Source organism: Xenopus tropicalis, chromosome 3, assembly GCF_000004195.4.
Source record: "Xenopus tropicalis strain Nigerian chromosome 3, UCB_Xtro_10.0, whole genome shotgun sequence".
Taxonomy (NCBI): Eukaryota; Metazoa; Chordata; class Amphibia; order Anura; family Pipidae; genus Xenopus; species Xenopus tropicalis.
Window position 1 is genome coordinate 87,073,889 of NC_030679.2, and position 241,049 is coordinate 87,314,937.

Sequence of the window (241,049 nt, forward strand, 5' to 3'; positions counted from 1 at the left end):
GACTGTTTATTTATCAGATAATATATGCAATTATTGGAGGATGGATTAAGGGGCCACTCAGTAGAATCAGGGCCTGTGCTAAATAATATGTGCCTTTTTATCTGGTGGTATGTACACAAACTTGCATCCCAAAAACAGAATGAAATGGGGAAGTCATAGAGCCCGACTGTTGGTACCCTGCCTGAATTATACATCCAAACACAGGTATGTGACACAGCAGGTGGTATATCCATGCATCTGAAGAGAACTGTCTGGCCTGCTTTGGCACTAGCACATTTTTGCTTTTGTACATATACTTTGAGCAATTATGTGTAGTGCCAATATAGGACTATACAGAATATTCTGCAACTAGACCAAGAAACCACGCATATGGCAATGTCTTCACCCCATTCTATCACCAGGAAGTTTGTTTCTTTTGTGTCTTATTTCAATATTATTCCATTAATTCTAAGTATTGTTTGGAGCAAACTAAGTTATAGAAAATGTTATTATTGTTGAATTATATTTAACAAACATAGCTTGTACCCTCTATCTTTTCACTATGCAGAAAGGTTGCACTATGACCGATCTGTTTTACAAATAACCTGCCTCAGGCTTCTTTGTATCCATTTATCCTTGTATCCTTTGTATTAATTTGTGTCAGAGAAGTTTAACTTGTAGTGATCCAGTTGGCTTTTAACTTAACTCAAGCATCAACACACAGTCTTTGGCTATCAGTATATTCTGGGTGTTAACTGTGGGCCTGCAAGAACTTTCATGTCATACTCAATATAATACTGACTGGGTTTAAATACCATCTTAACAGTTAGTTTTAGGAGAAGGATAGAAATGTAGCATACAGCCAGTACTGTGGTGCCAGATTTATTGTATACCAAAATAGCAGTATTCTTCTTCTGTGGTGCTGATATATTCCACAGCACTTTACAGAGATTATACATCATTATATTATTCTCTGGGCCAGTGAAGCTTATAGTCTAACACACCTATTTCATTTATACATGCTATGTTTATTTTATTGGAAACCAGTTAAACTGCCTGTATGTTTTATATCAGTGACCCCCAGCCAGTGTCTTGTGAGCAACATGTTGCTAACCACAGTCTTTGATGTTGCTCCCTGTGTCCTCAAAGTTGGTGCTCATTTTTATAATAATTGCTTGAAGGAAAGTTTTGGAAGCATAGAGGCACAGTTTTTCTCCAAGCAGAGTCTCCTGCAGACTAGCAGTCCACATGGGGCTACCAAATAGCCAATCAAAGTCCTTATTTACTATCCTCAATGAACTTTTTTAATGCTTTTATGGCTGAGTGTGGCTCACAAGTAAAAAAGGTTGGAGATTCCTAGTTTAGAATGTAGGAGGAAATTAGAATACAAGTAGGAAACCCACTCAAGCATGCTTAGAACATACAGACTCCATGCTGATCGCCAGTGGGAAGGCATACTCATCACTTTATTTTCCAAAGTCACAAGACTTCCTTCCCACCAGCAATTCACTTTAGAAGAGTGTATTTTTTATTAGCCACTTTGGTTCTTTATGTTAAGTTTCCATTTTTCCAGGTCACATGATAGAAATAATAAACACTATACATGTTTTATTGTAATCCTTCCAGCAAAATATGCATTGGCCCTGTTAGGGCCAGTAAGTGGATGATGGCAGAGAAGATACAGAGCAGTAGCTCCAGACACCATGCCATCTTACTATGGCCTTGGGTGCATAAATGATTAATATCACTCTGTATCTGTAGCTTTAGTTTAAACCGAAAGTTCAAGAGGCAGAACATTTGTAACTGATGCCACCAACCTTCAGTTTGGTGCCTGAGGCCCACTATTCCTCTTGTTAAATGGTGGGGCCACACCTAAAGATTCAGAATAGACAGGGATAGTTTACAAGAGAGAATCAACTGAATGAAAGGTAGGAAGAAGGGTTGTAGTTAAGGACTTATTATAATAAAGAACAGCAAGTATAAAAGAGGTTTATGCTAAATAAATTTAAACCATTATCTTAAGATGAGTTAATTAAGCTTGTTAATTAGGCATAAAGAAGGCAAATATGATACAGATTTAGTAAAAGGATATTCTTTATGGCATGGCATTATATTTCCATAAACAGTTATTTGTCAATATTGCCCTGTATTAAAGCATTGAACCCACTTTTAAAATTACTTGCAAGCTTCAATGATAGAGGGAAATTAATGCCAAATACTGATACCCCTGGGCAAACCATACTATACAACATGAAAGTAAAAAAGATAAAATGTATACAAATATTTGATATGCTTTTCCCAGCTATATGCCAAATGCTCCCACCACTCCCGCAGGAACAAAAGTACTTATCTGTACAGTAAGTGATACTGTAAACCTATTCAATAAATGGGACATTTTACTCACACAAACTGTAATATAATGGTGTTTATACTAAAATACATTGTTTAATATTAATCTGTTTATTTACTTTGGATCTAACAACTGTTTTGTGAGTATATGTGAGCAAGCAAACACTTGTCAGCAATAAGCTAACTAGTAATATTTAAGTTTATTTTCCACACTTTATACATGAGGAAACTCATTTGCTGTAAGATAGGGGAATCAGACAGAGCCAGGGCCTGTCTCTAAAATATCTGCTGATAGTCTGGACCGAGCTATTCATTAGATTAGGGTTTCTGACGGCAAGAAATGCAACCACAGGTCAGAACACAGAAAGCTAATGGAAGTGATCTTGGCAGAGAATGTGCTGAGAAAGGTCTCCATTGAGACTGTGCTCTAAGGTCTGTTAGGTTTTAGGTTTCCAGTAATATAACGGAAGGTGTCTGGAATTTAGAAATAAGGATTCATGCAGCTGTACAGGTCCAAAAAAGACTATGGCTATATGTAATAACCTGCAGAGATGTTGCCAAACTCAGACTCTTAATTTGTTCCTCTCTCTCGCTCTCTCTCTCTCTCTATATATACCTGTATATATATTTATATACGGTGCAAAATGAAGAGCACACCAACTTTTGTAGGTGATACCTGGGTGCCAGAGCAGTAATATTGAAATAAAAGCAAAAAGTGTCGGCACTCACAGGGTTTGCACAAAGTACTTACAGACAACAAGTCATAATCGGATGCAATAAGGTGAGGTTTATTGGTCCAAAGTTTCGGTTCCTTACTAGAACCTTCGTCAGGGAAAAAACCCTGACGAAGGTTCTAGTAAGGAACTGAAACGTTGGACCAATAAACCTCACCTTATTGCATCCGATTATGACTTGTTGTCTGTAAGTACTTTGTGCAAACCCTGTGAGTGCCGACACTTTTTGCTTTTATATATATATATATATATATATATATATATGGAAACCAATTATCCAGAAAGCTCCTAATTACAGGAAGATCAAGTCCCATTGGCAAGACAACTAATTTTAAATTTGAAAACACATTTTCTTTTTCTCTGTAATAATAAAAGTACTTTGACTAAGATATACTAAGGGGCACATTTACTAACCCACGAACGGGCCGAATGCGTCCGATTGCGTTTTTTTCGTAATGATCGGTATTTTGCGATTTTTTCGGAAATTATCGCGACTTTTTCGTTACCAATACGATTTTTGCGTTTTGAGTTTTTCGTAGCCATTCCGAAAGTTGCGCAAAATCTGGCGATTTTTTCGTAGCGTTAAAACTTGCGCGAAAAGTCGCGATTTTTTCGTAGAGTTAAAACTTGCGCGAAACTTCGGATTCGAATTCGTGTCTTAGTAAATCAGCCCCAAAGATATAATTAATCATTCCTGGAGGCAAAACCATTCTGTTGGGTTCATATTTAAATGTTTTTTAGTAGACTTAAAATATGGACATCCAAATTTTGGAAGACCCCTGCTGCTGTTTGTATTCCTGTTGTTTGGTAAAAATGCCAAGGGGTGCTGCAAGGATGACCCATTTTAAGAGATAATACTTCAATTATACATTTCAGTATATTATTATTTGTATATGGACACTTTGTACTTATCTTATTTTGTCTTCTTAGGGTGAAAGCATCAGGGGCAGTGGCTTCTCTGGCAGTGTTTGGCAATGGTAGAACTCACACTGGTGAGCTATGAAGATCCGGTGGTTCTAGACTTGCCAACTATGGCCTGGGAATAAAGCAGCAATTTACACGGAGACATCCTTTCCAACAGGTTTGGGATCCATCAAGAATTCAACATCCCAGAGCAGAACATATATGATGTACAAATATGTACAGTATGTTGATTACTCCTTTTAAACATCCTGGGAGATGCAATAGGGTTTTAACATATTATTTCTTCCATTTTAAGGTGTCAGCAGTCAGTGGCTGAAGGTAGTGCAGTAGGGCTGAGATTATATGTTTCTCTGCACGCCTAAAGTCACAGGACCCATCCGCTTACAATCACCATATGAAAACTCAGCAGCACTTAATCAAATTTATTTTATTAAGCTGAATAAGAAGAGAAGTAAATGTACACAATAAATAAAAATGTATTAGTTTTTAAGCAAATTAAAAGCATTGGTGGCTGAACATTCACAAGTGTTTTAGGGTAAGATAGTATTTCTATTTTGTTTATATCAAGATCTTTCAAGTGAAGAATCCTATTCATTAAGTCACTATTAGCAGAAAATGTTATATGTTATACTTCCTTTTCCAGCATTTGTATGGGTTTCTGTGGTAGCTAATAATATTCAGCACGACTCACAAACCATCTGATAGCATATAGGAATATATGCACATAGTACTATTTCTATAAACTAAAAAGTATTAGATTCATTGCAAAACTACATTCAAGTGGAAGATGTGGCTTCTAAGGCCTCACGTTATATAAGGGCATTTAGTTAATAATAAGAAATGCTGTCAGGGTTGTATTTATGATACATGATGTAAATGTAACCTACCAGAAAAAAGAAATTAACAAAGATGGCTATATACAAGCCTGTATATATAGATACAGGTTGCTAGTAAGCTGCACACCATGAGAGAAAATAATACCTGGGTGCCAGCAGGGCCGCCATCAGAAACGCCGGGGCCCCCCACATTAACACAAGCGCCTTGCCCCTTCTGTGTGCAATATAAACAGCTGATATTACTCTATAACAGTGGTTCTCAACCTTCATAATGCTGCGACCCTTTAATACAGTTCCTCATGTTGTGGTGACCCCCAACCATAAAATTATTCCTAAGACCATCTGAAATGTGTGCTTTCCAATGGTCTTAGGCGGCCCCTGTGAAAGGGTCGTTTGACCCCCAAAGGGGTCCCGACCCACTGGTTGAGAACAACTGCTCTATAATAAGCAGTTCATATAAGGCTAATGCCACATGTAGCGTATAGCGCATATTTTCGGCAAGCCGAAAAATTCTTGCAAAGAATACGCTCCATACGCTTAAAACTCCCCCCTACCTGTGCCTGCACCCGAATGAATTGAATACGCTTGGGTACAGGCACATGTAGACGATATCCGGCTAAAAACGTGAGACTTTGCAGTGCAGGCACAGGTAGGGGGAGTTTTAAGCATATGAAGCATATTCTTGGCAAGCACTTTTCGGCTTGCTAAAAATATGCACTATATGCTACGTGTGGCATGAGTCTAAAGAGTTCCATTAATTAATGTGCTAATAAGTCATTCCGTTTATTGGGGGTCAGTGGAGTTTGCCCAAAGTTTAACACCTTCCCACCTACCTGCCCCTGCTCAGTGCTGTCATTGCTTGATATGGAGGTTATGTAAGTTTTCACATAAGTTACTTAAACTGCGTAAGCTTAGGGGCCCCAATGATTTTGCTGTGGGGCCCAATAACTAGTCAGTAGTATTTAATAAAAACAGTAAAAATACTGAATGTGCTAATAAGTCAGTATTTTAATTGTGGGGGTCAGTGAAGTTGCCTAGGGCGCCCGGTCGGCTTGGCCTGCCCCTGGTCTTCTCTATATACATGTCTCTCCCTTTCTGTTTCTCTTCACTCTCCCCATTCACACTATTATTCTCCCCAACACTTTTTCTTACCTGTGCCTTGGTTTTTCCATCTTGTTCTCTATGGGGGAGGGCTGGGCCAATCCAGGTTGGGGGGAGGCTTGGCCAATCCAGGCTGGAGGAAGCATGCAGGCCAATCTGGGCTAGGGACAATCTAGGCCAATCAGGTTGGGGGAGGGCTGGGCCAATCCAGGTGGGGGAAGTATGCAAGCCAATCTGGGCTGGGGCTGGCTGGGCCAATCAGGTTGGGGGAGGGCTGGGCCAATCGGGTTGGGGGCAGGCTGGGCCAATCCAAGCTGGGGGCGGGCTGGCCATTTCAGGCTGGGCCAATCTGGGCTGAGGCTGGCTGGGCCTGGCTGGGCCAATCGGGTTGGGGGTGGGCTGGGCCACTTGGGAACGGGGCAGCAGCACAGAGAGAGTAATGTTAAAGCTAATATGAGTAAGGGCAGCACGGCTGGGCCCCCCTTAAGATACAAAAATAACCGGGACCAGGATGATTGTCCCCCCTGTACTCCCCTGATGGGCCCTGGGTGCCAGTGCAGAGAGTGTAGATAGAATGACAGCACACGCAGGGCTTTTCACACAAGAGTCTCAGATAAATAAATGTGAGGCTTTATTCAGTCCGACGTTTCAGTTCCTAAATGGAACTTTCATCAGGGACAGCAACACCACAGTGCAGTACAGACGTTTATAAGCCCAAAAGGGCACCAATGTTGTTGCTAGGCAACCCCGAACAAACATTAAAAGTGAATAATATAACACAAACTAGAATATAAACAACACCAAAAGTGCATAAAAAATCGTATGTACCAAAGACATGAACAGACAAGAAAAAAACATCCAAAACTAATGGGTGAGTGATTGCACGGACCTCACTGAGTGGCATATAGTAATCGCCAAGTCTCATTTATAAGGTACAAGAAAATGGAAAAGCCCCGTATTTTTTAGCCGCCCCTGCTGGATGAAAGCCGCGTGTCCATATGCCAGAAGACCGAGTATATGAGCTGTGTACAAGGTTTGTCGCCGTTGCTAGGCAACCAAATAGCGGCATCAAGTGTCCGGGTGCATCGGCAATACATATGCGTATCAAGCGCCTGTGCGAAGTTGTTCAGCTGTATACTGTTGAGGTGTACGGAGGCAAAGTGCCAGCAGCGAGCACTCTGGTCACTGGAAGGGTGCCCTGATGTCGCTGTACTGGGCAACTTAAAATTCATATTGCACCCAAATCCAGATGATGTACACATGAGCTGCAACAACACACCGTCGGGTCAGCACTATAGAGTGCACCCCCCCACAAATCAAGTCTGTTTTGCCTGTATATATATATATATATAGCCAGAAGTCTGTACCATAGTAATATACGATATCCTTGTAACTGACAATGTGTTACATTTTGTAATTGTTAAAACGCAAAAATAAAAATTTTTAAAATTACTGTCTTTCTGTTTAAATTTATAAAAGCCAGATGCAAATGGCAATACTGAATATAACTGGTGTTCTTCCCTGGAAAGATATTACAGTCAATTAATACTATGATACTTGATACATTGCTTACATACATTCTTGTTTAATGAGCACAAATCTATAGGGGTTGCATTTTTTTAGATACAAAAATTTAACTGCACAAACCTGGACCTGCAAACAAATTTTATCTTTATTCTAAATCCCTAAAAAAGGTTAAAATAACAGATCTAAGAAATACTTGGCACACTATAAGTTGTGGTTTTGGCCCACGTCCTAAAACCACAACAAGAGGGTGCACTGCATCTGCACAACTTAGCAAATGGGCCAAGAAATTAATCATTGCAAATTATTTACAGGCATAAAATGAAAAGGAAATGGAAAGAAACCCAATTTTCACTCTTAAGCTGGCCATACACGTGGCGATCTGACGATGTTTTGTGCGAAACATCGTCAGATCCGCCACACACCATTCAGGGCTGAATCGGCAGGTAAGGAGGTAGAAACAATAGGATTTCTACCTCCTTCTGCCGATTCAGCGCTGAAGGGAGATTTTGGTCAGGCGATTTCTATGGCGCCCGATCAAAATTTTCAAACTGGTCCGATCGGCGAGTCGGCCGATATCAGCAGCTTCCTGTGATATCGGTTGACTTGCCGACAAACCATACACGCACCGAATATCTTACGAAACGAGGTTTCGTACGATATTATCGGTGCGTGTATGGCCACCTTTACAGTGTCCAATAAGGGGTGAAATCAGTCTGTCCAGGATAAGCAGCTTCCCTAAATGTGCTTATCTATAGGGTAGTCCTTGAAATGGTAATTGTAGGAGCAAAGGATGGTATCCTTCCCAGGGATCTTGCTGTTCTGCGTATTCAAGGATAAAGGCAAAACTCAGGTGTAACAGTTCATGTATATAGTCAGGAGAGCCATGCAATATTAATTAAAAAAATACATATTGAAAGGGGAACTCCAGCAAAACAAAATTTGGCAAAGAGCCCCACACAACACAAAAAACCCTAATATACCTATCACTGTAATTTGTTCCATCAAAAAGTATGGATAAATACCATTCTTATATGCTGAAATCCAGCTGCAAAACAGTTCTTCTGTTTCTGCATCATTTGAAATCCTGGCAGGGGAGTAGGCACTAAAACACAGATGTTCTAAATTGTTGCAACTTCTCCACAGCTTACAGACAGCAAGCAGGAACTACACAACCCATAATGCATTGCACTGTGATGTTCCTTTCCTTTTTCACGTGCGCAGGAAATGGTGGGATTTGGAGGATGCAGGCTGAAGGCAGGCTGAGAACAGTCAAATACTGTTTTTTTTTATCTCAAAGTAGTCAGCCTGATCATTGTTACATAGTTAAGATGGGTTAAAAAAGACCAAAATCCAACAAGGGTTTATGTGTGTGCTGGGTTCACTTGGAAGGGTTGAACTTGATGGACTTTTTCTACCCAACTTAACCATGTAAGTTCAGCCCTTCCATGAAACCAACATCAATACTAATTGTAGATTTTAGTATCACAATAGCCTTGCATATTAAGCTTCAAGAAATCATCCAGGCCCCTCTCAAAGGCATTAACAGAATCTGCCATCACAACATCACCCTGCAGGGAATTCTACAGCCTCACTGCCCTCACTCTAAAAAACCACCTACACTGCTTCAAATGGAAGCTCTGTTCCTCTAATCTAAAGGGGTGACCTCTGGTGCGTTGATTGTTTTTATGGGAAAAAAGAACATCCCCCAACTGCCTATAATCCCCTCTAATGTACTTGTACAGAGTAATCATGTCCCCTCGCAAGCGCCTCTTTTCCAGAGAAAACAACCCCAACCTCGACAGTCTCACCTCATAGTGTAATTCCTCCATCCTTTTTAGGTTTAGTTTCACGTCTCTGTGCTCTGTCCAGTTCATTAATATCGTTATTAAAGGAATACTGTCATTGGAAAATATGTTTTTTTCAAAATGCATAAGTTAACAGAACTTCTCCAGCAGACTCCTGCATTGTAATCTGATTATCAAAAACACAAACTGATTTTTTTAATATTTAATTTTAAAATTTCACATGGGGCTAGCCATATCCTTCATTTCCCAGTTGTCACAGCCATGTGACCTGTGAAGAATAATATTTTAAATGGTAGAGTGAATTATTTGCTATGTAAACAGTTTAACTTAGAAATAAAAAGTACAACATAAAAATCATGAAAATATCCCTTTAAGGACTGGAGCCCAAAACTGCACTGCATACTCAAGGCGAGGCCTTACCAGGGACCTATAAAGGGGCAAAATGATGTTCTCATCCCTTGAGTCTATGCACTTTTTTATACAAGACAGCACTTTATTTGCTTTAGTAGCCACAGAATGACACTGCCTGGAATTAGACAACTTGTTATCTACACAAACCCCTAGATCCTTTAAGGATGCCCCCAACACACTACCATTCAGTAAATAACTCACATTAATATTATTTTTACTCAATTAAATTAGTCTGGCAAGATCTGCTACACATAAAACCATGCTGACACAAACTTATAGTATTGTGATTTGCAATGTATTCAAGTACCCTATCCCTTATTACCCCTTCCAATAGCTTTCCTACTACTGATGTCAGACTAACAGGTCCACAGTTTTCAGGCTAAGAACAGGATCTCTTTTTGAATAACGGCACCACATTAGCAATCCGCCAGTCTCTCAGCACCATGCCAAACCTCAACGAATCCTAAAAAAAATTAAGTGAAGAGGTTTGGCAATCACAGCGCTAAGCTCATTTAATATCCTGGGATGAATCCCATCTGGGCCTGGACCTTTGTTTACCTTTACTTGTTCAAGTCTCTTAATTACTTCCTGAGTGACCAATGCATCAGTAGTTATATTACTAGAATTGTGTCTATTAAAAGGGAAGCCTTGATTAGCTGGCTCCTCAGTTGACAGATGGTTCTCATCAACCAACTGACCTACCTGTGATAATGGGGGTCCCACCCCTTCTCTAGGTTAGCTTGCTTGATAGCTTTTATGTATGCTTTACTGTACAAGAGTACAATGTTCCCTCAAATTCCATCTTGGCCATGTGTGCAAAAAAAAAATATTTTGTGTGCACATTTTTAAAAAGGCATGCAGGTCAGAATCAATACAAAATATAGGATTTTTAAAATGTGTGTGCATGCCTGAGTTTTCACTGTCCCAGCTAACTTAAACAAACTAACACTTTTATCAAACCACAAATGTTTGACTTTGTGATGCCTTTCCTTGCTTACAAGAGAAATATACTGACCCATATACTTGTTAAGCAATATTTTAAAGATGTTCCATTTTCCCTCTGTGTTTAACCCTGTGAAAAGCCTTTCCCAGTTGACACATTGCAGAGATGCCCTTATACTGGCAAAGTCTGTACGTCTAAAATCGAGCGTTTTAGTTATTCACTTATAGACGACCATGTTATGATCACTGTTCCCCAAATGCTCACCCACACAAATGTTAGAGAAAAGTCAAGTATTATCAGATATCACCAGGTCCAAAATAGAATCATTCCCAGTAGGTTCTTGAACCGCCTGAAATAAAAAGTTGTCATTTAGCATATTTACAAACCTACTAGCTTTTTCTGACTTTACGCCATTACGCCAGTCAATGTCTGGATAATAAAGGTCCCCCATAATAACAACTTGACCTAGTTGTGAGGCTTCCTCCATTTGCAATAGTAGCTAGGCCTCACCTCCTCATTTATACAGGGTGGTTTATCAATGATTATTTTCTTTGTAACCTTTAGCCCTGCTGAAATCTCTACCCAAAGGGATTCTACACCCTCCCTGTGTGGTCTCTGGTTATTTGTTTAGTGCATGGATTTCATTTAGGCTTTATATACATCCCCCTGTCCCTCCTAAAATGGGTGCAACCATTTAAATTCACAGTCCAGCAACATGTTTCATCCCACAATGTCTCAGTGATACCAATTATATTAAAATTTTCATTACATGCAATAAACTCCCTCTCTGCTATTTACCTGACACGCTCCGTGCATTTGCCAACATACGGAGGTTACTACTGTTCCCTCTTACATTTATATTACATAATGGAGAGTTAGCGCTAAGGTAAATATTAGCCTGTTTTCTTTGAGTGCCTCCCTCACTCCTCCCCCATGAACCCTTACTGACCCCACTGCCCCATATGCACTAGCTTTCCCATAATACTCCAGCTCACCCACCCCCCTTGCTTAATTTAAACACTCCTCCTGCCATTCTTTCCCCTAGCACAGTGCCCCCCTTTCCACTGAGGTCCAATCCGTCACAGCTATATAGTTTGTACCCTAAAGAAAAGTCAGCCGAGTGCTCTAAGAACCTAAACCCTTCCTGTCTACATGGCTAAGACTTTAGCCACGCATTTTGCTCCCTAAGCTCCCACTCTCTCCCTAAACTTGCATTTGGCACAGGCAAAACTTCAAAAAATGAAACTTGATGACCTTTCCTTAATATTAGAGCCTAGATCTCTGAACTTACTCTTTAAGGTACTCCACCTCCCATTATTTTTGTCATGAGTACCAATATGAACTGTAACACTTATGAACCAAGACAGTTGGGTCATGCCCAACCCCACCCAATAATTTGTCTACCTGATCAACCACATGCCGAACCCTGGCACCAAAAAGACAAGGATCCAGTAATAGTGTAACTTTTGCCTTATGACAGCCTCATAACCCACACAATTTTGTTATTTAGAACCTAAAACAGCAAAAATCCTTTTTTTTATTTAATAATGTTGCTTTAACCAGCCACCAGCCTGTGTGTAAGCAGATCAGCAGGAAAGTTTAGATTACTGTTCCAAACCATATTATAACATTAAAAATCATGAAAAGGCTGCATTTTTTTTAACTGATGTATATTGCAAAGTTGCTTGAAATTATGCTTACTTTTCAAAAAGCTTAAGTTTTGTTTGGGTGGAGTTTCCCTTTATTTTTTTGTTTGTTTTTAAATCGATTTAAAAAAATCAAAACAAAAATATGAATAACAACACTCCAAAGGCTTACAGTAGTCATAGTATTAGTGTCCAAGCCAGATGCCAGAGGGGCCGCTGTAAGATGCCGCAGACATTCACTATTTATTGGGCTGGGGGGGCTGTTTAGGACTCTGTGTACTTAAAGGAACAGTAACACCAAAAAATTAAAGAGTTTTAAAGTAAAAGAAATATAATGTACTGTTGCCTTGCACTGGTAAAAGTTGTGTAATTGCTACAGTAACTCTACTATAGTTTATATAAATAAGCTGCTGTGTAGCCACGGAGGCAGCCATTCAAGCTGGAAAAAAGGAGAAAAGGCACAGGTTACATAGCAGATAACAGATAAGCTCTGTAGAATACAATAGTGTTTTATCTGTTATCTGCTAAGTAACCTGTCCCTTTTTTCCTTTGAATGGCTGCCCCCATGGCTACACAGCTGCATTCTTTATATAAACCATAGTAGTGTTTCTGAGGCAAAACACCAGTTGTACCAGTGCAGGGCAACAGTACATTATATTGGAATTTCTTTTATACACTTGAATTTTTTGGTGTTACTGTTCCTTTAAAATGCTAGGGCCTATTGTATTCTGTTTTCATATTTACTCCTCCTTCTTTCTTTTTTCCTCCTTCCCTTTTTTTATATCTTTTCTTTTATTACTATATCTGTACCATCTTCATGATGATAATTAATGATGGCTGTCGTAACACAGACTATTGCGATGAACAGTCTGCCAATGATGTAATGCAGCATGATTAATAAAACCAATAAAAATTGTCAGTTTAAAAAAAAAAAAAAAATGCTAGGGCCTATTTTGAATCCCAGTCCAGGCCTGTAACTGTCTATGTAACCAACTGTCCAGATTCCCTTTCTGCCCAATCTCTACTCTTGGAACCAATGAATGCAACCTGAAACTGTCATGTTATGGAAGCATTAGACTCTTTAGTCTTTTGCAAGCAAGATTACAAAGAACGCATTAAGACGTTTAGAGAAAGCTTGCACTTTATGTTAGTGATAGTAGCACAGACAGACAGATAGAGACACCTGTGAATAAAGGAAAGGTATCCTTACTTGACAGCCCATTCAGTAGCACTTTAAGATTTAAAAGAATATCCCATACTTATTCAAGCACAATCACTTATTGTTGTATAAATGCTTAATCAAATGTGGCAATGTGAATTATTTTACAGTTTGTGTATGCATGCTAACAGTTCTGCGCACTACATTTGATGTATGTAGGTAGATTTATCATCCTGCATTGAGGAATAAATAGGATCAGATCTCTCATGAGATCTGATTATTGGGTAGGGCTAATTGATCAGATTAGTCCAATTTAGTCCACCATCTTGGTTAAAATAGCCAACAAGCTTAGCCAAATAAGTAGATTTTCCAGTGTATGGGCAGCAATATTTAGGAGGCCTTAAAGGAACAGTAACACCAAAAGATTAAAGAGTTTTAAAGTAAATGAAATATAATGTACTGTTGCCCTGCGCTGGTTAAAGTTGTGTGTTTGCTACAGTAACTCTACTATAGTTTATATATAATAAGCTGCTGTGTAGCCCGGGGGCAGCCATTCAAGCTGGAAAAAAGGAGAAAAGGCACAGGTTACATAGCAGATAACAGATAAGCTCTGTAGAATACAATAGTGTTTTATCTGTTTTCTGCTATGTCCCTGTGCCTTTTCTCCTTTGAATGGCTGCCTCCATGGCTACATAGCTGCATTCTTTATATAAACCATAGTAGTGTTTCTGAGGCAAACACACCAGTTGTACCAGTGCAGGGCAACAGTACATTATATTGGAATTTCTTTCATACACTTGAATTTTTTGGTGATACTGTTCCTTTAAGCAATACAATAACACTTATGCCTCCCTCTCCCTAAAAAACCCTTAATCTGATTTTCAACCTGTATCCCTGTAGCTGGTGTTGAACTAAAATCCCTTCATTCCATCTATCCAAGTAGTTGTTATAATCTGGGAATCACTAATGTAAATATTTACCTAACAATTGTTTGACAGTGTGGAAATAATGGTAATGTGTAATGCTGTATAAGAGGGTTTCAAATCTCTTTCTCATGGGAGTCATATAGGTCATTTTAACTACTGCATTCTACTGTAGGTGAAGGTATCACTGTATCCATGATGATCCAACTGGAACAACGTGGTCTGTTTCTATTTTCAAAGGAGAAATGTAGTGAATGGGTGAAGTTAGTAATTTTGTAGTAGAACTTCGAATAATTCTGTTTCACTCACTTCATCTACTTATAAAGAACTTGACATTGGATTGAAATTGCACTGCCAGTATAATGCCAACGCAGACCTGGCAAGATCATTTTAGTTTGCATGGAACTATTTGCTAAAGTAAGAAGAAAAAGTCAGGAATATTTTACGCATGACAATAGTTTGGGTAAAATTGCTGAAAGGCTATTGAACAATATAATTGAATAATTATATTGTGTGACTTTGACAGCATTTAAGATAACTACTACCCTTGCTTGACCTCTTTATGACAGATTTGGTATAACAACCTCTGGTTTTTCCAAGAGGATTAACCAAAGAAGAAATTCTGATCAACAAGATCCAACCAATCATCAAACAATAAGCATTTTTAACACATTTTTACTCTGATATGTAGGATTGACAGCGCTAAAATCAAGTTAGATTGAAACAGGTTATTTTCTATATCTGAAGTGGCCTTTGGGGAGTGTAGAAAATCTCCCTTAGTATGTACACCAGGTCTGTTAAAGGAAAACTAAAGCGTAACTAAAGAAGTAGGGCAGAAATGTTGCATACTGTATATACTCGAGTATAAGCCTAATTTTTCAGCACCCAAAATGTGTTATTATATTATATAAACTATATATAGTTTTTAAGGATTTTAACTCTTTGTGTTTTAGCTTGGTTGCTGATTGAGCTGTAGGGGGTAGTACTCTTAAGGTATCATTGTTGATACCATATTGTTTTGTTGACCCTCTTCTTCACTTACAGAGCTAGTTTACTGTTTTTCTTTGAAATAAATATTAAAAATAAATTTTTAATAAATATTAAAAAAATATTTAAAACCCCACTGATGCCTCATTTAATGTAATTTTATTGGTATTTATTTTGATTATTGAAACTTAGCAGTAGCTGCTGCATTTCCAACCCTAGGCTTATACTCGAGTCAATAAGTTTTTCCAGTTTTCTTAGGTAAATTAGGTACCTCGGCTTACATTCGGATCGGCATATACGGTATTATGTTTTGGGTTTCTGTACCAGCCCAAGGCAACCACAGCCCTTTATCAGGGAGGATCTGTGCCTCTAGAGATGTCCCAGTAGCTCCCCATCTTCTTTTCTGCTGATTCTCTGCACATGCTCTGTGCTACTATCACTTACTGAGCTTAGGGACCAACTCACAATATAATATACCTAGAGAATATAAATGTCACAATGTAAGGCTGGTTAGTAATTAATACAGATTATTAGTAAATGGCAGCTTTGAAAACCGGTGCAATTTGCATCAAAATGTAATAATCAGCCCTGTAGCACTAGCTCCTATGGCAAATCTAATTTTTTGCTTGATAATTTGTGATGGCCCCTAAGCTTAGCTTCTTAGCAGCTGCTCAGAGCACCCTGAACACGTGCATGTCTCTGACACTAATAACAGATTCCAGTATGGTGACCCCCTGTGACAACTTTAAAGGCCTGGATCATTACTCCTATAGAGATGCTGAACCTTTAGGCTGGTGCAATACGCTCAGCATAAAAAAATGAAAGTTTTAGCCATATTCAGGGATTAGTTCTCCTTTAAAGTGCAACCATAACATTATTTTTTTCATTAAATTACAAGTGATTCACAGCAAATGATTATATGGTAAATAGCACAGCCAACACTTTACAAAGGATGTGAATCATATATAGGTTTGCCTCCATACTGTGTGTAGTTGTCAGGCTATATAAATAATTGTCATCTAAGCAAGGGTATAAAAATATCACATGGCTACGGCTGAAGTGAGCTGAAATCGTATCACAAAACCGCACAGCATTACTTATCCAACAAATTAACATAATAAGCTGCTAAATTGGGTCAGATTTACCAAGTGTTTGTGATATATTAGCAGTTTTTATAGGAACCCCGGAATTCTTCTTGCTGTCTGTTTTGTGGGAATGAGGGGCACGTTCCATTTTCTGCCAGTTCAGTTGTGGTAGGAGGTCACTGAGAGATAACACACACTCCCAGGCACACTTGCACAGCACAATATTTAGCTTTGTTCCTCGGTTATTTAAACACAGCTCCGGATTAAACAGAGTCCTACAATGAGCAGAAGGTGGAAGCCAGCTGGTGGGCCTGACCCTCTCATTTAAGAGCGATTAGTGCAGATTAAAGTCACTATTCATCTGTTAACAAGAAAGACTCCCTGCCCACTTACTCCCCTGCAGGCCGACATGTTCAGGCACATATTGAAACACTGCATACAGTACAACATAGACGGCAAGGGCTGCTCCATTCACTTCCTTCTGCCACACTGGGTGTTGTATGTATATATATATGAATTCATTCTGGATAAAGAACAACTAGCCATCAATGGAACAACACTCAAGTTAAAAAATCCTTAAAATATTCTTAGGCAGTGGTATATGTATTATAGTAGGTGAGAAAAGGTATTTGCCCTGGCCCTCAGCATTACAGGGGCCCCAAGTAGTTAAAAATACAGTTTGTGTAATTATTGTTAAATATTTCAGCCTCTGCAACAATATGTACAACCTGCAGGCATCTAACTGCTGTTAAATTGCCATAGCATTTACATTCAAGGAACAGAGCCCCAACCCCTTGGATGCTGCTTCCTGTTGCCTCAAAGTAGGTGCTCATTTTTTAATTTCTGGCTTAGAGGCAAGCCTTCTATAGGCTGCCAGGCCACATGGGGCTACCAAATAGCACCCCAGGAACTTTTTCTTATGGTTGTTTTGCTCCCAAACTCTTTTTACATTCCAGTGTTGCTCACAGGTTAAAAAGATTGGGGATCCCTGCCTTAGACTATCATGGGCCCTGAAACTAAGGCACAATAGAGACCAATTACAATCTTTTGGATCTAATGGTGGGGATGCTTGTCTGGAGAAACTATCAGTGGGCACCCTTTATGGGACAATAAACTGAAGACCAATTTGAAAGCTCTTATTTTATCAGATTATTTCATAACGGACATACCATTACCATTTATTCTAAACATGCCATGTACTTGTTGCTTTCAGTTTGAGCTATCTGAATTACTCACTTCATCTGTCCTATATCAAGAGCTGGAGCCTCAGATGCATTTCCTAAAGCTGTTGATTCCTTCCTGTGTTTTATAAAGCTTTATATTGTCCTGGCTGCTAGGACAGGTGGCCAGGACCAAATACTATTCCTCTCATTTACAGTAACTTTTTCACAAAGCAAACCTAAGAAATATCAGGCCCCAATAATCAGTTATTTGTCCCTTTCTATTCTTTACCTGGTTCTAAATACGATTAAACAATGTTGCAGTAGTCAGCTCCCCTCCAGTCACAGCCCCGTTTCCCACAATACCTTGTAGATACTGGAGCCTAGTTGGTACTAGCAAATCAGGTAACTGGGAATCCTAATGGAGGGCCTAATTTTAGGCTGTAGGCAACATTGGACAATAGCTGGGGAGTGGCAGTTATGAGGTTAAATTTAGCACAGCTAGTTTTAGATGGTGACTGGTAAATTAGGCAACATCTGAACGCCGACATGGTAAGTAGTTATAGTGAGAGAAGATTGGTTAATATACGTCACATGTGCACAATGGTAGGGTATAAATTGCTCACCGTGCTAGTGACTCACCTTGTCTGGAGACCAGACACATGTAGTGTATGATGCATATTTTCGTCAAGCAGAATAACGCTTTCCGAGAATACCCCGGATCCCCACTCCTTGTGCCTGCACCTGAATGAATTGAATACTTTAGGGTGCAGGCACACGTAGCCCATATCTGCATAAAAACATGTGAAAATGCAATGTCTTGTGTTTTTAGGAGGATATCGGCTACATGTGCCTGCACCCGAGCGTATTCAATTCATTTGGGTGCAGGCACAGGTAGGGGGATCTTTAAGCTTATGGAATGTATTCTCAGAAATTGTTTTCCGGCTTGCCGAGAATACGCTCCATATGCTTTGTGAGGCATTAGCCTTAAGATGTTCTCAACCACCCACCCACTTAGTAGTAGAAAAATTAAATTAAATAAAAAAAGACATTAAATAAAAAGAAAAAGTGTGGTATTGTTGCAGCTTGGAGGTTTTTGTGTGTTTAAAGGACATGTCAACCCAAAAAATAATTTTTTGCCTAATAAAAATAACATAATTTTAAGCAACTTTGCAATATACATTAATCACGTATTTGTAATGGTTTTTAAGTTATTGGATATATAATTAAAAGCAGTTTGTCTGTTCTTCTCTATTCTCTGCCCTGGTGGCTCTGACTCATGAAACAGTGTAACACAAGGCAGCAGCCTGACAGACCCAAAATATTTTTTTGGGTTGACATGTCTTATCCCTGCCCAGAGACATAGCCACCCCCCACCCATTCGGAGTTACCTACATAGAAAAGTTAATTTATTTTTGGTTAAACAGTAGCTCATGCAGTTTACTAGCCCCATGATCTATAAAGCTGGGTAATATCTGGCTCAATTCTCATCATAAAGAGGTGGAAGAAAATGCACAAAAACCTTAGGGACAATAGGATCAGGTAGATGGTCAGCTGGTAAGGGTACTCAATAACAAGTGGGAGTGCAACAGTTTGTTTTGCGATATAGGTGCCCAAGGAGCACAAGATATAAAGGGCTAGTAGGCTGGCCTAGTGCAGTTATTTTCCCACTTTGTAGGAGAGCCATTGCAGAGAGCTAGTAGAGAGGTATCCAAATTGATCCCCATAGTACCTGAAGGTCAAGCGTCTGGAGAATTTACAGCATATGCTTGATGCGTGCTGGCCAGTTTGTGCAGGTCAGTGACCTGAAGGGGAGTATAAGAAGATGTAAAATTCCATTCATTCATGGTTTTGAGAAGCTCAAACATTACACAAGTGTCCCCTTGTCGGGTTTCCATTTTTAAATGGACATTGTCATGATTTTTACGGTGCACTTATATTTCTAACTTACGATGTTTACATAGCTAATAATTTACTCTACCATTTAATATTTTATTCTTGAACCAACAAATATTTTTTTTAGCTGTTGGAGTGTAGGCAGCCATCTCAGTGCATTGCGCCTGATTCTGAGTTTTCAGAAGGTGTTAGCACTACACATTAGAACTGCTTTCAGGTAACCTATTGTTTCTCCTACTCCCATGTAACTGGAGGAGTCCCAAGCCGGACTTGGATTTCTTACTATTGAGTACTATTCTGATATCTACTGGGAGCTGCTATCGTGCTCCCTTCCCATTGTTCTGCTGATCGGCTGCTGGGAGGGAGATCATATCACTCCAACTTGCAGCTCAGCAGTAAAGTGAGACTGAAGTTTATCAGATCACAGGGCTGTGGCACCCTGGGAAATGAAAAACATGCCTAGCCTCATGTGAAATTTTAAAATTAAATATATAAAAAAAACAGTTTGCTTTTTAAAAAAAAAAAAATAGATTAAAATGCAGGATTCTGCTGGAGCAGCTCTATTAACTGGTGCATTTTTTAATAACAGTATTCCTATAAAAGCTCTTCTGCTTGCCCACAACCTTACACTGCCGGCAGCTCTCTTGCAGCTTCTCTATTTATAGGCATGCACCCAGAAGCCCTGCCCCTTTTGTGACATCATTGCAGGGCGGGCAGGGTTAGGGTCGAGTAAATCTCAACCCGCACATCACTAATGGAAAAATATGGAGTTTTGTTTTTTTTGCTGAACTTACCTGCTTGAATTTTTCCCATTGACTTTAATGGGCAACACAGGGTTTGAGGTGCAAAATAACTGCATCAAATCTGGTGTTAGGGCATCTTAAAATAAAACACACCTAAATTAGATAAATTTGTCATTTATTTTACACAGAATAATAAATAGGCTCTAAAGTGTTTAGTCCATATAGAAACTCAGCCCTCCAGCAATAAAGCACACACAGGCCTGTTGAACAATTTATTTGCTCAATGCACACTGAAAGACTGGATAAATTAATCCAACGTCTTGGTACAGTTTATGAAGTTTCTTGCAGTAAAATTTTAGTTGCAGTAAACAAATATTTAAGTCAATGAAAACTGACAACACATTTAAAAAAAAAAAAAAAAGTTTAACAAGCTAGACCTGGCATATATATATATATCCTAAACATACACAAAAACATTTGCTATACAGGTTACATGATTTGCAAAAAAAAAAAAAAAAAAAAAAGAAATCAGAAGCTAGGGACTGATATATTGTTAGCATCCCTTCCTCACCCTGCTGCACCACAGTCCCATTGATTAATTTGGTTACTTTGGGGAAGAAGCAGAAAACAAGAGAGAAAGAGTTGCTAGGGGATGGCTAGCGTCACGGTAAGGTTTCACACATGCGGGATGGAATCTCTCAGGGCTCTATTTTGGAAGCAAAGTTTGGCTGACGCAAACAGGGTTCATCTGTAACGTCACTTATTGGCTAAATTCAGGGAAATATTAAATTATTTATTTTAGGAAGAAAAAAAAACCCAATACAATATTGAGCTATTGAACAGGAAACTGTTGTCTTTTGTATCATTTTACTGAGACACCATAAAAAACAAAAACAGTGTTGACCACTACAATCATCCATTTTAATACTTAGTCCAGTAAGTTTAGTATTTCGGTTGAAATTCATCTTGCTGTGAAAATGTATTTACATAAAAATATTACAATAGATCTGTCTTAAATGGGTTAATGAATCCAATTTAAATAGAAATAATTGCCATTGTGAAATAAGAGTTAAAGAAATGATATTCGTACCAGTTGGGATCATTTCTCTTCATTCACTGAAGTCTGGCCGGTCTGATCCAAACACATGAAAGTGTTTGAGAATGGACTTTGTGCATTGTTGGCAGCATATATAACTGGACACAACCAGCACAGGACAAGCCGCCAATAAAATGCACTCCTGCAAACTCCCCCATGCCCCTGGGGACAGATCCGACCTATCATATTATTAGAACTAATCTCATTTTTATTGGAATTTTAAAAGGTAACTAATTTTTCTTTTATGGAAATAAAATTTCCCAAAAGAAGTGATAAAGGTACAACTAATCTGACAGCAGCACTGAGGGTGCCCGTGAGCATACAGCATGTATTCTCTAATTATGATAGGACAGTTAAAAACATGTGTATATATAAACAGTAACTGGAATGTAACTTTCAAATGAGTATTTACTTACAAGGCTAGCACATATTACTGTGTTCAGTAAATGAAAGATCAAAAGTAGGTGAGACTAGAGAGCTTAATTAGTATCACATGACCTGTTCTACCATTAGGCAGGAAACAGTGGCTGTCAAAATGCCCCCCAATTCCTCTAACTGCGTCCCATATTATGATCTATGGGAAATGTGGTGGCAGAAGCACCGGCAGGGTGACAGTCAGGCCTCTGCTCAGTCTAGTCACTGCTACACATGCCTCAGGCCCCATGTTTCTAAAAATTGGGAAGACAGAACTATGCTCTCACTGATCGCACATTGGACATTTTGACCACCACTGCGATCAGCAGTTTATTTACAAATCAGTCCCTAGTGAAATGGCTTTAACCATGATCCCCTGATCTGTGAGGTTCTAAAAAGAAACTAAAGCTCATCACTGTTTTTCTCCTTTAAAATACCTAATAAAGAAGATGCATTCCAGGCCAAGCTACAATAATTTTGTTGAGTACATAAAAAGCCCAACACGCTTGCTAGGAAACTTGCTAAAGGATTGCTCTGTAGATTGATTTTGTATGAAAAAATAATCTCCTCTGTGCAACGCCAACTAAGAATTAACAGATCTGACAGCCAACAGCTTAGCAGGGCCATGTATCTGCCATAATATGGACACCTGCCACTATCAACCAAAACTGCCAGTGTTTCCACTTCCACATGGCCAAAATAATGTGGCTACATGCAAAGATACATTAAAAAATAAAAACATTTTTAGTGCAATTCTGGTTGTGCTATGGGTTTTCTTGCTATACCAGAAATTAGGAAGCCATAGCAGTTCATGAGGAGCTTCATTCCATGCTCAGCCTCATTAACAGATTTGCAAATTTCCATTCTGCTTTTTCCCCAGAGACATCAATGTTCTATGTCTGCTCTCATTCTGAGTGTTCGATATAAGGCACCACGGTTATATAATGATTCCGTGCCCCTTACTACAATGCAGACAGCTGCTGTTACTTATTCCACTGACAGAAAATGTTAAAAGGAAGCGACTTCTGCCTGTTTCTTAAGCAGAACTCCCATGCTAGTTACAGGTGATAAGTAAATCTGATGCAGAAATGAGAACTATATGATAGTATCTCTAAGTAGCCAGATACCCAGCAGGAAAGGAACAGGCATTCTGGCAGCAAAACCTTTGCTTCCAAATCATCCATGTTATCGGCAGATTTCTGGGACGACATGAAGCGGTTTATAAATACAGTCAGCTATGGGTTTGCTGTCCCTCAGTGACCTTCCCAGAGCTTAGAATTTTAAACTGGAAACATATTTTGCTTTTTTTAATGAAATAAATTAAACATTTTAAGAAAGGAACAAGACCAGCACATGGGAATATATATATATATATATATATATATATACAAAGTTCAATGATAAAAATATGTCTCTGACTCTTTTGGTAAGCCTTTGAACTGTCACTCCAAAAAAATTCCATGTGTTGTTGACGCCCAGAAGAACTCATCAGAACTTTGGGAACTCCAAGGTCATCTAACGTGTCCTCCAGGGCCCGACAGTCATTGCTCCAATGTCACTACCTCCACTGCCTGCCCATCCACAGTCACTGTAGAGTCAGATATTCGTGCGGTGACTGGCGCCATAGCGACTTGTACAGGCCCATTACCCTGGGTCAGGCTGGTGACCACAGTCTGGTACATACTGACAGGAATCTGCACTAGACCTGAAATGAAACAAAAGCAGGTTTTAATATAGAAACAGGAGCTAAACACAACATGCATGTCTGAATAGTTTGTCGGTAAAGGCACACTGTGAAACACAGCAGAACTGAATTATTTGGGCATTTCCACCTAAACACCATTAAGATGGGATGGATTCTAACTCAGCTGAAACATGCACAAAAGGGGAACAGAGATGGGCAGGTTCAGAGCAAATATACTGTACCGGCACCAGATATCCAAGCAGCAGGGTGCATTGCATTACATTTCTTTTGTGTGAGCTCCATCCCCTATTTGAAAAATAAGACGATCCTGTACACATTTAATAGAAAGCATTTAAAATAATCAGTAAGACTGGGAGATAGGTCAAGCTATAAATCTGTGCTGTCACTATTCTACTATATAAATGTGTGACACAGAGATACACAACAAGCCTGGTTGCTAAACTCAAGTGCCAGTTTTAACCCAGCTTAACTATTAAAGGGCTGTTCATATTTACTTTAATCTTTTGTATGTTATATAAGGCCCTACTGTCAAGTTTTTTTTTTTAATTTTTTAAAATTTTTATATGCCTTCCTCTTTCCAGCTTTCAAACAGGGGTCACTGACCCAGAAGCCAAACAAACTACTGTTCTGTGAGGCTACAATTTTATAGTCAGGTTACTTATTACTTATCTTTCTATTGAGGACCTCTTAACTTGCACCTTCTCATTCACACCAATGCCTGGTTGCTAAGGTAAAATGGGCCCGAGCAACAGGATAACTAAAAGGTTGATTAGCTGCTGTACAATTAGCTAAATAATTCACCCCCTAAAAAAAAAAAATCACAAAAACTAGACACAAACTGCTATTTGTCAGAAAATATCACTGCACTGCCTGTATCATACTAAAAGTTAATTTAAAGGTGACTATCATTTAAAAGGGATTTATCATGGACTTATTTCACTTAAAGACTTTTAAACAACATTTTAATTCAACCTGGGATCTGCCTGTTAGTGCATGCAGAGAGGGGATTATGTATACTAAGAGGCAGATGACATGCCTGTTACTGTACTCAGACAGAATGAACCCACGTGCCATAGGCCTTAAGCATTACAGGCTGACTCAATGGCAGTTATATATGCCCTGTATGTCACTAGTATTACACACTATTTGTACATTAAATCCTCAACACTGTTAGGCTAATGTCAGACAAAGCATCTGGTGTACATTTTGTCTGGCAAAATTGCTTGCCGAAAATATTGCCATCCGCCTCCTACCTGTGCCTGCACCCGAATGAATGATACACGCTCAGGCACATGTAGCCGATATACACATAAAAGCCAAAGAGAATGCAAAGTGTGCCTGCACCCGAGCATATCTCATTCATACGGGTGCAGGCACAGGTAGGAGGCGGATGGCAATATTTTTGCCAAGCGATTTTCGGCTTGACATTAGACATAAACCATTAGCAGAGCAAATTAGGGATGCATTAAATCCACTTTTACAGATTTGGCCGAACCCCGAATCCTTCGTAACAGATTCGGCCGAATACTGAACTGAATTCTATTTAGCTTGGGCAAATTGGGTTTCGGAAGGATTAAATGTCGGCACACGTGGCGAAAATGTTTCAACTTCCGTGAAAAAAAGTCACATGATTTCTAGGATTCTGATTCAGTTCAGGAGTGTGGATTCGCCCGAATCCTGACAAAAAATCTTGGCCTAATCCCAGATTTTGTGCATCTCTATACCAAATGCAACAGTGGTTGACTTTACACCAATGAACTGTGCCCAGGCTGCTAACACAGCGATAAGTTTCAACAGGATCAGCTATTTATTAAAGTGGTAAAGCATGTATGCTATCTTAGAAAAACATTGACAACATATTTGGAGATGCAGCATTCCTACAGAGAAGAGCAAGATGTGGAGTCCAAGGCAGCTATACAAAGGGCACTCTATGCTCGAGTATAAGATAGAGAGCAATGATTAAGTCCTTGACATGTATTAATCAGGTTTGTGATTGTCCCGACACTGCATCTGGTCAGGCGTTGGGCTTTGATTAGGCTAATCTACCCTGCACATGTTCATAATCCAAAGAGGGGGATTAAGACCCTTTCAGTTTTATTAACAAGACAAGCACAGCTCTATGACACTCTGAGTCAGTCTAAAGTGCCTTTTTCTCCCCTAAAGAAGATCCAGTTATAAAGTGATCCCATGCATACTGATCACAGAAGAAAAAACAAAACAGAGAAGATAAGTATTTGTTGAAAATTCAATGGGTATCATGTAAAATGAAGCATTCCTTTATAAAACTGGTTTGTCAGGATCATATTGTACACATTACTATACAGTGATCGGATGGCCAGAGAAACAATTATAATTCTTCAACTACCAAAAAAAACACAACACAATCAGGACAGGATTTGGATGCATTTTGAAAACCATGCCTTTCCAGCCTTATGTCAAAGCATACATCCTTTCTGCAGGAAAAATATACTCCTAAAATTGCAGGCCTCTATAAAACTCTACTGTATTCTGCTGTTGAAACACTCTTTATTGCTGCCATTATAACTCAAAGCACATAATGAGTTTTGGAGTGGCAGTGCCTATGCTAGACTGCAGGTCAGCATTCTGACTTATTTACCAGCACAACTATATATATGGTCATTTCACCATGTATTCATTTACAGGAGTTTGAAAAGAAATAATTAATTCTTTATATTTTATATATACATCTACACTTGTGTACTCTCCTTCAATAAATTAACCTAACAAATGATTTACAAGTGCAGCTCACAGGGCTGAGATATCTAAAACGTATCTATTGACTTGTGTGCATGCATACTATTTCTCTTTCAATTTCTACATTTTATTGAATGTAGTCAACTTTTCGGTGGTTATCTAAAACCTTTCTGAAAACAAATACAAATAACATATAAAAATAGTAAGTGTAAAACTGGAATTACTCATTGCTCATCGAACTCAGTTCCGGTATGATGTAAATTCCCCCCACAAGACCAGCTTTCGTCCGTTGCCAGGGACCACAGGTAAGCAACCTGCAGATACGGCAGCGGACCCAGCAGATACAGGTGGAGTAGTTACAAAAACTTTACGTGTATCAAGAAAATAATTATTTTTACAATTTTTATTAGGTTTCCTGGGGGACAAGGTCCAAGTGTCTTCATCTAACAGACTTCTCTCTAAAGCAGAAGGCTTGGTGTCTTCGAGATAATGCTTACCTAATAATTTGTTAGTCCTTTGGTCACAAAAGGCAATATTAATTGCTGATCTAAGGGCATTCTTAGTCTTAAAGTTATATTCATTTTGCCACATATAACAAACCACACGGATATGTAATTAAATACATAACTAGAGTTGTTGTGCAATGATAGTGAATGTTTATCCTCTGGCTAGTACAGAGCTGGGAAAAATTGTAACATGAGGACCTACAGCATGAGGTGCACAAAATGCATTTAAAATTCCTGGGACTTTTATGTATAACTGTCACTAGCCACCAAGCATATCCACATACACTCTGTCTCTACAGAGTGTCTCGCGATTATCAGAGATTGTGGACATATCTGTGCCAAGTTACCATCAGTACCAATCATTTTTCTTTAACTACTAGGCATTCATTTGCTCAGAGACCCATTGATCATTAATTACTTTACAAACATATCGAAACACTGCTGTATTAGCAATTTGACCATATTTCCAAGAATATCTTGCCCATCAAAATAAATGTTCACCCCAATCCTTGCTCTAACTGGCCTTCAACATTGGCCTCCAGGAATATACAGAAGACTAACAAATGCATTTTACAATTAGAACAGTTTCTCTGTGACAGAATCCCTTTTTATTAAACACACTATGTTGGGGCTGCTGCATGCATTTGTGCATTTCGAGAGCATCACAGGGCATGCAGTGCTTTCACAATAGAAAATCATAAAACAGAAGGGAAGGAATACATAAAATCATACTGATAGTGATCACAGTGATAATTATTAGCTGATTAACAATGAGCATATGGATGACCTATCTATTCAAACAGCTAGCAAAGTATGGCTAATAAATGCATTGGACAGCAAACGGCTCAAAGGGTTGGACTGAGGAAGCATTAATATAATTCAGTCCTGTGGAGATGCTATTTTAGGGGTGATCCGGAAGTTATAGGCCTTGGTGTAACTAATAGACAGGGACTGCCAGAAACAGGGTAGCACAGAGATAATCTAAGAGCTCAACAGGGAGTTCCCATCTAAACAAATGTGACATAAAATCATACTGCTTTTTGCTTGTGAAAAGAAAGAATTGGTAGCACCCTAAACCTATTTGGGTATGCAATTATTGCTAGACTCCCTCAGGGTAGTCCCTAAATATCAGTTACACTATGCTCCATGCAAAGCTGCCAAGCTGAGCAGCCTTACTGAGAGGCCTCTGCAGTGCGGAACAATAGGCTTGATTCATCCTGCAATGTTCCTACATACACAGCTGTTTACTGGCTCCGGATTACTGCAGTCACATGAGCTGCTTTACAGCACAGCAAGCTGTCAGGGGCTGGGAAGGTCATGGAGAGGAGAGGGGAATCAGGACAGAGGCTCTGCACTGCGGTACCACATAAGGAAGGGAGATTGGGCCCTTTATACATTCACAACAGCAGAATAACCTAGGGCTTTCCACATGTCCACACTAGCAATGTAAAAATAAAATTATATTTGTAATGTTTGCATTAAAAAAAAAAAGTTGACAGCTTTAGCATTTTATCAGGAAATTAATATATATATATGCTTGTGAAGAAAAAATACTAAGGGATTGATACATTAGTATCCCGGCACTCTTTACTGGCACATTCAGGCAGCGGGTTATTATATGCAGGGTCAGACATTCAGTTGCTGCAGGGATGCTGGGAGATATCACAGTGCCAGTCGCATGAGCCAAAGGTTGCCAGATTTAGACTCGGGTCCAGACCAAGTTGCTAGCTTACTAGCCTGTGTATGGGGCCCTTCAACAAGCCTGCCCAACTAATATCTGCAAACAAGTGGGCAATGCTGCCCCAGATCTGCATATCTGGCAGTGTATGTCCTCGTTTAGGCTTTATTTATTTATTTAATACCTATCAGACAGCATTCTCTGCTACTGAAAAATGCAAATTAGTATCTGGGATTTCTTTAAGTGGAATAAAGGCAAGAATAGGGGTTTTGGGGGCAATATTAAAAAGACGCCACAGCCAAAGCAACCAAAGAATACAATGTGCATTGGGAGACACAAGAGCCACAGAATGCGGGACATAATTACAGTGGGCTTTTGGGACTGCAGCCAACTTCCCCATTCTGGATCAGATTACTACTCACCTGATAATTGCTGGGGGCATTTAATAATGCTAATTTATAAGTCGCTGATGCTTTAGGTAACATAAAATATGGTTGCTGTACATGAAAAAACACTTCATCTTTTCTCACAGTTGTTTAAATAAGGCCATTATGCACTTAAATGAAGCATTCTGCTGACACGGAGAAATGGAGCATGGGCAAGACTTGAACTTTAAGTAGGGTTTTTCTCATTTATAAGTGTGGAATTTAAGGTCCCTAATTTGTGGCACGTGGAGAGGAGCTGCACCATGTCTCAAAAGCAGCACTGACAGCTGGTAGTTTAATCCCCAAAGGCAGATTATGGTATATGTTTCAGTGGGCTTTGGGGATGGGTGGATATAGAACTGGCATTACAAATTTTAAGAGGGAATTCTCAAGGTCATTAGAGATATGAAGCCATAATTTTGGAATCATCATCAAGTCTTGGATCCCAGTAGGAAGTCAAGTGGAAAATCTCAAGCTGACAAATTCAGAGAGGGACTATTTGCAGCTATTTCAGCATGGAGATTTACACATGATTTGCAGCACAGGGTTTAAAAAAGAAAATACAAAATGTAGTCAGGGTCTCCTTATTTGCTCATAAAATTATAGACATATCAAAATGTTGTTGTAATCAATAACTTCTATGTGGTTTTAAAGATATGATGGACTGCAAAGGAGTGTTAACCCCAGTCTCCCCCTAAAGGAGAAGGTCACCTTTAACTTAATTTAGTATGTTGAAGAATGTTCTACTCTTCATTTAAAATTAAATTATTTGCTTTTTTTTGGCCTCTTTTCAGCTTTAAGGGGAAGGGGGGGGAGAAGGTCACTGACTTTATCTAGCAAAAAAAAAAAAAAACTATTGCTCTGTGATGCTATAAATGTATTGTTAGTTATTGCTGCTTTTTTAACAGTTTTTGTATTTAGGCTTCTCCTATTCATCTCCCAGTTTCTTGGTCAAATCACTGTCTGGTTGCTATGGTAAAAAAAACCCATATCAACCAGATAACTGCTAAAATTCCAAACTGGAGAGTTGCTGAACAAATAGCTAAATAAATTCAAAGAGTACAAAATAAAAGCTAAATTATATATAAAGCTTAAAATAAACATCAAAATAGCACTGTTCACATCATACTTTTAATAAAGGTAAACTACCTTCTATCTGGATATCTGGAGTGTCTGGGAGAGCTAACAGGCATTCTCTATAAATCCCACCAAAATTAGCTGCCAGGCTGGGCCCTTAGCTTGATGGAAGAGTGAGCAAAGGAAAGAACTGCTATAAGAACTATAAAACTATAGAACTATAAGAACTGCTATCTTATTAAGATTGTTCAGATTTTGTTCCTTCAGAAAATTATTCATCGTCTGCATAAATTAGAAGAAATATGGTTTAGGCAGCAGAGGCTAAAGGAAGTGCATTAATTGTAGTCTCAATATGCCAATGACATACAGCACCCTTACTGTGCAGGCAATGATGAATAATATAAGCAGCCCGATTTACATCTGAGATAAAAAAAAAGACTTAACTTTAAAAAGTAAAGCTTTACTGTAGCACCCCACAGATCCTCTCCGGCCAGTAGAGTAGTAGGTGTGCCCTTATGATTATTGCTTGAAAAGATATTAGGATATGGGTAGCCAATCTCAGCCCTGTCTTCACTCAGCCAAAGGAATACTGCAATGCCGAGAGCTGCAAACTCTGCTGTAAAGTCTGCGAAAGCAGCCAGTACGAAGTGGAACAGATGGCCGACAGTAGTGAGGTTTGTGGGAAAATCATTATTAAAGAAACACTTAAAGCCACATTCTCTCAGTGGTGTATAATGCAAACACTAATACTTAAATGTCCCCTTAAGTATTGCTAAAATAAGTTCTATCAAGATTGTTCAGTCCCTCTTTTTCAGGGAAAAAATCATAGTATTGGAGCATATAATGTACTGCAAATGTGTATTATAGGCACATTTTTGTAAATTTAAAATGTTTTAATATATAATTAGTGTAAGAAGTGTAAAATAATAAACATGGTCAAATTATTTTTCTGAAGATCCAAAAATGTACTTAGAAAAACAAAAATACTGAAATGTTCATTATAAAAGTTGGGAAGAAACTGTGGAGCACTGGAAACAAACAGTAAGGATAAGTCGGAAATGGGGTAAGAGCAATAAAAAAAAAAAAAGTGTTGAATAGGTAAAGGTGGCAACACACAGACGGACTTATATTTATGTAAGCTGACATAGAAAACACATAATTTACAACAACTTCCTTCCCTGGGACCGTAATGCAGTGGGGTTTGTTACAATACATGGATGTATGGAATTTATACTCAGCAATGTACTCTTTTTAGCAATTGCCAACCTATAATTTATCTAAGAAATACATTAAAAAGGAAATAGATTTCTTTGGATGGGTTTCATTTATGGTAGGGTATGGATGTGTTATGTCTTAATACAATAAAAAAAAAAATCAGCCTACTAAACGTGTAACAGGTATGGGATCCATTATTCTGAAATCCATTTTCAGAAAGCTCCAAACTATGGGAAGGCCATCTCCCACAAACTCCATTTTAGGCAAATAAATCAAAATTTGTTATTTTTATTTCTTTGTAATAAAAAAAAAAACAGTAGCTTGTAATTGATCCCAACTAAGATATAATTTATCCTTATTGTAGGCAAAACAATCCTATTGGGTTTATTGAATGTTTAAATAATTTTTAGCAGACAATGTATGGATACCCAAGCTATGGAAAGACCCCATATCTAGAAAACCCCAGGTCCCCAGCATTCTGGATAACAAGTCCCACACCTGAACTGTGTAGTACGACTTGTTAATAGACCTGTAAAAGTGAAACTTAAATTATTTAAATTAAGAATTAAAATGATTTATAATCCTGGTTTTGTATTGCAGTTGTTGCTATCATCTCTGCTGTGTTTAGCCATTTTTCATGTGTTTCCAAAACTAAGCCACACAAAGCGTCCTGTCCTAAAGAAAAATCACAATATAAATTTAGACATTTCTTGTAAGTGCAGAATAAAGGTCCCCAATACACACTAAGATCCGCTCGTTTGGCGATGTCGCCAAGCGAGCGGATCTTCTCCCGATATCCCCCACCTATGGGTGGGCGATATCGGGAGAATCCAGGGGCCAAACAATTGAATTATAACGGCGGGTATAGGAAAAGCCGGTCCGGGGAGCCGATGCGATCCCTGATCCAACTAGATTTTCTAACCCGCCCAATCGATATCTGCCCGATTTCAGGCCAGATATCGGTCGGGCAGGCCCGTCGGGAGTTCCCATACACGGGCCGATTAGCTGCCGAATCTGTCCAAGGGACAGATATCGGCAGCTACTATCGGCCCGTGTATGGGGACCTTGAGTGAACATTTCCCAGAGCTACTACTTTTGGCCCTTCCAAAAACCCTCAGTAATTTGAGCTAGAATCATCCACCAGCAGATTAGTTCCCAACTAACATGAATAGGAGTTAGAACTGGATTTATTTCCACCCCATCCACCAAAAGGCAACTGTACAAAAAATTAAATTAACAATACAAAATTTGTACAGAGATGAGAGCTTATTTTCAAAAGGGGAAATATATAGCTAGATTTAATATATGAAAAGCAACTAAAAATGTAAATTACTTAAAATATCAGCAAGGCTTTAACAATGGGTATGGCAAATATAACATCATAAATAAAATATTTCCTACAATCTACTGTTTAATTAATACACAGAAAAAGAAAATCTTTTAAAAATTACACTTATTTACTTAATACAGACTATTGTAGATGCAGGAAAAGGTGTTAGCCAGGTACCGTGTTAGCCAGTCAAAATGTTTACAGGGTAACCCTTTTGAAATAAAAAAATAACAAAAGTGGTATAAAGGTGATACCTTTATTGGCTAACTAAGATAATCATAGCAGAGGGTTACCCTGTAAACATATAGACTCTATTGGAGATAGATTTCCTTTCATTCAAAGCTAACTTGACAATGGGTTTCCAGATAAGGGACCCCATACCTGTAGAATTAAAACCATTAAAATGTTTAATTTTCAAAGCAAATTACAAATGTTAAAAAATATTTTGTGGGGTCAAATACCTGGATCAGACCACATCCTGTATCAACCCAGGAAGCAACAGATCAAATATACCCAATTAAATTTTTTTTAGCAGCATCCATTTGCATCCCATTAGGGGGAGCTGGCCATTCATAAGCTAACATGGTCTGCCAAGAGGGTTGCTCCTGACCAAGTTGCCAGCTTACTGGCCTGTAAGTTGAGCCAAAATACTGCCATTCTGGTTGGGGGATCAGGTTGATATTTATTAGGCTGGTTTGAAAATCACCTCCAGTCAACAATCGTATCACAGTGGTCTAAGCATACCGACTAAGAACTGCTTTGATAGTCTAATGCAGTCCCTCATTATTTCTTACAACTACTTTTATTAATCACAAGCTATAATGGGACATGATCAGTAAGTTCAAATATATAATTTAGATCAATATCTCCAGTAGATTAAGCTTTTCAAGCCTAGAATGATGAAATGTGAAAAAATATCCCTAAAAATGAGGATTAAACCAGAAGCACATGAAATGGGGTTTGAGTTAAAAATTAGGTAGATGGCATTCTTTTCAGCACTACAGTGACTAGTACTAAGCTGCCAATTTGGGTGTTAGAAAGACTATATTTTTGTGTTCAAATGAATAGCTTTATTTACAGGGTTATGAACAACCTCCTGTGTTCATGTAAAGTTATCCATTTACAACCCTAATAAATGTTACAGCAGAAAGACAGGAATTCTACTATACAAATATTAACTCTAGGAATTAGTTTTATATAAAGGTTGTACAGTAAATTAAACACTTAAGAAATGTATTTTATTGTTTTACAATAACTAAAACAGTTTCAATATTAGCATTTCTGATCTTTCTCTAATAGGACTGGGGATATAAATTTTCTCATGAAAGCCAATGGGCCCTGCTAAATAAGTAGAGTTACAAGGCTTTCATTCTATGCAAGTTTTATGTGGGGATACCATTATTTAGAATATGTTTGTGTGTGTGCTGAATGGCCAGCAGAAAACCAGTTAGATAACTATAAAGCAAGAGAATATTATACAAAGCCAATAAGGGCAAGCACTGATCTGAAATTTTGAGTAGGGTTTACTACCTTTATTTCTGCCATCACTCTCCTTCATCACAATTCTTTTCCAAATTGCACCTGGAACAAGAGTAGATGTGCACAAATCTAAACACTAGGGCTAAGCAAATAAAAAATGCAAAACAAATTCAAAGTCCTTCTATAACCAAAGTGTAAAAAACCCAAATATTCTGCTTAAAGGTTCTATGATGTACTACAAAAAGAAAAAATAAGGTATCCCAGTCTTATTTTAAAAATGTGTGAGATGCTGTATTAAATAAAGCAATGGGGAAAAGAAAGACTAAATTACATTGTCAGTATATCTGAAAATTGAGATGGAACAACAAATGCTCCAATCTCTACCCCCTTCTGAACAGAGATGTGCCCAATAATCCTTTTCTGCTTGCGTCAGTCAGCAATAATGCATGGCTGCTTTCAGCATTAATTGATAATCTGGGCTCACTATAATGTAATCCGCTCCACGTTGTCTTTGAAACAAGTCGGACCAGAGTTTATGCAAAAGCCAAAATTAAAATAGAGATGCAAGCAAAATGGTGTGGGGCAGGCACAGATAAGGGTAAAATTACACATTCATTTAAATACAAATCAATATTTTAAAACAAACCTTTCTTCTCAGATACTCAGTTATCAATGATAACCTTCTAGTTATCAGAGAATCAGAGAATGCAGCAAAGCTTTAAGATGACATTAGATCCTAAACATACTAAATTCTTTGACAGAGATAGTAAACTCTAGTGCTTGTGACTGAATTCTATATTATATATACAGGCTTAAAACAATGCAACCAATCCTATAGTGCCAATCTGAGATACTACAGGTATAAGACACGTTATCCAGAATGCTTGGGACCAAGGGTATTTCAGATAAGGGGGTCTTTCTGTAATTTGGATCTCCATACCTTAAGCCTACTAAAAAAATCAATAAACCATTAATTAAACCCAATAGGATTGTTTTGCACCCAATAAGGGTTATTTATATCTTAGTTGGTATGAATTGTTTTATTACTACAGAGAAAAGGGAAGTTTTTAAAATAAGTTTTAAAATTCTGAATTATTTGATTAAAATGGAGTCTATGGGAGACGGTCTTTCCTTAATTCAAGCTTTCTGGATAATGGTTTCCGGATAAGGATCCCATACCTGTAGTATATAATTTCTTAACTGTAACATGTTTGTATCTATATCTGTATTTATATAGTGTTATACACAGTGCTGTACAGTTTTACAAGAAATAGTATTGATAGGGGATGCAAACAAATAAATATATCCAGTTACAGAGATTAAAAGGGCCACACACCCCCTTGCTAAACATAAGTGAAATGAATAGAGTTTGTGCTGAACTTATAATTCAGCACTATGCCTATTGTTTTAATCTGTTAGAGTTTATTGCACACTATTGGTTTTCAAACAGTATCAGTTACTGGGCAACACGAGATTTAGTGATGAAATGAAAAAATGTAGCCCTGGCCACTAGAGGACCTATCTTGGCATACTATACTGGGCTAAGTATGATGGCGGTTACATGTTGGGCCACATTCAATTCAATGTATAAAACTTACTTCCAAGTTAACATTTTCCACACAGATTACAATGGAATTTTCACAACACAAGTTTGTTTCATTTAACATAAATCTTGGAAAGATATTGCAGTATGTCTAATTACTGCTAAATGAAATTGGAGATCTCCTACCATTAGCATCCTGCACTCCGGTCAGGGCTCCAACAGCTGCTGCAGTTTCTCCCGACAAAACAATCTGCCCTCCCCCCTGCAGGGTGGCTTCGGCTAGGGTAGCTACAGCATGCGCCGCAGCTTCACTGCAGTCAGGCAAACATGGAAGGGAACAAAATAGTAATATTAGACACACTGGGCATTCTCTGCATTACAATTTTATATAAATTAAAAGATCTACAGTTAAAAGCAGTAGTTCATGCAATAGCACCATTTTTAGACATATTGTATGAATTTTACCAAGTCTTTATTTATGTATAAGATACGATTAAGCAAAATGCTATAAATTAAGATCATCAGATACTTTCCTACTATTTAGTTGAATTTCATAGGCCCAATCAGAGGCATTCTGCAATCTGGCAGATGAATAAGCTAACCGTTTGATCATAGCTTATATTATATTATATACATGGTTGTAATTTTTTGAATCACAAAGACCCTTGGTGCTGGCTGTTTAATATAATATATATATATATATATATATATATATATATATATATATATATATATATATATATATATGTATATATATATAAAACTTAATAGAAATAGGTCCTATTTCTCCATGTATTAAGTTTTATATATTTCAATAAAAGCTAATTTTTAAAGGATTCCCAGTGTGCACCGTTATACCTGTGGACTTTATTGAAATTGCTTGAATCGGTAGCACCTGGGTCAATTAGCCATTTGCTAAGGAGTGCTGAACCCTCGTGGTTTGTATATATATAATATATATACACATATATACACATACACACACACACACACACACACCTATACACTGAGTAGTACACACGCAACACTGCTTAATCGTATTTCATCTTAAGATCTTAAAAAGCAAATAGTGCCTACTATAGTGCCCTCTGCTGATCAAGAGTATGAATTTGTATTAGAATCAGACCTATCCAGTAAAATGGTTACTGTTTAACCACAATTTATAGGGTTTTTAGTATTTTTAAATAAAAGCTATAGCATTACACAAGTATAGATATTTTAAGGCTTACGATCACTATAATTATGTGGCGTTCCTATTTCTTTAATCTTGCTGTACCTAAAACCAGTCTTAAATAAAATATATTTTGACCCCCTTTCACCACTCTGATGAACTTCTATTTGTAGAATGAAATGTAGATGATTTTCTGTATATTGCTTACTAATGCAATAACTGCACAGAAGAAAGGCCACAATTCCACTTGTCTAACTGATTTTAGAACCACATATACAGTCATGGCCAAAATTGTTGGCACCCCAGACATTTTTCAAGAAAATCAAGTATTTCTCACAGAAAAGTTTTGCAGTAACACATGTTTTATTATACACGTTTATTCCCTTTGTGTGTTTTGGAAGAGAACAAAAAAGTGAGGGAAAAAAAGCAAATTGGACATAATGTCACACAAAACTCCAAAAAATTGGCTGGACAAAATTATTGGCACCCTTAACTTAATATTTGGTTGCACACCCTTTGGAAAAAAATAACTGAAATCAGTTACTTCCTATAACCATCACTAAGCTTCTTACACCTCTCACCGGGAATTTTGGACCACTCTTCCTTTGCAAACTGCTCCAGGTCTCTCTTACTGATAAAGTGCCTTTTCCCAACAGCAATTTTAAGATCTCTCCACAGATGTTCAATGGGATTTAGATCTGGACTCATTGCTGGCCACTTCAGAACTCTCCAGCGCTTTGTTGCCATCCATTTCTGGGTGCTTTTTGACATATGTTTGAGGTCATTGTCCTGCTGAAAGACCCAATATCTCGGACGCAAACCCAGCTTTCTGACACTGGGCTCTACAGTGCGACCCAAATTCCTTTGGCAATCCTCAGATTTAATGATGCCTTGCACACATTCAAGGCACCCAGTGCCAGAGCCAGCAAAACAACCCCACAACATCATTGAACCTCCACCATATTTCACTGTAGATACTGTGTTCTTTTTTTTTTTGTAGGCCTCATTCTGTTTTCGGTAAACAGTAGAATGATGTGCTTTTCCAAAAAGATCTATCTTGTTCTCATCTGTCCACAAGACGTTTTCCCAGAAGGATTGTGGCTTACTCAAGTACATTTTGGCAAACTGGCAAACAGCAGTGGGGTCCTCCTGGGTCTCCTGCCATAGCGTTTCATTTCATTTAAATTCGACGGATAGTTTGCGCTGACACTGATGCTCCCTGAGCCTGCAGTACAGCTTGAATTTCTTTGGAACTTGTTTGGGGCTACTTATTCACCATCCGGACTATCCTGTGTTGCAACCTTTCATCAATTTTTCTCTTCCGTCCACGCCCAGGAAGATTAGCTACAATGCCATGGGTTGAAAACTTCTTGATAATGTTGCGCACTGTGGACAAAGGCAAATCTAGATCTCTGGAAATGGACTTGTAACCTTGAGATTGTTGATATTTTTCCACAATTTTGGTTCTCAAGACAGTTCTCTTCTCCTCTTTCTGTTGTCCATGCTTAGTGTGGCACACACACAATGCTAAGACTAAGTGAACTTCTCTCCTTTTTATCTGCTTTAAGGTGTGATTTTTATATTGCCCACACCTGTTACTTGCCCCAGGTGAGTTTAAAGGAGCATCCCATGTTTGAAGCAATCTTATTTATCCACAATTTTAAAAGGGTGCCATTAATTTTGTCCAGCCCATTTTTGCAGTTTTATGTGACATTATGTCCAATTTGCTTTTTTTCCTCCCTTTTTTGTTCTGTTCCAATACACACAAAAACATGTGTTACTGCAATACTTTTCTGTGAGAAATACTTGATTTTCTGGAAAAATTTCTGGGGTGCCAACAATTTTGGCCATGACTGTATAATGACTACCTGAACTCTGGAAATTAATTCCATGAGCATAGCTCTCATTTACCTGGAAGCAAAATTAAGGCTAAATAGTTTTATAACAGCAAACCAGGAGTTTTCAGTGCTAACAAACCTTTGCTTCCCCTGATAAATCTGCCAGTTAACAAGACCTTAGGGAACCAGCTTCACACACATCCAACCAAAGAAAATGACACAGATGTGTACCAGGTGCCCTTAGTGTTGTTTACAATATTATAACTTGCAATAGTGGATTTATGATAATCTCTACCAAAAAAAAAGAAATACTAATTTTAAATAAAAAAACATAAAACTAAAAATACATAACTTGAAAACTAAACAAAATATACACATAAAAGCCCTGCCAGAGCTCTGCTAAATTGCAAAAACAAGAATAAATTTTACTAACCATACATGCCTGCAGATATGTCCATATACAAATAATAAGGGGTAAACCTGTGTGGCATGTTTACAAAGATACAGTTGTGCACATTATCAGAGGTCAGATATGGCTCCAGAACCAGCAGGGTACTGAAACTCCTTCTCACTTGTTGGGTCCTGCCTAATCTGCATATTTTTTGTTTTCTGCTCACCCAAAATATGAATCTGATTTAAGCTACACTAACGTGAAAATGTCATGGGATATAATTTAACAGAGGCAAGGCCATAAAAAGGTGACCAAAAATAAAAAATATGTAATTTCAAAATCTAATTGCTATGGTCCAATGTATCCTTGCAACCAGAAAGTGGTTTGAATGAAAGACTGAAAGATAAGCAAAAAAAAAAAAAAGTAATAATATGTACAATAATAATGAGATTTAAGCCTCAGAGAGCAGTGGTTTCTTGACTGCTGGGGTTAGTGACCCCCCCCCCCCCCCATTAAGAGCTGGAAAGAGGCAAATGTTTCTTGTCCACAATTAGGGTTATGTATTTTTCTATTGGTGAGAAACTAACTTTGTTGGATACTTCTGGACATACATTTTACACTAACTGCTAGCTGTTTTATATATTTTTGACTCCCTATACCCCCTCAATGTCTTGGTTATCCTTTCCAACAGGACTGGTGCATTCTTTCAGTGATGTTCATGAACTAAATTATTTCTTGATTATTTTATTATATCGAATTAGGTATATGGAATTATGTATATTGTTACAGTGAAGGTTGTATAGCAAGTTGTGAATCATGTATATTTCACTTACACAAAGCAATTCCTTTTATTTTTTATTAAACATTCAAAGCATGAGCACAGGCCACTAAGACACCAAGACACTTCATTGCTGCATAAAATCCACACAGCACCAAAACTGGCTTACCACTGAACTTGTACCAGGGGTGAGGCTTGATGGCAGGTTTTAAAACCTATATTTTTTTTATAAACCTATAAACCTAGTTTATTCATGCTATGATAAAAACATTTACCAACCTGTTCAATGCCATTGTCACCGTTGCTCCTGGCGCCATATCATGTGATGCTGCCACTGCTGCTTCTGCCAATGATGCTACTGCCTGGGTTGCTTCCGATGCCTGTGTTGTCTGGATGGTCATCTCACCCCCTTGTAGCGTGGCCCAGTTCTGCTCCACCTGGAGTAATTTATGTTTTATAAAGAGTTAATAGATTTTATCCTGTATAGACCACAACCCTATGTTAACCTCCTAATTGGGAATGATAGGTGGGACTAGTAGCAATGATCCCTCTTATTTCTTCTTGGCTGTGTGCGTAAAAAAATTTCTTAACTACACACATTATAAAACCACGTGCACAGTAAATAATTATGCGTTTCCACGCAAAATTCTTTGTACACGCCACAATTTCTGTGCCCTGGTCTCTGGTCTGCACAGCTTAGAGGGAACATTGGCTAGTAGCCTTTGAATAATATGTCTATTTAAACTTCTTAACAGAAGCAATGTTAATTGCTCAAATCCTATTTTTTTTTTTTTTTTTTTTTTTTTAAACTAAACATTATCACCATACTGAACGTTTCACAATAAGGCCATACACATGTATCTAAGAAAGGCTGAGGCATTTCAAATATACTGCTAAATAATAATAAGTTTATTACCAGTGTATAGCAAGAGGGTTCATGTGTTGTATTCCAACACCCTCACTCTGGTAATTATTCTGAAATATTTTGTCTTCCCTAATTATCATAGCATGAATAAACTACAATATGACATACATAATACTCTATATTTTAGCACACAATATTGGAAAATGCTTTTAGGAAAGCTCTTACCTCACCATCACTGACCGTAGAATAATTAACTTGTGCCACTGTTACTGTTGTTGGAAGTTCAGATGCATCTGCTAGAGTTGCAACAGTAGCCCCTGTGCCAACCTGTGAATTATATACAGGAAAATAAATAGCATTCAAGGAGAGTAAACGGTCTTCTCCAAATTAATGGCAGAGCTCTAGAAAACATTAGTAAACTAATAATAAATGAAAAAGACTTCTACAGCTACCAAAGTCTGATTCTGTTATACTATACGTTTAACACAGAAATAATAAAATAGCAAATGTTTTATTTTGTAATACAGTCCAGTCTATGAGACATTAGACATATTATATCAGGAGAGGCAAAGACTTACAAAGTGGGCTGAGGCATAGCATTATAGGCGTAGGCAAATATCATTATGAACAAACAAGGTTGATTAAAATAATGTTCTATAGAAGACAATAAAACACACATGTAAATCTGTTCAGAAAATATACTGCACCTGAATGAGAGACACTGTGCCATCTGGGTTACTGATAGTCTGTACCACAGTTTGTGAGGGCACAAGGTGTGCAATACCATGTGTTGTTGCCACCTGTGTTGTTTGTGAATCTTCAAATGCATACAATAGATCCTCCCTTCCATGCTGTTTGTAGCAATTCTTTACTATTGTTCGTAGTGCTTGAGTCCAGGAAACCTAGAAACATTGGAGATGTCTTGAAACTTTTGTAATGAACCCTTCCCACTTTGCAGTCCAATTTTTATTATTTTTTTTTTTGCTACCCCTTTAGGTAATAAGGAAACACTGGTCAGAGCTTATATTCTAATGGAAAAGGTAATAGAAGCCCATTTCTCCTTAGGTAAATACAGTCTCTACAGATACTACGTTAAAAAATCTTTTACATTTTAAGCTGCCCATACCAATAAAATTGTACAAAACAATTTTTTATATGTTGCTTGGTATGTGTATGTGGTATGTGGCACACCTGATCCTGATCACACATCCTGACCGATATCTTTGTACCGCGATTGGTTCATCAGTCAGACAGGTTTGAAAACTTTGATCAGGGAGACTTAAGGAAGCACCAATATCAGTAGGTGTGTTTTACCCTGATTACAAAAGTTGTACAACACTTTTGTTTCCACCTTTACATCTGCTAGAGTTTGCGCTTTAGTTAGGGTTCTTTTCATAAACATTTAATGTAGGAAAGATCATTCTTTATACGTGTTTAGCCAGAGTCTATAGTAAGACTGTTTTAGATCATTTTATGTGCTAGCTTGTTTATTTGTCTTGCATTTTCTAACAGGCGCCATGAACTGCATGCTACAGGTTTCGTTGTATTTCGCCTTATGAATGTGAAGTATGTTTGAAAAGGGGTTAAGTACTGAAAATGATTATGGGTAAAAATACCTACAATATAAATGGATAAGTAACAAAGGTGGAAATAAAGCATGCCGAGTGTCTCTAGGTTACCTAAGATTATTCTGTGTATGGTTCTGCAGTTTCCAGTGTGGGCATCATGTAAACAGAAGGGATCACTTACTCTCTGCTTCTGTTCCTCCGTGCGGACATCACTGCGAACGTTAGCCCACGGGATATCATCGGGCCACCAGATTGGCTTGCAGCTCTCTTTGCCCCACCCAGGTTTTCCCCTTCCTGTAGAATACTTTAACATCTCAGGGATAAATGCTCGGAGCTGAGCCTGAGAGAAATTGATTAAAGTAGTAACATTCACATACTCCTGATTAAGAGAACACTCTACTATAGTTAGAGTCACTTGCAGGACTATTTCAACTTACAGTCAAATATCTTAAAATGTGCAACCAAATTTTACATCAAAAGTATGCTTCCTATCTTTGGAAATTAATACATAGCTAAGATGGGGGTGTGCAGGTCCACATTTAGTTTTTCTGTACACAGATGGCTTATATCTACAATAATGTAATATAAAGAACATTAACTTATACAAAAACTGTTAACTGCCCCTTTTCCGCCACTTCGCTTACAACAAAGTAAATAATTATTTGTACTCTGGATTTGATAGATACTACCTCTGATTAATATAAAGTCTCTGGAGAAACCATCAGCAGAAATGGCAGTTGCACAGAAAACCTGTTGAACTGTGAGAATTGCTCTAATTAGAGCAAGAGACAGAATCATGCACACAAAAAACCTGGGCATGTAGAAACAAAACAATGCTACTGCAAACTACATGAAAATAAAAGGTGCTAATATAAAGCTTTTTATATTAATATAAAAATATAAAGCTGCTGACATTATGTTTAAGGCAAGAGCAGGTAAATATTCAGCAATTTAGCTAAATGCATAAAATCATAAGTAAACGAGAAGTTTATTTTTGACAAAACTATTTGCAATATTGTGTAAGGCTATGTAATGCTGGAACAAATTATTTACTATTGTAAAATTAACCACCAATGTTTAATGTTTTGAAAGCTGAAACTAAATCTGTTTGCTTTCTGGCAAACAGAAGCACTTTCTTGAGCTATGGTAGCGATTTTGGATACCAGCTCAGACATACATATACATAGCAGGAAAAATGCACATATGCAATATAACAAAAACAGTGATTGTACTGCCAAAACATCACTGTCCATGCCCATCTCAGATACTGTTTGAAGACAGAATTTTAGAAGCAATGCTGAGAGTACTAAAAGCATCTTCCTCACCTGTGTCATTTTATCAACAGACACTGGTATACCATCAATAGTCAGAGGAGGGAGGTCTGAGTTGATGTCCTGCTGTACAGGGGCATGTTCTGCCAGAGCAGACTCCAGGTCCTCCAGAATCATACTCTTATACTTGCGGACCTGAGTGAGAAGGAAGAATGCAAATGACTAACAATGTAGTGCCCAGCTAGGTTATCAAGCAGTGCAAGGGCTCAGACACAGTTATTAATTTAAAGCAAACATTCGTCTAAAGGTGGCCATACACGGACCGATTTTTTACTTACAAACGACCGATTCCCGAACAATCCGATGCTATCGTTAAGTTATCGTATAGTTGGTGGTGTACGAACGATCGTCGGCCCACTAAACGAGCCGACATTATCGTCCCCAAAATCGATCGGCCAGGTTTAAAAATTTTGGTCGTTTAACGATAAAATCTGCCAGTTGGTGTGAGTGTCAGACATTTGTCTTTCAACGATTGTTCTCTGCGCATGTCACGATTGCCAGCAGCGGAAGTCAACGACATTCGATCGTACGTAGATGTACGATCGTACGTATTTTACGATAATGATGCGACGAAATCTTTCCCGAATTATCGTTGCCCGTGGATGGCATATCGTATGGGAACTCGATCGCCATACGATCATTTGTCGATATAATCGTTCATCGCACAACGAGCGAAATCGCCTCGTGTATGGCCACCTTAAGTCTCAGGTAAAACTGCAGTGTAACCCAATGCTTTCAAATGATGTTCTATCTAAATCAACTTATTTATATATAAAGGAGAAGGTAAGTCTATGATCAATATTGGCTACATATAAAAGCTATTATATACAGTCATATGAAAAAGTTTGAGAACCCCTCTCACCCTGCACAATAATTTACTCCACATTCAACAAAAAAAGATAACAGTGGTATGTCTTTCATTTCCTAGGAACTTCTAAGTACTGGGGTGTTTTCTGTAGAAAGATTTTTAGTGAAGCAGTATTTAGTTTGAAATTAAATCAAATGTGAAAAACTGGCTGTGCAAAACTGTGGGTACCCTTGTAATTTTGCTAATTTGAATGCATGTATCTGCTCAATACTGATTACTGGCAACACCAAATTGGTTGTATTAGCTTGTCAAGCCTTAAACTTCATAGGCAGGTGTCCAATCATGAGAAAAGGTATTTAAGGTGGCCAATAGCAAGTTGTGCTCCTGTTTGACTCTCCTCTGAAGAGTGACAGCATGGGATCCTCAAAGTAAATCTGAAAACACAGATTGTTCAGTTTCATGGCTTAGGGGAAGGCTACAAAAAGCTATTTCAGAGGTTTAAACTCTCCGTTTCAACTGTAAGGAATGTAAACAGGAAATGGAAGGTCACAGGCACAGCTGCTAAAACGCAGGTCTGGCAGACCAAGAAAAATACATGAGCGGCATATGCGGAGGATTGTGAGAATGGTTACAGACAAGCCAAAGATTACTTTCAAAGACCTACAAGAACATTTTGCTGCAGATGGTGTACCTGTACATCAGTCTACAATTCAGTACAATTTGCAAAGAACATCTGTATGGTATGGTGATGAGAAAGAAGCCCTTTCTGCACTCACGCCACAAACAGAGTCGCTTGTTGTATGCAAAGTTAATTTAGGCAAGCCACAGTCATTTTAGAACAAAGTGCTTTGGACTAATGAGACAAAAATTGAGTTATCTGGTCATAACAAAAAGCGATTTGCATAGCAGAAGAAGAACACCACATTCCAAGAAAAACACCTGCTACCTACTGTGAAATTTGGTGGAGGTTCCATAATGCTGTGGGGTTGTGTGGCTAGTTCAGGGACTGGGGCCCTTGTTAAAGTCGAGGGTCGGATGAATTCAACCCAATATCAACAAATTCTTCAGGATAATGTTCAAAAATCAGTCACAAAGTTGAAGTTACACAGGGGTTGGATATTCCCACAAGACCCTAAACACAGTTGGAAATCTACAAAGGCATTTATGCAGAGGGAGAAGGGAAGAGTATTCTGGAATGGCCGAATATTATCGAAAATCTATGGGATGATTTGAAGCAGGCTGTACATGTTCAGCAGCCATCAAATTTAACTGAACTGGAGAGATTTTGTATGGACAATTGGTCAAAAATACCACCATCCAAAATCCAGACACTCAAAGACTACAGAAAGCGTCTAGAGGCTGTTACATTTGCAAAAGGAGGCTCAACTAAGCACTGATGTAATATCGCTGTTGGGGTGCCCAAATGTATGCACCAGTCTAATTTTGTGATGCATATTTCATATTTTCTGTTAATCCAATAAAATTTGTCACTGCTGAAATACTACTGTTTCCATAAGGCATGTTATATATTAAAAGGAAGTTGCTATTTTGAAAGCTCAGCCAATGATAAACAAAACTACAGAGAATTAAGAGTGGTTCCCAAACTATTTCATATGACTGTGAACCATTTCTTTAATGCAGTGATCTCCAACCAGTGGCTCATGAACAACATGTCGCTCTCAGTGTCCCCAAAGCAAGTTACTTTTGAATCCTGACTTGGTGGCACATTTTGGTTGAAAAAAATCAAGATTTACTACCAAATAAAAATCTGAAAGTGTGCATAGAGGCCCCTAATAGCCAATCTTAGCCCTTATTTGGCAGCTCCATTAATTTTTTTTTTAATATGTATACGAATGTGTGACCCTTGTCTTTGTGAGCACCTCTCTAAGCTGCTGTAGGCTGATTTAATTCAAAATTTTCTTCTACATCAAGTAAAAAAAAAAAAAAGGTGCCATGAGGGGGACAGGGGAAAAAAAAAATTAGCACCACACGCATCAGCAAATGAAAAGGAAATGATTTCCTCACTCTCCCCAAACATGGCGACCATAAGCCTTCCAACAGCGATAACTAAAGTGGCTTATAAATAATATATATCCATAGGAGTTCAGTTGGCACAAGACCAACAAATGGTTAAAGTTTATATAACAGCCTTTCCTTTGGATGTCAAAACACCAATCTGCCTGCCACTGCTCCTCATGGTATGTAATGGCTTTCGCCCTGACTAATCCATACAGAGCAGTGAGATGAAGACCTCTTATCTCTGTCTCCATTCCTTGTGCAACAACCTGGGCGCTCACCATTATATAACAAGAGCAGCACCAACAGGGCAGAATTTTGTCCACTGCCATTTTCTGCAAGATGGCAGTGTCAGGCAATTTGCCATGTGTTTCATAACTCTTAATTCTGAAATATACCACGTTCTCTAGAGGAGCAGCTCCAAAGACTTTAAAAACTGGGTTTGGCTTGGATGGAGAGATGCACAGAACAATAGCCTGCTGTCCTACTCTGGTGGTATATTCATCCAGAGTTGCTCGCAGTTTCCTAAAGCAAAGAGATAAAGACACTGAATCAGGACAATACAGTAAAATAACAAGGTAATAATACAGCTTCAGTTAGTAAGAAAATAGAAGTGAAAAAATATAAGAACATAGTAAAAATTTAAGGTGAAAAAAGACATTTTAAACAGGCATGAAATCTATTATAAATCTGAGCATTTTCATATAAGGGATATTTCTGTGATGTCATTCATGCCTTAAGGCTACTAAAACATAAAAAAATCCAGTAAAGTTGTTATGACAAATTTATGCTTAGTTACCATCAAGTAGAAGGAACAGTCTTAAGGAGGCTCGATATGGCCTCCTTGTGCTGGCGGCAATGCAGGCTTTTGGGGGAGGGCCACATCTTCTCTTGCTAACCGTATTTTTAAACACGGTTAGATACATATCTGGCAGATTTTTGGCCAGATAGCTACCTGACTGGTCGTCTGATACCCCAATCCCAAACAGGATTTCTCCAATCATGTGAAAAATGCTATAGATGATGATCTTACCCCGCAGCCTAAACTTTTTACTGAGGAAACAGAACAGGCTGTTTGTTAGTCACAAAGAATCTGACTAGCCTAGAGTCCATAAGGGGCGCTTTAAGGAACCAGAGGGCCCAGGGTGAATCTCTCAAGAACTTTTTAATAGAAATAAGCTCAAGCAAGTAAACTAAAATATTATAAAGTATGCAATAAAGAAAGAAATGGTTTGTTGCTTCTTAAAAACAAACAAACGTGAGGTCCAAATATGCCCCACTGGACCAAAAGCAATGAAAGTGGATAAATTGGTGGATCAGACGGAAAAATCACATCTGCCAGATGTCAGTCAGCAGGCCCATCACTCATGCCCATACACGGCAAGATAAGCTGCCAAAACAGTCTAAGGCTGATGCCAAATGTGGCGTAGGGCTGATATTCTCGGCAAGTGGAAAAATGCTTGGCGAAAATACAGCCCTACGCCTGCTACTTGTGCCTGCACCCAAATGAATGAGATACGCTCGGGTGCAGGCACATGTAGCCGATATACACACGAAAACGCGAGACTCTGCATTATCTCGCGTTTTCATGCGTATATCGGCTACATGTGCCTGCACCCGAGCGTATCTCATTCATTTGGGTGCAGGCACAAGTAGCAGGCTTAAGGCTGTATTTTCACCAAGCGTTTTTCCGCTTGCGGAAAATATCAGCCCTACGCCACTTCTGGCATCAGCCTAAAGGACCGACATTGGCAGCTAGAATTGGCCCGTGTATGGCCACCTTAACCCTTAGCAGAAGTCTTACAAAGGATATGTTCTTGTAACTTTGGATGCCCTGCAGCTTTGGATATATGCAAATATGGCAGGCACATGCTACGTTTAATTATCATTATATATATTCCTATTAGTGCTAATATGAACTTTGCCCTCCCTATACATCTAATAACTGATTGGTTTCTATTGGTTATTACCAGGTGCAGCATTGTCCAATGTTAGTAGATTTTTTTATTTCTCAAATATTTCTTTGTTTATCTAGGTCTCTATACTTAGGTACCCTCCTGATCATTGTATCTTTTTTTGCTGTAATCTGGTTAACAAATTGAGTAGGAAGCAGTTTTGTTAAAGGATAAGTCAATCCAGAAAATAATTTTTTCCCTAATAAAAGAAAAAATTCTAAGCAACTTTGTAATATAAATTCATTACCAATTTTTTAATGGTTTTTGAGTTATTTGTATATATAACTGCTATTAAAAGCAGTGTTTGTCCTTTTCTATTCTCTGCCCTGGTGGCTCTGGCATATGAAACAATATAACACAAGGCAGCAGATTGACAGACCTGTCTTGCTGGAGGAGACTGACCTTTGCAACATTGTTTAAAGAGAAACAACCAGAAGTTCAGTAAAAGCCGTTTTCAATACATTAAAGGAAAAGTAACACTAACATTTTTTTAAGTAAAAAATCTATTCTACCCTGCCCCAATAATTGCCCTATCCTGCAAACCATTTATTATTTTGAATGCTTTATTAGAAAATACCTGCTAAAACTTGACTTCCAGTCATTTGAAATAAGGCGATACAGGGAAGAATCCACTATGCGACGATCGATTGATCCATCCTAGCCTTCCTTCTGTATATAGGAAGGAGTCAGGCTAGGATCGATCAATCGATCGTCGCATAGTGGATTCTTCCCTGCACCGCTGTATCGTCCTATTTCATTTGACCGGAAGCCAAGTTTTAGCAGGTATTTTCTAATAAAGCATTCAAAATAATAAATGGTGTGCAGGATAGGGCAATTATTGGGGCAGGCTAGAATAGATTTTTTACTTAAAAAAATGTTAGTGTTACTTTTCCTTTAATGTATTGAAAACGGCTTTTACTGAACTTCTGGTTGTTTCTCTTTAAACAATGTTGCAAAGGTCAGTCTCCTCCAGTGTTACTTTTCCTTTAATAACTTTTAAAGCACTGAAACATTTTAATAAATTCATATTGGAAAATTGCTTAGAATTAGGATTCCTTTTATTTGGCAAAAACTTATTTTTGGGGTTGACATTCCCTTTAACAGATGTGGGGAAAGTGCTTATATCCTGCCCTAGGTAGCCCTGGAACTACAGCAAGGTGACATCAGTGTTTTTATATATCTGTAACCATTTTATAAGCTAAGAGGGCCCAGTCGGAAGACCAGTTAGGGTGAGATTTAGAGTGCCTATCTGTGCCCTGGAACTATATATCTACATATCTGGGGCGAGTGCTTATTTGCTGCCCTGAGGGTACACCTGGAACAATAACAGGGTGACACCAATAGTTTTATATATATATATATATCTGTAACCTTGTTATGAGCTAAGGGGAGCCAGGCTAAAGTCCAATTAGGTCTACACAATGTTGTGTCCAACCTGATCCAAAACCCTTACAGGTTTTCTGGTGCTAATTAGTAAATAGACCAAACCTGCCAGGGGCCTGCAATATGAACACAGACCAAATAACTGCAGTAAACTGACAAACTATTTAGTTTGCTTTAAATTATTTAATGGCTCCAAAAAAAAAAAAAAAAAAAAGCAAAGTATCAGGTTATTCCGAGCCCTTTATCAAGCCTGGAGTTTAGTGTGCTGAGGTCCTTTGGTCTTTTCAAAAGGCCAATTAGAAAGAAATTTGGGGTATGTGCATATTTGAGTGACTTACACCAATATTTTTTTTTATATATAAACTTTGTCATGAGCTAAGGCAGTAAAGGATAATTAGACTGAGATCTGGGGTAAGTACTCATTACACTGTGAAAGATAGGTTAATTTTGGGCTGCTGTGTGCAAAGTACAATTTTGGTTGGACATGCGTGCCATTGATTTTTTTTTTTTTGCATATTGCAATGTTTTTCCCTACAATCCCAGGATAATTTTTGGATGCATGCAGATTTGCATCACATGCAACCGTGCCCTATGCATTAAAACTTGCACAATTACAGTTCAGTGCTCTTGGATGTGATTCTTTGGGCACAAGAATATTGCAACAACTGACACAGCCAGCAATTTAAACACTGGAATTACCACCACATTCAGGATTGAGGTAGCAATCAAGATCCCCAGAATCAATAGTGGGCAATTCAACACAACAGACTGAGATTTATGTGCCTCAGACAGGAGTTCATGTGACAGGATAATTATAAAAAGTTGCTGCTGAACCTCACCTTCTACTATTCTTTCTTTTACGGTGTGTCAGGGAGACTTATGATGTAAATAGTAAGTGGCTAATTTTTTTTAATTACCTGGAGTATTATGCTTATGTTTCTTTTTTCTTACAAACGTGTGACATCATTTTACATTGTAAACTTTCATCATGAAACCTCAGCAAAAATGAATTGAAAACAAACATGTACAGCCAATGTCATTAACAGGAAAAAATTATGTCATGCTGGACCTAGAAAGGGTTAGGTTTTCAATTTAGAAAGTATGTTTGGAATCCACATTTGAGGGAAAGCCCTCACAGTAGGGGTAATTCACAAATACCCCCCAAAAGACACTGAAGACAGACTGTCTGGCTAGGGGACTGTGAAGTGTGAAAAGTCAGACAGGGCCAAATGGATGAACAAGGTAACTAAATTATCATACCTGTGCTACAGTGGAGTGGTCTATCTCAGGGCAGATTCTTAGTTAATATTTCTTTAGGCCCATAAAATAAATATCTTTTACTAAAGATAAAAATCATGGCGCCCAGCCATTAGCTTGTAGCTAGGGCTCCCCACAGACTCCAAAGACTGCCATGTGATGATGATTCATCTAGGGATTATCCAATATTCTGATAAAACCAGAATAATATGCGTTAGGCCTGGTGTTTGGTGTCTATGAAAAGAGAATTCCATTTCCCACATAATGCTCATGGTTCCATAATTTTGTTGACTACCCATAAGTATTTGAGGCTAGCTGGAAAATAAAAATGTCACCAGAACAGCCAGTTACCAAATGGTGACCCGCCCTCACCTTTGTCATTGGATGGGAGCGTGACCTACCTCTTAACCTGTATATCAATGGCCCAGACAACTGGGAAAATATATGCCTTTGGGGGCCGAGATGCTTTGGGAGGTATATGTCGCTATTTCTTCCGTCCCCCGGAACAGGAATCACATAGGACCATTCTGTTGGTGATGTATGTAGGTTTCTGCATTTTTATCCCTCTTTTATTTTATAACGGTTTGCAACCTGTATGTCATTTTGTAACATTAACCGTTTTTATATAATATATGCACTGTCCACTTTGGATTATTAAATATAAAATGTAATAAGTTTTTCTTTGCTGCTCTAAATGAACTTTTGTCTTACACGGAGTATGTATGTTAAATGTGTTTTAAGCCCTTGCTAGTTAGAAGGAAAGTGTGTCTGCTTAACCTTTTGTTTGCTTGCGGGAAAGTGGTGTGTTGTCTGTAGACTAACTTGCATTGTCTGCCGGAGTGTCTTCTAGAGTGCTTAGCTAGAAAGCCTAGGGTGATTTGCCTCTGTGAAGTGTCAGTGTGCAATAGAACATCTAGACTGGGTGTTTGAGGCCCTTAAAACACGGTGGTGGCAGTTTTTAAGTTAATATTCGTAATTATTTAAATTTATCAATACCTGGGAAAAAGTACTAAATGGGAACACTGGGTGAAGTATTTTTTTTATTTTTTATTTACAAGTTGCTTAAAGCCTCTCTTGTATACACACACACACACATACATGTATGTAAGTTTGCCAAAGATCATTGTATGAAGTTGCAATGTTTGAATCATTGAACTAGGAGGAAAAAGTCAATTTATACAGAACATGTCAGGAGTGCCAATAGAAATAACTGACCTGAGAAGGCGTGTTTGTTGCCGCTTCCGGATGGAAGGGTTAGACTCAAATATGTGAGGCCTCTTTCGTTTTTTTCCTGTTGCAACAGCGGCTGCAGCTGCCATTCCAACAGGTCCTGAAAATCAATAAAACAGAATTATTGCATTCATCATAACAAAAAGTTAATTCAAAAGTATTTTAAATACCATGCTCCACTGTTGTCTAACATATAAATACACACACGGAAAGGTTGCTCTGTATCCGTTGTTACCCATGCCAGTACATTCTGCTGTATACTAGTTCATAAGTGCAAATCTGCCTGTCTTTAACAACAAGTAAAATCAAGAATAAATACAGATTTAATTAGTCTTAGGACACAGTCAACAGATTTATACATCTTAGAGCCACCTGATCAAAACGCACAAATTGAGTGATTTTTACAGCACAGCTCTCCCTCCTATCACAAGCTATTGTTTACATGAGTATGAAGTATCTTGGTGTGGCACACTTTCATTGTGCAACCACCAAAGCTTTGAGGACAAGGCATGTTCTGAAGAACCTAATACTGAAGTGGTCATGCAAATCCCATTCAAGTGAATGAACAATTCGAGGAGCTTTTTTGCTGACTGAAATACACTTGCACAAAAACAACCAACCAGCCACCACATTATTTTTATACTTGGCTTTAAAAACCAATACAGTTGCTGCAGCAGGTTGAATCTGGCCTTCTGTTGTAAAGTTTATGTTATGGACTACAGCCAAGACCCAATTTTTTGTACTAAAAGTTCCTACATCATTGCTATGTTTACTTGTACATAAGGAAATTCTGAGAACCAGTGTCCAAATGCTCTTCTTCCTTGAATTTCTTAAAGGACTTCTCTTTAAAGAAATGAAAAGAGCCATGCAATAGGATGGCAATATATCTCCACAAACTGTTTGAAGCATTTCATGGAATATCAGTATTGCTGCAAATCAAATGTAAAAATAGGGAAGACACAATAACCAATAGGCACTTTTTGCACTGGTGTTCTCCATTTTTTATCTAAACCTAGATAAACATCTGTTACAGCCCACTTAAATACAAGTGCTTAATTATACTAAAGGAACTCACCCTAGTACAAATCCATTGGTGTTATTATAAACAGAAAGGAATGCAGTAGAACACTAACTTCAGAACGGCAGGCATGACATATGTTCCTGTTTAGTTGTAATTCTCTAACTGCTAATTTCAGGCTCTCGGATTACATAACTAAATCTTAAAATAGTTTGAAAAATACAGAGAGTCTTTCTAAAGCTTTCAAGGTACTTACTGTCAGAAAGAAGCTAACATAATGTAATTGAAATGTTGAAATAAATACTTTTTTATTTTGCTTTATACATGAATTGTCAGTGCAGTGCATGTCTAAAAAGAGAACTATACCCTGAATTTGAATATGGCTAGAAATGCATTTTTTTTATATACTAAATTGACTGCACTAGCCAAAAGTTTCAGCATCTCTATAGTAGTAATGATATAGGTCTTTACAGTTGTCCCCATGTTGGATTCTGTTAGAACTGTCTGGGACAGTGCACATGCTCAGTGAGCTCTGAGCAGCTGTTGAGAAGCTAAGCTTAGGGGTAGTTGCAAATTATTAACCATAAAATGAGGTTGGCCTGTCATATAAACTGATGCTACAGGTCTGATTATTACATTCTGATGCTAACTGCACTGGTTTCAGAGCTGCCGTGTTATGTGAATCTGAATGAATTACTAATCAGCTTTATTTATATTCTGTATATACAGTATATCATGAGTTGGTCCCTAAGCTCCGTAACTGACAGCAGCACAGAGCATCAGCATAAATGAAGATGGGGAGCTACTGGGGCATCTTTGGAGGCACAGATCCTCCCTGCTAAAGGGCTGTGCTTGCCTTGGACTGGTACAGAAACCCCAAAACGTAATGTACAACATTTGTAGCCAAATTCTTTAGTTAAGCTTAAGTTCTCCTTTAAGAGATTCACTTGTTTAACTTATAATATATAGAATAAATATAAGTACTGCATGCCACAGATCTTTCATAAATGTGTCAATTTACTGACAGTAATTACTCCACTATGAATCCAATATTTTGGGCACTTATACAGGATTAGTTTATTTTATTTTTTTTTTCCAATAAATTCTGACAAGTTCCTCTCACTAAAACACTCTTCTGAAAACTTTAGCAATTTACATGATTATTTTTATGTTATTAAGTTTCCAAGGAGTTTCCATTATAAATAATAGTAAATAAACCTATAATTGTACAATTTCAGGCAATATGCTATTTTACACGTGCTATTTATCAGCAAGTTAAAGTCAAGCAAAATTTTGGGAATAAGCAAAAAAAAATACTAAGTACCCTTTTTACGGAGGATATCCAGAAGCATTTTTGTTATTAATTTGGGACATTTTTTTTTAATTAACCATACCAGGCTTATGTGCTTCCCCTTAAATAATGTACATTCTAAATAAACAAGATTAAAGATAGAAATAAACAAGCATTAATGCTGCTTTATTGCAGTGTTTATTACTCATGTGGCAAATGGCTCTGTTAACCTTGGGGCTGTAAGCAATTTATATCCAGTGCGCATTTACTTGCCCATTACAAAGCTGGTTACACATATACACAAAGAAAGAACATGGATGTGGTAAATGCCCAAACCAAAGTGAATTACAAAGAAGAATTTACGTATTTACAATGCAAAGTAAACAGGCATGTTAGAGGTATGTTGTCCAGCTCTTACTGCATGAACTTCTTACCTGCTGCAGCTAAGTGAGCTGTAATCTCATCTGTAGCAGTTGAATTGAGGATATCTGAATCATCATAGGACGTGTCTTCGGGAGAGGATGGAGAATCTTCATCAGCACTTAGCATGTTGTGGTCTGTGTATGTGGCAACATGAACCTGTTGAACCTGCTGCACAGAGTGGGCTACAGAGTGGGCCACTGTATGGGCTTCAATGGTGGTTAGGCTGTCTGTCTGCGTAACTGCATGGTCCTCCATCATGGTTTACTATAAAGATACATAACAGAATCCATAATTAAATAAAAAAAAAAAAAAAACAAGACATTTTCAGAATTTAAGTAAATTGCACTGTACTGTTATTTGCCTATTATTACTGCCAATGGTATGGTCTGGTCTGAGAATCACTTCTCACTGACACACAGAACAGGAGCAATGGGTCCCCCTACAATTTAACTGCTACATCTACAGTGGCTTGCAAAAGTATTCGGCCCCCTTGAACTTTTCCACATTTTGTCACATTACAGCCACAAACATGAATCAGTTTTATTGGAATTCCACATGAAAGACCAATACAAAGTGGTGTACACGTGAGAAGTGGAATGAAAATCATACAGGATTCCAAAATTTTTTACAAATAAATAACTGCAAAGTGGGGTGTGCGTAATTATTCAGCCCCCTGAGTCAATACTTTGTAGAAGCACCTTTTGCTGCAATTACAGCTGCCAGGCTTTTAGGTTATGTCTCTACCAGCTTTGCACATCTAGAGACTGAAATCCTTGCCCATTCTTCTTTGCAAAACAGCTCCAGCTCAGTCAGATTAGATGGACAGCGTATGTAAACAGCAGTTTTCAGATCTTGCCACAGATTCTCAATTGGATTTAGATCTGGACTTTGACTGGGCCATTCTAACACATGGATATGTTTTGTTTTAAACCATTCCATTGTTGCCCTGGCTTTATGTTTAGGGTCGCTGTCCTGCTGGAAGGTGAACCTCCGCCCCAGTATCAAGTCTTTTGCAGAGGTTTTCTTCCAATATTGCCCTGTATTTGGCTCCATCCATCTTCCCATCAACTGTGACCAGCTTCCCTGTCCCTGCTGAAGAGAAGCACCCCAAGAGCATGATGCTGCCACCACCATATTTGACAGTGGGGATGGTGTGTTCAGAGTGATGTGCAGTGTTAGTTTTCCGCCACAAATAGCGTTTTGCATTTTGGCCAAAAAGTTCCATTTTGGTCTCATCTGACCAGAGCACCTTCTTCCACGTTTGCTGTGTCCCCCACATGGCTTGTGGCAAACTGCAAATGGGACTTCTTATGGTTTTCTGTTAACAATGGCTTTCTTCTTGCCACTCTTCCATAAAGGCCAACTTTGTGCAGTGCACGACTAATAGTTGTCCTATGGACAGATTCCCGCACCTGAGCTGTAGATCTCTGCAGCTCGTCACCATGGGCCTCTTGGCTGCATTTTTGATCAGCGCTCTCCTTGTTCGGCCTGTGAGTTTAGGTGGACGGCCTTGTCTTGGTAGGTTTACAGTTGTGCCATACTCCTTCCATTTCTGAATGATCACTTGAACAGTGCTCCGTGGGATGTTTAAGGCTTTGGAAATCTTTTTGTAGCCTAAGCCTGCTTTAAATTTCTCAATAACTTTATCCCTGACCTGTCTGGTGTGTTCTTTGGACTTCATGGTGTTGTTGCTCCCAATATTCTCTTAGACAACCTCTGAGGCTGTCACAGAGCAGCTGTATTTGTACGGACATTAGATTACACACAGGTGCACTCTATTTAGTCATTAGCACTCATCAGGCAATGTCTATGGGCAACTGACTGCACTCAGACCAAAGGGGGCTGAATAATTACGCACACCCCACTTTGCAGTTATTTATTTGTAAAAAAGGTTTGGAATCATGTATGATTTTCGTTTCACTTTTCACGTGTACACCACTTTGTATTGGTCTTTCACGTGGAATTCCAATAAAATTGATTCATGTTTGTGGCTGTAATGTGACAAAATGTGGAAAAGTTCAAGGGGGCCGAATACTTTTGCAAGCCACTGTAGCAGCAATTAAAATGCCCAGTGTACTAATGCTTAAATAAATGATATTATTGTCACCAAGGACTTCGAAGACCATATAAGAGTAAAATGCAGTACTTATATTTATTCTATATATTATAAGCAGGTCATGGTAAGCTAAGGTATATCTCATTTCCAACAAGAGGTACATTACTTTTAATAATACACAAGTTTCAGTGAGTCATGTGACACAAATCACATCAATAAGCAGTAACAGGAGACAATCAATATGCATCGGTAATAAGGATAATTTACCTTATGGTCTGTGAATTTATTATTTAATACAATAGTTTATAAATATGTATTTATTTAGTGTGCTGCCACAGCAGTAGTTCTGTACACATTTTAGATATAACAATTCTTAAGTGTTGCAAATGTCTTCATATGTAACAATTTCTTTTATGTATTGGGCTTTATGTATCCTTGCACTTCCTCCTCCCACTCTCCTCTGGCCACTTCTAGTACTGTGTCCTTGCAGCTGTTATTTACTTTGATATTCACTCTGCCACCTGATTACATCACTTCCTGGTCCTGAGAGGAAGCAGCCGTTTCTGATGTAACAGTCACTTTGCTAGGGCCACACTCATCTCTAAGCAGGTCTATCCAAGCATCGTTGGTATGTTTGCATTTTGTTTAATGCCTGCTTATTATAAGCTATGTATTTTGCTATTATGTGCATTCTGGTTGTAGTGTGTGATTCACTATTTCCCCCTTAGCAGCCAACTGTTAGGCCCCTCTAGGACTGTATAATGCATATAAAATGTTTACATATATGCTTCTATTGTATTTCATCTGTATTTTACATACCCAGAATGTATTCTGATACCATTGTACTGTTTGTACCTACAGTTCTACCTTCTTTTGATCATCATTAAACAAGTTCAAAACTTATACAGTGTGGTGATTGAAGGGCAAGTAAACTGCCTGTTGATTCACTTCTCACAGTGATGGGAGCAGGATATTTAGTCTTACAGAATAAATCTAAAAAAAAAGTATATTTTTTCTTAAATCAACTGTAATTGCATTAAAGGTTATATAAAAACCACAGCTGTGAAAAAAAAAAAAAAAAAAAAAAAAGGAGGGATCATAGAATTATTTCTTAGTCTACTTGAGGCAGTTCAATAAGATTCAGTTTAATTTGCCCACAGATGTACAACGTATTACCTTATCCAAATGCAAGCTTGTATAACACTGACAGTGCCATTTTTCAGGCAAAAAAAGTAAAAATATGTACTTCTACACTCAAGTTCTGAGGCAAACCTATAAATGTGCCCCCATATTTTGTTTCTTTAACACCCCCCGCCCCAATAAGCCATTTACTCTCTTTATCTCCATTGCGCAACCCTTCACTTAATTTCTCTACCCTCTTGTGTCATGTTTTCCACATTATCCTTATCAGATCTTTATTATTTCTCTATCAATTTATTTGAAAAAGGAAAATATGAATGTATATCTTCTCTAGAAATTCAGGCATCACCCAGAAATAGATAACAGCCCTGTTATCTCTCCCTCTAATATTATTGATACTCTATTGCCACAACTTTCCTCCAAAGTTGAATATTCCCATTCTGCTGCTGTCGCAGGCAACTAATCTCCCCGAAATGCGCAGCGCATCAATTTGCCGAAATCGCCTTGAGAGGAAACTTCTGAGATTTTGGCATCACATATGCCATCCCACCGGTGATTTACATTCTACCCGGTGGGATGGCATATTGGGGAGATTAGTCGTCCACGACAAGGGAGATTTGTCGCACGGAGACTAATCTCCCCGTCTGCCACAGCCCTAATGGGGCAGCTTCCCACATCAATCCATCTTTGAAACAATCATGTACATGTCATATCTGAAGATGAGTAGACTGATCATTTTCCCTGGGACAAGTTTGGCTGTCTTTAGGACAATTGCAGATAGGGAGATTTACTGCCCATGGTAAATCTGTGCTATTGTGGATGACAAATCTCCCAAAAATGCCTTCTATTTCTGTAACTTAAATCATTTCACCGCCCTCAAGCTACAGCTATGTTCTTGGAGCCTATATTTTTGGAATCTGGACATATATATTTTTGGGGGGTAGACCATTATCTCTATCTGATATAAATCAATTGACATATCACCAACAGATTAACTTTAAAAGGCATCAGTTTGGTAAGTTTTTAGGCACCCCACATCTTGCTGATTCCAGTTACTGGTGCTGATCATTAACATCTTCTTAAAACAAAAACACACGGGCCTGGGGTACAGTTTAAGGAGCAATGAGTCTTGATTGTCTTGCTCTTCTCCATGTGTACTCCTTAAGCTGGGCATACACGCACCAATAATATCGTACAAAACCTTGTTTCGTACAATATTCGGTGCGTGTATGGCAAACGCAGAAGGTTGCAGATATTGGGCGACTCGCTGATCGGGTGGGTTAAAAGATTTTGATTGGGCACCATTGAAGGCGCCTGAGCAAAATCTACGTTCAGGGCTGAATCAGCAGAAGGAGGTAGAAATCCTATTGTTTCTACCTCCATATCCGACAATTCAGCCCAGAACATCAGTGGAGGGTGGGAACGATCTTTCGTGCGACCGATGGTCGCACAAAAGATCGTAAACACCACGTGTGTGCCCAGCTTTAGTCAGGGCTGGTGCATAGCACAGAATTAATTACAGAATAAATTACACACTTCATAAAGGAGCATGCACTGTTGAGATAATTGTGCCTGGAGCAGACTTTGTTCTAAAAAGAATTACTTTCACACAATGTTGCTGTTGCCTGCATTATTTTCTTGTGTGACTACTGCAGTCTACTATCAGGGATATCTATAAAATGTTATGGTGTGCGCTACAGCTGCAATTTAGCTTTCACTTTCCTGATAAACTGAAGTACCCTGGAGACAGGGGGTTCCCCAAGTGCTGCTCCAATTTCCTCCCACTCTAAAAACACACAGCAGGTAAACTGGCCTAAACAGAAGGGACCTCAGACTGTCCCCTTCAGCAAAGGAACATACATGACATATACCTACCATTTACTTTTATGGCAACAGCTTATCCATGCACATACAAGACCCTCTCTGGCCCCTGTCAGTGTTACACATTAGGATGTGGGTAACCAACCCTAGTGCTGCCCCTCACAAATGAAAAGTTGCACTGCAGTTTACTGTCAGATCTGCTTGCTTTCCACCCACACAATGGGGGCTGCCAGCCTACAGATCAACATGCAGTGTACCTTTAGCTCTTCTGTGCAGCCAGGAAAAGCACTGGCAAGATTTATGATGAAATGTAAAAGCATGTGAAAGAATGGTACATTTCTTGTACAGGTATAGGATCCATTATCCAGAATGCTCAGGATCTGGGGCTTTCTGCAATTTAGATCTCTATACCTTAAGTATATGAAAAAATAAAAAAAAATTAAACCCAACAGGATTGTTTCACCTCTAATAAGGATTCATTATATCTTAGTTTGGATCAAGTACAAGGTACTGTATTATTACAGAGAAAAAGGAAATCAAATTTAAAAATCTGAGTTATTTGATTAAAATGGAGTCTATGGGAGAAGGCCTTCCCGTAACTCGGAACTTTCTGGATAATGGGTTTCCGTATAACAGATCCCCACTCCTGTATTTTAAAAGCTGTAAAATGGCAAAAGCATGTACTTGATATTATGTCTGATTTAAATAAACAATAGTGGTCAGTTTGAGTTGCAGTTCTGTTTAATTTCTAGTCTTTGAACTGTAGCACAATAACAAAAAAAATTACAGAGGCTTGGTCCTACTTTACCGAATATTAGAATTGCTATTAATGCTTAAAAAAAAACAAAACATAAAAAAAACATGTACAGGTATGGGATAAGTTATACGGAAACCAGATATCCAGAAAGTTCCAAATTACTGAAAGGCTGTCTGCCATAGACTCCATTTTTATCAAATAGTTCACATTTTAAAAATAATTTCCTTTTTCTCTGTAATAATAAAACACTACTTTGTACTTGATCCTATAATGAAAATCTTATTGGTTACAGAACAATTCTGAGTTTATTTAATGGTTAAATTACTTTTTAGTAGACATAAGGTATGGCGATATAAATCCCTTATTCGGAAAACCACAGGCCCCAAGTATTCTGGATAACAGGTCCCATACCTGTAATAGAACTCTTGTGCAAAGAAGCTCTGAATAAATGTTACTTTAAATCAGTGGCTTTCATACGTTCAGTTCGAACACCCATTTTTGTCACCGCCACCTGATAAAGTATATATACAGGTATCGGATGCTTTATATGGAAAATAATATAATCCAGAAAGTTCCAAATCACGGAAAGGCTGTCCCCCATAGACTCCATTATAAGCAAATAATTCTAATTTTCAAAAAAAAATTTGATTTCCTTTTTCTCCGTAATAATAAAACAGTACCTTGTACTTGATCCCAACTAAGATACAATTAATCCTTATTGAAGGCAAAACAGTCCTATTGGTTTTGTATGTATGTATATCTTTATTTATAAAGCGCTACTTATGTACGCAGCGCTGTACAGTAGAATACATTAATACAAACAGGGTGTTAATAAGATAATAGATAAATACAAAGTATAATAATAAATACAGATAAATACAGCAGCAATAAGTTAAGAGTCGAGGACACAAGAGGAAGGAGGTCCCTGCCCCGTAGAGCTTACTATCTATATGGGAGGGTAACTAACAGACACAAATAGGCAAATATAAGTGCTGTAGGTCACAGTGGGTGACACTACAATATAAGTGCCAGTTCCCAGATTAGGTGCTGGGTGAGTGCTCCAAAAGGTAGTCTTTAACCTTAGTTTTAAAAAGACTGGGGGAGGATTCTCTCCTGAGGAAATCAGGGAGGGTATTCCGAATGTAGGGGGCAGCCAGGCAGAAAGGTTTAAGGCGGGAAACCGCAGTAGAAGTGGGGGGGCAACCAAACGATTGCTCTGCGAGGAACGAAGGAGCCGGCCGGGAACATAAGGAGACACAAGGGACGAGATGTAGTGAGGAGCAGAGGAATTGAGGGCTTTGAAGGTTAGGAGAAGAAGTTTGTAAGAAATTCTTTGTTTGATAGGAAGCCACGATAAGGACTTTAGCAGGGGAGGGGCCTGAACTCTCCTGGATGAGAGGAGGAGAGTTCTGGCAGCAGTGTTTAATATAGACTGTAGGGGGGAAAGATGGGAGTTAGGGAGGCCGGTTAATAGCAGGTTGCAGTAGTCCAGTTGTGACAGGATGAGAGCATGCATGAGCAGCTTAGCTATTGCAGTAGAAAGAAAGGGACGAATTTTGGCAATATTGCGCAAGAAAAAGTGACAGGTTTTGACAGTGGTGTTAATGTGGTTAGAAAAGGAGAGACTGGAGTCAAAGATCACCCCCAAACAACGCGCCGAATCGACGGGGTTGATGAGGGTGCCATCAATAGAGATAGAAAAGGGGGGGGGGTAGGACCAGGCTTAGGTGGAAAGATCATTAGTTCAGTTTTTGTTAGGTTGAGTTTGAGGTGGCGTTGGTTCATCCAGTTAGAGATGGCCAGGAGGCAGTTAGAGAGTTGAGTCTCAGTTTCAGCTGTTAATGAAGGGGTCGACAGATAAATTTGGATATCATCAGCATACAGATGGTATTTGAAGCCAAATGAACGGATAAGATCTCCCAAAGACAGCGTGTAGAGGGAGAACAACAACGGCCCAAGTACAGAGCCTTGAGGTACCCCCACATTAAGAGGAACTGGAGATGAGGTTTTATTAGCATAGGAGACAGTGAATGAACGGTTAGAGAGATAAGAAGAGATCCAGGATGCAGCCTGACTGCGGAGACCAATCGAATGCAGAATTTGCATCAGGAGGGAGTGGTCAACCGTATCAAACGCAGCCGATAGATCTAGGAGGATTAGTATGGAAAAGTGACCTTTGGCTTTGGCAACCTGAAGATCATTTGTAACTCACAACGCACAACGCTGTCTCAGTAGAGTGCGCAGGCCGAAAACCAGATTGCAGAGGGTCTAATAAATTATGGTCATTGGAGAAAGTTAGTAATACGGGAGAAGACAATACGCTCTAAGATTTTGGAGGCAAGCGGTAGAAGTGAGACAGGACGGTAGTTAGAGAGACAGGACTGGTCCAGCGTGGCCTTTTTTAGGATGGGGTTGACACAGGCCTGTTTGAAGGAAGAGGGGAAGCTTCCAGAGGTCAGAGAAGAGTTAAAGATGTGAGTAAGAGCCGGAGTAAGTTCAGGAATGCAGTGTTTGAGCAGAGAGGAAGGCATAGGGTCTAGAGAGCAAGTGGTGAGGGGAACAGACAAAAGAAGGTGGGAGACCTCGGAGACAGTTACGGGACCAAAAGAGTTAAGCCATACAGCAGGGGGCTGAGGAAGGAGGAGCTGGTTAGTATTATTAGAGGGAGGAATCTGATTGCGGATGGACTCCACTTTGTTCATGAAGAACTCAGCAAAGTCCTGGGGAGAGTGCATAAGGTGAGGTAATGGAGTCTGTGAGGGATGCAGAAGGGTATTGAAAATAGAAAACAGGCGTCGCGGGTTGGATTTATTTTGGTTTATGAGGGTGTTATAGTATTCCTGTTTAGCCTTCGACAGGGCGGAATTGAGGCAGGCCAATAGGAATTTATAATGGATAAAGTCTGCTTGCGTACGGGATTTCCTCCACATACGTTCCGCAGACCTCGTACAGGAGCGTAAGAATTTGGTGTGCACATCCAGCCACGGGCGTGGGTTTTGAACCAGAGTACGCTTAGGCTGATGGGGTGCAAATAGGTCAATGGTGGAGGCAAGTATACTGTTGTACTTGCTAACCAGGGTATCAGGGTCCGACATCTCATCAAAGGAGGAGAGACAGGACCTGAAAGAGGAAGCTAAGGCCGGGAGATCTACGTCGCGTGTATTTCTAATTAATACAGCGGGGGAAGGAGCAGGTTGGGAAGGAGAGTGAGAGACATAAAATGTAACCAGGTGATGGTCAGAGAAGGGGACACTGTTAAAATCAGACAGGGACAGATTTTTAGTAAAGACTAAATCCAGAAAGTGGCCATCCTTATGAGTCGGAGCATTTGTCCACTGCTGGAGTTCAAAGGAGGAGGTTAGGCGGAGAAAACGTGAGGGCCAGGGTTGCGAGGGTTCATCAATGTGGGAGTTGAAATCCCCAAGTATGATTGCAGGGCCGTCAGTAGAGAGGAAAAAGGAGAGCCAGGTTTCAAAATCAGAGAGGAAGGTAGCAGGGGAGGAGGCTGACGGGGGCCTGTAAATGACAACCACCCGTACAGAGAGAGGATGGAAAATTTGAAGGGCATGCACCTCAAATGAGTTAAAAGAAAAAGCTGGGGGAATAGGTGCAAACCGACAACGGGAGGAGAGGAGAATTCCAACTCCCCCACCGCGTCCAGTGGTCTGGGGGGTGTGGGAGAAAGACAGGCCGCCATGAGAGAGCGCAGCTTCAGTGGCGGTGTCATCCTGTAAGAGCCAGGTTTCTGTTAGTGCGAGGAGATGAAATGATTTAGAACAGAACAGATCGTGGATTAGTGTAGCTTTTTAGTCAAGGAACGGACATTAAGAAGGGCACAGGAAAACGGAAGGCAGGAGGAGGGAAGAGTGGGAATCTGAATAAGGTTAGAAACAGCAGAGCGACAGGTTTTAGGCATGGGGACAAAAGGACGAGGACGAATATAAGTAGGTATGGAGCAGGGCCCGGGGTTTGCAGCCAGCAATAGTAGGAAGAGTAGTGAGAAGATGTGAGCAGAGGATTTGAAATGATTGCGCCTCCGCATACGGACAGTGACCGGGGCACAGAGGTGAAGGTAGTTATAAAGGGTAAAGCAGCCGGAGTATGTAGATGGGAGCAGGGAGGAGGATATGTGGATGGAGTATGGACAGGCCACAGGAGGGTTAAAGGAAGAGACTACCTTAGGGAGCACAATGCATACAATCAACAGGAATGAAGTGAGTTTTGTCATTTTCAGGCGAAGTCCCAGATGGAGTATGTTCACTGTTGTTCCAACTGCTGTCCAACTCTGTCTAACTCAGTAAAGTATACTTAAATTTGCTATACTTTAAGTTGCTATACTGCCAAGCTGCTACCCACAGCCAAGCTGCTCCCAGAGAGCTTTGGTTTTATTTAATTTTTAAATAATCTTTTAGTAGACTGAAGGTATGGAGATGCAAATTACAAAAGATCCCTTATCTAGAAAAACCCAAATCTCAAGCATTCTGGATAATGGGTCCCATACCTGTATAAGTTTTTTAAATCCACCATTCTGCCATAATAACAGCAAACACATTATGACCAGGGCTTTGAGGAACATAAAGAACAGCAACGTTATATTTATCTGTGCACCCATAAGAGCCACTCCAACATAAAGGGAATGTAACACTTTAAAAAAAAAAAAATTTAAAAAATAAGAACATATATATATATCTATCTATCTACCAGGGCAGAGAATAGAAAGAAGCAGAGAATGTTTTTTTATTGAACATTTCTATTGAAATCAATCACAAATAACTTTAAAATCAATAGCTAATTACTGCATATACAAAAATTTGCTTCCATTTGCAATTTCTCTCACTAGGCAAAAAGGCAAATGCCGGTGTATATAAACCCTTTAAACTGGCACTATAAATTGGGTTTTGCATTATGATGTCTCTCATATTTGTAATTAAGCCCCATTAGCGATTAAATGTGCACCCAGTCACCTTACACTTAACTACTAATCCTAAAGATAGCAGAGAACTATGTTTATAAGGGTGAAGACACACAGAGCTACTAGTAGCAGCTACTTTTCATGGCTACTAAACCCTAGAAAATACCCTGCCATAGAGGATACTGAGAATTGCCTCTGCTAAAACACACATAGATACAGTTATCGGTAAATGATCAGCATTGTCTGTTTTAGTAGCCACAACAAGTAGCTGCTACTAGTAGATCTGTGTGTCTTCACTCTTAAAGGAACAGTAATACCAAAAATTAAAAGAGCTTTAAAGTAATTAAAATATAATGCACTGTATCCCTGCAATGGTAAAACCGGTGTGTTTTCTACAGTAACACTACTATAGTTTATATAATAAGCTGCTGTTTAGCCATGGGGGCAGCCATTCAAGCTTAAAAAAAGGAGAAAAGGCACAGGTTACATAGCAGATAACAGATAAGCTCTGTAAAATATAATAGTGTTCTCTGTTATCTGCTATGTGCCTGTGCCTTTTCTCCATTGAATGGCTGCCCCCATGGCTACACAGCAGAGTAGTAGCCTTCTGAAGCAAATACACAACTTTTACCAGTGCAGAGCAACAGTACATGATATTTTAATTACTTTTATACACTTTCATTTTATGGTGTTACTGTTCCTTTAAAGAACAGAAGACCTTAAAGCAGACAAGGGGGATTTAAAATGTAACACTGAAAAAAAGCAGCTCTGTTGCCAAAAATTTTCAGGGAGGGAGTTATATGAAGAGCAGTGTCTGTTTGGGAGACACTGTCTGCATATTCAACTAACCTATGTAAGCCTATTGCAGCAACCCTAAAGGTCCCCATACACGGGCCGACTATAGCTGCCGATATCGGTCCCTTGGACCGATTCGGCAGCTAATCGGCCCGTGTATGGGGAGAGCAGAGCGGCCTGGCCGACCGATATCTGGCCTGAAATTGGCCAGATCTCGATCGGCCAGGTTAGAAAATCCGGTCGGATCGGGGACCGCATCGGCTCGTTGATGCGGTCCCCGATCCGATTGCCCCAGGGCCAAACGATCGGATTATTTTTTTTTTTACCTAAATGCTCCCCGATATCGCCCACCAAGCGAGCGGATCTGCTCGTGTATGGCCACCTTTAGAAATAGCAGTTTAGCCTCATGTCTTATTTCAAGGAAAACACTGCTGTTTTCTAAACAGTCAACAAGTTCACATAATTTAAGTTTTAACTATGGAACGAATTTAATACATTTGATGCATTTTTTTTTTTTACATTTCTTCAAACTGTACAAAATAAAGGTCTACTGGGGGAACTGTGTTGCCATTTATGAATATAAACACACTTATTGAGACATGTAACAAATGTTAAAACTTGAAAAATCCCTTTTAATCGTGTAGAAAACATAAAAGGTAAATCATATATTTCCCCTTAAACCCAATAAATACATAATTATGAACAGCCCCACCCCCTCATTTTGCCAGATGTTATTGAGTTACAGACTCCACACAATTTAGGAAAAACCTTGAGAATTGACACATATGAATGGAACTGGTGCTGGTTCCCCTTGAGCTCAGCTTTGCCTTAGGCCATACAAAGGAGATACTATGCCTAACAGCACCAGCTGAACTATAACACCTTTTATTAGCTACTGTACTGCAATAACTGCTGCAGGCTAACAGGGTTTGCCTTATCCAATAAGGCTTACCAAAATACAAAAACACAACATACCCCATAGCCAAAATTATAATTGCAGAGGGAGCAGTATTTTCCACAACATGGATGTGACTTTTGATCAGCCATTGCATATAGAGCAGGGGTCCGATTATCTGGCGCCATACAGATTCGACACCCCCTGGGGAATAAGCTACATGCACTGCGTGTGCAAACTACAGATAAGATGTTGCTGAGTATAACACACAAACACTACAGAGTCTGTATTTTGGAAGCAATGGAAATGGATACACAGGCTCATTATTAATAACCAAGTCATTCTCAGTATTTCAAATGCACCCCGCCCATATCACAAGCACTAGGGCCTAGTGCGGCCTGCTGCAGCCTCTCTACATTCCTTGTTCCCCGCAACCTCTGGCTGACTCCCCAGTCTCCACTATACTCCCCGGCAGGCTTTCTACGGGGCGGAGCTGCTGGCAGAACCCCGGAGCCCGAGCTCCGTGTTGCGGCTGCGCCAGCAGGGTTGAGATAGCTGGAGATTGCGCGGTAGGGCACTCACCTCAGAGCGGCTGCGCTACAGCGAGCCTGCGCCGTGACACACGAGCGGGGACCTCTCTAAGCTGCAATGGCTGCGGGAACCCACGCTGCACACGGCCAGGACTGGGTTACGTCACTGACGTTCTGACGTTTCCCTGCTTCGGGACGTCGTGTCCTAAGAAGAGCGCCATTTTGAGAAGGCTTTCTCAAACATCACTGTTCCAGTCTGAAACTCTTTATATGTTTGCTTGTTGGTACATGTGAAATGGCTTGTGATTTTACCAATTATGTGGGACAGAAACAACAGAACTGTAATTATGAAACATTTTTTTAAAAAGTATTACAATGATGCAATGATTGCCACCAGACTCCTTATAGTTTTATCTTTCCTTCCTATAACTAACATTGATATCAATGGTTGACACCTGGCAGGTGTTTAGCCAGTAAAGAACAGAGCTGCTGTGAGATGTCATAGACAGTCACTATTTAGTGAGCTGGTGGGGGCTGATTGGGCCTCTCTGTACTTAGACACAAATACTGTTTTGAATCCTATTCCAGACCTGGCCCTACCCACCAAATTTCTGCACAATGTGCGACCGGTCCACCATGTTTAGCTCACTCCCCTATTTTTATGGGCAGAACGTTTTACTGGGCTCCATCTTGCTGCAGGCTCTAGAGTTACACCAGTGCAACTAGGTGTTAAACAACAACAAATGTCCAAAACTTTATAAAAGGGGTGCTTTAGACACTAACCTGAAATCCCAGGTGGTGATCCTCTCCTTAAAGGACATGTCAACCCAAAAATATTTTTGCCTGATGAAGGAAAACATCATTCTAAGCAACTTTCCAGTATGAATTTATTAAATATTTGTAGTGCTTTAAACATTATTTGTAAATGTATTTGCTATTAAAAACAGCAGTTGCTTTACTCTGTGTTATGATTTTTTAAACAATGTTGCTAAAGTCAGCCTTCTCCAGCAAGACAGGTCTGTTATTCAGGTGGCTTGTGTTACATTCTATCAAAAGTTGGAACCACCAGGGCAGGGAATAGAAAAGGATAGACAACAATGAAAAACATGTTTTTTTCAAAATGCATCAGATAACAGTACTGCTCCATCAGGAATTCTGCACTGAAATCAAATTTTTAAAAAGCAAACAGATTTTTTAAAATGTAATTTCAAAACATGGGGCTAGACATATTATTAGTTTCCTAGGGGCTCTTAGCCATGTGACTTGGGCTTTGATAAACTTTAGTCTTTCTTTACTGGTTGGAGTGATATCACCCTCCCAGCAGCCGATTAGTAAAACAATAGGAAGGTAACATGATAACAGCTCCCTGACACCTGTATTGCTAAAAATGGTGCTATGCTCCAACTAGTGGTAGATATGAGAATAGCACTAAATAGTAAAAATCCAAGTCCAGGTCAGCCAAGTCATGACACCTCCAGTTACACTGAGGAGGAGGAGAAACAATAGCTTATTCGAATGCAGTTCTATTGTGTAGTGCTTTCTCCTTCGGAAAATGTACTGAGATGGCTGTATACACACCAATATTACAACTAAAAAAATACATTTGTTGGTTCAAGAATAAAGTATTTAATTAAACCTTATTGGACTGCCACTACATTAATACATAAGCTTGAACACATTTAATGCCTCTCTTACTATGACCAACCAATTACCCATACTGCTAAACACCATTTTATTAAGGCATAGTCTACTCAGTGGACCAGAATAAAGACCACATTCCTAACTTTACATCTGTGCGGAGAAAGCTTCAGGCGGGGTTTTTCTTGAACAGTTACATGGTATATTATTTAAACCAGGGCAAGTTAATACTGAGTTTATTGCAAATACTACAGCTTTATTACATATATATTCAAGCAACTTATTAATAAGACAAGTACATATAAAAAGGTAAATTGGTTGTAAGACTATACAAGTTCTTAATACAACATCATGTTTAAGGATAGTTATCAGATTAGACAGTATGTTGGAAGGGTGTAGAGGGAGAAACTAAAATGAAGCAGTGCACTGGAAAACAAGGCAGCTTTTATGGGTGCATCAGCAGCTAACTGCAAGGCCACTGAATAGTTTCATAGATAAATGTCATCATGGCATCAGCATAAAATCACAGGACCTATTCACATTTACTGGATTTTCTAAAGACAGACAAAGTATTTAAGGCACTGAATACACCTTCAAGTCCATTTAGCAACAGGTAGCAAAAAGATGATCTGGACACCAGAGTAAGGAAAAACCATTCAGAAAATAACTCATTTGTTTTGAGCAACAGAATATCTATAGGTACAGATCATCTTGTATTTAAATATATGACAATGTACACCTTTATTCGATGAACCCATTAAATTAACTTACTGCTTATAATTAAAATATATTTACTATGATTTTTTATTGCCAGTGTTAAACAATACATATGTAGCAGGACCCACTTTTACTTTGCTTACTACCTCTCTCCCACCTGCCTCATAAATGTAAAGTAAACAGAGGCATGGTTTTATTACCCTCCAACTGTAATGTAGAGTGGAACTAAAATATTCACCTCTGTATATTAGACACAACCCTAAAATTTTGTGTTTATTATTGCTTTCCCCAAAGCATAAAGTTAATCTAAAAGTGTTCAACTTGCCCCACCTTGCCCCATACAGAAAGATCTACTGGTTTAAATCAGGATTGTCCAATCATTTAGCCCTAAGACCAAGGGCCAGATGCCCAGAGAACCTGCACAGGGTCACGCTGTAAAATGCATCCACAGCCTCATGCAGACATGGTTGAGTGGCATTTTAAGCCAAGCCTGATCAATAGTAGACCAAATAAAATGGTGATTTTATGGGCCCATTAACTGTCAATTTAAGTGATTAACGCACAATAAACAAGACTAACTTTGACAAAAAATAAAGCCAGTTTTCATAGCCTGAGGGGGCGTGGGGTACAAGAGGTCTGCAGTGCAGAGTCTTCTGTATGGTAGTTCCTCATATCCTGCACTTCATACAACATGTCAGCATCCTCCTCTCACCCCTACAACATCTTCAAGGGTCCAGCGCACACCAGCAGGCCCCCGACCCCTATGTATCCCCCTGCTGCAAACAAGCGAATGTTAAAGTTAAATGGGGGGGTTGGAGCTATTATATTAAATTATGCTTCATACTCTCACAATTTAATTGTTCCATTGCTTTTACAAATTTAGTGCCACATCTCTGCACTCTCTCCAACTTAACTTAGGTGAGGCCTTACTATGCACCTAGAAAAAGGCTAAATTATGTTTTCAGCCCTTGAGTTAATGCTAATTTCATGCAAGACTGAGTAGCCACTGAGTGACACTGCCTACAGTTACATAGTTTGTTATCCACAATCTCAATTAAGGACCTCCCAACCAGAGCCGGAACTAGGGGTACCCTTGCCTAGGGCGCAATGGTGGGGGGGTGCCAGGCAGGTACCTCTTCTGTCACCTACCACCGGTTCTGGACCCTTTCCCCCGACAGTGCAGCAGTCCCTGTAATCCCCCTGCCCCCCTGTGTGCACATGTGCCTGTGCGCACGGGGGTGGGGGGGGGTGTTGGCAGTGGGCGGGCCAAGCCGACCAGGTTGCCTAGGGCCCTGGCCTGCTTGGCCCGGCACTGCTCCCAACACACTACCATTTAGTGTATAACTCACATTAATTAATTCTGCATAACCTTGCATATATCAACAACGGACCCCATTTGCTGCCCAGTTTTCCAATTTAGCCAAATCACTCTGCAAAATGTATTTGGCAAGATCTATTGGTCATACAGGAAATCCATGCTGGCACAAAGTCATAGTATTGTGAATTACAATGTTTGACAGAATCTTATCCCTTATTACCCCATATCAGCAATTCATTAGCTTCTCTGCACCATGGCAGACTAAGTTTTTATACCAATACACTTATATGTGTATATTTTCCATTTCTAGGGATAGTATGCACTGTAAAGCTTTTTAAGAAGTGGCATTGTTCTTCTGCTGTCTGAGGAAAACAATTTTGTGCTACTGCAAGTGACAAAAATGATCATAATTATCTTTCTGCTGCAAAAACTTATTTTTTTTTTTTTACATTGGCTCTGTTTAATCAGTTAAAGGGCTCCATTACATTGTATGTTCATTAGAGGTAATACTTTCTCAATGTAAAGAGTTGCATTTCATGTACACAAAGGTCCAAACCTCCCCCTAATAAATAGTGACTGTCTGTGGCATCTTACAGCAGCCCCTCTGGAATTTGCCAGAATTCACAGTCTATACCTACAAGCATTTCTTAAACACCTGCAGTCCATTGATCATTTTTACATACATTTAGTTTATTATGGCTCTTACTTTTTCATTTGCTGTGCTATGTCACAGACAAAACATAGCAGAATAAGTTAGCTGATTATTAAACATCAAAACACTGTTGTGCGAGCTGTCATGAGTACTGAAGGAGTTCTTCCCAGTGGATTGGCTTGGAAAATACTTCCCTTTCTAACCAGAGCTCGTAGGTGTAATGAAAATCCCCCGGAAGCTCCAGCGTCTGCCCCACTACACTTAGTAGACAATTATCTACTGGAGCAAACTCCCAGCTTGGGTTCTTTTCATATCTCCGACTGTTGAATCTCTCAATGTTTCCACGCAAGGTGCATTCCTCAGCCTGAAAGTCCCATGGCCTGGCATCAATGTCTAATAAAATAATATACAATAAAGACATAATTTTTTTGGAGGCGAATATAAAAAGGTTTAATTAAACCACTGATATATGCAAAGCAAATTATTAAATAATGGGAATAATGTAATAATAGGTTAAGTTTTTGCTACTGGTCTAATTACATCACAGCAGGTAGCATTTACTGGTGCTGGTCAAATATCATATCACAGATATTTTTGATATGTGTAATATTGACTGTCATTAATCCTGCCTCCCATGCAAAGAAAGATACATACCATTGCCATAAGCCCAATCATCATTCATTCTGTGACGCACCAACTGGTAAATGGCAGACATTGTCTTCATGTTACTCTTCCTCCACTGTCTTCCCAAGTACTTGGTCTGTAGCTTTAGCAGTTTCAGTACATAGAGCTGCAGAATTGCCTGCTTGACCTTCAGTGCACGCTTTAAAATGGGAGCAGATTTGAATACCACCAGCATCTAAAGAACCAGCAGAGTTAAGGGCCACATTTTACTTAACCAAGGTACAAACAGGTTAACATACAAACTGAAGGGTAATGACACAATAATTTTACAAAAATCAAGATGCAAATTTAGCTTAGATTTTCTTAATGTGTATACAAAAGTTTAGCAAGGACTAAATAATACTCAGGACTGCTAAAGTCAATTCAGGCAGTAGGAATGTACTGGGCTTCATACAGAGATGTATTATGAGCTAAGTATATTGGGCAATATGAGACCCGAAGTTCTCATAATATATCAGACCACATAAAAGTGGTCATTAACCATGCCTAGGTGCAAAAGTTTTGCCTTTTAGGGTCCATGAATGGAGCCCTTGCACATTTTTTGTTACAGAGGTGAGATGTGTAGAGTCTATTTCACTGGGACATGCCAACATGTTAGCCCCCCCCCCCTGTGAAATAGGTCGGCCAGCTTTTCCTTGGGCATAGAAAGGTCTTTATACAGGTATGGGATCTTTTATCCGGAAATCCATTATCCAGAAAGTTCTGAACTATGGGAAAGCCATCTCCCATAGACTCCATTATAAGCAAATAATTCTAATTTTCGAAAATTATGGGCTTTTTCTCTGTAGTACTAAAACAGTACCTGGTACTTGATCCCAACTAAGATATAATTAATCCTTATTGGAGGCAAAGCAGTCCTATTGGGTTTATTTAATGTTTAAATGATTTTTCAGTAGATTTAAGGTATGGATATCCAAATTATGCAAAGATCCCTTATCCGGATGACCCAAGGTCCTGAGCTTTCTGGGTAACAGGTTCCATACCTTTACCAATAACACAAGTGACTTAAAATACAGATTACATTATATACAAAAAACATAAATGTATTTTCCATGACAAGTCTTTTAAAGGACACATATGGACTAACCCTAAAGTGAAGCTACATGGCAGGCATAGGATCTTTTCTGCAATCCAACTGCTGCAGAAAAAAACAGTTGGTGTACAAAACATTCCAGTAATAAACCATCTTCATTACTTCCAACAATGTCCCCTATAAATTCCTTTTAGCCATGCAGACAAAACTTTTTTTGTGAGAATTTTTGAGTTTCCCTTTGGAATTGTATAGCTCCCTTCTTCACACTAGTAGAGATAATGGACAGCAGACCATACAAGATTATACAAAAGAGAACTATATACTGCTTTCTCAAGCATAAATTAAAGAAAACATTTCCTTTACATCTTCACATACTGTATCTTTCTAATCCTACACTTCACAAGACAAGCATCATACAAACGAATGGATATAGACAAGAACAACACCATAAACAATCTTTGGAAATACAAGACTGTAAAATGACCGTGCATTTATATAATAAAATCCACTCACATGCAAACATAGATATCAAAGAAATTACTCTGTTTAAATGGACAACTGTAATACCACAATTCACTTTAACAGAGATCCTAAAACTTCACACACATTTCAAAATTACTTAGTAGATTTAAAAAAATGGGCCTACAGCTGCTCCATAATTCATACCTAACCCTTGAAAAACACACTAAGATGGTAAATCTCTCTCCTAAGACAGATGTCTCCGTTGCCAAACTACCAAGGCAAACCTCTTAAATAGTTTTTGGCTCTGCCCTAAAATCTAATATTTTTGGCTGGACACGACCTCCTATTGGAGACAGATGGCTGGGAAACCTCTTCACTTGAACAAAGACTGCACTTTATTCGCCGTTTAATAACCTACACTATATCTTTCACATGTACTGCTTGGAAACCATTACTAATAAGGAACAACACATTAAAAAGTTCTTCTCTGCTTGGTCCATAAACATAATTATTTTGCCACAGACACTTAGATATATAACAATTCATACTTTTCAAAATACAGCATGGTATGATGTGGAAACTTTAAAGGGCAACACACTTTTCCTGGAAACTAGTCCAGACAGGAGTCCCCACAGGAATCACTGCATTAAAGGAACAGTAAAACAAAATTTTCACTTTAAAGATATCAGTTCTAAATACTTTTATTAAGCTATGTAACATTAAAATTATGCAATAATAGTGGTTTTGTAATAAATTACATTGCCATTGACTTACTGGGCCAAGCTCAAAAGGCGATATGGCGATGGGTAGACTTCCGGTTTAATCCAGAAGGTTTAATCCAGAAGTTGATTTAGTGCCTTCTTCGAGTCTTTTTTAAAGTGATTTATGGGCTACTAGTGATCTGGCACAGAGAGGGAAAGGAGAGGGATAGGAGACGGACCTTTTCTCCTCTTTCCCTGCATCTGCACATCTGTTACAAGGAGCACTGCACGGAGAAAGGGAGGGGGGTGGAGGGGGAGCAGAACGGAAGCAGGCTATAAGACTTAGGAGAGTTGTGCTGCCTGAGCTCAGTAAGTCTTTGGTAAAGTAATTTTTTTTAAAAAAACCATATATACTATTTCAATCTTTCTATTAGAGATTTTCTAATAAAAGTATTTAAAAAGGATATATGGAATGTAAAATTTTGTGTTACATTTTCTTTAACAGGCTAATGGCATCTTACTCATAGCAAATCAATTTTATCCTGTAAGGCCAATAGGATTGGCTTGGAAAGGACCTCTTACGTTGTTATATTATGTTAAACCTTCTTTACTTTCTTATCTTTATGTTTTTATGCATATTTTATACATGTTTGCAATCTTGTGTTGAATCTGCTCTGTTTGCAGATATTATTATTTAGTTTGAAAAACCGAATAAAAGCACTATTACAAAAAAAGCTGTGTGGATTGCATTGAAGGAGACATATTGGATAAATGGAAAAAAAACCTAATTTTGTAGGCAATTAAGAATAATATATGGTGCTGGTTTTACGTTGGGCTAAAATTGAATACTGTCTGCAAAAATGGCCCCTTTATTGGAGCTCCCTATAGATCGTCTCAGGTATCTGTCTGTGTTTCAAATGAAGGGTGGGCGTGTTCTAACGGTCCCTGCCAAAAGCACAGCAGGAGGGGGATAGCCAATCACAGCCCTGCAGTCACACAAGCAAAGACAGGCTTCAGTTCCCTATCAGGTCAGCCTAGCTGCTGATTGGTTCCTATCCTACAGTGCAGTGTACTGAGAGCTGCCAGCCCCCCTGCACATCCAGAGAATTCAGCCAACAGAAAGTGGAACAGATTGGTGGGACTAGTGGGGTTTTGGTGGAATTTCTCAATAAATCAGTCCGAAACACAACTTTTTAAAGCACAATCCTTCTAAATTTAGGGGAGTTTAATTCACTGGTACATTCTTAATTTTTATATGAAATGTCTCCTTTAAGTACTAAGTGACTTTAGTAAAAAGCCAGAAATTTTAAATCAAGGCACTGGCGCTATGGTAATTCAGAGTGTAGATTTTACAATCTAATGAAATTTAAAGGTAAGGCTTGTACTTAGATCACAATCACGGGTATGTGCAGCATTAAAGTCTCTTGAACAGAAAGCAGAGTAAGATAATCACAGTCCCTGCACTCTACTGGCCTCACCATGGTCCGGGAATGTTTCCACTTGGTGAGTTTGTTCAAGATCTTCAGCAAATTAATGCAAGAGAATAAGTTTCTCCAGCAGAACTGATTGTTGTCTCCAGTTTCCTGAATTTAAAAAGAAAAAATGTAAGTTTTTATTTTTTCTCATAATTTACTTCATATGAACTGGAAACAAAATATAAATCAGCATGTTGCAACGAATAAGGAAATATTTATTTATAAAGAAGTTTTACACAAGCAAGGGCTCATTTACTAAACAGAGCCAAGATGCAAAATTCAACAACAGGTGCAAAGAGACCACCTATCACAATAGTGATTAGTCAGTACTGATCTTTAATAAATACCAGATTCCATACCAGGCTCTCTGCAGTCAGTTCAGGCAGCTCATGAACAACACAAGATGGGAACTCCAGTGCAGATATACTAGAAAGAATATGTGGAATTTCACTTTCACAAGAATCACTAAATAATATCCAAGAATAACAATGATATTCATACAAATGAGCATACAGCTGCTTCCAAAAAATGGTGAACAGCTCCTGCCAAGAAACATCTGAAATACTTGAAGTTTAATCCCCTGGGAGGACGCAGCTATTTCTATTAGCTGTGCAAGTTATTAGCCCACAGTAATCCTCTGTTGGACATTTCAGACCACCAATCTCTGCACTAGTTAAACTATTATATATTGGAGGTGATGTGGTGACAGCAGTAATCCAGAGGAAGGATAGTGAGAGGAAATCAGATTATTTGAATATTCATATACTAAACCAGATAACTCCCAGTACTGTGCCCTCACAGCATTGCAGCTGTTTCTACTTGAAATCTATAAACCTAATGGTATTGATTGCTGGAGGTGAGTTCATGATCTCACCTGTTCTTGGCACAGATGTAGGACATGATGTTCTGGTTGAAGAATTTTAGGATCAGAGGTATGCAGTTGGCAAACACCAGATGCTGGGACACATATTCAAACTGTAGAGCAGAAAGAGAAAAATAGAAACATAAATGGTGGGCAGAGAAGAGTAACACCGAGACTAACACTGAGACTAACACTGAATGATCATTATTTTGTGAATTCTACTGCATTTAAGGCACAGTGACAACTGTATTTATATATATGATTATTACATGTAATTTTAATGGAATAGGTTTCCAGATGCTTCACTATAGTTTGACACCAAGACTCATTTACTATCCACTAGGAAGAACAAAGGGCTTTTTCTGATGAACAATCTCCTTAAGATGAACATGCTAGCACCATTTTTTCTAGAATTTTACAATTAAAACAGACATTAATAAACAATTTAGTTTAAATTGCAGCCATGTTGGACCAATATTGCACCAGAAAATGGACTATGGACTTCAAGCCTCAGCATCCATTACTTCACAATGGAAAAAGAAGATATATTGAGAAACGGTTTGTCGGAGTATTATGGATTCCTTTTAGTCTGTGAAATTAAGTATGTGTGTGTGTAAAAAAACATTTATTTTTGGAACTTCAGACAGTGTTTATACACATTTTCCATATAAGTCCAACTGAATGAGCTCATGTCATAAGGGTGGTATATTTTCCCTTTAATGTGATAGTGAACAGTAATCTATTAATGCTAGACATATGTATTACTTGTGATCTGTTTGGAATTTAAAACTTTCTTCATGAGTTCACTTTAGATCAGAGGATAAACAAAAGAGCAAAGTGACAGGAGGAGGGTACTGGCAGAGTGCCAAGATCAGTACATAACCAGAGGAGTGTTTGGTGGATAGACATATAAAAACAGAAGGTTGTTCCAGTGACACCAAGGAGGCAATTATAGATGGTTATACTATGCTTGATTTACAAGCTCTGTTTCTGTATTAAGCCTTCCTTGTTTAGGTTTTACTGCACCATAGCATACAAAGATCAAAGGTAAAAGTAGAAGTGTCTGGCAAAGATGAGTTTTTCTTAAAGAGATCTTGCTGCTCACCTGGAATATATGGTTAAGTTTAAAATGCTTTAGCAGCAGCAGCAAGATGGCGGAGACACTCTTGACAATTATCTCTTTATGCCGGTTCACATCAATTCCTAGTTTCATGCTCTGTAGTATAGTTATCCTTTGGGAACAAGACAGGAAGAAATGATAAAACATTCCTACCTGCTAATGCGAGCAAAACCTGTTTAGCTCATGAAAAGAGGGAGGTTACACTGGTGAGACCCTATCTTCAATGTTGCTCTCAGTGTTATGGGCCCACTCTACTGAAAGCCTTTTAGTGGCCTCTAAGGCTAATGCCACGCAGAGCGTAGGTAGCATATTTTCAGCAAGCCAAAAAACTTTGCTAAATACACTTAAAAATCCTCCTACCTGTGCCTGCACCCAATAGCATTGAATACACTCAGGTGCAGGCACATGTAGTCATGTAGGCATTTTTGGTGGATATCACCTACATGTGCCTGTACCCGAGTGTATTCAATGCTATCGGGTGCAGGCACAGGTAGGAGGATTTTTAAGCATATGTAGCGTATTCTCAGAGAGAAGTTTTTTGGCTTCCAGATAATACAATACATATGCTACATGTGGCCTAAGTTTCTGCTGCTGCTTGCAGGATTTACCTGATCTGGATAATAATTAGCCCTTAAAGGAGAAGGAAAGGTAAAAATCACTGGATGGTGCCAAATGTTAGGCGCCCCCCAGTGACTTTAATCGCTTACCTATTACCCCGGGCTGGTGCCCCTGTTAAGAGAAAACCAGACAGGGTGGCTGCGAGTGACTGTTTCCTCTTTTATCTTGTCTTTTGAATCCCGGGCTGGCGCATGCGCAGTAGAGGGAAAAAGCTGACTTTTTTGTTCAAGTTTTTCACTCTACTGCGCATGCACAAGAACGCAAAGACAGAAGAAGGAAGAGGAGATACCCTGGGCTGGTGCGGTTTTCTTCTCACAGGAGCACCCCCATCGACTTAGCCTTTCCTTCTCCTTTAAGCATGAGCCCTTAATATGCCACTTGTATGAAACTCACAAGAAAGAAACCCTAGGCTAAGTGCACTCTACTTGTAGTCTAAAACCAACTAAGAATTGCTACCTTTCTTTTTTTACCACCATGTGCATGCACAGTAGGTTAAAAAGCCAGCTTTTTGCTTCTAAGTTTGGCTTTTCACTCTACTATGCAAGCATACCCGCCTGGGTCATAGAGAGGGCCCAGGAAGAAGATGGCAAAGTGGTGCTCCTACAGTATTACCCTGAGCTGGTGCATTTTTCAGTGAACAGCAGCAGCAGCTAGTACATTGCTTAAAAGCAATCAGAAAGCAGATTAAAATGTCATCAAAACAAGGCTTCAAGCATATATTGCTCTAGCCCTGACAAAATCCTCTTACAGTACAGTGGCTCCATTTAATCTAAATATTGTCTTTATCGTACATCTCCAGTAGAGACCTACTCCCACATATGACATCACTACTTTGAGGCAGACTTGCATAGGAAGTGGTATTTACGTTGGACTATAATGGGCCCCCACTGTAGTCGATGTTACTGATCCCTTTATATTGAACTATTTCTTTAAAATATTCTCTTACATTGTTGTTCACGATTTGATAACATTGTCGGAATAGGTTATATAAAGGAAGTGATTGAGCTTCCGCCATTTTGGCCATGGTTTAGACCAGGGTTGGACTGGGCCAGTGGGACACTGGGAAAAAACCGAACCTGACCTGAAGAACTGGCTCTCCCCTACTCATCTCCCTCCATGATTGTGTTGAAGTAAAGTATAAGGTACATGTGCTCGGGGGGAGGGGGTTTGGTTGGTTGGTTGGCAGAGGCCTCTTGGGGAGTGTGTCGTGGCCTGGGGTGGCAGCCTGACACTGGTTTGGATTTGACAGCTATCTTAGTAAGGAAGTATGACCCAGAGACCTGGTGCTAGGTTTTCTGTTACAAACTGTTGTTTAAACAGAGGATCAGCTAAGAAAGAGTTCTTCCATTTGTACCTGTAGCTTGTGTAGGCAACATGTAAATAAATGTATTAAATACATAAATGGTTAAATAAACAAAAATATGTTCATTCGTTTTAATGATGCAGTTGAACACATTTGTATTTATTTTAGCCAAGTGCCTTTACCTTTGTATAACCCGCCCCCCTTCAGTACACAATACTCACGGCATTTCCTCAGGAAGAACATCTGCCAGAATATTGATTGAGTCTGTCTTGGCTTTGGAGGTTGGTGCAGCAGCCAGCAGTATCTTCAGTAGGGCAATCTGCAATCATAATAACAAGCATGCAGGGACGGACAAGGTTCCTTCTCTGGCCGCATGCCCCGCCACGCACCCCTAAACCCCCCCTCCCCGCAGTGGCCCCTGTCCGACATCCTCCCCTGAACGCATAAGTGAAACGTGTCAGGGGAGGACATTGGAGGCCAGAGGAAGTAACAATAGGGTCCGGTCTGGGTCCCAGTCCAACCCTGCAAGCATGTTTGCATTTGTAGGAAATAGCAACAAAGCTGAAACTTTAGAAGTTAATTCAAAGAAATTCAAGAATCCGCATATAGTTGTTTTAATGTTAGAAAATCAGTACTATGCTCTAGTAAAGTACTTTTGCTGTTGCAATGGTTGAAACAAGGCATACTAGGGTGCACATTTACTAATCCACGAATCCGAATCCCGAATGGGAAAAAATCGGATTGGAAAGGAAAATTTTGCGACTTTTTTGTCGCCGTCGCAGTTTTTTCGTATTCTGCACGATTTTTTTCGCCGCTGTCACGACTTTAGCGTATTTTGCTCAACTTTTTCATATTGAGCAATTGTAAATGGCGGAAAAACCAATCCAATTTTTTCGCGACGGAAAAGTTGCGACAATTCACAGAAAAGTCGTGACGGCGACGGAAAAAATCGCAAAAATACTGATCAGTACGGAAAAAACGCATTCGGACGCTTTGCGGACGTTCGTGGATTAGTAAATGTGCCCCTAGATGTCTGATAAAGGCCTGCAGTACCTACTGTGGCCACCAAAGGGCAGTAAAAGCCTTTCAAGTGCTTCAGTGCAATGAATCCTGATAGGAGGTGAACTTACCATGTACTGGGGGATGTTGGTCAGCATAGATTTGTACAGAAGTTCGCAGGGGGTCTCCTCCACCTTCTCCTGTCCCTGCAAGGTTAGTTACCAAGAATACATAGTATAGCCATATGTCAGAAATGTTTTATCTCAACAATCACACCTAAACATACAACTGAACATACGGTTTACTGGAAGGCTTTTAGAAAAATAATGCAGACAAATATAAGATATTAGCAGAAGCAACCATATTGCTTGTGCGGCCTGAAGTGTAAATATTCTTTATAATCTATAGAAACCTTACCTAAAGTTAGCCTACACAAATTAACAGTAATTAAATCCACATCCCACACTGTTAATAAGCAATCAATTGGGTTTCTCTGCAACCATGCAAAATGCATAACATTATTTTCCAAATAGCCTTTCAGATTATAAATTTTAATGGTTGAAGGGGTAAGCCTAGAGAGAGTTCATGTCCTCATGCACCTATTCCCGCAGGGTCAATCAAGGCACAATATTCAGCAACACAAGAACAATGGCTTGCCCCCAGCTTTTGGGAATCCCCTTCCAAGCAGAACCCAGGCAATTTCTCTATCTATCCCTCAGTCTGTACACTGGCTGCCTACTTCTGGGCAACAGAAAACCCTTGTATCTCTAATCCTACTGACAATCCTCATCAAAGCCAAGAGCGGCTCTCTAGCTAACTCTAACTATCTGTCACATCTAGTGTGACCTATTACAAAATATATCCTTATCTATCTTGATCTAAGCCTAGGTACCATGGTATTCCACTTGTCTGCTCAAGTAGGCATCTACACAAAATGAGGTCCTTATCTTACCTTCTAAGATAACAACCCCTTATTCCCTTAGGTGTCTAAGTTACTATGGAACTGCCAGGGAAAAGGGGCAACCATTTAACCAGTCCCCTACAATCTGAACAAAACATCCATCACAAAAATTTGACTTCACTAAAAGAGTAAAACAAATGTCACTGCAAAGCTATTTAGTGCCAGACAGCCACAGATTTGTGGCTCTGAATGAGGAGCACAGAAAAGCACTGGGTTTATCAAATGTCCTTGGTCAAGGAGGCAATAAAGGTGCACAATGAAACAAAACAGTGGGGAATAATACAGTGACATGGAGAGTAATAAAAAATAAGTCTGACATCGTAGTACAATATAAAAGAGCGCAGACACGGCTGAAAAGGGAGCTTCACAAAGGTTGACTGGGATAGGGGCTCAGGGCAGAGAGAATTCAAGTACTTGTACTTACCAACAACATAGGGCATTTTTCCAGCTCCTCTTCCTTCTTAATCTGAACATCAGCGACTGAAACATATTTATGCTGAAGGAACCAACAAATACAGATGAAGTGCAGGACCAAGGGTTTTGAGTGGGCAAAATGATTAGGGACCACAATAACACATAACTGACTTGAGAGGTAAAATTGGAGATATTTGCTATTGCTCAACTTTTAGGACACTGGATCTAATTAACTTGGAAAATTTGTAGATTATTAGACCTGCTGCAAACATTATATTGCCTTGCCTTCTGAATACATTTGAATGTCATTTTTTTACTGTCATCTTAAGTACAAAAGGCCAACAGCTTGGCTTCTAAGATTCACTGTGCTCACACACAAACCAAGGGCACACATATATGTTAGGTTGCATCAGCAAATAAATGGACAGTTCTGCTTTTTACCCCCACACTTCTTCCTGGTACAGTTAGAGCTGCATTATTTCCTGTCAGGTGATCTCTGAGGGAGCACACAGACCAGCACAAAATGGTGGCTCAAGCAAAAGATGTAAAAGGGCAATATTTACTGATATATATTCCAGTTTGGCAAGATTCTTAAATAGGCCACTTAATATGATATAAACTATCTATTGGTTAAGCATTCATTCTGAAGGTATAGTTTGACTTTAAGTACAAATTGCACTTTGATTTTAATGTATATCTAAGGTCTTGGTTAAACAACTTTAATCTACCATGACTGGACAAATCAAGAAGAGATAATCAAAATTCAATATTATACAAATAAATAAGAAATTGCATAATCTTAATTTATTATATAGGAACTGTATGGGTGACCATCTGTTTGTGGACATCATCAAAAAGCCCCTTATATCAGCAACCTCTATGGTAAGACTGCAGTGTTTTAAATCTACACAAAATTGTGCCGTTCTGTATGCAACAGATGTGTCAGATTTACCTGTTTTAGTGTCTTCACACTCTCATGAATGGGTCGAGGTAATCCAACCAATGTTTCTGTATCACTGCAAAATAGAGTGCAAATGCAATTTCAGCTGGAAGTCACCATGTTTTTTACCCACAGTGTAGTGTTTTTCTCCAACAATTGCAGCATAACTTTAAGGTGGTGATGCTTCCAAAGTGGAATGCAAGGCCATCTTTATGTTTTCACAGTAAGTAAGCAGTGCAGGAGTAGAAGCAGTGGTGGCTGTGGGTGGAGTGGGGAGCAGAGGTGGGGCCTTGAGTTGGGCACCCAGTGGGCCTCTGACTCTGCTTAAAGAGAAATCATTCATACAACATAATGAACACCATAAGTAATTATCTATTTATCTACAGTACAAAAACTATAAAGTGATATTAATAAACGATAAATACAAATTAAAGGGGACAACAGGTGATGGCACATAGGCTGAACAGTGCTAATTTATATTCATATCTGTGGCTTTTTGATTATCCTTTAGCCTTTCCCTGTACAGGTTACTAACACAGATACTCACTTGCCCAGAGTAAATCCAATAAATTTATTTCGGCTCATCTCTAAGAAATTTTCAATGTCCTTTTCCCTATAAAAAATAATAAAAAGCAATGTGGACAATAAGTAAAATCTACAAAACCGAATTCTCCATTGGCTTATCCATTAATGCTGTGGTAAACTGGTGAGGTCAATACGATCTGACCTGACTTTAGGTGGCCATGGTAGGCCCTTTGGGAAGCATACTCTCTCACTGTTTGCCCTCAGACTGGCTAGTGGTTGTGAAAGTAGGTCCTTCTCCTGTGCCTCAGGTTCTGTATCCATCATATTATCAGTTTCCTCACTCTCTTCCTCTTCAGGCCCCTGCAACTCGTCATTCTTAAATGGATCCTTTTCATTATATAGATCAAGGCTGTCCTGCAAATAAGTTTAAATTAATGTTTAAATAAATGGCTGACAAAGCCAGAACATTTATAAACATTAATGGAAAATCAGTAAGAAGGCAATAGTCACAAATGCTAGTCCATAGCACTTGCCCCTTTATTTTCACTATTAGCTCTAATAACCATAATCTGACATGGTAATTATACATGATACAATACAATATTGAAACCAGTTTATAAGATCAAGTGAATGGCAATAAATGGCTTAGAAAGAGGTTAATTCAAGGGGTTTTAAAAACCTGGTAAAAAATTATTCCATGAATCATATGCAGTGATCATTGGGTTGTTGAAGTGTTACAGGTATGTTCAAACAACCTTGTTGTTGACAGAAAAAAAAAAAAACAGAGCACTAAACTACCCAATAGGGTAAAATATCACATTTTATAGTATAATTAGCACAACTAATGTATATTTGGCAAAGCCAAGTTCAATCAGCTGTTTGAGACTGCACAACTGAAGTCCATGAGGGTTTAAAATGACTAAGGTAGTTGCTAAGCCTATGTTCTTGATGGGCTGTTATATTTCTAACACTCAGCCCTGATTAGTGAATAATGGCATATTCTGAGGCTGCAGAAGCAGAACATATTGCCAAGAAGATATGAAATCACTTTAAAAAAATGTATGAGCATATCAAGGAAAAAAGACTAACCCTGCGACTTCTGCGCCCACGTTTCTGCTGCTCTCCTAGCTCAATGCCATAAGTAGGAGGGGAGATAGCCTTCATGTTCTTCATCACCTGTATGCTGTCCTCCAGTAAGGGTGGCAAGCCAAGTTCTGATCTTTTTTTCTCCTTCATGCTCTGAAGCTCAGGGAAACCACCTAATGTAAACTTAATTGGAATAAAATGTTAGCAGGGTGGCATAAGCAGCACGGTTCTAAAGCAAAACTTTTGCACATACAGGGGGCAGTGGGGCTGCTGTAAGATGCCATAAGATACATGTAAGATGCTGTTTGGGTCTCTCTGTTGCTGATATGCCACCTATTTTGAATTCCATCCCAGTTATTGGGATGCATAAATTTGACATTCAAAATATATCCCATATATACCCATACATGAACATATTTAATATATAGTTTTTGTTTTCCCATATTAAGTGTTTGGTACTTGCTAATATTTAAAGGGCAATGTCAGACATAGTGCTTTGTAACCCACGGGAGATCACTCCTTCTAATCCATGAAAATAGGATTGAAACTAGCTTTCAGTCCAGAAGAATAAGAATTACCACATGTAAAATGCCTTCTTAAATGCCTTCTTCCACAGGTGATTTCCCATACGCAACAAATTTCTATGTCTGATACTGCACTTATGCAATATTTAAGATTATGTTAGGTTTTATGAGATAGTGCTTGATTCAGCTCAATAAGAAAACCAACACTGAAGTTTGTTAAGAAATCTGAAATTGAATTACAAGGTTTTTCTAATACAATGGTTGTCAAAGTGTTTCAGTTCAAGCCCCACTTGAAGGTTCAAACCTAGGCCATGGTCCCAGATAAGGGAAAATATTGATGTATCATTCATTCACCAATTCCTAGAATATGTAGGACAGCAAATGTGTTTGTACCCAAATCCTTTAAGCGGGGCTTTTAGGTGTCTCTAGGAAAGAATAGCTATTTTACGTAATTCTATAATATTTAACATTATAACATTTAAAATAGAAATATATTTCTCTGTTCACTCTTTTTTCTATGAGATGAGAGAACTGAGAAATAATATATGTAGCATAGGATTTCGTCATTAATACATTTAAATAAATTATTTGGGACCATACCAACAGAACTTTCCAGAGCAGCAAGAGAACTTTTTTCATGGGAAAGTGGGGACAATGACCACTGCAGAATTTGGTCACCATTGCAAAGAGGAGATGAGCAAATGGCTCCTCAGGATGCACAGGGAAGGCTACAAAGAAAGACAACGTGTATTATGAAATGCTCCATAAATACTATTTTCTATCATATATAATATTAATTTTAAAAATATTTGAAATTGTATCAAGAACCAATAAAAAAACATTAAGCACAATTCTCCACTGATTAGGAACATAAAATTGTATTTGGTCCAATATTTTGACACTACACAGGATAGAATAATCATGCAAACAGTAAATGTTATTTTATTTTTGAAGGATAATATTGCTAAACTATTTCTGTGTTGTGATAAAAGGCCATTAAACCTTAACAATCTGATCTGATTATTTAGGGCTATTTCACATGTGGCGTTTTCTCTAACAGGACAGAAAATGCTAATATGCTTTCTTATGCCCCTATATCACCATAAGCCCTAGGCACCGGACCTAAATACATCTCTGGAGAGAGGGAGACAGGAGAAACCTGAGCAGGCTCGTGCCTGTGACCTGAAGAATTTTTCTGAGAGAAGGAAGTCTAACACTAAAAGACATGTGTACACAGAAGAAGAAAAGAAAAACTCTGTTTCTTTTGACTGCAGTTTTTCTGTGGGTGCTTATGGCTGTATTTACATAGTCCTTTCTGATAAAGCTTTCCTTTTCTTTTAAAGTGTAGGGCCCAATTAAAACCTATTAAAACATACCAGTTTCCAGATGGTTGTTTAGTGCATGATCATCAATAGCCAAGTCACACTGATCCAGTCATTAATGCCATTAAAGGAGAAGGAAAGGCTAATAAAGAGTTAATCTCAAGATGCAGACATACCTTCAGTTCTCTCAGTGGTGCCCTTAAGTCTCCCCATATTTCTCCTGTTCAGATGATCAGAAGCCTCATAGGAAAAAAAAATGCTGAGCTCTGTAAAGAAAATTCCCATAATGCCAGGCTCCTGCACCAAGACCAAGACCCCTGTACATGCGCAGTTTGTAAGACTATGAGGAAGCTTCCTGCTGAATGGCCCTAAGGGGGGGGAGGGCGTTCTTAGCATTCTTGAGGGAGGGGGGAGCTGGAGAGAGCTGCACAGACTCTGGCACAGGAAAACAAAGAGAGAAGAAATCCTGTTTCTTTTAACAGTGGGCTCAGTGCAGCGTTTCTGTGAGCGCTTATGGCTGTATTTACATAGACCTTTCTGATAAAGCTTACTTAGTTTTTACCTTTCCTTCTCCTTTAACAGATTAAATGAAAGGGAAATATTTGTCCTAAGCCACCAATTATGTCACCACTTTAAGCAAAAACACTGATGAAGCCTGTTTTAGTGGTATCCATACAGTCTCTCCTCACCAAGTTCTTCACGGAAATTAGCACGTAGAATTTTCCATTCTGGGTCATCATTCTCTGATTCTTGACGAATATTTTCAACCATCAGATACATAACACTAAGTAGAACCCTGTATGGGGACAAAAAACAACTAAAAAATATCTAATCACCCCCAAATTTTAAGTTAAAAAATATTTCTTTATTATTGTATGTACAGGTATGGGATCCCTTATCCGGAAACCTGTTATCCAGAAAGTTCTGAATTATGGAAAGGCCATCTCCCATAGACTCCATTTAATTTTATAAAATTATTTTTCTCTATAATTATAAAACAGTACCTTGTACCTAACTAAGATATAATTAATCTGGAAAACCCCAGCTCCCGAACATTCTGGATAACAGGTCCCATACCGTACTTCTATTTAGTGCTTTGCACAATTTCTTTTAATAAAGCTCTAATTTGTGATTAAATCACATGCTGAAAACCTCTGTTTGTGACTTATAGTGCCATAAACTTTATTTTGCTTTCTCTGCTAATTAATCCTTTGAACAGGTAAGGATTAGTTTGATAGGAACTAACCACTTTGGCCTGAATGCGTTACTATCTAAGTCACTGTAGGAAGCAGACGTATTATACTTTATTAAATAATATGCACTTAAACAATACAAATCCTTGCAAATAGTGCCATGTAGTGTTGGATTGGGGTATTTGGGGCCACTGAAGGCTGTCACCCAATTGCCCACCACTTTTCAATCCCATCGCATACCTGCTTTTTGGCCACCCCATACCGATCTCCCCCGCAGGCCCTGCAGTGGCAACAGGCCAGGATTCCTGCTGGTATCCTGCTGGCCCAGTCTGACTCTGAAACCATGCAACAATAACTACGCTTTCTTTAGTCTGACTGCTGTATATACTTAAAGATCATTGCTTACATCTTTTGTCAGCCGTCCAACTCCTCTACAGATGAATGAGCATGCAAGAGAAGGAATTCATTCAGAATTAGGGATTGAATAGCTTTTATATGGTATGCATCACAGACAGGCTTTTGACGTAGGGGGTAAGCATGGTAACTTGGGTGGCTTGAACCAACAAAGGGCAATTCTTCCCTTTGCATTTATGCTGTTAGATCAAACATGTGTAAAACAGACTTGACCCTGCTGCTGTCCAATTCTGTAACAACAATGACAACAGGGAGATTTGTTGCCCATGTTAAAAATTGCTACTGCCAAAAATATTGTGCCCTACACTAACATTGTAAAAATGCAAAAGCAGGTATTTTCGTCATTTTAACATGGATGATAAATCTCCCAGTGTGCCGTGTGTTGTCCTAAAGTTTCTGCATTCTGTGAAAATGAGGTATTACCTGAGATCTGTACTGTCTGCCAAAGACAATGCTGGCTTCCTCAGTGCGCTGCTACAAGCCTGGCTATTCCTGTACTCGGGTGAGAAGGAGATAAATACATTAGCTTTGCCATCAACCCTTCAAGCAATAAATGTAGCAAGCTTAACTTACAAACACTGTGCTTGTTAGTGACTCATTTCAAAGATGAAGCAGAGCTTACTCTAGTATATCATTTAAAAGTAATATTATTATATATGGTAAGAGAACAGGTACTAAAAGTAATATTGAGTCTTACGCTATCTCCATGTTGAGTAATTCCAAAAAGGCAGCAAATGCTCCCATATTATAGAGGAGGAAGCTGTTATATTTGGACCAGCGTACAACATCTGCTTCATTGTCACACTCGCCAAATACACCTTAAAGACAAAAAAAAAAGAAAAATTGGTTAAGTTGTGCCTCTACTAGTACAACTGAAACTGCAGCATGACTGACAAAGCCTGAAATGCAGTTATTACAAGTCTAAAGTCTATGCTAGACACTGAGATATTTGGGCAATGTTTTTCGCTCACAAATTCTGTATTATCAAATTTATTTGAAAATGCAAGCCCTATTGATATACATAAGTTGTTTATCTGATAACATGCTACTGCTGGCAGTGAAGATAATTATTTCTGAATTTTTACACATTTTGTGTAGCGGAATAAACCATGGCAGGCAAAGTAGCAACATTGGTAAGTGTTCAATAGGCCTTTGCCTTGCTCTAAATGCTTAAAAGATAGGGAAAGGAAAATTCACTTCAGGTACCAATGTCTTAGGCATCCTCAATGAATACAGACGCTTACCTCAGACCCCGGGTTGGCACCACCTTTTGCAATGCCCCAGAGATCCTCTGCACTGTCCCAATGGCACACATGCACAGTTAACTAAACAGATCGCTAGAGCAGTGGTGTGCAGCAGGAATTGCAATCTGGCTTGTCAGATGTTAGCAACTATATTTACTGGGGGATACTTTACACACTGGCACCTACAGTGAATTTTCCTTTCCTTGCCTTTTAGGGCTGTGGCAGACAGGGAGATTAGCTGCTCACGATAATCTTCACAGGCAACTAATGAAAATGTTTTCCTACTAGCAATAGTGTAAATCGCTGGTGAGAAAACATTTGTGTCACTTTGGTTTTGCAAAGCATCCCAAAATTTCCTTACAAATTTACCTGTTATCATGGATGGTGAGGAATGATGGTGCTAATGTTTTATTCTGAAAACAAAAGGTATGTAATTTTTTTTAGAGATCAAAAAAAATACAATGTTTTTTTTTCACTGGCTAAGGTGAATAAAGTACTGTTCTTCAGAACTCAGCAAAACTGATATTGTTTGTTTTTATTTTTAATTTACTGGTCACTAGAAATCAAACATTTGACTAGTTGCTATATCATTTAATAGATCTAATCGAAAAAGGGGGCATTCATTACAATAATCTGGAGTTTTGCAGCTGTGCTTACCTTGTGATAGGTACAAGATGGCTCTAGATGCGGAGAGCCTCTTTTCTCTGTTCACTACCTCTAGTTTATCCAAGAGGTGCATAATATAAATTCTGTGTTCTGCTGAAGTCAGACTTGTCCATCTGAGGTCATTAACTAGCAGACAGAAAAGTCACAATAATTTCATTTAGTAGGGTAACACTAAACCTCCACCAGATTCCATAGCCAATAAAGACAAAGAAAGACACTGTAAGTTTTCTCTGCAAATCATGGAAGGTGGTCTCCAGTAAGCAATCAGATCTTTTATATGAAATGTATCCCCTTGTATATACCAGAATAATATTGACAAAAAACTCAGAACTTGCTGATATCATGTGCTATTTATTTATTTATAATTATGCTACTAAATACTGAAATAATGAATCCATAGATTGGAACAATGACGATGCATGGTTTCTAGGTCCCATTACTTATGTATCCCAAACAGTGTAGGTTTGCAGTCTATGAGCTTAAAGCTGCAAAGAAACCCCAGTTATTTCATTTCACACATACATTAATTTTACAGCCAATTTTTCAAGTCTGTGCAACTCTAAAATATCAGCAAACAGTCAACTGGAAATTTATAAAGTAAAAACAAAACTGCAAATGACTGTGTTACTGTCTTACCATGATCTTTAAATTCTTCCTCAAAACAGTTTCGGTTCAGGTTTAAATCTTGCTCTTCTGTATAGCTATATAACTCTGTAACAATACATAAATAATGTTTTATTTTGTAAAACCAAACTGAAAACTAAAAAATGACAGAAATACTACTGTGACATAGTGTGAGATGTTGCACCATGTTGCACTAGTATCTGCACAATATTATTGCATGTTCTCTAGAGTAATTAGCTACATACTTCAGTCCAATGACTTCAGAACTAATAAAAAGTATGAAGTCCTACTATAGCACACAAAAGCACTAGGCTTCAAATGATATAATGTGTGTGCAAGGCTGCTGAACCAGATTTAATTATCAGAAGCCCTTTAACAGTAAACCTTCCTTGGTGTAGCCTTTGGCCAGCCACTACAGTTGACATGCCACACTGACAGAGTGTGCTGATAGCATATGAGCATGCCCTGAAAGCACCAACAGCAGTCATTTATAAACTTGTTCTACCTGCAATATTACTAACTAGTTGCTGTGTATACATGTCCAGGTACACATTTGCCCACTGTTTATGAATGAGGCACAGCCAACACCAGTAAAGGCAGACATACATTGTGTGACCCCGGCTGATCAGCTTGTGATTGTGAGCCCAACAAATGATTATTGTATAAGGGGCCGTACAAAGTGGGCTGTTCTCCAGAACTTGAATATTGGCCTGGACCAATCCAGATTAGAAGGATACAAAGGGTAGAATTATTTACCCTTAAGTCTACACATGCAACAGTTATCTATCAATTTGTAATATATCACCAAATTGCCTGGTTACCTAACTGCCTAATATTTAATTACAAATTAAATCAAGACTATTAGTATAAAATTGGCTTGCAGTTGGTTTCCCAATTCAGCATTCCAAAGAATGTTTTTCCACTAGAATTTAACAGTAGCGGCCTGCATAGTAATGTGAGACACTGTGTGGGTGCCTGCCCACAAAAACTCATGCTCCCAACTTCTTGAGCAAACATTGCTTCCAGAGACAGTTTCAAACTTGGCATGTAAGTTTTCCAACCTCCAACATGCAATTTAAGATAGGGTATATGTATATATATTTGCTCATATGCCCTATCAATCTATCTATTAAAGGCTGAAATGCCTTTAATGCCCTTCTCTTTCTAATTAAATGGCAGACTGAAATTAATGGAAACAGTAACAATGCATTCCCCAAATACATATTAGCAAATGTAAATCTGCTGCATGCAGAAGGTTAGGTTCCAGTTAGGTTCCAAATGGGAACATGAATCAAATACCAGAGAAGAAAGGCTAGGATATATGAAGTAATGTGCACTGAAATCTTGTGATGACAGGGAATGCACTTACCTGCTAACTCTGTGTAAGGGTGGTCAGTATCATCATACACAAACTCCACATTGGAAGAATCCAGTGAGGCCTGCCAAGAAAAAAGAAGTAAGTCATAAAAATGGTTCAGAAACAGCAGGAGTGTACAGGGTCTCAGTACAAAGGAAACTGGGAACCTTATTCTATTTGCTTCATCCTGATCATTTACACAGTCGTCTGGTAATGGTAAAGATACACTGGATATAAAAAGTCTACACACCACTGGTAAAATGTCAGGTTCCTGTGCTGTACAAAAATGATAAATCATTTCAGAACTTTTACCAACATTAATGTGACCTATAAACTGTACCACTCAACTGAAAAACAAACTGAAATCTTTTAGGTGGAGGGAAGAAAACCAAAAAAACTAAAATAATGTGGTTGCATAAGTGTGCACACCCTCTTCTAACTGGGGATGTAGCTGTGTTCAGAATTAAACAATCACATTCAAAATCATGTTAAATAGGAGTCAGCATACACCTGCCATCATTTAAAGTGCCTCTGATTAACCCCAAATAAAGTTCAGCTGCTCTAGTTGGTCTTTCCTGACATTTTATTAGTCGCATCCCACAGCAAAAGCCATGGTCCAGAGAGAGCTTCCAAAGCATCAGACAGATCTCATTGTTAAAAGATATCAGTCAGGAGAAGGGTACAAAGGAATTTCCAAGGCATTAGATATACCATGGAACACAGTGAAGACAGTCATCATCAAGTGGAGAAAATATGGTACAACAGTGACATTACCAAGAACTGGACGTCCCTCCAAAACTGATGAAAAGACGAGAAGAAAACTGGTCAGGGAGGCTACCAAGAGGCCTATAGCAACATTAAAGGAGCTGCAGGAATATCTGGCAAGTACTGGCTGTGTGGTACATGTGACAACAATCTCCCATATTCTTCATATGTCTGGGCTATGGGGTAGAGTGGCAAGACGAAGCCTTTACTTACGAAGAAAAACATCCAAGCCAAGTTCATTTTGCAAAAACACATCTGAAGTCTCCCAAAAGCATGTGGGAAAAGGTGTTATGGTCTGATGAAACCAAGGTTGAACTTTTTGGCCATAACTCCAAAAAATATGTTTGGCGCAAAAACAATACTGCACATCACCAAAAGAACACCATACCCACAGTGAAGCATGGTGGTGGCAGCTTCATGCTTTGGGGCTGTTTTTCTTCAGCTGGAACTGAGGCCTTAGTTAAGATAGAGGGAATTATGAACAGTTCCAAATAACAGTCAATACTGGCACAAAACCTTCAGGCTTCTGCTAGAAAGCTGAACATGAGGAGGAACTTCATCTTTCAGCATGACAACGACCCAAAGCATAGGGCTGGGCGATATACCGTTTAATACCGAATACCGGTGTTTTTTTTAAAAACTATATTCATTTTTCAGATACCGCAATACCGGGGTGTCAGGGTACTCACCCGTGCGGCCCGGTCTCTTGCGCCTCCTTGCGTGTGCGCACGCGTCCCGTTGTCCGCGGGACGTTGCACGCGTGCGTCAAGGCACACGTACATGTCAAAGCGTGCACGTCCGCGACGCGCTGACAGCGCCGGTTCTGCGCATGCGTGGGGGGTATTTAAAGCTATCAAACGCCTCCTCCTGTGCTATGTTGTCTGCGGCCTTGCCTGGGAAACTAAGCCTGCCTGATTTACCTTACGACTTTCTGTTGCCGATCCTTCGCTTGTCTGACTCTGATTTTCAATACTGCAGTAATTATTCTCTAATTTATTAGGAAATGGGGTTAACACCTAATCATGCATGAAAAAAAAAAATACCGTCAAATACCGTGACACCGATATAATTTTGAAATATACCGTGATATAAATTTTTGGTCATACCGCCCAGCTCTACCAAAGCATACATCCAAATCAACAAAGGAATGGCTTCACCGGAAGAAGATTAAAGTTTTGGAATGGCCCAGCCAGAGCCCAGACCTGAATCCGATTTAAAATCTGTGGGGTGATCTGAAGTGGGCTGTGCACAGGAGATGCCCTCGCAATCTGACAGATTTGGAGTGTTTCTGCAAAGAAAAGTGGGCAAATCTTGCAAAGTCAAAATGTGCCATGCTGATAGACTCATACCCAAAAAGACTGAGTGCTGTAATAAAATCAAAAGGTGCTTCAACAACGTATAAGTTTAAGGGTGTGCACACTTATGCAACCACATTATTTTAGTTTTTTGGGGTTTCTTCCCTCCACCTAAAAGATTTCAGTTGTTTTTCAATTGAGTTGTACAGTTTATAGGTCACATTAAAGGTGGAAAAAGTTCTGAAATGATTTATCTTTGTCTCATTTTTGTACAGCACAGGAACCTGACATTTTATCAGGGGTGTGTAGACTTTTTATATCCACTGTATATTGCTTAAAATCAGTGGCAGATTAACCTAAGGGCAACCAAATTGCCCTGGGTCCACAGTTTTTGGGGGGGGCTAGCAGTGAAGGATGGGGGAGGTGTGGAGCACTGCCCTGGTCCTATGCTGTTCTGCCCATACTATCTGTAAGAAAGTTCATACAATGATTTGGTTCACTCACCTGCATGCAGATGATAATCCAAATTTACTATTTTACCACTACAATATAAAGCAAAACCCAAACTCATGATCAGAAATGTCCAATAAGTGACTGGCCGGTTTTTCTTTATAAAGGTCATAAAAAACAATACTGTTTCATAAGACAGATTCATTGTGGAGTGTTTACCTTTGTTCTTTTTGTACAATACTATGTACAAGTTGCAAAGATGGGTATCAATATGGCACCCTCTAACATCTACATGCATAAGACTGAAAGGAAATGTATGTTTCCCAGGTGGATGATTTTAAATAATTGGTGAATTTTACAGGAAGACCTTATGCATAAAAAGTTACTCAGAATACACCTATTTGTATTTGTGTTATGCATAAAATTCACAGCAGTGAAATTAAGATTAACACCACGTGAGACTAAAAAAAGATGTTAGAAAAAGTAACTATGATAACATGTCTAGTACAATGAGATATAATTTCATTTACAATCCAATTTTTTTATACTTTATATAATATTATGGCTTTTGCTGCTGTGTTATGCTATGGTTCAGTTTAGTTTAGAATTGATATGTTAACTTACTCACGTTATCTTTAACATACTCTTCCCCTAGAGCAGTGCTGTCCAACTTCTGTGGTACCGAGGGCCAGAATTTTTCCCGGCCTACATGGTGGAGGTCAGATAATGGAAGCCAGTTTTGACCACTCCCCTTTTCTAAACCACACCCACTTGGAACCACACCTGTGTTATTACATGACCATACCCATATTAATGGTGGTAGTACAGCAAAAACCTGCCATACTCTGCTTTCCCTACCCTGCCTGTGTGTGCCATACTCTGCCTGCCCTATGCTGCCTGTGTGTTCCATACTGTCTGCCCTACCCTCCCTGTGTGTGCCATACTCTGCCTGCCCTACCCTGCCTGTGTGTATGGCACACAGGCAGCATACAGTCTGCACAATAACTATATATTAAAAAGCTTTTTGATTGCAGTACCACCTCCGTATATGTTCTTTTTATAGTGTGCAGGGTTTATTTGTGGGTTTCTACTGGTCCTACAATGTGAAACAGGTGAACAATGTGGGTGCTTACAGTCTGAGCCTGAGGTGTGAACAATGCAGAGGGTAAACAATGTAGGGATTAAAAGGTGTGAACAACACAGGGGATTGCATTTTTAAACAATACAGGGGGTTTACAGCCTGAATGTGAGGTGTCAACCATGCAGGGGGCCAGTTAATCTCAGTACTGATACCATTAAAGTTTACACAAAGGTAAGCCATCAAAGGAGCCAGACAGGTGGGGGGCCACACAGAGGGGGGTCGCGGGCTGAATGTTGCCTGCGTGCCGACAGTTGGACAGCATTGCCCTAGAGTAATGTTCAATAAATATATTCTACTGTATTCTTATTTTTTAAAGGCCTGTGAATATGGACCTATACTATAGACAAGTATTATTTTATTCATATGCAGTAATAAAACTCGACAACCCCCATCAACTTTCAAACTCTAGCGGCCTGAAGTTCGGCATAAATTCTTTAGTAGTTAATGTTTAATTAGGTAAACCAAGGAAAGAATGCTTTTCATACTTGTAACATTGTATCTTATAAACTTACTTTGATCTCAGCTGTTACACTGCTATATGATAATATTCATGTTTTCCTTTGTATGCAACATCTATGAACTTTCAAAAAATGTATCTAAATTTTTACTTGCTCTCCAGTATGAAATACAGAAGGTGGGGAAATAGATATATGATGAAAGGGATAAATAATGATCGGCTACACATGGAGAGGAAGAAGACACAGATTAAAGAAGCTGTTCACCTTTAGGTTAACTTTTAGTATGATGTAGAGGGTAATATTCTGAGACAATTTGCAATTGGACATCATGTTTTATTATTTGTAGTTTTTAGTTATTTCATTTTCAGTTCAGAAGCTCTCCAGTTTGGAGTTTCAGCAGCTATTTGGTTGCTAGGGTCCAAGTTATCTTAGCAACCAAGGAGTGGTTTGGATGAGAGACTGTTTTATGAATAGGAGAGGGCCTGAATAGAAAAGAAAGTTACAAAAAGTAATAAAAACAATAAAACTGCAGCCTCACAGAGCAATAGTTTTTGTCTGCTGAGGTCAGTGACCCCAATTTAAATACTGCAAAGCGTAAAGAAGGCAAATAATTCAAAAACTATAACAAATAAATAATGGAAACCAATTGAAAAGTTGCTTAGAAGTGACCATTCTATAACATGCTAAAAGTTAACTTAAAGGTGAACCACCAAATTTGACAAACTCATGACGGGCCAGTTGATTGCATACTGGTGATATGGATGGATGTGAGGATGGTCAGATTGCAGACCTAACAGTGTGTGGGCTCTCTTGTTTAAAATCTACCCAAAAGCAATTCTATACATGTGGTGAATTAGTTCTTGGAATGACCTGTTGACCCAATGGGGATCTTACTACGGTCTGCACCTTATTTTTAAGGTGCAAATTTAAACCCCCCCTGCCATAGAAATTGTTGGGTAATAAAACCAATAGGGTAAGCAAATCAAGCAGCAATGGCATAAATACTGTAAACGTATTCTAGATGCCAGTCACGTGTGTAATTTCAGTGCTTCTCAAAGGGTGGTATTTTCTTCAAAATACAACAATCTTGTAATAGAGTATTATAGAAATTACAGAGACCATGACTAAATAGAGCCATAGAAATAGTGGCAGAACTACAGATAAAATAACTAACATTTCTGATTTGAATACCAAGTTGGGAACTGCTTATATGTTACAATTGTTTTAGGCAGCTCTGTAAGATAACAAGAAGGCTGCAGTGTGCAGACATCATATGGTCTGGGGCCACAAGCACAAACAGCACAGCAAAAACTGCTTCCCTCTGGGAACTGAAAGAGCTCAAGCTGCAAAAATGTATACACACAAGTGCAAAGACTACCACTGTTACTTTATATAGGCATAAAAGTCAGTTTGCTAATTGCTATTTAGTCCGATTTTGAAACCTTTTGAAACAAGGACAGTATTTATAGAACTGGACAGCCAAAACAGGACTGTCTGGTTTGAAACCATACAGGTGGCAATCCTAGTGCACTGTTGCAGCAAACAGAAACCAGCACAACAAATTGCTTCAGGGACCTGAAAGCAATACAGAAAAAATCTAATAGGAAAAAAGATTATGGACATTTTTAGATAAATACATATTATTATTAACTATAATAAAATGTGTTTATATTGTGTGAATTTTTACACTTAAAATACTTTTCCCTCTTAAGCATGTCAGTTAATATAAGTGGTGGCTGGAGTTGGCCCATGGTTAGAATTAGGAATAAAAAATAAATAGAACATAAGAGCAAGGTTCTCTCTTATAGTAAGAGAACTGTAGGCTTTACATCCCAGTCACCTACAAGATATCTTACCAGTATGAAGGCCACAAGCCAACAGCCAAAGCTAACACATAAATACTGGCTTCCACCATATAATAAATAAATGATCATTCCTTCACAGGCTGTTGTTAATAGAATAATAAAATGTATACTTTATGCTGGTGAAAGACACATTTACACACTTGTGAAACTAGACACACTAGACTTTAGTCAGTCAAGACAAAAACATAACACCGACAAAAATGACAAATCTTTTCCCTGATATGCCCACTGATTCCCTGATCTTTGGCCACTGCAATGACAAATTCAGCGCTGATAGTGTGACAATGAAGGGGATATGAAAGTTGAAGTGAGGACTGCATCAATGAGCTGATGTGGTCCTCGATCTGACAGAAAAATTAAGCCTGTCCAATCAACATCTGGACGATTTTTGGCCAGATATAGGTCAGGGCCCATAAATGGGCAGATAAGCTGCTGAAACGGTCTGAAGGACCCAAATTGGTAGCTTAAATCTGCCTGTGTATGGCCACCTTAAATTGCCCTTAGATGGCATGAAATGCATAAGGCTACTAGCATGATTGTTTAAAGATGTAAAAATAAAATTAAATTCAGGAAAAGTATTCACTTTACCTGAATTTAATTTTATTTTTACACCTTTAAACAATCATGCTAGTAGCCTTATGCAAAAATTAAGCCTGTCCAATCAATATCTGGACAATTTTTGGCCAGATATAGGTCAGGGCCTCAGGGGAGGACCTGGCAGGGGTCCCCATAAATGGGCAGATAAGCTGCTGAAACGGTCTGAAGGACCCAAATCGGCAGCTTAAATCTGCCTGAATATGGCCACCTTAAAGTGCCCTTAGATGGCATGAAATGCATAAGGCTACTAGCATGTTTGTTTAAAGATGTAAAAATTAAATTAAATTCAGGTAAAGAGAATAACTGCTTCCAGTCTGTTACCTATTCGATCCAGACCAGTGCCATTCTGTTTCCTATATTGGTCAAAGTAGCACAAATACGCCAAATAACAGCCATTTGTAGGATTTATGTGCAACCAGGTAAAAGAAAACAAATAAACACCAATAGTTCTATTATTTGGAATGCTTGGGACCTGAGGTTTAATGGACAAAGTTTTTTTCAGCACCTTTAAAGAAGTAGTAAACCTTTTATGAATATTAGTCTAAATCACTTTTAATTCCCCCACCAGGCCCCTGACTAATTTTATTCTAAGAGCATGTATTTGATCATTCAAAAAAATAAGCATTTATTTGATAAATAACTTGATTTAAATGAAAGAAAAATAAAAAAAAAATGAAGGGACTGTGGGAAATTTAATTCAGCAGGTATTGCGGTGGGCCCAATGCAAATGCCCTTTTTGTCAATTTAATAAAATGGCTCTGACTGCAAATTCCTTTGTGTCTCTATCCTGCAAATGAGCACTTAGCTCTAGCTATCAATGTGACACAGACAGCCAAGAAGTTCAGGTGACACTGGTCATACTGTTTTTCTTGGATATGATGCATTGATACTCACTTTACAAAACATGGTGTGTCTATAACTGATTTCAGTTTTATTTGTGTAGGTGCCACCTCTGGAGCTATGTTATCATATTCATAAGTATTAACGCTGAATATGCAGTCTTGTCACTATGGTTTTATGTTGTAGAAACACAGGTTAGGCACAGACAGTGCACCTTCCTATACGTCTCACAGAATATTTCATGCTTGATGCTTTTGTTTCCTTTTCACTAGATTTTCTTTCCTATGTGACATAGGTTAAACAACCAATGTAGTGACCCAGTGAGTGCAGAATTGGCAGTGATGTAGACAATCTCATATACCTATATGAATGTGCAACTAGGGCTATCCAGGCACTGCAGATCTAAGCATTGCTTCCTGTCCCCTATGGTAGCCTCTAGCAAAAGTGAAGTAAAAGAACACGAAATGGCATTTGCCCCAGGCCCCTAGCATTAAGAGGAGGGGGGGCTGGAATAAACAAATAAGATTTTATATTGTTAGGGTTGCCTGCCTTTTTGGAAAAAAATACCAGCCTTCCTATATTTTTTGCTGTTTTTCCCTAACAGTAACACCAAAACATGAAAGTGTAAAAAACTAACTAAAATATAATGTGCTGCTGCCCTGCACTGGTAAAAGTTGTGTGTTTACTTCAGAAAGTCTACTATAATCTATATAAATAAGCTGCTGTGTAGCCATGGAGGCAGCCATTCAAAGGAGAAAAGGCACAGGCACATGGCAGATAACAGATAAAACACTATTGTATTCTACAGAACTTATCTGTTATCTGCTATGTAACCTGTGCCTTTTCTCCTTTTTTCCAGCTTGAATGGCTGCCCCCGTGGCTACACAGCAGCTTATTATATAAATTATAGTAGTGTTACTGTAGCAAACACCCCAGTTTTACCAGTGCAGGGCAACAGTGCATTATATTTTTATTACTTTAAAGCTCTTTTATTTTTTGGTGTTACTGTTCCTTTAAACAAACATTATTTTAATAGCCAGGCTGATAAAATACCAGCTATGTGGCAACCCTATATATTCCATTCCATTGCTATATTGCCTCAGGAATGTCCAGCCTGCAACCCTATCTGTTGTTGGACTACAAACCTCAGCAAACCACTAAATTCTGAAAAGTGTAGTTGAACAACAGTAGAAGGCCCCACCACATTTTGGTGTTGGAACCACCTAAATCTGCCATTTTCTCATGTGAGCAGCCCCCTAAATGTGTGTTTGAATCCGTGTGATAACATACATTAGATAGGCAATAAGACGTGATTAGATCACGAATCCTAAAGTTTTCTTCCTAAACTATGTGACCACCTAAACTCTGTGCTCTATCTTTCTTTTTATTGAAACGCCTCAGGGAGGTGCCTCACTCCTACCCATTTTTCACTCCCTCCCCTCTGTTCCCCTTCTAAATTGTTGACTGTTTCTCGTCCAACTTTCTCACCTCAGACTCTCTCCTTCTCCCCTTGCTGTTCCCCTCCATGTCGATTCCGCAGCTGTCACTTCCCAGCTCTCACTGACAAACACGTGCCTGCTGGGGGCGTGGCAGAACGCACTCCCTGTAAGCACCTTGGGGTTTGACAGCTGGGATGGGGGAGGTAGCCTGAGGGACACGCCCTCTAGAGTTTTGAAAAGTCAAAAGTAGCATAAGGTTCGTGCTGGAGGTGCCTTGTGAGACAGATATTGCTGAGAGGAAGCTTGAAACTGCCATACAGTGCGAATACACTGTCAGGCTGGAACTGTCATACAGTGCGTGTACACTGTCAGCCTGGAACTGCCATACAATGCGTGTACACTGTCAGCCTGGAACTGCCATACAATGCGTGTACACTGTCAGCCTGGAACTGCCATACAATGCGTGTACACTGTCAGACTGGAACACAGCCTTACATGTGGGGGCGGTAGTGTTAGTTTATTGATGAGCATGCAAGCAATGCAATGCTGTGATATATTGAGAAGGGAAAGTGGGTCAGGAAATAGCAAAGGAAAAAAAATAGGCAGCAGTAGGGGGAAAGGGAACACTAAAAAAAAGTAATGGCAGGGTTAATGGAAAGTGCTACATACTGTTTAGACTAAATGTCCTCATTTCCAATGACACTGCCTGTGTCCAGCCTGACCAGCTGCGCGGAAGTAGCTCAGATTATTTACTGACTAAAGCCCAAGCAGCTCCCAGAGCCAGTGCCCATCTTAGGGTAAAATGTAATATTTATCACAAGGCAGGGAGTGTTGGTGAGCCTCACAAGTAATAAGTATTATTCTGTAATCAACATGCCTTCTTAACATGGCATACTTGTTTAGTTCATGTTACTTCAGTGAAATGTGAGTTGTTGCAAGAAAGCACTATTATGGCTTTGTTTGCATTTACTTTTTGCGGCAGCATATCTGATTTATTAGCATACTGTTGGAGACTAACAGCCTACTGTCAAGCACACAAGCCTCAGTTATCCTTTATTCATATGAAACCAATAGGTGTCTAAGGGTAAAGACACACAAAGCTACTAGTAGCAACAACTTGCCATGACTACAAAACCTAACAATGCTGATCATTTACTGATAATTGTCTATGTGTGTTTTAGCAGAGGCAATTCTCAGTATTGTCTATGGCAGGGTTTTTTTGTGGCCTCAAGTAGCTGCTACTAAGTAGCTCTGCTACTGGGTAATTAGTTGCTGCAATTTTTTTTTTTTTAAATTCCCAGTTGTGGCAACTAATTTCCATGCAAAAGTAAACAAGTCACCCTGTTCAAATTGCACCACGCAGGACTAGTCGCTGCAGGTGACTGCTGCGACTGAATTTTAAAAATCGCGGCAACTAATCGCCCCATCTGTCTTCACCATAAAGGCTCATTAGCGCAGACTTATTATTGTAAAATTGCTGTAATTGCAGGAGCTGTGCCAGTTTACAAATACTTGCACTCTCTTGGATATACAATATATTTTAATGGCATCTTAATGATATCAATATCCATGTAGCCTCTGGTCCACAATCTCCATTTGGAACACAGTACTTGTAATAATGTTGCACTTTCATAATTAAAACAAAAGGGAAAAGGAAGGGAAGATAAGGGGTATTCATTAGCATGACAATAAGTAATGACATGACCAAGATTTATACATCATTTTATTTATCGTTGTGACATTACAGATTCCTTATTGCTGATCTAATACAATCACTCATATTTTAAAAATTTAAAAGATCCTTTTAGAGAATGCTAATTTCTGAACACTGCATATCCATTCACAGAGGGAGACAGACATAAAATTATTTTAAAGTCGGCTGTCTGTGCAATTATAAATGCACTGCAACCTTTCCCAATAGCGTATGTGTGATTAAGTAACTATCAATGCCCAAATTATTTTGATTTAGTACAGTTTGGTTGGTATCACACATTTCCTACTGGAAAAGAAAGTCTTAGTATATACAGACAAAAGTATCTGATACATAACAGCTACCCAGAGATAATTTAATATGGAGTGCAGTCTAGTTCCAGTGATAAACAAGGTTTTTTGTAAAGAAATGTGAGGAGCAGAAAAACATACATGTATGTAACTAGTCTGCAGCAGTCTCTTCTCTAGCAACCCCCCCACATTTGCGTTTCGTCATCAACTATTACATTTTAGAGCATCTATCCACTGAAAATTTGCATGGAGAAATATTTAACAATGGGAATGAATCCTTATCTATAGATTCTATTGCTGCCACAGAATAAAGTGGAATTTTGCGGTTACGCCTCTAGCAGTAAAAGTTACAGGTGTAGATCACCTTTAAGTTAAGTTTCAGTATGTTACAGAATGATCTATTCTCAGCACCATGGTACTTTGTTTTCATAATTAATATTTATTTTTATTCTTTGCCTTTCTCCACTGCCATTTTTTTGTAATGATACATTTTTATTACATTAGCTTTTTAATTTGGCCCTCTCCTATTCAGGCTTTTCATCCAAACCACTGACTGGTTTCCAGGCAAATTGGACCTTAGCAACCATAGCTGCTAAAATTACAAACTGGAGAGAGGCTGAATAAAAAAAGCTACATTCAAAAACCACAAAAAAGTTGTGTTTTTTTTCAAAAAAGACCATTTGAAAATTGCAAATTGTTTCAAGACTATCATGGTTTAAATCACACTAAAAGTTAATGTAAGGGTGACCCAAACTCTAACAACTACTATTTAATAAGTGCATAATATTGCAGGTGTTTAAAGTGTAAACAGATGCTCTCTGTTCTGTCAGGAAATGTACAATATTCTCATGTATTCACAGTAACCATGACAATGTAGTAGCAGCAGTATAATATATCAATATACTGAAGAGAAGGATTATATAAGCAGTAAGTACAATGGGTTGGAAATTTGTTTTGTTTGTTTGGAAGATGGGGGGCTGGGTGCCGCGATGAAATAGCAATAAAACAAATAAAAGAAGGTGCTAAAACAATAACCAAAGTCACAAGTGGGAATAAAAAGGCAGACGTCTGCTTTAAAAACACAGTTCAGTTCTTGCTCTTTTGAAGTGGCCTTCATAATACCTTTCTCTTAAGCCAAGGTTAAGCATCATAATTACCTGGAAAACTGTGTGCTTATTATCCAAACCTTTCCCTTCCTTTTTCTAAATGTTATCCCCTTTCAGAGGAGCCCAGCCTCTGCCTCAAAATGCATCACTGCCAAGCTGAAATACCTCACTATGCTGCTGTAGAAATGGCAAGAAAATAAGAGTTCTGCAGCAGGCTCGATGGCTGCCATTTTATCCCGAATCACCTCATGGATAGCTGATTACATGGACCCCCTCCCCGCAAAGCTCTGCATTCATGTAAATAATACAGCAACAGTTCCTCATTAGCAATATTGAAAACTGGGAAATCCAATGGGTTCTAAAAATGTTTATAGCTCTTTAAATTAATGCCAACTAACAGCTTGTACTAGTTGGTTATACTAATGGGCAGAGAGACATCACAGCATTAACAGGGAATATAAGGCTGGAAGACTTAATGTATTCTAGCTCTAAACAGAATGAAAAGATGTTTTACACATGTAAGGCAGAAGGTTTAAAAACAACAAATTAAAAAAAAAAAAATAGACAAATGGGTTTTAATTGGCTAAGTTACAGAATAATCCACATGCAGTGATTGGACATTAAAGCATAGTGTGATAATACCACTGCAGTGGCTGGAAAAGCTGGTAGAAATAAGGTACTAAGGTACTCTGTAACAGCAGCAAGTAACTTGGGTTTCATTTTGGATTTGCCTAGACAATTCTATAAAGTGATTACACACAAGATGAAACACTGCAGATAAAATTAAATTCCAAATATGAAATAAAATCACTTCCTGCACAGTTGTCCCATGTTCACAATGGCAGTGCATGGATAGATGTAATAGTAAGCTCAAATTTCCAACCCCGATAGATCAACTAGGAATGATATTCCAAACATTTGTTTGACACATGTCAATGTCTGGCCACATTAAGTTAGCCCAATTAAGGAAGACAGTTTTTACAATTCTTTGTAAAGAACTGCAGCAAGACTGACAGGACCAGAGGAAGGTTGCAGGTAAGAATATTAACTGTCATATCAGTATGGCCGATTAGTAGTGAATGTTAACAGGCACAGGCTATTCCTGTATTGTTTCTATTTCAGATTTGCTATCTAATGAACATTAAAATATCAAACATACTAATAGGTAAAAAAACAAAACAAAACAAAACAAAAGGAGATCTAATAAAAATGATTAAAGGCTGCAAAGTTTACCCAGATGAGTACTGGGAAGGCTGAACCTCTCCTTTATTAAAGGGCACCTATGAAAAACACATACCACAGGTATATACGGTTTTTAATATTACCCTTCCATATGCATTTTTACACAAGTGTTTTGCATTAAATGTAAGGAATGTATGCCTTACAGAGCACAATCTCACAGTAACAGGAGCACAAAACATTAAAGAACATCTTACACCTACCACTTCTAGGCATTACATACATTTAATGAAATTCTTATAGAAACACAGGCAGGGTTAGTTTTATACAGCAAGGTGCTCTTTTTCTTGGGGTCTTTAAATATGAGGGGAACACAATATGGCTCATGTGACAGAAAATCATGTCACTGTTATGGGCACTAAAACTGACTGACCATTAGCAGTGCCAGGTCAGTACTAAGCAAAAGCTTAGTGGATTATGTGAATTATAAAGATCAATAAACATGTTAGCAGCCCATAATGGCTGAAATAAATTTAGATGCCTTATTCCAGGCTACCTGAGCAAAGCAGTATATCTCAAATCACAAATACTGCTTATTTTTTTTTGTTGCATGGCACTAAATGAGTTAAACTCCTTTTGTTGCAGCACATTTGTCATCAGGTGAAAAATTATACACTTCAGTTAATTTAGTTGAGTGCTTGCTAACTACTTCAAACCACTAGCACAGTTTAGTGAAGGATTCCTTAGTGTCAAAAACAAGGTTAAGTAACTACTACAGCAGCATAAGAGGTGCAGACTTAGGGTATGTTATTCAGAACAAGACACAAAGGGAAATAACTGATAAAAAAAATCTGTACCACAATTAAAAACCACAGTAAAAGTTTTAGATCACTAGACGGCTTCCTTTAAGATGTCCACAAAATTCCGTCTTTGGAAAAATCAAATATTTAAAAGAAAAAATAAAAGTGAATGTTAAAGCAATTTATAAATTCAACTCAAAACCCATAATTCACACTAGTTAACTGGTTTCCCTTGCCATTTAGTGATGGGATGAGCAGTGAGCAGATTCTAAGAAGCCTATTGGTACAGTATATGAATATAAGAAGTCTTGTGTAAAACTTATACAGGCCCCCCTCCCACCACCTTGCTCTCTCTCTCTCTCTCTCTCTCTCTCTCTCTGTGGCTGGGTCACAGGACTAGAAGAGACAACAAAACCCATGTTTTACACATCTTCTGTTCAATAAATATCTTAATGCAAAATTAGCTAATATGGCAGAAAATCCAGTTTTTGTTTGAGGAGTTGTACAGCAGTCGCTGAGAGTCATTTTTTCTGTTTTTAGTGTTTTTTTTTTTTTATTCCAGGCATATCCAAGTCTTTTTACTGCTCCTTGTTTATGGGACCATCTGCAATTAATACCTGAGAACAAAATCAGAGAAGGCATTAATAAAGTTGTTTGCCTAGCATACCACAGACCACAACAGACCACAAGGGACTATACTGAGACAGCAGATAAAAGATGGTGGAACACAGCAGCACTGACAAAATGCAGTTGGGGGGAAAAAAAAGTTGTCTTCTTTAAAGAAATCATTTTTATCTACGGTCTATAAATCCAGTATGCCAATTCAAATTTTTTTTTAATGCTGCTGGTTCCTTTAATAGGATATCAAAATAGGAGGAGACAGATTTTATTCCCTTTGGCTTGCACATGTATTTTTTTTAACTCTTACTGGCATACACAAATTAATTAGTCTTAATTTAAAGCATATGACCACAGTAGCTTAAGTCTACTAAAAAGTCTTGAAGATGATAAATATCGGAAAATATCCTGACAATTTGAAGTTTTTTACTGGTGATAGATTTGTTTTTATAAACATGTAATAAATCTACCCCTCAGTTTCAATACAAGGTGCAGTAACATTATTATGATTACACAGGTTTTCTTAAGGGCAATGGCATTCCAAAATTCTGGGCATTTAGATTTTTGTCAATTATATAAATAAGCCAAGGCATGGACTTTAATTTAACTTATACAATCATTCAACCTCATATCTGTGGAAATGCCTATTAATTATATTTTAAAATACACCCCATCTAAGCTCACATACAATGGTAATGTGCTAAAACATAATGTTGCAGCTGCTCACAGTTGCTGATGCAATCCACAATATCAGCAGGGCTGCATTAACAGTGGGGAGTTATTTAGCTACACCTAATTGGGTATCAAACGCATTCCATCACATCAGTGTTATGGAATTATCAGATACCGAAAGACATTTGAGGTAAATAGGTAAGATGCATTTGACATTTTTTTTGGCTTCTGAACAAAGCAAAGAGTCAGAACTACAGGACAAAGACAGCACAGGGTTTATATAGACTTTGTGACATAGAAGCATACTGTATGTCATAAGAAACGTATGAGCATAGGCGTTACCAGTTTACCAGTGTGCGTGCATAGAAATATCTGTTCACAGCACAGAAAACAAAGAGCTTTTTGCCAAATAGCGGTTTTCAAGGCCAAAGTTGACGTAACCAAGGCTAGCTTGAGAACTCATCCGAGTTAGGGGTGGGTGAATCTGCACACACAGAATTTCTTCTTTATCAGCAGTGATATCAAATACGAAGTCTGTGCAGATCTATCAATGTGACCAAAAAACACAGGCAAGTCTACATTTTTACCTCCTACACATTTAACAGTAAGAATGCCCTGTTCAATAACTGGCATTGACCATATGGCACAGTTAAAAGAGAACACACCTGTAATAGTTTGGTTTGAAAGGCCCATTCTTGTTAAGCCCAAGGTATTTGGCCTGCTCATCTGAAAGTTCTGTTAGGTGGGCATCAAAGGTGGGTAGATGAAGGCTGGCAACATACTCATCTAAAGAGAGAGGAAGATTATTGCTCTGCCAGTATGACATAAGTATCTATTCAGTTCTACAGTACATTGGCACAATTCAAAAATATGAATGAAAATACCTTAATGTGTTATTGTTTGATTGATGATAGTGGTTTTAGATTTCAAAGTAATCAAGCTTGAGGCAACCTAACATTATTAATTCTACCATACCAATATAATGCTACATCTATAAGTATTAAAGTTAAAGCTAGAGAGTAAAAGCTAAGGCACAGCAGAGAAGATTTAAAAACTAACATTAACAGATTTATTGAATTGAAGAATTGAAGCAAAAACATTTTGACTGGAAAACAATATAGGAATTTACCTGAGAAGAGATACAGCAGTTATTAAACTTAGCCTTTTACTTTTCATACATACACTTGTTGACTGTATGAAGAACCCAACACTACCCCTACATTCTCAGGGCCTCCCCAGGAAGCTGCATGTTGCTTTGATGTGCAAGGCTGTCTTATGTCTCCATCAAACAGTTACTGCATTAATTCAGCAGGTAGTCCTACCCTGTCAGCCTACAATGTTACTTTTAAATGCTTATATTTCTTATCAGCCACTCTTTTATTCATTTTTCAGTCTGTCAGTCAAATCGAGGCATGGTTGCTTAATGAAAGCCTAGCAAAATGATCAAGGTTGAAAGTCCAAACTGGAGAGCAGCTGAAAAAGTTAACTTAGAAACACCAAAATATAAAAAAATTTTTTTTAGACCAAATGCAAGTTGGTCTTACAATGCTACTTATCTAGGTCATATTGAAAGTTGAACTAGCCCTTTAAATAACTATTACCTAACAAAATTACATCTGCATATTCATGAGGTTAATACTTCCAAGTACAAATATACAGCAAGGGAAGCAACTTGTGAAATATGCTGGCGTTGTTTTACTGATTTTTTTGTACAGAAACAAACAGCAGACAGAATGTCACACATAGCACTGCCCTAATTTGTACACAGTGGTTAAATGTTTAAAACATACCCATTTTCTTAGGAAGCAAGTACACATCCTGCTTGTAACGTCCTTCAGGAGCATTGTAGAGTTCAATTAGAGCCAGTGCCTGAGAGGAATTAAACATCCATTTGTACTTTATCAATCACATGACATAATAAGCAATTTAAATCAACATAAACCTGATAAGTAAAACCTGATATTCTTTTTGCAGTCTCATTTTTGTGGTTGCACCTGGCATTGCCTTGAGCAGAGTACATGTTGGTCCTTAAAGTCTACATACATTTTTATATTAGTCATCAAACAAAACTATATTTTGCATAATGAAGACATTTAGAAATGTAGTTGCAGGGAAAAAAACTATTTTTTCTCTTTCTTTTCTCTGGGCCTTACAATGTAACAGACGTCAGGTCTGTTAATCTGCTGGCTGGCAACATTGTTTAAGAGTTTGAGCCAGCAGTGCAGAGACTGTAATCAGCCAGACATATGCTACTTTAACTACCGTGTTTCCCCGAAAATAAGACACTGTCTTATATTTTTTTAAGCTCCAAAATATGCACTAGGTCTTATTTTCAGGGGATGTCTTATTTTTCCATGAAGAAGAATACAGTACACATTTATTCCATCGTTTGGGCGAGATTTATAGCACACCCTAGGTGGGTGTCTTATTTTCGGGGGGTGCCTTACTTTCGGAGGATGTCCTATTTTCGGGGAAACAGGGTAGCAATTACATTCACAAAAGTGATATAAACATACCTGTGTAGTTGCAGTGATAGACAGCACAAATGTTGGGACAGTTGAACAGCTTAGATTTAGCAGACGACCCTGTTAAAAAGGCATTAAAGGTGCATGTCAGTGCACGACATATATACCCTTTATGGGAAAACACAACGCCAATATTAGTTTTACCTCTTAATGTAAACAGTCAAAAGAAATATTTAATTATATGCTTTTCTGCCATTTTCAGCTCTACCATAGTTTGTTGTCCCTTAACCCCTCTTGTTGCAGCTACTTAACTACACTGGCTAATTTGTACTATTTTCCTTAATGCTTAGGACTATTTGCTCACCTGGCAGGGAAGTTCCTGAAATTACCACTGCCACCTCCCATTCACTGGAATGAAGACAGGTGACAGAAGTGGCACTACTAATTTAGAGCCTGGCTAAAAAGCACAAAAACCAGTGCTGTCACGCATTTCGAGATAAAGTGACTGGAATGCAGCAGTGTATAATTCCCCCTGCTCAAATCTGCTAAATGCACAAGTGAAATGTGCATGTCCCTCTTCACTGGAGACAAGGCAGTGTGAAGATGTTTTAAGCTTTTGTATCTTAAAGGAGATGGAAAGGTAAAAACTAAGTAAGCTTTATCAGAAAGGTCTATGTAAATACAGCCATAAGCACTCACAGTCCTCTATCAAAAGAAACACAGTATTTCTTGTCTCCATTTTGTAAACACGTTGTTGGGGAAGCTATTTTAAATGGCAGCTGCTGTCTTAAAGGAACAGTAACACCAAAAAATGAAAGTGTATAAAAGTAACTAAAATATAATGTGCTGCTGCCCTGCACTGGTAAAAGTTGTGTGTTTACTTCAGAAAGTCTACTATAATTTATATAAATAAGCTGCTATGTAGCCATGGAGGCAGCCATTCAAAGGAGAAAAGGCACAGGCACAGGCCCATAGCAGATAACAGATAAAACACTATTGTATTCTACAGAACTTATCTGTTATCTGCTATGTAACCTGTGCCTTTTCTCCTTTTTTCCAGCTTGAATGGCTGCCCCCGTGGCTACACAGCAGCTTATTATATAAATTATAGTAGTGTTACTGTAGCAAACACACCAGTTTTACCAGTGCAGGGCAACAGTGCATTATATTTTTATTAATTTAAAGCTCTTTCATTTTTTGGTGTTACTGTTCCTTTAAGCAAAGTGAGAAAGCTTCTAGGGCTCTTTACTCAGGTATGGAGATGCTTTCTGCAGAATAAATATATTGTTCTAGGTGGCACGAATGTGGCAAATCTATTGGCAGTAAAATGCCATAATGAATTTCCTTGTGCTTTAAGTTTAGCATCAAATAGAAGCATTATGTCAGATCCCACTCTTAAATATTGTTTTATTGAATATTTTTAGCAAATTACATAGTAAAGCTCTGTCTGGTGCAGTTCTATAAGGCAAAGCTACTAGATCCAGCAAAACTTATACCTCTGCCAAGAGAACTATCCTTTTGCCATCGGGCCAGATCACATGATCAACTTGAGATCGGACACGCTCCCAGGTGAGTTCGGGAGTACGAAGACTGGCCTGGAAAATAAACAAGAGAAGAATTAAGTCTTTAGGTGTAATTTAACTACCAGAAAATGCAGATAATGAAGTCAGACCAAGTGCTCATTAAGCCCATTTAGACATGAGATCATGTAGTTGGACTTTTTACACAGACATAGCTAATTCCACAGACAAGTAAACCTTGATGTTCGGTCTGTGTTTGCCAGTTTCCATAGACTTTCACTGTAATGCAACCCCTCGCTAAGTATGTTCCAAAGTGGTGTATTCTGGGATCTGAAGTCCCTTTGCTTTCCAGAGACTCTATGGAGCACCTACTATGGTAAGCAGTAAGCAAGTCCCATAATTTATCACTTTACAGTGAAACAAAGTAGGAGAGGGGAGTTGCATTACACCATTGACCCCCAACCAGTGGCTTGTGAGCAACATGTTGCTCACCAACCCCTTTGGATGTTGCTCCCAGTGGCCTCAAAGCAGGGGCTTATTTTTGAATTTTTGGTTAAGAGGCAAGCTTTGATTGCATAAAAAACAAGTATAATGCCAAAAAGAGCCTTCTGTAGGCTTTCACTCAACATAGGGGCTATCAAATAGGCAATTATAGCTCTCATTGGCACATCCAGGAACTTTGTTCATGCTTGTGTTGCTCTCCAAAACGTTTTCCATTTGAATGTGGCTCATGGGTAAAAAAGATTGGGGATCCCTGCATTACACAGTAGGCATAAGGGATCTTGGGAAATAGCTCACTGGATTTAAGCTGGCCATACACGCACCAATATAATCGTACAATAAACTTTGTTTTGTATGATTTTTGGACTGTAAGTTCCAACTTATTTTCCCAATAATTTTCTTACCATGGCGATCGGACATTTAGTCAATCAGACAAGTTAGAAAATTTAAGTCAGATAATGATAAAATCTGTGCATGTATTGTGTAACTGATGAAATCCTTGGGGGACCTACAATGCATTTCTGGGATGTCACTTCTATACAATTGTTGTCTGCCAATTACTTTATACTCAGATCATCCTCTGATTTGTTATTTTTTTATTTCAATCGGAAGGTTAGTTTTTGATTGTTGCATTTAAACGTATGATCAATATCCGAACATTCATCAGAAGAAGACTGAATATAAAATCTGAATATGTATGGCCAGCTTTATCATAGTTTTTTCAATGTGTGGAATCAGATTTTTTTGTAAAAAATACATTTCAAGTTTAATCTGTTCAAGCAGTGTTTATATACCTTTTCTATATAAGCCAAATTAAATGAGCTCATGTCAGAAAAAACAAAAAAAAACAAAATGGAAAGTCTTTTAACCAACCTATTCTCTCTGCACTAGAAGAACCATAACTGGAAATTAGGCTCTTAAAAGATACCAGGAGCAGCTTTTTGCTGCCCCTTATAACTACTAGAGTGTTGCCACCAGAGGAGAGTTTCTCAACACGCCCCATGGCAGCAGTGCCCCTGATGATGACTAGATTATCTAATTTTAAATTTTGATTGGCTTTCTTTGCTTACAAAAACAGATGATTGGCTGAAATATAAGGCACTATGGCTTATGACCCTCACTGACATATATACACGCCAGAACTCAGGAAGGCTACCTAATCCTGTTCTGAGCTATATGATGACCCAATGCAATCATACATGCTGCACTAATTCCCTTTCTGTTTTGAATCTCCTACAAGCACAACATAAACATAAGTTCCCAGTTTAGCTGCATCTGCACATTACTAACCACATCAATCTCTGTATTGGAATGCCCCATGTTGCAGACAATGCATCCATTCTTCATGCGGTCCAAATGTTCTCTTGTCACCACATTCTTGTTGCCTAAAATATTTACATCAAGTCAAAACCTAATAGCTTGGAAACGGCTGTTTGCATATACTGTGGTTGTATATAGGGATGTAGTATTTATTAACAACAAGCTATGTCATCATGATGTTTTATATTCATCCTACACATGTTTCATGATCATAGATAGGCAAACTGGGCGTTAAAGCTAATGTAACTCCACCCAGGGGTCTTTGACTAAATGTGTAAACACTGGTGACAAAACACAAAGAAATGTCTTGGATCACTCAGCAATTAGCAGGGATCCATCATAAATATTGGATGCAAGCAGAATATTGCCAGCAACCAAGGGCTGTAGCATTTTTTCACAAGATATTTACACCCATGGGTCACATGAAATTAACATAAAAGTCAGGAACAAACCGTAAAAAAACAGAAATAAAAGATAGGGTAGCAGCTAGGGGAGCATTTATGTGAATTCTGTTTTTTGCGGTCCAGTATAGTCAAAAAATGCTAAACCAACATGCAAATTAAAATGGAAAACCATTAGTGATCCCAAAGACCCCACAACAGAAAGGCTACAAATATATTAAAGCAAAAACAAAAAAAGCTCTGCACCCAATTCATATGGCGGATTGAGAATGGATCCAAGAACATTTCGGATTGTAGAAGAATGACAACTCAATCCTACGTTTAACCTATTTGAAATGGTAGATTGTATTTTTGTTTGTATCTTGATAAAGAGGAAACAGGATAGTTCCTTTTTCAGTCTTTTGTTTAGTGGCACAAAAACTTTGCACACAGGAACATACAAAAAAATATGGCTCTGGTTACAAAGTATTTATCAAATGGCCAGTCAAATAAATGATTCAGTGTTAACTTGTGAATGAATAAGAAGTGGATATTGTGATTCTGCTGCTTCTTAGTGGCATAGGCCAGCCTGTCTAACCGCGTCTTCAGCTTCAAAAAATATCTAAGACATTACAAATTAATTCACTACCCAGAGGCAGCTTCTATAAATAGAAAGCAACAAACAGATGTCAAAAAGGTCACTTACACTAGAAATCCACCATGCTGAGGCAGACACAGTTACAAAGTTCTGTTCAAAGTATATTATAAACAAAAAAACAGCACAGGAGAATGAAAAGTAAACAGACACAAAAACCGTGATTCATCATCAAAATTATTTCAAGGAAGAAAAAATATCCACAGACTTCATTCTGCAGGTTTCTTAAGGAGAGATGTACATAATAGCCTGCAAATCTTAATATTTGAGTGTTTTAAGTCTCACCTGTGCATGTGATGACAATATCTACTTGTCGGATTACTTCATTCAGTTTGACAAGACGAAATCCATCCATGCTGCAAGATACAGGAAGAAAAAGTGAAGAATTGCTAAATAGAAAATGCTTTATATAAATAAATATGAAATTAAACCAAAATCGGGCCCTATGCTTTACCCTCACTTTTGGCTATGCATATCTAATTTCGCTAGCAGTCGTGTTGTGTAATTTTCAATATAATGGAATTAACAGTAAAACAAACAAAAAAAGATTAACTATGGCTACTGTGAAATTACTGATAATGTACAGGGAAGCCAGGATTTTCAACATTACATGTTTTACTTCTTACATGTTCCGAAACGCAAGTTCTCACTCTTAATTTTTTGTTGTACCAATATACAATTTACCACAAGGGCACAAAACCGCATAAGTTATATAAATTGTTCCACAATTCTGAAACATTCTTGGACATTATATTTGCAAACTAATGCTGCATAAATTACATTTTAAGCTGTCACATACCAACAATGACAATCCCACCAATTATCTCTCATTTCAAAATTTATTAAAAGTATGGATAACAACTTAACATTTGTCTAACACTTGGAACTGTGATTTATGCGGGTGACTCTTTTCAGTGCAAAAAATAGGTGTGCTAAATGTGCTTCTGTAGATGACTGAAAATTTTTTTTTTTTTCCAAACTTGACTTACCATGCTTGCAAGGCACAGATGGGGTCAATTTCTGTCACGTACACAATTGATCCCATTGCCTTAAGAGCAGCACAGCATCCCTTACCAACCTAGAAAAAAAAGGAAAATTAGCTTGGCAATTTAGACTTCCTAGAAAATGAAGGTAATTCACTGGGCATGAACCACTATACTGACAATAAGAGTTAACATAATTTTTGGCTTAGTGGTCATATGAGACTACTTGCTCCAGAGAAAAAGGGTGATTTCATAGCAGTGATGAGCAAATTTTTTTGCCAGGCATGGATTCAGCCAAAATTCCGCATTTCTCTGTTGGCGGATTGTTTCCTGAAACAGACGCAAAAATCCACTGTGGAAAAATTTGGCGCGAGACAAAAAAAAGTCCCATGTGCAAAAAAAAATAAAAATATATATATTGTTGCATGCGTCAAAAAAAACAGTGTCTTTTTTTTGCTGCACAGCATTTTTCAGGTTTTGCAAATTTTCTCCCGTTTCGCTGAAAGATTTGCGAAATTTTGAAAAAATTTGCTAAACGGGAGATAAACAGATTCGCTCATCACTAATTCCATAGCAAATAGACCTTTATCAGGATAAAAATAAAGTTTAAATACATAGACTCAATGTGCAGCAAAAAAATCAACAAATACAATCACATTAAAAAAGTAAGTGGGTGACATCGTTGAAAAAGGGCAAAATTGACTTTGCAATCATTTATTCAACAAAGTAACCCCATATGCCATTTTCTTTTGTAAAATAATTAATTACACCTCAGGCTCTAATAAAGTTATAAAAAGTAACAATAACAATAAAACTGTAGCCTCACAGGGCAATAGTTGGCTGCTGGGGTCAGTGACCCCCATTTGAAAGCTGCAAAGAGTTAGAAGAAGGCGGCAAATCATTTAAAAACTACAAAAAATAAATAAATAATGAAGACCAATTGAAAAGTTGCTTAGAACTGGCCATTCTATAACACACTAACAGTTAAACTGTTTTGCAGCTGGATTTCAGAAAATAAAATGGTATTTATTCATACTTTTTGAAGGAATAGGTTACAGTGATTTGTATATTAGGGTTTTCTGTGTTGTGTGCATCTCAAACAAATTTTGGTTCGGAAACCAGTTTCCTTTTAAAGGAGAAGGAAAGGTGGAATCACTGGGGGGAAGGGGGGGGGGGGTGCCAAAATGTTAGGCACCCCCAGTGATTAAAGGAATACTGTCATGGGAAAACATGTTTTTTTCAAAATGCATCAGTTAATAGAGCTTCGCCAGCAGAATCCTGCATTGAAATCCTTTTTTTTTTTTTTCAAAAACACAGATTTTTTATATTTTAATTTTGAAATTTAATATGGGGGTACCATATTGTAACCATGTGACCTGTGCTCTGATAAACTGATACCACCCCCCGCCTACCCCCCCCCCCCCCCCCAAGTTGATCAACAGAACAATGGGAAGGGAGCAAGATAACAGCTCTCAGTAGATATCAGAACAGCACCCAATAGTAAGAAATTCAAGTCTGGCTTGGGACTCCTCCAGTAACATAGGAGTAGAAGAAACAATAGGTTAGCTGTGAGGAGTTCTGGTGTGTAGCGCTGGCTCTTTCTGAAGGCTCAGACTCAGGTACAATGCACTGAGATGGCTGCATACACACCAATATTAAAACTGAAAAAAATTATGTATGTTGGTTCAAGAATACAATTTTAAATGCTAGAGTGAAATATGTGCTATGTAAATTTAGAAATAAAAAGTACACCCTAAAAATCATGACAGTATCCCTTTAAGATCGCTTACCTGATACCCCAGGCTGGTGCTCCTATTAGTAGGCATTTCTGATAACTGTCTACTAGTCTTTGACATCAATGATTTTTTTAGTTTTGTGATGTTTTAGGGGTTCCTTGCATGCCACAGCCTAAGTGGAATCAACCCCCACCCCCACAGCATCTCAAGTGAAATTAAGATTTCTTTACCTCATCTAGCACATTTTCCACATTTTTCATTGGCACAACACCAATGTACATCAAATTTGCAGTGCCTCTTTCTTATGGTAGACTTTAAATTAATTCAGTAAATATACATACGTACCTCTCCATATCCACACACCACGACCTGCTTTCCACCAAACATCATATCTGTTGTCCGCTTAAGGCTAAAGGGGAAATAGCCAACATTTTGTTAAGACTTGTGATTTGGAGGAAACACTGCCTTAATAAACCATACTAGTTGAACATGTGTATATAACTGCAACTGAATTACATATTTCACAGCATTTTATAAATTTACAACATACCCCGTTAAAAGAACGGCCCTATTAGACCAGGGCCACACAGGCAACTAGATAATCTGAAATGCATTCAGATGACAAAATCCAAGATCTTGAGAAATGATGTGTGTATGAATTAATAGGCAGGTACCTATAAGGCAATAAGCAATGGACCTATGACAGAACTTATAACTAAGTGAGGGCATATAGGCAAGTAATATGTACATCTAGCTACAGCTTTAAAGCTTTATATGTATATGCCAAATATATCCATAGTTTATAACCTTATAAACAGTGGATCTATTCATTTTTTCATTTATATGCAATACACTTATAGCCTTAAAGGAGAAGGAAAGGTACAAACTAAGTAAGCTTTATCAGAAAGGTCTATGTAAATACAGCCATAAGCACTCACAGAAAAGCTGCACTCTCTACCAAAAGAAACACAGGATTTCTTGTCTTCTTTTGTGTACACATGTACTTCGATATCTGACTTCCTCTCTCAAGAGCTTTTTCTTGCTCCCTTCTCCCACAAGAATTCATAAGAATTCACTACCCCTCCCATCAGAATGTGTGATCTGAGCTACCAGCCTCTAGAGCTGCAACACGGCAGCTACTGAGACCAAGCTAAAATGGCAGCTGTTATCTTAAACAGAGGGAGCTTCTAGGGCTGTTTACTCAGGTATGGTAAAGTTTTCTGCAGAATAAATATAGTATTCTAGCTTGCACTAATGTGGCAAATCTATTGGCAGTAAAATGTCCACTGCCTCTAGCGCTATTGTATTGCCAAGACTGCAGAGAAAGGAGCCAGGAGGAGCAGACAGACACACTGATCGGCACAGAAATAAACTACTAGAACTAAGTGCCTCCTGATCAGTGTCTGTCTTCCTACTTTCGGCTTGTGTCTCCATGGTAAGTATCCCTATGGGGTTTAAACAGCTGAATAGTTGCAGATACAAGAGACTGTACAGTGCTGCAGAACACACTACAGGTATGCCCGTAGGATGACAATATCCTTTATAGACTTTCCTTGTCCTTTAAAGTGAATAGTTTGACTGATGATACTTTATTTGGGTTAAGACTGGTGTAATTACACTAAATACAGAAACTTGTCCAGCTAATAACTCACTGGCTCAGAGTGGATATTGAATGATGGGCCAACCTATATAAAAAGCACTTTGGCCATTCAAGCATGACCGACCTGCATAAAGATCTGGTAGATGGTCAGGTATTAATCAGGAGTCAGATGATATTTCCCTGAATTTTTGTCTAAAGTCCCAGCATTAAAAGTGGGTATCACGAATTAACCAATTTCCCCCACAATTAATAGAGGGAGGAAAATAAATTAGCCAACATAAAATACTTGCAGGTCAGTCAAATTCCTCAACCCCCACCACAGGAAACTATTCTGTACAGACCTTGCTTCGACCATGGGGCATTATTGTACTGAAACAACTAAGAGCCTTCATTAAAGGAGAAGGAAAGATAAAAATTAAGTAAGCTTTATCAGAAAGATCAATGTAACTACAGCTATAAGCATTGCTGTTCTGCCCTCAGTGAAAAGAAAGACTGCATTTCTTTCATTCTATTCTGTATACATGATCTTCTGTGACTTTTTAAATGTTGCTGCGATTAATTGCCCCGTGTGTCTTTGCCATAGATATAGCCTTCTAGCTTGCACTACTGTGACTAATGAATTGGCAATATAATGCCTGAGTAGCTTCCCTTTAAATTTCCCTCATTTAAATTGTTACCACTAAGTAAGAAGTTCAGATATGTCAAGAATGTCATTGTATGCTGTAGCTTTAAGGCTTGTTTTCAGAGGAACCAGATGCCCCAGTACAAACTATGAAAACAGCTCCAGTTTCCCCTCCACCAAACTTTACAAATATGTGTTAATAATTGTGGTAAAGGGACAACATATTCCACTGTGTTGTACAATAAACCGGAGTATACATTAAACATACAGATTGCATACAAAAAACAACAACAACCAGTAATGGATACAAGGTAAAGAGGGCAATGCTCAATCTAAAACCATTGGCATTATGCATGTAAGCAGATGGTGCAAGATGGTTATTGGCTGTCTAATAGCAGTAACTTTAATCGATTCTTGGCATTGCACATTAGGCTTGTCCATTTCCGATTACCCATAAAATCCCTATGTTCCCTACAAATAGTTCTTGTTCGGATATCCAGATCCAGTTTGGAACAAAGCAGTCAGTGCTCCAACTGAGGACATGTTATTTTAGGGCTCTGGCACACGGGGAGATTGGTCGCCTAAGGCCCACTGGCGACAATGTAGATGGTAGACGCGACGGGGCGATTTGCGCGAAATCGAGCCGCCGCGTCTACCATCCCGCCGGCGACTTACATGTTCGCCGGTGGGATGGCAGGGGAAGGCAACTCGGGGAGATTAGTCGCCCGCGAACAGGGAGTTTTGCCGCGGGCAACTAATCTCCCCGTGTGCCAGAGCCCTAAAGGGAGGTGGAATTTTCAAGCCGAACTGATTGCAATTTAAAATGTTGCCCTGCAACATGTATTCATTAGATGGTACAGGTATCGGACCCCTTATCCGAAAACCCATTATCCAGAAAGTTCCGAATTACGGAAAGGCTACCTCCCATAGACTCCATTATAATCAAATAATTCACATTTTTAAAAATGGTTTCCTTTTTCTCTGTAATAGTAAAACAGTACCTGTACTTGATCTCAACTAAGATATAATTACCCCTTATTGGAGGCAAAACAATACTATTGGGTTTAAATATTTTTTTTTGTAGACTTAAGGTAGGAGATCCGAATTAAGGAAAGACCCCTTATCAGGAAAACCCCAGGTCCCGAGCATTCTGGATAATGGGTACCATACCTGTACCTGAATTTTCAAGTGATTTGGTCACCCTACTTAAACCTCAGACAACTATTTGTTGTTGTTTCCCCTAAAAATACTTCAGATATCAATATAAAAAATGCATCTTACCCATCTAAGATGGATTCCCTGCAGCAGTAGAGGTTGTCGAATTTTTGTTTTGTGACAGAATCATTGACGTTCATTGCAGGAACACACAATTTTCCAGCTTTTGATAACTGGTAAAGGCTGAAGGGGGGCAAATTAAAAGATTAGTTATAATTTATAACAATGCAAATAGCCAGGTTGAGAATTGGTGAGACCTAATAGGAACCATTAGATGGGTTGGTGCTAGTAGATTATTATTCAGCCCTTTCCAGTTGCCAATTAGTGGCAACAGAATTTGGCTCCCTAGGACAGTGCTGTTAAAATGGCAAGAAAATGGCCAAAAGAAACAGAATAATCATCTTTGAAGAGATAAAAGAATAAAGAAAGGGTAGAGAATGGCTAATTGCAACTGAAGGAGAAAAATGTTGTGGTGAGAAGGCCCCCGTTGCCCTAGGACAAAATTATAAAATCTGAAACATTATGTTGGGAAGGCTGGGGAGACGATAACACTGTTTACTTTGATTTAGATGCAATAACATCTCCTATCTGTATTGATACTGCAGCTACTTTATTTGGCCTCTATCTAATGAATTAATGTATTTCCATCTATGTACTTGATATAACAATATAGGCATATTCTTAATTTACAAGAAGTATTCACATTTGACTAATTTTTGTATTATACAGCACTAATGGGTTATATTTTTGAGTCTACCACTTCTTACCCCTGTAATCAGCAGAGTTTGTTTAAATGGAGATAATGAGCTTTGTATAAAGAAATCCTTCCTTATACTAGCTTTGGGTTAGTGACCCCAACTTATAGCTGGAAAGAGTCAGAAGAGGAACGTAAATAATTCAAAAACAAGAATAAAAATGAAGACCACTTAAGATTCTATATTATGATTATATTATATTATATATGATTTTATAACATACTAAAAGTTAACCTAAAAGTGAATCACTCATTTAAATTTCCATAAAATTGTATATAAAAAGATTGTTACTTACCGATGTACACCAGTAACACTTTCCTCTACAATTCCTTTTATTTTTTTGAACATATTTGGATACTTCTTGTAAATCCAGTGAGTGAGATCACCACCGTCATCCAGTATCTGAAAGAAGCAGATAAAAGGTTTATTAGACAGATCTATTAATGATCACATTATATATATTTTTTAAGGGTTTTATTTTTGTTCAAACAACAAAACACAACATACAGACAGTGCTATGGCAGTACAGAGTGGGTGTTACGATGCAGAGTTGCAATAATTAAGAATAGCAAACATTATACAAGAAGTGAATAGGTAGAGTACAAGCACCTTATAAACAATTTGAGACAAAGTATTGCGGAAGTGAAGCAAAGCAGTTTATTGCGGTGCAATTATATCGAGGTGTCAGCTTCAGGACATGCCTCTAGCCAGGGTTCCCACACTTTGTCAGTTCAATAAGTGGGAGTCTGCTACTAACCAGTTGTATCCACTGTTAAGTGGCAGGTGCATGTGAGCTCATCCACTTCATTGCCTCCAATTCTTAGCATAGAAATAGTGTTCTCAGGAGGGTTCTAGTTTTATTCAGGGGTACCAACTCATCAACTAAACTGAACAGGCACACTTCTGGTAACAGGATGCCTGCTAGAAGGATGTGGTCGATCAGGTATTTTGTCACTTCTGACCAGTATTTATGAATTGCCGGCCATGCCCATATTAAGCATATTAGCATTTGGGTTTCTACCCATTGTTTTTAACCTCAGTAGCATAATATATGCCCTATGAATTATTCCGAATGAAACCAATCTGTCTTTTGTGGAGATCAAGTGGCTGTACAGGTCACATTCCTCCCCACATATCATCTAGTTGGGGGATATCACCCTGCCATTTGAATTTGGCTGCCTCAAATGGAGCTTCTAGTATTGTTATAATCATCTTGTACAGATCGGATAGAAGTTTTTTGGGGTTTTCGTCCCATAACCTGTGTACGTGGGGTAGTATTGTGTGCATAACGCAAATGGAAGTACAGATATAGACTAACTTGACAGTTGTTTTAAGTAAGACTTCCATGGATCCTGCACAGTTGGAATGCGGGGCTGTGAGAGGGTGGTCGACATCAGGATTAAACCACATGTGTATAAACATTAGTTGTGCAGCATAGTAGTAAAAGTGGAGGTGCAGTAGGGCTAGTCCCCCTTTGTTTTGCGGGGCCATTAGATGAAGGCCCAGATGAAGGGAATAACAACAGAGTCAATGTGGTTAAAAGTTTGTGAGACCAGCCATATGGGTGTGTGTTGCATGATGTACAAAAATCTGGGCAAATACACCATTTTAAATAAATAAATGAAATCTTCTTGCATGAACAAGGTAAACATGCCACATAGCTGGTGGTAACTCATGCATATTAACATCAGCATCAGATTGTTCACCCCTGGCATTCTGTATAAGGTTTGAGGAGATTTTAAGAGCTATTATAATAACTGCAATATTTAGCAAAGACTTGCCATGTGGGAGTTTGGAAAGAAGGACACATTTACCCACATTAAATTCATTAGGATGTGTATAAAGTTATCTAGGGTAAAGATTTTGGGGTATTTTTGGGCTTGCAATGTAAAGTATTCTAGTGCAGTTGTGTGAAAATGTAGTAGTGTGCTGCTGTGGGTTTTTGGTTTATATAAGCCATCTTCAAACATTTTATTAATATTATTAATGTATTTATAAAGCAGTAACACATTCTTCAGTGTTGAAAATGGGTGTACACATTAAGAATACAGATAATATATATTATATATATATATTTATATATACACAAAAACTACCAATACAAGAGTTAAAGAGGGCCCTGCCTAAATAAACTTACATATTTAGTATTGCCATGCTCAGAAGATATTAAACTTTCCAAATCAGTTATACATTTATACATACAAGACAAATCTTTTTGATACAGTGGCTTGCAAAAGTATTTTCCACATTTTGTCACATTACAGCCACGAACATGAATCAATTTTATTGGAATTCCAAGTGAAAGACCAATACAAAGTGGTGTACACGTGAGAAGTGGAACGAAAATCATACATGATTCCAAACATTTTTTACAAATAAATAACTGCAAAGTGGGGTGTGCGTAATTATTCAGCCCCCCGAGTCAATACTTTGTAGAACCACCTTTTGCTGCAATTACAGCTGCCAGTTTTTTAGGGTATGTCTCTACCAGCTTTGCACATCTAGAGACTGAAATCCTTGCCCATTCTTCTTTGCAAAACAGCTCCAGCTCAGTCAGATTAGATGGACAGTGTTTGTGAACAGCAGTTTTCAGATCTTGCCACAGATTCTCGATTGGATTTAGATCTGGACTTTGACTGGGCCATTCTAACACATGGACATGTTTTGTTTTAAACCATTCCATTGTTGCCCTGGCTTTATGTTTAGGGTCGTTGTCCTGCTGGAAGGTGAACCTCCGCCCCAGTCTCAAGTCTTTTGCAGACTCCAAGAGGTTTTCTTCCAAGATTTCCCTGTATTTGGCTCCATCCATCTTCCCATCAACTCTGACCAGCTTCCCTGTCCCTGCTGAAGAGAAGCACCCCCAGAGCATGATGCTGCCACCACCATATTTGTGTTCAGAGTGATGTGCAGTGTTAGTTTTCCGCCACACATAGCATTTTGCATTTTGGCCAAAAAGTTCCATTTTGGTCTCATCTGACCAGAACACCTTCTTCCACATGTTTGCTGTGTCCCCCACATGGCTTGTGGCAAACTGCAAACGGGACTTCTTATGGTTTTCTGTTAACAATGGGGGGGTTGAATAATTACGCACACCCCACTTTGCAGTTATTTATTTGTAAAAAATGTTTGGAATCATGTATGATTTTCGTTCCACTTCTCACATGTACACCACTTTGTATTGGTCTTTCACGTGGAATTTCAATAAAATTGATTCATGTTTGTGGCTGTAATGTGACAAAATGTGGAAAAGTTCAAGGGGGCCGAATACTTTTGCAAGCCACTGTGAATATTATAAAAAAGTGGATTTCCACTTTATTCCATTTTATTTGGCAAGAATACCCCCCCTGAACATTCATAATTCCATACCTATGGTGTGCAATGGGGTCCCTTCTCCTGCTGCAAGGTCCAGACAGGAAATCCAAAACTAACCCCACTTACCAAAATAAATAGTGATTGTCTGTTCATCATACAGCAGCCCCTCTGGCATTTGCTGTAATCTACAGATTGGTGGTTGCCAAGGCTCTGCCCTTCATGTATGCTTCTTTGCATGCCTGCTACCCAGTGCTGTTACAGAATATGTGTTGGGTGTTCTAGGCTGTTGTGCAGGGTGTATGGAAAAGATTTCCCTTTTGTTTGCTAGGCTGTTGTGCATAGTAGGCCCCCGGCAGTTGTGCTGGGAAACATGCTGCATTGCGATGGGAGCACACACAGCAGGATGGCAAGTACTTGATACTTAGTATGGCAGCTTCCTTAGCCTTCCCAAACTTGCCTAACAGTTAAAAAAAAAAAAAAAAAAAAAATTAGCAGTAGCTGCTGCATTTCCAACCCTAGCCTTATACTTGAGTCAATAAGTTTTTCCAGTTTTCTTAGGTAAAATTAGGTACCTCAGCTTATATTTGGATTGCCTTATACTCGAGTATATACGGTATGTACATAAAGTACAAAACTCAAAGGGTTATTAAAAAAAAAAAAAAAAGTTAGAGGTTTTGCACGAAAAAAAATTAGACTACTTAATTTTTGCTCACAATTACAGTATATTGCACATTAAATAGTGTAGCTAGATATTCTACAATAGCTCACAAGCAGAGAATGTCTTTCCAGACTAGCACATCTCATTAAGATGCAACAGCATATTCACTACAGCAAAGATCTGTTTCTTTGTTCACTGTTTCCTCAGCCCTACTAAGCTGCCCCAGGAATTTTAAAAACAGCTCTTGAAGGTTATTGTGAGATTCCTTCCTTTAAGTCTCTGTAGAACAAACATAAATACAGAACAAAAACTGCCCCTGGCAATGGAAAGGCCCTTAAAAAATGTTCATATTTTGCTTTGATTTGATGATCAACTAGGTTATCTATTTTTTTCTACCATGTTGTCTGTATTGCTCTGCTAGTCACTTTGAGTACTTAAAGGAGAAGGAAAGGCTAATAAAGAGCTGCAGGCATACCTTCAGTTATCTCAGTAGTGCCCTTAAGTCTCCCCATATTTCTCCCGTTCAGATTATCAGAAGCCAAACAGGAAGAAAAAACCCTGAGCTGTGTAAAGAAAGTTCCCATAATGCCTCACTCCTGCACAGACACCCAGACCAAGTGAACATGCTCAGTTAGTAAGACTATGAGTCAGCTTCCTGCTGATTGGCTCAGATCCACATTCCTAAGGGGGGGGTGAGTTCTTAGCATTCTTGAGGGAGGGGCGAACAGGAGAGAGCAGAAAGCAAAGAGCTGAATGCCTCTGGCAGAGGAAAATAGACACAACTAATCTTTTGTCAGGGAACTCAGTGCATAGTTTGTGAGTGCTTATGGCTGTATTTACATAGACCTTTCTGATAAATCTTACTTAGTTTTTACCTTTCCATCTGCTTTAGATATTTATTATCTACTTATTTAAACAAAATATGCCTGTTATAAAAATACAATATGGCTACATTGCAAATGACGTAGTCAGGGGGAGGGGGTAGATACTGGTTTCCATACTTAAACAAAGAAAAGGCACATCTCTACAAGATTTTACAGAAAAATGTCACAAATAATCAGAATGTAAAACTATGTTAAATGACTCAAAATGCCTATAAGTAAAGCTGGTTTCACACTATAAGTTCCGCTTTTTTGTTAAAAGTTGTCAAATGTTTTCCTTGATATGCCATATGATAGGTCCATAGAGCCAAACGTTTGGACTACAATGACGGGAATACGAGCCCTCACAGAATCGGAGCTGCCCGATTTTTGGTCAGTTATCATCAGGTAGGCCTATCAGAGGGGCATACACAGGCAGATAAGCTGCCGAATTGGTCTCAAGGTCCCGAATCGGCAGCTTAAATCTGCCCATGCATAGTCACCTTAAAGGAGAAGGAAAGGTACAAGGAAAGGAAAGGGCCAAAATGTTAACCACCCTCAGAGATTGTAATAAAAACTGGTCTGGGTGAATGAGTGATACTCTTCCTTCTTTGAACCTGCACATGCGCAGTAGAGTGAAAAGCCAAACTTTAACAAAAAAAGCCGTCTTTTTCATTCTACTGTGCATGTGTCGGCCCCAGGATTGCAAAGAAAAAAAAGAAGTAAACAAGATGATTGCTTGCTTGCAGGTACCCCGGGCAAGTGCAGTTTTCTGCAAACAGGAGCACCGGCCCAGGGTACCTGGAAGTGATTACAATCACCCCCTAGTGATTGTACCTTTCCTTCTGCTTTAAGACTTAAATTATTCTTAAATGAAGTTTAAATAAGGTTACGTCACCATAAAACATCAGCATTAAAGGGCCATGGTATACTAAAATGTCCACAGCTGGGATACACAGCTTATAAATGCTTATCTCGTCAAAAGAACACAATTTTGCAACATTTAAGTGACCTCTTTATACTGAATACATGGGTCCTTCATTGTTCTGTGATGGTCAAACTTAGCATCAAAGTTTGCAGCAATGAGTAACATTATGAGAAAAACTTAATCTAGATATAACTTTTTGCAAAGGCAAGCTTGAATTAACTAACTGGATGCAATAGCCCATCTGCCAGCAGCCCAGATCTGAGCAATAAGCTCATTACCCATCAAGGTAAATTACTTAAGGCGGCCATAAATTGGCAAGGGGCCTAGGGTAGATAAACTACTTTCATTCCCTTTATTAATCATTCCTGTAGCATCAGCTAAGATGTAACCTTACTTTCCACTAATGTTCTCCGGAACCCAAAATGATGGATTTGGTGCATCTCTAAATTAAATAAAGCTAACTGAAAAAAAAGAGAACCATATTATAACAATATTGTGAACACTAGAAAATGTTAGGTAGTGAAATTGGATTGGTTTTGAGCAATTTGCAGTTCAAAACAAGGCTGCAATAAAGAGCTATTTAGTGCATAGGTTACAATGAACAATAAAGACTAAAGCTGAAAAGACTTGATGCTAATGAAGTATATGCAACCCTAAGGCTGGTGCCTTGGGATTATCCTTGATTCTGCCCTGTCCTTTACTTCTTATATCCAGTCAGTAACTAAATCATGTCACTTTTACCTAATGAAAACTTGTTAGGCTCCACTACTGACCTGCAGCGATCATTTATCACCCAAGATGACACTAAAATTCTGATTCACTTTCCTAGTATATCATGCATTGATTACTTTAACTATTAATTGGCCTTCCCCTCCAAAGACGGTCACCTCTCTAGTCTACAATCAATCTTGCTAGGCTCATCACACCTCAGAATCCACTCCTTTTCTGCCATGCCACTGCCTGCACTGACTTCAACTACCATCTAGAAAATTCAACTAATGACCCTGGCATTCAAAGCAGTCCAAAACTCCTCCACCATCTCTGAACGTATCTCCAGATACTCACCAAAGCGCTTGTTACGCTCCTCTACTCATTACCTGCTCACACGCTTGCATTCAAGACTAAGCAGAAGCTGCACCCCTTCTCTGGATCTCTCGCCCACATTCAGTCTGACTTTCTTCCAGTCTATCTGCCTTCAAAAGATCTCTTAAGTTTCTTTAGAGAAGCTTACCATCATCCAAGTTAGCATAGTTTCAGTGAGCACTCTATGCTCCTAAATGCAGTGCTAAGTTGCCTATCCTCACACCCTGTGTTCTAGCCTCTTTAAGGATTGTAAGCTATTTTGGGCAGGGCCCACTTTACCTCTTGCATTGGTTATTGGTTGAATTTAAATGTATATTTGTCTGTTTAATGTATGCACCAATTTATTGTACAACACTGCAGAAAAAGTTGCATTATTATTATCAGGAAATTATAATACTACAACATTTCAAATGCTAAATACACACAAAACAGAAGTGTGGCTAGAATATGTAGCTTGAGTAGGAAACAATTCTTTTGATTAAAGTAAAACTACATTTCCAGGAAAAAATAAATAAATTACTATTTGGCTTTCTCTATATTTGTATGAAAACCACTATTGTGTGTCACTTATTAAACCTCAAAAGTTAAGACTCACCATATTAGGCTGCCAACCTTCCACATTCACACAGCGGTCAATGCACCACCAGAAATCATCTTCAGACTCCCCCTTCCAGGAGAACACAGGTACCCCTTGTGATAAAAAAAATAAAAGAAATTATTAATTTCAACATGATATTTTTCTTAAGCAAGAGTTACATGTGTTTAAACATGCTCAGGGTACAATGCATTAAAGGAGGTAAAATAACCACAACTATGGAGATTGAAAAAACTAACTGTAACAAGGGAAATTACATGACATACAGAAACCTGGCAAATTAACACTCAGTCTAAATTAATTTTAACTTGTGAAGAATTGAGGACCTGTAAAATAATTGTACTGGATCAGAAGGGAGCTTTAACACAATGGCAACCTATATTTTACAGATGTAATAAAGACAAAAGTTGCTGGTGCACAACCATACATTGTTCCAGTGTTAGCAGTGACACATTGGGTAAAAAGTGTTAATACATTAATGGGTTGAAGAAATTGGAGGACGATATCTACATGTGTCAGCTCACTGCCTGAAGACATGTAAAAACATAACCAAAATGTTTATGAAACTAGATTAAGGTTTAGAGGATCAAGATATAACATACCACTTTCAGCCAAAGCAGCGGCCACTTCGTTGAGTGTTGAATAAATGTTGCAGGCTGCCCAACGACACTGTGCACCTAAGGCTCCTAAAGTTTCAATCAGAACCTGCAGAACAGCATGAAAAACAATCTTAGCGCCTATCACTTGCTTCTGCTGCAAAAGAGCTACAAAGAAAGTAATAAACTGTAGACTGTTCTGTTTCGATCAAACACACAAAAGACTAACTAGGAATAACCCAGAAGAAATCGCAGCATTTCTTAAACCTTGATATGTTTTTATAAACTTTGTTTTAAATTAAAAAAAAAAAAAAAAAACTAACTCCAAGAAAACCAGGTAAAAGGCAATTACCGTATATACTCGAGTATAAGCCGAGTTTTTGAGCTCCAAAAATGGGCTTAAAAAGACACCCTCGGCTTATACTCGAGTATATACAGCAGCATCCCCCCCCTCCCGTGGACGGACGGGTCCCGCCGGCGGCTCGCATGGGCTCACTCTTACACGCACTGCTTAGGGCTAGGGAGCAGGCGGCTCGCGTCGTGTATATACGGCAGCACCCCCGCACCCCACCCCCCCGGGGGCCGACGCGTCACGTCAGCGGCTCGCGTCGGCGTGCATATGCAAGCGCACGCACACTCTTAGATGCGCGGCTTCGGGATAGAGCACAGGGAACTTGTGCATGCATGTTACAGCAGCACTCCCAGCCCTCCTCCCGTGGACGGACGGGTCCCGCTGCAGCAGCTTATACAAGAGGTACGGCAAGGCATTTCTCTTGCGTACACCACCTGCCCATACATATGCACTATACATGGGCATAGGAGAGGCACATACCTGCATATAGGTTTTTAGCAGTCACACTCCTCCATTGAATTACAGAGCAAATGCCTGAGCACAATCATTAGCACACACAGGCATACATATACACACAAATATAAGCAAACACATAAAGTTACACACAGACATGCATATGTGCATATGTATCTATCTATCTATAAGTACACAGATACATATACACATAAGGAGACATACATATACACACTTTGCAGAATTGCAGAAACACATATCCACACCCACATGTATATTGTATAAAAGTATAACCCAAACATTCCTGGGACTAAGAACTCAGGGGTTTATGTGACTAATTTCCATATCATTTATGTTACTATACCCATGAATTTAAGTAGAAGTATAGCAGATTTAGATGTTGCGTTTTGCGTTTGCAGGATAGATAGATAGATAGATAGATAGATGATAGAAGCTTTGCTGTCAGTTGTGCTGGGATGGCAAGTACTTGATACTTAGTATGGCAGTTTCCTTAGCCTTCCCAAACTTGCCTGACAGTTAAAAAAAAAAAAAAAAAAAAAAAAAAAAAAAAACACCCTAGGCTTATACTCAAGTCAATAAGTTTTTCCAGTTTTCTTAGGTAAAATTAGGTACCTCGGCTTATATTCGGATTGGCTTATACTCGAGTATATATGGTAAGCAAAATTTTACATCTATTCACACATTTAAAGCTTTTTCCAATCTTAGTGATAGGTCCCTTCTTTGTCTGAAGGTCTAAGGGTAATCTATTTTATTGTCAGTGTAAACAGTTTTATAGTTGGAAAGGCATGCCATCTGTCTGAAGGCAGGAGAAGAACCAAGGTGAATCCCTTGGTCTTAAGGTGGCCATACACAGGCCGATTCTAGCTGCCGATATCAGTCCCTTAGACCTACTCGGCAGTTAATCAGCCAGTGTAGGGGCACCAACGACAGGCCTGCCGACCGATATCTGGCCTGAAATCGGGCAGGTTAAAAAGTTTAGTCAGATCGGGGACTACATTGGCTTGTTGATGCGGTCCCCAATCCGACTTCCCCTATACCCGTGGCAACATCGTCAAGCGAGCAGATCTGAAGGTGTATGGCCACCTTAACAGAAGAACAAGTGGAAGAACATGAGAATAAGCATAGGCAGGTAATGTGGACAACCCCTGGCCTGCTTGTCTGTGGAACAACTGTATGTTGGTTAAGGGGGTTTACTAGTTCAAGGGCACAGTGAAAAGGAACGCTGTGTATTCAGGCTAAACTTAAAAATACACTGGGGTCATTTATAAGCACTGGGCAACTTGATGTATGCCCAGTGATGATTGCTTTCAGTGTTCAACCTGCAGCAGCTGGAAAAATGTAACTGATTGATTGCTATTGGTCACTGCCCAGGTGCAATTTTGCCCAGTGTTTCCCATTTTTATATGATGCAATCATTTTATTAGTGAAGGCAACCTCTATATGCAAATGCGCGCGTCCATTTAAACTCACATACGGAGCAGTGGGGAGAGGTCCCCGTTGCTCCGTATGTGAGCAAAATTTCAGTGCGGCTTGGGCAGCATGCCACCCCCAGATTTGTGCCGCCCCAGGCCCGGGCCTTTGCGGCTTTGCCACAAATCCGGGCCCGACGACACAATATATTCACAGATTTTTTCGTTAGCCAACCGAAAATTTTTAACCCGTCCGATCGACTAAAGACTGATTGCCATGGCATGAAAATAACCACACATGGTCCAACAATTTATCGGTACCTGCATGGCCAGCTTTAAGGTGGCTATACACAGGCAAATTTCAGCTGCTAATTTGGGTCCTTCAGACCAATTCGGCAGCTTATCTGCCTGTGTTTGGGCACCCCCCGCCAGACATACCTGATCAGTATCTGGCATAAAATTGCCCAGAGCTCAATTTTGCAGGTTTAATTTTCCGTCAACGAGCAGATGAGGCCCCTGATCTGATGGCGCGTATGCCGCTGTTGTAATTTAACCATTTGGCCCTAGGGTCAAAAGATCAAATTAGCCCAATATCTTCCACCATAGGTGGACATATTGGGAGACGATCCGTTCGTTTGGCAACCTCTTACCATGTATGGCTACCTTTAGCTATACATTTGTTTTGCACGAGTACAAACTCTACAGTTCAAACTGTATATTTATTAGCCAGACTGTACATTTGATAGGACTATGGTTTATTAGGAAACTTATGGGCATTTTGCTCTCATCATTTTTCCTGCCTAAATTCACTTCAAACCACCCAATTCCCCCAGAACCTGTACGTCTGACATTTCTTGTCTAATAAAAGGTTGTCCACCGATAGAGCGCATGTTTTTGGGCATTTTTATATGTCTTTGGAGGTGGAAAGCCTAAGAAATACAATGTATACCATATAGGTGCAGGGTGCATGTACATGCAGCCAATATCCACCAACTAACACTAGACTTTGCATTTGTGGGCGCATATTGGCTGCATGTGCCTGCACCTGGGCGTATTTAATGCTTCTGGGTGCAGGCACCATGAAGATTTTTCAAGCCTATGGCCGGATTGTCAGCCTGTGCTCATACGCAGGCTGACAATCCGCCTTTTGGGGCCATACCCTAACCCACAGTATACGATTATTAGACTGAATAATAACTGAAATGTTAAAATTGTGTGTTCAAGTAAAAAAATCCAGAGGATACTTCACAATGTGTATCAAATTAATAGATTTAGGTAACAATAAATCATGCACGGTTTTATTTATTAGGATCCAACTCACTGCAGTCTGTGCTGTGATATGGGTACAGCCTACAATCTTAGCACCCGCCAGCGGCTTTTCACCCTGTGCTCTCTTCCGTAGAGCCATAAGAGCAGGCATCTCTATAATATATAAGAGATCAAATTAGAAGATAGACATCTTGCCATAAATTAAAGCACTAAACATAATATAATCTGTAAGCATTAAGATTTCTCTCAAGCTTATGCATGTTTCTAGAATAGGAAACAAATTGGAAGATTAAATCCCATACATAATAAAAGGCACAAATTTGCCCAGGAGCAGTAACCCATAGCAACCAATAAGATGCTTGCTTTTAAACAAGCGACTAGTAAATTCTACCTGCTGATTGGTTGCTATCAGTTACCGCTCCTAGGCAAACCACATCCATGGTCTAATATATCCCTCAATGGCATTTTCCATACTTGCTGACAAAGGCATGATCAGATATTGGTCAATGATGCCATTGTTTTGACCTATTGGGTTGTTTAATAAGCATTTGATTTCCTGTACCTCATCTTAGTACTGCATAAAGACTGCTTAAAAAGATACCCATCTGAACACTGAACATCAACAAGTGTTTCTTTATTTTACCTGTTTAGTTTAACATCTGCAAACACAATGAAACTAGTTAAATAAATAGGCATGATAATCTACTAAGGAGAGTGGCGATAGAATTAATGTGTGTAGATAAGAGAGCAGGGTACTATTTTCAGATATACATAGACAAAATCTTTTGCCAAAAATGTTCTATTTCCGTACAGGTCTTCATAAAATCTAATTTAAAGCTTATTTCCAATTTCTTTCTGACCTCACCACATGTTTTTCAGGGTTTTTTACTGTGAGAGATGTGAAATTCTCTCCCTCAATCAGTTGTACTGGCTGATACATAGCTTCAAGAAGGGGTTGGATGGCTGTTTAGCAAGTAAGGGTTTTTTGCCTTCCTCTGGATCAACTAGCAGTTAGGCAAGTTATATATAGGCATAAAAGACTGAACTTCAACCTAACTTACTGTGTCACTAAATTTGCTAAAACAGTGTTTTCTTTTTTAGATGTAGGAGAGTTTGTACTAGGAGTCAGAGCTGCTGATTTAGAGTGCACCAATGCTACGCACAGCTATTTTATTCAGTCGGATATTTGTTTTCGTTTTCTAACTGCAGAGGACTGTTCAAAGATAACTGTACCCTCATTGCTTTTAGCAGCTACACTGGTGCATTTAAAATTCCTATGCTAGTAAATGAGCCTTACAGATTTGCATGTAGTTGACCAGTTACACACATGACTTAAACCACATTTGAGGGCTGGAACCCAAATAAAATTGTCTCATGAAAAGTGACCACAAAAAAAACACAATCATCTAGCGCCCACTGGATTCCAGGTGAATTGGAATATATTATAATAAATAGCACATCGGTATGCTATTAATTTTGACATAACACAGTCTTATTGTCGTTATACCATGAGGCTAACCAAGCCCCCAAATATACATTCACAGACAACTTAAGTATTAATAGTTATTTTACAAAACTTTCATCTCACATAAATACCTTGCTCAGCAATTTCTATCTCCCGACGTCCAAACTCTGCCTGCTTTATGTTCTTCACACAGAAGTCACTGCTACCCTTTGAGTTTTTCTGTTGCTTGTCCCTTGGGGAGGTCTCATCATCCGAGCTATCTGTGTAGGAAGCAGCTAGTGATAAAGGATATAAATCAGCAAAGGCAAAGGGATTTTGTTACTTAGTTTGCTGCAGGTTTCATGACATAATATTCATGATAAGTATGTATATATTCATCAGTTAATTGTTAACCTGTGGTACATAATGACCTTCCATTCAATGATCCAGTCATCAGGCCCTTTAGTTCTTTACAATCAGAATGCCTGACCATGCAACAATAAGTTTACTGCTTTGTCAAGAGGCTGTGCTTGGAGCTTTCATGATCAGCGTAAGCCTTAAAGAGCCTTAAAGCTCAAGAAAATACTTGAATGCATCTCTATTTTTTTTTCTCAACATGATTTAGGCTGCTGTCAGTTAGGGCAGGGGCACAAGGGCAGATTAGTTGCCCTGCAACAAATCTTTGTTGTCGCGGGCAACTAATCTCCCCACAATGCCACCCCACTGGCTAGAATGTAAATTGTCAGTGGGATGGCATATGTGTCACTGCGATGTCTCGCAGTTGCTCAAAGTTTCCTCTCAAGGCAACTTTGGGCGACTGCGAGACATTGCAGCAACGCGTATGGCATCCCATAGGTGATTTACATTCTAGAAGGTGGGATGGCATTGCAGGAAGATTAGTCGCCTGCGACAACGAAGATTTGTTGCTGGGCAACTAATATCCCTGTGTACCCCTGCCCTTACACAAGCTTAGGGACTGGCACAATATACAGTGTAAAGTCACAATACAAAGCTGATTTCTAAAATCTCCTAAGCATAGTTTTCAACTGCAGCATGAGCATTGTCACTGACACACAGAGCTATTAAGTAGCAGCTACTTGTCACAGCCTTAAAACACCAGAAAATACCCTGCCATAGACAATACTGCGAATAGCTTCTGGTAAAAAAACACAGACAATTATCAGTAAACGATCAGCATTGTCTTTTATTGTAGCCATGACTACTAGTAGCTCTGTGTGTCTTCAACCTTAAGGGCTCTGGCACACGGGGAGATTAGTCGGCCGCGACAAATCTCCCTGTTCGCGTGCGACTAATCTCCCCGAATTGCCATCCCACCGGCGAAAATGTAAGTCGCCGGTGGGATGGCACACGCTGCGCAGGCGATTTCGGCAAATCGCCGAAGTTGCCTCGCGGGGCATTTTCAGCGATTTGCCGAAATCGCGCCGCCGCGTGTGCCATCCCACCGGCGACTTACATTTTTGCCGGTGGGATGGCAACTCAGGGAGATTAGTCGCACGCGAACAGGGAGATTTGTCGCGGGCGACTAATCTCCCCGTGTGCCAGAGCTCTAAGAAATGACCTAACAGGAAAAGAATATTGGGCACTCCTGTGTACACCCTTAGGGCAAGGTCACACTTAGGGGCTGATTTACTAAGACACGATTTCGAATTGGAAAAATTCCGATTGGAAACGAACATTTTGCGACTTTTTCGTATTTTTTGCAATTTTTTTTCGGCGTCTTTACGATTTTTGCGTAAAAACGCGAGTTTTTCGTAGCCATTACGAAAGTTGCGCAAAGTCGCGATTTTTTCGTAGCGTTAACACTTACGCGCAAAGTCGCGCCTTTTTCGTAGCGTTAAAACTTAAAAGGCGCGACGTTTCGCGCAAGTTTTAACGCTACAAAAAAAGCGCGACTTTGCGCAACTTTCGTAATGGCTACGAAAAACTCGCGTTTTTACGCAAAAATCGTAAAGACGCCGAAAAAAATCGCAAAATTACCGATCATTACGAAAAAAACGCAATCTGACGCATTCGGCCCGTTCGTGGGTTAGTAAATGTGCCCCTTAGTGTAGATCCGCTTCCTTCAGCCATGAAGGCGGAGAGAAGTTTAGTACATAAAATACATTTCAAGCCATTTTCAGGTTGTAGTTCTTCTTTTTCCCATACAGTATATTATAATGGAGTTGTTATGGTTTAGAAAAGTTGTGAAGAACGAGTACACATTTGGTTGGGCTCTTGCTGCCTTTTCCTCACTGGCTTTGTAAGCCTGTGAAAGACTGTTATATGTGCTGTGTTATTTATCTAGCAAAGAAGCACCTTTAGTCAGTCCCACCACGCACTCATCGTTGAAGGCGCCAGAGCAAAATCTGCATTTAAGGCCAAATCCCTATTGTTTCTATCCCCATATCTGATGATTCAGCTCTGAACATCAGTGGAGGGTGGGAATTGTAAGGTGTATGGGCACCTTTAGGCAAATGGCACACATATTTGTCAACCACAGCAACAAATCTCCTGAAAATGCCTTGCCAATGACTAAATTCAGATCACCTTCCAGGTGGCAATGCAGTGTGATTAAGACAAAATAACTAGAGATGCACCAAATTCACTATTTTAGGTTCCATCTGAACCCCAGATTTGTGAAAGATTCGGCCGAACACCGATCGGAGACCTAATTTGGTTAAGGAAGGGTTGAAGAGAACTGTGCACTTTACGTATGGTGAAAAACTTTTGTGTTTATGTGACAAAAAGTCATGTGACATTAAGAATTGGATTTATATATAATAATTTGGATTTGGGGTGGCCAGGGGCACCTGTATTTGGTGCATCCCTAAAATTAACTATAATGTACAGTATGCTCTTGATGTAAAGATACAGAAATTGCTAAGGAATACAAACTTCAGTTTTTTCATAGTAGCCTTGCCCTGAGTAAATGCCCTGTGTAACGGGAATAGTGAATTGTGTACTATAAAGATAAATAACATTTAAGCTGCCAAATAAAAAAAATATTTGCTATTAATGACCCATTTGAAACTCTGCTAATGTTAAAGCCTTTGTTTAAATAAATTTTATCCAAAGGAGAAGTAAATTTCTGCATATGTTAGACATATTGGCTTTTTAAAATATCCATTTAATTAAAATGACCCGAGATCTACAAACTTCACCTCAAATTCAGAGAATGTTTGGCATTATGACTTTGAGAGCATGTGGAGCAGGACCCACTGGAGCCCAAGGGCCACTATACATATAGTTATCCATATGTGTTTTTCTAATAGAACCTTTTAAATGTAAACATTCATTTATTTTCTTTTTCCTAGTGTAACTCAACTTTTCATGGTTCACCTTGCTGTTACATTCACCAATCATACTGAATGCTGAACGGACAGTTAATGCACAAAGCACCCTACAAAGTAATAAGGCCCTTTCTATTGCTCTGCTCATCTGGGATGACAGCCTAAATCATCAGAGAAGCAGGAAGTGAAGAGGAGCTGTGAACCACTGACAGGTACCATGCAGCTCAGATTACATTTTCTAACATGCCCAATCAGCAGTCATATATCCGTAGTACATACAGTCATATGAAAAAGTTTGGGAACCCCTCTCACCCTGCATAAATATTTACTCCACTTTCAACAACAAAAAAAGATAACAGTGGTATGTCTTATTTACCAGGAACATCTGAGTACTGGGGTGTTTTCTGAACAAAGATTTTTAGTGAAGCAGTATTTAGCTGTATGAAATTAAATCAAATGTGAAAATCTGGCTGTGAAAAGATTTGGGTACCCTTGTAATTATGCTAATTTAAATGCATGTAATACCAATTAATAGTGATTACTGGCAAAACCAAATTGGTTGGATTAGCTTGTTAAGCCTTGAACTTCATAGGCAGGTTTGTCCAATCATGAGAAAAGGTATTTAAGGTGGCCAATTGCAAATGGTGCTTCTGTTTGACTCTCCTCTGAAGAGTGACAGAATGGGATCCTCAAAGCAACGCTCAAAAGATCTGAAAACCAAGATTGTTCAGTATCATGGTTTAGGGGAAGGCTACAAAAATTTATCTGAGAAGTTTTAACGGTCCACTTCATCTGTAAGGCAGTGTTTTTCAACCTTTTTTGGGCAAAGGCACACTTGTTTCATGAAAAAAATCACGAGGCACACCACCGTTAGAAAACGTTAAAAAATTTAACTCTGTGCCCAGCAGCAGTGCCCCCCTAGTACACTGGTTCCCAGCAGCAGTGCCCCCCTAGTACATTGGTGCCAAGAGCAGTGCCCCCCTAGTACATTGGTGCCCAGCAGCAGTGCCCCCCTAGTACATTGGTGCCAAGAGCAGTGCCCCCCTAGTACATTGGTGCCCAGCAGCAGTGCCCCCCTAGTACATTGGTGCCAAGAGCAGTGCCCCCCTAGTACATTGGTGCCCAGCAGCAGTGCCCCCCTAGTACATTGGTGCCCAGCAGCAGTGCCCCCCTAGTACATTGGTGCCAAGAGCAGTGCCCCCCTAGTACATTGGTGCCCAGCAGCAGTGCCCCCCTAGTACATTGGTGCCAAGAGCAGTGCCCCCCTAGTACATTGGTGCCCAGCAGCAGTGCCCCCATAAGTCAGTGTGCCCCGTGGCCCCCCCCTAATACATTGGTGCCCAGCAGCATTTTACTCTTCGGCGGCTTCAGCAGCATCTTCCCCTCACGCGCGCCGCCTCTGCACTTCTGCCTACACGCGACCGCACACAGGCCCTTTTATAACGTTGCGCCCCGTGCGTACTGACGTCACCCGTACACACACCAATGACAGGGCCCGGATTTTTTTTTTTAAAGTAAAAATTGCGGCCCTGCCTACGGCACACCAGGCAACATTTCTAGTGTGCCACGGAACAGTGGTTGAAAAACGCTGCTGTAAGGAATGTAATCAGGAAATGGAAGGTCACAAAGCACAGTTGCTGTAAAACCCAGGTCTGGCAGGTCAAGAAAAATACAAATAAAACAAAAACATACAAATCCCACTCTCACCTTGCATTCCTCTCCTTCCTGTTACTTGCTGCTGGTGACATTTCCCCCATCCCTGGCCCTTACCCCATCCCTGTTTTGTTAGGGACACGTTCACCAAATCCACCCTGTACCCCTTTAAAGTACAGAACCCTTACCCCTATACCCAAAGCCTCTATTCAAATTTCCTGTGCCCTCTGGAATTCCCGCTCCGTCTGCAACAAACTCACCTCCATCCATGACCTTTTAATCGCTAAATCACTTAACTTATTTGCAATAACTGAGACCTGGCTTTCCTCAACTGACACTGCCTCACCTGCTGCTCTGTCCTTTGGGGGGCTACACCTTACTCACACTCCCAGACCTGGAAACAGGGTAGGGAGTGGGGTAGGACTCCTTCTCTCCCCCCGCTATTCATTTAAAGTCCTTCCACCTCCTCCTTCTCTTTCATTTTCCTAATTTGAGGTTCACTCTATTAGGCTCTTCTCCCCTGCTTTGCGGTCATATACCGACCTCCTGGACCGACCTCACAATTCTTTGACAACTTTTCTGCCTGGCTTCCTTACTTCCTTTCCTCTGATTCCCCATCCATTGTACTAGGTGACTTTAACATACCTGTTAACAATCCTAATGCCCCTGCTGCCTCTAAACTCCTTTCACTAACATCCTCCTTTGGGTTATCTCTGTGCTCTGACTCCCCCTCTCACTCTAATGGAAACTCCCTGGATCTTATATTTACAAAATGTTGTTCTACCTCCAACTTCACTAACTCCCCTTTCCCCCTCTCTAATCACAATCTGCTCACATTTCAACTCTCGCTAACTCCCTCTACACCCTCTGCTGTCCCCCAAACATACACATACCAAGACCTGCAATCCCTAAACACGTCACACCTCTCTTCTTCCTTTGACTCTCTTCATTCTAACATCCTGTCTCTTGTCCTAATCAGGCTACCTCTGTCTACTACAGCACACTCGCCACTGCCCTTAAATGAGCTTGCTCCTGCCAAGACAAAACGCATGAGGCCCAAACCACTCCAACCCTGGCACACTGCTCATACCAAAACCATCCAAAAACGTCACGTACACTTGAGCGCCACTGGCGCAAATCAAGGTCGGAGTCAGATTTCTGCAGCTACAAAGCTGCTCTGCTCTCCTATAATACCACCCTCCGCCAAGCTAAACAAACCTACTTCACTGCACTTATTAACTCCCTCTCTAAAAAATCTGCACAACTCTTCTCTACCTTTTGCTGTCCCCTCCTCCACCCCCAACGTGTGCTTCAGTCACTGCTCAAGCTATTGCAGAGCACTTTAAAAATAAAATTGACACCATCCGAAGTGACATTGCACAACTTAATCCCCATAACCATTCCCCTCCCTCCCTACATGCTACCCAGTCTCTTCTTGGCTCCTTCTCCCCAGTGACTGAAAACTGTTGTCTTCCTCTAGCCTTACTACCTGCCCACTTGATCCCATTCCTACCAAACTTCTACGTAATGCCAACCCGTCTTCAGAAAGCCTCAACTCATCTATTCAATCTCTCGCTCTCTACTGGAATCTTTCCCTCCCAACTGAAACATGCACTTGTAACCCATATTCTGAAAAAACCCTCCCTTGATCCCTCCAATCAATCTCTCTGCTCCCATTCATCTCCAAACTGCTTGAGCACCTAGTTTACAACCGACCGACGCTATTCCTCTCTGACAATAACCTCCTGGATCCCCTACAATCTGGACAACAACACTCCACCGAAACTGCTCTAACCCGACTAACAAATGACCTCCTTTCGGCTTAAGCCAAAAAACACTACTCGCTACTAATACTTCTCGATCTCTCTGCTGCTTTTGACACTGTGGATCACCCTCTTCTCCTTCAGACTCTCCGCTCTCTTGGCCTTAGTGACACTGCCTTATCCTGGTTTTCATATCGCTCAGATCGATCATTCAGTGTCTCTTACAATGGGGAATCATCTTCTCCCTTGCCTCTTTCTGTCGGGGTTCCTCAAGGCTCTGTGCTGGGCCCCTTACTATTTTCTCTCTATACCTCCTCACTAATCAATTCTTTTGGCTTTCAGTACCACCTCTATGCTGACGATACTCAGATCTATCTTTCCCCTCCTGATCTCAACCCAGAGCTTCTAACTCTTGTCTCTTCCTGCCTGTCCGCTATCTCCACTTGGATGTCCCAAAGTTACCTTAAATTAAACCTCTCCAAGACTGAACTGCTTCTCTTTCCCCCATCCAACGCCCACATTGTTCCCGAGGTATCTATAACGGTTAACAATTCTACCATCACCCCATCTTCCCAGGCCCGGTGCTTTGGAGTTATCCTTGATTCTGCCCTGTCCTTCACTCCTCATATCCAATCACTTATCAAATCATGTCACTTTCACCTAAGAAATATCTCCAAAATACGATCATTTATCACCCAAGATGCTGCCAAAATTCGTATTCACTCTCTTATAATATCTCGCCTGGACTACTGTAACTCCCTATTAATTGGCCTTCCCCTCCAAAGACTGTCCCCTCTCCAGTCCATAATGAATACTGCTGCCAGGCTCATACACCTCTCCAACCGCTCCTCCTCTGCCGTGCCACTCTGCCAATCCCTGCACTTGCTTCCCCTACCATCCAGGATAAAATTCAAACTAATGACTCTCACATACAAAGCAGTTCATAATTCTGCCCCACCCTACATCTCTGAACTCATCTCTAGGTACCATCCAACCCGCTTGTTATGCTCCTCTACTGACCTGCTCCTCAACTCCTCTCTCATTCCATCCTCACACGCTCGCATTCAAGACTTTGCAAGGGCTGCCCCCCTTCTCTGGAATTCGCTCCCACAAACTATCAGACTTTCTCCCAATCTCTTTGCCTTCAAGAGATCTCTAAAAACACATTTATTTAGAGAAGTTTACCCTAATCTAGTTTAGCAATACCCTGTGCCACACCTCTCACAACTCTGGTCATGCCCATTCCCACACCTTGTATCTCAACCCTTTTTCCTTGTAGATTGTAAGCTCTTTTGGGCAGGGCCTTCTTCACCTCTTGTATCGATTATTGATTGCTTTATAGGTTACTCTGTATGTCCAATGTATGAAACCTACTTATTGTACAGCGCTGCGGAATATGTTGGCACTTTATAAATAAATGTTAATAATAATAATAATAATAATAATGAGCGGCATATGCAGAGGATTGTGAGAATGGTTACAAACAAGCCAAAGTTCACCTCCAAAGACCTGCAAGAACATCTTGCTGCAGTATCTGTACATCGGTCTACAATTCAGCACAATTTGCACAAAGAACATCTGTATGGCAGGGTGATGAGAAAGAAGCTCTTTCTGCATTCGCGCCACAAACAGTCCCTTGTTGTATGCAAAAGCTCATTTAGAAAAGCTACAGTCATTTTGGAACAAAGTGCTTTGGACTGATGAGACAAAAATTGAGTTATTTGATCTTAATAAAAAAGCGCTTTGCATGGCAGAAGAACACCACATTCCAAGAAAAACACCTGCTACCTACTGTGAAATTTGGTGGAGGTTCCATCATATTGTGGGGCTGTGTGGCTAGTTCATGGACTGGGTCCCTTGTTAAAGTCGAAGGTCGGATGAATTCAACCCAATATCAACAAATTCTTCAGGATAATGTTCAAGATTCAGTCACAAAGTTGAAGTTACGCAGGGGTTGGATATTCCAACAAGACAATGACCCTAAACAAACACAGTTGAAAATCTGCAAAGGCATTTATGTAGAGGAAGAAGTACAATATTCTGGAATGGCCATCGAGTCCCCTGACTTGAATATCATAGGGGACGATTTGAAGCAGGCTGTCCATGCTCGGCAGCCATCAAATTTAACTGAACTGGAGAGATTTTGTATGGACGAATTGTCGAAAATACCGCTATCCAGAATCCAGACACTCATCAAAGGCTATAGGAGGCGTCTAGAGGCTCAACTAAGTATTGATGTAATATCGCTGTTGGGGTGCCAACATTTATGCACCTGTCTAATTTTGTTATGATGCATATTGGATATTTTCTGTTAATCCAATAAACTTTATGTCACTGCTGAAATACTACTGTTTCCATAAGGCATGTTATATATTAAAAGGAAGTTGCTACTTTTAAAGTTCAGCCAATGATAAAACTCCAAAGCATTAAGAGGGGTTCCCAAACTTTTTCATATGACTGTAGATATATCAAGAATGTTACTTGCATAAACAGCCGGGTGGCTGGCTGCCAACAATCTTGCTTACCACTAAAAAGTCACCTCTAGTTATATAGATATCTTTATTTTAATATGGCTCTTCTACTGCCATAAAAAATATACAATCAAAGTTTAAAAGAAGAATAAACCCGGTAGGTACCATGCAGAACATTAGCTAAAAAAACAACTTTTATCAGAGTGCATATATGACAAAGTACAATAAGAAACACATTAGCAATGTACCATAGCAGAAAGCAAAAGGCACTTTACATATAAATTCTGTAAGAGCACAATGTGGCAGAGCCGAGCTCAATAATCTCAGACATCACTAGGAGTTAAAAAAAAAAAAAAAAAAAAAAAAAAGTTACAGTGGCAAAGTACAGGAACAAAGCAGCCGTCTTATCTTAAGAATTAATATATTGCTTTCGGATATATTATCTATTTTTTTTACAGCATAATAATTTTACAGTGATAAATTCAGAATTTGTCAGACTAAATGTTTATCTTATTATACAAAAAGAATAGCAAGGCAGTATATGCAAATTTAATTGCAGAGAGCTGATGGGAAAAAAATGCTAATTTAAAAACATCTGCCTGCGCCTGGCCAGAGACAATGCTTCTGGGTGCAGCCAAGGTAGAAGGCTGGTGCCAACAGTAGGGCTGATTCTCGGCCTGCTTTTCTCCAAAGGCAAAGAATCAAGCCCGTGTGGAACTAAATCAAACCACTGTTTTACAGATCTTATCTTATTCTTTTTCTAATTAATTAGCATCTGTCTAAAGCTGGCCATACACGTGGCGATCTGACAATGTTTCGTGCGACCATCGGTCGCACTAAACATCGTCAGATCCGCCACACACCGTCAGGGCTGAAACAGCAGATAAGGAGGTAGAAACAATAGGATTTCTACCTCCTTCTGCTGATTCAGCCCTGACGGCAGATTTGGGTCAGGCGCCTTCTATGGCGTCCGATCAAAATTTTCTAACCTGGCCGATCGGCGAGTCGTCCGATATCAGCAGCTTCCTGCGATACCGGTCGACTCGCCGACATGCCATACACGCACCGAATATCGTACGAAACGAGGTTTCGTACGATAGTATCGGTGCGTGTATGGCCAGCTTAAGGACAAAGACACACAAGGCGATTAGCTGCAGCGACTTTTAAAAAAAGTTGTGGTGACTAATCCAGGTGATGAAAATGTGTGCGCGATATGTTGCAGTGACGTAGTTATAAACTATGGGCTAAAATTCATTGTGATTAGTCACCACAACCAGGTTAATGAAAAGTTGTGGCGACTAATCGCCCCGTGTGTCTTCGCCCTAAATTAGTTAACAAATCTGAGGATGTTCTGAACACAAAATAGTTGCCAGACAACAATCGTACAAAAAGGACGTCCTGAAAATGCATTGTAGGTCACCCAAGGATATTGTCAGATACGCAAAACACGCACACACATTATCGTCATAACCTGTAACCCACACACATTTCGAAAATAACTGTGTGTGTAGGGCCAGCTTAATGCATATAAGGTTCTAAAGGGGTTGTTTATCTTTCAAACAGTTTTTTCAGCTCGTGCTATAGGAATTTTTCCCTATCCACATCCACCAGTAAAATGATATAGAAAAATTAATCTCAGTGAGGGAGGAGATTGGCATTTGCAGGTCTAAAGCTGAGTAATATAAAAGACACGGACAAAGTCTGCACAAGAGCAAGAGGAGAATGTGGAGTAAAGACCAACCAGTTTAAACTGGATTTTAGTCACAAAAATGTTGATCTCGTGACTTAAATAATTTAATGTAATCCAGTAGTAGAACCCTCATTGTCAAATTTAGTTTTTAACAAAATGTGTCAAATGCTTCTTAACTCAATGCCAAACTGCAATCTGAATACTAAAATTAATCTGCTTCTGCTGACCAGCTTAAACTAAAAAAAAAAAAATGTTGTGCATACAGCCCTCACCCTGGAATCCCCCTTTTCCTATCGCCAAACACACACAACCTCTCTCCTATCTGCCCCCTCCCCCCACACCACAGATATTCTAGGGAGGGGGCATTTGTTGGTGCTATGTAAATAAAGCAAGATTAAGGCAGAATTCATACATAGAAAAGTGAGGGTTTGGATTCGAAATGCTCTGGACCTGAGAAACTCGTCCTGCACTACAAACTAAAACTAGAGAGAGGGACTAAACAGAGTAAGGGAAAAAAAATAGGAAGAACATAAGGTGAATGGGGAGATAGAGGCCAAGGTGAAGTGAAAAGACAAAGGGAATGCAGTATAAAAATAAGAAGGGAAGAGAGCAAATAAAGGGAAGAGTAGTAAATGAGCTCTGTGTGAAAACAAAGAACTGGAAAAAATAGGTTAACAGAATAGAAGGGGAAAAGAAAAGGGGAGGGCATGTAACACAGGAAATGGGTGAGAGCAGAGACAATGTACTCCTCCCTCCCATCAATACTGGGCAAATATGAGCAGCATCACACAGATTTGGTTATGGATCTGAATAGCTTCGCAAGAGAGAACAGATGGACACTGGCAGTATATTGGCTTAGCAGCTAACACTGTTGCCTTGCAGTGTGGGGTTATTGAGTTATTGATCCTGCCATGAGAATTATCTGGAGTTTCTCCCTGAACATGTTTCCTTTAGGTACCAGAATTTACTCCTATACTTCCTTACACCCTGACACCATACAACCAGGTTAACTGGCTCCTGTTAAAACTGACCCTAGTGTGTGTTGTGCAAATGCATTAGAAAACTAACTGGCCCAACTGAGACAGGCATTGTAATAAACCATGAACACATAGGGGCATTATAAATAGAGTAATATATAAATAAACAGAGTATTAGAATTAAAAACTCCTGCACATAAGAAAGCACTGCACATGGGCCAGACAGACAATAAATAACTATATTCTAATGACAGAACAGACCAAAACAGACAGACAGCATGGGAGGCAAGTATGGAGGCTTGAGAGTCCCTTTCATAGTAACTGACATTCCTCTCATGCATATATAGCAACCTTATTATGAACTGCCCAGTATGAAACATATTTACACTCAATCTCTCTAATAATGGACTGCAACACATAATAAACAACAAACAAATATATTTACAATACATAAACTATTTGCTGGTTATTCCTTAAAGGGGTTGTTCACCTTTAAATTGACTTTAAGTATGATGTAGAGAGTGCTATTCTGAGACAATTTGCAATTGTTTTTTATTTTTTTATTATTTGTGGGTTTTGAGTTATTTAGCTTTTTGTTTAGCAGCTCTCCAGTTTGGAATTTCAGCAGCAAACTGGTTACTAGGGTCCATTTTAACCTAGCAACCAGGCAGTGGTTTGAAAGAGATAGGAATATAAATAGAGGATGCCCTAAATAGAAAGATAAGTAATAAAAATTAACAACAACAATAAAATTATAGCCTCACAGAGTAATAGTTTCTTTGCTGTTGGGGTCAGTGACCCCCATTTAAAAGCTAGGAATAGTCAGAAGAAGGCGGCAAATAACTCAAAACTATAACAAATAAAAAATGACGACCAAATGAAAACATGCTAAAAATAGACAATACTATTACATACTAAAAGTTAACCTGAAGATGAACCACCCCTTTAAATCACACTTTTACCATTAGCTACCATTTGACACAACCAACAGACTGCGTTCTGCCACTGAAAGCAAGAATTACAACTGCTTTCCCAGACCCCATAGGATTTTATTATGCAGCATTTGATTCACTGGAATAAAAAATAAAACTAAGTCTAGAAAAACAGCTTTGACCTGTATTCAGTCCTTCCATCTTTTCCAATTTACTTTATCTACTAAGGCTAGTGCCACATACTAAGCAGAAATTGGCCAGAAACTTCTTGCGCATGCAGTTTTGCACCAGATTTCACTTGGTGTGGCTGCACCAGGGATGATGCAATGACTTTGAGCGCAGCCACAACCATCAGAATTTTTTTTTTTTATTATTTTTTTTTTAAGTGTAGGGGTGGACTCTAGGCCTGTGTTTAATGTAAACCGCAAAAGTTCTAATGAAGCACCAAGATTATGTTCACAGTAGATCATTTTTGGGGGGTTTAGATGCTTTAAAAAGAGGTAAAACAATGAGGAAAGTACACCATCCCTCTAGATTCTTTACTCACCTGAACTGTAACTATCAGTTGAAGACTGAGAAATGGAACGAGATAAAGATCGGCGACCAATTTTTGTAGGACGCTTATTAAACTCTCGCTTCTGGTCTGCAAACTGGATCTGCTGAGAGAAAAACAAGTAGTGACGGAAAGAAATAAAAATTGTGGAAAGTTTGCTAGGAAACCGTAAATACAAAAGGTATTACCCCTCTTTCTTTCACCATGAAACATGTAGCCATACTCTAAGGCGAATCAAATGTATGCAGTGCATTACAAGGCATACAGTGCATTACAAGGCATTCACTTAAACAGGGGTAATGTTACCATAAGTTAAAAAGGTGATAAATTCTCCATTTAAATAATTTATTAAAACTCCTTTCGCCGAGGTCTCCTACAGTTTTATTTAGTTATCAGTGGTGGGTAATCAAAATATCAGCTTTAGCAGTCTCTCTCGTGGGCCATACAAAAGTATGGCATATTTTATTTGCAACTCAAGTTCTTAAGTAATAACTGCCCATGTAATGTAGGTTCTGTAACTAGTATTATGAGAAACAATCTGACAGATACAGGTATGATTCTGCTCTAACTTGTATTGGGAAAAGACAGTCTGGCACTTGACGCAGATCATTTTGCCTTTCACTCTTCACTAAAGAAAAAGTGTACACTATACGAAGATTGGGCACACATTTAGATTTTAGCCCAGTGATGCCCAGGTATCTTGGACCACACAGTTGCCCTCTTTTTGTAGAAGTAGACCTTCAGGTAAGCTTCACACACATATGCAAAGACATAGATGCAATGCAAAGACAAATTATGATAATATGCACAATTAACACACTTGCTTATTCATACATACTTGCTTATTCAGGAATTGCACCCTCACATAAAAACAAATACACTAGGACAAATTGGCAAGTATACACACATGCATTTTACTTTTTTTTCCTCCTAAAATTGCCCAGTGTCAATAGTGTGAACACTTAGCAAACTGTTACAGTTGAACCCTGATTTTATGTTTCCCGGGGACAAAGTCAAAACAAAAACAAAATCAGAGGAAACCTTTAAATCTAGGTCCATATTACTTTCCCATGACAAACACATTTTAACACATTCAAAATATAAAGACTATACTTGTATAACTACTTGTATGGTAATTGTAAGTCTCTGTTTGGATTTGTAGAAGGGCTACACAGCCTTTAGATTTTTGTCACATGTACACCTGACAAAGGGTCAGTTATTCCCCCTGAAATGTTGAACATTTTGGGGGGGAATTCACAAAAGTGGAGATAGCCCTTATTTGGAGTTAAAGTGGTGGAAAACACTTTCTCCAGATTCACAAACAGAAATCCGCCTAAATTCCGACTCAACCGCCAATTTTCCGTTTTACAGACACTTTTGTGAATCTGTCGTTTAAACAACATTTATACGACATTTTAACGACATTTTTTCCAGACATTTTTAAAATGGAGTAAAGCTCAGTGTAACTCTGTTAGATCAATTCTAAGCTCTTCTGTTTTGTTTGGTTTCACCCAGACTCCATTTCACACTTAAGCTAGGGGCCCCATTGGGGGATCATTAACATATTATTGGGATTAGCAGCCTATTGTTAGGGGACAAGTTTCTGTCTAACCCTAGAACAATAGGTGCAAAAAGCCTCATTAACATTTTATAAACAAGTAAAGCACTGATTAAAAAAAGTTTAATTTATATCTTATATATAAAAAGTTTTTACCTCACATTTGCATGATTATGCTAGTTTTAGCTTAATCAGTGAGGCAATAATAACATTTTGTGTGAATATATTGTAAACATTTTTATTTAAATTTTTAGTTTAAGCAGCAGTTCCCCCTCTTTAATCTCTTCACTGACACAACTGCCCCAATTTATCTGTGCCCCCATAGCATGTCCAGAACTACAGAGCTGCCTGACAGCATTGGTCCCCACCTGTTCCCAGCAGCCATCTTGGTGATCAGCAAACAGCACATACACACTGGCACCCAAACTGGGATATTGGGGTACAGGGTTGGACTGGCCCAACAGGGCACTGGATTAAAACCCGCTGGGCCCTAGTCCTGTTGGACCTCTATCCACCAGGCATGTTGGTGTGGGGGCTGACCAGTAATGAGTAGGGGCTAGAGAAGAAGGTATTTAGACCCTTAAATCTTGTTACAGAAGTGGAATTACACAGAAATATAGAGACCATTAAAAAACTCAGATTGCCCTGAAAAAAATTATGTATAGTTTCCCTGGGCAAACTAAAATTACCCCTCAGGAAATGCCCCAAAGTGAAATGACAAATGGCATATAAAATGCCAAATCCTGCTGGTAAAATCCTTATCCCAAGGCTTTACTAAGATTTACTAAGAGCTAAAGGCAAATTCATTAAAAAAATGTCGGGAAAATTACAAAATCTGAAAACTGTCTGTATAAAAGACAAATTCACAAAAGTGGAGATAGAGGTTTGTGAATACAGTGGAAAATCCGACAAATCTATCTCCACTTTTATTTTGTCTCAATCTCACCACTTTTGTGAATTCCCCCCATTGTGTCAGCTATGTGGCTTCCTCAGGGAATAGGAAAGGGGTTGTGGCTGATATTTTGGACACTGATCTCAAGTTGCAACATTTTTTTATCTGTTGGTTTTATTGAATATTTAGTAATGTATGTACTGTTTGTTTTTTTTTGTCCTGTAAAAATGTTTGGGGTGTCTAATCCTATACAACTTTTCACATGGACTCCTGGCATTCAGCACAGATCATGTGGCAGATGTGCTGTAAATTAGTGACTTTAAGACATTTAGCAGAGAAAGAACCACTGGCATTTGTCAGAATGTGTCCTTTCCAAACATATATTGTTTTCTACTGTAAATTTACTTTTTAGTATGATTCAAAACACATAAAACACGTTTTAATGTTGGGGTGTCTTCATGACACATACTTTGGTAATCCTTTGCATACTGATCAGAAGATTCCTTAATTGCATTATAAATAGGATGAAACACAATGGTTTAATACCCAAGAAAATGTTGTACATAAGATGCTGTAAATTGGAAGTTTTGAGAGTCTGGCTGTGACTCTGCATAGTAGACAAACACTTTCTGGTGGGACCGATGGGGCCAAAGCTAAACATATTGAGAATAACTGAACTAAAGCCATATTTCTTGTGCTTTAGCATGCCTAAATGTTTAGAAGTTCTACACTGCCACATAAGGACTAAGTAGCAAAGAGGAGCAAAAACAGCAAAAAATTGAACAACAGCTGTATATCTATTATATTAATACACAAAACAAAGCAGAAAAAAATAACTGCTTTAGCATTTTACCTTAACTTGGCATTCCATTCTTTATATCCCACATCCCTCCTTTTCACTTCCTAAAACACACCTGTAAAGGATGGTCTACTTTAGGGGAGAATAGATGGCCATGTCTTCCTATGATCAATGCCATCTGACATAGGCACAATTTCATTCTATAATTGTGCTTTCCAGCATATGCAAGCCAATACTTGCAGACACAACATTTTTCAGGGATCATGTGCCTAAAGGTTCTGAATTTCAATAAGAAGGCACAGATCTGAAATAGTCATGTGCTGCCAGGAGCTTTTCATAAGCAGCCTGTACTCAAGTTCTCTAGCATTATATGTACAGATATAGACGACAAAGGGTAATAAACTAGTAATTAGCACAAAACCAATAAAACTGAACTCAACAGTAAAAAGTTCACGGCCAACCATTTGAGTTACAAGAAATGTAAATTGTAAAACCTGCTTGTAAAAAGTGCGATAACAGTTTATATTTAAAGTTAGTGCCTCAATTAAAATTCAGTAAGCTTTTTTTAAAAAAAAAAAAAAAAAAAATTATGACGGAATGAACCTGCGCATTGGTTGTAAGCTCTTACCATCAGAGCAGCTTTTATTCTTAAGTACATGCATGGGATCCCTTATCCGGAAACCAGTTATCCAGAAAGTTCCGAATTACAGAAAGGCCATCTCCCATAGACTCCATTATAAGCAAATTATTCTAACTTTTAAAAATTGATTTCCTTTTTGTCTGTAATTATAAAACAGAACCTTGTATTTGATCCCAACTAAAATAGAATTATAAAATAATAATAAAATAATCCTTATTGGAGGCAAAACAATCCTATTGGATTTATTCAATATTTGAATGATTTTTTGCAGACTTAAGTTATGGAGATCCAAGTTACAGAAAGTTCACTTTAGCAGCATGTAATTTGTTCATAATTATTACAAGTTGAATGCATAACAACTAAATAAGAATGTTTCCTCTTGGGTCGGGTTTTTTTTAATATGGATGGTTACCTTTCTCTTTAAAAATAATGTTTTTTACATCAAGTAATGGACTACATTATAAATAGCATTATAAATAGAAATGTTCTGGTTCATGAGACATCTTAAGGATCTGTATCAGTGTATACGATGATTACACAATGATCATAGATTCATAAATGTAAATGTTTAAACTACACAGAGGTTCAATATATTCATAATAAAATAAAGATTTCCACCCTTAAAAAGAATTAGACAAAACATCCCATATGAGATATTAGAAAATCATCTCATTATGCATTAAATTGCTTAAATCATTTCAGTTACATGACCTTGAGACGCAAAGCAATACTATTATCCCTTTACGAGGAACAGTTTAAATTAGATATGTCTGGACTCTATTCGGCAATGCAGAAGACTGGACGTATTTTTCTTCTGCATGTAACAAATGATAGAAATGCTTTACAACACTTGCTATAAGCGTACATCCATAGGGCTATCTTTACACTGTTCCCAACACTTTTTGGAAACTTGCAGGCAACATCAACAACATTAATGTACTAACACCAAAAGCCATAAACACAAATTTATCCATTTGGCTTTGCCAAAGTAAAAAGACTCTGTGCCTACTCAGTTTAGCCCCAACCAGGTGTTGTAGTATAAATGTTCTAAACGCACATGCCAAATAAAGACCTGTTCCAGAGGGAAATATTAAATTATGGCTGCAACACATGCGCTCTACTAAATAAATAACAAAGGAAATGTAATGTCTCTTCCCCAAACTTTAGCAGATATGACAAGGCAAAGCTTATTTGTGTAACATGAACAGTTCAGTATATATAAACATGAGTACATAGGCACATGCTTTTGAAGTCCATGCTATTCTTTCTCAAAAGAATTCTTGCTACCTCTTCTGGTGCCAAGTGCTAACTTATTTAATCTTGCTGAGGCAGAGCTAACAAATCCATTTAGGTTTATCATTAAAAGTAAAGTGTGACTTACACTTAAAACATACAAGCAAAATCTCTAACTGGACCAAAATGCTTGACATAAATGGCAGAAAAAGAATCAAAGTGCTGGCAGATATTTTACTGAAACGATAGATATCTACAGTAGAAAGATACGAAATGGAAAATAAACAGTATTGATTTATACAGCTATCAACATTCTTGAGATACAATTTACCACCTATGAACATGGGTCTCACCTGTGATTTCAACTCTGAGCCACCATTCATGTCGCATTTCTTTGTGTTATTAAGCATGCTGATAGATAACAAGCCTTCAGTCATCCCCACATAAGGCTTCAGAGCAACCACTCCATGTTTTTATATATTCAGTCCAGCCAGCTCTGGTTCTAACCTGCCTTATCAGTGTTCTCTTGGTTCCCTGACTTAGGAAGGGTTGACCCCCAAGTTAATGAGGCATTCCAGAATTCAGTGCCACAGAGCTAGTTTTTAATACCTAATTACACAGACTTGTAATGACCTCTAAACTGTTAACAGCAGTCTCTAACATGGCCTAACCAACAACAGCTTATTTAAGTAAGCAGCACTCTATATAATTAACTTGTCAATTACAATCATTTTTAAAGTGTTTTGCCCTCCCCCAGGCTATGCCTATTAATGCCACTCTGCACCCTCCTAGAAGTCGGACTATACCGATTAACCTACCTTCAATGAAAGATCATATTGCATAAGTGAATTTCAAGACAATCAAATTCTGGAAAATGTACATTTACAATGGATTACAGTAACACTTTAAGTAAACTATATAAACCAAATGAATCAACTTCTTATCTCTTATTTATTGTATATTCTTATTGTAAAAAGGGAGAAACAAGGAACTGCATTTGTCACCTGTCCCAGAAGGGAAGCTATGGTAAAACAATAAACTTTCTACGGAAATCTAAGATAGTAACAAAATGTTCTTTCACAAGAAAATGTATTTTTCCTGGGACTGTCTGCTCCAAGAACTGATGTTCTAATCCCAGCGTTCCTTCTAATTTCTGCATTCTCTGTCAATCATGTGTTTTACCACTCACCCAGTTTCTCTTCTGGTGCCAAGTGCTAACTTATTTAATCTTGCTGAGGCAGAGCTAACAAATCCATTTAGGTTTAAATAAAAGTGGGATTAAAACAATTTTAAACAGAAAGGAATTGTTACAACAAAAGAAGCAGTAAAAAGAAAGCAATAAACTTCACACCTATCAGTCTGCTCTCTGCTTTTATTTTAGAGAGAGGTAAAATATTAAATAAAAATTCAGAAAATTAAACAAAAAAAACAAAAAAAAAACAAAGATGATTAGGTTGCTTATATCTGAAACATTCTAAAAGTTATTTGCAAGAGAATTTTAAATGTGCTCTACAGAAAACTGTCATACAGAATTTACAGTATAGCAGTATATTCATGAATAGATGCATTGCATATATAAAGTAAAAAAAAAACATTATTATAAAAAGGTGAAGGGGACAGGGTCTTATATGATTATAAATGTTTGCAAGTTTAAATAGAGCAATAACTTATATAAAATTGTATGATTCTAAGGGATATATTTATCATGCTGTGTAAAAAGTGGAGTGACCACAAATGCAATGGCACTCAGAGCTGTAATAGGGACAAGCCCTTTAATTCAAACTTTATTCAATTGAATAAAGTTTGAATTAAAGGGCTTGTCCCTATTACAGCTCTGAGTGCCATTGCATTTGTGGTTACTTTGGATTTTTGGAGGGTGCCGATCCCCCCAGCAGTGTGCATCGGGCGCATAATTTGAGTTGAAGAGCTAAGGGTGTGCGAGGAAGGTCTCTGGTTTTCTTAAAAAGTAGAGTGAAACATTACTCGTGATGTTGCTCATAGCAGCCTATTGGATGCTTTGCTTTGGAAATTTAATTGCTGATTGGTTGCTCTGGGCAACATCACCAGTAAAGCTTCACTCCACTTTTTACACAGCATGATAAATATACCCCTAAAGGTGGCCATACACGCACCGATATTATCGTACGAAACCTCGTTTCGTACGATAATCGGTGCGTGTATGGCATGTCAGCGAGCCGACCGATATCGCAGGAAGCTGCTGAAATTGGTCGGCTCGCCGATCGGCCAAGTTAGAAAATTTTGATCGGGCGCCATAGAAGGCGCCTGACCAAAATTCTCCCTTCAGAGCTGAATCGGCAGAAGGAGGTAGAAATCCTATTGTTTCTACCTCCTTACCTGCCGATTCAGCCCTGAATGGTGTGTGGCGGATCTGACGATGTTTCGTGCGACCGACGGTCGTACGAAACATCGTGAGATCGCCACGTGTATGGCCAGCTTTAGGTGGCCATGTACATAGCAATAACAATCTTTCATGTGACTACTGGTAGGACAAATGATCGTTCCCACCCTCCATTGACGTTCAGGGCTGAATAGATATGAAGATATGAAGGCAGAAACAATAGAAATTCTACCTCCACCTGCCGATTCAGCCCTAAACCTATTTTTTGCTTGGGTGCCTTTAACCGCGCCCGATCAAAATCTTTTAACCTGCCTGATTGATGAGACAACCGTTATCCGCAGCCTTTGCAATATTGGTTGTCTCGACGAGCCGCAATACATGCACCGAATATCGTACGAAACAAGGTTTTTGTTTAAAGGGGACATTAGGATAAATGGGTAAACCCTAATTTTGTAGGCAATTATGAATAATATAAGGTGCTAGTTTCACTTTGTGCTAAAAATTAATCCTATCTGTAAAAATTGTCCCTTTATTGGAGCTCCCTATAGATCCTATCACTTCTCTGTCCGAGTTTGAAATGGAGAGTGGGCGTGTCCTAACGGTCCCTGCCAGAAGCACAGTATGAGGGGGAAAGCCAATCACAGCCCTGCACTCCCACAAGCAAAGACAGGCTTCAGTTCTCTATCAGGTCAGCCTAGCTGCTGATTGGTTCCTATCTTATAGTGCAGTGTACCGAGGGCCGCCGGCTCCCCTACACATCCAGAAAATCCAGCCAGCAGGAACTGGAACTGATGGGCGGGACTTTGGTGGAATTTCTCAATAAATCAGTCTGAAATACAACTTTTTTAAGCACAATTCTTCTATATCTAGAGGAGTATAATTCTCTGGTACATTCTTAATTTTTATAGGATATGTCTCCTTTAAAGAAAAATGTTCCTTCATATAGTACAGGTATAGGATCTATTAACTGGAATGCTCAGGACATGAAGTTTGGATATTTCCATAATTTAGATCTCCATAACTTAAGCCTGCTAAAAATTATTTAAACATTAAGTAAACCCAATAGGAATATTTTGCCAGTAATGTTGTAGCGACAATGTTACAAATGCACCTACCAGATAAAGGTCTGTACCAAATGAATATGAAATTATGGCTGTGGCACAGATATGGGATCTATAATCCAGATTGCTTTGGACCTAAGTTGTTCCACAAAATGAATCTATCCTTAATTTGGATAATCATACCGAAGCATAAAAAATATTCCTGGGGTTACAAATAGGGGCTCTGATTGGCTATTTGGTAGCCCCTATGTGGACTGGCAGCCTACAGGAGGCTCTGTTTGTCAGTAAACCTGGTTGTTATGCAACTAAAACTTGCCCAAAAGCCAGGAGTTCAAAAATAAGCACCTGCTTATATGGAGCTGGGAGCAACATCCAAGGGACAGGTGAGCAACATGTTGCTCATGAGCTGCTGGTTGGGGATCACTGCCTTAAGGTTTAATAAATACCATTTAAAGTAATCCAGTAGGATTGCTAATATTTTAATATTACATAGAAAAGGGGAATCATTCTTAAAGGGACAGTATACAACTAAACACCTTCGCTAAGAGATGAGCACAATAAATAGTGTTAAATGCTCTAAATTACTTTCTGCCTATTGTTTTAATTTTTTTTTTTTGCAATTATAAATTAATAATTTAAACGTTGGGCTATGTTTACTAAATTGTAACAATGTCCCAGTTGTTCACAGTGGGTGAAGTTTTCTTTGGTGAGCCCTAATCTCACATTTTGATAAATCCGTTCCTAACTGTTTGTTTCTGCCTGGGAAACCTAGCCCATTTATTTTGGGTACACCCGCCCTTTATCAGGGGTTCCCACCAAAAACATTTGTTTTATAAATGACAGAAACCACAGATATTTCTTAAACATTAAGAAACAAAAACTAAGTAAGACAAAAAGTTTAGCACAAGCCCTGTTCATTTAGCGAATGCTGAAAATAGGTGTATTCTGTCCCTTTAAAAATTAGATTATTTGCTTAAAATGGAGTCTATTGGAGATGGCCTTTGAATTCTGTGCTTTGTAGATAAGGCACAGAATTCAAGCATAAGTCTGGATAAGGGATCCCATTACTTTTGTTTAATAGCTAGTCCACCAAAACAGCACCCAAAAAAACACAATCTATAATTTTTTGTGTTAGCTGTTTGACGCCCAGCACAGACTGTTTTTGCTAGAGAAGTCACTACGCATGGAGGTTAAGTAAATCTGAGAACACATGGCATATCGCATCCTAACCCAACACTGCCCAACAGGATTTTGTAGCCTTCTCAATCTGCTGGTCAACTACCTTCAATTTAGTTAGTGAGTGAAATCTTTCTGTGAAACTTGAGGGTTGAAACTTAAGCAATATGTTTTTAAACAATGTATATGCTTATACGGATATATATATATAAGTTACTGTCTATTGCAATGAATGAAGTATTGCACTGGGCCCACAAAGACCTTCACATAAGAAGGAATCACATGCAGGTGGAAGCCGGTTTTCTTTACAATATCTGGTATAAATATTTTAATCTTTATTATTTTTAACGGGGGTTGTTTTAATATAAGATGATATTACATCAAAATTGTATACAAGAACAGGCAGCTATACTACAGTACATATGTGGACACACTTGAGAAGGTGGATGACAAAATGATTCAGAACATTACCACGTTAACACTATGGTGCAATATGTAGAGCTGCACTTATTTATCAGCCTGTGTAATTATTTTATGTAAATCTGTAGCCAAGCATAAAATGATGGTTAAAGAAAAAGTGGAGCATTTTAACCAAAAGCTGAGTGCCACCACACTACACCAGTGATCCCCAAACAGTGGCATTTCAGCAACATGTTGGTCGCCTGCCCTTTGGATTTTACTCTCTGTGGCCTCAAAGCAAAGCTTGTAGACAGGGAGATTAGTTGCCCGCGACTAATCTCCCTGTTTACCACGGCCCTTAAGGTCCCCATACACTGGCAGATCTGCTCGCTTGGCGATGTCGCCAAGCGAGCGGATCTTCTCCCGATATTCCCCACCTACAGGTGGGCGATATCGGGAGAATCCAGGCTAATTCGATCGTTTGGCCCAGGGTAATTCGATCGTTTGGGCCAATTATGCGGTCCCCGATCAGACTAGATTTTCTAACCTGCCCGATCGAGATCTGGACGATTTCAGGCCAGATATTGGTCGGGCAGGCCCATCGGAAGTCCCCATACATGGGCTGATTAGCTGCCGAATCTGTCCAAGGGACCGATATCGGCAGCTACTATCGGCCCATGTATGGGGATCTTTAGGAGGCAAGCTTTGGATGCATTAAAACACAGTGTAATTGGCAAACAGATCCTTTTGTAGGCTTCCAGTCAACATTATTGGCACCTCCAGGAAATTTTTTTATGCTTGTGTTGCTCTCCAAATCTTTTTTCCATTTGAATGTGACTCACAGGTTTAAAAGGTTGGGGATCCCTGCTCTACACCATGAGTTATGTCAGGTCTAAGGTTGTGTAAAATATTTTAAACACTTTTATAAATCTACCAGGACATATTAATAAATGTTAATGTTTTCGCACTGAATAAGTCAAAAACATCCGCTTGCACTATACCTGTAACCCATTAATGTGAGCAGCAATGCAATCTGCCATGCATCATGTTGCCACCTAAATCAAAGGCAAATCAAATATATAACATCTTTGTCACAATCACAGTGGTACTTTATAGTCAGAACCTCAGACTCTACAACCTACAACACTAAAAGGGTTAACCTTTGTGTATTAACAATATCCACTGAAAGCAAGTATAGTGTGGTCATTCTCTCTGAGATAAATTTGAAGCAAGCTAGTAGTTCGCTTCAGACCTAACAACCTTGTACCTGGTGTTCCAAACAAAGCTGCCTAGGGCTGAATGCTAGCTTTGTTGTACAAAGAACTATTTGCTTCAGATATAGAAAAACAAGGGTATTATGTAACAGACCACCCTACACCTAGCCCATGTGAGCACATACCATTGAAATCTGTATGGAATTTTGCTTAGTGGAGTTATTCAAAACCCTGAGCTAAAAGATTTAGTTTTGTCTAATGGAATAAATTAACGTGTCCTTAAAAGAACAAGGGAAGCTTATAGAAGTGGGAGGGAGGGGGCTGAGGTGCAGGCAGGGAGCAAAAACTCTAACCTTTGAAACCTGTATGTGTTTTGTGCCCCTTCTATAAAATTCCTCAAAACTGCCCTCAAACTTATGCAAGAACTACCTGGGTGCTTGTGTGGTAGTTGAGTGGTAGTATGCACCCCACCCCAGCAATAAAAATGCAATGGTCATGGGCAAGTGGTCCTTCTAAGCTTTTACATCAATCCATCATATAGGTCTGCACAGCTATTAACAGGCTTGTGATTATAACTGTTAGTGTCCAGAATTCTATCCCAATAAGATAAACTTTGTAATAGTGCATGCCATTAAAATGGTACAATCTGAACATCTAACACATGGGTCCCCAACCACCGGTCGGGGGACCAATGCCGGGCCGTGGGCTGTTCTGAATCGGGCCACATCTGGTCCCAATCACCTGTGATCCAAATTCCCCGATGTGTTACACAGCCATGACAACAGCTAAGTGAAGCCCAGGGAGCTTTCTACTGATTGCGACAAGGACCAAAGTACTTAAAGCTCCATACTAACTGGCAGGGGATGTCACCACTTAGGTGGGAGTAAGAAGAGCAAAGGAGCTGGGGCACATCAAGCTCAGGTCTCCCACTGAGCTGTATCATACTTTATAATGTAGTAGTAGTAATAATAATAAAAATAAAGTGCATAATATAAAATGAAATAATTACATTTACATTATATATGTAATAATTAAATTATATACCATGCACTAGTTGCGCCACCCCCCCACTCCCGGTCCTTGGAAAAATTGTCTTACTTGAAACCGGTCCTTGGTGCAAAAAAGGTTGGGGACCACTGATCTAAGATACTGTGTAAAATTATCCCTAGTTGCTAAAAACACAAGGGCAGAAGGCTTACTTGATTTTAACAGCTCCCAGACATGGCAGTGCAACTGTTGTACCAAAGCAAAGCACCATATGAAACTATCATAACCAAAATTCACATATGGTCGGTAGAATTTTTTTAATTAAGATTGAAAAATAACAAACATAGTTGGAAGGCTACAAATCAACAATCTTGTAGTAATGAGTTACTTTTGATATAGTCTTGCATTTTTACTTCTAGTATATTTATTGATAGAACATACGCTAATTGCATACATTTATTAATTTACTGTACGTTTGGGTTCAAATCTATACCTGTCATTTTTGAAGTCTCTAAAAGCTTACCCCGAATCAAAGTTGAACAAATATGACATTTTAGAAGTTGCTAAGACAAGAATGAACTTATTTTAACACAGTACGGTAATTCTTAACCTATGAGCCAATAGAAAATTTAATGTACATGCAACAACGCAGCACATTATTTTGTTTTATATGTAAACTTGTAATAAAAAAAAGATTAATATATTACAGGGCAAACACTGCCAGTTATTGTGCATAAAGACAAGACTGACAGATACAGTTCCTTAGCACTGTCAACCTATACTAAACCTAAAAATTCACAGAATAAAGTGGTAACAGGGGCGCATCTACATGTTTTTATTTATACAGAACCATTGTAACAGTACACACTAACTGAAAAACGGTGCTTGAAACTTGGCTAGATATCAACAATAAAAATGTTACTGTAACTTGTGCATTTACAAATATACCTGAATTCAAGCAGCCTTTCTAACGCATAACGTACTAACTAAAAAAATAGCTTTCTGTTTATGTTACAAGGAAATGGTGTGTAACTATTGTCTGTAAGTGCGCAAATGCAAACAACTTTATAGGATTTTGTCTACAGGCATTTGTGAATGACCCCCTGCACATCTTATAACAATCACTCATTCAACCGTATAATATATCCCAGGGTCTCAACCCACAAAAAGCACAGGTATACACTTTATCTAAGCTTTTAAGTCTAGAGACTCTGGCAGTTATAAAAATTTCCCCTGTGCTCAGACATGGATTCCCTTAGATAAGCAATTAGGCTAATTGTTAATAATGTGGGGTGTAATTTGTTATTTTTTTAAGACAAGCAATAATGGGCATATTCTTACCATCCAGTCTGGCACGTTGAATGCAGTGGTATCTTGTGTACTTTCCGTTCTTTCCATTTCTTCACCTGCAAAATGATTGTCCTCAAGCTAAGGAGAGACAACTCTTGGTATGTTTGGGAAAAGCTGCGTTCTGAAAAGGGCTGCCAAATCTACTGCAAGTCAGTCAAGGAGCTTATAAAGGGACTCGGCCCCCACCTTTGCTTTCCAACTGTGAACAGAAACTACACTTTACAAAAGTCAGTGGCTCACAGAGCTAATGTTTCAAGATCTGGCAGGACTCTGCTCCCCAGTCATATCCCTTGTGAAAGAAAAACTATCAAGCCCCTCCTTTCATGCAACATACCTACAATTTCCCCTTGCTCTACTCGTAGTATCTGCCCAGTGTCTTATCAACACCTTATAACAATGACTCATTCATTCTCTGGAAGTCAATACTTTAGACAAGGCTGAGAAAAATCTATGTTCAAGGGGTAATTTACAAAGTTTCACACCTCCCTCTACTTTTCTGCTCCCACAGGTAACCTTGAAAATAACTTTGATGTCAATCATAATCAAATACATGTAAATGTGTACATAGAACGGTTACATGCCACATCTAACAATAGCCCAAGATATCAGGATAGCAATACCTACAAAGCAAGACAAAATGGTACAAATTAAATTGAATAGAATTGTATTATTGCAACACACTGGCTCAGCACAGAATAGGTTCCTACCTACTTGGTTATTAGAAACTATTCCACTAAACTGTGTGCTGATGCATATCTATTAAGCCCAAACAGCAAATTCTAGAGTACAGTATTTTTAATGTAAAAACAAATACAAAGTCAATACAAGATGCAGAGAGTTCTTCTGTAAAGCACCCACCAGGCCATATAAAAAGTTTTAAAACAATTGTGTTGTTCACACCGTTTAATCCCTGCATTGTTCACCCTCTGCATTGTTCACCTTTTCACACCTCAGACAGACCGTAGGAGCAGTAGAAACCCACAAATAAACCCTGCACACTACAAAAAGAACATATACTGAGGTGGTTCTGCAATTAAAAAAGTTTTTTAATATATAGTTATTGTGCAGACTGTAGGAGCAGTGAAAGCATTGTGGCACACACAGGCAGGGTAGGGCAGGCCAGGCAGAGTACGGCACAAATGCAACACAGGGCAAGCAGAGTATGGCACACACAGGCAGTGTAGGGCAGGCCAGGCAGAGTATGGCACACATGCAACATAGGGCAGGCAGAGTATGGCACACACAGGCAGGGTAGGGAAGGCAGAGTATAGTGCACACACAGGCAGCATAGGGCAGGCAGAGTATGGCACACATGCAACATAGGGCAAGCAGAGTATGGCACACACAGGCAGCGTAGGGCAGGCCAGGCAGAGTATGGCACACATGCAACATAGGGCAGGCAGAGTATGGCACACACATGCAGGGTAGGGAAGGCTGAGTATGGCAGGTTTTTGCTGTACTACCACCATTAATATGAAAAAAAAACTGTTACAATGTGTACTGTTACAATGGTTCTGTATAAATAAAAACATGTAGATGCGCCCCTGTTACCACTTTATTCTGTGAATTTTTAGGTTTAGTATAGGTTGACAGTGCTAAGGAACTGTATCTGTCAGTCTTGTCTTTATGCACAATAACTGGCAGTGTTTGCCCTGTAATATATTAATCTTTTTTTATTACAAGTTTACATATAAAACAAAATAATGTGCTGCGTTGTTGCATGTACATTAAATTTTCTATTGGCTCATAGGTTAAGAATTACCGTACTGTGTTAAAATAAGTTCATTCTTGTCTTAGCAACTTCTAAAATGTCATATTTGTTCAACTTTGATTCGGGGTAAGCTTTTAGAGACTTCAAACATGACAGGTATAGATTTGAACCCAAACGTACAGTAAATTAATAAATGTATGCAATTAGCGTATGTTCTATCAATAAATATACTAGAAGTAAAAATGCAAGACTATATCAAAAGTAACTCATTACTACAAGATTGTTGATTTGTAGCCTTCCAACTATGTTTGTTATTTTTCAATCTTAATTAAAAAAATTCTACCGACCATATGTGAATTTTGGTTATGATAGTTTCATATGGTGCTTTGCTTTGGTACAACAGTTGCACTGCCATGTCTGGGAGCTGTTAAAATCAAGTAAGCCTTCTGCCCTTGTGTTTTTAGCAACTAGGGATAATTTTACACATTAGAACTGCTTTCAGGTTAAAATAATAATTTTAACACAGCCAAAAAGGAATCAGAGGGAACACTGCTTGTAACCTAAACTGTAATAACATAAATAAATATAAATAAATATAGCTGTTGACTATGATAAGCATAGTATTGGTAATGTCTTATTAGTGCTTCAGCACAGAAAAACATCTAGCAGCCACAAGATGTCACTCAGATGCAACTTTACACTTTTCAGTAACAGCACAGGACTTGGCCTGCAGCCATCTCTAATGTTTTATTAACTATTCAAGCCATCACCTCAGAGAGCCCTCCTATATACCACAGGCAGTATATCTCACTTGTACTGTTTTTACCCTTGGCTATTCCACTTTAAATAGCTCATGGCTACTTTTAAATGTAAACAATGTATAAATCTGTGTGCATATATTTACCAATGCAATTGCCTTTCCACTTGATGTTTTGCAAGCCACACAAACTTCCAAAAACAATATCTAAAAGAAACTTCATTGTGTTTTAGGACAACTGATAATATATTACAACTAATAAATCTTACTTAATAAATCTGGAATAAAATAAATCATTTTAAAAACTAGCAGGGCCAGTAAACCCTTTGTCCAACATGAGTGCAATGAAAAGGAACTTGGGCTGAACATACTTTATGTCTATTGTATTAAATGGGACATATTGTGTGAAAATCAATATTGCACCAATGAACTGTACTCCTCTAAATATAAGTGCTTTAAAAAGTAGTGTTTTTAATGCTGATTTATTGAACATTTTTCAAAAACACCACTAGTCCTACCCATCTGTTTCACTTTCTGCTCCCTCCTTTACCAGCCTGTAATCGGGGGGCTGGTGTCACTTAGCACACTGTACTGTAGGATAGGAACCAACCAGCAGCTAGGCTGACCTGATAGGGAACTGCAACCTGTCTTTGCATGCGTGACTGCTGGGCTGTGATTGGTTATACCCCTCTTTTGTGCTTCTGGCAGGGGCTGATAGGTCACGCCCACACCTTGTTTGAAATACAGACCGGAACCTGAGAGGATCTATGGGGAGTTCCAATAAAGGGGCCATTAATTTTAACACCAAAGTGAGACCAACACCATATGTTTTTAATTGCCTACAAGATTAGAGTTTTTTTCCCTATTTATCCTGTCTCCTTTAATCAAAACCTATGGCTTTTGATATTTCTTCAGCTAAACAAGGAAATTTAAAATACTCCATGTTTGAACCTTGCAAGTTAGATGATCAAATTATATATTATGTTCTGTGATATATCTCAGTGTCTTACATTACACAGAATGCAACTAGCCAGTGTGTTTCTTACAATAATTTTTTTTTTAAAACAAATTTATAGTATATGTTAAGAGCACCTGTAACCCAACAAAACAGGGCATAACCCTAAAAAACTCAGGTTTCAATTTTTGCACATCCAGCATGTAAAGCACTGCATGGCTTGCTGATACTATTTTAATACATGAATTATGCACAATGATAATGATGTAGCTATAGATAATATTAAATACGTGCCTATTCAGCAACATTAGACTAATATTGATGGGTGCATTCTTCCTACATTTCTTATCTTTGGCCCTGCTTATCAGAATCCCAGAGTTTTATATTTTTTATATATAGCTGTTATATAATTGATACAATAATTGCTAATGTACCACAACCTCTGTATCAACTAATGTAGCGAACTGTAACAGTTCAGCGTTTGCATGTGAATTACTAAAGACTGATACACCAAAGAGAGGAAACTTTAACATTTATGTAGCAATTAAAAGATGTCTATTTCTGATGAACTATCTAAAAAACAGATCCTTTAAATTAAAAAAAAATGCATATTTCTTATTTTTTTTTTTTTTCATAGTCTCTATCCTACCATTATTTGGTTGAATTAAACTGGAGATACTGAGCTCTATATAAACTCCTCCTCCATTTACATTGTGTTGCAACTGTTTTGGCTTATAGATATAAAAACCTCCATAATGTGTGGGGTATATCTGGGCAATATAATTATCTACTTTGTAAGAACCAAAACATGATGTAGCTTTAGTTTCCCTGATAAGCTAAAAAAAAAAATCACGAAATCCATATTCAGGATTGAAACAAAAGGCAAAAGTATGGTCAGCAGAAGCCCTATTCACGGCACTTATGTTAATCAACAGAATATACTGCCCCTGACTATGAAAAGAAACAAACACCGTAATACAGTGCAGAGTCAAAAAAACACCCCAAAACCCCTGACAATTTAGCTGCTTTGTCCTGAGCAGTACGGCACTGCCTGTGTTCTTTACAGCTTTCTATTTAGAAAATATATTAAAATGGGACAGTCATTATAATATAAAAGTACAACAAATTGTAATGAACTTATTTCACTAAAGTAAATTTCTTTTTGCAGTTGTTTTCAGGCTATACCGGGAATGCCAACAGATTTTCTCTGGTCTAACAGGCTGCTCCCAGTACTTGTCAGTAATACCTTAAAACATATATTGGATCCAACTGACACCCAACCCTTCATGAAGAGAGAATGAAGAGTTACAGATGTTGAGAGAGGGATAGTACAGATAAACTTGATTATTTCATAAATGGTACAGAATTTTTGATTGATTGTATTTAGAAATTATCTTATTTCAGTATTTTAATTTTGTGCATAGTCCCCTTTTAAGGAGTTAATGACCGTGTCCTTAATGACACTACACTGCCTATGCAGGTCCTAGAATGCAGGGCCTAAAATATTAACAGTCATCTAAGGGCCATATTTATTATAGTGTGTATAGAACCCAATCAGATCTTTGCTCCTGTAACTTCACCTCACCAGTGATGTTGGATATATACTACGATAAATATGCCACTTAATGAATTTTTTTTTTTTATTTTATTTTTTTATTTTAATATTTATGTGTTTCGCACAACTAGTCAATATGTAGGCTTCGAGGTCTAAGATATGCAGATTATTTAATTTAACATTGTACTTGTTGTTATAGCTTATCCTCAGAGTTCAATTATTATTATTATTATCAACATTTATTTATAAAGCGCCAACATATTACAACAGGTACCAAAATCTGTGTCTTAAAAAAGTAGGGTGGAAAAGTCTGCAACGACTTCTGAACAAAGGCAGCTTGAAAGGAGGCAACATCATCAGTTTTGTTCTAGCCTAATTAGCTTGGGCCCATGAGGTAGTCAAGATTTTAGTGTGCAGAGAGAAAACGGGTTTGGTTTCTTATGTATGTATGCTAGATTAATAGTTTCTCTGATCCATCTGCTGATAGTGGCCTTGGTTGCCTGTTTCCCTAGTGAGGGGGAACAAACAGCAAAAAGAATGAGACAGTTTTTGAGCCCTCGTTGAATAATACTTCAATGCCCTGACTATATCCAGTTTGTAAAGCAGCATCTTATCTTGTGAAGAGTTTCAATAGTTTGTGATAGGAGTGGGCTGTGACCCTCTGCCTAGCTTGTAACAGTGTGCCGACTTCTCTTTCTGAGAAGCATTTGGTGGACTAAATGGCAGTTTCAAGAGCCACTGTCCCTGAGAGACAGGAGGTCGGATCTGAGCAGACATTTCCAAGTTTTTGCTTCTGACATGTTTGGGAATTCTGATAATGAGGATACCAGAGGAGGGCAGACAGATAGGATGCTTAAAGAGTAAATTCATAGTATTAAGTCAATATATATTTGTAAGGCACAAGCATGTCTGTCATTTTAAGATCAAGCACTACAGCCTGCCTCATAATGTCAGAGATGCCAAACTAGATTTGAGTGCATTTTGACTTGACCATGACAGCCATTGACAGTTGTTAATTTTTTTTAACAAAAAAATAAACCAAACATTAACCCCTTAGGTACCTGTGCTGCTAGGGACAATTTGAGAAAGCAACCATTACCTTGAAAACAAATATTAATAACCGTATACAATGAAAGACAAATGCGTATGAATTGCAAGGTCACTGAGGGGTGGGAAAAGTTACAGAGGAAAATTATGACAGTTAAGTATGGGAACCAAGGTTTTCATTTATTATGGTTTACACATTTGGAAGGCACAACAAAAAGTATTTTAGCTTTGCCGAGCCTCAAACCATGTCATTAGAGACAAGGTCATCAGTAGTAGAGGAGTGCAGCAATTAATCTGCACTGATAAAAAATGACTAAATACAAACTCTGTAAATAATTAGCAAAGCTTTTAATCAATACCATTAGAAAAGGCCAATCAATTTCCCATTACTGCAGCACACCTACGCAAATGTAAAAGGCAACAAGGATTGGCTAGTCAGAAAAGAATATGAGCCCATTTTTAATGAAACCTTAGCTGCAGCTATCTTTAAAAAGACTACATATCTTTACAGAGCTTACATTTGTGCATGCACAAAGGACAAGCATCTAGATGGGGGAGGGCCCTGCATTTCAAAGCTTGCAACCTAAAACCTGCTATACATGGAAACAGTGGGCAGTCCCTACTTGTGACAGTTATTAACTTTACTCACACTGAGAAGCTTTGTTCACATGTTTTTTTGAGAAGCCTAAACAGATCTCAATCTTTTTTCCCAGCCCCTTCTGTTATTTCAAACACTTTTTCTTAAGGGCTGCGGCACATGGGGAGATTAGTCTCCTCAAAATGCCATCCCACTGGCGAAAATGTAAATCGCCGGTGGGATGGATTCCTCTCAAGGCAACTTCCACGATTTTGGGGAAATCTCGGCGCTGCATATGCCATTCCACCGGCTATTTACATTTTCGCCAGTGGGATGGCATTTCGGGGAGATTAGTCGCCTGCGACAAGGTAGATTTGTTGCGGGCAACTAATCTCCCCGTGTGCCACAGCCCTAAAACTGCCGTTTTTATGACACTAAAAAACTACTCTTTAAAATATAAATGTACATAAACAGTTACCTATAGGTCATGTTGATCACTTTTCAATATAGGGCTGCTAGTTGTTATTTGAAGTTCCTAAACCTGACTGTCCCTTTTCAATAGGGATACTGCCAAACCTCAAATTCTTCTTGAAAATTTTGGCGGAAAAAAAGTTTTGCGTTTCATCATGCTTCAAAATGTTACATTACCCTTTAAGTGATAGGTAAGTTGACATGACAACAAATATAAAGACATCAGAGAAAAGTCCTCCAAAAGATATCACACATAGTAATAACTTTAATTCAATAAAGATCTAAAGTAAATGCATGTCAGGCAGTCTTTTAATTTAAGTCTGCCAGAGTTTGGGTTCCTAAGAGGTATATTTTTTTGTTCTTAACCTACTGTTATTTTTTGGGCAAAGTATTAGCATTCCCAAGGGGTATAAATGGCAGTAATTCACTTGAGGGACTGTGAGACATCTGGCCAATTTAGGTATTGAATAAGGTACTTCCTCTAATTCAGTCAGCTAATGAACCCTCGTGGCCATTGCAATAGAATTCCTTTACCCCATGGGCATGGCTTTTTTTTTTTTTTTTTTTTATTAAACCAATTAGCCTTTTCTAAGCATGGTGACAGAGGTGCCCTTAGGAGAGACGCATACAACTCTTGCTAGTTTTAACTATTAACTTATTAACTTATTTAAAATTAATGCTAACTTCTATCCCTCTCTTAGTTTGCTCTTTATGATGTACAAGTGGGAAGGTGCTGCAACTTATATTAAATATCTTTTGATGTTGATTAGTGACATTTGCATTTTGATTAAAGTCCTTATTTTTGCTATATTAAATTTCATCTATATTGTGCACCACTTATGGGCTCCTCCTTGTTATTTGGGTGTGGGAATTAATTTTTTTTTTTTTTTTTTTTTGGTTTTGATTTTTGCTAGTTTAATAACCATCAAGTACAAGGCGCTGTCTTAGGCAAGTGGATTCTCGGCCCTATGCCTCTAACTGCTTTCTGATGTGCCTTTACCCAGAGCCACTTCATCAGCCTGGGTGCAGCATAAAGGCCGATTCTAAGCCTGTGTTTATCCGCAGGCCAAGAATCTGCCCTGTGTGGTGCTAGACAGTAAACACCTATAAGTCAAACTATAAGTAAAACATATAGCATTTATTTTGGCTATTTAAAAATTGCATATTTCATTGTGTTTTTAATTATAAAGCAGTAACAGAGCATTATTTTGTTCACTTTCATACTTTACCATTAAGGGCTCTGGCACATGGGGAGATTAGTCGCCCGCGACAAATCTCCCGTGTCTCAGGCGACTAATCTCCCCGAGTTGCCATCACCTGCCATCCCACCGGCGAAAGTGTAAGTCGCCGGTGGGATGGCACACGCGGCGGCGCGATTTCAGTGAGATCGCGAAAGTTGCCTCGAGAGGAAATAACAGAAGGGGCTGGGAAAAAAGATTGAGATCTGTTTAGGCTTTTCGCCGGTGGGATGGCAATTCGGGGAGATTAGTCGCCCGAGACACGGGAGATTTGTCGCGGGCGACTAATCTCCCCGTGTGCCAGAGCCCTAATTAACTTAGTTCAAATACAGATAATGAGCTTTGTATAAACAACCCTCACATTACCTTTTGATGTTGCTTACACATAAGCACAAGCCCATTATGCAGGGAGATTATTTGTGCATCGGTAAAAGAGCTTGCAGATGATAGATCACATACCTACGTTCTAATTACTCATCTCCTGTGTTTAGCCCAGTGGTCCCCAACCAGTAAAGTAGCTCGTGAGCAACATGTTGCTCCCCAGCCCCTTTGATGTTGCTCCCAGTGGCCTTAAAGCAGGTGCATATTTTTTAATTCTTGGCTTGGAGGCAAGTTTTGGTTGCATAAAAACCAGATGTACTGACAAACAGAACATCCTTTAGGCATTCAGTCTATATAGGAGCTACCAAATAGCTAATCACAGCCCTTATTTGGCACCCCAAAATAATTTTTTTATGCTTGTGTTGCTCCACAAGTCTTTTTACATTTGAATGTGGCTCACTGGTAAAAGAAAAGGTTGTGGATCCCTGGTTTAAAATAAAGCTAATGTCATGCCTAAATATGGCAATGGAGAACCTGCCAATCCACTTCAACCCACCTTGTGTTCTGCAAGGACTGACAGACATGGCATCTGCCTGTCAGGGCACACCCAAGGTGTATTTTGGCCAGAAAATGCAGTTACTAATTTCTGGGGCGAATTTGCACTGTATGAACAGTAAAAAGGTTTATACCAGTGGATCACCACTGTAGCATTACAGTTAGCAATGCTCTATGCTGTTACAGTTGCATATGCAAACTAATGTTGTAAAGTAGATACTGCTACAAGAGTCCTACCCTTGCACAATGACCAGAAAGGTAGGACCCTACATGGAGAAAAAATATATTTAAATTAGAAATTCCATAGCCTTCCATACATTTGTCATTGGTCATATGGTGTGTTTAAGGGCAAGATTTTAAAATAATCCTGTTGTACACAAAACTTCATGGACCATTTGAACAGACTGGGGGGAACACCCAGCCTTCGGTTGGATAGCTCTGCCCTATATCATTATAAAATATCATTTTAAAGTTAATTTCAGGACTCAGATAATGTAAAGGAAGAGTTGTTCAAAATGGTAAAACTGAAAAGAATATACTTTTTTTTCCAATAAAGAGACAGAAAGGTTTTTTTTTTTGCTCTATAAGGACTGCATTTTATTATTAATTTAAGACCTGATGGCGTCTGTGTAGCTCAGTTTCTCTCCACAACTGTCGCCAAGAAAACAGCTAAATTGCTCTAAACAAAAGAATGGCTTTGTAAGAATGAAATAAAGAGACAGGAAAATAAAATCAGGAATGTTAATCTGACTAGAAGGGAAGATCTACAACTGCTGTGTTCATCTCTGTTCATACATTATAAATAAAGCTGCCCCTCAGAATGATTTGGTATTTCCATGCTTGCAGGATGTTTCTTACCATATGATTAAATATTCACTGCATACAGTTATAAAGTCTGGTTATGGAACAGTGAACCTAAACAATGAGCTTAATGTTTGTATTTATCATTGCCATACATTATAGAAAAAGTTCCACACTTCTGGATATAGGAAAGGAAAATTTCTAAAAGAGAATGAACCTATACTGCCCACAACACAAATTGGGTAATTTGTCTTTGCACATAACTTGTAAATCATAGCAGCCAATCAGATGTGTACTTTTAAAGGACATGTAAAGTGTTTTTCACTGGGGGGTGCCAAAAAAAAAGGCACCACCATTGAAATAGATTTATTACATTACACCTAAAGTGTTCTTAACGAAAGCAAACTTTTGCTGGCTGGCACATCGACACTACAATTGGCAAAGTACAGCATAATTGAGCACCATTTCTAATTGAAAATACTTGTATACAGCAGGTGTACAGTACTGGTGCAAGTATAGTACTAGTGGAAATTTACAGCCTTGGTTTAAAGCTTTAGTTGCCCCTGAACTTTTGCCAACAAAGCAATCTTTAACATACATATCTTTGAATGTTACACTGGTCTACATCCAGAAAAAATACATTAAAGCATTCCTAACTAATTAAGCGAAAAAGTTCAATGAATGTAAATGTCAGTGAGCAGAATATGCAGTACACAGCGAAAAGCACCCACAATTGCTTAGTTAATATATCACAGTGCTTTGGATAATAACAGCAACAATGCAGTAAGTTCAGGACAAACAGTTCTGTCAAGAGTTACACAATCTTTACAGTAATGGCATAAAGGTGTTTTGACCACCACCAAGATTCTAAGGAACGTGCTCTCTAAAGCACAAGGAGCAGGAAGACAGCCCAAAATTGCTCAACCATGTGTTTTTTTTTTGTTTTGTTTTTTTTGAGTGTAGGCCTATCCACTGCTCCTGATGCTACACATATAGCACTTCACACTATGCATGAGAGAAGCAATTTGGCTGTTGCCGTTTTCTGTTCTTTTAGATAGCAGTGACTTTCCCCATGAGCAGTCCTGGACTGGAAATCTGCATTTGGGCAAATGCAATAGGGGCTGCTGTAACATACAAGAGACCATCACTTTTTCTTGGACTTGTGGGGCATTTTTGGGCCTCTGTGTAGTTGAAATGCCAGGGTCTACTTTGAATCAGTTTGGACATGAAAATGTACTAAATGCCTAAGCTTTAACTGTGGGTTACTCATTCAAAATACTGGGGGGTTACATTTAGATTTGTTTTAGTCTGGGACAAACAAAGGAAATGATTATAAACTAGTGCAAATATCAAACAGACATGCTAACATAAGCAACTATAATAAAAACAGCCGTTTCTTAGAAAAATATTTAAAAAGTCAAACACCTCGCTGTCTTAACTGGAAAGACATTATCATATTTCATTACATATTACCCTACAGATGATGAGTTTTCCAAACCTTCAAGCTGTTGTCTTTATTGAAATTCACCCTGGCCTCAGAGAACATTGTCTGCTAAAGTTTATTATCTGGTTACACTAAAAATAAAATTTGCCTAATCTATATTTTACTACAACAATGACTTTCATATTTTAGTAGAATTCCGGTCCACACTCCTTTTACGCTCATGCTTCTTGGATCCTACCTTTTCTTCCTGTCAGATGATCACTGACAGAGCATGCAAAACATCAATATCACAAAACTTAGAAGTATATGCCAGTCTAGAAAGATTCTTTGAAAGTCACTTATAAACTACAAATTTTTCTTTTCTTTTTCTTTCATAACAGATTTCTTCTTAAAAGAACAGTTAAAGTAACCCTTTAACTATACAGTTAAACTTTTCTGGTCTCTATAAAAATAAAGTATGTAAAAGAGCACATAAACATATTAATAAAACATTTATCATGAAAACATACTTTCTAGTGGTGTGTGCCCATATAGAAAAACTGCCATTTTAAGAAGTGAAGTCATTGATTACACGACAAGAATTACTTCCTTGGCCAGTGTAACCTAACATGTATGTTTGGTATACGTGATCATTGTGTTTGTGAGGCACAATGATCACACACATACCAAACACAAGTTAGGTTACATTGGTCAAGAAATTATTTCATTAAGGTTTAAGAGTTTTTTTTTTTAGGTTGGATAAAAAACATTCATAATAAAATGAACAAACTGAGTATTCCAATCAAAAGCCATTTTTTTTTTTTTTAAAGTCATTTTATTCTATAGTCTTTTTACACTACTGTATTAAAAGGTGAAAAATTATATACAAAAGATGTGTGTCCAACAACTTTGTATGTCACTGCCCACAGATTATCCGAGTGTCAAGGTTCAGATTATTGCTATCAACCTCATACTTTCATTAAAAATTGCTAATAGCAATGCAAGGACAGCTTTATGGCTACAGATAACATGTAACTATAAAACTCATTCACTGAGGTCAAAGAGAGATCTATGTCAAATGTTATACTTAGCACTAAATAGACAGCCTAGAAGATTTCAGATACAACTGTCTTAAACCAAAGCATTTCTCAGGCAATCGGGTTAGTACTTTTGAGCCCAGTCAGGTTTGGAACATTTAACCCTGAAAATAGAAATTTGAAAAAAATGTCATGATGATGGGGTCCTGGGGGCAGCATTGGTGTCACTTTTGCCCAACACCTGCACATAAAATATTTCTTGGCAGCAACAGTCAGATTTTTCCATCCTATAGGTGTGTAGAGAGCACTGAGAGATATTCTGACCCTAGCAAGTGATAATCACCTGATGAGTGAATTAACCTATGTATGTATGTATATCTTTATTTATAAAGCGCTACTTATGTCCGCAGTGCTGTACAGTAGAATACATTAATACAAACAGGGTGTTAATAAGATAATAGATAAATACAAAGTATAACAATAAATACAGATAAATACAGCTGCAATAAGTTAAGGGCTCTGGCACACGGGGAAGATTAGTCGCCCGCGATTAACTCCCTGTTCGCGGGCGACTAATCTTCCCCGTGTGCCAGAGCCCTAAGAGTAGAGGACACAAGAGGAAGGAGGTCCCTGCCCCGTAGAGCTTACAATCTATATGGGAGTCTGTAACTAACAGACACAAATAGACAAATATAAGTGCTGTAGGTCACAGTGGGTGACACTACAATATAAGTGCCAGTTCCCAGATTAGGTGCTGGGTGAGTGCTCCAAAAGGTAGTCTTTAACCTTAGTTTTAAAAAGACTGGGGGAGGATTCTCTCCGGAGGAAATCAGGGAGGGCATTCCAAATGTAAGGGGCAGCAAGGCAGAAAGGTTTAAGGCGGGAAACCGCAGTAGTAGTGGGGGACACAACCAAACGATTGCTCTGCGAGGAACGAAGGAGTCGGCCGGGAACATACAGAGACACAAGGGACGAGATGTAGTGAGGAGCAGAGGAATGGAGGGCTTTGAAGGTTAGGAGAAGAAGTTTGTAAGTTATTCTTTGTTTAATAGGAAGCCACGATAAGGCCTTTAGCAGGGGAAGGGCCTGAACTCTCCTGGATGAGAGGAGGAGAATTCTGGCAGCAGTGTTTAATATAGACTGTAGGGGGGAAAGATGGGAGTTAGGGAGGCCGGTTAATAGCAGGTTGCAGTAGTCCAGTCGTGACAGGATGAGAGCATGCATGAGCAGCTTAGCTGTTGCAGTAGAAAGAAAGGGACGAATTTTGGCAATATTGCGTAAGAAAAAGTGACAGGTTTTGACAGTGGTGTTAATGTGGTTAGAAAAGGAGAGACTGAAGATCACCCCCAAACAACGCGCCGAATCGACGGGGTTGATGAGGGTGCCATCAATAGAGATAGAAAAGGAGGGGGGTAGGACCAGGCTTAGGCGGAAAGATCATTAGTTCAGTTTTTGTTAGGTTGAGTTTGAGGTGGCTTTGGTTCATCCAGTTAGAGATGGCCAGGAGGCAGTTAGAGAAGATCTAGTGAAGAAATGCCTTCTAGAGAAGAAATGCCTCGCGAGGCAACTTCGGCGATTTACCAAAATCGCCTGCGCACCGTATGCCATCCCACCGGCGACTTACATTTTCGCCGGTGGGATGGTAGTTCGGGAGATTAGTCGCCCATGACAAGGGAGATTTGTCACGGGCGACTAATCTCCCCGTGTGCCAGAGCCCTTAGAGTGGCAGAACTTTAAGCACTAGGGAGTGGGTTGGTGTAATTTAAAAAAGAATGAAAGTGATGTTCAGTCAGTATCACTTTATTTTTATTATCCTCCTTTAATTTATATACCACTGATATATTCCACAGCACTTTACAGAAATTATGCCTCACTCACAGCACTCCTTGTCCCAGTGTAGCTTACAGTGTAAGGCCCTTATCATACACATTGTAACAGAAAATGTGTATGATAAGCTTTTTGTATGGTTTTGGATCTTAAAGGGAAAGGAAAAACTAAGTCACTTGGGGGTGCCAAAATGTTAGGCACCCCCAAGTGACTTGAATCGCTTACCTTCTACCCCGGGCTGGTGCCCCTGTACGGAGAGAACAGCACCAGCCCGGGGTAGCAGCGATCGCTTCCTCCTTCCTGCTTCGCTGCGCGCAGTAGAGTGAAAAGCCGAACTTTAACAGAGAAGTCGGCGTTTTCACTCTACTGCGCATGCGCCGGACTTGAAGTCTCACGGAAACGAAGCCGGAAGGAGGAAGCGCATCGCCCCAGGTGCCCCGGGCTGGTGCTGTTTTCTCCTAACAGGGGCACCAGCCCGGGGCACGAGGTAAGCGATTCAAGTCACTTGGGGGTGCTTAACATTTTAGCACCCCCAAGTGACTTAGCCTTTCCTTCCCCTTTAAGAGAAAACAGGAATACTTGTAAGGAATGAATAATACACTTTAATAAACTGCAAAAGTAGGTTTGGCAGATCAGAAAGCTATAATTATAAAAATATTCCTTTAGCTTCACATTGGCAAAGCTAAGACTGCATTATGAGCACCCCTGGTTTTATGCATTCACAAAGAGCACAATAATAAGCAGATCTAGTAATGGGTTAAATGTAGGAAATAAAGTGGTAATAAATCATTGCTGCTGATCTCATGGTGACTGTACAGCACAGATCCTTCCTGGTTCTCCTGCTAAATGGAAGACGGCTGCTGCGTGGGATATGGCAGTCAGCATGTGTGTGGCAGAAACATGAAAGACTGGTTTTAAAAGCCTAAAAAACAGATTAACATTTGGAGATCAGCTGGCATAACTGTTGGAGAGAGCAGGGAATGTTCCCTCACTGGAGACAGAAAGAAAGTAACTGTCATCGGTGCTATGATATTTTTAAAGCTTCATCTGTCACCTGTACCTGAAATACATGTTATTTATACAAACTGCACAACTCTGTTTTGCTCTTTAAAACAAATGCAGTACATGAAGCTCCTACCTGACCCTCTGTCTTCAAACCATCTAAAAATTAGAATCAATACTTTAAAATGGATTCTATGGGAGATGGCCTTTTTGTAATTCGGAACTTTCTGGATAAAGTGTTTCTGGATAACAGATCCTATACCTGTAATTTTAAACCTGCTGCAACCCAAGTTGAAAAGTGTCTTTTAAAACCTGCATGACATAGAGATATGAGTTTCTCCTGTGGCTTAGCCAATGGAGAAGACTGTGAAGGCAGTAGGCAGGAGAGATTGTGAGTAGAGGGTTTTTTTGGCCCACAACCTGCCCCTGTAGGTAGTATGTCAAACTAAATCTACTAGTCCAGTTTGTGGGGTTTTTTTTTTTTTGCACCATCTAGCACACATGAACAACAAATTCACGCTTACTTGTGAGCTGCCAGATTTGGAACTTTATTATCCCAAAAATGTGGGGAAAAATCATGATTCAGTATATAGACAAGTGGACTAAAAGGTCCATTATACACACAAATTTGCCTGTAGTTCATCTACACAACACTAAAACAGCTCATGACCGGACAGTCTAAAAGACGATGGCAGTTTAGGAAATGTTACAACAGGTTAACCTGTCGAATGGCCATATGGCTCATGCTTAAACGAAGAGTTACATAAGAGAACATATACTCTCCTTTCTGACATGAGCTCATTCAGTTAGGCTTATGTAGAAAATTTTCATTTTGAATGGAACAAGATATGACTGGGGTTGCATTATACTGTGTCTCTAAAGGATGTTGGGAAACTTTTTGTATACATTTTTTTTTACCTGTGGAATCAGGAATGTTTTGTAAAGGAAAAAAAAATCTCCATTTATTTCTTGAACTCCAATTAGTGTTTATGCACCTTTTCTACATAAGCCCAAACTAAATGAACTCGTGTCAAAAATGGGGTATATATTTTGTCTTTAAGGGCTTATCTATAAACTGCTAAATTGCAATTTCTATGTATACATATTCAAAAAGCAATACAAAGTGTAATCACTGATGCAGAGGAAAAAGCCTATTCTGTCTTTCATGTCAACCATGTCAAGCCTTCCTGGTTGAAAAATATGTCGTCTGTAACTCTATGGAATCCAGGACAATCTTCACAAACTTCTGCTTGCCTGCCACTGCACAGAAACGGCAATATACCCTTTTTCAATAATTGTGCAATAAAACAGGGCTTGTGCTGAACATTCTATTGTTTTAAGGCTGATGTCACATGGGTCCGATTCTCAGCCTGCAAAAAAATGCATCAGCATTCTTCCTTGCCTGCACCCAAAACCACTGTGTCGGCGCAGGTGCAGGCACACGTTGCAGATTTCATCTTTGAAACACAAATGCTCCACAGCACAGATATCTGCTGCATGTGCCTGCGCCCAGGCTGAAGCAGTGGTTGCAGAAAGCTGATGCCAGCACATGCGCTTATTCTCAGCCTCTGTTTTTTCACAGGCTGAGATCATCCCTATATGACATCAGCCCAAATTGTAAAAGAGAAAATCTATATTTGGTTCCATCGAGGTAAATAATTAGATTAGCAGTGCACAGATAAACAAAAGTCCCTATGCAGGATTATCTGTATATAATAAGTTAGGCAAAGAAGGTGCTGGTTATATAAGTTACATAGTAAAGTTGGGTCCATCAGTTTAACCTTTCCAAGTTAACCAGGCACACACACAAACCTATACTGACCTATCTATACACTCACATACATAAACCATATATACAAACATCAATACTAACTGTAGATTTTAGTATCACAATTGCCTTGGATACTATGCTTGTTCAACAACTCACCCAGGCCCCTCTTAAAGGCATTAACAGAATCTGCCATCACAACATCACTAGGAGGGGCATTCCACAATCTCACTGCCCTCACCAGGAAAAACCACCTACGCTGCTTCAAATGAAAGTTTCTTTCCTCTAATCTAAAGGGGTGGCCTCTAGTGCGCTAGTGGTTTTTATGAGGGGAAAAAAAAAAAAAAAAAACGAACATCCCCTATCTGTCTAACCCTCTCTAATGTACTTGTACAGAGTACTCTTGTCCCCTCGCAAGTGCCTTTTTTCCAGAGAAAACAACCCCAACCTTGGTGTAACCCCATAGTTTAAATATTCCATCCCCTTTAACAGTTTAGTTGCACGTCTCTGCATTCTTTCACTACCTTTTTACACATTCGTTGTAGATATTTTATGAACGAAATTGAAGATTTCATGTTTGACTGTAAAACACCAAATACATTTTTGTCCCCTTTAATAACAGAAAAAGTATCTACAAATAACACATTTAGTTGGACATCTGTGCTAAGTTAACCACCTCAATGCAGAAAAAAGCAGAAAGGATTTTACCAAAGAGCAGTTTAAAAATAAATATAATCAGAAAGTTTAATAATAATTTAATGCAAAGTATAATTTAGAGGTACGAAGTAAAAATACCTAAATCAAGAATGAGAAAATTTTTAGCAAGCTGCCTTTAACTCTTTTACTGCCAAGCACGTATGGCATACGTGCTGGCAGTAAAAGGGCTTAAACGCCAACGACGTGTCTCATACGCCGTTGGCGTTTAAGCGCTGCCCTCTGCAGCGGCGGCATGTGCCGCCGCTGCAGAGGGCTTCTAACAATGACAGCCCCCCTGGGCAATGTGCCAGGGGGGCTGTCATCAGGGTCCTGCGAACCGATCGCTCGCAGGACCCTCCAGGAAGCAGCAGATGCGATCGCATCGCATCTGCTGCTTCCTGCTTCCTCCCTCTCCCCCAGCGCCGGCCCAAATGACGAAGGAGGCGATCGGTCTTCAGGAACAGGTAAGGACTTTTTTTTTTTATTGCATTTACACACTTTTACACACTTATACACACATTTACATACATTTATACACACTTACATACATTTACACACACTTACAGCACACATTTTAGCATTTTTTTATTTTATTTTTTTTTTTTTTCATTTTTCACACTTTTATACACTTATTTACACTCATATACACACTTACACACTATCACACAACTTTTACACATGTACACACATGTATACACAAACACTTTGGTTTTTTTTTGTTTTGCTTTTTTTTTTTTTTTTTTTCATATTACCACTTTGTTTTTATTTTCTTTTACCTAAAAACTGTTTATTTTGACAGCGTAACTATTGGATCAGATATTCTGGCCACTAATTACACTGTCATGTAACTTATTTTGTTGTTTCACTGATTTGCACAATTTTTGTGGTTTTATCACATTTTATCCCTATATAAGTGTTCCTGATCTGTTTTTAGCGTAGCTTTGCCAGGTGTAACTTTGGTGTACAAAAATAACTTTACCTATTTTGAATTCATCAGAATGTGTACTTTCCAAAAATATATGGTTTTCTGGGGGTCACTGTATAGTTAGGGGGGGGTTACTGCACATAATACACTGACGGGGCTCTGTGTGCAAAAGCTGAGCTGGCAGGCGAGAAATCCTTATGCGCTATTTTCATTTAGGGTTCAGTACATACCGCAGACTTTGGTATATCTATGCATATTGGGCATCAAACTGTTCAGTAGGCCTCTGGTGTTCCTATTGGGGGTGATTTGCCTTTGTACGCAAGAAATTGTGTGAGATAAATGTGACAAATTGCAACATTTTTAGGCAATTTTCTGAAATGTCATAAAAACCAATAACTTTAGGAAAGCTCTGCAGATTGGTACTTTGGTGTAGAAAGGACTCTTTACCCTTGTTGGATTTGTCAGAATGTGTACTTTCCAAAAATATATGGTTTTGTGGGGGATCTGTATAGTTAGGGGAAGTTTTGGCACATAATACACTGACAGGGGGCTCTGTGTGCAAAAGCTGAGCTGGCAGGCGAGAAATCCTTATGCGCTATTTTCATTTAGGGTTCAGTACATACCGCAGACTTTGGTATATCTATGCATATTGGGCATCAAACTGTTCAGTAGGCCTCTGGTGTTCCTATTTGGGGTGACTTGCCTTTGTACGCAAGAAATTGTGTGAGATAAATGCGGCAAATTGCAACATTTTTAGGCGATTTTCTGAAATGTCATAAAAACCGATAACTTTAGGAAAGCTTTGCGGCTTGGTACTTTGGTGTAGAAAGGACTCTTTACCTTTGTTGGATTTGTCAGAATGTGTACTTTCCAAAAATATATGGTTTTGTGGGGGTCTCTGTATAGTTAGGGGAAGTTTTGGCACATAATACACTGACAGGGGGCTCTGTGTGCAAAAGCTGAGCTGGCAGGCGAGAAATCCTTATGCGCTATTTTCATTTAGGGTTCAGTACATACTGCAGACTTTGGTATATCTATGCATATTGGGCATCAAACTGTTCAGTAGGCCTCTGGTGTTCCTATTTGGGGTGACTTGCCTTTGTACGCAAGAAATTGTGTGAGATAAATGCGACAAATTGCAACATTTTTAGGCGATTTTCTGAAATGTCATAAAAACCAATAACTTTAGGAAAGCTCTGCAGATTGGTACTTTGGTGTAGAAAGGACTCTTTACCCTTGTTGGATTTGTCAGAATGTGTACTTTCCAAAAATATATGGTTTTGTGGGGGTCACTGTATGGTTAGGGGAAGTTTTGGCACATAATACACTGACAGGGGGCTCTGTGTGCAAAAGCTGAGCTGGCAGGCGAGAAATCCTTATGCGCTATTTTCATTTTGGGTTCAGTACATACCGCAGACTTTGGTATATCTATGCATATTGGGCATCAAACTGTTCAGTAGACCTCCGGTGTTCCTTTTTGGGGTGATTTGTCTTTATCTGATCTTTATCAAGAAATTGTGAGAGATAAATGCGGCAAATTGCAACATTTTTATGCGATTTTCGAAAATGTCATATAAATCTGCAAACTTAGGAAAGCTTTACAGCTTGGTACTTTGTAGCAATAAGAAATATTTACCCATTATAGATTCGGGGGGATGTGTATTTTCCAAAAATATATGGCTTTCTGGGGTGAATGTACTTTTTTTGTAGCATTATCCCACATAAAGGATGTAAATGTGTTGATTTTGCAGGAGCTGAAATGATAGATCATATGGGGGTATGTTCCCATTGGGGCCCCTACATGCCACATACTTAGGTAAACCTATACATATTGGGCATCAAACTGTTCAGTGGACCCCTGGCGTTCAAATTTAGGGTGTTTTATCTTGGTACCTAACACTATGTGGGAGATAAGATGCTGCAAAGTGGAAGCTTTGAGGGGATTTTTGGAAATGTCATCAAAATTGCTAACTTTAGAAAAGCTGTGCGGCTTGGTACTTTGGAGTAGAAAGACATGGGTACCCATTTTAGATTCGGGGGAATGTGTACTTTCCAAAAATATATGACTTTCTGGGGTGAGCGTACTTTTTTGTAGCTTTATCCCACATATAATGATGTAAATGTGTTGATTTTGCATGAGCTGAAATGACAGAAATGACAGTATATATGGGGGTATGTTCACATTGGGGCCCCTACATGCCACATACTTAGGTAAACCTATACATATTGGGCATCAAACTGTTCAGTGGACCCCTGGCGTTCAAATTCAGGGTGTTTTATCTTGGTACCTAATGCTATGTGGGAGATAAGATGCTTCAAAATGGAAGCTTTGAGGGGATTTTTGGAAATGTCATCAAAATTGCTAACTTTAGAAAAGCTGTGCGGCTTGGTACTTTGGAGTAGAAAGACATGGGTACCCATTTTAGATTCGGGGGAATGTGTACTTTCCAAAAATATATGGCTTTCTGGGGTGAGCGTACTTTTTTGTAGCTTTATCCCACATATAATGATGTAAATGTGTTGATTTTGCAGGAGCTGAAATGACAGAAATGACAGTATATATGGGGGTATGTTCACATTGGGGCCCCTACATGCCACATACTTAGGTAAACCTATACATATTGGGCATCAAACTGTTCAGTGGACCCCTGGCGTTCAAATTCAGGGTGTTTTATCTTGGTACCTAATGCTATGTGGGAGATAAGATGCTTCAAAATGGAAGCTTTGAGGGGATTTTTGGAAATGTCATCAAAATTGCTAACTTTAGAAAAGCTGTGCGGCTTGGTACTTTGGAGTAGAAAGACATGGGTACCCATTTTAGATTCGGGGGAATGTGTACTTTCCAAAAATATATGGCTTTCTGGGGTGAGCGTACTTTTTTGTAGCTTTATCTCACATATAATGATGTAAATGTGTTGATTTTGCAGGAGCTGAAATGACAGAAATGACAGTATATATGGGGGTATGTTCACATTCGGGCCCCTACATGCCACATACTTGGGTAAACCTATACATATTGGGCATCAAACTGTTCAGTGGACCCCTGGTGTTCAAATTCAGGGTGTTTTATCTTGGTACCTAATGCTATGTGGGAGATAAGATGCTTCAAAGTGGAAGCTTTGAGGGGATTTTTGGAAATGTCATCAAAATTGCTAACTTTAGAAAAGCTGTGCGGCTTGGTACTTTGGAGTAGAAAGACATGGGTACCCATTTTAGATTCGGGGGAATGTGTACTTTCCAAAAATATATGACTTTCTGGGGTGAGCGTACTTTTTTGTAGCTTTATCCCACATATAATAATGTAAATGTGTTGATTTTGCAGGAGCTGAAATGACAGAAATGACAGTTCATATGGGGGTATGTTCACATTGGGGCCCCTACATGCCACATACTTAGGTAAACCTATACATATTGGGCATCAAACTGTTTAGTGGACCCCTGGCGTTCAAATTCAGGGTGTTTTATCTTGGTACCTAATGCTATGTGGGAGATAAGATGCTTCAAAGTGGAAGCTTTGAGGGGATTTTTGGAAATGTCATCAAAATTGCTAACTTTAGAAAAGCTGTGCGGCTTGGTACTTTGGAGTAGAAAGACATAGGTACCCATTTTAGATTCGGGGGAATGTGTACTTTCCAAAAATATATGACTTTCTGGGGTGAGCATACTTTTTACTAGCTTTATCCCACATATAATGATGTAAATGTGTTGATTTTGCAGAAGCTGAAATGACAGAAATGACAGTATATATGGGGGTATGTTCACATTCGGGCCCCTACATGCCACATACTTGGGTAAACCTATACATATTGGGCATCAAACTGTTCAGTGGACCCCTGGTGTTCAAATTCAGGGTGTTTTATCTTGGTACCTAATGCTATGTGGGAGATAAGATGCTTCAAATTGGAAGCTTTGAGGGGATTTTTGGAAATGTCATCAAAATTGCTAACTTTAGAAAAGCTGTGCGGCTTGGTACTTTGGAGTAGAAAGACATGGGTACCCATTTTAGATTCGGGGGAATGTGTACTTTCCAAAAATATATGACTTTCTGGGGTGAGCGTACTTTTTTGTAGCTTTATCCCACATATAATAATGTAAATGTGTTGATTTTGCAGGAGCTGAAATGACAGAAATGACAGTTCATATGGGGGTATGTTCACATTGGGGCCCCTACATGCCACATACTTAGGTAAACCTATACATATTGGGCATCAAACTGTTCAGTGGACCCCTGGCGTTCAAATTCAGGGTGTTTTATTTGGTTACTTTATGACCTGTAGGAGATAAGATACTATAGACTAGAAGCTTTGAAGCGATTTTTAAAAAAAATCACAAATTTTGATAAAAACCAATAACTTTAGGAAAGCATTGCGACTTGATAGTTTGGAGTAGACAGACAGTTGTGCCTATTCTGTATTCCCCAGAATCTGTTCTTTCCAAAAATGTACAATTTTCTGGGATAAACCTTCTGTTAGTGGAATTTTGGCCTTGAAATCCAAAGTATGCAGTTTTTTTGGAGCAGTGCTTTGGGAATTTGGTAGTGTACTGCTGGGAGTTTTTGACCTATACAAGTGAGAAATCTCCATAAAACTATATATATTTGGTATTGGCACGTTCAGGAGACATGGGACTTTCCAAATCAGTTGTATATTCGTGCATAAAATAATTTTTGTTTCTAGTATGTGTGATTATATTATGGAAAATTTGATTTTTTTTGCATTTTTAGACATTTAGAAGCCTATATCTTGTTACAGAATTGGAATTACACAAAAATTCTACCATATTTTGAAAGCTTAGGTTGTTCTGAAAAAAACGATATATTGTTTTCCTTGGTAAACTAAAAGTCCCCCCGAGGAAAGGCCCCTAAAGTGAAACAGTGCAAAATGTTCAAAAACTGTCTGGCAATACAAGTTCCGCTTTGACCAAAATGGCTGGCAGTAAAAGGGTTAAGCTAAGTGGCCAACTAAAAATGCCCGTATACAAACTTTACCAGCAGATCTTTCAAGTATGGGATGAAAATGAAGTCTTGAAGTATTAAACCATCACAGCCTAAGGGCTCTGGCACACGGGGAGATTAGTCGCCCGGGACAAATCTCCCTTGTCACGGGCGACTAATCTCCCCGAGTTTCCATGACCCGCCATCCCACCAGCGAACATGTAAGTTGGGAAATCGCGCTGCCACGTGTGCCATCCCGCTGGCGACTTACATGTTCGCCGGTGGGATGGCGGGTCATGACAACTCGGGGAGATTAGTCGCCCGCGAACACGGAGTTTTGTCGCGGGCGACTAATTTCCCCGTGTGCCAGAGCCCTAAAGGACATGGAAACTCCCCCACAAAAAAAATGTAATAAGTAAACAGTCTGAAATCTTTAAATACCTGCCACTCACGTTGATCAAAGGTTAATAGTAAGGCTGCAGCATCCCGTTAATTACTTAAGATTCCTTCTCTTTCCCACTTGCCCCCCTCCCATAGGAGGAGTAGCTCTTGGCTACTGAGCATGCTCAGTTCTTCTCAACTCAGGATACCCAACGCACCCTCCAGTCTAACAGCCATTGAAAAGATGGCACTGCTAGTTTCCATAGAAACCTGTCTCTAGCTGTGTACTCTGCTGGAGAAACATGTTTTTTCTCCTAACCTCCTCTCCTGAGCTCAGTTTAACCATAACAGTGCCCAAACCAAGCTTTTTGTTAGTACAAGCTGCCTGTATAAGCCTGAATTCTTTATTGCATGAAATTTACAGCGCAAATGAGCTGTTTGCAGATGTGCGAGAGGGAAAATGGCCGCCTGATGAAATCTCCTTTTTGTTTTAGAAAAATGTGATGGCGCCAACACGAGAAAGGTAAGAACTCCTAATAAATGTAGAAGTTCTAGTGATGCTTCCGGGGGAAGATAGGACAAAAGTAGCCTGGGCCTTTTATTTCAAGCCTTCTATGAATGCCATAGCTCCTTACTGAAGGAGTTTAATCTTTAATTGAAAGTCAGGTGCCCGAAGCTAGGTTCCATAAGCCTGACGTGGACATGAAGCAACACTGAGCAGCCCTGTAAGCTGAGCTTTTAAGTTTGACCTTTTATTTATGCACTTCCAATTTAATACAATGAATACATTTTCAACTATGCCACTCCCGTCCAGGCTAAATTAGAAGTAAGTAAATGTTACTCTGTGAGGGTGTTTTGGAAAAAAATGTTTTGTGTCCTTGCAGATCAGATCTGAGATGTCTGAAACTTGAGTGTAACTATTAAGCCATAGGCATACCACAGGGAAGTTTTGCAGCACATCTTTTCGGCAAACTAAAGAGACAGCAGCAAAACTCTAAATTTAACTCCTGCCTCTTCCTATTGTATTCAACAGAACAATCACTGTTGATATGTAAAAGATACTTTTATGTAATACCCACTGAACTCAATGAGATGTGGCAAATGCCAAAAAACATTTTGGGAAGGGACTGCCTGTGTGTGCCACAGTACAAACATTTCATTCATAGTCTTGTGAACCCTCCTGCAACATCAGAATTGATGTCACCAAAGTTCACTGCCCTGTCCATTCCTATCTCCCACAACTGTGAAATTAATAAACTTTAACAGCTTTAAACTGAATCTAATTATACTGGATTGCATTTGCCAACATAGGTGGCCATGCACATTGCCCTGTGTGTAAGACAGGATATCATAAATCCCTTTTCCCTCAGCTTCAAAATAAGCTTCCTCCTCTAAGATAGGAAAAGTTACAACCAGCGAGAGATGATCCAATTGTTGGCACTGAGGCCCAGAGAACAGTTGGATGAAAACTGTATCACCAAGATGGGTTTGATAAATCTTTTTATTACTAAATTTCTCACCAGCGGCTCACATCTCAAAGATCGCAATGCAGCAATCAAGGTTTTTGATAATGAATGTTACAACTATGTGCGTACACAACTATGTCCGTGTATTTATTTTACATTGTCTCTCGCTGTAACATGGGTAATGTTGACTCTTACCCCTCTGATTTCAAGAGGATTAGTGACAGGCCAATCATTTAAGGTAAATATTGCACAAAATGTTAAAAAAACAAACACATTTATGACTAATCATGGGCAATGCACTTTTTGCAATATATCAAACTAATATGTCATACCTCCCAACTGTCCAGATTTTTCAGCCCGCAGTCCCGGATTCTTTCAGAAAAGTCTTTCATTTTCCTTTGATCTCCTGCACTGAACCTGCACTGAACGCTAAAAAAGATACAATGTTTCTCAAACTTAATTTAAAAAGTAGTTTTTGGCAGAGAGCCCACAAAAGTTAACAAGCTATACCTGCACTTACATACAATTGTAAGCTTAACAGGTCACTTTGGGGAACTGAGACTTGCAGTTTAAAGGGCAATTTCACCTTTTTGACTTTAATCACATAAACACATAAAAAATTCCTCAAATCCCCCAGAAATGTGTTCAAACTTTAAATAACCTCCTAAACTTTGTGAAATGGGAGTGGTATTTAGGGGGTGTAGTCACAAAAACAGGCGTGGTCAAATCATTTTCACCGTGCTATACACAACATTTCTTTTTGATCCACTTTGCATTTTTCAAATGTTGGGAGGTATGATATGTTGTTATATGGAACATTATCAAAGGCACCACAGAGCATAACGGACTGAAAGCAAAAAAACATACCTTGAATCCAGTTATATTAACAACATACAAAAAGGACTTTTGTTAGGAATTAGAACATTTTCTTTTGAAAGACGATACCGGTCACAATGGATCGAATTGTATGTGAGATTCTCATTCATCCATGTCATGGTAATCATCAAGTTTTACCAATCATCCAACTGGCTTTTTCAATTCTGAAAGTTTTACTTTCAAATTGTTTTAACACATCATACTCATAAAACTGAAAGGGAGGATTTTGTGCATATGACATGTTTCCAATAATTTAAAATGTTTATAAACGTTTCTGCATTTTACACCATATTTTCATGGTCTCATTAGAGTGGCCATGATTTTAGGTTTCTACAATTTACATTCAATTAAGGCTTGACTGAAATGTATGTCCCTTGCTCCACTTATACTTTATTCCATCCTATAATGTTAGAGATGGAATGTTATATTTAGGTAAAGACATTGCAGTGAATTAGCTGAAATGACCAGTGTATTGAGAGTGAAGGTGCACACTAATATGCGCTATAAGGGACTGATATTGGCAGCTAGAATTGGCGTGTGTATAGCCACCTTAAGGCTCAGGACTTCCAAAATTTGCAAGTGAGACTCACAATCTAATAAAGCTAACCATCACGAACCACTGTGCTTGACAGATTCTACTCAGTCAGTGATATTTCCTCATTATTGGAGCTTTCTGGATAATCGCAAATTGTAATACAGGGTCAATGAACTAGTTCAAGGCTTCCAGGCACAGGCAATATTAAAAAATATAAACACCAGAGGCAACTGGATCTACATATCTGTATGGAGATTTCTGGTGATTCCAACAAAGAGAAAGATCAATATTAAACAGGATATCTGGTATCTGATATTTCATATTGGTATATGCCAGCAGTGTCCCTTTAAATAAGTCTCTACTGGAAATGTCCATAGATAAGGCATTCATTATAAAGAATTCGATACTTTCTCATCCTGCCATACCTTTTCTAAGAACCTAGGAGCTGGGATCAAGTGTCAAATGAAAGTCTACAATTTCACTGTTATGCTGTGGTAGGTACAACAGACTATTCATATTTTTAATTAAAAAAAAAAAAAAAAGAGACAATACATGACCAGGACAAGACCCTACTTGTGTTGAACAGGTGTATAGTGCCTATTTAAGAAAATGAACATAATCTGAGGCTGCACGGAAGAATGCAAAAGTAGCAAGGTATTTCAACTAAAAAGTTGTGCCTTTAGCGCACATGTCAAACACAAGGTCTGTGGGCCAAATCCGGTTCACCTGGCTGTTTTATGTGGCCCCCGGTGACTGTGCCTGAACGTGCAGCGCAACCAATTGCCTGACTGTGCCGCTCCAGAAGCACCAAGTAGCAGTTTTTAAGTTTTTCCCTGCAGGGTGCGTGATGCGTATTATGTCATTTTGCACCACGCACCCTGCAGGACAGAATATAAGAGTGGCCACTTGGAGCGGCGCATTCAGGTAATTGGTCAGCTGCATGGTCAGACACGAGCCACATAATGAACCTCTGCTCATTTATGGCCTAGGTTGGCCAGGCTCTCATCCAGTCCTGTCCAGTATGTTTTGTGCTTGTTATTTTCAAAGCTTGATTTATGCACGAGGATGGTGTGTGATATGGTGTTTCAGGGTGAGGAAGAATATATCTTAACTTAATGAGAGAGATCCCAGAAAAGTTAATAAAAAAATGTTGCCTGTGTTTTAGATTTCAGCCCCCTTATGTGCTTAAGTGAAGGTCTATATATGCATTCTTTAAATACATAAATATGATTATAGTACACCACCAATATAAATCAAAGAAATAAATACACTGCTGTTAAGAACAGACCAAAGAGGTACCTCCCTGAGGCTGCCTTACGTCTTGTGTTCACTGTCTGGATGAACAAAAGCATAAGTTATTATAAAAGGAAACCTTACTCCATTAGATGCACTTCCACCCTACATTTGATAATAAAAGCAACATTCAACCTGAAAGCATACAAAGATTCAGACAGTGTCCCAAATTAGACAACATTGAAATAGATCAAAGTCTTAAATTATAGCCTCCAAAAAAAACAAAAAAACAAAATGCCAAGTCAAGGAATCTGATGAAGCTGAAGCACAGCTTCTTGAAATGTTAGTCAGTTATAAAAGCAGAAACTGCGTAAGGGCTGATTTGTCACTGTACTGTGTTAAAGGAGAACAGAAAAAAAGCAGACATTCTAAACTCTTATTTTTCTTCTGTCTACACAACTGAGGAGCCAGCTAATGAAGGTTTCCTTTTTAATGGACCCAGTTCTAGTAATATAACTACTGATGCATGGGTCACTCAGGATTAAAAAGAGACTTGAACATGTAAACAAAGGGCCAGAGCCGGATGGGATTCATCCCAGGGTACTAAATAAGCTTAGCTCTGCGATTGCCAAAGCTCTTCACTTAATTTTTCAGGATTCATTAAGGTCTGGCATGGTGCAGAGGGACTGGCAATTTGCTAATGTTGTATCATTATTTAAAAAGGCATCCCATTCTTAGCCTGAAAACTATAGGCCTGTTAGTCTGACATCAATGGCAGGAAAGCTTTTGGAAGAGGTAAAAGGGGATAGGATACTTGAATACATTGCAAATCACAATTCTATGAGTTTGTGCTGGCATGGTTTTATACATAACAGATAGTGCCAGACTAATGTAATTGCCTTTTGTGAGGCGGTGAGTGGGAACCTCGACTCTGGGATGGCAGTGGATGTCATATACTTGGACTTTGCTAGAGCATTTAATACAGTACTGCACAAAACGTTAATGATAAAATTGAGAGATAATGGCCTGGAACATAATATTTGTACTTGGATATAGAATTGGCTGAAGGATAGTTTGCAGAGAGTGGAAGTAAACGGAACATTTTCTATTTGGAGCATTGTGGTTAGTGGAGTACCGCAGGGGTACTCCTGGTCCTTTACTTTTTAACTTATTTATTATTGACCTGGAGGTGGGTATTAAAAATACTGTTTCTATTTCTGCAGATGATATTAAATTGTGCAAAACTAAGTTCCATGCAGGATGCTGCCACTTTGCAGAGCGATTTGAAAAAACTGTAAAACTGGGCAGCAAAATGGAAAATGAGGTTCAATGTTGACAAGTGCAAAGTTAGGAAATTTGGTAGAAATAATATAAATGTGAGTTACACACTAAATGGTAGTGTGCTGGGGTGATCCTTAATTAGGATCAGGGGATTTTTGTAGATAAGGCCTCACCTTGAGTATGCAGTGCAGTTTTGGGCTCCAGTCCTTAAGAAGGATATTAATGAGCTGGAGAGAGTGCAGAGACGTGCAACTAAACTGGTAAAGGGAATGAAAGATTTAAAAGGTTAGACTGTCAAGGTTGGGGTTGTTTTCTCTGGAAAGAAAGTTCTTGCGAGGGGACATGATTACTCTGTACAAGTATTTTAGAGGGGATTATAGCCAGATAGGGGGTGTTCTTTTTTTCATCCATAAAATTGATCAATGCACCCTTTAGATTAGAGCAGTGCTGTCCAACATCTGTGGTACCGAGGGCCGGAATTTTTCCAACCTACGTGGTGGAGGGCCGATAATGGAAGCCAGTTTTGACCACTGCCCTTTTTGAAACCGCACCAGTGTTATCACATGACCATACCCATATTAATGGTTGTAGTACAGCAAAAACCTGCCATACTCTGCCTTCCCTACCCTGCCTGTGTGTGCCATACTCTGCTTGCCCTACCCTGCCTGTGTGTACCATACTCTGCCTGCCCTACCCTGCCTGTGTGTGTACCATACTCTGCCTGCCCTACCCTGCCTGTGTGTACCATACTCTGCCTGCCCTACCCTGCCTGTGTGTGCCATACCCTGCCTGCCCTACCCTGCCTGTGTGTGCCATACTCTGCTTGCCCTACCCTGCCTCTGTGTACCATACTCTGCCTGCCCTACCCTGCCTGTGTGTACCATACCCTGCCTGCCCTACCCTGCCTGTGTGTACCATACCCTGCCTGCCCTACCCTGCCTGTGTGTACCATACCCTGCCTGCCCTACCCTGCCTGTGTGTACCATACCCTGCCTGCCCTACCCTGCCTGTGTGTACCATACTCTGCCTGCCCTACCCGGTCTGTGTGTGCATGGCACACACAGGCAGCATACAGTGACACAATGCTGGCACTGCTCCTACAGTCTGCACAATAACTATATATATAAAAAAAAACTTTTTAATTGCAGTACCACCTCAGTGTATGTTCTTTTTGTAGTGTGCAGGGATTATTTATGGGTTTCTACTGCTCCTACAGTCTGTCTGAGGTGTGAACAGGGGAACAATGTGGGGGATTACAGCCTGAATCTGAGATGTGAACCATGCAGGGGGGGCAGATAATTACAGTACTGATACCATTTAAAGCTTACACAAGAGTAAGCCATCAAAGCAGCCAGACAGGTGGGGGGCTACACAGAAGGGCTGCCAGTTGGACAGCACTGGATTAGAGGAACAGAACTTTCATTTGAAGCAGCGTAGGTGTTTTTTTTACTGTGAGGGCAGTGAGGTTGTGGAAAGCCCTTTTGAGTGATGTTGTGATGGCAGATTCTGTTAATGTCTTTAAGAATGCCTTGGATGATTATGTGGGTGTGCTGGGGTTCGCTTAGAAGTGCTGAACTTGATGAACTTTGTTTTTTTTTTTTTCAACCTTACTTAACTATGTAATTATATGTACTGCACCAGCCTAGAGTTGGGCACCATCTTGGATTTTGGTAGAAGTGGCAGTGACACTGACATGCTCAGTGTGCTCAAGACAGATGTTGAGAAGCTAAGCTTGTTGCAAATCATCAGGCAGAAAATGAGGTTTGCTCTAGGAAGCCATATATTTTTTGTATGATGGGGAGCTGTTGGGGGCATATTTATACTCGCAGCTCTTTCCTGAAAAAAAGGGCTGTGGTTGCCTTAGGCTGGTAAAATATCTTAAAACATATTATGCAGCATTTATAACCTTCAGTGTTCAGTTCACCTTTAAATTAACTATAAATTGCCCTTCAAAGCAATTTTTCAGTTAGACTGAAAAAAAAAGGCTTAGACAGAACATCAAAGTTCGGGTAGGGAGAAAGGGTAGGGGTGGGGATGGAGGCACAAGTGGTTATGTATCCCCCAGGGCGCTCCCACGATCCACCGTCTCCCTCCCCCAACGTGCTGCAGGTAAGTTTCTTTTAGTAGCGCTTGGGGGAGGGGGATGGTGTTGGGGGCCTCTGTGGGGGAGGGGGCCCTGAGGCAGAACGCCCCGGTGGCCCTGCACCCCCAGTCTGACCCTGGAGTGGAGGAAAGGTAGATCTGGCAAACATGTAAGAAGCAATGTTTATAACATGAAAATGGCAACAATAAGGTATGGAGCAAAAAAGGGTATTTTTTGTGCTTTGATTCCCTGGGTGTAGTTTTAACATTCTGTATGCCAAGCGTGTATCTCTTATGTACTTTGGTAGTTCACAGACTCTCTCTCTACACAAAGTGAGGGAAGATGACAACCTCCTTGGCAACAAGCTACGGGGCCATCATGACAGTTTTGCAACATCGTTATAGCAGGACCAAATCTCAACAGGAAAACACATGACAATCACAAATTTGCCAAATCTGCTTATCTTTAAAATACACCCCCCTGCGCTCCAACCCATACTTCCTGCCGTGCAAAGCTTTACACCCGGGATCCATCCCTTCCATTGCTGCCTGAGGCTCTCCTGCCCAAAAACTTTAAGATGTACATTTACACACAACACATTTTACTCAAGTTAGCTTACTGCTAAAGGGTTAATTATGAAAATTGGTAAGCATTATTTTGTTTTCTTGTGCAGAAAACTCTTGGCATTCATTTTTAGGATGTTCAATTTTGGTACATAAAGTTATGTAAGAGATGAGATGCAGTAAAATGGGAACTTTGAGGTGATTTTTAAAAAGGCTCTCTTTACTTTTTTTTTTAAAGCTTTTACTACGCATGAACCAGGCAGCATGTATTTGAAGTAGCTGAAATATGAGTCACAAAATTAGTATGCATGAAGTATATTTTGGTGTCTGTACAGGTCAGTAACTTAGGGCATCAAACTATATAGCAGACCCCTGGCATTCACATTTAGGTTGTTTTATAATCTGATGTTTAAAGCGGGAACTTTGAGACAATTTTTTAGAAGTTCCATCAAAACTATAAATTATAGGAAAGCTTTGCGGTTTAGCAGTTCAGAGTAGGAAGACATTTATCCATTTTGGATTCAGTAGAATGTGTACTTTCAAATTATATTTCGCTTTCTGGATTAAACTTGCTGTTCTGAATCTTTATTCCACATCAAATGTTGATGTATTGACTTTGGAGTACGTGAAATTACAACCATGATCATTCATATGCAAAACTTTCATTCCTGGGCCCCTACATATACCACATATACTTAAGTACAACTATGCACATTGGGAATTAAACTGTTTCATGGTATTCACGTTTATATTGCAATTGTGTAGTTTGGAGCACAAAATAAATCATCAAAATGTGTTCCTTCAAAAAAAAATGAAAATGGCCATGAAATCCAAAGTAAGCAGATTTTTTAAGTGGTACTTCAAAAATTTGAAGAATTTTTTTTTTTACTTAACCAAGTCAAAAAAAACCCCTATATTTAGTATTTAGATCAGTTTTATTTTTACACACAACAAAAATTGTTTCTGAAACATGTCTCTTTATTGTGTAAAATATGATTTTTCCCTTTTTAGGTATTTAGAAGTTTGGATCTCGTTACAGAAGTCGAAATACACAAAACTTTCAGCAGATTTGTAAGCTTAGTTTGTCCTAAAATTAAGATGTACAGTTATCGCAGGTAAACTTAATGTCCCAAAAAAGTGAAATCATGCAGAATGCCACACGGATATGATGGGAACTGTGCAGAATGGTTGAACGTGATGGACGTATATCTTTTTTCAACCTAACTTACTATGTTACTACGGGTGAAAACATCTGGCAGGCACAGTAAAAGAAAATCTCTGTACTACTTCCCTATTAGAACTATGTAATGCATTCACATTTAGAAAGAAATCCATCAGTCTTCCTGCAGGGTCACTACAACAGTAGTTCTTAACATTGTTTTTTCAGAGAACCCAAATCATGTCACAGAACCAGCTTTGAGAATTGTTTTAGAACCACTAAACCAATTTGCAATGTTTTTATCACTGCTGGGAAAAATGTACACTATTTAGGGGCACCATGGAACCCCGAACATGGCTGTATGATATAATTTGACAACACCGACCTGCCTTGATATATTCATGAAAGAAAAAGTAAATAGTCTTAGGGCTTAAGTCCATGGGAGATTTTCATCAGATTTTATCTGCTCGTCTTGCAACAGGCTGTAATGTACAGTCCGATCAAATAAAGTCAGATAGTGTATTTTTTTCCTGCATCTATATTCAACGGTGTATTTAAATGAGGGGAAAAAAGCTGGTGACACACCATCAGATTTTAGCTTGTTGGCTGAAGATGCGGCATTCAGTGTGTTCCCTTCCAACAGGCACATTGTGTGTTGATGGAAACTGTTTCATATAGTTTACACATCAGATTTTTCTTTCAGCCCCATTATATTTTGAACAGTGCAACCACAGATGACTTGTAGTATTCGTTTTGTCCATCATGGAGTTTAGTCCTAAAGCTAACAGACATGGACAGTGTAAACCAGAAAAAACATAACCTAATAGGATGCACTGGAACAGAAGAAAAAAATTCAAGGTCACCTGACTATCGTCAGTGCAGCTGAGCTGCGCATAATTTGCGTCTCCCCCCGTGCATCATGCACCATTTAGCTAGCTCTGAGAAGGAAAGAGACAGAGGCCAATCACAGAGCAGCTATCGTGCAGCCAAGGGGAAATGGAGTACCAGTGTAGGGATTTCTGACTCAATGCTGCTGCGTTCACCTGTAGGGTAAAATCACATCTTAGCAACAGCAAGATATCCCTTCGCGTAGAAAAGATGGAGGAAAAATAGTCCCATTCAAAGTCAAGAAACTGGTACAATGAAGCGAGCAAAAGCTCTCATTTGATAGGAATGCAAAACAAGGAATAGTTTGGATTCACCAAGGATGACCAATCTGTGTATAGCCCTCTAAAGATCTTATATCTAGACGTCCCAGCATCCCCCATCCTTAGGGGCTGCTGGGAGTTGGAGTTTGACTGCTGACGCTCCACAGATACAGCAAACCTGCAATTACCTTTTTGACGGTGCGTGGGGCTTCGCTGACCGCTCCTTCTGGGCTCCCTGCTTCGTCGCCACCGTCCTTTGGCCGCTGCGTCGGGTCACTTCTTTTCATGGCGGAAGCCGGTGCTCCTTTTATCGGCTGGCTGAGAGCTGGGATCGGACTGTTGTCTGGCTCTGTGGGTGAAACGGCGGCTGGTACGGCCGGGACTGCTGGAACAGTTGGTAGAGAGAGGCCCTCGGGTGGCCGTTCGCTGTTCATATCTTTTAGCTCCATAGCTGCCATTTTGACGGTAGCGACCTGCACAGACATGGCTATTCACAGTTCGAACTCTCCTCTTGTCCTCACTGCTCCCTGCTTACCGCACACAAACACTAACACGCTGCCACCGGCAGCCACCAACACGCCCCTGTTAGCATTGACCGCCTACGCGCAGTGCATTACGGGATGCGTAGTTCCAGCCATCACCTCCTACGGCTAAGAAAGAATTTATTCGAACTACCATTCCCATAGTGCACACTGTATCTGTGCGAAAGAGATCGTGTAATGCAGCTGGTGATTTAGTTCCCAGCCGCTTAGCGTTGGATGCGTTGCATTGCAATGGTAGGCGGAATAACCTGCTGGAATAGCTATATTTATTTTTGCGCGATATCTAAGGCCAGATAATAGTTGAGGGCCAAATCCATGTGTCATGGGAACGAGAAAACTACTGTTACGTAGCTTAGCTCACTTGCAAAAAAAGGCATCCAGCCCTGTCTTGAATCTATCTAATGTATCTGCCAATACAACTTCACAGCTCTTGCTGTAAAAATAAATCTTAACCTATTTTAAACCTCTTCTAATCAAAGTGGATGCCCTGACAACTGTAGGAAGGACCTAATGTCCATTTGTCTAAGTCTAAGCTGTCCTTCAGCACCTCTTCTCCAGTCTTATATCATAGGCATAGATGCTGTTTTAGTCTGGGGTGGCTAATGGTGCCATATGTAGGTTTATTACTTGATAGGCTGACTTTAAAGGTGTCTCATTTAGTAAAAACTATTGACTTTTTCCAGTGAAGAAAGCAAATTTTCCCCATTAACTTTGAAGCCAGGCTTGCCACTTTTTATCTTTCTGCACTAAACAACATTGAAAACAAACAGCATTTTTACTGGTTTTTATATCATTTAAAACACATAACTCATTGCCACTGGCAGGGCCATCTTTCCTACACCTTAACCATCCGGCAGCGAGTGCAGGGCACTTTATGTATGATTTATCACTTAAAGGAAAACTATACCCCCAGAATGAATCCTTAACCAACTGATCTTGCCAAACTGTAATATATATATATATATATATATATATATATATATATATATATATATATATATCTCAATAAATGTTGCCCTTTTAATCCTTTTCCTTGATCCACCATTTAGTGATGGGCTGTGTGCTCCCTCAGAGATCACATGACGAGAAATAATGCAGCTCTAACTATAACAGGAAGTAGTGTGGAAGCAAAAGGCAGAACTCTGCCCATTAATTGGCTGATGGGGCATGGGTGCTGTCCAACTTCTGTGGTACCGAGGGCCGGAATTTTTCCTACCTACGTGGTAGAGGGCCGATAATGGAAGCCAGTTTTGACCACTCCCCTTTTTGAAACCGCACCCACTTGAAACCACACCCATGTTATCACATGACCATACCCATATTATGGTTGTAGTACAGCAAATACCTGCCATACTCTGCCTTCCCTACCCTGCCTGTGTGTGCCATACTCTGCCTTCCCTACCCTGCCTGTGTGTGCCATACTTTGCCTTCCCTACCCTGCCTGCGTGTGCCATACTCTGCCTGCCCTACCCTGCCTGCTTGTGCCATACTCTGCCAGCCCTACCCTGCCTGCGTGTGCCATACTCTGCCTTCCCTACCCTGCCTGCGTGTGCCATACTCTGCTTTCCCTACCCTGCCTGTGTGTGCCATACTCTGCCTTCCCTACCCTGCCTGTGTGTGCCATACTCTGCCTTCCCTACCCTGCCTGTGTGTGCCATACTCTGCCTTCCCTACCCTGCCTGTGTGTGCCATACTCTCTCTGCCCTGTATGGCACACACAGGCAGCATACAGTGACACAATGTTGCCACTGCTCCTACAGTCTGCACAATAACTATATATTAAAAAACAAAAAACTTTTTAATTGCAGTACCACCTCAGTATATGTTCTTTTTGTAGTGTGCAGGGTTTATTTGTGGGTTTCTACTGCTGTCTGAGGTGTGAACAGGTAAACAATGTGGGTGATTACAACCTGAGCCTGAGGTGTGAACACTGCAGGGGGTGAACAATGTAGGTATTAAAAAGTGTGAACAACACAGGGGATTAAATTTTTAAACAATACAGAGGGTTTACAGCCTGAATCTGAGGTGTGAGCCATGCAGGGGGCCAGTTAATCACTGTACTGATACCATTTAAAGCTTACACAAGAGTAAGCCATCAAAGCAGCCAGACAGGTGGAGGGCCACACAGAGGGGGGTCGCGGGCCGCCAGTTGGACAGCACTGCACTAGTTAATTATCTGCATGGAATTTGCACTCCCCTTGGTGCTCTGGCTGTTTTCCATATCCAATATATATTGCTGTGTTAATTGGTCCTTAAGCTGGCTATACAACAGCAGATTTTTATGCCAGTCTGTGAACAATCTCATCGGCTAACTGATTGTTTTAACAACCAATTCATCCATCAATGGTTAACGATATTTGAAGAGACTTTTGTCCTATCTTTGTCGTGTTGGCTGCAAGATTATATATATATTAACCAATGGCTATCTGTTCCCTTGTACTTTCACATTTTCAAAATAAAGTCATGTGCAGTGATTGTTCGTTTACCAATAATTATCTGATCATCCCATCCACTCACTGGTTTGGAGACAATTTTATCTAATCTTACTAAAATCAACATTTTCACAGGAAATCTGCCTGAGTCTTTTAGTTTAGCAATTGGTTGTGTGTTTGTGATGTCAGTTAGGAAAAGTTGGCCAAGTTGGGATTGTGTAAATATGGGTGGATTTTCATTAAGGCCTCCCCAAACCTGGCTGAAAAAAATACTTAGGGATGCACCGTATTCACTATTTTGGGATCTGGCTGAACCCCGAATCCTTTGTGAAAGATTCAGCCAAATACCGAACTGAATCTAAATCCTAATGTGCATATGCGATTAATCTCCCCATCTGCCACGGCCCTAAAGCTTCTCACATGGTGAAAAATGTTCAACTTCTGTGTTTATGTGACAAAAAGTCACATCATTTTTTAATTATTTGGCTTTGGTTCGGCCAGGCATGTGGATTTGCCCAAATTCTGCTGAAAAAAATTTCTTATAATAAGCTCTATGGCTTTCGTGTAAGTCAAAGCTTTCTGGATAACGTGTTTACGGAATCTCATACCTGCCCCATACAGTTAATGCATCCACAGGTGTGGATTCAGCAAGTAACTCAATGGGATCCACCTCTAGTATCACTTTCCTTTAGGCCTGAAAATATATGTAGGCACTGTCATTGTAGCTCTTCTCTTGGGTACAATGTGCATAGTTTATAACATGTAGAAAGACATGTGTTTGGCATGTTACGCTCTCATAAACATAGGCTTGTTATACAAAAAGCCAGCAAATTGCGTACATTAATCTGCTGCTGGGTTTGTGACACACATGGACATGGGACACTACGATCATTAGTTGTTCTGGTCTGGCTGCGCTTATTTTCTTTTGCAAATGTACTCCAGCTTACTTACTGGAAAAAAAGTTCCTTTATGAGCAGGATCTCATAATATTTAGAATTTAGGTGCTCCTGACATTGGTTGAGAGTTCTGCTTCAGTTATTAGTTTATCACAACATACTTTTACACTATAAAGTACTTGCACAAATATTTTGTAAAGGTTTATAACATGAAGCTAGCCAGCTGGTTGTGTTTAACATCACCAATTACTACTAGGAGCGTATGCCAAGTTTTGGAAAGTTTAAGGGCTCTGGCACACGGGGAGATTAGTCGCCCGCGACAAATCTCCCTGTTCGCGGGCGACTAATCTTCCCGAGTTGCCATCCCACCGGCGAAAATGTAAGTCGCCGGTGGGATGGCACACGCGGCGTGCCGATTTCAGCAAATTGCCGAAAATGCCTCGCGAGGCAACTTCTGCGATTTGCCGAAATCGTCTGCACAGCGTGTGCCATCCCACCGGCGACTTACATGTTCGCCGGTGGGATGGTAGTTCGGGGAGATTAGTCGCCCGTGACAAGGGAGATTTGTCGCGGGCGACTAATCTCCCCGTGTGCCAGAGCCTTAAGGGGTGGTTCACTTTTAAGTTTACTTTTAGTATGTTATTGAATAGCTAACTGTAAGCAACTTTAAGTGGTCTGTTATTTTTTTTTTTTATATCATTTTTAAATTATTTGCCTTCTTGAACTGTTGCAACCAGATAGCTGCTGAAATTTTGAAAATGATTAAAAAAACATGGTAAGAAACACAAATAAAAAATTAAAGACCAATTGCAAATTGTCTTAAAATATTGCTCTCTGCATCATTATACGAAAAAGTTAACTCAACCCCCTTTAACTTCAAATTGGTAAAAATCCTCTTTGCATGGGGATCATTCGCATCATTTAACCAAAAGAATTTCTCCTGTGAATATTCACCAATTTACTAAGGCAAGCTGAAGAACAAATTTTTACCAAGGGAAATGTCTGCACTGTACAATGCACAAAAACCGTATTTGAGGTTTTTTGTTTTTTTTTTATGTTACAGCCACATTAGCCTTTGTTCCTCTTGAAACAGGTTGTTTTTTTTCTAGGACTAGATCTGAGGCTAGAACCTGACATGTAGCATGTGTGCATATGTATCAAAGAGTGAAATTAGAGCTTGCCACAGTCCAAAAGAGTGACATTTTGCCACTCCCTATCAATTTCTATGGGACAAAAGGTGTATGTATCAAAGGCTGAACTCTGACATTCAACTATTGATAAAGCTGCACCCAAAAATCCCACAAAAAGTAGTAGAGAGTGGTGGAACTTCACTCTGGCAGACTGTGGTGAGCTCTAATTTCACTCTTTAATGAATATGCCCTTTAGTCTAAATCCAAAGCACAGGCCTGGGGCTGGGCAAGCATCAGAGAGTAAAACTGTTAAGCAGGCAGAAAGCCGCACAATACAGGAGAGATTACAGGAATGCAGCTGTATAACCAGATCAATTTAGAACTCTTGTTCAGTACCCAAAGATTTTGAAATTTCACAGGACCTATGGTGGACAACACAGTACTATGTCACACAACACAATTTTCATGTCATCTGCCCATGTTAAAACAAATAATGGAATTACTGAATAAATAAACATCCCTTGCTTTCAGGAGCACATCATAGAGAAAGTATAGTTTTAGCCTGCATCTTTTGTTCTGGATTTGAGCTGGATTTTTGCAGTGACTGTATGTCAGGGTGTCCTACTGTGCTGTTAGTTTGCTTTGTTTCCTCCTTTGCTGCCAACTTCCTGCACATTATATAGTTTTTAAGATACATTTTATATAGTATGTTAATTTCCACTTGAGCAGCTACAAGAGAAGGCTCTATGTAGAGAGCTACAATACCCCCTGATGTCTAATTTCCTAACTGCAAGTCCTGATTATGGCAGTTGTGTCTCCAGTCTCATAAAAAAGGAAAAACTCTTGCATCAAAATTGTAGTGTTGTGCTATACTGTAGTATTATTAATGACTTACACACACCAGCACCTTCACTGTGTTCATGTGTACATGCTGTGACAGGACACACAAATCATTGTTGCGTAGTTATGTATGTGGGAGAGTGTGGAGAACAGCACATGGGATCAGCAAGTGTAGCATTATATATGTTAGTCCTTATATGAAAAAGAACATGCTTGTTAATATGTTGGGGCCCAATGTTGGGCATCTTATAAACAAAAATATATTTTGCAGAGCTTACAATTACAGAGATGGTTTATAATTGTTAATGACAATAAAACATCTTAAGTAGATAGGCTGCATGAATTAAAATTCATGTCTGAGAGGATGTAAAATGACCTGGTGTGAGTACATTCAGTCTAGTATTCATGTGATACCTTTGTGTTAGTGCTGCTACACCATTTTAGGCAAGACTTTACATGCTTATTATTCAGTACCTGACTACTTCACCTTTACATTGACTTTTAATAAGCGGCAGACAGTGATATTTTAAGTTAAATTGGAACTGGTCTTAGTTATTTAGTTTTTTGCTCATCAGCTCTGCAGGTCAGAATTTAGCTATATACTGTTGTTTCTAGGATCCAATTTAGCCTTTACCTTTACAAATCTATATGGAGATCAGTGACCCAATCTGAAATCTTAAGATAATAGAGGAAGGCAAATGATTCCAAAGCTATGGACCAATTGAATAGTTGCTAAAAATTACTACACAATAAAAACTAACTTAACATAAGTTAGGATGCACTCACAGTTTGAGAAACATTGATCTAGTATCATTTTCTGTGTATCTTTTGTATCTATCCTGGGTGTTTCTCTCACTTTCCCAAGTTTCTACTCCCACTTCCCAACTGTATTTTTTCCTCCTCCTCCTAATACTTTTGTTATCACTTTGCACTTCACTTAAAAATGTTCACTTCTGTATCTATAAGGGCTCAATTACACAAGCTGAATAGAAGCCATATGCCACTTCCAGCTCAAATTAAAACAAAATTACTTTCTTAGGTTTTTTTAATTGACTAACTGCATTATGATTTTTTTATGATCTGAATGCAATTTTACATGTTAGCACTCAACAGCCACTGAATGCACCATGGAACTCAAATGCAAATTTATCAAAGGGTATACCAAATATGTCACGTCATACATTATGGACATGGGCAAGCCTGCCATCAGTAAGGTTTGTTGTGCTCCAAGAAATATTTTGTTTTGTTTAGCAAGTCACAAGAACCCCAAATGCTAAGTGGGTGTTAAATGGCAGCTGTAATCACTGGCACCCAAGGCTCCTGTGGCTTACATATCTAGAAGAAATTGCCCTGGACTTAAATGTATTTACCTAAGAATACTAGGTTTAGGTATTTCTATTATTTTGTGTTTTTTTGAATATTAAAATGTTATTTTCACCCAATGGCTTCCAATAGCAGGGAGGAGTCATCAACTCTCTAATTGTTCTGATTTTATAGATTAGCTCATACATTTCTTATGTTTGGCCCTGCTGAGGAGAATTCCTGAGTTGTATTAAAGGCAACTGTTATATAATTGATACAGAAGTTGCTAATGTTCCACAGATGCTGCTAAGAAGTGTATCAGCTAACGGAGCAAACTGTAAGAGTTCAGAGACTGTGTCTGGATTAGTGAACTGCCAGACTAAAAAAGTAAGTATAAACGTAAATGTTAAAATACAGACAAGAATAAGAAATTGGAATTGAAAAAAGTATTTACTTCTGATGCACTGAATCTGAAACCAACTGAACTACAAAATAAGTTTGAAAGGTAAACAACCCCTTCAAAGCTTATTTCTGGGATATTGTAACCAGACTTTTTGTATTTTCCTTTCATTATTTCAGATTTCAAACACAGCCAAAGTGCACATTCCTGGAAAAAAAAAAACTAAACCTCATTTACCAATCCGGAGCAAAGTTCGGAGAGCAGTGCAGTCAGGTGCAAGGCTACATAATCAGAGAATTAGTTGTCAGTCATAAAAACAGACACTGTACCTTCAGCACACGAGTACAGCACAGTATTTGTAAGGTATCGCACAGCAACATTAATGGGATCTTACAGTCATATTATGTATAAAATGCTGTGTGCTTTATTCATATTTACAAGAACAATACAGCTTATTTTCATTTAGAGCATTCACATTGTTTCATAATTTACACAATTTTTTTTTTTTTTTTTTTTTTTTTCAAATATAGGTTATGTAAAAGTAAAAACACAAATGAATTCTGCTTGCAATGTTTATCAAAGAAAGATGTCCCAGCCACTTGTTTCAAGGTACAGGTATGGGATCTATTATCCAAAATGCTTGGGGGTGTGGGGCTTTCCTGAAAAGGGGTCTTTCTGTAAGTTAGATCTCCATACTTTGTCTGCTAAAAATCATTTAAACATTCAGAAAAAAAATAGAACTGTTTTGCTACCAATATGGATTCATGAATCTTAGTTGGGATCAATTATAATGTATTATTTTATTACTACAGAGAAAAAGGAAATCTTTTTTAAAATTTAGAATTATTTGTGTAAAATGATATCTGTGGGAGAAGGGCATCCTAGAATTCAGAGTTTTCTGGATAACAGTTCTCCCGATAAGGGATCCCATCAGTATTGATTTGACTTACAAACAATTTTATGATAGTAGATCTGTTCCATTTCCAGATATAGAGAGGGTAAACTAGCAAAGATTTGTTAGTGTATGCATTTTCCACCCCTATGTAAATATAAATCAGACTTCCATCAGCTGCTTCAAATCCAGACTAGTAAAATACTTATGTAGTGTTCTCTAAGATGGACCAGCACACATAAATAAAAATGAACACATGCTTTGATTACAAAGACACATGTAAGATCAAGTGTCAAACCAAATTCAAACCCCAATTTGCACAGTTACATCTGAGCAAATATCTTCAACTGTTCAAACTATAAAGTCATCTATCTGGGAGGGTTCACACTCCGTTTGGCTCAATACTAAGGGCAGTTTTATCAACATTCAAATTAAAGCTTTTACCATGATGTAATTTTTTTTGTGGCAAAAAATCTCACAAACAATGGACATTTTCAAATAATGAAAAATTAAAAAAATCGAGTTTTGATAAATATGCCTCAAAGGATTTGGCTCAATCCAAATGGTGCAAAAATTCTTTCACTCCTCTTCTCTCTCTCTGGGAGTTTAAGGCTTGTACTCACAGGCATTTCCCTGTGGTGGAGCACACTTGCCCTTCAGTACAAGCCCATAGAGCTGTTCCGATAGTAGACAGGAAGGAGCTGATTTTATCCCCCAAGGGTAAGAACCTACGGAGCAAGTTACTCACACATGATAGATCTCTCCAATTCCCAATAAAGGGATACTGTTATGATTTGTATGGTATACTTTTAATTTATAAACTACACTGTTTATATAGCAAAAAATTCTCTGGAACCAACAAATGTATTTTTTTAGCTGTAATATTGGTGTGTAGGCAGCCATGTCAGTGCATTGTGCCTGATTCTGAGCTTTCAGAAAGACCCAGCGCTACACATTAGATCTACTTTTAGATAACCTATTGTTTCTCCTACTCACATATAAATGGGGGAGTCTAACTTGTTTGCATTTTCGAGAAATTAATTTCAATGCAGGATTCTGCTGGGGAATCTCTATTAACTGATGCATTTTTTTTTAAAAAAAACATGTTTTCCCATGACAGTATTCCTTTTAGGGGAAATTAAAATACAATAAACATTATATTCATTCTTGTTGTGTGCTTTAACACATTAAGATCACATTGGATATATTTGGTTTACTGATGAGATCAGATATTTTGCTTATTTAATTTAAAATAACTGTCAGCTCGGACACCGAGGTTTTATTTAGCCCTGCCCACGTTATACACACAAAAATTGATTAAAACAAGCTCTTTCTTCCCAAAGTGCCTAAACCCACTGCCCCTTCAAAGACCTGATTAAATCCATCAGTACTACAAATATTTATCACTTATGCACAGAACTTCAAAGGGAGATCATACCCTATAGTTTTATAGATTTTCTCTCAAGACTGTCTCCATCACTAATGACAAGCGGGAAGTGTGCACTGACATGCGGGACTCGCAAACATATAAAAAGTGAGAAGCTACAGGTCTAGAGGGGCATAAAAAAATTACAAAAGTGGACTGGCATTTGCAGGCATGGGCAGGAGACCCTCCAGAATTGCTGAAAACATGGTAAACTACACTAGAGCTTAGAATGCACATGGCCAAGAGCCTATGAGCAGTTACAAACACATTCCAAACTAACTTTTAATGTCCCTTTGCTATGTATAATATCAACTACAATTATAATGTACCATATTTGTTTGCAGGATTTACTTCTGTTTTTAGAACTGTTCACTAAACAAGTTATACTGCACAAAAATACTTCTCCGTGTACAGTATATATTTGTACATATTCACAAGGGCTACAGTTCCGATAGTTCTTTGCTGGATAAATTTATTTTAATTTATTTATTTATTGGTCTGCTCTAATTAAACAATAACCCATTGGCCAAATTGCCATAGATCATGGCAGAGTGCTTGTTTGGTTTTACAAGCAACAAACCTTTGTACACTTCTCTCGAGCATTCAAATACAACTGTTTTTCTCAGTCAGGAAACAAAACATATTGTACTATTGTACTTTTCTTGGTTAAAACTCACCTGCAATCACTGTTGGCAGGCAGTCTCCATTAACACTAATGAAAGGCTCCTCCAGGCTCTATTTGGCTGGCTCAAAAACACCAGTATAGAATATATAATGCCATGTCTTAAACATACAAGATGCACTGTGCATAGTCAGTGGTAGGAACAAGCATTGCTCTAGAAAAAATTTGTTCTTTCGTTTACATTCTTAGTAAGACAAATGTGTACAAAACTGTTTCGTACCGCATTGTAAATGTGTATACGTCTTTTTGCACTGCAATTTAACTCCATGCAAACAAATGTTTATATGATATAATACTGAGCTCTAGAAAGCATGATTCCTTACCAATTCTTAATCATATTTCAATAAGGCACCAAAATGACAGATATAGATGGATCCAAACATAAAGCAACTTGTAAAGAACAATACCTTTATATGCCCTGTAAAGAAAATGTACACATAAAAGAACACTGTATTTCACTGCATGAATTAAAAAAGGCACACTGAAGAGCTTCTTTAGGCCACTTCTCTCTTTGCAGAACAGATGGCACTTAAACTCTCTAAAAGTCACATGTACAATGCCCTTTTTCAAACATTTAATAGAACAAATAATCAGTTTCTGTTGGTTTAAGGTACAGTAACATCTGCCTCAATAGCAGCTTGCCATACACTGCTCTGCAAATAACATATAGGTTTACCTCATGTAAATATCAAAGCAGAGAAAATGTGAACTGTCACTAGCTCTTAAGAGGGTTCATTTAGTACATAAAGTATTAAGTAAAATGCTTTATTTAAGCAACAACCCCAATTTTAGACACCAGGATTGCTGGAAAAATATGCAACCACACCAGCATACCTCCCAGTGCTTTCCTGTTACCTCAGGAAATTCACATTTCTGCTTGTAGGAGTCTTAAACTCAACAGGTGCTGCTGGCATTAAAAATCAGAATCTGTATCCATAAGCTCTGCATCCATAAGGTTTGCTCTAGAGTGCATTGGTGGGATTCCTGCCCGTCTAGCCTGAGTTCTTCCACTATATGAAGTGAGATCCATATGATTAGAATATGAGTTGCTATTGGAATACTGAAATACTCCATCATGTTTTGGCACAGGGAAATATGTCACCCTACTTTGATCTGTATGCGGCATTTTGTCTGCAGCGAAAGGGTGGGACATCATGTTGGACTGAGGATATCTTGTGTATCCTAGGTTGTTGTTCACACTTTCTACAGGATATAGTTTTTCCTGTCTATTAGGCAGTCTCTTGAATTCCCTGTAAGAACCTGGAAGAGTTTCATCAATTTCTTGTGGATCTTTTGATCTTGTGACCAATCCGGTCTTTAGAGGCAGCTTGGGAAGACGGGGCACTGCTGTGTTAGCCCTACTATGAAAGTGGTCCATGCCAGTGTTTTCCTCCAGGGGCTGGATTTCTTTTTTCTTTCGCCTTCTCTTTTTCTTAGACATTTTCTTAACCATCCCTTGGGGCAAATCCCCTTCAATAAGCCACTGCTCCCTTTCTTCTGGTGGAACTAGAAATTCACAAATATAGGCAAATAAATTGTAAGATCTCTTATGCTATAACTATTGGTCCTACAAATGTTAACAATTAACAATATGAAGTCACCAACAGTCTACAGCTATATATTTTTTCAGATAAGTAGCAGTCTCTTCATGTTAAGTATAGAAACCACTGAATTCAAATTTCCCTTTTAATATTACTGTAGCATCTTACAAAATCTTGTGCTTTTATTATTATTATTTATTTATAAAGCGCCAGCATATTCTGCACCGCTGTACAATAGGTGGGTTACATACATTGGACATACAGAGTAACATATAAAGCAATCAATAACTGATACAAGAGGTGAAGAGAGCCCTACCTAAAAGAGCTTACAATGCTTTTGCATGGCAGGAGTTTGTGGGTCAGATAAAATCTGATCACAATCTCCTGTGTAGTTTAGCTCTTAAGGTGGCCATACACGTGGCGATCCGACGATGTTTCGTACGACCATCGGTCGCACGAAACATCGTAAGATCCGCCACACACCATTCAGGGCTGAATCGGCAGGTAAGGAGGTAGAAACAATAGGATTTCTACCTCCTTCTGCCGATTCAGCTCTGAAGGGAGAATTTTGGTCAGGCGCCTTCTATGGCGCCCGATCAAAATTTTCAAACTTGTCCGATCGGCGAGTCGTCCGATATCGGCAGCTTCCTGCGATATCGGTCGACTCGCCGACATGCCATACACGCACCGATTATCGTACGAAACGAGGTTTCGTACGATAATATCGGTGCGTGTATGGCCACCTTTAATCTCTTGTATTACCAATTCCTCCTTATCTATAAGACTATGGATAATGGCATATGAGCCATTTTGTCTGCCACTGCAATCCAGTGTAAAACAGCTGTGGACAAAACAACCTTCCTCTCCCTGTGACTACTTCTAATGTATACATGATTAGTCTACAGCGAAGGCTAGAAAAATTCAATCTGCACTTTACCTGGAGTTGCTACAGGCGTTACCGAGACATCTTGGGGTAAAATGGCTCCTCTTCTAGCCACCATTTTGGTGACATGCTGTGCCCATGCCGATGACATGTCAGCTGATGGCTCATTTATGTCAAAATTCAAACCAGCTTGAAGTTACAAAAAAAAGAGAGTCTGGAATCAGTCAAACAGGGAACAGTGTGTGCACAACTCGTGTGGATGTTGAGCACAAGAGGATTATAGAGTGTGAATAAAGCTTTAATATAGCAAGCGTTGCTTAAAGTAGATTTTCCTTTACTTTACGGTGTATTGAGAGCTAAGTAAAACACAGACAATCCATATATCTAAATTAACCTTTACATAATTCCATGTATTTGGCCCAATGGATTAGCTAGGCTGCAGCCAGATGATTACTTTCAATGAAAACTTCTGTGTTTGTTTGCATCAGCAAGGAGCTAAACAGTTGTGTGAGAGAAGGGTTAACCATGGATGGACTGGGAACTTTTTTCAGCGTTAATCATTCTTTAACAATATTACTTGAGTAACATGCTAATTCCTATATAAAGAAATGCTGTCATATGTTTTATAATGTATAGGTTGTTCTTGCTTAAGACATTACTACCACAGACATTTAATGAAGAAGGAGAAAATGTATAATCATATCACCTTTTAGGTTACTGAGGAACTTTTTTCTTAATGTTTCCCCAACATCAAGGTATATCAATAGGAAAATATCTAATTTATCTACAACAGCTACACTGTATATTTGCTTACCGACTGGCCCTTCATGGGACACAGTGTGTAGACTGAAGGACAGTTCTTTCTCAGGGTTATTCAGCAGCTCTTTCCGCTTGGAGAATGCCTTGGCAATCATCTTACTCTTTTTGATCCTCTTTGGTTCATCATCACTTCTCCCTAGAATACTGTGGTGGTAGCATATATTTTTATTTTTGCAAACTTGAATTTGCTTTAAAGCAGAACAAGTATTTGTAAAGAAATACATCTAAAATGTAAGCACTGTAAGCAAATCCATGTTTTAAACATAACTTTATAAAAGACTGCCCTACAGCTAAAACACAATGGTGAAAAACCCTAAAAGATGGTTTTGTGGGTCTTACCGGCACCATGCTCGTTTCCAGATAATAATGGTAGCCTTTGTCCAGACCCAGGTGCTCATCGATATGCCAGTTCCAAACATGGCAAAAAGATTGATCTTCTCAACTAGAAGGCTTGGTCTATTCTTGATCTCGCATTCTGGGATAGGCTTATTGGTCTGCTCTGCAATAGTTACATTGGCTTCACATCTGTAGGATAAAAATGCATTAGACCCCTAATATAGCAATAAACTCAATGAAATAATAAAATAGCAAGCAGTAGTGTTTATAATAAGCCTGTTTCCTTCCAAAATGCATAGATACAGCTGTCTGTGTTATAAGCTGTATCTGTGTTATAAGCATCTTTTCAATTGACTCCGTGCCAGTACAAACACTAAAAGATGATGACATGGGCACAATTTTAAACAAAGTTGATAATTGACTAACATTGATGCTAAATTCCCTAGTGCAATTATCCACAGAACCCAATCGGCTCTCCACTTTTATTTTGTACTAAGCTGATTAAAACCAACTGAAGTCTTGCTCTGGATAAATGATCTGATGCAATTTAGCTTTTATGCTGGTAAATTTGCTCCTTTGTCACCCTCAGGAAACTCTTATCTTACATGGTTTGGGACCACTGCCCGTAAGAATTGGCACAGCAGCTCTATACCATAAAATAGATTAAAATGACATAACTTTGTTACAGACTTTAAGAGGCCACCCCTATAGATTAGAGGAACGGAGCTTCCATTTGAAGCAGCGTAGGTGGTTTTTCACGGTGAGGGCAGTGAGGTTGTGGAATGCCCTTCCTAGTGATGTGGTAATGGCAGACTCTGTTAATGCCTTTAAGAGGGGTCTGGATGAGTTCTTGAACAATCAGAATATCCAAGGCTATTGTGATACTAATATCTACAGTTAGTACTAGTGGTTGTATATATAGTTTATGTATGTGAGTGTATAGATTGGTAAGTGTGGGCTGTGTGTGCTGGGTTTACTTGGATGGGTTGAACTTGATGGACACTGGTCTTTTTTCAACCCTATGTAACTATGTAATTATGTAACTGACATTTACATGGTTATATGGTTAATAATCAGATTTTGTCTGCCATTTATTAAAATCTTGCATAGCAGTCATACACTGAACAGAAATGTGTCTTGTTCTCATAATACTTCATTACTTATACTTTTGCGTGTAAATATCCTACTGGAATCAATAAGCCATATACTTTGCAGCTTAAATGAATTTAGATACTTACAGAACATATTCCCGAAAACTCCGTTCCCACTCAGCCTGGTTAAAGAAGTCATAAAAATGGCAACCAAATGTGATTAGCACAAATCCAAAAGCCAGAAACCCAAATATTCCTGCAAGAGAATATTCTTATGTTGTCATCAGTGGTACATGCTCTGCCTTTTAATGTAGAACTGCATTTAATGTATTGTTGTTGAATAAAATATATCCAAAAAGCACCCCACCAAAGAAAATAGAACTCAGTGTTAGCCTATTTTGGAGCAGAATGAAAATGTAAAAGCTACACTTTTACCAGTGCCCCATATTTTATCACCTTAGAGGGTTAAACAAGGCTATCTTCAGTTAACATTCCTCCCCTTTAGTCTGGCAATGATGCATTTTCTGATGTCAGAACTTTTAGTCTCTGTGATGTAAAATGCATGGTCCAGTTGCTATGTGTACACTCAGCTAGACATACAAAGCAAGAGTCTTCTATTCCTCCTCCACCACACCCCCCCCAGTAAGCAACATTGAAAAGGACAGAATATTACCTAGCCGCAGCATAGTTTCATTTATTTTGCTGGCCGCTTTTTCACTTAGAAGGCCAGGGTGGTTGCTCTTGATGGAAAATAATGTCATTACACCTGCAAAGGAAATAAAAAGCCCATTCAGTTTGTCAGATGCTGGCAGACATCATCAGATGCTTAGGGTAAGGCCCCACAAGGCAGATTGTCAGCCTGCATATAAGCACAGGGTGGCACTCTGCCCGTATGCTTCAAATATCTTCTAATTGCGCCTGCATCCGGAAGCACTGAATCTGCCCAAGTGCAGGCACATGCAGCCAATATCTGTCAAATAACATGAGACTCAGTCAATATCCGCCAGCAAACACAGAGTCTGCCTGCACCCGGTTGGATTCAATGCTTCCAGGTGCAGGCACAATTAGAAGATTTTTCAAGTGTATAAGTGGATTGTCAGCCTGCACCTATACACTGGCTGACAATGCGCCTCATGGGAAGCTCAGGAAGCACACATAATGCCAAGATATATTTTAGCCAGTACTAAAGGTACTTATTTTTACCAACTTTTGTGTAGCCTGTGGTGAACTGACAAATCCCATCCCAGGGGCTCTACAGGTGCCCCCAGCCGAGCGCGTCCCCTAACCCCCCTCGCAGGGCCCCCCACCCGACGTCCTCCCCCGAGCGCGCAAATTTGACGCGTCAGGGGAGAAGCGGTCGGGAGGGGGAGTGCTGGCAAGGGTCGGGTCTGGGCCGCAGGGGCCCACTAGAACCGGGGCCCACCAGGATTTTTCCCGGTGTCCCGGCGGCCCAGTCCGACCCTGTGTTTCAACTTAGGAACTATGTGATAAGGGACAGGTGAGGGGGGGGGGGGGTCAAGGCAGTGACAGTTAAGGGGACTTTTAGTGCCTGGGGGTATCGTTCTCCTTTAAATTAATAATAGAATAAAAGATTGTTAACTTTATAACAGAAAATCAGCACATTAAGGAAGAAACCAGTCAGGACAAGAAGAGCAAACATTCATATTAGAGAGCCAACCAGTCAGGACTGGGCAGGTGGAGATTCCCTATTTTGACTGGTAAGCATGTTAACACACTGTGGAGCCAATATCACTGTGAAATTTGCTACTTGAAATTGAAATGAGTTATTAAGTGCCACTTGAAACATTGCCCTCCCCCAGCTTTTAGGTGTTATATACAGTTGCAGCACTACCTAACATTAAGAACATATCTAATATCTTCAAGCTCACCTCTGATTAAAAAATAACCTCCCACAATCAGTACAAGTCCAATAGGAGCCAGTACAAAGCCTGCTCTATAGTGATAATTCTTGTATCCCACAAAGCAGATGCCACTCACAGAATCCCCATCAACCTGTTAGACAAATAGAGAGCAAAAGTCAAATCATACACAGGACCTGTGATTAAGAAATATAATTAAGAACAGAAATATTTCACATGCTGCTTGCCTGGGTTCCATATTCAATTGTAAGCAGTTTATCATGATAATATATTGTCTAGTCCCATGCTGTATTAACACATTCCTTATAGAAATGTAACAAATGTGGAATGTGGTTCAGGATTCAGACAAATTCTAGCATTTTTGCAGGGTTGTGTTTCACCAAATCTAATTCACACCCTTAAAGTCATTAGGGGTCAATCAAATAATTTGCTACAGGTCCTAAAGCACAATCTGTATTAATCAATATACATTTTCAAACAATTAACAGACTGATAAGTTTGCAGTTATCTCAGATATTTGTAAAGTACTTTTGGTGCTAACATTATGGTTAGGGCCTTTGACACAATTTACAGTTTATATCTATCAGGCATTTGCAGATAAGATATTTCTTGGCAGCAATAATGAACATTAACCCTTTTGGGCCAAAATCCATCCCTTGTATGCAGGATAAGGCAGAAACAATGGATGCCAACAACATTAAAAAGGGAAAAAGGCAGCATTCCTTCTCCAATTATAAAAGCAGTCTTTTATTTGTTTGTTAAAACCATGGGTGCAGCAAAAGCCTGACATGTATCAGGTATGGAACCTTAAAGGAACAGTAACACCAAAAAATGAAAGTGTATAAAAGTAATAACAATATAATGTACTGTTGCCCTGCATTGTTACAACTGGTGTGTTTGCCTCAGAAACACTACTATAGTTTATATAAATAAGCTGCTGTGTAGCCATGGGGGCAGCCATTCAAAGGAGAAAAGGCACAGGCACTTAGCAGATAACAGATAATCCCCCATTATATGGGGCTTATCTACTAGTTATCTGCTATGTAACCTGTGCCTTTTCTCCTTTTTTCCAGCTTGAATGGCTGCCCCCATTGCTACACAGCAGCTTTATATAGTAGCTTTTCTGTAGCAAAAACACCAGTTTTTTGCAGAGCAACAGCACATTATATTTTAATTACTTTAAAAAACTTTAATTTCTTGATGTTACTGTTCCTTTAAAGACGCAGTGTAAAAATAAAACTGGGTAAAATAGATTGCACAAAATAAAAACTGTTTTCAATATAGTTAGTTAGCCAAAAATGTAATCTGTAAAGGCTGGAGTGGGCAGATGTCTAACCAGCCAGAACACTACTTCCTCCTTTACAGCTCTCTAAGCTGTTAGCAGTCAGCAACCAATCAGTGTCTTGAGGGGTGGCCATATGGACCATAACTGTTCAGTTATTTTGCGAATCTGACCAGCTTGCTCAGAAACTAACTGAATAGTTATGAGAGGTTAGAGAGCTGAAAGCAGGAAGTAGTGTTCTGGCTATAATGTTAGACATGCACTCACTCCAGCCTTTATAGATTACATTTTTGCCTGTATAACAAATATTATTTAATTTTGAGCAGTCTATCCATTTTACACTGAACTGTTCCTTTAATCATAAACTAATTTTGATGACATCAACACAGTACAGGTATAGGACCCATTACCCAGAATGCTCGGGACCAAGGGTATTCCGGATAAGGGGTCTTTCCATAATTTGGATCTCCATACCTTAAGTCTACTAAAAAAATCAATAAAATATTAATTAAACCCAATAGGATTGTTTTACCTCCAATAAGGATTAATTATATATTAGTTGGGATCAATTACAAGGTACTGTTTTATTATTACAGAGAAAAAGGAAATTAGTTTTAAAATTCTGAATTATTTGATTAAAATGGAGTCTATGGGAGATGGGCTTTCTGTAATTCGGAGCTTTCTGGATAACAGGTTTCCAGATAAGGGATCCCATACCTGTAATTTTAAACATTTGTAAACAGTGCCATCTATAGATCGAAAATCAGACTCAACACAATGTACCGTATTTTCCGGCGTATAAGACGACTTTTTAACCCTGAAAAATCTGTGCCAAAGTCGGGGGTCGTCTTATACGCTGGGTACTTGCTTGCAGGGCCCAGACGATCAAATGGCCCCCCAGCGTCCTCCACCACCCCTCCTGCTCGCCTGCTGCGTCCGGCTGTTTCCTCCGGCTTTAAAGGTAACGGCTTCATCCACCACCCCTCCTGCTCGCCTGCTGCTTCCTCCGGCTGCTTAGGTTGCGCCCCGTGCGTGCTGACATCACGCGTACGCACAGGGCGCAACCAATAAAATTAACCGCTGACCACAAATGAGCCTGTAACGCTTTGAAGAGGGCCCGGCCGTGATACAATTTTTAAGCACGGGCCCCCTTTAAAGCATTACAGGCTCATTGGTGGTCAGCGGTTAATTTTATTGGTTGCACCCTGTGCATACGCGTGATGAAGCAGCTGGAGGAAACAGCCGACGCAGCAGGTGAGCGGGAGGATGCTAGGGGAGCTGGATGATGTTGGGGAGGACGAGCTTTTGGACGCTGCGGGGGGAGATTGAGGAGATTTTAACTGCAAAAGTTGGGGGTCGTCTTATACGCCCAGTCATCTTGTACGCCGGAAAATATGGTAATGCAAAAACAACATCCAAAAAAGATTAAAATAAACAAATCGACCAAAATGGGTGATAATATCTAATAAGAATTATAATATCTAACACCGCTCATTTTGGGACTTTTTTCTGCTGCTGGCATCACAGTATTGGTGCAGCAGGATTGGCAAGGACCAGACTCTCCTGGTTCCTTCCCTCTGCCATAAAAAAGTGCAACAAAGGGGGAGAGTCTGTGTGGGCATTATTCCTTTTAATTTGTCCCCAGAAGCAACTGATGGGAACTGTAGGATGTAGGGGCAGTATTGTGCAATTATTATATTTTAAAAAACTCATGTACCTTTCGTTTTGAAAGCACGTGCAGTCAGATTAAAATTCACACTCTTTACAAACAAGACTAGAATTTCTGAATCTAGAGACTTACGTGGGCACTCCTAGCCTCATAGTGCCATCCCTCATGACAAAGGGCTTGAGAGTGCAAGCCATGCATCTTAAATTTCAGTATTTTTTTTTCTAGTGACAGTATCCCTTTGCATATGAATACAAATCTAATTTGAGGACTGTTTTAATATATTTTTAAAGCCCATCAGTGTTCAGGGGCAAATCCTCACCCAACAGGCCAATAACTACAGACAACAATAACACGTCACATACTGTCTCTGATACTGGGAGGGGTCCCAAGGCTGAATCCTGCCATCGATGCTGGTATTACTTGAGAAGAAGTCTAATTGTGTATCAAATAATCTACAACTGCATTAAAAATTAAAATCTGCTAAATGATCCTTAAATATAAACTTTTCCACTATGAAAAAAAACTTGAGAAATAACCCCTGTTTAACACCATTTTAAGTCAGTTTAAATCAGCCTACTGTAAATGAATTTACCTGAGCCACTGCAAGTATTGCAACAGTGAGGACAAAAGGTATAGACCAGGTGATCAGGTGAAAATAGGAAGTCTTTCCAGATAAGGGCTGATGTGTGGTGCCCAGGGCCTTAAACGAGGTGTGCCAGGCATAAGTCAGCATGACGAACCATATAACACCCGACATCATGGCATAATACACAATAACAAAGATAATGACACACGAAAGGGTCTCATTGGATCTATAAGGAACAAAAGTGAATGGAATTATTTAATATTTATCTCCTAATGAAAAAATCAGCACTAAGATTATTAAAAAACAACAAAAAAAAAATGTTTTAATAAAACATATGGGGGGGGGGGGGGGGGGGGGGGGGGGCTTCTTATGAATTTACTAGTGACTTTATTTTCTTACCCCATACAATGTGCTAACACTCCACTTCTATAAAAGTCTTGGTGAATGCGCAGACCTATACTTTTTTACCCAGGGTATGGAGTAAGTAATTACCTTCGAATGAATACTTTGAGTGACAGATTTATATCAAAATAAATGACCAATTTAAAGTGATACTGACACAAAAAAACTACTTTTCAAAATATGAATATACATAAAAAGCTACCTATAGGTCGTGTTGACGGTTTTCGCTGACAGGTTTGGTTTTGTAAGTAATTGTTACTTGAAGTTCCTAAACCTGACTGTTTTGCCAACCTGACTGTCCCTTCCCAACCTGTCAGTTATAGCTTCTAATGCTAACAGACAAATATGGCTGCCCCCTCATAGAGGAACGCAGGGGATCAGACAGGTAATGTAAACGCATCAGGCAAATATTTTTATGGCAAAATTATAAAGTTCTTACAAAGACAATGTTATGATAGATGTAAAAAAAAAAAAAAGATTTCCTTTCTGGTGTCAGTATCTCTTTAAGAATCAAACCATATTGGCATTATATATACATACATACATATATACAAGGAAGAGTGGAGCACACCCTTTTATAAAGGCTCAAATGCCTTGGGTGCTGGCAAAATGAGGAAATATAAGGACAGAGAGCCGCACGCACAAGGACAACGATTAGTGAAAACATTTGAAAAAATCCAACGTTTCGAGTACTGACTGTACTCTTCTTCAGGGACAGAAGATGTTTGTCCCTGAAGAAGAGTACAGTCAGTACTCGAAACGTTGGATTTTTTCAAATAAATTTTTTCGCTAAGTCCTTGTGCGTGCGGCTCTCTGTCCATATATATATATGCCCTTTCACATCTTTTCCCACCATTTTGGAGCCACCATTTTGTGATGGGCTCCCTCATTTTTGCACTCCCTCAGAAATCACCAGACCATAAATAATGGAGCTCTAACTGTAACAGGATGAAGTGTGGGAGAAAAAGCCACATCTACTTTGATTCACTGCCTTCCATGTATGTGTTCTCTTGGTGAGTGAGCACAATGAATCATAGGAGCCAGGGGATGACCCTTTGTAATTAAAATGCCAATTTTCTATTTAGGATTGCCTAATGGCACATACAAGGTACTAACAGAAAAAAGTATATTTATATTTATGAAAACAGTTTATTTAGATGAAGCAGTTTTTTTAAATATGGGCTGTTTTATGCAATATATAGGTCTGTAATGCTCAGGGGTATAGTTTCCCTTTAAAAAAACATTTATGTTATTGTTGAAGCCTCAATATTTTTTCATTCAGTTTACCTTTACTTTAAAAGGTCACTGTGATTAACAAAAAAAGCTTATTTTGTTGTACTTTATGCAGCCTCTCTCTATGCAGCCCCATATACATATATTTGTACAGACATTTGGACATATACAAACACATATTACTTTGTTAATATGAACAGAACAATAAACTAAAATCACATTCTCCTTAAACTTGGAAGACACAATCATCTTTGAGTTATTTTATGTGAATTGCTGATTCTAGAGACTTACGTGGGCTCTCCTAGCCTCATAGTGCCATCCCCCCGGCAAACAATTTCATCACGGGCACCATCCATAAACTGTGCAAGCCAACCAATGCTGCCTACAAAGAAGCAGGCATTTACATAAAACAGGATGACAGCTGGGTAACGGTTGGAATTCTTCCAGTCTGACAGAAAGGTGGCCTAAACATAAGGAGGAAGAAACAGATATGTCAGAGGGCTTGAGAGAGTACAAGCCAAGCATCTTAAATTTTCTGATGACAGTATTCCTTAATTCAGGGATCCCCAACCTTTCTTACTCGTGAGCCACAGTCAAATGTAAAAAGACTTGGAGAGCAACACAAGCATCATAAAAGTTCATGGAGGTGCCAAATAAGGGTTAAGATTGGCTATTAGGCAGCCTCTATTTGGTAGTATATCTTGTTTTTATTCAACCAAAACTTGCCCCCAAGTCAGGAATTCAAAAATAACTACCTGGTTTGGGGGCACTGAGAGCAACATCCAAGGGGTTGGTGAGCAACATGTTGCCCCTGAGCCACTGGTTGGGGATCACTGCCTTAATTAATACAAATCTAATTTGAGGCCTCCAGATTGACAGAACTGAGTAAATTTTATAGATCTATTTGGCTGGATAAAAGTGTTTAAACAGACTGTTGCGGTACATAAAAACTTTATGAGCTATATAAGAAAACCATAACAGAAACCTCTATATATTTAGTATTTCTTTTGTTAGCCAGAATTCCATTGGTCTGTAAGACGGAGAGATTAGAGATTACTATAGTAAGCATACCAGAGTAAAAAAGGTACAGAAGATGGTGACTGAGCTGAATATGGCAATGTAGACATGCATTTCACGATGCTCCTTCTTAGTGAACAGTGGGTTCTGACACTGGATGCCGCACCCCTCCACATCCTCATACCAGCTCTTGGGGTTGTCAGTACGGACAAGAGGTGCCTCACACTGCCCAGAGCTATTGAACTTGACAGTCTGTATTTCATTCTAAAAAAAAAAAAAAAAAGTATTAAAGTATTAAAAAGAAGTGTAAAAAACCTAATGTATAGCAACATTCATGTGTTTATTTTTTCTTTGTTTGGTTTATGAAAAATCAATAAAATTTCACCTTAAAAAAAAAAAAAGAAGTGTAAAAAAAGCAATGTGTTTTGTTTAAAACAAGTATCTAGATACTTGAAGACAGCACAAGTAGAAAAAACTGTAAAACATTTGAAACAGTTTCATAAATATGCCCCACTGTGTAACTTGGCAAAACAATGTATGGATGCTATTTAAAAATTCATAGGCTTGTATCTGGATAATAATATATTATGCATCTTTAACCTTACATATACATCATATAGGTATATAATATGCCCTCATACCGAGCAGCCATCGGGGAAATGATCAGTAGTGCACTTCAGGAAATCAGGCCAACCTCTCTCCCGTGCTACGATTGCACATGGGACCCGTGTTGTCTGGCATAAGCTCTGGCTGGGAAGTTCGACCTTGCCCCCTTCACACTTTGGCATGTAGACAGCACACAGGAGAGGCCTGATGGCATCCCAACATCGTGGCGCATTCCGTAATCCTTAAAAACACACACACAAAAAATAAATAAATAATAAAACAGTTTATTCATGGCTGGTCCAAACAACATGCACTAAAATAGCAACAGGCAAAGATTTATCTAGGAAGAACAGTCAAAAAATGTAGTACAACAAACTGTAAGTGTATATTTTATCACTGAAGCCATACAGCGTGGATTCTCAGTCTGCAGATAAATGCAGGGCAAGAATTCACCCCTATGCTTTAAAAATCTTATTGTTGTGCACGCACCCAGAGCCACTGTGTTGGCCCTGGTGCAGACACACAAAGTGGAATCTAGAGCAAAATTTCTTGCGTATGCATTTTTGTGCCAAATTCTGCTTAGTGTGCCTATGGCAGAAAATCCGCCCCATGTGGCTTCAGCTTTAGTCCAATTCTTTCGTTGAAAATGGCAGATCAATACGTACTTACATTTCCTAACAATAAATAGTTTATCCTTGGAAAATCACAAAAGGTTTTGTTAAGTACTTTAGAGCAATGACATATGGTGGTTGAAGACAAAAGAACATTATATGCCATAGTGGGCATCACACAAATCACTCAAATCTCATGGAAACATCAATTAAGGCATTTTCATGTGATTATACAATTTAAGTGGTTTTCTTGCAGTGATTCTCAGCACCTACTATGGCTAGAAAGCTTTTGGTGTTTTTGTTGCAGGAGTCAATATGCCTTCTGTGTAATTTTGTGTACCCAGACCTGCATATACAACTTCACAGGTTTTCAGACATGTGGTCAGACAGGGGTCTGAAGGGCTGAATACATTTTTATTTTCTGCCGCAATTAACCACCAGGTGGCATAATGTCAATGGCTTTTATCTTGTCTGGCTGGGAATCCCTAGCACAAAGCTCTAAGCAAAAGCCTTGTGATAAGATCAAAGTGGAAAGGTTTGACAAGTTCTAGTAGCCCACAGTCATTATTATGTTTTCAAACATCTGATCAGTAAATGCTACCAGCTGATTGGTTGTTATGGGATACTATAGCTGTACAAGAGTAGGTTATTTGTTTTTTTATTATCCCCAAGGGTAAATGGGATTGTCTGTAATTAAAGTACTGACTTGCTACCAAGACAATGCCAAACCAGCAGTATTTCGCAGTTCTTTTGTATTACTTAAGAGTTTTCAGAAATTTTTAAAGCAATGTGACATGGGGAATTTTGATGCCTGTTCTTTTTCCAGCTCATTTCCAAGGAAACCCTAGTACACCAAAAGTCAAATCAGGGGCAATGATTTTTATTATCATGTAGTAAAAAGTAAAGTTCTGTAGCATTGTACAATTGGGAGTATGCGTTAAAACATGCAAGAATGGATTAAAATACAACCAATAGACAATGCAAGAGGTAAAGATAGCCCTGCCCAAAAGAAAGCTATCTGTGTAAGATTTGGGGACACACTAAGTATTTGGCAATCTTGGACACAAGATTCAATAGCGCCAAAAACACCCAGGAGAGCATAGAATAATAAAATAATCTCTCTCCCAGACACACACTGCCTTGGCAGCCCTAGGGAGACTCTCCTAAAACCAGTGCTAGAAATGCAAACGATTTAGACAGGCATGGAGAAAGTGTGAAAGGGACAGGCATTGTTTTGTAAACTAAACTGTAGCGCAGTGGATGTTTTTATATAGTTTGTAAAGAGAAAGCACTTTGCGTTTTTAAATAAACATCATCCTTTTAGCATTTAAGATGCCTTTAGCATCCTCCATTTAGCATTAACATCCATGGGTGTCCGAAACATATGCAGGTCACATCCACATTAAATCTTTTTTTTTTGCATATTTCCCTTCCATTCATTAATATTTTTATCGAAGTACAGTTTAAAGCCAAAAACTCTGCAGAACATAAAAAGGTTGATTATTATTATACTGTATTTACAAACACACAGCACTTTACAAAGGTTGTTCATCATTCACCCATGCTGATATGGGGATTACCTTGGGTTCTCTTGTTATGTTGGGCCCCTAGCTTAAAAGGAGGGGGTCAGTTACCCCTATAAAACCACACTTGCTTTTGTACTTCCTCATATGATGTCATGTATAGTCCTTGCAGCAGACTTAAATCCTATTGGCTGTGTCTCCTATCAGTCTGGCACTTCTTCCTGTGCCTGTTCATGAGTGCAGCAAATCTATCATGACATTATGTTAGATTTGTAATTTGCCGAGTCTGTTTGCCTGTCCATTCATTGGTAGACCTAACCTACCATGTATGCATGCCTATGGTGTGTGTGGGAACACAGTGCCTTATATGTGTCAGAGACAGAATGCATGTATGCTTAAAATGGCAGTTTCAGTAGGTAGTTATACAATGGAATATAATATTAGAAAATATCATTTTTCAATGATATTGACCCTATACTATACAAGCCTTAAGATTGTGGGATGTTACAAAGAATAATAATAATTTACATTCCCCACATTCAACACTATTGGGATGGTCCGAAAATACAACATTTATTCTGGGAAAAACGGATAACTTTAACTGGTGGTATGAAAAGGGGCTAATCTGAATTTGGGACCTGACCAAGACGGGCAAATTATTATCTGCCCCAGCGCTTCAAGCCCTTAGCACAGATTTTATATCTTCCCTCATTATAGGAAAGGAGATAACATCGCCAAATCAATTTGAACGATTATGTCAGGGGGCTCAAACTCAATTTACCTGGGGGCCGCAGGAGGCAAAATCAGGATGAGGCTGGGCCGCATAAGGGATTTCACAAAAAATTGGCTTTCAGGGGATAATGCAAGGCACAGCGGGCGGGAGCTGCTGATTGCGGAAATGACGTTATGCCATCATAACAGTTATTATGGGAAGACGTTCTGTGTGCACAATTAGCTCCTTAGCAGCTCCTTCCGCAATCAGCAGCTCCCGCCCGCCGTACTTTGCATTATCCCTTGAATCGCAATAAAAATCGCGATCCATTCATTGCTTTTGAGAAGGCGTTGGTGCGGGCCACAAAATACTGTACCGAGGGCCGCAAATGGCCCGCGAGTTTGAGACCCCTGGATTATGTATTTCTTGCCCCTTAGGTTCCAAAAACCTTTTAGCAATATATAAAGAGAATTGATCTCCACCAAACCAATCCTCCATCTAAAATATATTAAGGAATGGCATAAGGAACTGGGTAATGTCAGAAGAGGTATGGAAGGAGGTTTTTTTTAACAACCAGCTCAAGTAACATGCTGATCCAAGAAGCTTCATTCAAAGTTTTATTACATTGGTACATGGTGCAGGCAAAAACAGCTAAATGGTTTCCCAGGGTATCACCTAATTGTTTTAGAGGCTGTAACAATTTACAATGGTTAAACGATTATGGATAAGAGTATATACAATGATACATAGGGGCACATTTACTAATCCATGAATCCGAATGGGAAAAATTTGGATTGGAAACGAAAATTTTGCGACTTTTTCGTATTTTTTGCGATTTTTTCGTTGCCGTTACGACTTTTTCGTAGCCATTACGACTTGCGCGAATTGTCTCGACTTTTTCGTAGCCGTTAAGATTTGCTCGTATATTGTCGCGACTTTTTCGTATTGAGCGCTCGTAAACGGCGGGCAAAACTTTCAGACTTTGCATGATTTTGGAAGCCTCCCATAGGACTCAATGGCACTCTGCAGCTCCAACCTGGCCCAAGGAAAGTCACAATACTGAAGCTTGAATGAATCCGAAACTTTCGTACTCGACGCGACGGCTACGAAAAAGTCGTGACAATTCGCGCAAGCTGTAAGGCTACGAAAAAGTCGCGTCAATTTACGAAAAAGTCGTAACGGCTACGAAAAAGTCGCGACAATTTACAAAAAAAACGCAAAATACCTATCATTACGTAAAAAACGCATTTGCACGCTTTTCGGACGTTCGTGGATTAGTAAATGTGCCCCATAATGTAATGGGAATTTCCCTAAGAAAATATCCATATGAAGCTCTCCTCAGCAAATCAATTGAAGGCATTTCTAATCCCCAATTTAAGATGATTACAATCATTCAGTGCCACAAAACAATTAAGAACAAAATCATGGCATACCATGAAACTGTAGCTTCCAACGGTAAAAACTCAGGTAGATAATATTATGGTGATAGTAAAGTTACTCTCCCTGGATAATCTATAGAAGCCTGTTAACAGGCCTGGCCAATGTCTAACCCCCACCCACTGCCTCCTAGATAATCACCCCCATATAGATATAAAAAAAACTACGGAAAGGTGAACCAAGTAACCATACAGTTTGTTATAATTTGATTTATTTTTATTTTAACTTCTTTTTTACTTTAATTTTTGTACTGGATATAACAAATCCCACTGTACAAGGTAATGGGACAATAGTACAACTGTATATTGATAAATCTTCAAAAAATAATTGAAAAAAAAATATACAATTATAGGATCCGGAAACCCATTATCCAGAGAGTTCTCAATAACGGAAAGGTGATCTACTATAAACTCCATTATAAGCAAATAATTCTAATTTTTAAAAATGGTTTCCCTTTTCTCTGTAATAATAAAACAGTATCTTGTACTTGATCCTAACTAAGATATAATGAATCCTTATTGGAGGCAAAACAATCCTATTGGGTTTATTCAATATTTAAATTATTTTTAGCAGATCCAAATTTCAGAAAGATCCCTTATCCAGGAAACCCCAGGTCCCATACCTGTATATATAATTTTCAAGAAAAGGCATTACTTATATGAATTGTCTCCCTTTAAGCAACTTTATGATAGACTATTGGCATATTCATTCATCAGCTTCTTTATATAGGTCATATTGGGCTATTGCTTTATGTGCAGGGTTTTTATGGGTGCATATAAGTGCTTTGCTGTAATTATTGTACCTTATATACCCACTTCTTTCCCTTTTATCAGGCATCACTAATCTTTAGATTTTAAAATTTGCTATAATACATGCATCTGGGAAATGGAATTGCAGGAATGTTAGAAGGATTTATTTTATTGGTATTACTATTTATTTAGTATTATTTATGTCTGCATACTGGTTTTCACATTATTCAGTTTGTTCAGATTTGTTATTTTTTTTTTCAATGTTATGGTATATATTATATTTAATGTTCTAGAATTAACTTGTACAGAAATTAGAAATTAAAATGAAGCCCAACTGCTTCTTCCCATGTGTGCAGTAACTGGCTTGAATGTGATTCACCTGTCACTGCACATTGTAGCACGATTTTGGGCAAAAAACAATAATGTGCATTTGTTTGCCAAAATCTGCTGTGTGTGCACAGTAACAAGCAGATCACATTCAAGTTCGTTACTGCTCACATGGGTCAAAAGCTGGCTGAACTGGCATGGTCTCTGCCCCTTGGCTATCTGAAACAACATGCTAGCCCTCTATGCTACCTGCATGGAGTGCCAGTATGCTTGTTTAGGTATTGTACTGCTGTTAGGTTGTATTTTCATAAATATAAAACATTTATTTCTGATATATTTCTCTATATTAAAATGTGTCCTGTTTTCATGCTATAGTTTATATAAATAAGCTGCTGTGTAATAAAGGAGAAATGGCACAGGTTCCATAGCAGATAACCTCTGTATAAAACAATAATGTTCAGTTATCTGCTAAGTAACCTGTGCCCTTTCTCCTCTGAATGGCTGCCCCAGTGACTACACAGCAGCTTTGTTTATATAAATTATAGTAGTCTTTCTGAGGCAAACACACTAGTTGTACCAGTGCAGGTCAACAGTATACTATATTGTAATTACTTTTATACACTTTCAATTTTTTGTGTTACTGTTCTTTAAAACCTTTACATTGGAGCAACTTTGGAGATGTTTCTGACAGTTGAGACTGCTGGGAACTATATAGTTTTCAGGAATAGCAAATGTTATCTTTGAAATATATAAAAGTCCAAAGAAAAACAGTCACAGCAGAGTTTATAAAAAACTGCCCCCCGTTTTTGTCTATGTTGCTTGAAAGAATGGACTGTGTGTTCAGCCATGTTGGGTGATGCATGACTTATAAATGTAAGTGACTACCAGACTTTAGCCTATGTTACAGCAAAGTTAAAAAATTTTAGTGTTACTTGTTTTTGTTTTTTTTAAGTAAAAAAAGCTATTCTTGGCTTCTCTCAATTGAACTACGGTGATACGGGGAAGGAAGGAGCAGCGTCCACCGTGTGACGATCGATTGATCAAGCCTAGCCTTCTTTCTGTATAGGAAGGAGTCAGGCTAGGCTCGATCAATCGATCGTCGCATAGCGGATGCTGCTCCTTCCTTCGCCGTAGTTGAATTGACAGGAAGCCAAGTTTTAGCAGGTATTTTCTATTAAAGCATTTAAAATACTAAGTGGTTTGCAGGATAGGGCAGTTATTGGTGTAGGGTAGAATAGCTTTTTTACTTTAAAAATGTTAGTGTTATTTTTCCTTTAAATGGGAAGTCCCACTATTGTGATAGGAGTTTGCAAAATAAACATTTTTCCAAATACAATTCATTATCTGAGATGGATCCTTTAGATCAGGGGTTCCCAACCTTTTTTTTACCCATGAGCAACATTTAAATGTAAAAAATGTTGGGGAGCAACGCAAGCATGAAAAAAAATTCCTAGGGGTGATCAATAAGGGCTGCAATTGATTATTTGATAGCCCAATGATGACTGGCAGACTACAGGAGGCTCTGCTTCACAGTACACATGGTATTTATGCCTCCAAATCTTGTCTTAAAGTCAGAAATTAAAAAATGAAGACTTGATTTGAGGCCACTGGGAGCAAAATCAGAGGTGTTGGTGAGCAACATGATGCTCAAGAGCCACTGGTTGGGGATCACTTCTTTAGATAATAAGCAAACAAATCATTTACCCCAACACCAGGTTTAAGCCATCCCTCTTGAGCACTTTCATGCATGCCCTGTCTCTTCCTCTCTCCTAGCATTAACAGTATTGGCAGGATGCAAAGACACAAGGGGTAAATTACCACAGCTACTGCATATGTGGTTGTGCAAATTTCCCCAGGTCTGCTGCCCAAAAAAGCCCATTCATTACAAGGTACTTGTGTTAAAAGGCATTTCCTGCACATCTTCTTGGTGCCGTTCAGCCCTGCCTCCTGTTCTGAATCGAGCAAAGTTGCACCATCTGATGCAACAGCTGAAGCTACAGCCACTTCCAAACCAGGTGTTCCTACAGAGGCTAGTATTTTGAGGGTTCCTACAGTGGCCTGTGTAAATCACCACAGTGCCACTACGACAAAAGAACAGGACACACACATCCCTCACACACCAAATGCCAAAAAAGATAGCAACTGTAAATTTTCAACACAACTGCATATAAAGCGCGTCAAAGTGCAACGATTGTGGGAAAAACTGTGCATTGTGGGTGAAACAAGGTGATTTTGCTCAAAATTGCAATTTGCTCATTGTACTTGCATTTGTAAATTACCACTGCAATGTACTAACTGATCCTGCCTCCTGCTGATGAAACCTACATCTGTAAAGTGGTTGATTTCATATAAAGGAACACTTTAAGGTGATGAATTATATTCAGAATATTTGAAAGAAGTGCATTACTTTTATTTGGTGTTTGTGTATATATATTACACAAGAGGCATTAATAGCCAATACATTATATAGTAAATAATGTACCTGCTGTTGTGGAAAAAAAAAAAAAGATATTACAAGTCACCAAGGAGTCAACTGACCATATAAAAGCACAAGGCCAAAGGCCAAAAAATGGCTTCTTATATCCTCAAGGACTCTGAGGTGACTTCTAATATCCTTTTATTTTATAACAGGCATACTTTATTTATTTTAATAGACACTTTCAGTGAGTCAAGTGACAGAAATTACATTACTGAGCACTGATTGTCCTGTAAATTTTATCATTATAACTAGTGCTTCGTGATGTAATTTCTGTCACATGTCACAATTAAATTTGTGTATTATAATAAATAATGCACCCCCTGTTGTAAAATGTAAGGATAATAGAAGACACCTTAGCCTTGCGTCTTGATATAGTTGTGGAACTCCTGGTGATGTATAATATTCTTATATTTCACAACAGAGGTACATTGTTCACTATAAACTGTGCTTAGTGATGGCATCAATTATAACTGTCAGGGGTGTATTTTCCATTTAGGAATCTAAGGACATGTGCCCTAGGGTGGCAGATTTATGTGGTTGGCCCTAAGGTGCCTATATAGAAAAAGAAAAAAAAAATCAGCCAATTTTTTTTTCAAGATTGCACAATACCTGCTGGACAATAGTCACTAAATGCAATGTTGGATCTGCAGTGAACAGGAGGGTACCTGAGTCGCAGGTATCCATCACAACAGTTTCCCTCGCATGCGGGTAGGGGCAGCCAGGGTACCATCCCTAAGTACTGATAACTGATGCTTAGTTATGTCATTTGTGTTGCATGATTCTTTGATAATTCTCTATTCTAAACAATAATATACCCCATGTTGTAAAGACACAACAGAGTCCCCATACCAATATAAAAGCACAGTGGCTGTGGCCTCATGCCTTTATATGGTCATGGAACTCTGGCAACTTGAGAAATCCTTATATTTACCACAAGGGGTACATTAATATACAAGACACACACGGTCCTACTATGTACAGCACTGAGCTGTATTGGTTAAAGCGGCACCCTACTTACCAGACCAGAGTAAGAGTTTATCATGAATCTCTTCCTGTGTGCTGGAATCTTCAGCCAGGACAGTGGAAGTCAATGCATAGGGGAGGACAGATCCAAGGCAGACATTGTATTTGAGGGGTTCACAAGTGGTGGTCTTCTTGCACTTATCCATGTAAAATGTCTCATTAATCTGAACTCCAGCCGAAGTACATATGACAAGTAAAAACGCGAACCCTCCTATCCAACAGATCCAGGGCACCATGGAAGACATCTTGAGAAGTGACGTGGGTAGCAAAACTACAAGAAACCTCTAGAAAAGCCCTCCATACAGCAGACAAGCACCATATGCCTTAGGCAGGAGTTTCTATTCAGCAAATATCTGCTCTCAGTGGGACGGTTCCTCTTCCAGTACTCTGTTACCCTGGGCAAAGCTCTCCTCCATTTTCCTTTCTTGGCTCTCCTCATGCAGAAACAGAAATCCTAAATCTTTCCTCCAAAAGTGGGACTGCATGCAGCCAACAAAAGCCCTATCTCCCTAAGCTCCCACCCACACAAAGCCCCGTGCTGCACAACACATGCAAGCAACTTGTTTGGGGGAGGGTTTCAGCTGAAACAGATCACTTTTTTCCCCAACAAAAACATGCAGGGAAGGGATGTGTGCGGAGCAGAGTTGGAAGAATGTAATCTGATCTTCAGCCTCCTCCTCTCCCTCCTGAGCTCCCACTTTTGCATCTCACTTTAATTCACACGCAAGGAATTTGCCTTTTTTTTCCTCTATTTTCCGATTTCCTCCGAGAATGTTCCCTGCGCCCATTCGCTCAAAGACTCAACTGAAGTTCCTTTAGAGGCCACTTTCCCTTTGCGCTGCGCATCTTGGCGCAGTCACTCACTACATGGATCCTTACGCGGCTTCATAGCTCAAAAGAATCTGCTGTAAAGAAACTGACCCGCCTTCTGCTTCGTGCACCTCTCGCTAAAACTTGAGCTTTCGGAGTGAGAGAATGGTGGAATCCAGATTAAATCACACTGGCTTCGTCCTTTCCATGCGTCCCAAGATAATGCCAAACATTTGCGCGGCTTTCGAACTCGCAAATTAATTCCCTATCGAGAAACCGCCCACAAAAAAACAAACTGAAAATCCTTGTGGCTGGTGGGTTTTTTTTGTGTTCTCCTCTTAGAAATTAGTTTTGGGAAGTACGACAGGAATGCAGCTGCTGAGGACACACAGGAGGAACGAAAAGTTTCTCAGCTCCCTCCTCCAACATTCTCCCCCACCCTCCAGACACACACAAAAAGCTGTGGCTGAAAGGAGGTGATTGGTGGATCAGTCTGCTGAGCTCCCACATCATCATTATTGAAGCGGGGGTCCTTTTAGCATACTGTACAATGGCAGTCTAATGAAAGAAGGCATGTATGTAAAGCTTTAAACAGCCCTGCTGTGTATATCACACTTACATTTTACAAACGGCGAAATAAACATTACAATAAATGTGCACAGTAACAAAGATGTTAAAGATCAAGGTAAAAGATAATATAAAGATCTAAACATAATAACATTCACTGAAGGAATAAGTTATTGTTTTGCAATAAATTTTGCTTTCGCTTCTGCTGCATTCGTTTTTCCCTTTGTGTATTAACACAGTGGCCATATACTGTAAAATCCGCTAGTTTGGCGAGGTCACCAAGTGAACATATCTTCTCCCAATATGCCCACCTACAGCGGGCATAGACGCCGTCGGATCGGGGGCTGCATCAACAAACCAATGTGGTCCCTGATCCAATGTAAAAATCAAACCTGCCTGATTGAGATCTGACCAATTTCAGGCCAGATGTCGGTCAGGAAGGCCCGTTGGTGGTGCCCATACATGGGCTGATAAGCTGCGGAATCAGTCAAAGGACCACTATTGGCAGCTAGAATCTGCCTGTGTATGGGACAGATTTATTTAAGTGTGAGATTAGACCTCTCTACAGAAAAAATTCACCCACGTTCTATTCATTCCTATTAGATTTTTAGAAGTATATTTATCAAATGGTGAACTCTTTTACCCACTGAAAAATATGCTTCAAAAAAATCTCATAGGAATGAATAGAGTGAGTTGAAGTCAGTGAGATTTTCTGTAGTATAAGAAACCCCTTAACTTTGCTCTGGAAAAAACATGATAATCTGGCACATTAAAGGAGACATATCCTATGAAAATTATGAATGTACCAGGGAATTATACTCCTCTAGATATAGAAGGATTGTGCTAAGAAAGTTGTATTTTGGACTGATTTATTGAGAAATTCGCCCAAACCCCACTAGCCCCGCCCATCTGTGCCACTTCCTGCTGGCTGAATTCTCTGGATGAGCTGGGGAGCCGCCGGCCCTCCGTACCCTGCACTGTAGGATAGGAACCAATCAGCAGCTAGGCTGACCTGATAGGGAACTGAAGCCTGTCTGTGCTTGTGTGAGTGCAGGGCTGTGATTGGCTCTCCCCCTCCTACTGTGCTTCTGGCAGGGACCGTTAGGACACGCCCACTCTCCATTTCAAACTCGGACAGAGAAGTGAGAGGATCTATAGGGAGCTCCAATTAAGGGGCCATTGTTACAGATAGGGTTAATGTTTAGCCCAAAGGGAAACCAGCACCGGATATTATTCATAATTGCCTACAAAATTAGCCATTTTTCCCATTTATCCAATATGTCTCCTTTAACACTCTGATGTGGTCTTCTGCTGACGACCTGCACAGGCTTAGTACATAGGTGGCCATACTGGGCAAAGATTCACTTGTTTAGCGACCTCACCAAATAGCTGATCTTCAGGTGCATGGCCACCTTTAAAGGAAAAGTAATACTAAAAATTTTTAACTAAAAACATCTATTCTACCCTGCCCCAATAATTGCCCTATCCTACAAACCATTTATTATTTTGAATGCTGTAGTACAAAATACCTGTTAAAAGTTGGCTTCCGGTCATTTGAAGAAAGGCGATGCAGGGGAAGCGTCCACTATGCGGCGATCGATTGATCAAGCCTAGCCTGACTCCTTCCTATACAGAAGGAAGGCTAGGCTCGATCAATCGATCGCCGCATAGTGGACACTTCCCCTGATACTTCACCTGCATCGCCGTATCACCTTTCTTCAAATGACCAGAAGCCAACTTTAGATATTAGCGAATCGTAATGGCTACGAAAAACTCGCGTTTTTTTGCGCAAATCGTATTGGTAACGAAAAAGTCGCGACAATTTCCGAAAAGTCGCAAAGGCGCCGAAAAAAATCGCAAAAAATACGAAAAAGTCGCAAAATGTTCGTTTTCCAACCAGAATTTTTCCAATTCGGATTCGTGGGTTAGTAAATGTGCCCCAAAGAGTGTATAACAGTGGAGGCGCTTACATGCAGGCCAAGAAACTGCCCGTGTGGCATTAACGTAAGGCCCAGTAGCATAAAAGACCAAGCTGTAGAAACGAAAGGGTGCCTAATAAACACAAAGGGAAGTGGGGCTTTAAGATGACACTTTGCGCAGCATTTTTTCTCTTCTCTTCGCTTTTTTTTTTTTTGCCATAACACTTGATAAGGGCTAGGGCCATATTCATAACACTCTTTTTTTTATTATTTAAGTGATTGTCTTTGTCACTTTGCATTTTGTATTTTTTTCACTGGTTGGGGTTTGCAGTTTACCTATTAGGGCTTGAAAATCTATGAAATTATAGGGTTGATTCACTAAAGTGCGATAACGCTTATTGCATGCTTTTTTGCGTTAAAATTTACACAAAAAAATGCGCGATTCGCTAAAGTATTATCGCATGCGTTAAGTCGCATATGGTGTGTGTTAAATCGCACGCAACCGAATGCGTTAATTTTACCGCATTGCGTTAATTCTCACGCAGAAATAATACTAACACATGATTCACAAACACTTAGACGCGCTAAATATCGCATTAGTCAATAAGTAGTGTCAATAAGTAGAGTCAATAAGTAGCGCGCTGCATTAATTAGCGTGTGTTGCGTCAAATACTGCACGAAAATAGTCTTCACGACTTAAATAACGCAAATATCCTTTTAGTGAGTCGTGCGTTAAGACGCGAAAAATAAGATGCGAAAATTTTTTTAACGCATGCTATAATTAGCGCTCGTATGTGTTGATGCCCTAAAGTTCTGGCTGGCCCTGGGAGAGCAGAAAAGGAATCTTCCCTAGCTGTGAGGCAAAGGATGGTCTGCAGATGCTTGCCCCTGTGGAGCTTTTTGATGGGCTGTTGGAGATTATGGAGCCTTTCTTTTTTAAAGAAGGGGTTATTGATCCACGCCCTTGTGCACATTTGTGTTATTTTTTTTTTTATCAGCATCAACATTAGAAAGTACATACATCATTTTTTTAAAAATCAGCAACAAAACACAAAGTTGCCTGTTTATATGTGCAGGTATATTAATACATAAAAATGCTTATACTTCCATATTTTTACCCACAATGCAGTGTTTTCCCCAGAATGCCAGCATTGTATTGGTCACCAGAGGTGACCAGAACTAATGCAATTACAGATGATGTGTCAAAATTGACATAGCAGTACTCAGACCTCAACATGAATCGGATACAGTTTTGCTAAAAGAACAATTGGTATCATTTCCAGCTTTTGTTTTGGTGCATCTGCACTTTACCTATTGATGCAGGCCGCAGGCCTGGAACTATTGCCTCATTTAAAGTGACAGTAGCTCTAAGATTTGCATCATTATTGTAAGCTGTTATTTTTATATTTAATGTATAATTATATTGTATGTTTAGTGTATACACCCATTTAATGTACAACACTGCAGAATATGTACATATGCTTTTTAAATGCACGTAAATAATAAATTATATTGTGAAAGGGACTGATGTTAACGGCACTATATGAATTAGGCATAATAACATTAATATTGGTCATTACTGTCAAGTTTTCCAAACTGCCCCCTTATGTGTTCCAAACAGATTAAATGGGCTGCTATGATTCATTGCTTCCTAGGTTGTCATTATACAAAACATGTTTAGACTGGGATTGTAATGTTTAGAATAGTGTCAGCCAGATGAGAACTGTCCTGTACACTGACCTTTGTTGTGTGTGTAGTGCTTAAACCAGAATGGAAATGTTGTTTAAATCAGAATGGAAATGTTTTTAGGCTGTTATCTGAATAGAGTGATGTTCTACAATAATCTTGAATATATTACATTCAAGACATTATTTTTAAGAGACAATATTCATTTCAGATAAATGCATTTATAGGAGATGGTGCATATTAAGACATGCCCTTAAATCCATATGCATCCGTATGGTGCATATTAAGATGCCCTTTCCATATGCCGCCTCCGCCTTCCATATGCCGCACAGCAACCCCCAGCATATAATTACACACCTTATGGGCCATATAAGCAGCATAGGGCAGGCAGAGTAAGGCACATAAGCAGCATAGGGCAGGCAGAGTATGGCCCCCTCCATATCAGCACTCTCCGGGATATAGCAAGCTTTCTGAATGTCGGCTGGAACGAAGGAACAACACCAATACTATGCAGTTTTTAATGAGCCTAAGAAAGGGTTGAAAGTAAATTTTGACCAAAATCAGCATAGTTGGCTGAAGTAACATCCAATCGATAGTAGGAAATAAAGGTATTTGGAGATGCCCAGGAAGCCATTCTGCATATTACCTTCACGGGAGTACCCACTTCTGCTGCCCAAGAAGCTGACCCTGGGTTGAGTGAGCTGTTGTCCTGGGAGCTGGTAGACCCCAGGACAAGAGTAAGCCTTTGAGATGACCCTTTTGATCCATCTGAAGATGGTAGATTTGGAAGCCGCCTCACCTTTCCTTTTGCTCCCTGGAAGTACCAATAGCCTGTCAGCTTTTCTGAATTCTTGAGTAGCTTAACAATAAGCTTTTACCACTCTCCCACTCCCACTTCAGTGACCTCATTGGAAAGACCCTGTGCCTCTAGACCATTGTTCTTAACCACCAAGCTGTCAGGGTTAAATGACTTGCGTCCGGGTGAACAAATGGTCCCTGGATCAAAAGATCCCTGGAGATCCACTACAGAGCAATTGACAATCTGAGAAGAGTGGAAAACCAAGGTTGCTGGAGCAATGCAGATCAATTCTCCCCTGTTCTCTATCAGCTTCTGCAGAACTATCGGAATCGGAGAAAGAGAAGGAAAGATGTTACATAAATCCTTCAGCCACTGTTGCACAAGAGCATCCACCCCAAGTGCCTGAGGGTACTTTCTCCTGGCAAAGAAGTTTCTGCATTTGGTATTACTTGCACAGGCACCCTTCACCTGCTCACAATCTGACTGAAGACTCTTGAATGGAGCTGCCACTCATGAGGGCCTAAGGAGTCTGCCTCCCTGTTGAGTCTGCCTGGTACAAAAGTTGCTGTGAGAAACGACAGATGAAGCTCTGCCCAAGAGAATAATGGCTCTACCTCTCACAGGAGACCTGGCCTGGTTTACTGTTCTGAGATTTAGAATTGGGTTCCACAACCTTGACGGCTTCTAAACCAAAAAGAAATGGGAATAGATCCCTCTTCCCTGTTCCTGAATGAAGACTGGTAAGATTACTTCAACATCTGTTGAAGACAAACCTGTAAAGCCTTTCTTTTTCCAGTGCATTTGGTAGGGGTGATACTAAATACTTTGAGGGAGGAATTCGATCCCGAAACTCCAGCCTGCAACCCCTTCTTACAATGTCTAGAATCCACTGGTCTTCTGTGTATTTTTCCCAGGCGGCCAGAAAATGATGTAACCTCCCTCCTACTTCTGGCCCCTGGGCACCCCTCTCTTAAGACGGACTTGTGGGAGGAAGAAGATGCGGCTGATATAGATCCAAACTGGCGAAAGGAGATATTATGATCTCCAGACCAGTTATCTGACTTCTTCCTGTTCTTGCTACGAAAAAAAACTTTTTCACATGCTGTTTATGTTTCTTTTGTGGCAGAAATTGACTCTTGCCACCAAATGCTTTGGAAATAAGCTCCTAATTTTTTCCCAAAAAGCACCTGTCCTTGGAGAGACAGAGAACATAGAGCTGCTTTAGAGGTTGTATCTGCTTTCTAGGACCTCAGCCACAGAGCCCATCTTGCCACCACAGAAAGCATTAAGGATCTAGAGGCTAGCCGATTGACATCCATTGAACTATTGAGATTCTCTAATCATATCTCCATAGCCTTAGCCAGTGAGATGCAAGCTATAGCTGGTTTGGCCATTTCTCCTGCTGCCATGAATGCTCTCTTTAGCGCTGAATCTACCCACCTATTCATCTGATCTTTTAAGGTGGCTACATCCTTTAAGGTAGTACTGTCTAACTGGCAGCCCGCGGCCCCTCTCTGTGTGGCCCCCCAGCTGTCTGGCATCTGTGACGGCTTGCCTATGTGTAAGCTTTAAATGGTATCAGTACTGAGATTAACTGGCCCAGTTCCTCAGTTCCAGGACTGCATTTCCGCACATCCATGCTACCCCAGTAAAAAACAAAAAACTCCTTGATAAAAAGAGCGAGGAGAAGGTATAACCAAAAAAAGACAAGGGTCAGTGGTACTGGTGGTAATTTAATTGCTTAGTGTGAGGGGTTCTTCCATGAGGAGAGGGGGGGGCTATCCTGGAGTGCTGATATGGAGTGGGCCAGGAAAAACGCCACTAAAGCATAGAATAGGAGACTTATTTATTTTAAAAAAATAAAACGGGTCACAGTTGTTGGAAAACTGATTGAATTAAATTAAAAAGGTTTAATAAATCAGTCACATCATATATTGATACACAAAATTAAAGAGATACTGACACCAGAAATTAAAACTTTTTTTTACATCTATCATAACATTGTCTTTGCATGACCTTCATTTTTGCCATAAAAGTATTTGCCCAATGCTTTTATATTACCTGTCTGATCCCCCATGTCCCCTTATAAGGGGGCTGCCATATTTGTCCAGCAGAAGGCCGTTAGCATTAGAAGCTATAACTGACAGGCTGAGAAGGGACAGTCAGGTTGGCAAAACAGTCAGGTTTAGGAACTTCCAGTAACAATTATTTACAAAAGCAAATCTCTCAGTGAAAATCAATCAACATGACCTATAGGCAACTTTTTATGTACATTCATATTTTGAAGAGTCGTTTTTTAGTGTCAGTATCACTTTAAGGAAGCTAGCTATGTTTTGCAGGTTCTACAAACCCAAAATTCATCAAATATTTCCATACATTTACACCTTCCAGCATTTTACATCACACGTAATAGCGTCTCATAAAAGTTCCTATGCAGATTGATACTGTGTGTCAGATATGACCCGCACTGACTGACAGTCAGGTACATGAGATACACAATAATAAAGTGGCCTCTCTGAGCAGCATTTGGACAGTAGGTATTAGCAAAAACATTGAAATACACTGCCCTTTTGGCTTATTTGATGCATTTTTAAAATGTTAAGACATTACATGACAGGGACCCGCAAATAGATATTAGAGTTTAATTCACCAGTAATACTGCATATTTTTTGTTTTGGGGATTGATTACTTTTAAAGCATTTTTCCTATTTTATAATGGCAATGCTGATAGAACTTTCCAGGGTTTTGTCTCTCCCTCACCCCTGCACCTCCCCCCCCCCTCGCGTGTGCTTTGGCGCGCATGCATAGTTCAGGGGGGAAGTTGTGCGATGGATAATTGCCCCCACTGCGTAATGACAAGCGGCGGGGGCAATGACAAGGACTAGGGGTAGGCAGGAGAGTCTCCTGCCTGGCGCCACCCAATTGTTGCGACCTAGGTAGCTGCCTCTTCTGTCTACCCCTAGTTCCGGCCCTGGAAGAGTATAAATATGTATTAAGTATTAATTCACCTATTATGTAATAAAAGGTCTAGTCATTTAGAAATAAAACTAACGTGGTGACACGATGGAGTTTGCAGTCAGATTTTTTCAAGTATGTGATCTTCCTAGAGTGATGCATCCTCCAGTTTTCAGGGAAATGGTAATTTTCAGAATGGTAGTTTTCAGAAAGTAACTGCTACGTGCGTAATATCGTGCGCTAATATGGCGTGCTACGAAATAACGCATAAATGAGCCCTTAATTTAAAAACAGGGTAACAATACAGAAGAAGGAATCTCTGGTGCATCTGCCATGTTTGGGGGCAGGGCCGCCATCAGGGGGCACAGGGGGTACAGTCGTCCCGGGCCCGGACGATTTTAACTTTAAAAGGGGGCCCGGCTGTCAATGTTCTGGGGGGGGGGGCACTGCTGGCTACCAATGTACTAGGGGGAGGCACTGCTGGCTACCAATGTATTGGGGGGGGCACTGCTGGCTACCAATGTACTAGGGGGAGGCACTGCTGGCTACCAATGTACTGGGGGGGGCACTGCTGGCTACCAATGTACTGGGGGGGGGCACTGCTGGCTACCAATGTACTAGGGGGGGCACTGCTGGCTACCAATGTACTAGGGGGGGCACATAAAAGTTTCAGGGGTCTCACTTACTGATATAGCAAATGCAAAAGTCAAATATGGGCAATTTGGAATGTTTTTGCAAAAATACATTTTTTCCAGGATTCCAACATAAATTGGTCTGTGAAATTTGCTGCAAAATTGTATGCTACTACTAGGCCTAAGTTTTGTTATAATGCAGCCACAAAATACAGTCAGGGTACAATACAGTATGTATAAGAAAATACACTCCACAGTGTAAGAGAGTAATTACAAATTCTCCAGAACATAAGAAGTCAGATTTCTTCAAAATTCACACATGTATTTTGTGAGGGCTCATGTTTTCACAACTGGCCAGGGCGGGAAGGAAAGCAGCACCACCACCAGCCCAGCTCAAGGCAGCCAAGAAATAATCAGAAGTCAAGAATAAGGTTGCAGCACTCAATGCCAAGTGACACCACCCAAGTCTGTACCGATAAAAAGGTACTGGAGGTACATGGTCCAGAAGGAACTGTAAGATGCATTAATGTATTTTTACTTTTGCATTCCAGTTTAAGGCTATGTGATTATGGGCATTTATGGGCTGATTGAGAAATGTTTTAATGCTCAGTGGCTACTCCTTTGTTGCTGTTATAACGAGAGAGTATTAATGGTGGCAGCCAGACACAGTTGCACTGGGTGCAAAAACACCCTTTCACAGTTTAAATAAAATGTATGATACTTCATATTGTTTAGAGTAGGAGGTGGGCTATAAAGCTGACATCCAAGTGTTGAATCAGCCATGTTCCTTTTAGTTAAGAGTTAAAATCCTGTAGCTGGAGTTCCAGTGAACAGGAGGGTGTGAGCAGAAGGAGGTGCAGGGTAGGGATGCAGTGCAGACCACACACACACAGCCTCCTGCTTCTAATCCTCCTCTGTGTTTGGAGCAAGCCAGGCAGAAAGCAGCCAGAAGAGAAATAAAAACACCCATGTTACTCAGAGCTGCCAACTTGTAAAAAAAAAAAAGTTATTTAGTCAGTTTAGGGCAACTTTCACCCTGATACATACTGCAGGAATCCAAAGAATGCTGCATGGAGGAACGTGTGTGGAAGCTCCATATTGATCAAATGCCAAAATATAAGGAAGCTTATTTTACATATAAACCATGCCATGGTACATTTATCAGGCAAGAGAACTTAGAGGTCAGGGATAGAATTTTCTAGTAATTTTAATCAGCGCAAGACGTTGGTGCCATTTTAAGAGATAAGTTCATAACAGCGCCGCCAACTGGCATGATTTAAACAGAGTGTCCCACAGATAGTTCATGTGTAGTCAAGCCACCGATTTACAGTAGTACAGATTTACAGTAGTACAGATTTACAGTAGTACAGATTTACAGTAGTACACTGCAGTCCTTGATGGTATTCCTCTAGGTTGCACAGATCCAGTGGGGCTCATTGTTCTGTTGGAGTCCCAAGGGCCTTAGGGGGAGAAATGTTGGTCTCTATGCCCCCCTTCATCTTCTCCCCTCCCCCAGAAAGCAGATGCCATTTCATCCCTTTGTCTGGGACCTTTTTGGGCTGTAGGTGTGAAGAAGCGGACAAGGTATGGACAGGAAGCACAGTAGGGGGTGGAGCTTCCATATTAAACAAGGTTAGGTTCAGCAGACAGAATGGCACCAGTGCCTTTAAGGGCTATGACAAGCTTACTATCTAATTATCTAAATTACAGAATAATTAAACCGGAATATATATCCTGAGTATATGGTAGTGAATCACCCACATAAAATCAAGTTAAACATACATGATAAATGATGATAGCATACAAGCCCATGGCAGACACCTTCCCTCCATCAGAGACATACCCCAAGGTTTGCCCAAAGAGGAAAAACTTTAAAGGTACTTAAAGCTTTACCATATTTGCTTATAACTTTTATGTTATGATAGTAGCTAAATCCCAGTTTTCCTCATGTAAAAGCTCACAGTTACTATAACATTAAATTGTTATAAGTAATGTCAAAGCCCTGCAACTCCTATAATGACATTTGTACCAGGCTGCAAGGTTATTTTGTTGTTGAATACCAGCAGATACTGCTAAATGCAAAGGCACTACAAAGTAATAGATCGAGCAATTATCTGAGAATCCTCACTTGTATAGGTTGTTAAAAGCAGCATACTATTCTTTTGGTCTTAAAGGACAAGGCAACGCAAAATATAATTTTTTGCCTAATAAAAGAAACCAAAATTCTAAGCAGCTTTGCAATATACATATATTACAAGTTTGTAATGGTTTTTGAGTTATTTGTATTTATAATTGCTATTAGAAGCAGTGTTTGCCAGCCCTTTTCTATTCTCTGCCCTGGTGGCTCAGACTGTTGAAACAATGTAACACAAGGCAGCAGACTGACTGACCTGCCTTGCTGGAGAAGCCAGACCTTTGCAACATTGTTTAAAATGTAACAACCAGGAGTTCAGCAAATGCTGCTTTCAATAGCAATTACATTTACAAATAACGTTTAAAGCACTACAAATTATTTATATTGGAAAGTTGCTTAGAATTATGTTTTCTTTCATAATGCAAAAAATTATTTTTGGGGTTGACATGCCCTTTAAGGGTTTGGGTCAGGTTAGTTGTAATAACCCAATGCAGACTGACAATACATAAAGTAGACTGGTGTAGGGTTCCTAAGGCCTCTCACACAGGATTAAAAACCTCCACCATTGAGACAAGTACATTCTGCAGATCATTTATTTCACTTTCAAAATGTTGACTGTTCTGGTGTTCCAAAGCCTCCTGCTAACTGCAAAATCAGAGCTTTCACTAATGCAGCCAGACAATTATCAGTCATAGCTAGCAGGAAGATGCACACATCTGAAAACGACATTTCTTCCAAGGTTAATAACTAGTCCTAGTCCTGCTTCCCGAAGATATGGCACCTCATTGCAGTAACCAGTATATAAATGAAGCAATTTTATGAAAACAAATAACTTTTCTTTAAATTACATATTAGGCTGATGCCACACGTGGCGTTTTTACCCTGTGTTTTTTCTCAGCCTAAAAATGCTGCACAAGCCACACAGCCCCAGACTATGGCGTTTTTCAGCCTAGTACTGGTGACGTAAGCAAATCCCGTTTCCATGGTGCTAATAGTGCGAAATAGCAAAAAACGCCGCGTATTTCAGCTAGGTCTGGCAGCTGCCTTT

General features: G+C 39.2%; 4 protein-coding genes and 2 non-coding genes across 7 annotated transcripts; 2 read left to right on the plus strand and 4 right to left on the minus strand.

The window, feature by feature from the left end:
• Positions 1 to 253: 253 nt before the first annotated feature.
• On the plus strand, positions 254 to 328 carry mir96 (microRNA mir-96). Its single transcript, NR_049646.1, has one exon. It is a non-coding gene; the product is annotated as a microRNA mir-96 (primary transcript).
• Positions 329 to 4,010: 3,682 nt separating this feature from the next.
• On the plus strand, positions 4,011 to 4,115 carry mir182 (microRNA mir-182). The gene has a single exon (NR_049595.1). It is a non-coding gene; the product is annotated as a microRNA mir-182 (primary transcript).
• Positions 4,116 to 20,375: 16,260 nt separating this feature from the next.
• nrf1 (nuclear respiratory factor 1) lies at positions 20,376 to 67,818 on the minus strand. Of its 2 annotated transcripts, XM_002931845.5 has the most exons (12): positions 67,673 to 67,818; positions 54,726 to 54,978; positions 51,968 to 52,082; positions 46,556 to 46,682; positions 43,328 to 43,468; positions 42,184 to 42,342; positions 41,142 to 41,336; positions 40,660 to 40,761; positions 39,849 to 40,006; positions 35,578 to 35,702; positions 33,900 to 33,950; positions 20,376 to 23,423 (listed from the first exon to the last, which is right to left on the minus strand). In XM_002931845.5, the coding sequence occupies exons 2-12, from the start codon at positions 54,970 to 54,972 to the stop codon at positions 23,260 to 23,262; spliced, it is 1,584 nt and encodes a 527-aa protein (XP_002931891.1). In that variant the 5' UTR covers positions 54,973 to 54,978; positions 67,673 to 67,818; the 3' UTR covers positions 20,376 to 23,259. The 2 variants fall into 2 exon arrangements, with proteins under 2 accessions (XP_002931891.1, XP_004913112.1); XM_004913055.4 differs by lacking the exon at positions 33,900 to 33,950.
• Positions 67,819 to 69,477: 1,659 nt separating this feature from the next.
• Positions 69,478 to 101,478, minus strand: strip2 (striatin interacting protein 2). The gene is made up of 21 exons (XM_012960053.3): positions 101,372 to 101,478; positions 92,485 to 92,554; positions 91,128 to 91,202; positions 90,483 to 90,617; positions 89,279 to 89,399; positions 89,005 to 89,073; positions 87,664 to 87,770; positions 86,253 to 86,380; positions 85,132 to 85,311; positions 84,245 to 84,456; positions 84,065 to 84,130; positions 83,530 to 83,593; positions 82,588 to 82,659; positions 81,334 to 81,408; positions 80,425 to 80,522; positions 78,268 to 78,394; positions 77,175 to 77,275; positions 76,660 to 76,726; positions 76,304 to 76,408; positions 72,600 to 72,804; positions 69,478 to 72,338 (listed from the first exon to the last, which is right to left on the minus strand). The coding sequence occupies exons 1-21, from the start codon at positions 101,408 to 101,410 to the stop codon at positions 72,088 to 72,090; spliced, it is 2,367 nt and encodes a 788-aa protein (XP_012815507.1). The 5' UTR covers positions 101,411 to 101,478; the 3' UTR covers positions 69,478 to 72,087.
• A 1,549-nt stretch (positions 101,479 to 103,027) lies between these two features.
• On the minus strand, positions 103,028 to 196,258 carry ahcyl2 (adenosylhomocysteinase-like 2). The gene is given in 17 exon segments (NM_001016409.2): positions 103,028 to 107,025; positions 108,364 to 108,484; positions 109,489 to 109,567; positions 110,215 to 110,283; positions 111,660 to 111,758; positions 113,475 to 113,569; positions 114,825 to 114,895; positions 115,529 to 115,617; positions 117,604 to 117,667; positions 120,762 to 120,878; positions 121,746 to 121,852; positions 128,887 to 128,981; positions 129,489 to 129,591; positions 133,039 to 133,139; positions 134,583 to 134,726; positions 147,754 to 147,862; positions 195,940 to 196,258. Coding segments are annotated over 17 exon segments (1,767 nt in total). The 5' UTR covers positions 196,237 to 196,258; the 3' UTR covers positions 103,028 to 107,018.
• Positions 196,259 to 203,694: 7,436 nt separating this feature from the next.
• On the minus strand, positions 203,695 to 229,765 carry smo (smoothened, frizzled class receptor). Its single transcript, XM_002931865.5, has 12 exons — positions 228,495 to 229,765; positions 219,674 to 219,879; positions 219,087 to 219,296; positions 218,307 to 218,479; positions 216,387 to 216,606; positions 212,853 to 212,976; positions 211,637 to 211,729; positions 211,111 to 211,219; positions 209,876 to 210,061; positions 209,532 to 209,680; positions 208,772 to 208,906; positions 203,695 to 207,799 (listed from the first exon to the last, which is right to left on the minus strand). The coding sequence occupies exons 1-12, from the start codon at positions 228,742 to 228,744 to the stop codon at positions 207,207 to 207,209; spliced, it is 2,448 nt and encodes an 815-aa protein (XP_002931911.2). The 5' UTR covers positions 228,745 to 229,765; the 3' UTR covers positions 203,695 to 207,206.
• Positions 229,766 to 241,049: the final 11,284 nt, after the last annotated feature.

Bases quoted from the DNA above. Each gene is read 5' to 3' on its own strand.
- nrf1 (XM_002931845.5), bottom strand. From the start codon at position 54,972: ATGATGGAGGACCATGCAGTTACGCAGACAGACAGCCTAACCACCATT. The intron at 52,083-54,725 runs GTAAGAAGTTCA...ATTGATTTTCAG, and splicing joins AGCTCACTTAGCTGCAGCAG to GACCTGTTGGAATGGCAGCT. The intron at 41,337-42,183 runs GTAAGTGATCCC...CAATGTTTCTAG, and splicing joins CGGAGGAACAGAAGCAGAGA to GTTTCCTGGACTCAAGCACT.
- strip2 (XM_012960053.3), bottom strand. From the start codon at position 101,410: ATGGAGGGGAACAGCAAGGGGAGAAGGAGAGAGTCTGAG. The intron at 89,074-89,278 runs GTAAGACTCAAT...ACCCGAGTACAG, and splicing joins TTACTCAACATGGAGATAGC to GAATAGCCAGGCTTGTAGCA. The intron at 76,727-77,174 runs GTGAGATCATGA...TATTCTTTCTAG, and splicing joins TACATCTGTGCCAAGAACAG to TATATCTGCACTGGAGTTCC.
- smo (XM_002931865.5), bottom strand. From the start codon at position 228,744: ATGTCTTCCATGGTGCCCTGGATCTGTTGGATAGGAGGGTTCGCGTTT. The intron at 218,480-219,086 runs GTATGCTTACTA...CCTTATGTTTAG, and splicing joins TCTGTACCTTTTTTACTCTG to GCCACCTTTCTGTCAGACTG. The intron at 207,800-208,771 runs GTAAAGTGCAGA...GTGAATTTCTAG, and splicing joins AACGCCTGTAGCAACTCCAG to TTCCACCAGAAGAAAGGGAG.